The 288,358-nt window shown below is 38.7% G+C and overlaps 3 protein-coding genes and 1 pseudogene across 14 annotated transcripts; 2 read left to right on the forward strand and 2 right to left on the reverse strand.

Moving 5' to 3' along the window:
- Positions 1-66,861: 66,861 nt before the first annotated feature.
- LOC140504637 (uncharacterized) lies at positions 66,862-105,759 on the reverse strand. Its single transcript, XM_072609906.1, has 3 exons — positions 105,697-105,759; positions 104,813-105,432; positions 66,862-67,039 (listed from the first exon to the last, which is right to left on the reverse strand). Exons 1-3 carry the CDS (start codon positions 105,757-105,759, stop codon positions 67,033-67,035), a joined length of 690 nt encoding a protein of 229 aa, XP_072466007.1. The 3' UTR covers positions 66,862-67,032.
- On the forward strand, positions 89,123-89,993 carry LOC140504283 (ADP-ribosylation factor 1-like; annotated as a pseudogene).
- Positions 104,860-195,073, forward strand: ATF7IP2 (activating transcription factor 7 interacting protein 2). 11 transcript variants are annotated; one of them, XM_072608947.1, is made up of 11 exons: positions 104,860-104,982; positions 141,322-142,172; positions 143,934-144,055; positions 158,285-158,419; positions 161,590-161,688; positions 162,418-162,596; positions 166,353-166,423; positions 169,105-169,166; positions 178,494-178,563; positions 181,467-181,552; positions 194,211-195,073. In XM_072608947.1, the coding sequence occupies exons 2-11, from the start codon at positions 141,332-141,334 to the stop codon at positions 194,649-194,651; spliced, it is 2,106 nt and encodes a 701-aa protein (XP_072465048.1). In that variant the 5' UTR covers positions 104,860-104,982; positions 141,322-141,331; the 3' UTR covers positions 194,652-195,073. The 11 variants fall into 11 exon arrangements, with proteins under 11 accessions (XP_072465048.1, XP_072465083.1, XP_072465109.1 ...); XM_072608982.1 differs by having other exon boundaries at positions 162,421-162,596; XM_072609008.1 differs by lacking the exon at positions 194,211-195,073 and adding an exon at positions 185,652-185,797.
- Positions 195,074-213,763: 18,690 nt separating this feature from the next.
- On the reverse strand, positions 213,764-271,430 carry EMP2 (epithelial membrane protein 2). Of its 2 annotated transcripts, none has more exons than XM_072609061.1 (5): positions 271,284-271,430; positions 223,580-223,706; positions 220,405-220,495; positions 216,991-217,137; positions 213,764-213,971 (listed from the first exon to the last, which is right to left on the reverse strand). In XM_072609061.1, the coding sequence occupies exons 2-5, from the start codon at positions 223,655-223,657 to the stop codon at positions 213,784-213,786; spliced, it is 504 nt and encodes a 167-aa protein (XP_072465162.1). In that variant the 5' UTR covers positions 223,658-223,706; positions 271,284-271,430; the 3' UTR covers positions 213,764-213,783. The 2 variants fall into 2 exon arrangements, with proteins under 2 accessions (XP_072465162.1, XP_072465152.1); XM_072609051.1 differs by lacking the exon at positions 271,284-271,430 and adding an exon at positions 241,819-242,048.
- Between the last annotated feature and the right edge of the window lie 16,928 nt (positions 271,431-288,358).

Here is a 288,358-nt window from a genome sequence, read left to right on the forward strand (position 1 = left end):
AAGTCATTCCTTAATTGATAAATGGTCAAAGGATATAAATAGGCAGTCTTCTCATGAAGAAATCAAAGCTATCTATACACTTATGAAAAAGTGCTCTAAATTACTTTTGATTAGAGGAATGCAAATTAAAACAACTCTGAGGTACCACTTTATACCCATCAGATTGACTAATATGACAAAAAAGGAAAATTACAAATGTTGGTGTGGATGTGGGAAAAGTGGGATAGTAATGTACTGTTGGGGGAAGTGTGAACTGATCCAACCATTCTGGAGAGCAATTTGGAACTATGCCCAAAGGGCAACCAAGACTGTGCATGTCCTTTGATCTAACAATACCACTACTAGGTCTGTATCCCAAAGAGATTATAGAAAGGGAAAAAGACCTACAAGCAAAATACTTATAGTAGCCCTTTTCATGGTGGCAAAATACTGGAAACTGAGGGAATATCCATCAATTGAGGATGACTGAATAAGGTGTGGTACATGAATGTAATGGAATACTATTGGGCAATAAGAAATGATAAACAGGAAGATTTCAGAAAAAACTGGAAAGACTTGTACAAACTGATGCAAAGTGAAGTGAGCAGAACCAGGAAAACATTATATACAGTATCAGCAACATTGTGTGATGATCAACCATGAATGACTCAGCTCTTCTCAATAACACAATGATCCAAGAAAAGTACAAAGGACGCAAGAAGGAAAATTCTGTCCACATCCAGATAAAGAACTGATGGACTCTGAATACAGATCAAAGCACATATTCTTCACTTCCTTTGTTCTTCTTCGTGCTTTTTTTTTCCTTTTGATCTGTTTCTTCTATCACATTTCTGACTAAGATGGAAATGTTTTACATGATAGTACATGTGTAACCTATACAAAATTGCTTACCATTTTTGGGAGAGGGGATGGGAGGGGAGGGAGGAAGGGAGAAAAAATTTAAACTCAAAATCTTGCAAAAACTGAATGCTAAAAATTGTCTTGACATGTAATTGGGAAAAATGCTATTTTTAAAAATTAACAGATGACTAGTATTTGTTTTTATCTTATTTTTATTAGTATCAATGATTTTTATATCATGTTCATTTCAAAATGCATCCCTTCCTCCTCTCTTAGTCAAAAATATGTTTCTTGCAATCAAGATTGAAAAAGAAAAGGAGGAAAGCATGCTATTCAGCAAAACTAAGTCAATAAACATTTATTAAGCATTTACTATGTACTAGGTACTGTGTCAACACATCAGCTATATCTAATGGTATATACAATATACCACACCTAAAGTCTCACACCTCTGCCAAGACAGGAGAGAAGTAGATTTTCTCAAATTTTCTTCAAAACCAAGCTTGGTCATTAAAATTATAAGTATTTAGCTGCATTTTTTGTTGTTAGTATTTCCATTTACCTTATTGTCATTTTTTTATAGCTGCTTCCATCACTCTGCATTAATTTATGTCTATGTTTCTAAATTCTTCATATTTATGTTTCTTACAATTCAGTGATATTCCAATACTTTCTTGAACTCCAAATTGTATATCCATTCCTCAATCGTTGGGCATCTATTTTGTTTTCATATGGTGAATAGTGTTCAAGGAAGCCTACCACCTCTGGTTTAAGGGTTTGTCAACCTTTTCGACCCTGCTCATCAACCTGTGGTGTCCACCTCGCGATCAGTTCTCACTTGTGATTCCAAGAAGCAGTAGCATGCTTAGTGATCACACCCGATAAAGTGTCTCAGCATTCAGGTCAAACTCGGTTGAGGGTAGCTGATAGGCCTCAAACCTATTGCTGAGTTGGGGAGCAAGAGGGGGTGTCTTCCTCAAGCACATGAACACTTCTCCCAGTAGAATTGGTAGATAAGAATAATTAGTTCCTTGTGATGAAAGCAGCTGAAATGGGCGCTGTGAACACTTACAGCTTGGTCAGACATCAAAGATGCCATGATCATCCACTGTATCCTGGACCATCACCAGTCATCCTGACTTTTGTCTTGCCACTGGGTTTTGATGACTCTGAATGAAAGAGTGAGACTTCCCATAGCTCTACCTCACTTAAATCCATTTCACTCATGAGTGATTTGGATTTAAGTGAGGGTGTCAGTCTTTTATGAAAACAAAGGATAAACAACAACAAACTTTGTTTCCAGTTTTTTGGGTAGTTTGCCATTTTACCTAATTATTCATGAACTAAGATGATTTGTTTCCAGCTGCTTAAAGAATGTAAGTCCTATCAGTGGTATCTAAATTTCAGTGTCCTAGGAGAGAACCTCAGTTTGCCTAGCCTGATAAAGGTGCTTTAGTACTGCTAGGGCCTGGTTAGTACAAAGGACAAATGCCATGAAGCGGTCACATGTGTTAGACTTTACACTATTCAAAGTTACAGCTATGTGAAATATGGTCATTGCTTCTGACCCAGTGGATATTAACAGAGAGAATTTGAATAATGTGACCATTTTATAGGATTCATTATTCTAACATAAACAGGACTTAGCTGTACTTCTAAAAGTAATATGGTAAAATATCTAATGTAAAATTAATTGAGAAATTAGTTAATTTGGGTGGTTATAGCTCCAAAATGTGGTTTTCTCAATTAAAGTATATGTAATAAAAAAGGAGAGAGTTTTTTTTAAAAAATCACTTTATGCTCAGATCTCTTAAAGCAGAATGGATATAGGATGAAACTTTATCAATTTCTAATGTACTTACAGGCTTACTGACAAGATCAACACACTCTCTGAATCTCCTCTCTTTATAGGAAGCCCTTAGCCTGTACCCTGAAAACTGAAAAAAAAAAATTGATCAATATTGATTTCTTCAAGTATATACGAAGCAAATATAACTAACATTTCTTAAAATCTGCATTTAAATGTTGAGTCCCCCAAAGATTTATGCCTGCATGAGATCTTTCTTCCGGGTCTGAATGAATGAGGCGGGAGCAAGGATGGTATGCACTCCATTTATTCTCAGCTAGCTCAGAGTATATATAGGCATTCTACTTCCATGCATACAAGAAGCTCATGTACACTGTGTGCTGAGCTTACATGCTTGACTGTTGGGCTCTTGCTCAAGATAATTGTGAAGGTCAGTTATTGCTTAAGGGTGGTCCATCATGTAAGTCATGCAAGGACATGACACCCCAAGAGATTTCTCCTGAGGACACCATGACCCTGATAACCCAAGAGTTCCAAACCCCTTACATTTACAAAGGAACTGTGGAATAAAGTCTGCATGAATAAAATGCAACAAAAGGACAGAGGAGTTGATTTCTCAAGGGAGTCAGAAAATAATGTGTACTATCTACTCATTGATATCACAGATCAAAGAAAGTTCATAGTGAATGGAAAAAAGTTATTTCACTTGGTCTTGCACTGAAGAAAAAAATAAATATAGGAAGGAAATCTACTGTTACTGAGCTCTCAAATTCTTTGAGAAAGAAAATAAGCAACACCACAAGAGAAGTGAAATAATTTCTAATAGGAGAAAATAAACTCACCATGAGACATTGAAAGGAACTGTTTGACAGATCCAGAGAGAGATTTTCAATGTTAGTCAATATATCATACAATCACTACATGTTGTTTCTTCTCCAGAAGATGGAGCATGAGGCTAAAATATAACTGCAGGACAAGAGAAATGTAAAGCCAATGTTTGAAAGATAATATTCCTTTAACTAAATGCATAAAAAATATCCATATTGCATCTGAGGGGTGCAGGAAGGTAATAAGCAATTTAAATCTTCCAGGAAATTACTATTTGGTTTAATGTTATTTTAAATTCGAAACATCCATTACTTCACACGTTCCATCAAGGAAGAAGAAATATTATTTTAGGGGGAATCATAAAAGTGATAGCATATCATCTTGTTTCTACCTAGCACTTCTCTTCTAAGAATCACAAAGTCCCATATTTACAAATTCAGGCAATAGGCAATTTACTAGTTGTGCACTTTAGGGAGGTAAAACTTGAGCCTCTGATTCATGCATTTCCTTTCAGCCTTCCTTCTTGCCTCTGAACTCTTCTCACCCTACCATGTTCAGGTATCCAAGGGATATTCCTCGGCTGGTTTATGGAAAAACAAAGATGAGAATTACACAGGATAAGAAAATGTGAATGTAGTGTGATTTTTTTAATATTCATTTTTACAAGTGAAAAAAATATGTTTGCACTCAGTTTATCAGTTCTCTCTGTATGTGATTTTCATTCATAGCAAGGATTCTCATGCTGATTAAATTATAGCTCTTACTATTGTTTGATTGAATAGTTGAGAGACATGGTCATTCATTTTTGTCTTTCATTCTTTTTTTTATTGAGAGATAGCAGCATATAGCATATTTTAATTTTAATCAATTAAAATTTCATTTTTTTTTTTTAGAGTTCTTCAGTTCTCTCTCTCTGGAGGTAGACAACATTTTTCATTGTGAGTCCTTTGAAATTGTCATGGATCATTGTATTGATCAGAGTAGCTAAGTCTTTCACAGGTGATCATCATTTCAGTATTGCTATTACTGTATACAGTGTCTCTTGTGTTTGCTCACTTCACTATGCATCAGTTTATATAAGTCTTCCCAGGTTTTTCTGGAACCATCCTGCATGTCATTTCTTTTTTTTAATTAAATTATTGTATTTGTTTTCAGTGTTCTACAATCACTTCCATATATCTTAGATTTTTTTCCCCTCCCTCTGCTTCTCTCCCCACTTTTGTCCTTCATTCTTGAAGAGGAGCATGGCATCAGGAAGGTGAGAGCATAACTTGCAAGTGAATTGATTTAAGTGAGTGAGGGCTGTGCAGTCACTAGCCTTCCTTTGCCTTTGGAGTCATCTGTATCCAGTGGTGAGTTATAGATCAGGATGACTGAAGATACCCCTGTATGCAGTGGGAAACCTCTGCCTTTTTAAGCTAAGGTCTCTAACAGGTCTCAATTTGACTGCAGCAACCCCATTCAGTGATTAAGGCTAGTGAAGAAATAAGGCAGATAATGTTTTCTTTTACCTAGTCAAAAAAAAACAAAACAAAACAGTCTGGGAGGGGAAGATCCTCAGGATTTCTGGTCAAAACAGAAACAATTGCTATTTACATTCACTCTTCAGAGTTATCAGAGCCCAAACAATGACCAAGTGGGCCTTGGGTTGGGATCTATTGTTATCTGAGAAAGCATGGCAAACAACCTCGCGATTCTTAAATTTATCTCTTATCTATCTCACCTCTCTCCAGATAGTTCATATTTTTTCTTTTTAATAGTATTTTTATTTTTTTCAATTACATGTAAAGACAATTCTTCACATTTGTTTTCTACAAAATTTTTAGTTCCAAATTTTCTTTCTCTCTACCTTCCTCCCTCCCTTCCTAACATAGTAAGCAATTTGATAAAGGTTATATATGTACAATCATGTAAAATCTATTTCCATATTGCTATTTAACAGAAACAATTGCAGGAATCCTAAAAGTCTTATCCTCCCATATTGATTTTTTTCCCCTTTGGCTAGGTAAAGAGGACATTCTCTGCCTCATGTCTTACCTAGCCTTAATCACTGAATGGGTGTTGCCTCAGTCAAACTGAGACCTATTAAAGAGCTTAGATTAAAAAGACCAAGGCCTCCCATTGCATCCAGTTGTCCCAATCTATATCTTGCTACTGGACCCAGATGGTTCTGGAGGAGAAAGTGAGTTTGATGCATTTGCATAGCTCTCTCTCACTTAAATCCAATTCACTTGCATGTCATGGCATCACCTCCTTGATACTGTCCTCTTTGAAAACAAAGAACAAGGACCCTATGAGAATTGTGTGAACCAAACTGACTCCCTCTGGTAAAACTGACTCCATTTTGAGACTTAAGTTTTATTTTCTAACATCCCCACTCCCCCAACCCAACTGTGTGAATTGAGCAACATCCTTTTTCACACTTGAGAAAGTTCCCAAACTCATTCTCCTCCTCCCAAGTCAGAAAGTCCCTGATCTTTCCTCCAATAAGAAATCAGATTACACAATCTTACATACTGTTTATATCCTGTTTATTGTGTTTCCTTATAATGTATAAAATTTGTGCAAAATCTATATTCAGGGTCCAGTGCCTACTGGGAACAGCCTGGTCCCAATTTGTTGTGCAACTGCCCACTTTGAGAATTAATTGATTTGCTTGGAAACCTGGACCTTTTTTTCCTCAGTTATTACAGATTTTACCATACAACTGCTTCTCAGAATAATTTTAAATGAATAAAATAAAATATACAGGATTGCCAAAGAAACCAATTATACTGAAGTATAGTTATCAAAAAAAAATTTAAGGAATTCACAGACCTTAGATTAAAACCCACTTAGCCAGGGGGCTATCTAGGTAAAGTCAGAAGTGACCAGAAAATCTCTTTTTTTGCTTTATAATATAAATATAAACCTTTGGGCTGTCATTTTTTCATTTTTAAGTAAGCAAGCAACCAAATATGTAAATTTGTTACTAATAAGGATCTCTATTGCATTCTGGCTACAGATATTTAAATTATTATGTGTTTAGCCTCCTGTTAGAACTGTGTTTAACTGTGTTTAACTCTCCTGGAAGAGAGAGGATTTAGAGTTTAGAACTGGAGGGGGTGAGATGGGATTGTGCTACCTGGGAAATTGACATTGGAATGGGAATGAAAGGAGGGAATGAGAAATATGCAAAGAAATAGAAGTGGGTACACTTTTAAATATTGAATTTCAAATCCTAGAAGAACCTCTAAATAGCCTTCTATTCTCACATTTTTATGTTTATTCCGAGCATTGTGTTCCTAGTATCCAAGGAAAGGTAACATGTCAGTGGATAGAAGGCAGACTTTGAGTTAGAAAGATGTGAGTTCAAGGTTTATGTCTGATATGTTCTAGCTTTGTGACTGTGGGCAAATCATTTAACTTCTCAGTGTCCTAAATAACCCTTTAAACTCTAAGTTACAAGTGTTGCATCAGTGGAGGGAGTTCCCACACTGGGAGTTCCCTATACTGGTGAAATCAGCAACTACAACAACAGATGAACAACTATGACAAAATGGATCCAGAACTCCACAGAATAGAAGATCTAGAATGGAAGGGATATGAGAAGTCATCTAACCCAATCCTCCTGTTTCACAGATGAGCGAACTGAGGGCCAAAGAGATTAAATAACTTGCCCCAGATCTTATAGCATAGATAATAAATATCAGCACTGGAATTCAATCTGCAGTCCACAGACTCAAATTCAGTTCTCTTTCTTTTGAATCCTGCTACCTCCAGCTCTAAGAATATTATTGTATCATCCATTAAAAATGTCACCATCATCTATTAATAAGGACTATAGAAAATATAATTACAGTGATTGGGTTTATCAATGTTCATTTCTGAATCCATAATTGACCTAAAATAATTATTTTTATATTTTCACATTAAAATTAATATAACCTAATTTATATCCCAATCTTTTATTCATCTGCTTGCTTTAAAAAAAAATAGCATTTTTAAAGAAGTTAAATTAAAAGTAAATGTATAAATGAAAAAAAGGTTTATTAAAACCACCAACAAGGCAGCACGGGATATTGAAAAGAGTACTGAACTTGGAATCATAAAAGATCTGGGTTCTAAAACCAAATAATGATTCTTCCTAGCTATGTGACTCTGGACAAGCCATTTGGCCTCTCTGACTTCAATTTCTTCATCTATAAAACAAAGCTAATTATTTCTGCAGTATCTGCCTTATAATAAAGTAGTGTTTGCAGAGCAGGATACTGAATTGCCCTACTACATCCATTTGTGATGCTGGAATTCTGAGGAAAGAGGCACACAAAGCCAGGGGGATCAGTCCAAGCTTTATTAGTGGATTTACTTAGAGAAAATCACTGCAATTAACAGTTTGTGATGGCCAATAAGCATCAGGATATAAGCCTAGCTTTGTCCGTAAGCTATGTATGTGTTTTACAGAATCTACATAAAAAAGGAGGGGATTGAAACATTCAGGCTACAAGCAGAATGTGTAAAGGTTCAACCAAGAAGATGGAGTTGGCTTCTAGCCACACACCATTCTCAACCTAGCAAGAAGATTTATGAGTTTCTTGTTGCCAGCTACAACCATGATCCATTTAACCCACAATCCAGCTTTCCATATTTGGCCTATATAATCTTTGCTCACCTCTTCTGCGATACATCTAGGGCTCTATGATGGGAGGATATAAGAGGGTTTTAAGGGCTCTGGTTGCTATAACATTTGTATATTGTTAGAACAAAGCTCACCAATCTTATAAACTCATGTACAGCATAAAGGAAGAACATAATTGTGGACTTGAAAAATTAGAGCACATTAATAAATTAGGTTTTCATTAATAAAAATTTCTAAGTTTCAGTAGACATCAGCCTTCAATGGTTCAACTCTCCAGGGTACTCTTCCATGAGCATAAATGGACACAGTTCTGCAGATCTTGCAATTATAACATTGTTCCTCATGTACCACACAATCTACTCAGTCTATGTATTAGGTAATCAGATTACATAACAATCACAGTGCGATAGCCAGGTTGGTAAGAGTATAATTAGTAACAGTTTTCGGAATATCATGTCATTGGACAAAAAGTACCACTGAGATAACTTAAGCATGCCATTTCATCAGGGTAGGAGTTTGTGGAACCATTGAAGTGAGCTTTGTCAAACTATTATCAATCTACCCATTAACAGGTATAAGCTTTGCTTGTATTTTACTTTTTTGATGGGATTAAATACTGCCTTCTTAGAGATGGAGGAAATTGTTGTATTTGTCCTTCATTCTCAAAGAGGACCATGACATCAGGATGATGACATGACTTGCAGCTGACTTTGATTGAGTGGGGAAAGGCTGTGCAAGGTCACCAACCTCACTATCTTCTCCTGAGCCGTCTGGGTCCAGTGACATGATATTCATCAGGATGGCTGGAGATGGCACAGGATGCAATGTGAGGCCCTGGCTCTTTCAGGCTTAGGTCTTATCACAATCTTACTTTGAGTGAGATACACCCATTCAATAAATAGGCTTCTTTAAGTTACTCAAGGGATGGCCCCTTAAATCTGAAAAAAAAAAATCAAACTGGGAGGGAAAAACCTCAGAATTCCTGGGTAAAAGAAAAACAAATTACTATTTTGTTATTATGGATGAACTACCCTGTTGGTAAATGTTATAGAGTTCTCATTTTTCATTTAGCAGCTTCTGAATTTCCCCATCATTTTCATCAAACCAGTTTTGGTGTTTGTGAATGTTCTGAAACAGATGAGCAAATGCAGTGCAGGATTCCTCGCTCAGTTAGAAGGCAGATGAAATTCAGTTTTATGCTGATAATAACAATCCAAAGTGCTTTTATGTTTCCCTGAAAGCTATTTATGGACCAAAAACCTATGGTACATCACAACTACTTAATGCTGATGGAGCCACATTGATTAGACCACATTGATGGGATGAATACTTCTACAGTGTTCTCAACAGACCATCATCAATCAATGCTGAGGCCATTGGCCATTGACCTCAGGTTGTAGTCAATCCCTCCTTAGATGAACTTCCAAGTGAAGAAGTTTTGAGTGCCATTAGGCTCCTTTCATGTGGCAAAGCACCTAATGCTGATTATATTTTGGCTGAGATTTACAAGGTAGGAGAACCACTGCTCATACAAAAGTTGACTGAAATTTTCCACGTTATATGGCAAAAGGAGTTTATCCTCCAGCAGTTCAAGGATGCATTGTATATCTCTAGAAAGGTAAAGGGAATAGATTGCCCTGTGACAATCACAGGGAGGTCTTTTTCTTAGTCATTGCTGGCAAAATTCTTGCTAGAGTCCTCCTTAATAGACTGATCCTTCACCTGGAAGATAGTCATATATCTGAGAGCCAGTATGGCTTCAGAAAGGGCTGAGGAACAGTCAATATGGTGTTTGCTGTCTGACAACTCCAGGAGAAATACCAGGAGCAGAACAGAGGTCTATACACAATGTTTGTATATCTGACGAAGGCCTTTGACACTGTGAGTGGTCAGGGCTTATGGAAAAATTATGTCAACAGGTATAGATGTTCAAAGTGTCACTGGGGGGCATCTCTTGTTGGAAGGCTGAAAAGCAGTTACCAGCTGGTTTGCTGGCAGAGTAAACTACCTTTCAGATCCCTTAAACAGTTATTTTTCAGAAGCCAGTGATCTGCCATATGCAAGGTTGGGTGTAATGCCACAAAGTCCAACAAATCCTTCATTAAATGTAGCAAAATCTAATTTACATGGGAGCCTAGGGTCTGTGACACATAGTGTACTAACCTGTGCTACCAGTCTTAGCTTGTATGAAGGCATTTTGTTGTTCATTGCTCCACTCCCACTCAATCCCCTTCCTTATGATGGTATAAAGTAGATGCACTCATTGAGCAAGAATGGGCAGGGGGAGGGGAAAACTCCTCCAATATGCCAACAATTCCAAAGATGTTTGCAGTGTTTTTATAGTCATAAGAGTAGGGGGAGCTTGAATTTTGTTAATTACAGTCTCAGGCATAACTTAGTTCGAATTTTGTTAATTACAGTCTCAGGTATAACCTAGGTTTTACCTGACCACATCAAACCTTGGAATGTAACAGAATGTGCCTTGCTGGAGTTACCTGTCCCCTTTTGAAGACAGTATTATGTAGCTGGTCAAAATATTGCTGTAGTAAAGGCAAATCACCAGATATCATCATGATATCATCAATACAATGTTCATATGGATGCCCACAGAAGCTGGAATGGTAATTTCGATTGATCTAGACCATGGCATTTGGTGGGGCTATCTAAACATCCCTGGGGAAATCACAAATAATGCAACTCTCACCTTATCCAATGAATGACCAGATTGGTTTAGACCAGACATGTTTATTGCCTAACCAAAATTTTGTGGGAAAAACTTCATTATATTATTTGGAAAACTTTATTATTTATTATATTGTTCAAACCTAACCTCATATGGCTATATATGGTTTGACCCAAAGCAAAGGTTAAGCTGATCCAAAGATCTTCCAGTGGAACCAGAGATTGCTTCAAGGAATTCTGAGACCCCTCCAAGGTCTTGTTTTGGGTTCACCCAATAGCTTGTGTTTTGGCTTTACCCAATCTTTATTGTATGTTTATACTTATCTGATGATATATATCTCAAGCAACTAGCATATCTTGTCTGAAAATTTCCCTTTGGTCATTCAGTGGTTGTCTATGTAAAACTAACAGAGGCTCAAGTGGGAGCTAGTCACACCTTTTTTCTACCTCTCCCCTCTGCTAAACCTGACAAAATTCTTTCTAAAGCTCTTTTTTTGGTTTTGTTTGTTTTTGACTGATAACATGAAGGACCTAATAGATATTCTAATCCTAGAGTCCCCATCCCCCATGTGTTCCTGAGTCATGTGTTGGTCCCCTCATTCCACAGACTCAATGGACCCCTTCCTGCCTCCCTCTCTCCCACCTTTCCCCACATTCATGGTTAAATTCACGTTATATTGCTTTGTATGGAGATCTATGAACAATCCACTTATTCATCCACTTACTAAAGGAAGAACTGTGTTATTTATTATTATTACTATCATTATTCTCTTGATGGTCATTAAACAAGGAAATAACATTAAGATGTTGCTCTAGCAAACAGAAGGGCCAGGAGGTACCAGTATTTAAAGAGGAAGCCAGTGTTAACTATTTGTGGAATTGTGCATGGATTAAGATTCAGCAGCAATGACAAAAGAGGTGATGAGGTCAAACCTGGCGGCACCACCAAGTCTATGGGATTTACCAGGAGGTAACATCCAGGATTTAGGAATCAAAAGTTCAACAACATATAAACAACATGATATTGAACTAGAATGAATAAGTCCCTATTTGTCACAAGAGTCATAGATTTAGAACATAGATCTAAAGATTATAAATTTTATTATAAAGATCATAAAGATCGTAGATTTAGAGTAGAAGTCTGTATAGTTCTTCATTTTATAGATGAGAAAAGTTAAAGAAGGTAAATTATTTTGCCAAGGATATCCAGATAGAAAGTGTCAGAGATAGGATTTGAATTCAAGTCTTCTGACTCCAGAGACATTGTTCTTTCTGTTGCTCCACACTGCCTCCTATATTCAAGGGTGTGTGTGATATTTTTAAGCCCAGCCCTACTCACTAAGTGGCTCAAAATTACCTTTAGATGAGGAGTTCTCATTCCCTCCCTATGACCCTTATTATCTTTCATAGAAACTGTAGACTCTAGGAAGGGACAGACAGCCACATAATGCAAAAATTTATCAAATTTGCATAACCTTGTTCCCCCTGGTTCATCTAAAGAATAAAATTTTTCTGTTCTGGGAAAAGTCTGGAGGAGTACAGGAAATTCCCTGAAATGAAAACTCAATAAACTAGACTTGATGCTTCAGCAAACAACTTCTTACTGCTTAGCAGTCTTAGGATGGGGTTAGGGGACTCAGGGCTGGAGTCCAGGAGTGACCTGCAGCCTCAAGGAAGTTAATAACAAAGGCAGAAATAGCCAAGTCACTGGAAGAGGCATGCAGTCACACATGGTGCTGAGCCATCCCTCTCTCTGGCTATGGCCATGATCCCCAAGGGTATTATACCCATTCTGGAAAGTGAGCGAGCCACTGGCAAGAGATTTCTTTCCAGTAGAGCTAGGAATAGCTTGGACCCTCTCAGGGAGTTAGTACAAACATGCCAAGAATATTCCTTTATGAAAAATTAGTTAGATTTACAAGAACTGAAGAGGGAATATAGGAGGGTGCCAGGGGCCATGTAAACCACAAAAATCAAAAGGTTCAAGGTTTCTAATAACTTGATATCTCAATATGGGTACTGATCTTTCTGAGAATAGTTTGGTATGCAAAGATTGCTGTTTCAGAAAATACTGACACACAGGAACAGGCAGCTTAGGGTCAAGAGTCAGGGCCTTCTAATAATTTTATATCACATTTTTGCTTCTATTTTTGTCATAATTAAAAGCAACAGTCAGCTTGGGCTTTTCAGCCTAAGTGCAATTTATTAATGGTCTGAGTCTGAGAACCACGAGCAACACTGTACTTTGAGGAAGTATGTTTTCTACTTTCCCATTATCTGTTTGTTACTTAGCAGCAGCAGGTTTATAGATGATGAATGAGAAAGCAGGAAATGATACAAGGAAAATGGGTTTAAATCCCATTTTGCGATTTTTAAAAAAAAGACATAGGCTTTTTTCCAGATCAAATTAACATCATCGGTTCTCACGCTGACAAAATCAAAGGACCTGAATATATGGATGTACCCATGTTTAATGCAGTAGATACACAAATTTAACCTTATTGTCAAAATAATTATTTGTCTGATAATAGGCACCATATTCCTTCCAAGGACTCTTAACCTAAGATTCATGAACTTCTTTTTTCTTTCTTTCATCATTTTGATAGCAGTAATCTCATAGTAATCTTCTATATTTTATTCTGTGACTAAAAATTCTTTTTGTTTCCTGAAAAAGGGTCCCTAGGCTTAATCAGATTGTCAAAGGGTTCCATGATATAACTAAAATTAGTCCTGTCTCAGAAAGACAGAGCCAACTTCCAAGTCTATTCCAGTGTCCCAGTGCCTATAAAATAGAATATGTAATGATCTCTGAAAGCTACTATTTGCTTTATTTTTATTTATTTTTATTTTGCTTTTTTTCCCACAATTGCCTTCTACAAAATCCAATGCCAATGCCTACCTCATCATGACAACTTTGAGTTCTCAAAAACTATGCCAATTTACAATTGCCTCTTTGTCTTTTCTTCTTTCCATATTGAAGCATTCATGTTTGCTGGTGCTCATTAGGTTAATTCCTAAGCCATTCTTTTGATCAATTATTTTCTTTTAATTTTATTGATATACTTTATTTTAACCCTTTGGTCACTTGGCAGCAATTCTTTTCTCTTCCAAAGCAAATTCTCTATTAATCTTTCACAAAATCCTCCTCTAATAGATCAATGGAATGGAGGTTGCTGTGGGATCTCAAAGGCTATGCCAGTCAAACCTTAGTTCTGGTAGGCACTGTCAAGTTGGAAAGGATTTGAGATCAGAGAAATAGACTAACTTGGCTTCTTGAAAGTCATTCTCAAAGCTTAAGATGATGAGCTGCAATAGATTGGCATCTTGTTAATAAATTCTTTGGTCATGGCAACCCATGAAACAAATAATAACCTCAAAGCCCCTATAATATGGCCTTTGGGCATAGAAACACCTATAGTGACTGTGACACTAATAGGAGGTCACAAAGGATTCTAAGAATTATACTATATTTTATCATCTCTAAACTTTAATAGTTGATATTCTACATGTAAAATACATACCTAATGACTGCATAAACTATTGGAGTTGCTGAATCATATCAATCTTAACATTTTCACTATAAACAAAATGAGACCAATGAAGGATATTTCAGCTAAATGGAGAGATGACTCATTGGAAAGGCAAAGAAGGGAGTTGGTGGTTTGGGTTTTGCTGTACATCTATAGGGATATGTTGTATGTTTCAGAGGTTATGCCAACATGTCTATATGTTTTAACTTCATGAGACATTTGGCCATCTTGTTTAGTGGAAATATTTGTAAAAATAGCACCATGAAAACAGTTGCAGATTATGCACAAACATTGGTGGCAGAGGATGAAAAGAGAGAAAATTTGAACGAAGAACTCAATAAGGTCTCCTCCATATTAAATCAGCAAATATTTTAAAATTTAGTGAAAGTGCAAAGATCTGAAAAAGTGAGGATTTTAAAAACATGTATTAGAAAGTATGGCCCATAAAGAATGAATGAGAGGCCAAAAACTTGCAGACCACATAGAAACTCATGACTTTATATCATGAATATGTTTTTGAGAAAAGAATTGTTAGATGCTACACATTGTGAGAAATAAATAACATTATAAAAAATGAAATTGATTATATTTTAGCAGACCTGAAGACACTTCTTACTGATGTGGCATTTATTTCTAAATTGGCAACCTATGTACAGACACATCAGCAGTTTATCAGAGCAAAGTTCAGAATTTGCAAATGCTAACCATTATTAGTAAAAAGCTAGAAGTCTATTTAGAAAAATATACCATATTATCAAAATAACTCTAAGAATTTAAACAATAATTGATCCTAAAATGATAAATGGACAACAAAAAATTATTTCAAAGCAATACAATAATTTTATTCAGAAGTTCAATAAATATTAATCCATTGCTACAACAAAAACAAACACTTAACTAGTTAGCAAACGACTTACTTGCAAAGCAGACAGAGACCTAGAGGCCAAAGGCAGCACCATTCTGGACAACATTTTCCAAACAACGATGATGGAAAACTACAAGCAATATTATCTCATGAAATAGAAAGAAGAAAAAAGCAAGACAAAACCAATTCAAAGAAAACTTGGCAAGAGTCTCAACTAAGCAAGGTCACCCAGGGAAAATAAGTGGCAAAAATGGAAGGACAACAAACAAGAAAAATGGAAAAGATCAAAAAAATTTTTTATAACAAATTGCTTTACCATAAAGGACCATGGGGCCTACACTTGAAAGTAAACAAGACATCCCTATCCTCAAAAAAAGGAACAAGCAAGATAGTCCTTGTCCTCAAGGAGTTTACATTCTAACAAGAGAAGACAACCAATACAGGGAAACTAAAAAGGAGGGTGAGAAAGAGAACTTGCATAGTGTGAAAGTGAGTGGCAAGTATTATGGAGGCCTGGTTCTGGCAAGATATCAGAGCTCAGTGTGTACGGGAGAGAGTTTTGGTTTTAGTGGAAGGGAGATGAGGATGATAAAGATTCTTTTGGAAAATATAACAATAGAAATAACCCTGTGGGCAACCTACAATTCAATGGTTATAAACATAGGTCTGCTTGTGGGTAGATTTCAAGGGGTCCATTGATTTGGGTGGGAAAATATATCTTTATTTCCACTAACCTCTAAATTAAATTTAGCATTTCTTTTTATAAATATTTTTTTGGAAAAATTATTCTAAGAGGTTTATAGGTTTCACCAGACTGCCAATGGAGTCCATGACACACGAAAAGTTAGAAACCCTTAGTTTAGTCAAAAACATCAGGTGAAGTATAAATGAGAGAGATGTATACCAGCCAGTGTATTTACCACTGTGCTGTAGGAGATCCTCACAGAGTTCATATTGAAGAGCGATTCCTTATGGGTGGTCCTTTAAATGCTCCTGTTTGTAGATGACATACTGTCACCATCAAGACCTATACCACTGTAGAGTCTCCTGAAAGAGAAGGGTCACCCTTCAAAGGGAAAAGCCAAGAGGATGAAGAATGACATGCGGACACACATCCTATAGAGATTGGTACATGTGTCTGGTATAGAAAGTGGGAATAGACCATGGTTTGGGTCCAGGTTTGAACAGGAGGAGGAAAGCAGATTGAATTTTCTTTAGGCAGTTATAAAACCCCTTTAATCATCTCAAGTATCTCCTGGAAATAAAAATCAACCTTTCAAATAGAAGCATAGATATAAATGTCACTATATAGCAGCAAAATATGGAATATGACAGTCTCCAAAAATTAAAAATAAATATCATCCATAGGACAATGGGAAGTGTATGTAAGCAGTGTATGTCATATAACCAATGAGGAACTTCAAAGAAAAGAATAAAAGATCTCATCATCTACTAGGCATATCATCTACCTCCATCTTTCTCTCCCTCTCTCTCTCTTTCTCTCTCTCTCTTTCAATATACATACATATATATATATACAAATATACATATATTTGTATATATATACAAATATATACACACATACATATAAAAGTGTGTGTGTGTACATGCATGTGTGTGTCTATATACATGAAATTATGTACATTTTGCCTCCCCCATTAGAATATCCTTGAGAGCAGGGATGTTTATTTTTTAACTTTTGACATATCCCCAGCATTTAACTCAGGGCTGAACACATAGTAAAACCTTAATAAGTACTTGTTGACTGATCACTGTTGGTTAGGGAAATGCGCAATAGAAGATGGACTGGGTCCATGACACATGTTGGGTATGACAAGTGGAGCCAGAATGATCCATTGGTTTCTTTTAGAAGTTAGGAGAAAGCAAGGAAAGCCTCTGATATGTTGGATGGGCTCCCAGTGATAAATTTATAGGAAGACATGGTTGAGATCATATAAGATGGGCAAGCAAACTTGGAATGTGATCTGCATCATTGGAAGGAACATACAATTCAGTGCAGTCACAGAGCCATTAAACTATTCAAGTACTACTCCCTTCTTTCTTCAGTTATTGGAATGCTCAGTTATATGGACATTTTAAGAAGTTTCTGGAAGAAAGATACACTAAGAATGCATCGTTAGTAATAGAATGAGTTTATTGCAAGAATGTATGGATGTTCAGGCATTTAGAAGTTCCCCCTAGAGATGGAAGAGAAAGCCCTGGTCAGCCCCTCTTCAGGGGCAACTGGTGTTAGAGCAGGGTAGCAACTGTAGGAGACCAGTTCAAATGGTACTTACTTGCTAAATTAGTATTTGTACTGTTATCCCTTCCACATCATGACTTTCCCCATCAGGGTTTCAATATTCTATAGGTTGGCATAAAAAATTAAATGGCAATTTTTGCAAAAGCATAGATGACACGTGAAGGCCAGCAGATGATAGGAAAAGTTTAGAAACTCAGAAATACATAAAATACATGTATGGTATTGTATAGTACCAACCCCAGTTTTACAATGAGGTACTGTAAACACTCTATAAAAGAAAAAGAAAAAATTCAGACTTCTTCTCTGATATGGAGGGAGGGCCAAAAAATTTTACACGGATTTTCTAGATTGTGGGGGCACCATGCTCCTAATCCCCATGATGTGGAAGAGATAATTGTACAGTTAGTACCTATAGTCTCCCATTTAAAAAAATCAACAATTAAACAAAACTTCTTAATAGAGTGATTAAGGCTGATGGTTCATTTTTATATCAATTAACAAACATATTAAGTACCTACTATGTCCCAGGCACTGTCATAGGCATTGGAGATACAAAGACAAAAAGACAAACAGTCCTTGCCCTCAAGGAGTCTATATTCTATTACAAGAAATAAACATGGACCTAAATACATGGTGTGTCTCAAAAGTATTGGTGAAGCTTTAAGCTTTAATCACTGCACTAAAATTTTTGGGACAGCCTACACATGTACACATGTACACACACACACAAATCATGCAAGGTAAGTAGGGAGGGGACTGGGGGGAGGTAGGGAGACTTTCTAGCAAAGAGCTACTTCTCAGCTATCAAGTGTCATCATTACTGCTTGCTCAGTTACCTAATTATGCTCTATCAGGCGGCCCTAAAGTCTTGTTGTCTCTTTATAGAAGAGGAGGCATGTGAGAAATAAGAAGGGTGTTACATTAGCATATATATAAAGCAAGAAACCGTGGAACCCAGAAGAGAGGATTGAGAAGGTGGTTCAAACACCCTTACTGAGCAACAGTCAAATGAAAACAGTACACCATGACTGAGAGGAGAATTGAGACTGATAAAGTAGGTCCAACAACACTGGGAAGGGAGTACAATGTACATGCAGCCCTAGTAGAGGAAGGGCAGGAAAATCTACAGCAAACAATATGCCCTGATTAAAGAAGTTGGAAGCTTTGATAAGGATGGAGGAGGGCAAGTCATTCCAGACAGATATCCTGATAAGGTCAACAAGAGGAGAAATGGATTGGTATTCTTTTTAGGAGGAACTTCTAGGAGCCCAGATAAGCAGGACATTGCTTCTCAGGAGTTGAAAGCGTGTTATGAGAGTTTTAGGAAAACAAGACCCACAAGCATTCCCAGTCCCATTCTCTTGCTATTCAGGGGTGAAAGTAGAAGAAGTAGACATGGTCAATCCCATGGAGGGGAACTGGAAAGGGGATGATGGAAACATATAGGAGTATCAGCAAAGTTACTATATGTTGGTATGCTGGTTTGGGAGACTGCCCAGGAAGTTGTGACCTAGGAACGTTATAATAATTCATCTCCAAGCTATGGGAAGATGAGGACGTAGTCACTGTAAGTGGAGCTAAGAATTGGAACAATCGTTCCAAAAAACAACCCAGAATTATAAAAAGTGACAAAATTGTTGTGCTTTAGCACTCAGCAATCCCATTATTGGATATGGTGGAAACATGTAGATCTAAAGGCTCAGCTGTGCTATAAAAATATCGAGAAATTCTATTGTCATGAGTGGTGATGAGATTAACAGAGGTTCCTCTCCCTGTGCAAATGGGCTGGCCAACAAACATACAGCATATCCATAAAACCACAGAAGGTGAGTGGGCCTCAGTAAAAGCAAAGCAGCAACTTCCTGCTGCAGGCATAAGACAAGCCTGCAGGTCCTGCACATGGCCTGAACAGGCTGTTGACCAAAAACCATGGAAAGGACTTTCTCCACTACTTGCTTTTGCTCCTTGATCACCTTTCTGTGACCCTAGGCTCATTAACATCTCATTTACACTGCAGTTTGGCCCCCAGCTTGAGGGAGATTGGATTGCATGCTGGGAAATTGCCTGTGTAGAACTTTGGGCTGCCGTTCCTTTTCTGCATGCCCCTGATCTTTCTGCTAACATGGCAGTCTTCCTCCATATAGTTTCCCAGCTCCACCTTGCAAGGCTTCTGCCTCCCTTAAGGAGAAAAGCTCACTGGGTGCATTATCCCAAACACCTTTACTTGGTTTGGAGACAGTCTGAGTCTGAATTCTTGTGAGACGACACCTACATTTCCATTACTTCAATAACTGAAATCTGCAAATAAGAGAAACAAAGACAACAAAGTTCTGAGCTTGATCATTTTATGAGGAAAGCTAGCAACTGTCAATAAATGGAGCCCAAGTTTTCTCAGCCGTCAAGGACCCTTCTTGTAGTCAAGACACTTCTTTTAGAGTAAAATGATAAAATCCATTTTTAGCAGTGTGGGTGTTTCCAAGTTATAATTGACTACAGAAAGAACTAATATCACCCTACTCACCTTTAGGGCAGGTAAATGGCATAGTGGATGGAGCACCAGGCTGGAGTCAGGAGGACATGAGTTCAAATATGGCTTCACACACTTAGAAACTGTGTGACTCTGAGCAAGTCACTTAATCCTATTTACCTCAGCTTCTTCATCTGTAAAATGAGATGAAGAAGAAAATGGCAAATCATTTTAGTATCTTTGCCAAGAAAGCCCCAGATGAGGTCATAAAGTATAGGGCACAACTGAAAAGATTGAAGAACAACAAGAAAAATGAGAGAAGAGGATTTTTCACAGACTGGAGCATGTGGACTCTGCAAAACTTTTGGGTTTTTACACAGTATTGAAAAGTGACATCAGTACTTCATAAAACATATACGATCTTTTTCTTTCTTTTTTTTTAAATTAAGCAATTTATTTGTTTTCAGTTTTTTACAATCACTTCCATGTATCTTAGATTTTTTCCCCCTCCCTCCCTCCACCTATCTCCTTCCCTGCTTCCTCCCTCCCGATTTGGCTGGCAATCTTATACAGGTCTACACATACATTCTTACAAAATACATTTTCACCTTAGTCATGTTGCATAGAAGAATTGAAATGAATGGGAGAAACCAGGAAAACAGAACAAAACAGAACATAAACATAACATAACAGAAGAAAAAATGGTCTGCTTTATTCTGCAATCCAATTCCATAGTTCTTTCTCTGGATGTGGATGGCATTTTGCCTCAAGAGTCTATTGGGAATTTTTTTAGGTCCTTATGTTGCTGTGAAGGGCTAAGTCTACCAGAAACATTCCTCACACACTGTGTTTGTTGCTGTGGACAGAGTTCTTCCAGTCTTTCCCCAATTGATGGGCATCCCCTCGGCTTCCAGTTCTTAGCCACCACAAAGAGAGCTGCTAAAAATATTTTTGCACATGTGGGACTCTATCCCACGATCTCTTTGGGATACAGTCCTAGAAGTGATATTGCTGGGTCAAAGGATATGCACATTTTTGTAGTCCTTTGGACATAGTTCCAAATTGCTCTCCAGGATGGTTGGAACAGATCACAGCTCCACCAACAATAAATTAGTGTTCCAACCTTCCCACATCTTCTCCAACATTTATCATGTTCTTGTTTTCTCATGTTAGCTAATCTGATAGGTGTGATGTGGTACCTCAGAGTTGTTTTGATTTGCATCTCTCTAATCAATAGTGATTTATTAGAGCATTTTTTCATATGACTACAGATAGCTTTAATTTCTTCCTCTGACAATTCTCTGTTCATATCCTTTTACCATTTATCAGTTGGGGAATGACTTGTATTCTTGTACATTTGATTCAGTTCTCTATATATTTTAAAAATGAGGCCTTTATCACAGACACTAGTTGCAAAAATTCTTTCCCAGGTTTCTGCTTCCCTTCTAATCTTGGTTGCATCACGTTTGTTTGTGCAAAAACTTTTCAATTTAATGTAATCAAAATTATCCATTTTGCACTTTGCAATGTTCTCTATCTTTGGTTTAGTCAAAAATTTCTCCATTCCTCATAAATCTGACAAATGCACTATTCCTTGCTCCCCTAATTTCTTTATAGTATCAATATTTATGCCTAGATCATGTATCCATTTGGACTTTATTCTTGTGTACAGTGTCAGGCATTGGTCTATGCCCAGTTTCCACCACACTGTTATCCAGTTTTCCCAATAATTTTTGTCGAACAGTGAGTTCTTATCCCAGAAGTTGAGGTCCTTTGGTTTATCAAACTGTAGATTGCTATATTCATTGCCTAATGTGTTTTGAGTAGCTAATCTATTCAACTGGTCTACCCCTCTGTTTCTTAGCCAGTACCAAGTGGTTTTGATGATTGCTGCATTATAATGCAATTTGAGATCTTGTAGGGCTAGGTCCACCTTCCCTACTATTTCTTTTCATTAGTTTCCTTGATATTCTGAACCTTTCGTTCTTCCAGCTGAATTTTGATATTATTTTTCCAGCTCTAGAAAATAATTATCTGATAGTTTGATTGGTATGGCACTGAATAGGTAAATTAATTTAGGTAGCAATGTCATTTTTATCATGTTAATTTGGCCTACCCACAAACAACTGATGTTTTTCCGCTTACTTAGATCTGACTTTATTTGTGTAAAAAGTGTTTTGTAATTGTGTTCGTATAGTCCCTGGGTTTGTTTTGACAGGTAGACTCCCAGATATTTTATAGTGTCTACCATAGCTTTAAATGGGATTTCTCTTTCTATCTCTTACTGCTGGGCTTTGTTGGTAATATATAGAAATGCAGATGATTTATGTGGGTTTATTTTGTAACTTGCAACTTTGCCAACATTGTTTATTATTTCAAGTAGTTTTTTACTTGATTCTCTGGGATTCTCTAAGTAGATCATCATATTATCTGCAAAGAGTGATAACTTAGTTTCTTCTTTGCCTGTTCTAATTCCTTCAATTTCTTTTCCTTCTCTTATTGCTAAAGCTAACATTTTTAGTACCCTATTGAATAACAGTGGTGATAATGGACATCCTTGTTTCACCCCTCATCTTATTGGAAATGCATCCAGCTTATTGCCACTACATATCATGCTTGCTGATGGTTTTAAGTAGATACTGCTTATTATTTTAGGGAAGGCTCTATTTATTCCTATGCTCCCTAGTGTTTTCAATAGGAATGGGTTTTATATTTTGTCAAAAGTTTTTTCTGCATCTATTGAGATAATCATAAGGTTTCTATTAGTTTTGTTGTTGACATGATCAATAATGCTGATGGTTTTCCTAATATTGAACCAGCCCTGAATTCCTGGTATAAATCCTACCTGATTATAATGTATTAATCTCATGAAAAGTTGTTGTATTCTTTTTGCTAATACCTTATTTAAAATTTTTGCATCTATATTCATTCGAGGGATTGGTCCATAATTTTCTTTCTGTGTTTTGACTCTTCCTGGTTTAGGTAGCAAAACCATATTTGTGTCATAAAAAGAATTTGGTAAGACTCCTTCTTCACCACTTTTTCAAATAGTCTATATACATGTTGGAATTAACATGTTTTAAATGTTTGATGGAATTCACTTGCAAATCCATCTGGCCCTGGAGATTTTTTCCAAGGGAGTTCATTGATGATTTGATGATTTATTCAATTTCTTTTCCTCAACTGTGGTTATTTAAGAAATCAGCTTCCTCATCTGTTAATCTGGGCAATTTATCTGCTATCTGGGCAATATTTTTAAAATATTCATCCATCTCATTTAGATTGTCAAATTTATGGGCATAGAGTTGGGCAAAGTAATTTCTAATTATTGTTTTAATTTCCTCCTCATTGGAGGTGAGTTCACCCTTTTCATTTTTTTATATTTGCTTTTCTTCTTTCTTTTTTAAATAAAATTGACTAAAGGTTTATCAATTTTGTTGGTTTTTCCATACAACCAGTTCTTAGTTTTACTTATTATTTCAATAGTTTTATTAATTTCAATTTTATTAATCTTTCCTTTGGTTTTCAGTATTTCTAACTTCGTATTTACTTGGGGATTTTCAATTTGATCTTTTTCTAGCTTTTTCAGCTGCATCCCCAATTAATTGATCTCTTCTTTCTCTATTTTATTCATGTAGGTATTCAAAGATATAAAACTTCCCCTAAGAATTGCTTTTGCAGTATCCCATAAAATTTGGTAGGTCAACTCATTATTGTCATTCTCTTGAATGAAGTTGTTGATTGTTTCTATAATTTGTTGTTTAACCCATTTATTCTTTAGGATTAGATTGGTTAGTTTCCAGTTAGTTTTTTATTTATTTTTCCATGTCCTTTGATTAGATATAAGTTTTATTGAATTATGATCTGAAAAGGATGCATTGACTATCTCTGCCTTTCTGCACTGGATTGTGAGGGTTTTATGCCCTAGTACATGGTCAGTTTTTGTATATGTGCCATGTACCACTGAGAAAAAGGTATATTCTTTTCCATCTCCATTCAATTATCTCCAGAGAGCTATCATATCTACCTTATCCAGAGTTTAATTCACCACCTTAATTTCTTTCTTGTTTATTTTGAGATTATATCTATCAAGTTCAGAGGGGGGAAGGTTGAGGCTCCCCATTAGTACAGTTTTGCTGTCTATTTCTTCCTGTAACTCCCTTAGCTTCTCCTCTAAGAATTTGGATGCGATACCACTTGAAGCATATATGTTTAGTAATGATATTGTTTCATTGTCTATGGTGTCTTTTAATAGGATACAGTTTCCTTCTTTATCTCTTTTGATTAGATCTACTTCTGCTTTTGCTTTATCTGAGATTAGGATTGCTACCCTGCTTTATATATATATATATATATATATATATATATATATATATATATATATATATATATATATATATATATATATATATATATATATATATATATATATATATATATATATATATAAGCTGAAGCACAATATATTCTGCTCCAACCTTTTACCTTTCCCTGTGTGCATCCTCCCATTTCAAATGTGTTTCTTGTAAACAACATAATGTTGGATTATGGTTTTTAATCCATTCTGCTGTCTCTGTTTTACGAGAGAGTTCATCCCATTCACATTCACAGTTATGATTACTATCTGTGGCTTCCTCCATCCTCTTTGCAACCATTTATGCTTTTAGTTATCCCTTTTCCCTTCCCCTCCACAACAGAGTTTTAATTTTTGACCACTGCCTCCCTCAGTCTTCCCTCCCTTCTTTCAGCCCTCCTCCCATTTACTCCCCTTTTCCCTTATTATTTCTTTTCTTCCTTTTAGCCTCCCCTCCCTTTTCCTTCCCCTTTCCCCTCCTATTGCCTATAGAGCTAGTTAGATTTCTGTCTTTAACTGAGTTTATTGTTCCCTTCCTAAACCAAATCTCAAATGATGCTCATCTCTCTCCTCTCTTTCCCTCTACTATAATATGTTTTTGTGCCTCTTTCTGTGATGTAATTTACATTTCTCTGCCTCTTCCTTTTCACATCTCCCATTACAATCCCTTTGCACACTTAAATCATATTTTTATCATCACATTATTTAATTTATACCCACTCCCTCTATCTATGTATATCCCTTTAAATATCATAATAAATATACAATTCTCAAGATTAAAAAGTATCATCTTCCCTTATAGGGATGTAAACAGTTTGCCCATATTGAATAAAAAGCTTTTTTTTCCCCTCTGTTTACCTTTTTATGCCTTTCTTGAGACCTGTGTTTGAAGATCAAATTTTTTATTGAGCTCTGACCTTTTCATCAGGAAGGTCTGGAAATTCCTTATTTCACTGAATGTTCATCTCCTTGCCTGATATATTATACTAAATTTTGCTGGGTAATTTATCCTTTTGCAGTCCAAGCTCCTTTGCCTTATGGAATATCATATTCCAATCCCTCCAGTCTTTTAACATAGAAACTGCAAGCTCCTGTGAGATCCTGACTGCAGCTATTTGATATTTGAATTGTTTCTTTTTGGCTGCCCACAGTATTTTCTCCTTCACTTGATAGTTTTGTAATTTGGCAGCAATATTCCTTGGTGTTTTCAGTTTGGGATCCCTTTCAAGATATGAACAGTGGATTCTTTCAATGACTATTTTGCCCTCTGGTTCTAGGACTTCTGGGTAATTTTCCTTGATGTTTTCTTGGAAGATATTGCCCAGGCTCTTGTTTTCATTATGGCTTTCTGGTAGACCAAAAATTCTTAGATTTTTTCTCTCCTGGATCTATTTTTCAGGTCAGTTATTTTTCCAGTGAGATATTTTACATTTCCTTCTATTTTTTTTTCATTCTTTAGATTCTGTTTGACTGATTCTTGATGTCTCATAGAATCATTAGCTTCTACTTGCCCAATTCTAATTTTTAGTAAATTGTCTTCTTCAGTTAACTTTAGCATCTCCTTTTCTATTTGCCCAATTTTTCTTTTTAAGAAGTTATTTTCTTCAGTTAGGCTTTGTACTTCCTTTTCCATTTGTTTAATATTTCTTTTTAAGGAGCTGTTCTCTTCAATGAATTCTTTGTTCATATTTTTAAAATCATTGGTTCTGGTGTTGACAACTTCAGGCTCCACCCTCCTGGGGCTCAGGATCTCCTCTTGGTTTGCTGAGGTGGGGCTGTCTGGGACAGCTGCAGTCTTGCACTGGTCCCCTTCAGCCACAGCAAAAGGGACCTCCTTTGCAATTTTTCTAGCTTTACAGGCTAAGAGACTGTTTATCCCTTTAGCTGATCCCACTATTTCAGCCCTTTTTCTTATGTTTCTCCTACAAGAGAGTGATGGATGACTTACAAGAGTAAAATGGGGAACTAAAGTTGCAGACCTGGGGAGTTTTAACCTCACATAATGAGGGGAAAAGTTTCTTGATGAAACCTTAATAAAATAAAATAGTATATCAAATTTCAATGTCCTAGCCCAGAGTCCTTGGACTCACATGAATCAGACCTAATCAATCTTCACTGATGACCATCAGTTGTGGGGAAAGATCTTCATTTCCTATAACCTAGTTTATTAGAGAGAGTTTGTCTTGTTTATGGTAATCAGACTAAGAATGGGAATGTCATCATGTTTTATCTAAGTAAAGGAGGCATCTCTTTTTCTTCATTCTTGACTAGAATGCAGATGGAATTCTGTGGAGGGGGAAGGGCTTTTCCCCTCAATGCCCACCACAATGGAGTAAGTAGGTCAGTTAGTAAGCATTTATTAAGCACTTCCTGCTCCTGAAACTGTGCTAAACTCTATGAATGCAAATACTAACTGAAAGTCATTTCTTGACTTTAAGGACCTTACATTCAAATAAGTAAAGACAATAAACAGATGGAAGTTTAAAAAGTTGGAAGAGAGATCAAAGAGGGAGTACACAAAAGTAAACAACATAGTAGTATAGTACTTTAAAGCAGTCTCATGTGCCAGATGGGCAAGATGAAATTACCAATACTATAAAGGAATATGTTGAGGCAGGAGTGTTAGTTCCTAGAACCACTCGATGGAATAATCCTGTCTGGCCAATAGGAAAGTCAGATGGGACATGGAGGATGACAGTGGATTACAGGCGATTGAATAAGATCACTCCTCCCTTGTATGCTGCTGTTCAAGTTACCATTTCCTTAGTAGAAAGGATCCAAAAATATGATGGGACTTGGTAAGCAGTTATTGATTTAGCCAGTGCTTATCCCAATAGATTCTAAACAATGGGACCAATCTGAATTCATTTGGCAGGGCCAACGATACACTTTTACACACTTGCACAAGGATAGCTGCATAACCCCACTATTTGTCATAAGAATGTGGCTGAACATTTGGATATATTAGAGCTACCTGAAGTATAGCTTAGCCACTACATAGATGATATTATGATACAGGGAAAAACTGTAGAACAAGTGGAGAAGAGTTTGACACTTTTAATTGAGCATATAAAAAGCTAAGGGTGGGAGATTAACTGCCAAGATTCAAGGGCCAGCTCAAATGATAGTTTTGGGGTACATAATGGAATCAGGAACTGTGAGAGATTCTCCCAAAAGCCCAAAAGATTCAGGATTTTCCTATCTCCACCAATACGAAAGAGGTCCAAAAGTTTATAGGATTATTTGCAGAGTGGCAACATCACATACCACATCTAGGACAAATTTTGAAACCATTACATGAGATTACTAGGAAAAAATATGAATTTGATTGGGGACTCGAGCAGAGTAAAGCTTTTGAAAAAGCAAAGGCCTCTATACAATTGGCTTTAGATTTATGGCCTAGGCAAAGTGGTCTGCTGGAATTACAAGTGACTGTACAGGATGAATATGCAAACCGGAGTTTATGGCAAAAACAACAAAGCCAAAATGTACCCTTAGAATTTTGGTCTAGAAAACTCCCTTCATCTGGAACTCAATATACCCCTTTTGAAAAGCAGCTGTTAGCTGCATATTGGGCTTTGGTAGAGACTGAACAGTTGACTTTAGGCCAAGAGTTAATATTAAGGCCTGGAATCCCAATTATGACCTGGGTAATGAGTACCCCAGTTTTTCATAGAATTGGACATGCACAGGAAGCTAGCATAATTATATAGAAATGGTATATTCAAAATAGATCTGGCAAAAGTGGAGTTTCTGCTTTACATGAATCTATAGCAAGCAGATACTGAGGGAAATGATACACCCTCTGAACCAAAGCAACAGTTGTTACAGTCCCTGGAAAAATGGAATGAGGGATATGATGGATTAACTGACAAACAAAAGAGACATGCATGGTTTATTTGATAGGAGAGCAAAATATTTGGGCCACAAAAGACATTGGGAAGCGGTAGCCTATAACCCATGTACTAGGTAGACTTTGGAAAGTACTGGGATAGGTGGAAGTAGTCAATATGCTGAACTTATGGCAGTACACAAAGTTATCAAAACAGAACACGGAGGACAGTGTCATATAGTCACTGATTCATAGGCAGTAGCTAATGGATTAGCTACATGGATGCCCATGTGGAAAAATCAAAATTGGGAAATTCATAGCAAACAAGTCTGGGGCAAAGAATTAGGGGAAGATATATGGGATATGTCTTTGGTTACTAATTTGTCAGTTTTTCATATATACAATCATGTGGCCCTCACCACATCAGAATGAGTACAATGCACTTGCTGATCAACTAGCAAAGATTACTACTCGACATATTGTCCCTATTCTGACACTAACTGATGATCCAGTACTAGCAAAATGAGTCCATCAAATGGCCAGTCATTTAGGGTCCAGGCCACACACTAGTGGGCACAAGAACAAGGCAAAATTAGTATCTCTCATTCATTGTTAAAACAAGTAGCAGAGGAATGTCATATATGTCTGTTGGAAAAGGAACGAACCATTCCTCAGGTAGTAACTGGAGAGATAGCAAGGGGGAAAGTACCAACACAAAGTTGGCAAATAGATTATGTTGGACTTCTACCCCAAGATAAAGGATGCAAATTTATATGTATTTGTGTTGACACTTATTCAGGTATACTAGTGGCTTGTCCCTATATGAATATGACCCAGAAAAACACCTGAAAACTTTAGATATCATAAGCCTAAATTTTGTAACCCTAATGTAGATTCAAAGAGACAATGGGTCACTTTTCAAAGATAATGAAGAGATATTGTGTATTAAACAACATAGAATGGATAATCATATTCTAAATTATCCGGAAGCATCTGGGTTATTTGAAAGATTAAATGGATTATTGAAAGAACAGTTAAGGAAGTTAAGTTCTAATAAATCTTATCAACATTGGAAAAATAATTTGTTCCTTGCTTTACATAATTTGAATAATAGACCATTGGGAGGAATTACACCTCTAGCCAGAAAGATGAACCTAAATCTGTAAATTAGAGAACAAGAAACACATGAAATCCCAAATGTTGAGTATTGGATTGTGAGGCTAGATGTCTCAGAACTGTATCCAGGGACACCTAGTTCAGCAGGATATGGTTTACATTGTTTAGAGAATTTTTGGTTGGATAGGAAACAAATAAGAACAATCTCTACTGGAATATGTATGAGAATCCCTAAGAATCATTTTGGACAGATATTACCTAAATCAGGATTAGCACCTCAAGGAACACATACATTAACTAGAGTGATAGATTGTAATTATCAAGGAGAAATTATTGTGACATTCCAGAATTTAGGTAATGAACCCATACAGTTTTGTAAAAATGACAGAATAGTTCAAGTGCTTATTATTCCTTATGAAACAATACCACATGTAAAAACTGATCCTTCTTCTGAAATAACTAGCAGAAGAACTGAAGGATTGGGTTCTACTGATAGAATAAAATTGGGAGCTAAAGCATGGGTAAAACAGAAGCCAGACGACATTCCAAAGGTTGTGGAAATTATAGCACATGAGAAAGATAACACAGTAACTGTTGTTTATTCAGAAGTAGATGATCACCAACTTATACCTTTAACTCACATATTCTACTGTGAATGAGGCTATGATAGTGGATTTATGGACTCCAGAAGCATGGCTGATCCTACATCTACCCTGCTTCTGGTTATTGTTTCCTTGTTCCTTTTTAGCTTTTTGTCTGTTAAACTTGTTTGCTAGATCTGTTTCCTGTAGAGTTAGTACCCTCTACCTGCAGATGCCTGATAGCTTAACCTGGATGTCACTCACTTGTCCACGACTGTGATGTGTCATCCCTGGACCTCACATTTACCAAGCTCTGCATGCCAGTTAAAGAACTGACCTCTGAAATGGTACCTCTTGGGGCAGTGACAGCTCTTCGTGCAATATCAGCAGGAAATAGCTATTGAAGAAAAGACCTTCACCCCTTACTCCAAGATTTTAGGACTCATTCATTTGTGGGGGGAATGATGGGGTGGCTTGTGCTCAAGCCCTACCCTAACATATTGCTTTATATGCTCATTTTGTGTGATCCCTGTTCTATTGCTGTAAAACTCTGTTGACACCAGTTGCTTAAGATATTGTTTTATGTGCTTATTTTCTGTTATCCCTGTTATAATTCTGTTGACAACAGTTGCCCCACTGACCTGTGTAATGCATATGAAAAATTTTGGGGTCAAATGTAATGGCAACTTAAATGGGAAGATCTTCCTCATTCATTAATAGACCTGTGTGATCTGCTTAAATCACCTGGAAGCTTAAGTCGCATGTGGTGGGAGAAGCTTGCTGAATGAGTGGAACAAGAGGGGTGAAGAAGAACCGGGAAGAAGTTATTAAGAGGGGCTGGGGTAGAGGACAGAGGACATGGCAGCAGGCACAGCAAGTTCATGAGTGTTTGCTTGTAGGAAGGCCCCTGCAGGGGGTTGGGTGGGGAGAGTTGGAGGAAAGCTTAGGAATGCCTTTGTCCCAACAGAGTTAATGTGTATTGACTTCTTAGCTATTATGATGTATTTGGCTTTCTGGTGTCTAAATAAATGTTTTTCTTCTGCCTTCTATACAGAGTCTTTTAGACTTTGCAATTCAGAACTACACCAACATATTCATAGCCATCCACAGTGCTATGAATATTGCCTCGGCAATCCAGGTGAGTTTTCAGAATGCAGAGTTTTCTGAGAAATGATCTAGGAATTCTGGAGTATAGACTGGAGAGAAATAAAGTGTTAAAAAGGGAATGGAGTGATTAAAGAGGGAATAATTGATTTCAGAAAATATTTCTTCAAAAGCAGCACTCATTCTGAAATAAGCCTACAAATGCTCAAGCTCTTGACTGGAGTCACATTCACTCATGAATGGCTACTACTCTCATGACAAGATCAAAATGGCATTGTTACAGCTTCCAACTTTTCCTCTCAAATTTACCCTACCATCTTGGGATGGCTGGGACAGAATGAACCACCCAAAAGAGGAATCTGGATGGTTTGGTTAGATAGATAGACAGACAGACAGATACAGATATAGATAAGGATATAGATATAGATATACATATCACAGACCTCATTACATTATCTTTTCCACAAAACTCATATCTTTTTTCAACTTTCCTATTTCTGTCCAGAGCATTATCATCCTTTCAATTACCCAGTCTCACAACTTGAACATCCTACTAGATTCTTCATTCTCCCTCATCCTATACATCCAGTCAGTTGCCAAATCTGGTTACTTCTATCTCTACAACATCTTTCACATCCAATCTCTTTCCTACACTCATACAGCCAACATCCTTGCTCAGACCCCCATCATATTTCATTTATTCTCTTGTACAGATTCTTAGCTTGTTTCCCTGCCTGAAATGGCTCCTTTCTCTAATCCATTATCTACATAGCTGCCAAATCAATATTTCTAAAGCACAAAGTTGGACCATGTCACTCCTTCTACTCAATAAATTCCAATGGTTTCCTTTTGATTTTAGGGTCATATATTACTCCATCTTTATCTCATCCATTTTAATTCCTAATTTTGTGTAAGTTTTACAATGTATAAAATTATATGACATTATAATATGTAACCATATTATAATATTTATAAACACAATAGCACATTTTAAAATTTACAAATAAGTAAATATATCAATAATTCTGGTCTTTCTCCTTACAGGAAATTGGTTACATCTAGGGGTACCCCTGAGTGGCTAGGAAAATCTTTCTCTAATGTTATGAGCTTAAGCTCCCATTCTAATTTTTTCTACCACCAGGCCCTCAGTTCCATTTAAACAATTAATATCAATCACAAAGGGATATTCACTGTGAAGATATCACAAAGACAGAAGTACAACCATTTCTCTTCAACACTTAGCGACCCACTCTCCCCTATACTGCTTTGGTTCTTGGGGAGTAGGGGCTCAAACTTAACATAGTTTCTACATAGTATTCACCTCAAGAAGTTCATTTCCAAATGAGTCATGGCTGAAGGGTTGGAAGAGTCTACAACTCTGCAACTTTTGAGCTAGATCAAGCAAATCCTCAGGTCCTTGTTCTTCACCATCTGGCTTCTGGACAATCCCAGCATGGATTTTAGCCTGAGGACTCTGGTGGCTCACTCTCTGGACCTTTTCAAGTGCATAGGATGATATCCAGATCCCAATTCCTTCACCAGAAACAGGAATAAGCAAACATAAAAAGACTAAGAACAGAAGCCTGTATCCATGGGCCACATGTTGACCTCAAATAGGCAAGGCCCAAAGTTTCTCTCTTTACATCATTATCTCTCTAACCCAAGTATTGGTTAGTGAGGAAAAAATGAGAGCCACGCCCTAAGTGATGCCTGTTGAATGCATCAAAATTCCAGCTATAGAAACAAGCAAAAATCTCTTCTTCACCATGCAGATAGCAGCCCATAACCAGGCATAGAATGGCTATGCATGCTTAAGTCTATGTGGGATTGTGTCAGCACAGCAAACCACAAATGTTCATAAGAACTGGACTTATTAGCTGGCCCTGTGTCACATAAATACACATATATCATGAATAAATGCCTCAAAAATTTTTACTGATAGGAATGCATAATTGAAAAAGTTTCATCTTAGACTCTAAGATGAAAACTACAAACAGAGATGCAAAGGATCAGAGATGAGACAGAAAAACAGATTGAACACATGAAAGGTCTTGTTTCCTGAAAGGAAGCCTTCACATCCATGTGGTCTCTCTAGGGAACTATGTGCCTCAGAGAAGTACATGGCCCCAGAGATGGTAGCAGAAGTAACCTTGAAATCGGGAGATTTTCCTGTGCCAAGCAGAAAGCTACAGGAACAAGTAATAATGGAATCAGGAAAGAGTTCTTAGACAAAGAAAGATCTGGGAACCAAAGTTTCCTGGACACAGTAAAGGAGTCCCTGAACATTATCAAGTACCCAGCCCAAGCAGAGTTCTCAGCCCAAGCAGGAGGAGGAAGCAAGAAGTAGCAACATACCCTTTACTAGTGTGAAGAAGCAAACTTGGATCTTTCCTTTCACTAGGGCTATAGTAACAGAGTCTGTGCAGACCTTCAGGCAAGGAGTCATTTCTCTATAGACCTCAAGTTCTTTATTCCTTTCTAGCAGGTCCCAACCTGTCTAGACTAATATCATAAGTCTAGACGATGTTTATATGTCTAGACAAGATCTCTAGAAATTTGGAGCCACAAGAAGGGTAATTTGACTCTCTAGCAACCTTGGGTGCTAGAAAATCTTCCAAGGCAGCCTCAATCAAGGCAGTACTGTATGTCTGGAGGGAGAAACACACTAGAAAAGGACAGGAGTTAGGGAGAGGGGATAAGCATTTATTAGGCACTTACTATGGGTCAGGCACAGTACTAAGAGTTTTACAAATGTTATTTCATTTGAAGAGCTGTTTAGGGCTCAGATGTAAATCCTTTCCATTTTTTAGGGTGTAAAATAAAACTCATCCCATACTTTATGTCTTGCTAGCCTAAGTGATTACATGAGAACTGAGTGTCCTTTTATCACTTTGTGGACACCTAGACATGAGCCAAATTCTGATGCTCTAAAGGGAAACTCTGGGTGATGAACAGGGTCAAAGAATATTGTTATTCAGAGACTTCCATGGTTGAAACCAGCTCATATAAACACAGGGCTTGCAGTTCTGGTCCACAGGTTTGATCTGGTAAAAGAGATACAGTCCAATCAATGTCTGACTTTTTGAAGACTGTCCTCGGGCAATGCCCCACTGATTCTAAGCCCCCTAGTCTGATTCCAGAGAGTGATAGTCACTGTAGAAGAAAACTTTGATAAGAAAGAAATTGGGGTCTTTTCTCCAGGTTTAGGGGTCATTTATAATGGGGTTCAAAACTGAAGAAAATCATGGAAAATATCATCCCCCTGCCCCAGAGTAAATTGTACCACCCCTATCTTTGAACATAGATAATGAAGGCTCCTAATTAGACAAGAAAAAATTCCTAAAGCACAAAAAAGCTAGACTTGTTTTAATTACAGTCAAGTTCTTTTAAGCTCTATAAAATTCTACCTGGGAATGGGGTTGATCAACAGGGTCTTAATAATTAATCAATCAGCATCAATTAAGTATCTACTATGAATTAAGTAGTGTACCAAGGAAACAAAAGTAAAGCTTACTATCCCTATCCTCATGGAACTTATATCCTATTGGAATAATTAATATTTATTGATTTAAATTGCCAAGTCACACTGTAGGCAAAATCAAAGAAATTAACTGAAAGACCTAGCATTTCTAGCTTTACAACCAAGATACTGATCCTTATGAACTCTCTTTTTAACTCATTTGGTTATAAGAAATGTCAGTTTTCTAAAGCAAAATGTGATACTTCCTTAACAGTCACTCATAGACCTTGACATTGATAGATTCCAGAGAAAATGAGGCAAGAAATAAAACTTTAAATATATGCTTTTGAAGATAGAGCCAGATACTTTACTTAATTACAAGGGCAAAGAATTCAAAAGCTCTATAATTAGAATGGAATCCAGGTTCTCTACACTGTTCAGAAAAATGAGTTAGGACCCTGTGTATTTAAGATAAAAGCCTATGCCATTTTGAAAAATAGCTTTGTTATACAAAAATTTAATAAAAATGAGAAGGTTCTCCCTACGAATTCCTTTGGATAAGGTACTATGCTTTTTATTTGCTAGTGACAGTGGCAAGAAACCTCTCCACACACGAGAGAGAGAGAGAGAGAGAGAGAGAGAGAGAGAGAGAGAGAGAGAGAGAGAGAGAGAGAGAGAGAGAGAGAAATTTACAATACAAAATGAAATGGTAAACAGTTATCTGATGAAGTGGTAAATTCAATCCGTACAGCCTGCCATTCTGATTAAATTGTGGGAGAAAAAGTATCCCCATTAGATTTTTGTTTTCTGAAACAGAGATTGAGAAGTCAGAGATGATTGGAAAGAGACAGAATTGACATTCTTGGCTACAGTGAAAAATTGTGTGTGAGTATGTGTGTGTGTGTGTGGGGGGGTGATTCTGCATAAATAACTGGTCCACATGGAAATTCAATTCACAATTTTACTTTAATGAATATCATGCCATAACTGCACTCTTTTATTTTACAAAAGGAGAAAGTCATAGTGAAGGACAAGTGTATTCCCTTTATACAATCATTCTGATGAATAGTTATTTGCTATAAAGCTAATGTGGAGAGTGTGCACTCTGGGCTCACTCTCCCAGAGTAAGATTAGTTACTCAGTATCTGGATTACTATAATGAAATCTATAAATTTTTTTAGGTTAGTGAATAATTTTTATGCTATTGGCTGAGACTAACCACACGTAATGAACATCTTTCTAATTACTTACATTGTAGATCTGATTTTTATTGCAAGCATAGAATCTAAAGTTCCATTCAGTTTTGAAACTCCTACCCTGGGGCAGAGCTGTTTTTATCCATAAGAACAAAATCACCTGGTTCCCCCTCTTCAACCCGCACCATATTCTTAATCCCTTTCAGCTGCCCACCTAAAGGAACTCTCTTTCTGCTCTGATACTACCCCAGTTTCCTCCAGCTGGAACAGCTCCCTCTGAACTAATTCTGCAGATATAGCACCAGTCTCTGTAGCATTTAATACATTCAGTGTTCTATCTCTTGGGTTGAGCTGTCTTGATTGGTAATAGTACAAACTTACCTTACTTCTTAGAAGAAGGAAACCAGAATGGTGAAATACCTTGAGTTCATATAACATGAGGATGGGTTGAAGGGATTGGATATTTTTAGTCTAGAGAAAATAATGTTCAGTGGGAATAAAGAAAATTAGGCAAAAAAATCAAACTTTACATTTCTTTGAGGACAGGGCCAGACATTTAACAAGGGCAAAGAATTCAAAAGCTCTATAATTAGGATGGGACTCAGGCTTTCCACATTGCTCAGAGGAATGAAATGTTCTTGCAGCTATATAATACTCAGCATGACAGTTGTATTCAATATGTCATGTGAAGGATAGAGGACGGCTAGGTGGCACAATGGATAGAGTGCCAGCCCTGGATCAGGAAGACTCATCTTTCAGAGTTCAAATCTGGTCTCAGACACTTACAAGCTTTGTGACCCTGGGTAAGTCACTTAATTCTGCTTGCCTCAGTTTCCTCAACTGCAAAACGAACTGGAGAAGAAAATGACAAACCACTACTGTATCTTTGCCAAGAAAACCTCAAATGGAGTCACAAAGAATTTGACACAACTCAAAATAACTAAACAACAACATGAAAAAGGAGTTAGGCTTGTTTGGGTTGGCCCCTGAGAGCAGAACCAGAACTAATGGGTGATAGAGGCAAGTTTAAGTTTGATATTAGAAAAAACTTCTGAATAATTATTGCTGTCTGAAAGTTGAATGGGCTGCACCAAAAGGCGGTGAGCTCTCTTCTTTCTTCTTAGTAAATATCACTTTGTAAAAGCCAATTGATGATAATTTCTAATCTATAATGAGGATGTATCAGCTAATTAAGTTAATAGTGGGACAATCAATGGTAATGATATTTGGAAGAAGGCAATGGAAACTTGAGATGACAGCATTAGAAGATCATCACCAACTCTCAGGGAGACCCCTACAACTCGAAGGAAAAGATTTACCAAGTCCTTCTTTGGGGATTTAATCTGCATGTTAGAATGGGGTTAGTCCCAGAACTCTCCATCTTCACTACATGGGTATAATAACTGAATTCTCAATATAATGAGATAAATAAAAGTGCTCCACTAGCTTCAAAGTGCATACAAAATCTATTTATTCTTGCAGCTGATATAAGGAGGGACAAAAAGGAAGAAGTAATTAGGTCATGAAAGTCCAAGATAAGTCTGTCATTTGTTGCTTATTGGTTAAAGCCTTGTTCCTTGGGAGAAACAAGGCTGATCATTGTCAGTTAACCCTAGCTGTGTGACCTTGGGCAAGTCACTTAGCCCCAATTGCTTCATCCTGGGTTATTTCATCATCCTGATGAATATCTGGTCACTGGATCCAGATGGCTCTGAAGGAGAAGTGAGGCTGGTGACTTGCACAGCCCTCCCTCACTCAAAACAAAGTCAAGTGCAAGTCATGTCATCATTTCTCTGATGACATGGTCTTCTTCGGCAACAAAGAACAAACACGCACAACTCGACAAGAAGAAAATTCAGTCCAGACCCAGGACTGTGAGACCCACTTTAATAATTTTTGGGTAGTATTATTCCAAATCACTTCCATGAATGACTAGACCAATTCACAAATCCATCATTAGAACATCAATGTATTTGTTTTTCCACACAATATTTGTGCATCAATTGTCATATTGCTTTCTTATCAATTTTGTCAATCTGATGATGGTGAGGTGAGTTGCTTTAATTTACCTTCATCTAATTATTTGGGATTTGAAGAATTTTTTTAATGTGATTATTAATAGCTTAGTTTTCTTCCCTTAAGAACTGCCCATTTTTATCTTTTGACCATTTATCAATTGGGGAATGACTCATTATAAATCTGAATCAGTTCTTTATATAGCTTAGAAACTGAGCATCTGTCACAAAAGCTTGCTGCAGGAATTTTTTTCTCCCAGTTAAATATTTCCCTTCTAATCTTAGCTTTAATGATTTTTTTAAGACCTGTATTTAGTATCCTTACAGGTCCTTCTATTTAAAAAAACCCAGTGAACAATAAAATATAATATTGTATCAAGCAGTTGACCAAGTTCCTTCTGTGTCTGCAGGAAAGGAATCATTTTTCATGGTCATCATAACAGTTAAACTACTTAAGATAATAAATGATATATACTTTTCACCCATAGTCATTCCTGACTACATCAGTTCATAGGCATAATGAAGGCATCAAGTGTTAGCGAACACAGAATATCATCCCAAGAAACAAAGATGCCATGCAATCTTTCAAAAAAGATTTACTTGAACATCATTGGCTATAAATTTTTCCCTGACTTAAGTCTGTCCTTTGTGCTTTTCACTGTTGTTTTTGTTGTTTAGTCATTTTCAGTTGTATCCAATTCTTTATGATCCCATTTGGGGTTTTCTTGGCAACTATATTGGAGTGGTTTGCTGCTTCCTTCTCCCACTCATTTTACAAATGAGGAAACTGTGAAAAACAGGGTTAAGTGACTTGCCCAGGGTCATGCAGATGGTATGTGAGACCAGATTTGAACTCAGGAAGACGAGTCTTCCTGACTTCAGGCTCCATGCTCTACCCACTGCACCACCTAGCACTTTTGAGCTTTAAGTCATAGTATATAGACTACCAATAAATTAACAAAAATCTATTTTTCTTCCTCTTTCCACTGGGGAAAAAAAGGAAAAACAAAATCCTTGTAACAAATATGCATAGTCAAACAAAACAAATCCCCACATGGCCCATGGCCAAAAATGGTCTTCATCTGCACCCTGAGTCCATTATCTCTCTTGTCATGAGGTGGATGGTATGCTTCATCATCCATCCTCAGGGATCATGGTTGGTCATTGCTTTGATCAAAACTCTCAAGTCTTTCAGAATTGTTTGTCCTTACAATGTTGTTATTATGCATAATTTTCCCCCTCTTTCTGCTCAATTCATTCTTCAGCAGTTCATGCAAGTTTTCCCAGGCTTCTATGAAACCTATCCTTTCAGCATTTCTTACAACCTAATGGTATTCTATCATATTCATGTGCAAAAATTTGTTCAGGCCAGATTGATGTTCAGCCTTTAGGTTCCAATTCTTTGCCACCATGAAAAAAAACAATATTTTTGTACATTTGCATCCTACTCTATTTTCTTTTATCTCTTTTTGGTATAGACCTAGTAGTGGTATTGCCAGGTCAAAGCATATGCACAGTTTGGTAACTTTGTGGGGCATAGTTCTAAATTGCTTTCCAGAATGGCTTAAAACTTCAACAAGACTTTTAGTGTTCTGTGTGTGTGTGTATATGCGTATATATATATATATATATATATATATATATATATATATATATATATATATATATATATATATATATATACACACACACACACACATATACACATACACACACACAGGTGTGTGTGTGTGTCTCCTTTGCAAAAAAGTTAAAGCATGTAAATGTCTGATAGTATTAACTACTGGGTATCACATTAAAATTCTGTAATAAAGAGAAACTGAGGCACAAAGGTCCAAGTATGATCAGTTTATTAGTATGGCTAGTAACTTCTAGTAAATTGAATTCAAGACCCCTCAGTAGTCAAGGATCCATCTGATAGTCAGGGACTCTTTTACACAGTTGAAAAGGTAGAGTACCAAAAATAGTTCAATGATGCAAATGACATCTGAGGCTGTAACTGGTCCAGCCCAGGGATGGTGGGTGGGTTATGCTTGACTTGACTCAGAGCGGGGATTTCCATACCCAGGGCAACAGAAGAACCACATAATTTACTAACATCTTCTGAAAAGTCTTGTGGGGGGTAAACATCTCATCACCAGATATGCTCACCTCCCATGGAAAGCCCTGTTGTGAGCAAGCAACCTATGAGTAGACCCATCTCCACCTACAATCAGCAAAATCTCACAGATTTGAATCTTTGTGATTAGATGTTAGCCCACGGGAATAAGGAAGTTAAATTCTTATCAGTTTTACTAATAGAAGCCAGTTAGCCAGTTTGAAGTTATCCATCAAGGTATGTATACAATCAAGACTGAATTTGATTCATAAATATTGACACTTCTCAATCAATAATTAATGATGGAATATCAATTTTCAAATTTCATAATAGGCAACTGAAGTTACAGGCTTAAGGAGCTGAAACTCACATAAATGTGAGGGCCAACCAAGACACAGTGGATTGATCATTAATGCATAACAAGCTAACTAAGCCTCATTTTAAAACTACAAAATAAAGTGGGGTATCAGTTTTCAGCTTCACATGGGAATCCCACTTTCAGGTGGATTTTGAATATGTTGCACTGTTAGCCCACATTGAACTTTTCCAGATCTTTTTCTGATGATTGCCTGTCTATCCAAGTCTCTCCCAGTTTAGTCTTATAAAGCTGATTTTTTGAAACCAAATGAAATATATTTCCCTAGGAAATGTAATCGTCTTAGACCCACCATTATAGCCTGTCAAGATGTCTTTGGATCCTGTTTTTTAGTTTATTTCTGTGAAAATTGCTTTGAAATTGACTTTTGAAATTGAAATTGCCTGTATTTAGTCAAGAAGTAGTTGTATGTCCTTTTTTAGAAATAATGGCTATTTGTTTCTCTGTATGTTATTGATTAGCAGCATCTGGAACCTGAAGCATAAAGCTAACATCCTATTAATCAGCAGTATCCAAGAATCTGCCAACTGGTCCCCTGCTTGTGACTGGTATGGTTGGGCTAACAGTTGACCTAGGACACAATCTATCCTCCCAGCCAAGAACACCTTTGTCTAGATGAATCCACAGTGACTGTATAACTGATTCTTGTTTCTCACACAAACGGGTAGTGGTAGTGGAGATACATAATATAACTTGGACAAATAGAAAAATAATCAAATTTAACAGTTTTATTTATCTCTAATATTGCTCTTGAGGAAAAGTAGGTTAATTAATGGAAGGGGGGGGGCTGTACTGAGATTTTTGTTAACATAAGGAGACTTCTGGGTAATTCCAAAGGCTTTAGTAATTGATCTCGAATGATTTAAATGTTTGTGGTATATATTTATTCATTGCTGTGTATGGTAGAGTTTAAATTATATAATTTATATGTATAAATTATATATAATAACATATATTATATATGTATTAACCTCATGTTCTGAGTTTGAGTGGCTAATTTTTAAAGGATAGAAAGGATCTCCAATGAGTTTCTGCTATTTATTCCTTATCGCAGCAAATGTTCTCTAAATGGAAGATCATGTGGGAAGTCCATTGTCACATCAGAGGAATAGAAAGAAATCACATGGTCTATGTAGATATACGGCTGCCTATCCATAGGGCATCCCAAAAGTTTTAGTGTAGTTTTGAACTAAAATGTCTGAAATACATTTGTTGAAAAGGAAAACTCTTCATTTGAGATATCACCTTGATTAATAAGGCAAAACTTAGGACAAAGAGAATTAAAAGCATTTTATTTTAAGTATGTCAAGGATGACAGGCTGATTACTGGAGATCAGCAATGACTTCAAGCTGGGGATGGCTTTAACAGGTAACTTTTAGACAATCTAGGTCCACTTCCACATAAGAGTTTGGTCGTTGTATCTCAATTTTCCCCCAAGGTAAGAAGAATGTGGCAATTTGCAGATGGGGTATGTGACAAAAAGCAGGTGATACAAAAAGCCGCAGACAGTGTCTCCTTCCTCACTAGAGCCTCCTCGTGTTGACAAACAGGGTTGGGAACAATAGGTAACTGAATCAATATAATTTTCAACTCTACATTCACACATACACAATAAGGAGATTGTTTCACAGATAACACACAGGAGGCATTGGGGAGTTTTTGGACTCCAGACTCTAACAGGTTCACTCTTGATCTGGTCAGAGAGGAAAGACAGGAAGACAGCTTTGGCAGGGTTAATAATTTTATTTTCTTCTAGTCTGGTCTTCTCAAAAGGGTTGTTAATAATGGGAGCACTAACTCCTACAGCATTCCCTAGTCACCTTTTTCGCAGGGGCTGGCGAGAAGGGGGCCAACTACTCCTACATCTCGACGGAGTCAATCAAGATAGGTACAGCTTGTACGCTTCCCTAAATCCCCTCAAGCCTCAGTGGGGATCAGTTGAGGCACACACAGATTCCCCTATGTATTTCCCATGATTTTCCCCAAGCCTTGATAGGGGCCAGTTAAGACATACACAGATTCCCCAGTCACTGACCAGTGCCCACTCATAGGGCAACAGACAAAGAAGGCATCTTGCCAACATTAAGCCCACAGGTTAACTTTAGCAATATTGTCATTGGACACAAGCGTAGTAAATATCAATATATTTATATATATTCTAGGAGTTATTATCTCTAACACCTGGAAACTAACCATTGCTATGGCCATGGATCCTGAGAAACTAAACTCTAAAAGGATAAAAAAATCCTCCTGACATACAGAAATACGTAGCTATAGATATACATACATATATTTATATGGGTATACAGGGAAATATATACTTGCATATATGTATATACCTTTACATACATATATTTGTATTTGCATATACTTCATTATGCTTCACTAGGATACATAAATACAATATGGATCATATTTTGTTTAGGTAGCCTAGTGGGAATTTAATTTGCTTACCAGCCAGCCCCATGGCACACCTAATGGTTAAGGAGAGGGAAAGGGCAAGTTATTAATAAGCTATTGATAACCAAATCAGGAAATTCTGTTTCTTAGTTTATTGATAAACCAGGATTGATGATCATGCAGATAGCAAAGCACTCTGTAGATCACCTCCCAAAGTGATATAGTGATGTGGTTTCTTGGGGTTCAGAGAACCCCTCAAGGACTGGAGTACTAGACAGAGTCCTCTGGAATGAATTCACAGACTCAAGCATTCTTTAAGTCAGGGTGGCAAAGATTTATTTTTATGCTTGTCAGTGGGCAAAAGTTCTTAAGGAACCTGCGGCCTTAGAGTGGTATAGGTAAAGTTTATATGGGAAAATAGTAAAATATGTGCCAAAATATGGTAGGTAGGTAGGTGAGGTGGGGTGGGATTAGGGAGTGGCTAAGGTGTGGTCAGTTTGTAAAGGAATATACACTTTTTGTATATACTGCTTAAGCATTTTGTCCACAGTTCACCAGGAAAAGCCCAAAAGGGAGCCACAGGGAATTATGGTTTTAGACTTGCAACGTCCCTAAGTCCACTAGCGGTCAGGGCTGACTGAGGATTGCCACTCTGCCACCAACTGATGTTATTTGACAAGATAGATGTAGGGAGTATACATATGTTTAAAGTCTAAGGTATACATAATGAGGAGTCCAGAATGTATATACCGAGGTAGTGAAGTGGTATAGATAATCCAGTGGAATTCTTACTGGTGCAGTACTGTACCAGGGAGAGAGATAAGTATTTGGCTAGAGGCCACTCATGAGTAATTGCTAGGCATAGTGTCCTTGGTCTGGGGAGAAACTGCCAAGGATAGTGTTTTGAGACTAGGGAAAAATGTGATTTTGGAATGAGGGTCCAAGGGCAGGCACCCAAGCACCCCATCAATAGGACAATGTAAAACTTCCTATCCCTTATTACTATTTATCTGTTCTAGGTTAGGAAGTGGCTTAATGGAAAAAAAGATAATCTTGATTTCCACTGAGCCCTAGAAACAGGTTAGGGTACTTCGGTGGATGAACTATTATAGAGACCAAACAATAAAAGTCTAACTCAACATCCATTGATGACAATCATTGCCCTTGTGACCAAGTGTTAGATTTGGGTTTTCGAGTGTCAGTTACTTGAGGGTAGTCCAGTGTCACTCAGGAAAATAATTTCAGGGAGCAAGTTGGTTCTCAGTCAAGACCAGTTTTTATTATACTCAGCAAGGTGGGCTCAGTCCTTAAATGACCAACAACTTAAAGGCAAAGAGGACGTATTTTTATGTACCACTTTTAGGCAATTTGCCTGATGTCAAGCTAGCTGTTTACTTGAGCAAAAAACCACGAGGAACAGAGAAACAAATGTGTCAGCTAAGGTTCCAGGATGTGGCTGCCTTGAGCGGTGGCCTGCTCCTGAAGCAAGTCTTATAAACAAGGTCTTTGTTCCTGAATAGAACTTCCACTATTGCTGTGACCCCATCAAGAGGAAAGAGGTGACATTCCTCCTAGAAGACCTACCATACCTTGTAAAACAGGAAGGTACAACTACATCTTTTCTTTTAGGGTTTTTTGGTCCCTAAGGCTAAAGATGTGAAGAATATAGTCCAGCCTGGAAACCACAATGGTATGGAGGACAAATAAGAAATTATCCATATACTGGACCAAACCAGAATGACCAGGAATATATTGTCATCCAGACTTTAAGGATTCTGTAGAAAAGGGATAACTTTGCACACTCCTGCTTTAACCTTATCCAAGCATATTATTGGCCTTGATAGATGAAGTCAGATAGAAATCAACTCTCAAGATGTATAGGAATCGAAAAGGTAGAATTGGGGACCACAGTGGTAAAGAAATGGGCTTCTGGTGGTATACAAGCAGGAGCGAGCTAACAGATATTTAGTAACCAGCTTTCCAGAAAAAAAAGTACATACTGTTCAGGTCAGATTTGGGAGAGTGGCTCAAGGGTGAAAGAATTCACTTAGATGTTCTCTGTAGCCAATGGAAGCTTTGTTCCATTTAAAGCAACATGGACCTTATTAGCAAGAAGCTAATGAAAGGCCCTGATATTTGGAGGACCGGGTTTATATGGACAGAAAGTTATACAGCTTGAAGATATTCAGGAAAATGATGTTGTTTTAGGGTTTTATGGTGGTTGAAGATTAAGGATGAGGATAAGGGAGCATTTTATGACACAGGATGATGGAGATGGTTGACAGGATAAGAAGGATGGGAACACAGGATAAGAGAGACAAAGGTAGTTTTGTTGGTACAAGGAGAAGTTTTGTGGCATTTCAAGATAAGGGGAAAAGGACTTTAGATGGGGCTTCACAAAGTACTGAAAAAAAAATTCAGTATTCCTTTTAAACTTTAGGGCACCATTTGTATCCACATCACACACTTTTAAGTTTAATCTCATTACAGACATTTTTCTCCATCACTTTTTAAAATCTAAACAGTCATCAAAAGAGTAAATCAAGTCCTGATTGTATGCCCTGAGGTATAAATTTTTATGCTGAAAATTTATCAATCAGCTGCCCTGACAAAACAATGGGACCATGGAGGCCATATGCAATTTAATAACTATCCTCACTAGGCTTCTTAACAAGAGAAAAAGAACTGCTTCAAGAGCTTTGTTGGGAATATCTTATCTAAGTAATGCAGTAATGGTGCTGATGTCTTCTGTTTCTGTTCTAAAGGAACCTGGAGTAAGGACTGATGAGGTTTTAACTTGACCATATTGAGTTGGACAATCTATATTGACCCAATCCTCTTTGGCATGCTGGCAATTATGTACATCTTGTAGAATTGTCTCTTACAGCTTGAGAAAAAAAGTGAAGTGGTAAGAGAAGGGACCTCCACAAAGTCAAGGAATACTTAATAGTTCATTCTCACAGCATATATCTAGAATTATTCCATCAGGAACACAAGAGACAGCAGAGCCCAGTTTACAAAAGAAATGTCAGCCTAGAAGATCCACAGGTGGAGGTGGAGCCAAGATGGCAGACCAAAGGTAAGGACTTGCCTGAGCTCTGCCCCAAACCCCTCCAAATACCTATAAAAAGGACTAAACAAATTCTAGAGCAACAGAACCCACACAAAGACAGAGTGAAACACATTTCCAGCTCAAGACAATCTGGAAGGTTGACAGGAAAGGTCTGTTGCACCAGGCTGAGAGTGGAACACAGTCTAACACGGGCTGCACCAGCACAGACCCAGCCCCAAAAAGACTGGAACAGGCCTGGGGGATTTGAATCACTGGCAGCTATAGACCTCTCAACTCACAAATGCCAAAGACAACTTAGAAGGTCAGTAGGAAAGGGCTGTCAGACCTGGGTGAGAGAGGAGCACAGTCCACCCCTGGCCCAGTAAGGAGCTGATCTTGGGAGTGACTGACTCAGTAACAGCAGCAGTGGCAACAGCAGCACCTGCTTCTGGAGTTCTCAGCCCACAGATGGTAAGGGAATTGAACAACTGATCAAGAGGTGATTACAGCTGTCTCTTTGCTGGCACTGAGGCAGGACTCTGTTGCTTTGCCCATACTTGGATCTGGGTCGCAGTCCTAGGGCAAGGAAGAGCACTGGCATAGTAGAGCTTATGGCAGCAGTAGAGAGGGAACCATTCTCACAGTTTTGGGGCAGAAAAGAGTGCTTGTGATCACTCACAGACCAGAGCACAGGTCAGGAGAGGAGTAAACACCTCTTCTTAGATCACACCATCTTGGAAGAACTGAAAACTTACAGGTCCCTAGAAGTATCTCTGAAAACAGCTACAGAAAACCTCTTTCGCTTCCTGAAAGAGATCACAAAAGGAAAACTTTCAGGTATATTGTAGCCAAATTACAGAGTTCCCAGGTCAAGGAGAAGGTATTGCATGCAGCTAGAAAGAAACAATTCAAGTAATGTGGAATCACTATTAGTACAATACAAGATTTAGCAGCTGCTACACTGAGGGATCAGAGGGTTTGGAATATGATATTCCAGAGGTCAACAGAGCTAGGATTAAAACCAAGAATCACCTACCCAGTAAAAGTGAGTGTAATCAATGAAGGGAAAAATTGATATTCAATGAGGTAGAGGAATTTCATGCATTCTTGAGAAAAGACCAGAGCTAAATAGAAAATCTGACTTTCAAATACAAAACTCAAGGTAAACAGAAAAGAGATATCATAAGGGACATATTAAAATTGAACTGTTTACATTCCTACATGGAAAGATGATAACTGTAGCTCATGAGACCTTTCTCAGTATTAGAGTAGTTGGAGGGAATATATATATATATATATATATATATATATATATATATATATATATATATATATATATATATATATATATATATGTATGTATTTACACACATATAAACAGAGAGCACAGGGTGAGAAGAATATGAAGGAATGATGTCTACAAAATAAAATCAAGTAGTGAGAGAGGAATGTATTAGGAGAAGGAGAAAGGGAGAGGTAGAATGGGGTAAATTATATCACATAAAAAAGTAAAGAAAAAACTTTTACAGTGGAGGGGAAGAGGGAGGAGGTGAGAGGGAATGAGTGGACCTTACTGTCATCATAATTGGCTTAAGGAGGAAATAACATGCACACTCAATTGGATATGGAAATCTATCTTAACTAACAAGAAACTAGGGGAGAAGGGGATAAGAGAGGGGAGGGTGATAGAAGGGAGGGCACATTAAAAGAGGGGGTAATTAGAAGGTTCACAGCTGATGGGGGATCAAAAGAGAAATATGTTTATAAGAAATGGAATCTAAAATAAGTCACATGGGCTGGTGCAAAGTGAAATGTACTATGTACAAAGTAACAGCAATACTGTAATATTATCAGCTGTGAATGACTTAGCTTTCCCAGCAATACAACAGTCCAAGACAACTACAAAGGACTTGCCCCAGAGAAAGAACTGATGGTGTCAGAATACATTTTGAATCATACTTTTTTTAAACTTTATTTTTCTTGAATTTTTTTTCTTGGCTGTGTTTTCTTTCACAACATGACTGTTATGGATATGTTTTGCATGACTACAAATGTATAATCTACAGTGAATTGCTTGCCTTCTCAGTGAGGGGGTGTGGAGGAAGGGAGGGAGAGAATTTGGAACTCAAAGTTCTAAAAACAAATGTTAAAAATAGTTTCTACATGTAACTGGGGAAAAATAAAATATTAAATAAACAGATTGATATTTTTGTGATGGCTAAAAAGAAACAGTCAGCAATTTGGATACATATTTGTGACTTCAAGGGACATTAGTAAAGTTGGGGAACTTTCAGGGTGGAGAAGATGGTTTCAGTGTCAATAAGACTGTTTCCTATTCTTTCAGTTTGCTTGACACGAAAGGACCAGATTAGGGTAAAAAGAACGAATAAAGTTGAGATGATTGCTATTAAACCTTAAGCTATCCTAACACTAGGAAGGAAGTATACTCAACCTGAAATTCATAAACTTAGACAATTAGGCTATTCATTTTTTTTCCAATGGCCATCCTCACCACAGAAATTACACCATACTCCAAAGAAGCGTAGGAAAATTTAGTCACTAATAAAGAGTTCCCAGTCCACTAATTTGGAAGGTAACCAACTTCAGGCTGGAAATTTTGAATTTACAAAGCCATAAATTTAATTTTAGTCACTCCTCTCTTTTTGTCTTGGCAGGATGCAGTATTTTGCACTTGCTATCAGTACAGTAAGTGGACTAGCAAAGGGAATGAAGTTTTTCTCTGAATATTAAGAAGAAAATCCTTGCAAAGGTTGCAGCTACTATCTCAGTAGAATTTTTATAGGAATTGACTATGCCTGGAGGACTGTCAAAGAACAACCTGAAATTGATGACCACTGTCTACTCAAGTTTACTGGGGACAAATCTGAGGAACTGCTTCAGGTAGGAGATGACCATCATTGATTTTGAACAAGGACTGTATATTGTCAACAGAACCTTAGGTCTGTTCTTTTTTAAAAATTTTATTTTAAATTTATGGAATAAAATAAGCATTTCCATAACATAGTATAATAAAAAAGATGATTGCATACATAACCATACATCTACTATGCACGACTTGCCCTTCCTTTCAAATATTCAACAAAAGTATCATGAAATTCCTTTTTTTCTTCCTCCCCCTCCCCAGCAATAGCTACCATTAGATACAAATAGGAATATATCTATATATCTATACACATATGTATATATGTGTGTGTGTGTGTGTGTATATGGTGTATATATATATATATATATGTAAAACATTTCTATTTATCAGTTCTTTCTCTGTATGTAGGTAGTGTCTTTTTTCATGTCTTTATAGTTAATTTGGATATTTATAATAGTAAAAATAACATTCATTCAAAATCATTCTTAAAACAATATTGCCATTACTATATACAACGTTCTTTTGGTTCTGCTTATTTCTCTTTTCATTATTTCAAGCAATTTTTTCCATGTTTTTCTAAAATCATTGAGATCATTGTTTCTTAGAGCACAGTAATATTCCATCACAACCATATACCACAACTTGTTCAGTCATTCTCCAATTGATGGGCATCCCTGCAATTTCAGGTCTTTGCCACCAAAAGAGTACAGTTATATTAGCATTTTATTTTATTTTTTTAATTTACTTTTAACACAGTTTATAACAGATAAAGCAATTCAAACTTTTGGTTAGGTGATACATCCTTTTAAAGCATTTACAATATGGACCACAAGAGAATTTTTTTTTTAAACATTAACCAACTGAGACACAGATAATATTTATGTTGCTAACTTCACAAGCTCTTGACCTACTTGTCTCCACAGTATTACTAAGAATTAAAGGACCCTAACTTGATGTTGTTGGTCTAAAGTCCTATGCCTAATGGCTTAATTTTAGACACCCTCAGATGTTCCCCTACCCATAATCTATAATTGAATAGATCTGGTATTAAGCTTACAAACCTTTTGACTGTAGGAAATTGCCACCAATAGTAAGGACATTGCAGGGATACAATATCTCCCCAACTTCATGTCAACCCCGGGCAGGATTAGACTTTCCACTTGCATTCAGTCAGACTTAAAGTCTTCCAGGTGTCAGTGGGGAAACTGAGTCAGGAGAATCCCACCTCAGCCTATGCTGAACAGCCCTTCTCCCACTCTTCCCTTGAGATCACCTATGCAGTTCATACCAGCATCTCATCAGCTTACTGGCATCATGTATTGGAGGCTCAGATTGCCTTTCTTGCTTAGCATACCTGGAGTTAAACTCAGAAGAACAGTCACTTAATAGTCTCATATCATCTAAAAATGGCAAGTTCCAATAACCAGGTTTCAAATATGATTATAGTTTCACTTTGGCTAAGGAACATCTTTTGAGGCAAGTCTTATGTGGCTTACATGCCTTTCTATACATGTTCTAGTTCCTGATTAAATGGCAATCATAAAATTTAATTTACCATTAAAACCTTAACTTTTCCATCAATGCCAAATTTTGCCCGAGGTTCCCTTCCTCTTGGACATTTAGACTGAAATTCTTTTCTCCAAACTAAAGATGTCATTGATTTATTCTCAGTAATTAATTCAGTCTATTGTTTTAATACTAATTGCTTTTACCTCACTTTGTAACATGTCTAATTTTTCTCCCCATCACTCCCCTCCCCCTGCTTCCTAAAACCTTGCATTCTGATTACTCCTTCCCTCAATGTACCCCCCCCTCCATCACACCCCACCCCTCTCCTATCCCCATCTTCTCTCTTTTCTTGCAGGGCAAGATGAATTTCCATACCCCTATCCCTGTAGTTCTTATTTCCCAATTATATGCAATAAAAATTCTCAACATTCATTTCTAATACTTTGAATTCCAACATCTCTCCCTCCCCCCCTCCCTCCCCAGCCACACTGAGAAGGGAAGCAATTCAATACAGACTAAATATGTATTTTTTTGCAAAAGACTTCCATAGTAATCATGTTGTGTAATACTAATTATATTGTCCTCTGACCTACCCTATTTCCCTCTTATCTTTCCCCTTTACAATTGACCTTGTCCCTTCTCAAAAGTGTTTATTTCTAGTGACTCCCTTCTCCCATTTGCCCTCCCTTCTAACATTCCCTTTGCTCCACTTCTCGCCTCCTCTCCTACTTTCCTGTGGTGTGTATAAATTTTCATATCAAATTTAATGATCATGTTATTCCCTCCTTCAGCCACATGGAGAGAGGAGTTTTATTCCCTCTCCACTTCTCCCTTATCTCCTCCATTGAATAAGATTTTTCTTAACTCTTTTATAAGTTATAGCCTGCCCTATTCCATTACTCCCTTTCTCTTCCTGGAATTTTCCTCCTTCACCCTTTAATTTTTATTTTATTTTATTTGTGTGTGTGTGTGTGTGTGTGTGTGTGTGTATGTGTGTATGTGGATGTCACCTCTTCTGATATAACACACCCTGTACTCTCTATCTATGTGTATGTGTGTGTGTATGTACAATCTCTCCTACTACCCAAATACTGAGAAAAGATTCAAGAGTTAAAAATATTTTCTTTCCGTGTAGTAATATAAACAGTTCAGCTTTAAAGAGTCTTTTATGACTTTTCTTTTCTGTTTACCTTTTCAGGCTTCTCTTGATTCTTGTCTTGAGAAGTCAAATTTTTAAATACAGATCTGGTCTTTTCTTCAACATGAAATCTTGAAAGTCGTCTAAATCACTGAATGACCATTTTTTCCCTTGAAGTATTATATTCAGATTTGCTGGGTAGGTGATTCTTGGTTTCAATTCCAGTTCCTTTAACTTCTGAAATATCCCACTACAAGCCCTTTCATCACTTAATGTTGAAGCTGCCAGATCCTGTGTTATCCTGATTGTATTTCCACAGTACTTAAATTGTCTCTTTCAACCTGCTTGCAGCATTTTCTCCTTGATCTGGGGACTCTGAAATTTGGCCACAATATTCCTAGGAGTTTCTCTGTTCGGGTTTCTTTCAGGAGGTGACCAATGAATTCTTTCAATATCCATTTTGCCCTCTGATTCTATAACATCAGGGCAGTTTTCCTTGATAATTTCATGGGAGATAATGTCTAGGCTCTTTTTTTTCATCATGGCTTTCAGGTAGTCCAATAATTTTTAAATTATTTCTCCTGGATCTATTTTCCAGGTCAGTTGTTTTTCCAGTGAGTTGTTTCACCTTATCTTCTATTTTTTTTTTTTAATTTTTGGTTTTGTTTACTAACTGCTTGGTTTATCTCATAGTCATTCATTTCCCTGGACTCAGTTCCCTCTTTCAATGAATTATTTTGTTCAGTGAGCTTTTGAACCTTCTCCTCCATTTGGCTAATTCTGCTTTTTAAAACCTCCTTCTCGTTAGCTTTTTGGACCTCTTTTTCCAATTGAGTTAGTTTCTTTTGCAAGCTGTTATTTTCCTCAGCATTTTTTTTGATTTTCCTTTAGTAAGCTGCTAACTTGTTTTTTAAGGTCTTCTATTGCCTGAGCCCATTTTAAGTTCCCTTTGGAGGCAGAGGCCTTGACTTCCTCTGAATGCCTTGTTCTTCCTCATCTGAAAGGATGGGGGGAGACACCTGTTCCCCAAGAAAGTATCCTTCTATGGTCTTATTTTTTTTCCCTTTTCTGGGCATTTTCCCAGCCAGTTATTTGACCTCTGAGTTTCCTCTCCACTCCCACCTCACCTCCCATTCTGCCCAGCCAGCCCTTAGGGGCTGATTCAAATGCTGCTTCCCTGCCTCACGGTTTTCAGTGGGGGTGGGGCTGCTATTCTGTGTGAGATTAAATTTAGCTGCTCAGGTCGGGGCAGGGCCGTCATGCGGGGCTTATTTCCTTCAGGGGGTTTACAAGGAGGACTTCAATAATGGGGGCAGGCCTCTGCCTGCTTTGGGAACCCTTGTCTGCTGCTGCCTCCACTGCTGCCTCCTGAGAGGGCCTGAGTCATAGGGATACACTGCTCCCCTCTCAGCCAGCTGAAAAGACTCTCTCACTGACCTTTGGTGCCTGTGGGTTGAGGGACCTGTGCTGCTGTTGGAGATTCTGTCCCTGAAGCCTGCTCGGATCTGCTCCTGTTGGTGCCGTGTGACCAAGGCAGCAAGGCAGGGCTGGCTCTGCTCCAAGTACAGTGTGCGACAGACCTTTCCCGTTGGTTTTTCAGGTCTCTCTGGAACAGAAATCTCCTCCTCTCCATTGTTCTGTGGCTTCTGCTGTTCTAGAATTTGTTGAGAGCTCTTCTTTACAGGTATTTTATGGGCTGTGGGGTAGGAGCTAATAGTCTGTGTATCTTTCTACTCCGCCATCTTGGCTCCTCTCTCTGTTAGCATTTTAGAACATATAGGTGCTTTTTCTTTTTCTCTAATTGACTTCAAAAATAGACCAAGTAGTGGTATTGCTGGGTCAAAGGGTATATAGGTAGGCATAATTCCAGATTGCTCTTCAAATGGTTGGATCAGTCCACAATTTCACCAAATATGAATTAATGACCCAATTTTTCCACATCTCCTCCAACATTTGTCACTTTTCCCTTCTATCATTTTAGCTAATCTTGTCCCTGTAAAATAATATCTCAAGGTTTTTTCATTTGTATTTCTCTAATCAATAAAGATTTAGAGCATTTTTTCATATGACTGTAAAATGTTTTGATTTCTTCTTGTAAAAAATTGCCTGATCATAACCTTTGACCAATTATCAACTGGGGAATGACTGATATTCTTACAGATTTAACAAAGTTCTTTATATATTATAGATATGAGACTTTTATCTGATAAACTATACCCCCAATCCCCCAATTTTCTGCTTTCCTCTTGATTTTGGCTACATTGTTTTATTTGTACAAAATGTTTTTTCATTTAATGTAATCAAAATGATCATTTTTACACCTAACTTTACCCTCTATCTCTTGTTTATTCATAAATTGTTCACCTTTCCATTAGTCTGATAAATAATATATTCTGTATTCTAATTTTCTTGTAAAATTTCTCTTTATATCTAAATGATGTATCCATTTTGATCTTATTTTGGTAAATGGTGTAAGATATTGGTCTATGCCCAATTTCTGCCATACTGTTTTTCCATTTTCTCAACAATTTTTCTTTTACCAAATAATGAATTCTTAACCCAAAATTTTAAGTCTTTACTCTTGTCAAATACAAGATTAATATGTTTGTATCCTGCTGTAAATTGTATGTCTACTCTATTTCATTGATCTACCTTTCTATTTCTTAGCTAGCACCAGATGGTTTTGATAATTATTGTCTTATAGCTTAAGATCTGGTACTGCTCAAAAACTCCTTCCTTTACATTTTTTCCATTATTTCCTTCGATTATTTTTGATTTTTTTCATTTTTCCAAATAAATTTTGTTATTACTTTTTCTAATACAGTAAAAAAAAAAAGGTTTGGTAATTTAATTAGGATGACCTTGAATATTTATAAATTAGTTTGAATAAAATTGTCATTTTTTTTTATATTAGCCCCAAGTATTTCTCCAGTTATTTGAATTTGATTTTATTTGTATAAAAATTTTTTTTTTATATAGTGCCTGGGTTTGTTTTGGCAGGTGTACTCCCAGGTATTTTATACTACCTAGAGTTATTTTAAATGGGATATATTTTTATAATGTCTTCTTGCAGAATATGTTTGTGACATATAGGAATGCTAGTGATTTATGTGGATTTACTTTATATCCTGCTACTTTACTAAAATTATTTATCATTCCAACTAATATTAGTTGAGTCATTGAGATTTTCTAAGTATATGATTATATTGTCTTCAAAAAGAGGCAGTTTTATTACTTCATTACCAATTCTGCTTCCTTCTATTTCTTTTTCTTCTCTTAATATTACTGCTAGACCAATACAATACTGAATAATACTGATGACAGTGCATATCCTTATTTCATACCTGATCTTACTAACAAGGCATCTAGTTTATCTCCAATATAAATAATGCTTGCTGATGGTCTTAGATAAATGTTTTTTTTATAAATTTAAGGAAAAATCCATTTTTTATTAAAAATGAGTGTTGAATTTTATCAAAAGCTTTTTCTGCATCTATTGATATAATCATATGATTTTAAAATTTTTATCATTGATACAATCAGTTATATTGTTTTTCTTATGTTAAACAATTCCTACATTCCTGGTAAAATATCACTTGATCATAATGTATAATTTTTGTAATATATTGTTGTAATCTTTTAGCTAGCAATTTGTTTAGGATTTTTGCATCCATATTCATTAATGAAATTGGTTTATAGGTTTCTTTTTCTGTTTTTACTCTTCCTAGTTGAGGTAACAATATCAAATTTATTTCATAAAAGGAGTTTGGTAGGATTCCTTCTTGACCTCTAATTTCAAATAATTCATTTACTATTGGAATTAGTTGATCTTTAAATGTTTGACAGCATTCACTTGTAAATCCAACTGGTTCTGGTGCTTTTCTCTTAAGAAGTTCATTTATGGTCTGTTTGAGATCATGATTGCTAACATTGCCTTGCCTTTTTTACATCAGCTGAAGCATAATAAATTCTACTCTGACCCACTATTTTAACTCTTTGTGTATCTGTCATTTGTCAATGTGTTTCTTTTAAACAAGGTATTGTTGAATTCTGATTTTTAATCCATTCTGCTATGTATTTCCATTTTATGGGTGAATTCATATCATTCTCATTCAAAGTTATAATTACTGTTTATGAAATTTCCCTCTATCTCATTTTTACTCACTATTTTCCTTCTAAGCCTCTATTTTTACCCTATCCCTGTTACCTTATCTTTTCCTTTTACCCTCATTCTCTATTTTACCTACCCCTCTAAATTTCTTCTCTTATCTTCTCACCCCACCCTCTTAATCTTATTCCATACACTCTTTAAAAGGTCCTCCCCCACTTTCCAAGAGGTTTCTCACCTCTCTAGAAGTTCAGAAGATTTCTAAACCTCTTCACATGTACACTTTGTTTCCTATTCAGCCCAGATAAGAATAATGTTCCAGCCTTGCCAGCCCTCCATTCTCAGTTGTTTCCCATGTATTAGTTTTTCCTTTCATACCCTATTTTTATAAGATAATTGCTCCTTTTTACCTTTTCCTATCCAATTTTCTTTAGAATCACACCATCATACACAACTCAGCCACAACCTTTCTTTCAAACTACCTTAATGATGATGATACTTTTAAGAACAGTGATAAGATTTTCATATATCATAAGTAGTTTAACCTTTATCAGTGCCTTATAATTAATCCTTAACAATTTTCTTATATTTCTTTAAAAAATTTCTTTTAAATTTTAGACACCAGGACTCAAATACAGAATAGAGAAAAGAAAAAAAATCACAAACGTAAATACAAAGTAAGAAAAGAAAAAAAAGCATGTCATGTACATAGCAGAACATAAGAGAGGGTTCAAAATATGCAGCAATGAATTTTCATTTCAAGAAAGTCTGTATGATAAATACAACACATTGTATTGAGAGCTGTCCATCTTTTCATTGCTTCCTTCTAAGTTTTCTTTTGTTCTCTGCTGTACACTTTTTACCTTGTTCTTTTTCCCCCCACCAGAATGGTACAATTAAGTGCAAATAAAAAGAGAGATATAGATATGTACATATACATATATACACATACATATATATACATACATACATAGACATATACTTTTCCTAAGAAATTTTATTCTTTATCTTTGTTTTTATGTGCATATTCCTTGTTTCCTATCCCTCCTGACTCCTCTACTTTACTTCTACCCACTGCCTTGCCCTTCTATTACTTAGCCTACTTCCCCTCCAAGAATCCCTCCCCCCTTATATTTCTTCTGGATCTTTTGTATAGAATTTTCCTGGATAAAAGAGAACAATTACTATTTAGCAATTACATTCACTCTGTGCTAGATGGGTAGGGACTTGTTCAGTCTATGAGCTGCGGAGTGAATCAGGTTTAAGACTTGATTTTGAGCAAGAAATGTAGCCAGTAAACCCAGAGGAAAAAAGGTAGCTTTTAGGCATGGAATGTACCTTCGCCTGGGCAGAACACCAGAGGAGGAGGGAGAGGAGGAGGGGAGTTGTTACCTACTCACAGGTTGTGTTTGTCCTTCGTTCTCAAAGAGGACCATGACATCAAGATGATGGCATGACTTGCAGTTGACTGATTTGAGTGAGGGAGGGCTGTGCAAAGTCACCAACCTCACCTTCTTCTCCTGAGCCATCTGGGTCCAGTGGCATGATATTCATCAGGATGGCTGGAGATGGCCCAGGATGCAATGGGAGACCCTGCTCCTTTCAGGTGAAGGTCTTATCATATTCTCACTTTGAGTGAGCTACACCCATTCAATGAATAGATTTCATTAAGTAATTACTCAAAGGATGGCCCCTTGAATATTTCACTTTGAGTGAGATTCTCATTTTAATCTTTAATTTGCCTTCCTTTATTTTTAGCAGCTTAATATTATTATAATCAAGTTTTAATCCCAAATTGTGGGTAATATTGCCCTAGGCCTCAAGTCCTTCTTGTTGCTGTTTTCTGAATTCTGTCTGGGGTCTCAACCTCAAGCACTCACTCCTTTCTTCCTCCCTTGAGCCCCAGCCACACTGACCCAAAAATGTTCTTGCTCCCTAGTGGTACCACACTCATCTGGTTTGTGCTCACTTTTCCTTGTGCAGAGCCACAGCCTGGGATCACATCTGGTCAGCACCTCTAGGCCTGACTTCTGGAAACAGAGGGTCCCTCAATCTTGCCTCATTCAGTATCTGTTGTTCCTCAGATGAAAAGTTTTGAGGTAAAAGTTCCTGAGGCTATGAGGTGAAAGTTGAGGTGAAGTTTCCTGAAGCCTAGTCTGCTTCTTTTTTTTTTTTTTGGTGGAGAAATCAGCAGATACTGTTTGCACTATATATTTTTTAATGTTTATTTATTTATTTTTAGTTTTAAACATTCAATTTGAGTTCCAAATTTTCTCCTCATCTGTCCCCTCCCCCCACCCCAAAATGCCAAGCATTCTGGTTACCCCTTCCACCAATGTGCCTTCCTTTCTAACACCCCTCCCTTCCCTTATCCCCATTTTCTCTCTTGTCTTGTAGGGCAAGATAAATTTCTATACCCTATGACCTATATTTCTTATTTCCCAGTTGCATGCAAAAACAATTCTCAACATTTGCTCCTAAAACTTTGAGTTCCAACTTCTCTCCCTTCCTCCTTCTCCCCTCTTCCCCACTGAGAAGGCAAGCAATTCCATATGGGCTATATGTGTAATTTTGCAAATGACTTCCATAATAATCATGTCATATAAGACTAACTATATTTCCTTCCATCCTATCCTGTCCCCCATTTCCTCTATTCTCTTTTGACCTTGTCCTACCCCAAGAGTGTTTACTTGTAGTTGGTCCCTCCTCCCATTTGCCCTGCCTTCTATCATTCCCCACACAGCCCTGCTTATCCCCTTCTCCCCTACTTTCCTGTAGTGTAAGATAGGTTTTCATACCAAATTGCGTGTGCATGTTATTCCTTCCTTGAGCCAAATGTGATGAGAGTAAGCTTCACGTTTTCCCTCTCACTTCCCCCCTTCTCTCCTCCATTGAAAAAGCTTTTTCTTGCCTCTTTTATGAGATAATTTGCCCTGTTCCATTTCTCCCTTTCTCCTCCCAATATATTCCTCTCTCACTCCCTAATTTTATGTTTTTAGATACGATCCTTTCCTATTCAATTCACCTTGTACTCTCTGTCTATCTATGTATGTATGTGTGTGTGTATGTGTGTATATGTGTATGTGTATAATACCTCCAACTACCCAAATACTGAGAAAAGTTTCAGGAGTTACAAATATTATCTTTTCATGTAGGAATGTAAACAGTTCAACTTTAGAAAGGCCCTTCTGATTTCTCTTTCCTGTTTACCTTTTCATGTTTCTCTTGATTCTTGTGTTTGAAAGTCAAATTTTCTTTTCAGCTCTGCTTTTCATCAAGAGTGCTTGAAAGTCCTCTATTTCATTGAATGATAATTTTTTCCCCTGAAGTATTATACTCAGTTTTGCTGGGTAGGTGATCCTTGGTTTTAATCCTAGCTCCTTTGACTTCCGGAATATCATATTCCAAGCCCTTCTATCCCTTAATGTAGAAAATGACTAGATCTTGTGTTATCCTGATTGTATTTCCATAATGCTCAAGTTGTTTCTTTCTAGCTGCTTGTAATATTTTCTTCTTAACCTGGGAACTCTGGAATTTGGCTACAATATTCCTAGGAGTTTCTCTTTTTGGATCTCTTTCAGGAGGTGATTGGTAGATTCTTTCAATATTTATTTTGCCCCCTGGTTCTAGAATATCAAGGCAGTTTTCCTTGATAATTTCAAGAAATATGATGTCTAGGCTCTTGTTTTGATCATGGTTTTCAGGTAGTCCCATACTTCTTAAATTGTCTCTCCTAGATCTATTTTCCAGGTCATTTTTTTTCCAATGAGATATTTCACATGATCTTCTATTTTTTCATTCTTTTCATTTTGTTTTGTAATTTCTTGGTTTCCCATAAAGTCATCAGCTTCCATCTGTTCCATTCTAATTTTTAAAGAACTATTTTCTTCAGTGAGCTTTTGAACCTCCTTTTCCATTTTGGCTAATTCTGCTTTCTAAAGCATTCTTCTCCTCATTGGACCTCTTTTGCCAATTGAGTTAGCCTATTTTTACAGATGCTATTTTCTTCAGCATTTTTTGGGGTCTCCTTTAGCAAGGTGTTGACTAGCTTTTCATGATTTTCTTGTATCACTCTCATTTCTCTTCCCAATTTTTCCTCCACTTCTCTTACTTGATTTTCAAAATCCTTTTTGAGCTCTTCCATGGCCTGGGACCACTGCATATTCATTTTGGAGACCTCTGATGGTAAGCATTATTATTCCTCATCTGAAAGGATGGAAGGAAATACCTGTTCACTGAGAAAGTAACCTTCTATAGTCTTATTTTTTTTCCCCTTTTTCATCATTTTCACAGTCAGTTATTTGACTTTTGAATCCTTTGTCAAGAGGAGGGTATACTCTGGGGACCTGTAAGTTCTTAGTTCCTCCAAGGTGGCAAAATTAAGGGAGAGGAGTTTACTTCTCTCCTGGCCTGCACACTGGTCTGGGAGCAACCAAAAATTTTTCTGCTCAGAATCTGTGAGTAGCAGAATCCCCTCTCCACAACAGCCTTCAGCACAGCCATGCCAGCACTCCTCCTCACCCCTGAGCCAGAGATTTTGAATTGAGCTGCTCAATTCCCCCAGGGGCTTTAGGTGGAGGGCAGGGCTGCCACTCAGGACTGAGGTTCAGATCAGCTGCTCAATTCCTCCAGGGTCTTCAGGGCAAGGGCTCCACAAATGGAAGTTGCTGCTGCTACTTCCGCAGCTGGCCCCTGGGGCCAGGGCTAGGGCCAAACCCTGCTCTCTTCTCACCTAGTTGAAAAAGCCCTCTCACTGACCTTTGAAGTTGTCTTTGGTGTTTGTGGGTTGAAGGATCTGAGAACCTCTGCTGCTGCTGGGGATTCCACCCTTGAGGCCTGTTCTGGTCCTGTTCCTCCCTGTGCCACATGGCCAAGGCTGGGCTGCACTCCATTCCATGCCCCATGTGATAGACCTTTCCTGTCAGCCTTCCAGGCTACCTTGGACTGGAAATTTCTTTCACTCTGTCGTTCTATGGCTTCTGCTGTTCTAAAATTTTCATCATGGTTACCCCTGACCTACGAGTTGACTATCATTTAAATAAAATTAGTCAAGGAGAAAGAATATACACATACACAGCTGGTTATAAGAATATATTTCTCAATAGACAAACAGGAAAGAAAAGGGAGATGGGAGAAAGGGCAATAAGGAAAAGGGTGGTGTCATGATAAAAATTTTGAACACCTAGATTCCTAGCAAAATCAATTAATTAGTAATGCTAACATATACCAATAAAAAACCAAAGACAAATGGAGGTGTACAGAGAGTATTTTTCTAATCACAAGAGATGAACAAAAAGGTTACACAATCTTGAGTTACTTCTTTTGGTCATTTTTCATTTGGCTAGATGCTAGACCATGACAAAGACTTAGGTACGTACTAGTATTATTTTGTTGTTAGCTAGACCCTGTTTCCAATAGTTGTGTTGTAGGCTTGTCTAATCACTTTGGGGGTGTGACAATCATTAAATTGTTTATCTGATTGACCACAGTGACTTGATATCATGGATTATTGAACTAGTTGGAGGTGTGGTATTTGTGGTAAGCATGGTGGAGAGTTTTAATTTAAATTATTGCAAAGAGAAACTATGATGAATTGGTCATGCCAGCTCAGCTCTGCAGAAGCTTAGTTCAGCTCTGTAGGAGTTCATCTCTGCAGAAATGGAACCTAATCTACTATCATGTTTTTCTCTCAATTTAAAATCTGTCTGATTTAACATTAAAATAAATCAACAGGACAATCAATACTAACTAAATTAAGAATTTTTTCTTCAATTATCTCCTTTGATCTTGAGGAAAAGAATTTCCTCAAGGATCATTTGAGTCAGATCTGCACAACCTGGGACCACTTGTGGCACACCAAAGGATTTCCTCTATACACAAAGGATGTTTTCCTGTACATTTTTTGCAGACCACCAAAAGTCCTTTGGTAGGCCACAGATTGTGCAGGCCTGATTTAAGTAAACTAGTAAATTCCTTGAATTGGTCCAAAATCTTTATGATCAATTGTCCTAAAAGATCAGTTTGACTTTGTACATCTAGAGTCAGTTGTCCAAGCTCTACTAACAGGTTTTGAACACTTGTAACAAAGTAGAGAAGTTCCAAAGGCCTCAGCTTCTAAGGTTGGGGACTGTTTTTCACCTAATGTTTTAGTGGTACTGCCAATCTAATTCTCTTATATTCATACCATCCTAGAAACATTTTTAACACAACATGCTGAACAAGCTCTCCTATTAACTCTATCAACCATAAAATTATCATTTTTTGAACAGGAAAGTAGGTTCCTTTTCCAATGTGTTTTTCTAAAATAGACTTTACAAATAATATAGGTAATGGTTACATAATGAAAACCAAAACCAAAATCCCTACAAACCACATATTTCAGAGTTAATTGAGGTTTACATGGGTAACAGTTTAAAGATGGAGTCTCAGGTGACAGTTTAAAGTCTCAGGAATCTCAAGAGGTAGATTCTCTACTGGATAGGATGAAGAGACTCAGTTGGAGTTGGAGACTGAAGAACTTAGAAGTGGTTAGAAGTTTCTGTAAGTGTCTTTAAAGAGGACATATTTTCATTTGCCATCTGGGAAAGTGGGGAAACTCAAATCATTAACCCAAATTGCCTTATAATGCCTATTATAGAAATAATATAAATGAAACTTACAAGCCTAAACTTACAATTATTAACTTAAAATATTATTCATAAGGGTTTTGGCATAACATTTCTGGAGAAGTCACATCCATATACATATATATAGGTTTAGCATCATGAAGTAGCATAATTATCTTAGGAATCATCTTAGAAAGAAAGTATTACAAAGGCTACAACACCAATTCATGTTACTCCAGGTCTTCATTCATCTTTATCTATATTTATCTAAATCTGATTCCAATTCATGCCCCTTATAGAAGGATATTATAATCATATTAATGCAATGAATGCATGTTGTAATATCAATTTTCTATAAGTTAAATATCCTATCAATCATAAGTTCTCATAATCTCTATTATTTGTAATTCAAATGACAATTTTATACCTGATTTCTTGTTATAGTAGTAATATATTAGAATATATTATTCAGTCAAAAGTCATCAGTGGGGCTTATTTCCTATGTATATTACAATGAAAAAATCAGGCATCATTATACACTTGCCTTTATCAGTGGAATTTACTATGTGAGGAAAAGAAAGGAAGGACGTAGCAGTATCAATACTGATTCTTAGTTTTGTTTGGTTTCAAGTATGAGTCATGGTCAACAGCCAATCACACAGAAAAACCTATCATGAGCCAGGTTACCACCAGAGTATAGATATACCAGACTTAGATGTACCTAACTAGCAAAATGTCTTGTTTACCAAGATGTGGAAACTAAGTCAAGAGAATCTGACCTTTACCTTCACAAGCTCATTCCCTCTGCTTTCCCAGAGACAGATATCCCTTTGTAACAGTCTTCAGACTACAGGAATACATGGTATTTCCTTTGAATGATGGACTAGCGGCCTTACGAGTGACATCAGATACTTATATCTGAAATTAAAACTTAGAATAGCAGCAGATTAAACCCCCAGGAGATTTTTCCTCAAATGGTAAAATTTCACTAGTTATATCTTCCAGCTGGGTTGTTGTTATTTTTTCTCATGTCTTAATAGATATCAGGGCATTCTGTTGATCTTTCATGTAAGAATAATTATATTCTAGATTTTTATTCATATACAGTAAACACTAGTTCACACATAAAGTGAATGGTTGGTTCAAAATGTAGCTTCCCTACATATTAATTATAAATAGTTATAATTTCATGATTTTCTACATGATCTTAAAAGAGACTCATTTATTATTTTAAAAGTTAACTTGGAAATTTCTCTGCTTTGGCTGGAAAGTTCTTTGTTCCTCAAACTGCTGCACTACAGAGCTCCAGAGCATCAGTCAGCAGGTCTGAGGATCCTATCCCTCATAGACAAAGATCTCCTATGAGGATGTGACTCCTCTCTTCTCCCAGTGGGGTTATTATTATTTTCTAGTTTGACACAAACAATTAGTAGCTTTCAAACATATAATATTACGTAACAGATGCATTTATAATATAACAGCATTCAGATTAAAAGGTGAAGTAATTTGTCTTAACAGTTTTTCTCAGCTTTCATAATGCCAGAAAAAACATTGCATACCCAATATCATATTTGAAACATAAAACTTAATACTCGTCAAGTGACAATAATTCAACCAAATGCATTTTAAAATTACCTTACTGAGAAAACCACTCATCCTATCTCTTTTGGTATTTTACCATTTGTATCCAATGTTATCTAAAACCCAGTAAAGAACTATACAGTATAGAGTAATTAAAGTCAATTAAATAAGTAACAATAGTTCATTTACATAGCACTTACCACATACCAGGCTTTTTTCTAGTTGCTAAAGATTATTTTAATAAATTCCAGAGATCTCTTTTCTGTAGTACTTTAGAATGTTTAAACTTTGATTTCTCAATCACTACTTGAGCCACTTGCTAACTTACCTCACAGGGCAGATATAAATAGTAAGACTGAAGTATTTCCCATTAGGAAGCTAGTTCAGAGGAAACTATAACCCACTGAACATGTTATAGTTTTTAAAGCACCCCACTATCAATTTATATTAGATAAATGGCATCAATCTGATCAATTTCGAAGTAATTATTCACTGTATTATACTTTCTTCCTCATGATTGACAAGATATTATAATTTTACCCAAGCACAATTACTACAAAAATTAGATTACAACTCTATTTGGGGAGGTCCTGAAACCTCTTAGTAAATCATAAGAATTCTATATTTTAAGGCAAAAAGTACTTCGTTGTTATAATTTTTCAAAGACTATTATCATATTAATTTTAATAACTCAATAGGGAAATGACCTAACAATGTATCATAACAATTTAGAAAATTTTCATATAACAGTATGTAATTAAAATCTTATTCTCCTATTTAAAAAAGAATTCATATTTTGAATCACATCTGGTATTCTCTCAAATTCTACAATAAAGAAAAAGTGGAAGCCTAGAAAATATAATGGATTTTATTTTGTTTTGCTTTTTAAATGTAACACTAAGCTTTCAAGCTTCATTTATGTAGTTGTATAAAATCTTAACTTATATTTCTTAGAAAATCATTCATATTATTCCCTTTCACATGTTATTTGATCCAAAACCCAATAACAATTGTTAACACTTATACAGTGTTCACTATGCTAAGCATTTCAGAATCATTTTACTTCTCCAACAACTCTGGGAGGTGGGTGCTATTATTTATTATCTCGTTTTACATATAAAGAAGATGGATTAAATTATCTAATATGCCACAATTGCAGTTTAGTTTCCAAACAAAATTTTGACAAGATCAAATCCAGATTTGTAATCCCTAATGATAACATTTAAATCTCAATTTTTCCAAGAGCCCACTCTTTTCAGTTAACTTATGTTCAGCAATTCATGGTGGCATTCCCAGCTCCCCATAACGGTTTATTTCTTTAAATCACCCAAAGAGCCAAATCAATTCTTCTTTTCCCAACATAATCCTATCAGTATACTTTAAGAGGGCAGATAAACGACACATCTCTCCTTACCCAGAGGCTTTATGGCAGGAAAAACTACTTACTAATTTTTTACAAAGGCCTTTGGCATAACCATTTAAACCAGACCAAAGAAATATTCCTTTCTCTATCAATAAGGTAGTTGACGTGTATTTCTTAAACTTCAATTTAACCCTTCAAAGTCTTAAGAAATTTATTTTATGATGTTATATTGATTGGGGGAGACAAGCAGTACTTGTCTTTCTATGTTCTTTGCTAAAGTATGTACATAAGGAAAGATTGAAACTAAAAGTACCTGTTGCCTAAAGAGAACTTCCCTTATTCTCTTGCCCTACAAGGCCTGTATAGTTTCTTGGAATTTACTTTAGTTATAAGGATGTATGGCACAGGCTTAAATTCCCTTAATTTATGCATCTCTAGCTTTTAACAATCTGGTATAATTTTCTGAAATACTGGAATTCCAATAGGGGTCCTATAAAGGCCAATTTGGTAGACTTCCTGAACCTGCAGGAGCCACTCTTATTGGGGGTTGCCTATTGACCTCTTCTATAATAGTAGTCTTTTCCCCAGGGAAGAGAAGAGGGTCTATTAAATCAGTTAACGTCTTCCCAGGTAGAATACAGTCTCTAAAAGTAGCTTGTAATTGAGTGACAACAGCTGCAGGATCCTGATCAAATCTGGGAGTGTCTCTCCTCCACGCAGAGCTCAGAAGGACTAAAGAGTTGGTGAATAACTAAAGGTATCAGGCCTTCTGTCAGGTTGTCATACATCAGCTTTTTCTGAAGGGGAAACATATCAGTAGCAGTTCCTCCTTTTTAGAATTGGAATACGTAGGAGGAGATGGAATACAGTGTTCCTTTTTAGGTGGTAGTCATAGACCATCTGATAAATCAAGCCAAGATAACCAAAAGTCCATTTGGCCTGGGTAAGGTCCTTCAATAGTTGCTCTCAATTTTTTTTTTTTGTAATTTATAGTAATCAAAAGTGCCATATTGGAGTCAGAATTGTTTATTGACCAAATCTCTTGCAGTTCTAGATCAAATTTCACATAATTCAATGGCATGTTTCTTTGATATTCCTAGTTTAACTAAGAGTTTTCCATGGTCCTATGTTCTAAATAATTTTCCCAGAGAAGTCCCAATAGTGGTACTGTTAGTATTTCCCATAATTTTACAATTTACCTAATACCAAGCAAGTCTTACTTTTCAATAATTAGAGCTATCTTTGTGCCGCAAAGACTTTCCAACTTCTGAGGCAACGTCCATTGCTTCTAAAGAGTCATAAATCAAGGATAAGATCCTTTTGTTGAGTTCCTTGTCCAGGTGTCTTAGAGATTTTTTTTAATTGTAAGAGAAATTATTCTGCCTATTGAAAGGTCCTTTTTGCTTTTCAAAGGACTGTGCTCTCCTCCCATATCTGCAAGAGAAGTTGCTCTGCATGCAACAAAGATTCTTCTAGTTTTATGAGGACTTGCTCTATTTGTGACAGACACTCTGTGGTCCTTGACTTAGATTCTAACATGTTACTGTGGAAGAGATATGAATCTAAACACGACTGAAGAAACACACTAAACATGTAACTCCAATCAGAAAAACAGACCTCATACAGAACATTAAAACAAGCCAGAATAGATACAAAAAACCCCCCAAATTTCTCTGGAGTCTCTAGAGATTAAGTACTTCCACAAGGCTTAGTCCTTACAAGATGAGAGATTTAATTAAGGCTTTATATTTCTACACTCTTTGCTAAAGTATGTATATTGTTATTCTTGTGTTTGTCCTTTGAAGAGGACCATGACATCAAGATGATGATATGACTTGCATTTGACTTTGATTTGAGTGAAGAAGGGCTGTGCAAGGTCACCAGCCTCACCTTCTTCTCTTGAGCCATCTGGGTCCAGTGGCCTGATATTCATCAGGAAGACTGGAGATGGCCCAGGATTGAATTGGGAGACCCAGGCCCTTTCAGGCTAAGGTCTTATCACATTCTCAATTTGACTGAGATACACCAATTCAATATATAGGTTTTTTTAACTAAAAGTACCTATGACCTGAAAAGACCTTCCCTTATACTACTGCCTAAAGAGGTCTTTCCCCTACAAAAAAGGGGAAAGGGGAATTGAATCTTCCCCCAAAAAACTTGAATCTTCCCCCAAAAAACAAGTGCTTACCTTGGTTCAGAAAATTTTGAATTCACAGCCAAAGGGAGTCCAAATACTCAAGGCAGTCCTCATCAGAGAAGTCTTGCGGTGTAAAATCCTCACCAGAGGACTCTTAGAGAGATTCCTGAGAGAGCGCAAGCATGGAGGGCTTAAGTTTGTCCCTCAGTCCTGGAGAAGTCACTAACTTCTGTGAAAGAAATTTTGAGAGTCTAGATTCCAAGCAAAAATCAAATTTTAGTAATATTAGCAGTTTTCAATAAAAGGGTGAATGACCTCTCAAGAGCAAAAGACAAACTGAGGGTGTCCATATAATACTTTTAATAATCATAAAAGAGGAAGAAAAGAGTTATAGAATGTTGAGTAACTTGCTTTGATCGTTTTCTGATTAGCTAGAATATGACAAAGTCTTGGGGTTAAGCTAGATACATTCTGGAATATTTTGCAGTTAGCTAGATTCTGTTGTCAATCCTTGGGTTGTAATTTATCAGGGTCATGTTGGGGTATTTACAATAGTCACACTAGCTATCATGGAATTACTGAGCTAGGTAGAGGCAAAAGGTGTATATCACTGTGTCATCTTGAAAGAATTCAGACTCAGAGTGGCATTTATTTAGGGGTGTCGCACCCAATGGGTTCTTTTTCTCAGAGGAGGCAACAGCCCAGCTGAGTGAAGCTAGAGGTTTATAAAGAGGAGAAGTGCCACGTTGACAGGAAGATTAAGTAACCAGGGACATGCAAGCAAGAGAGGATAGCTCAGAGTTCCATGCATGTGATTTACTAATATGTAGTCCAATCTCACTGGGAGTGGGGGTGGGGGCCTAAGTGCAATGTAAATGAGATGCTAATAAGCTTAGCATCAATGAAGGGTGATTAGGAAGCAATAGTGAGCAGGCACCAAAGTGAGGAAACTCCCTTCCGCAGTTTCATGGCCAACATCCTGTTCAGACTATGTGCAGTATGTGCAGCCTTATCACTTATCTTGTGCCTGCAGCAGGAAATTACTGTCTTGCTTGAATAAGGTTAGCCCCAGTGATGGATCCCTGCCTGGCATATGGTCTTTTACTGAGGTCCAGACACATCAGAGAGGTACTTGCAGTAATCTTGGTTGAGTGTTCACTTAAACTTCCACAAAGAGAAGTTTAGACTACCACAAAATGAGGAACTGGCTCTTAATCCAAAAGCTATCTGAATTGGGCATTACAAACTAAAATAAATCAACAGAATAATCAATAGTAACTTAATTAAGAATTGTTCTATTCAGTAGGTTAAGGTAAAGCTGAGTCTTAAACAAAGTAAATTCTAATTTAATATTTTATTTTTTTCTCAATTACTTGTAAAAATCATTTTTAACATTCATTTTTTAAAATGTTGAGTTCCAAATTCTTTCCCTTACTGCTTTTCATGCCCCTTCATTGAGAAGGCAAGCAATTTGATATAGGTTATACATGTGCAGTCATGGAAAACATATTTCAATATTAATTATGTTATGAAAAAAACACAGACCAAAAAAACAAACCAGAAAAATAAAGCCATCAGTTCTTTCTCTGGAGGTTGATAGCATCTTTCATCATAAGTCCTTTGGAATTGTCTAGGATTTTCGTATTGCTGAGAATAACCAAGTCATTCACAGTGAGCCATTATATAATATTACTGTTACTGTGGGCAATATTCTCGTTGTGCTCACTTCACTTTGCTTCAGATCATGAAGGTCTTCCCATATTTTTCTGAGAGTCTCCTGCTCATAATTTCTTATGCACAATAATATTCCAGTGCAATCATATATCACAACTTCTTCAGTCATTCCCCAACTGATGGAAATCTCCCTAATTCCCAGTTCTTTGCCACCACAAAGAGAAGTGCTATAAATATTTGTGTACACATAGGTCCTTTTCTTTTTTGGTTTTTTATTTCTTTAGGATCCAGACCTAGCAGAGGTATTGCTGTGTCAAAGGATATGCATGGTTTTATAGGTCTTTGACTACAGTTCCAAATTGCTCTACAGAATGGTTGGATCAGTTCATAACACCACCAACAGTGCATGTGTCCCAGTTTTCCTACATCTCCTCCAGTATTTGTCATTTTCTTCTGTCATGTTAGCCAATCTAACAGGTATGGGGTAGTATCTCAAACTTGTTTGAATATGCATTTCTCCAATCAATAGTGATTTAGAGCATTTTTTCATGTAACTATAGATAACTTTGATTATTTCATCTGAAAACTGACCATTTATCAATTGGAGAATAATGACTTGTATTCTTATAAATTTGACTCTGTTTTTTTATATATTTGAGAAGTTAGGCCTTTACCAGAGAGACATTATAAAATTTCTTTCACAGTTATGATTCCAATTGCGCATTTCCCTCCATTCTATTTTATCCATCCATCCTACTCTCTTTCCTTTCATTCTGTCCATTCTCAAAAGTGTTTTGTTTCTACCACCTCCACGACCTTTCCTTCTACCAGCAAACTCCTCCCCACTTCTCTTATCCCCTTTCTTTTCTACTTTCCTGTAGGGTAAAATAAATTTCTATAGCCAACTGAGTCTGCATGTGATTCCCTCTCTGAACCAGCTACAATGGGAGAAAGGTTCAAGTGCTTCACCTTTACTCCCCTCATCTTCCCCTTCACTGTAAAAGCTATTTTATGCCTCTTTTATAGTGAGATAATTTCCCATTCTACCTCTCCTTTCCTCTTTCTTTTTTAAGTATTTTTTATTTTTTAATTTATTTGTTTTTAGTTTTCAACATTCATTTCCACAAGATTTTGAGTTTTAAATTTTCTCCCCATCTCTCCCCTCACCCCCACCCCAAAATACCATGCGTTCTGATTACCCCTTCCCCCAATCTACTCTCCCTTCTATCACATCCCTCCTTTCCCTTATCCCCATCTTCTCCCTTTTCTTGTAGGGCAAGATTCCTTTCCTCTTTCTTCCAGTACATTCCTCTTTCTCACCCATTAATTTTATTTTTTAAACATATCATCCCATTATATTCAACTCATATCCATTCCCTCTGACTATATATACTCCTTCTAATTGCCCTAATAATGATAAAATTCTTGGGTGTTAAAAGTATCATCTTCCCAGGTAGAAATGTAAATAGTTTAACCTTATTGAATCTCTTATGTTTTCTCCTTCCCTTTTACCTTTTTATGTTTCTCTTGAGTCTTCTGTCTGAAAGCCAATTTTTTTTTTAATTCAGCTCTGGTATCTTCATCAGAAATTCTTGAAAATTTTCTATTTAATTAAGTATGCTTCTCCCCCTCCCCCCAAAAGGATTATGCTCAGTTTTTCTGGCTAGGTGATTCTTGGTTGTAATCTTTGCTCCTTTGCCTTCAAGAACATCATGTTCCAAAACCAATCCTTTAATGTAGAAGCTGCCAAAACCTCTGTAATCCTGACTATGAGTCAAAGCTCCTCCATCCAAAACTTCCAAGAAGACTATGAATTGGTCTCAGGTCATGGAAGAGCTCAAAAAGGATTTTGACAATCAGGTAAGAAAAGTAGAGCAAAAACCGGGAAGAGAAATGAGAGTGATGCAAGAAAATCATGAAAAACAAGTCAACTGCTTGCTAAAGGAGACCCCAAAAAATGCTGAAGAAAAGAGCACTTTAAAAAATAGACTAACCCAAATGGTGAAAGGGATCCAAAAAGCCAATAAGGAGAAGAATTCCCTAAAAAGCAGAACTGATCAGATGGAAAAGGAGACCCAAAAGCTCACTGAAGAAAATAATTCCTTAAAGGTTAGAATGGAGCAGATGGAAGCTAATGACTTTATGAAAAATCAAGAAATTATAAAACAAAACCAAAGGAATGAAAAAATAGCAGACAATGTGAAATATCTCATTGGAAAAACAACTGACCTGGAAAATAGATCCAGGAGAGACAATTTAAAAATTATGGGACTATCTGAAAGTCATGATAAAAAAGAAAAAGATCCTAGATGTCATCTTTCATGAAATTTTCTAGGAAAACTTCCCTGATATTCTAGAACCAGAGGGTTAAAATAAATATTGAAAGAATCCACCAATAACCTCCTGAAAGAGATCCAAAAGGAGAAACTCCTAGGAACATTTGATACTATAATACAAGAAATAATTAAAGAAATTTGTCCTAAAGAATTAGAACAAGGCAGGGGGGAAAGTAGAAATAGAAAAAATCCATTGGTCACCACTTAAAAGAGATCCTATGGGGAAAACTCATAGGGATATCATAGTCAAATTCTAAAACCTCCAGTTCATGGATAAAATACTAAAAACCTCAAGATTAAAATAATTTAAATATGATGGTACCACAATTAGACTTACATAAGACCTAGCAGCAGAAATATTAAAGGACTGCAGGTCTTGGAATATATCACCTAGAGCTTCAGCTGAAAATATCATATCCTGCAAGGTTAAATATTATCCTAAATGAAAAAAAATGGACATTTGATAAACTCTCAGACTTTCAAGACATTGCTAAAAAAATACTGACCTTAATAGAAAATTTGATATACAAGAACCAAGAGAAATATAAGGTATAAGGACTAATTATAAGGGATTCATGAGGACAGATTATTTACTTTTTACTTTACATATACATACTATATATATATATATCTATAGATATATATATATAGATATAGATATAGATATAGATATAGATATATACATAAATGTAAAATGTACGTCTAAGACTTATTAGTAATTGGGTAGCTCATAAGCAAGCTTATTATGATGACTTTGGATAGAACAAAGCTACCAAACAGAACTAAAATGAAGAAATGTTAGAGGACACCCCTTTGTAGAGCTGGGAAGTCTACAAATATTATACGTTGTACATGTTTTGGGAGTTTTTCAATAAGTTGTTTTGGTTTTTTTCCTTTAAAAAATACCATTTTTCATATGGCATGGTTCTCTGAGAAGAAGGATGTGGTACCCTGAGAAGGGATACTTGGGATATTTATGGTGATGTAAGAAAAAAATTTATTTAAAGAATTTTTTAAAGAAAATATTCAAATAGTTGTTTGGATGACATCTACCTGACAAAGATTCTTCTCCTCATATTGCAGTTTGTCACAAAAAAATCTCAGTCTACATATTCATCTGGAAGTTTCATAGAAATCCCAAAGAACTACCTCATACTGTAACATTTTACATAAAATTATAAAATAGGAACAGTATGTTTTCTCCAACAGAAAGAGTAAATAGAGAGTTCATACACAAAATGTGCATATCCCAAGAAAAAAATTTATTGAGAAAATATTTTGGGATACAGCCTAGTCTTCAGACTAATAATGAAGAACAGGAGTCACAGCTAGTGAGAATATTATCCTCCATGCCTGGAGTGTCTCTGGTTTTGTGTGTGCTACTGATTGCATTGATACAAACACCAAAACTGGATGCAAAGCCATGGCATAAAGAGGAGACTCATAGTAAAAAAGTGAGGTTAATAAGTTCCTAGTACTTCCATATAAACAAAATATTTCTTCCCACATCTAGATCTAGACATCCAAAGTCATCATGCAACACTTCCATGACGATAACATGGAACTCATAGGCTGGAAACAATTCCTTCCTAGTAGCACATATGGGATCAGTTATAATCCGATACTACATTCCATCACACAGCTCCAACCTTCACCATTGCCTTAACAGCAACATTCCTTCCATGGAATAAAACTTGAGCTCCTGAGGATCAGACTTTAATTTTCCTAGTGTATTTATTATTTCTCATATTCCTGCATCATGCATCTTTTCTTGCCTCCAGACATCCAGACTCAGACATCTGCCGGGCAGAGAGAGGGGAAATTTATTTAGGTACAATGAAATTCACATACACTTGGTTGTATGTCTTCAGGTGAATGTCCCAAGCTCTTAATTACACTTGAAATGGATTTCTAACTAGTTCTCTAGGTATTACAGATAGCCTTCCTACCTTTGATGGGTATCCTCATTATTTCAGTGTCATAAGGTCTATGAGACAGCCTTCTGAATCCACATTAGTCTTTCCTGCCTGATGGTGTATACTGAAGTCAAAGATATTAGCCAGTGCTACTATCCATTTCTGGCAGGAAGCATCCAACTTGTCCCTGGTTAAAATATGTCAGTCGATCATCATCTGTTAACACTTGAAAATTGTCTTGCTATATACAGTCTCAGTGACGGGTCACATCAAAACCAAAACTTCAGTCTTTTTGTGGGTACAATAGTCCACATATATAGTTTCACATCGCTCTGTTAAAGGGATAAAAGCATTTCCTATCTCTTTCCCTGATTATTTTGTGCCATTTTTTTTCCAAGTCATATTCACTTACTTGGTACTATTGAGTACACAGAGGGGGGAATATATAACAGGAAACCCCCTAAATTTGAATGAAAACATGAACACTTACGTTAAAATGGCTTAATATATATATATCATTACAACTGGGGAATTTTTGTTCTCTTTGCAACTGTTACATTGTATACCTTCTCAAATTATTCCTAGGTGAAATCTAATAAAGATTGTTGTTAAAGTTTTCCTTACTACTTCAGTAGTTGAAGGCACTGAGAAATATATCTGCTTCTAAGTTCTCCTGGAAAAAAAAAAATACTTTGTGATTGATAAAATTACCTAAGGGGAAAAAAACAGAGCAGTGACAATTTTCAAAAGTTTCCAAGGTTAAAATGCAGGTGATAGTTTGTGGTCGTCATCTTCATTTTCATCATCATTGTTGTTTTAAGTAGCATTTGTTCCTATAAATCTGGTGGTATTAAATATAGTTGTATTTATAAACCTGCCTTTACATTTTATACCCAAACTTTCCATTGCACTTCAAAGCACCATTGAGTATATGTGAATTACTTAAGTTTTCCCACTCGCAAAGTGAGAATTAATGAGATGCTAACCAAAAAAGCAATTTCATTTGGCAATAACTTAGAAAAGGATTTCTTAACCTGACAGCTCATGAATAGATGTCAGGAGTTCTGTGAAGTCCTTTTCATGGGAAAAAATTATAACTTTTTTCCCCACTAATCTTTGACAATTGTTCACTCTTCATGCCTGACTAGCTATGCTCTTGGCACAGTCTTACCCTTGACATGGAATGCAATCATGAAAAATGATAGCTTTGAACCACTCTGAATGTGCTAAGAGGCTGCTTAAGATACAAATGCTGCCAGAATTTAAGAGATGTTAGAACTGACCCTTAAGCCAACTGTACAGTAAGTAAAATTTGTCTGGCATTCCTTCTACCTCATTTCATCATTCTGAGCTTTAACGGTCCTGACACTATTACTACAAAACTGTGCCCCACTTTTATATTTATCCTCAGTTGTCTGTCCTTGCTAGGTAGCTTAGCAAATAGAGTGCTAGACCTAGAATCAGGAACACCTAAGTTCAAATCCAACTTTAGGCACTTACTAGCTGTGTTATCCTGGGCAAGACATTTAAACCTGTTTGCCTTAGTTTCCTCAACTCTAAAATGGGAATAATAACAGCACCTTCCTCTAGGTGTATTGTTAAAATAAAAACGAAATAATATTTGTAAACTGTTTTGCAAAATGCAAGGCTCTATGCAAATGCTAGGTATTTTTATTATTAAATTTCCTTTTACAATCTATGAATCTACATTGGACTCTCGATAATTCTTCTTTCCTCATTGCAATTAAGATGGATTTCTGTAGAATTTTGTTCTTTCAAACTTCCATTCCTCCCGGATTGACTTCCACTGTGGAGCATATCCAATTATTATTATCTAGTCAAGAACAGCTGCCTCAGCAGGGACCTACCAATCATCATTGGTGTCTTCTCTTCTTCTTCGAGCCCTTGCTGGATGACTTTCACCTGATAGCACTTACAGATCCACCTCATTCCTTGGAGTACATGCAGCTGCTTCTTGTCAAGAGTCTAGCTCTGTCCTCTCTGGCAACTCATATATGTCCATGCAGTCCTATCCATTCTTTCTCTGAACCCTTCAAAATTTATTCTTCAAACATCTAGGTATATGTCAGACAAGTTTCTGAAATCCAAATCCTATTCTTTGACATCATTTTCTTAACTAGTTTACTTTTCCTCATTTAGTAAGTGTAAGATGGAATGATCACTTCTCACCAAAGTTTCCATCATTTACTTCCCATCAACTAGTGCATCCTTATTGGTGAAAATCCAATGCAGAATAGAAGACCCCTTTCATTGGTTCCTCCAGCTTTTGGAAGGATGAAATTATCATTAAGGCAAATCAAGAAATAGTTTGCTGCTCTGCTTTAGTCAAAATCTCTAACATAACCGAATAATTACGATTCCTCATCACAACAGTGTGATATCCCATATGTGAGTTGTTTCTCAATCTCATCTATTTCTGTGTTTTTGCCCAAGTAGTCTGTAATGTCTGCTCTAATGACAATCTTGTTTCTGCTTCTGCTTCTAGAAACACTTTACGCCAAAACTCTCTATAGTACTATAGTATTATGGCATCTGGATTTTCTCACTTGTGTTTATATCTTTATTATACATTATCCCTTGCCCACCCTTAATTTAACCCTCCTGTTCTTTTTAGATTAAATTATATATGTGTATATATATATGTGTGTGTGTGTGTATACATATGTATGTATACACACACACAGACACACAGACACACACACACACAGACACACACACACACACACACATATATATATATATAAGCAATTGAAATAAAATAAAATATAAATATAACCATACAGGACCACAATCCAATGACGGTATAGTCCTTTCCCTTCAAACCTGAGTGATATCACTGCTTTCTTGGGTTGCATTTGTATACAGACATTTGAAGTCATGAGACAAAAACAAACACAAAAAACTTCTTTCTTGAATTTTGCTTGCTGTAAATTTCTGGGCATCTCTGTTGTGATGGTTTTTACATTGTACTAGTTTTCTATGGTGTTGCTTTGGTGGATATATTCAGGCAGCTTTCTCTTCCCCCTTTCTTTTCATATTAAAGCTTTTTTGCTTAGATTTGCAAGACTCCAGGCAAATACAGTCCTACCAGCCTTTGTCAGATGTATTTCAACCTTAAACTTGAGTTTATCCTTTCTCTATTTAAAACTAAGGTCCAGAAATCGAAATCCCATTTCCAGACATCTTTTTAACCAAATGTTCATTTCCCAAATCTGATTTTCTTTTCTGAAGTCCTTGCTTTCTTTTAGCAACTTTGATGAAAATGACCCTAAGGTCTTATTTTCTTCATAATCCATGCTTTCTAGGTTTCTTTGGCCAGTATCATTTTTGCACACATTAATCAGCAAGAAAGAAGTAATAGTCATCAAGTTTGATAGGTTTGGAGAAAATCTCTATTATATCTCAGATGCTTGTACTGGACAGACAGAACATTCCATTATTGTATTATCTGGTCAGCAAATAGTTGCCTCTGTAGAGAGTTAGCTATCACCACTGTTTCTTCTCTTCTTCCTCTGACCCTTAGAATGATCTTTCACTTCACAGTACCTGCATTATTGATGTGAGAATTATCCCTGAATTGACTGTCTGTGTACAATTAGACAACTATCAGAACAAGATCAGAATTAGCAAACAAAACAAAACAAAACAGGAAGAATAATAAGAATAAAGAGAGCACTTACTGAAACCAATTTCATCTTGACCTATTTCAAAAGATAATGATGATCCAAAGTGGATAATGGACAGCAGATGTAATATTAATTTTTTTCTTAATGTTTTCTTTTGCTTCGATCACCATGGTATCCCATGTATCCCTCCCTCTCCCCAAGAACAATCTCATATGACAAATAGTATTTTTTTTATAGCGGAAGTTTTTTTTAAAAGTCAGAAAAATAGATCAATACATTGAGAAAATTTTTAAAAATCACATGCAATGTAAAACTCCTGCGGACCTCTCACCTCCACAAATGGGTAGGTTGGAGATGTCTTCCCATATCTCTACATTTGAGTTCCACTTTATCTTTATAATTTTGTTCCATTTACTTTTAATTTTGGTATGTTCTTTCCATTTAAATTGTTGTGATTACTATGGCTTTGCTTATTGGCTGCATCCATTCATATAGATCTTTCCATACTTCTTTGTATTCATCACACACATAATTTCTAATAGCACAGCAATATTCTATTAACAAATTACCACAATTTATTTAGCCATTCCCCAGCTGATGGAAATTTAATTCGCTTCTAATTCTTTGATAGCACAAAAAAGTGCTACTATAAATATTTTGGAGAAAAAGGGATTCTTTTCTTATCGATGGCATCTTTGGAGTATAAGCCAAGTAAGAGAATGTCTGGTTCAAAATATATGGACATTTTAGTTACTTTATTTATGTAATTCCAAATTTCTTTCTAACACGGTTGTGCCATTTCACAGCTCCACCAACAATTAGTGTACATGTCTTTCCACACTCTCTCCAACACTGACTGTTGCCATGTTTTTGGCCAAGTTGCATGATGTGAGGTGAAACCTCAGAGTTGTTGGCTTACATTTTTCTTACTGCAAGTGATTTGGAACATTTTTTCATATGGTTGTGAATACTTTGCAATTTTTTTGAGAACTATTTATTTTCTTCTTTAACTATCTATTGGAGAATGGCAATTAGTCTTATATATTTATTGTTTATATATTTTGCATACCAAACCCTTATCAGAGAATTTAAATGCAAAGGTTTTTTTTTTCCCATTCAACAATTTTTCTTATCCTAGATGGATTAATGTTCTCTGTACAGAAACTTTTCAGTTTCAAGTAATCAAAGTAATCAATTTTATTTTTTTGTAATTGCCTCTATTTCTTGTTGGGTTAAGAATATATCTCCCACCATGCTGTAACAGGTATCTCTTTCTCCTCTGATTTTTTTTATAGTATGATAATGTTGTTTTTTTGAGGATTTATTTTGTAACCCAAAACGTTGTTGAAGCTATTGTCCCAATTAGTATCTTTGCTGATTCTCTGCAGTTTTCTAAGTAAACCATAATGTTATCAATAAACAGTGGTTATTTTATCTCCTCCTTGCCTGCCCAAATTTATTGGAAAAGGTTAAAGTGTATTATCATTGCATATGAAGCTTGCTTTTGGTTTTAGATAGGTGTTTTTTTAATGATATTTTTATTTTATTTCCAATTTATTTATTTAACTTTTAACATTCATTTTCACAAAATTTTGGGTTCCAAATTTTCTCCCCATTTGTGCCCTCCCCCCACCCCAAAACACCGAGCACTCTAATTGCCCCTATCACCAATCTGCCCTCTCTTCTATCATCCCTCCCTTCCCTTGTCCCCATCTTCTCTTTTGTCCTGTAGGGCCAGATAACTTTCTATACCCCTTTACCTGTATTTTTTATTTCCTAGTAGCAAGAACAGTACTCAACAGTTGTTCCTAAAACTTTGAGTTCCAGCTTCTCTTTCCCTCCCCACCCATTCCCTTTGGGAAGGCAAGCAATTTAATATAGGCCATATCTGTGTAGTTTTGCAAATGACTTCCATGATAGTCGTGTTGTGTAAGACTAACTATATTTCCCTCCATCCTATCCTGCCCCCCATTGCTTCTATTCTCTCTTTTGATCCTCTTTTGATCCCTCCCCAAGAGTGTTGACTTCAGGTTGCTCCCTCCTCCCATTGCCCTCCCTTCCATCTTCCCTCCCACCCTGCTTATCCCATTCTCCCGCACTTTCCTGCATTGTAAGTTAGGTTTTCATACCAAAATGAGTGTGCATTTTATTCCTTCCTTTAGTCGAATATGATGAGAGTAAACTTCATGTTTTTCTCTCACCTTCCCTCTTTTTTCCTCCACTAAAATGTCTTTTGCTTGCCTCTTTTATGAGAGATAATTTGCCCCATTCCATTTCTCCCTTTCTCCTCCCAATATATTTCTCTCTCACTGCTTAATTACATTTTTTAAAGATATGATTCCATCCTATTCAATTCACTCTGTGCTCTCTGTCTCTGTGTGTGTGTGCGTGTGTGTAATCCCACCCAGTACCCAGATACTGAAAAGTTTCAAGAGTTACAAATATTGTCTTTCCATGTAGGAATGTAAACAGTTCAACTTTAGTAAGTCCCTTATGACTTCTCTTTGCTGTTTACCTTTTCATGCTTCTCTTCATTCTTGTGTTTGAAAGTCAAATTTTCTTTTCAGCTCTGGTCTTTTCATCAAAAATGCTTGAAAGTTTTGATTACATTAAACTGAGAAGTTTTTGCACACCCAAACCCAATACAACCAAAATCTGGAGGGATGTAGTAAATTGGGAAAGAATTTTTATGGCTAAGCTTGGGGATAAAGGCCTCATTTCTAGAATATATAGAGAACTGACTCAAATGTATAATCATACAAGTCATTCCCCAATTGATAAATGGTCAAAGAATATGAACAGGCAATTTGCAGAAGAAGAAATTAAAGATATCTATAATCATATGAAAAAATGCTCTAAATAACTTTTGATTAGAGAGATGCAAATCAAAACAACTCTGAGGTACCACATCACACCTATAAGATTGGCAAACATGACAGAACAAGAAAATGATAAATGCTGGAGAGGATGTGGGAGAGTTGGAACACTAATTAATTGTTGGTGGAGCTGTGAGCTCATCCAACCATTCTGGAGAGCAATTTGGAACTATGCCCAAAGGGCTACAAAAATGTGCATACCCTTTGACCCAGCAATATCGCTACTAGGACTATATCCCCAAGAGATCATAAAAATGGGAAAGTGTCCCACATGTACAAAAATATTTATAGCAGCACTCTTTGTAGTTGCCAAAAACTGGAAGTCAAGGGGATACCCATCAATTGGGGAATGGCTGAATAAATTATGGTATATGAATGTAATGGAGTACTATTGTGCCATAAGAAATGATGAACAAGAAGACTTCAGAGAGGCCTGGAAGGACTTATATGATCTGATGCTGAGTGAAAGGAGCAGAACCAGGAGAACTTTGTGCACAGCAACGACCACAGTGTGCGAGAGTTTTTTCTGGTAGACTTGGAATTTCGTAATAATGCAAGAACTTATTAAAAAAAAAAATCCCAATGGTGGTTTTGTAAGGCAAAATGCCTTCCACACTCAGAGAAACAAATATGGAAGTCATTCACAGAATGTAGCAGATCATGTTTGTGTGTGTGTATGTTTTTGTGTATCATGTTTTGATTTGTTATATGATTTCTTCCATTTATTTTAGTTCAACTACATAGCATGACTATAGTGAAAATGTACTTAATAGGACAGTATATGTAGAACCTATACAGAATTGTATGCAGTCGTGGGGAGGGAGGGGGGTAGTGGGGGGTAGGTGCAGGGGGGATAAAATCTCAATTGTATGGCAGTGATTGTTAAACATTAAAAAATAATAATAAAAAAATAAGAAGCAGATGAAGAGTGATTAAAGAAAAATAAAATAAAGCTTAAGACTGAAAAAAAAAATAACACTTGAAAGTCCTCTATTTCATTTAATGACCATTTTTTCCCCTAAAGTATTATATTCAGTTTTGCTGGGCAGGTGATTCTTGGTTTTAGTCCTAGTTCCTTTGACTTCTAGAATATCATATTCCACGCCCTTCAATCCCTTAATATAGAAGCTGCTAGATCTTGTGTTATCCTGATTGTATTTCCACAATACTTGAATTGTTTCTTTCTAGCTGCTTGCAATATTTTCTCCTTGACCAGGGAACTCTGGAATTTGGCCAAAATGTTCCTAGGAGTTTCTCTTTTTGGATCTCTTTCAGAAGGGGATTGGTGGATTCCTTGAATACTTATTTTGTCTTCTGGTTCTAGAATCTCAGGGCAGTTTTCCTTGATAATTTCATGAAAGATGATGTCTAGGCTCTTTTTTTTGATCATGGCTTTCAGGTAGTCCCATAATTTTTAAATTGTCTCTCCTGGACCTATTTTCCAGGTCAGTTGTTTTTCCAATGAGATATTTCACGTGATCTTCCATTTTTTCATTCTTTTGGTTTTGTTTTGTGATGTCTTGGTTTCTCATAAAGTCATTAGCCTCCATCTGTTCCATTCTAATTTTGAAAGAACTATTTTCTTCAGTGAGCTTTTGAACCTCCTTTTCCATTTGGCTAATTCTGCTTTTTAAAGCATTCTTCTCCTCATTGGCTTTTTGAACCTCTTTTGCCAATTGAGTGAGCTTATTTTTCAAGGTGTTATTTTCTTCAGCATTTTTTTGGCTCTCCTTTAGCAACGTGTTGACCTGCTTTTCATGCTTTTCTTGCATCTCTCTCATTTCTCTTTCCAGTTTTTCCTCCACCTCTCTGAATAAGAAATTAGATTTTCTTATTAAAATTGTAATATCATTCAGATTTAATAGGCCTGAGCTATTGAACGTTTAGTCTCAGGACTTGACCATTCTTTGAACCTTGTACGCTCTTGGCAATAAAAACCAGGAACTCGCCATTCCTGGAACTGTTTATGTTCAAGGGAAGGTGGCCCCTTCCTTGAACATGAACACTTGACAGTGATAAAATGTGATGAGCTTCAAGGTTTTTGAACATGTCAGCAATTAAAAAGCCAGAATTAGATCCAGTCACACAAGCTGCACATGCTATGGACGTGTGCTAAAACTCTGTATGTAACTGCCTTGGCTGAGAGCCTTCTTTGTTTGCGAACCCTATAAAAAGCTCGGACTACAAAGTCCTGTCGAGCTCACCCGTGGGAGGACGCTTCGCGCGGGACCATCTTTACACAATTCAAGTTGTTCCGGCTGCAACGGGGCTCCCAGCTGATTGAGTTATTGGAGGTTCCCTTGAATTGGTGATGTATTCTCTTCCACTGCCTATCATAGTTATAGCTCTTGTATTAATAATCATTATATTTGCCTTCTGCTTCTTCTGCTGTCCTAAACTGTCTGTGCCGTGCCTTGTGTAATTAAAGCTTTTTTTTACTTTCGTTTTGATTGAGTCCGAGAGCGTCATTTACAGGAGCGAATCCGAACTTTCTTAATACACTCTCTAACTTGACTTTCAAAATCTTTTTTGAGCTCTTCCATGGCCTGAGTCCATGGAATATTTATTTTGGATGTGTGGGATACAGAAGCCTTGACTTTTGTGTCTTTCCCTGATGGTAAGCATTGTTCTTCCTCATCCAAAAGGAAGGGAGGAGATATCTGTTCACCAAGAAAGTAACCTTCTATGGTCTTATTTTTTTTCCCCTTTTTCTGGGCATTTTCCCAGCCAGTTGCTTGACTTCTGAGTGTCCTCTCCACACCCACCTAGCCTCCAGATCTGCCCAGCCAGCACTTGGGGTCTGAGATTCAAATGCTGCTTCCCAGACTCAGGGCTTTGGGCAGGGGTGGGGCTTCTATTCAGTGTGAGATTAAGTTCAGGTGCTCATGTCAGGGCTAGGCTGCCACACTGGGCTCAGTTTCCTCAGGGGGTTTATATGGAGACCTTCAACAATAGATTTGGGCTCCTGCCTGCTTTGGGAGCCCTTGTCTGCTGCTGCCTCCGCTGCTGCCTCCTGAGGGGGCCTGAGTTATGGGGACACCCCACTCCCCTCTTGGCCAGCCAAAAAGACTCTCTCACTGACCTTTGGTGCCTGTGAGTGGAGGGACCTGTGCTGCTGCTGGAGATTCTGTCCCTGAAGGCTTCTTGGATCTGTTCCTCTTGGTGCTGCACAGCCAAGGCAGGGCTGGGCTCTGCTCTGGGTCCAGTGCGCGATGGACCTTTGGTGCCTGTTTTCAGGTCTCTCTGGAACAGAAATCCCATCCACTCCGTTGTTCTGTGGCTTCTGCTGCTCCAGAATTTGTTGGGAGTTCTCCTTTACAGATATTTTATGGGCTGTGGGTTTGGAGCTAGCATATGTGTATCTTTCTACTCTGCCATCTTGGCTCTTCCCCCTAGTGATATTTTTAAAAAGATCCTTCTCTGCCTACGTTGTAGAGTTTTTAGCATTAAATTATATTGTACTTTGTCAAAGGCTTTCTCAGTGCCTTTTGAGATGAAAATGAAGTTTTAGATGCTTTGGTTTTTAATGTAATTATCTTGATTAGTTTTATAATGTTGAGCTATCCTTGCATTCCTGGTAAAAATTCCACTTGATCAAAATAAGTGATTCCTTGGATAAATTACTTTAATTTGTTTGATAGGATTTTGTCTAAAATTTTTGAGTCAATGTTCATTAATGATGTGGCCTAGTATTTTCTTTTTGTGTTTATCTTTCACTGGTTTACATATGAGGGATTATATCATTTTTCAAAAAATATTATGGTAGGATTCTTTCTCAATTTGGGGGAATAATCCATGGAGTATGGGTAGTAAATATTCTTTAAAAGTTTTATAGAATTCTCCTATTCTCCTTATCAGGTACAGAAGTTTTTTCTTTGGTAGCTCCTTTACAGCTAGATCAATTTATTCTTCTGAGATTAGATTATCCAAAACCTCTATCTGATCTTCTGACAAGAAGACAACCACCTTGGTGGTAGTTGCTGTTGTTTTCAGGAGACAATCTGTGAATTCTTTCCATTGGAATTGAATGTTCTATGCTCAGAAATTCTTTCCTGTTCTGTTTCCTTAATTATGGTGTTAAGGACTTTTGTCCTGTTGTGTTCTTCTGGGACATCTATGATCCTTAGATTGTCTCTATATATCTTGTCTTAAAGACCAGTATGTTTTGCTTGCATAGTGAATATATTTCCTTTTAATGTTCTTGTCCATCAGTATGTACATATGGGAAATCAGAACAAACAGACAATGAATTGGGCTTAAATTAAACAGGGAGAGGAAATTGAGATGGATTACCTTTTTTTAAAAATTGCAAAATTCCTCTTATAAAATTCTTCCAGAAAAAAAAAAGATCCATCCTTTCAACACTATATTTGGCTTACGTTGCTTTGAGATTTGAAATACTCCAGTCTCCAAAAAATAGCAAATGATTATCACACGGAGGTATGAAAAGGGTACAGTATATAATTAATAAGGAATTTCAAATAAGAGTAGGAATTAAAGATGTTGTTGGACAAATATATGATAGGAAGAAAAGATTAGATTGGCTGGCCATATAATGAGAACATGGGCTGACAGTCCATGCATCCTGCTAAGAACCATGAAATGTTAAGAGAAAGAAAAAGAAGGCCTTCAGCACAAAGAGTGGACCATCGGTGGAAAACTAATGGAAGAATATAGACAGTAGTCTCACAAGATGGGTTGTGGGCTCTATCGCTAGGAGGAACTTCTAATTAAATGAGATCATGATTTACTTCAGTATTTGAGAATTTTAGACTTTTGTTTCTGTCTTTGATGTCTTTGGAGTTTATGTCCAGTAGTAAAATTTCTGGATAAAAGAGAACAATTAGTCTGGTAATTTTTCTTTCATAATGCCATATTGAATCCATCCTCTTTGTTTTACAAGTGAGGAAACTGAGGTTCAGAAACTATATACTGTACATTTTGTGTTTTCATGTCCCTCCCCCCACCCAGTATTTGATGCAGTAATATACAAATATTTAACAAATATTATCAAGGTTTTTATTAATATGAATAATACTTAATATTAATTATTTCTATTTGTATATGAGTTAATAATATTAATAAGGTTTAACAAGTATTTGTTGTATTGTTAAAATGAGATAAGTGTTTAAAAGGTCCATGTAAAGGACAGCAAATTGAATTATTATGAAGCAAAACCACACCTTCAATTTAAGTCTCAGGCCAGATCTATTGCCAATATTCACAGCACTGGTGGTGATTATCAATATGCCAGCATAGTTTTCAATTATAAAATACAACAGACTCTCTATATAAACAGCAGAAGAAAAACATTTATTCAGACACCAAAAAGTATTAAGTCCCTTTTCTTTCTTTTATAAATTAAATTATTGTATTCATTTTCAGTGTTCTACAATCACTTCCATATATCTTAGATTTTTCCCCTCCCCCCCTTCCCCACTCCCTCCCTGAGATGGCATACAATTTTATATAGGTTCTACACATAACATTCCCATTAAATACATTTTCACCTTACTCATGTTGCATAAAAGAATTAAAATGAATGGGAGAAATATAAAACAAAACAAAGCATAATTCAAAAGAAAATGGTCTGTTTCATTCTGTGATCAAATTCCATAGTTCTTTCTCAGGATATGGAAGGCATTTTGCCTCAAGAATCCATTGGGAATATTTTAAGTCCTTACATTGCAATGAAGTACTAAGTCTACCAGAAAGATTCCTTGCACACTATGGTTGTTGCTGCGTACAAAGTTCTCCTGATTCTGCTCCTTTCTCTCAGCATCAGATCATATATGTCTTTCCAGGCCTCTCTGAAGTCTTCCAGTTCATCATTTCTTATAGCACAATAGTATTCCATTACATTCATACACTACAATTTGTTCAGCCATTCCCCAATTGATGGGCATCCCCTTGATGTCCAGTTTTTGGCCACCACAAAGAGAGCTGCTATAAATATTTTTGTACATGTACCTTTTCCCATTTTTATGATCTCTTGGGGATACAACCCTAGAAGCGATATTGCTGGGTCAAAGGGTATGCACATTTTTGTAGCCCTTTGGCCATAGTTCCAAATTGCTCTCCAGAAAGGTTGGATCAGCTCACAGCTCCATCAACAATAAATTAGTGTTCCAACTTTCCCGCATCTTCTCCAACATTTATCATCTAACTATTCTGTCATGTTAGCCAATCTGATAGGTGTGATGTGGTACCTCGGAGTTGTTTTGATTTGCACCTCTCTAATCAATGGTGATTTGGAGCATTTTTTCATATGACTATAGATAGCTTTAATTTCTTCCTCTGAAAGCTGCCTGTTCATATCCTTTGACTTTTTATCAACTGGGGAATGAACAAGTCCCTTTTCTTGGTACATTCTATGTAGTTCATTAGTTGGAATACCATCTATGTTTCCAAAATCTACCCCTGCTCTCAACAGAGCAGTAAACAATTCTTTCCTTATCAATCTATTCTGACTTTGAATCTGCTAGCTAATTACTCTTCTCTCTCAAGGAAATTTATCTTTTCCTCAGTCTCCTAAGTCACCTAACTATGAAATCTTGTCCAGCACCTCCAAAGGTGCTCCCTATTTCCCCACTTATTAGAGTCAAAACTAGGTGCTTGTAAGCAGGAGAAACCATCTTCACTATTATATTCCTATGGAAAACTGATAAAGGGGAATCATAGTATGCATCTGCATTCCTAGTCATTATGGCAGTCCTCATTACCTCCTCCTTTAACTTTCTTTTATAGTTCCTAAATGAATACCAGTGTCTATCTCCAATAGGTCACATAGAATTAAGGATGCTGTACTACTGTAGCCAAAGCTAACAGATTAGTTATTAGCATATTATAATCTTTAAAGCTTGCTATACAAATGGATTATGACTGATACCTATAAATTTCAAGCAATCCACGCCCTCTGTAGATATTCCTCCAACTCCTTCATCACTGATTCTCACCATCCAACATATTAACGATTCTTCCATCCTTTGGATGAACCAATTCAAAATATCTTTGACCTCCTGCTGAGTAAAATCCTCAATTATCTCCCTAAACATTGTGTTCTCTGCTGGATTCTCTTGTTTTTACCTTAGTATGGGGTGAGCTTTGGCCTTAGAAGTCTCCCCCTGCAACATTGTTTCATTTTCCAACTCTGTCTTAGTTACATTTTCTGCCCATGCACTGGTCCTGGCAGTTGTCATCATGGAAATTAACCTGGTTCTGTACAAAGGTCAAATGCACACTTCTTTTACCAGCATTCCTCTTCTTCTCAGCTAAATGAATAGCCTTTTCTTCCACCTGAGACAACACCCCCCCAGACTGCTTTTTTTAAAGGAGATCCTAAACACTGAAAATTCTCATGAAAACTAGTTAACTCTTTTTCTATCTGAATTTTTTGCTTCAGCAACTTATCTCTACTTTCACATATAATACAGTAATTTGTTAATAAAATCAAGCATCTTCTACATACCCCTGCCAGTTCTTTCCCTGGTCTTATTGGTATTCCTTGCAAACACCTTTCCAAGACTCTAGGTTCCCCCTTCCCAGTTTTCACAAGGTTCAGTGCCTTTAGCCCATTCCCTTTCTAGGGAGGAATAAGGTAAATCCTCTCATCCTGGGATATCCATTTCTTACTCTAAATTCTTTCTGCCTCTAAATAGAGACTTTATACCCTGCAATCCTGTTCGTGAAACCAAATGTATCACCAAGGCAATATTCACAGCACCACTGGTGGTGACTATGAATATGCTGGCATAGTTCTCAATCACAAAGTATAGCAGGCTTTTTATATAGAAGGCAGAAGAAAAACATTTATTCAGACACCGGAAAGACACCAAATCCCCAAACCAGAAAGCTAAATTCATCATAGTAGCCAAGAAATCAGTACACATTAGCACTACAGGGGACAATGCCATTCCCAAGCCTCCCCCACCACCCCCTGCTGGGACCTTTCCAAAAACAAACACTCATGAGCCTAGCTTACCTATGTCCTCTCTCTCTCTACCCTAACTGCTCTCATTCACTTCCTCTCGGTTCTGCTCTATCCTTCCTATTCTACCCATTAAACAAGTCTTCCCATCACATGTGACTTAGACTTCCATGTGATTTAAGCAGGTCACATGGGCCTATTAATGAATAGGAAAGATCTTGTCATTTAAATTACCATTATACCAGAATACCTTTATTCAGCAATTCTTGAAGATTGGGAAGGAGAATTTTTCCTTCTACATACACACACACACACACACACACACACACACACACACACACACAGTATTGGGTTCCTTTACATAATGGAGCAAGCATTACCTTATTTTTTTTAAAATGGATGTTGCTACCTAGAACACATTGTGGTTAGCACAAAGGAAACAATCAAAACAGTTAGTGGTAATGTATACCAGCTACTCTTTATAAGAAGTTTCTACAAGCATGCTAAAAATGGGGGGAAATGTTTATTAATGCTTACACTGACAAGCATTGCACAAAGCAATGGGTATACAGATGTAAAAAAAAAAAAAGAGACAGTCCTTACCCTCTAGGAGTTTCTATTCTTACAGGGGGAAACAACACATATGAGGAAAAGGGAGTTTTCTTCTGGAGGCACGGGGATTAAGAGTGGAGCAATATATTAATTGAAATGCCTTTTCTAGAAGCAGTAGGAATATTTAGCATGCTCTGTTCAAGAGACAGAAAGTATGGAGAAGAGCAGAGAGCAAAAATAAACATATAGTGGTAGACCAAATGGAAAACACTAGAAACATACTCTAGTGGTCTGTGGCAGATTAGTGAATTTCCTGAATCACCAATCAGGATAGCTATAGGGCAGGACTTCCAAAGCTAAGTAAATAAATCCCCCAGACACTAGTGTCTGGAGGTCTGGTAGTCTGGTGGGTATGGTGGCAAAGTATAAAATGGAGTTACTCATGCTAAGAAAAAATGAGTATAAGGGTGAGGTGTGAATAATTCAATCATTCACGTCACCCCCACTTAAAATAACTAACAAGATTATACTTTTATCAAGTTAAAACATTTCTGTTGAAGCAAAGATGTCTATGGGGAACATACTAACGGGGGCTCACAGTTTGGGTTTTTTTTTTAGGTCTTTAAAATCAATTAGGAAGAAGCAAAAGCCATCTGATGAAATGAAGTGAGGTTATACAGGAAGTACATTGAGATTGGTTGAAGAGAGTCAGTCACGTTCTGCAAGTCTTGGATAAAATTGCAAGCAAATTTGGAACCCAGCATTTTAGTGGTCACCAACCTGAAGAAAATAGCTTTATATTAACTCCTAAGAGGAAATCTCTTAGGAGAAACAGGGGAGAAGGTGGAAAGAAGAAAGAGTCTTTCTCTTCTCTACCAGTCCTTGATCAGAGGAAGAATTTATGAACTTTGAAGGGTCTGAAGATTTTTGGATTTCCCATAATATCACAGCAACCTGGAACACAGCATTAAGGAGGTGATGGCAATATCTATAACAGGAACTAGGGACAAACTTAATATGTATAGTAAAGGCAGCTTTAGAACTTTACAAGAAGACTAGTAGAAAGTTATATCATTCCTAGGGGAAAACTATGTGAGGACCCCATTAATGACAGAAAAGGATTTGTGGAAAGTAGGAGCTGTCACCCTTTTATCATATTAAGCTTGAGCCCACTTTCCTCAGAACTCTGTATGGACATGTAGGTGAAACTTCCATTTTAAGAGAATGTTCACATGAATTGTTCATATAGTATCACTTTAGAAAATACCCATTTATATAAGCTAATTAAGTCTGAGTGATTAATATTCATTGAAATCAATGGGAGAGTTTCCCTGGCACTGACATGACTGCTGTCAGGAACCACCATCTAATGGAAACAAAACCATTGCCTGGAGAGCATAAAAATCAAGGCAGTTACTCAAGATTTTCTTTCACCAACATTTATTTCATCACACTTGAAACATGGGGTATATATTTGCCAACCTCTTGAAGGGGCTTTTCGGCAAAAAAAAAAAGTGCATTCCAATGGCTGACCTTCATACTGCAGGAAAAGCAACTATTTTGTACAAACTGGAACTGGGTAAAATCATAACCACTAAACCCACTATTTCAATGTGGCAATTATAAAATAAAAAAATCATTAGCCTCACAGTGTAGGATGTAGGTGGCTAGAACAAGATCCAAACCCTATAACACCATTACTTCCAGAATACACTAGGATTAATTTTTGTAGTTGATAGTAATAACAGAGAATGAGTGAATGAGTCCCAAGAAGAACTGATGAGACTGTTAGCAAAGTATCTTAGAACTTAAGAACTTGGATAATAATAAGGATCTTCCCAATGCCAAGAATTCATCTGAAATCACAGATAAACTTGGGATGAATTTTCTTCATTAGAAAAACTGGTACATCCTGGGCCAGAGGACCCCTGTCATGGGGCTGCACCTTGAGCTACTGCCACTGCCCCCCACCACTGCTGCCTCTGATGCTGCCACCTCTGGGCAGTCTGCTGGGAGCTGGAGGCCCACAGCTGCCAGACATGCACGTTTGCATAATTCAGATTTTCATAAAGTGAAGTCTGTATGTCCAAGCAATCTGTGCTGCTAGTGGAAAAAGGCTCTGTGAACAACTAGACTGTTTGTCCAATCAGCTCCAAACACAAAAATGAAACAACAAAAGCTCCTCCTCTCTCTCCTTTTTATTTCCTGTTTGCCCTTTGCTTTACTGTAATGTGGCAAACTGTGCTACTTTGTGGTATTGAGTGCTGAAGGATGTTTTTTTCCTCTCTTTTATCACAGTATGTATTGCACCATGTGGTAAATGTGGCAAACAGACCTGAAAACAGATTTCTTATTTAATGTAAATAGATTTTGTTTCTAATGGGACAGTTTCTGGCACTGTTATGTAAGAGTACTCTGTGTTTTTTGGGCTTTTTTTTATTAAAAAATCAACTCACCATATAGTACCAAGAAGGGATTTGAAGCACAGTTATACTTGGGTTGCTGAGGGTTAACATATAGCAGCAGAGACAAATGCTACTGCTACTGACTTATGATTATGTGTGTTGAGATCCTTTTTGGTGGATGGCTTTTAACTTGAACTCAATGCATTTTTTAAAAAGCTAAAATAAAATCTAAAAAGAAAAGTAAAACACTTAAACACACAGAAGCAAAAAATATGCTTAGTGTAGTTTTTGCAGTAACAACTTGAATACCAGATCATTTTAATTGTCTGCAGTTTGTCTTTCGAAACTTGAGAAACGATTAAAAAAAAGGCTCAATTTCACATAGTTAAAATAGATTCATATAATGCTATGTCTTTGGATCTATGCATTTCATAGTGTTTTGGTTTATATTTGTGCTCACATAAATATTTATTAGGGGAAAAAAGCTTTGAGGTTGTAGTTTAGAGCTGGTTACACAATGAGAGCCTTAGAACTTCAATTATAAATTGTTTATAAATCCTGCCTCCATCCTTACCCTCCAAAATTTAGGTCAGGCTGTGATTAGTTCTCCCATTACACTTGAACAACTCGTATGAAAGGCACAAGGATGACTTGATAGAAACATTGAGAAGAGCTTTTTGACATATTTGGCAAACAAAAGACCAGCCTTTTCATTTTTGATGAGGTGTGTGCTGCTTCTGTTTTTTTAGCCTATCCCTATTGCCTTTTCCTCTTCCCCTAGCCCCCTGTTCTTTATTCAGCTAATCCATTAAGAGTCCCTCCCTTATCATCTCCCAGAGAGGTTAATTCCCCATTGTAGCCGGACTATCACTACATCTCTGATAACACTGCTTATCACCGATCTACAGGCTCCCGGGCTTTTTTTCTTCATTTGCCAGGAAATCTCCTTGTGTCCATGCTCTCTCACTCCTCAAATGCTAGTTGCCCCCAGTGGTTCCAACTCCCCTCCTTTCCATATAGGAAAAGTAGTTTGTTCAAGTGCCCAATCCTCTAGCCCTCACTCCTTGATATGACCCTGAACAACATACTTATTGCTATTCCCCTGGTTCTCGCCTCCTCATCCAATTTACGTACCCAACCATGTTGTAATACAATCCTACAAAAACAAAAAAGCATTTCTTTACCTGTAGGCTGGGTGCTATTGTTTCCATAATACTCCCTACCTGTTAAATGTTACCTCTACCAGATTTCCACTTTCACCCTTTTCTCCTTGAGGACATTTATAAAGAAGTCTCTTAAAATTTTCTTTGCTTTCACTTTGTTACTGTTGTCCTTGCCTGCTGCATTTATTCATTCATGTATTTCTGTTGTTTGAGTGCTAGAGAAGCAAATAATCTCTTCAGTTCTGGTTTTCTTTCTAAAAGTATTTCAATTCTTCCTTAATATTGCATGCCCATCTTTTTTCCTGTTTGGTTAAACGTATATTTGTAGGGTAAGTCACCCAGTGCTGTATATGGAGCTCTATACTCTTTGGAACATTCTTCTATTCCCTCCTATATTTTCTAGTTGGTGCACAATAGTCTTGCTTTATGTCAAATGTCCTTTCTCTTAAATCTGAAAGTATTTCTCCTGATCATTTGCAACTGAGTTAAATAAATTTTAACATTACATGTCTTGGAGTTTCCATCATTATTTTGTTTTTGTTTCCTTTTTTCCTGGAGGTAATCTGTGAATTCTTTCTATTAGAATTTCATTTTCTATTATCAGAAGTTCTATTTTATCATTTCCTTCATTATGGTGTTTTGCCCTATATAGGTTATTCTTTGGAATAACCTCTGATTCTTAGGTTGTCTCTATGTCTTTACTATCATGTTTTACTTGGATGTGTATATATTCTTCTAATGTTCTCAGTTTTTTGCTTCTTTTCTTCTAGACTGTCCTTTATTTCTGTATATTCGCATTCCCAATCTAATGACCTTTCTTTTGTTTCTTTGGTGAGATTTGTTACTGAAGATGCAAATTTTTCTCTTTTACTTTTTTTTCTGTGCAGACATAAATTCCACATCCATAATTCTCATTTCTCTTTTAATACGCTCAAGAATCCCATTTCCACAGGGTCCTCTGTCTCGTCAAGTGTTGGATCATTTGCATTTTTCAGTAGTTATTTACAGATGCCTGAACTAATTTACCAAATCTCAGAATTTTTTCTTCTGTTGTTACTATTTTCCCATTGTGTTTGTCTATGTTCAAGATCTTTTTTCTTCCTGAAATCTTTGGTATTTTCAGTCTTTCCCCCACTATTTTCCTTTTCACTCACTTTCTGATTCCCTTATCACTGGCTTTGGGACTCACATGATTGTGGTTTTCTTTGAATTAGATCACAAAATATCTCAGTCTCTTTCAACGTTGGACAATTCATTGTTCAATAGCCTAGGTCTCTCTCTCAACTGACTTCTGGGTGGTCAGAATTGGTCCCAGTTAGATGCAGTGTTATTTTCCTCAGGCTTGGTGGAGTGGTACAGTGTCTCTCCTCACGTGATGTCCTGTCTTTGTGACCTGTCCCACTTTCAATGTTCTTCACTGGCAATTCAGAGCTTCACAGAACTATATTTTCTCATACTGAAGTTTAGAGGTTTGCTGTGTTGGTGTTTCCAGATTACAGCCCCTACCAGACTTTTGCTTCTAAAGGGCTGTGGTCAAGCTGGCTGTTGAGGCCTGAGTAAACTCCCACAATCTGAAGCTGAGGGTATTGGAAAGAGTATGGGAAGACTGGCATATTAATTTTATTCTAATCCTGAGTAGGGTCCTTGGGTCTGTAAGTGCAACCCTGCTGCCAGTGGTATGGGAAGTAGGGAAAGAGTGCTGAGTGAACTAGGGTCATTAGGTTTTTGTTTTTGTTTTTAATTTTTACCCTCTTTTTGAATCTGGGTATCCTAGATCATGGAGACAGCTGAAATTGGTTTATCTTTGGCACATAATTTCTGTTTTATAGAGGTCTGAAAAGTCATGGAGATCAGAAAAAAATGCCTCCTTCTTGTTGCATGCATAACATGGATTTTTCTTTAAAAGACTGTTAGAATTCTCCTATGAATCAAGCAGGACCAGTTTTCCTCTCTTTGGAAGTTCCTTTATAGGTAGATCTATTTCCTTTTCTAAGATTGGGTCATTTAAGATCTCCAGCTGGTCTTCTGAATTTGGATATTTAAATTTTTTTTAAGGTATTCCACTTTTTCTTCAGTGTTCTCAGTTTTGTTAACATATCATTGTGCAAAATATGTTGTGGTTATTCCCTTTATTTCTTCTGGTTTTACTGTGATTTCATCTTGCTCATTTGCTAATTTATTGATTTGATTTTTTGTTGTCTTTTTAATCAGATTAGCTATGCATTTATTAATATCTTTTTCAAGAATCAGATTTTATCATTTTTATGGAATTTTGGGTTTCAAATTTATCTATTTCCCTTCTAACCTTTAAAATCTTTCCTTGTGCTTATTTTTTCTTACTAATCTTTAGAAATTCATATTCAATTCATTAATCTGCTCTTTTTCAAATTTGTTAATATATGTTTATAAGGATATAATTTTCCCCCTATCAACTGCTTCAGCTACATCATAGGATCTTGGTATAGTTTTTCATCATCTGTTTTTGGGGAGGGCTGTTAATAATTAGTTTTCAGTTTTCAACAATTACTTGCACAAGTTTTAATCCCCCTTCTAACTCCCCTTTCTCACAATAGCATGCAATTTTATATGAGTTCTACACATACATTCCTACTAAATACAACTTCCCATCGGTCATACTGCACAGAAGAATTAAAATTAATGGGAGAATCCATGAGAAAAACCAAACCAAAACAAAATAGAAAATAGTCTGCTTCATTCTGAGTTCCCTTTGTAGTTTTGTAGTCCTTTCTATAAAGGATGTTCTCATAGGAAATTCTCCTTTCAAGCAATAATCCTTCCTCATCTCTCTCGAATGATTGGGTGTATGTCACTCAAAGTAAGATTGTGATGACCTAAGCCTGAAAGAGCCACAGTTTCCCACTGCATCCTGGGCCATCTCCAGTTGTCCTGATGAATATCATGCCACTGGACCCAGATGGCTTAGGAGAAGAAAGTGAGGTTGGTTGCACAGCCCTCCCTCACTCAAATCAAAGTCAACTGCAAATCATGTCATCATCTTGATATCTTAGTCCTCCTCAAGAATGAATGACAAACACAATGTCTCTCACACCAGCCACAACTCTTCTCAAAGGCAAAGTGCAGGTTAATTTATTTTATTTTCAGTTTATATTGTATACTAATCATTGCTATGGTATTTCAGGTGCATTAGGGACAAAAACTTAAAATTATAAATTATTTTTATATGAATATTTTTGGAGATGTGCTACTGATCATCTGATTTTACATCATTTCTTATGGGAAAATTTGCTTTGCAATAGGAACAGATCACATGAAGAACAGAATCTCAAAATGGATTAAGTTTGTAAACCAAGGTTCCACTAGATCTGCAAAGTGCAATAAAGTGGAGCACAATAGAACAATGTCTGTACTGTCAGTTAAAAGAAGACCTGGAACTGATTGTGGCTCAGGTCACAAGCTTCTTATTGAAAAATTCAGATCAAATTAAAGAAAGTAGGGGAAATCATCAGACCATATAGGTATGATCTAAATAACATCTGATTTGTGGTGCAGCTTAAAACAGTTACCAGGTAGACCAACATCCTATGACTAACATCCTCTGGAAAGTACTGTGATAGGCAAACATCCTGTCACAAGACTGACTCATATCCTTTGTAAAGTTTCCATAATTGGCCATTTCCAGAAAGACAGGAAGTTGATGGTTTACATGCTACTTCTTCAAACCATTGTGATTGGAAAGCACTGAGAAAAGGGGAACTAGAAACAAGGCACTTAGCGTTATTTTCTTGTTTCCCATATCACTGGGCAGTTTACAGGATGTGTGTGGCAAACTACAAGGGTGGAGTAGGCAATTGAAATTACTGGCACAAAGGAGCTAACTCATACAACAAAGAAGCCCAACCAATACATTTACCCATTTACTGATTAAGCCCTATGAAACAGAAGGGGGGAAATCTTATTAAGACTCAATCAGCTTACTATGCACTAATGACCAATCAATGATAATGATCAATTTTCAATCCCACATTCCTTCCCCCCGCCTTTTCAATCCTTCCCCTTCCTCCTCGTCCACTCCCCTGTAAGTTCTTTTCTTATTGAGACCACAAAGTTTTCCTCACTGCTAGTCCTCCATTTGACCAGGGAGCATACACAATGCTCTCTGCTCCATTTTTCATTACCCACTTCCATGTACCCTCTCCTATTGTAATGTATTCTCACCAAAAAAATTCCCACATTTTTTTTTCACCTCTAGGGAGGGTATTGCCAGGTTCTGTCCATAATTCCCTAGACCTGCTTCTTCATTGTGACATTCACCAGACTTCAGCCTTCGCCCCTATCTTTTTGGGTACATTTAGAAAAAAGTGTTATTGGTTTCTCTGTTGTGACTCTGCTGCTGTTGATGTCCTTGGCTATTGCATTGTTTGGAGTGTTGGGAAGACAAATCGCCTTCAGTTCTGGTTTTCTTTCTTAAAATGTTTCAGATACCTTTTCATTTTTGAAAGCCCATCTTTTTTCCTGTAGGTTAAGTTCAAATCTGTAGACTAGGTCACCCTGAACTAGCTGCACCCTAAACTCCACTACTCTATAATATTCCATTTTCCTCCAACGTTTCCCAGTGAGTGGATGAGAAGTCTTTTATTTTTTGTCTTATCACATTTGTCTTGGAGACTTACGTTACCTAAGTTGTGTCTGTGTATCTTGTCTTTAAGATTAGTATGTTTTGCTTGCATAATGAGCTTATTTTTTAAATGTTATTGTTTTTTAATTCTACTCTTCTAAGTTATCCTTCACTTTGGTGTATTTGTATTTCCAACTTATTATTTTCTCTTTTGTTTCTTTGGTGAGACTTATTGTTGGAGATTCTGATTTTTCTATTCTGCCTATTATTTTTTCTGTGTAGAACACAAATTTTGCTCTTACCATTCTCATTTCTCTTTTGAAGCACTCAGGAATAGTGTTATGGCTCTATGTTCTCACATTCCACAGGGTCCTCTGCTCGTTAAGGGTTGAATCATTTTCCTTTGTGTAGCAGTTTATTCACAGATGCCTCAACTCGTTTAATAAATCTGGATGCCATATTTCCTTCTGTTATTAATGTTTTCCCCAATCTGTTTATGTTCACATCTTTGAGTTTTCTTCTGGGATCTTTGGTAATTTCAGTCTCCCCCTCCCCCTTATTTTCTCCTATTGCTCACATTCTGACTCTCTCTCCCTTCTGCAAGTGATTTCCTTGGAGGCTGGATCTCAAAGTGTTTCAGCCTCCTTTCATACCTGGCAATCCATGGTTCAACAGCCTGTGTTTTTGCACCAAGTGATTTTGGGATGGATAAAACTGGCTAGAGCTGGATGCTAAGCTTTTCCCTTCAGATTTAGTGGAGTGCTTTATATATTTATTCTTCCACCCCATTCCCAAGACACATGGTATCCTGATCCATTCCTTCTCTTTCTTAGTTATCATTTGCAGTACTGGTACTATGGGCTTATTTGAGCATAATCTGTCTTGGCATATGGCAAGCTTCTACTTCTAATGGGCTGCTACACACTGACTAGCTGTCATGTCCTAAACAAACATACACAGCCTAGGATCAGGTTATCTATGGCACTATAAAGAGGGAAGGGGAGACTAGAATACAAGGTTGGGTTTTGGTGCAAACCTCTATGTTGGGTCTTTGAATTTTAGTGCAGCCTGTATTGTTAATGTATTTTTGCTTAATGGAAAGATCTTTCCCATCCATTAATAGGCCCATGTGACCTTCTTGAGTTACATGGAAGCCTGAGTTACATGAGTCTGTGGTGGGAGAAGCTTGCCAAACAGCTAGAGCAGGAAGGGTGAAGTAGAACTGAGAGGAAGTTGGTCACAGCAGTTAGAGCTGAGGGAGAGAGAGGAAGCAGGCAGCAAACTGAGAGTGTTCATTTGTGGGAAGGTCCTAGCAGGGGGAAATCTTAGAGATGGTGGTATCCCCTACATTGTTATTGTGTATAGATTTCTTTGTTGTTATGATGGATTTGGCTTTCTGGTTTGGGGATTTGGCTTTCTAGTGTTTGAATGTTTTGGTTCTCTCTTCCATGTAGGGAGTCTGTTATATTTTGTGATTCAGAATTACGCAGGCATACTCATAGCCACCATAGGTGCTGTGAATATTGTGCTGGTACTATACAACCTCACTGCCAGTAGTAGTTTTGGAGAGCTTAGGGTAGGCATCAGTTCATGGGTTTAAGGTTTTTATTTTTCACCTTCTTTGGATTCTCAGTATCATAGACCATAGAGACAGCTGAAGTTGCTTTGACTTTTTATCATAATTTTTGTATTGGAAAAGTTTGAGAGGTCATGGGCATCAGAGAAAATGTCATCTCTCCATCATGTTGTTCATGTGACCCAGAATTCTTCCAGGGTAAGTTATTCTCAATTGTAAACCTATACCTGTTACCTTTTGAAATATTGTATTTTAATATGTTCTTTAGTTTTTAGGAGAAATTGGTAGGTCTTTTATACTGGTTAATGTTTTCTTAGATTTAGTCCTCTCCCTATCTTTAGTTTCTGAATGAGGAGTTTGGGATGTTTAGGGAGGACTAGCATCTCTGGTATGTGGGCTTGTTGAGTCCTTTTCAAGGCTGTCCATCCACCTTTGGTATCTACCTGTCACTCAACTCTCACTTGTGGTTCCGTAAAAAGCTGTAGCATGTACAGTGGCCACAACCTGGTAAAACCATCTCAGCAGATGGGCTAAATCAGATTGAGGGTAACTAACAGGCCTCAAACCCACTGTTGAGTTAGGGCAATGTCTACCTTCCTCTGATGGAATGGGCAGATAAGAACAATTTGTTTCAATGGCTATGAAAGTGGCTGAGGCAGATTCTGTGGGGCTCTTAAAGCTTGGTCAGACATCAAAGGCATCAAGGTTTATCTACTGCATCCCGAGCCAATGGCAGTCATTTTGACTTTTGTCTTGCCACTGGATTATGACAACTCTAGAAAACACAGTGAGGCTGATAACTGAGCAATTAATGCACAAGTCAAAAGACATCACCTCTTTTACAGGCAAGTGACAAAGCTGCAGGTGAGGATACACTGGGAGCTATAGTTACAATCCTGCACACAGGCAGCCCAAGCCATAGAGTCATCTTCTCATTGTTCTGAAGCAGCACTAGGGTTCAGTGGTCCTCTGGATGTCTGAGCAGACTTTTTAAAGGACTGTACTACTCACCTCCTGGTATAAGAAAGGGGCTAGAAAGGGTGACCTAAAAATTGTGTTTCACCCAACTCTGGCTTGCTCACCAAAACAGGCAGGCATTTCATCTCATAGTGAAACAGAAAAGATATACAAAAACTTTTGTGAAGATGATTCCACTTACCATCAGTACATGGAACAGGTACACGCTTATGGACAACATGAAATCCAGTACTCAAAAGATGAACAGCTCTTATTGTGAGAGAACTCAGCAGGTATTATACCCAAATAATAGCCCCAAGTGAAACAAGGCTGGCAAATGAAGACCAGCTTAGAGAAAATGGAGTGGCCACAGTAATAGGGAGCGCCATGATGCTGGCATAGGTTTTGCAATCAAAACTAATCTATCAACAAGCTTGTATGCCTCTCATGACAGACTCATGACAGTGCAACTGCCATTTGCAGGAAAGTACCATGCCACCATCATCAGTGGGTATGCTGCCACCATGGCAAACCTTGATGAGGTCAAAGAAAAATTTTACAATGACCTGGAGATCCTCATCACCAATCTGCTAAGAGAGGACAAGCTCATAATTCTGGGTAATTTTGATGCCAGATAAAGCACAGACTATATGTGTTTTCATCCTTTGTTGCCAAAGAAGACCATGCCATCAGAGAAATAATGACATGACTCGCACTTGACTTTGTTTTGAGTGAGGGAGGGCTGGGCAAGTCACCAGCCTCACTTCTCCTTCAGAGCCATCTGAATCCAGTGACCAGATATTCATCAGGATGACTGGAGATGACCCAGGATGAGGCAATTGGGGTTAAGTGACTTGCCCAAGGTCACACAGCTAGTGAGTGTCAAGTGTCTGAGCTCCTCCTGACTCCTGCACTGGTGCTCTATCCACTGCACCACCTAGCTGCCCCTCAAAGCACAGGCTATAACATGGCAGAAAGTCCCTGGAAGGAATGGAGTTAGAAAGAGCAATGGCATTTAGTAGACTATGCATTGTAATGAGAAGATACAGACCAGATGTGAGAGTGACAAAGGCCATGTATGGCAAAGAATGCTGGACTGATCACAGACTTATCCTCTCCAAGCTAAATATTCACGTTCAACAAAAGCAGTCGTCCCAAGACAAGATAACTACCAGAAGACCTAATGTCAACAGATTAGAGCACTTCTCTGAGCATGAACAGTTTGTTGCTAACTTGGAGGGAAAGGTAAGCCAACACACAGTTGGCAACAGCAGAGTAGAAAAAGAGTGGACCATTTTCAGATATTTGGTGTCCAGCACCACATTTACTCATCTAGGCAAGAACAGTCAGAGACATCAAGATTGTTTTGACAAAAATGATGGGTCAATTCAGAAGCTGCTAAATGGAAAATGAACACTCCACAGGATTTACCACTAGGATAGTCCATCTGTCTCTAAGAAGGCATGTACTGCAAGCAAAACTTGGAATGCACGATTCTTGGCTTAGTACGAAGGCAGATGAAATTCAGTTTTATTCTGAGAGTAACAATCCAAAATGCTTTAATGATGCCCTGAAGGCTACTTATGGGCCAAAGACCTATGGTATATCTCAACTGCTCTGGGCAGATGGAGTCACATTGATTAGTGATAAAAACATGATCCTGGAGAGATGAGCTGAACATTTCTATAGTGTTCTCAACAGACTGTCATCAGTCAATGCTGAAGCCACTGATCATTTACCTCAAGTTGAAGTCAATCCCTCTCAAATCAAATTTTCAACTGAGCAAGGGGTTTTGAAGGCCATTTGGTTCCTCTAGTATAGCAAGATACCTGATGCTAATTCCGTCCCAGCTGAGATTTACAAGACAAGGTTATATGGCAAGCAGAAGTTACGCCCCAGGAATTCAAGGATGCCTCCATTGTCCATTTCTATAAAGGAAAAGGGAAAAGGCTGTCCTATGACAGTCACAGACCCTCCCTTTCTCTTAGTCATTGCTGGCAAGATTCTTGCCAGTCTTCCTTAATAGGCTGATCCTTCACCTGGAAGATGGTTCTTCTACCTGAGAGCCAATGTGGCTTCAGAAAGGGCTGAGGAAGAGCTGATAGGTTTGCTGCTCAACAAATTAAGGAGAGAAGAACAGACTTTCATAGACCTAATGAAAGCCTTTGACATTGTCAGTCATGAGAGCTTGTGGAAAATCATGTCAAAATTTGGCTGCCTGAAGAAGTTCATCAGTATTGTAATTCACTTTCTTGACAGCATGCTTGCCTGGGTTCTGGATAATAGACAATGCTCTCAAACTTCCTTACTCACTTAAGGAGTGATATAAGGCTGGGTACTTGCTCCTATGCTTTTTAGCCTGATTATTTTCTGGGATGTTTTCAAATACCTTCAGTGAGGATGAAAATGGCATTAAGGTCAGTTACTGCAGTGATAGTAAATTACTTAACTTGAAAAGGCTACAAAGCAAGACGAAAGTAGAGGGAGAGTTAGTGCATCAATTTTTGTTTGCAGATTGTGCTCTCAGTGGAGCCTCAGGGGCTGAGATGCACCAAAGTATGGATCAATTCTCTGCTGTTCACGCTAATTTTGGCCTAACCACAAGAAAACAGAGTCTTCACTAGGCAGCACCATATCATCCATACATGGAACCAGTTACAGCAAATGGAGAAATTTTGAATGTTGTGGATAATGACAGGGATGTACATATATCTGATGAAGTTAATGCATAAACTGCCAGACTGAGCTCAGTGTTTGGCTCTATAGAAAAGTGTGGGAGAGAATTAGACTATCAAATGGAAGATCTATAGAGCCACTATGCTGACTTCATTGTTGTATGCCTGTGAAACCTGAACAATATAACAATGCCATTGCAGGAAACTGAGTTACTTCCATTTGAACTGTCTTAGGAAGATTCCGAAGATTACCTGACAAGATGAGGTACCGGACACTGAGGTCCTTTCTTGAGCTGAACTGCCAAACATTCAAACTCTACAGCACAAATGTAATGTTAATAGGACAGGAAGATCTTCTCCATCCATTAATAGGCCTATGTGACCTGCTTTGAGCTTCAGCCCAGCTCACAGCTAAGATACAGTCTGACTCACATGGAACCCATTGTGGGAAGAGCTTGCTCAACAGAATTTAACTGAAATAGAATGTTGAGGAGAGACAAGCCAGTGTGAGCTGGTAAAGGGAGGAATTTTGTCTAGGAAAACTTGTAGGGAGGCCTAACAGAAAGAATGCTTAAGATGTTGATGCTCTCTGGATTGGTGATGAGTACCTTGCTAAAATCTTACCTCCTGGTATCCTAATAGTGATATTCTAAATAAATATTTCAGTCTTTACTTTGAGGAAGAGAGCTTATTATATTTTGCGAATCTACCCCGGAAATACGTATGTGCCATAGGCGGCCAGCCTCTGCGGAGTGCTTTGGCAAGTGTCTGAAAAGAAAGATACAGGGCAGGTGGGAATGCAAGCATGCAATCTGTTTATTACTCTAAGGGTCAAGGTATTTAAAGGCTGTGACCACAATCACGTGCACACAAAGCTTATTCCCTGACTCACCCACATCCTTGTACCCAAAGCTAGTTCCTGTTTTCCCTATTGCTCATCTTATCAGCAAGAACATCAGATTCTCAGGGTCATGGAGAGCTTTTGCCAGGGCTGTGTAAGCACAAGAACCATGGAAACAGGCTTCACCTCAGCTATGGCCTTGATCACGGGACTCACACTCTAACCCTTAGTCCTCTACACATACGCGTATTTCATAGCAGCTGCTATGGGTATCACCTTGGCATTACAAGAAAATGCCACTCAAATGGGCTGGCCATGCTGTTCGAATGCCAAATGTAGGCTTGCTTCAAAGACTATTTTATGGAGAACTCACACAAGGTTAAGTGCTCACATGTAGGTCAGAAGAAGTGATACAAGGACATTTTTAAGGTTTCTCTGAAGAACTTTGGAATCAATTGTGACGCATGGGAGACATTGGCACAGGGCTGCCCAGAATGACATGCCCATATCAAAGAAGGGGCTGTGTTCTATATACGAAGCAGAATTGCAGTAGCTCAAAAGGAACGTGAGATGTGCAATTTTAGGGACATCTCCACTCCAAATGTTCACACAGTCTATTTGTACCTGAACTGTGGTACAGCTTTCCGACCTACTCTTGGTCTGATTAGCCACAGGTGGACACACTGCACCTTGACCCCAACAGAATAATGCCATTTTGGTCTTCTTTGAGAAGGAAGGACAATAACCAAACAACAAGCAAAGCCTCCAAGGAAAACACAACTTGGTCACTAAATCAACTAGAATTCATTCTAAAAGAAGAAATATCCTCTCAGACCCCTAAAGTGCTATCACTGACATTTCATTCTTCATCTTCTGTATTCAGTCATCTCTTGTTGATCGTCCGTCCCTTGGCAATACTTCTCTCATCCACCCCCTTTTCTCCATACACATAGCCACCACCCAGTTCAGGCTCTCATCAGAATTATTGCTTTAGCTTACTAACTGACATTGTGGAACACAAGAAGAAATAAAATAGTTCCTGTCTGGCTCCACAAGTTACCCAATGTCAAACTGCAGGCCTAAGTTTCTCTCATAAAATTCTCCTGCTTCTCTTGAACTGATTTCTCAATTTCTCAAAGAAAGTAGCAGAAGGGCCTCTTCTTCTTCTTTGTCTATATTGTTGCTTTAAAGTTGGGGGTGTGTGCGGGGGGGGATCCTGCATATTATTTCCTAAGGCTGTAAAATCCTGTGTGTCTCTGTATCTTTTTGTTCAGCTGTGGCTGCTGTCTACTTAGAAAATCCCCCAGTGGTCTCCCTACTTCTATATCTCTCCTCTTCAGTTCATTCCCAACACACCTAGCAAAGTGTTATTCTTAATGCTCAGGTCTGATCGTTTTCCTTCCCAGCTCAGAAAGCTCCAGTGGCTCCCTATTGCCTCTAGGCTCTTTCGCTTAACATGTCAAGGTCTTCACAATCTGAATACCTTAGCAGGCTTTTCAAACCCCTTAGAATCAAAGCTCAGCTCAAGTACTATCTCCTCCATTTTCTACATCCCCTCCAAACGCTAATGCCTTCCTTCCCCTTATTTATTTCTATTTGCTTTGTAAAGGACTGTAAGGCATTTTTGATTTTTGCAGCCCCAGCAGCAGGCAGCACCTAGATGTTTAAAAGATACCTACAGATTTGTATTTTTTTCAACGCCTTCACATAAAAGCTTTGATAAAATAGCGGCAGAGAAGCAGCTACAATGATGAGTTTGTTTGCATTGTGACTCAAAGAGGAAAAGATTCTACCCAAAGGACAGGGGGAGAGCAAGGATATACGGGAATTCCCCACTCAATTTTGCACAATCAAGTTCCGTCCTCCCTGTTGGAGCTGTGCACTCGCACACCCCCTACGCAAAAAGGTTGTATTGTTCCAGTTGGAGCCAAGCTTACACACACGCACAATCTTTACACACATAAGTTTTGTCCCATTTAGAGCTACACATACACACTACACAAACTTCTATTTCCCAGTGGGAGCTCTGCCCGCTCTACACACAGACACAGACACACACACTCACTTCGATGGTGGGAGAAGCTCACAACCACACACACCACAGTTCTATTTCCCAGTGGGAGCTCTGCCCGCACACACATACCCACCTCTACACACACACACATACACTCATACCTATTGTCCCAGTGGGAGCAGCGCATACACACTGACACACACACACACACACACACACTGCCCCAGTGGGAGCAGCGTACAACCACACTCACGCACAAACACAGACAGAAAGACACACACACACACACACACACACACTCTGTCCCAGGGGGAGCTGCGCACAACCACACTCACGCACAAACACAGACACACAGACAGACACAGACACACAGACACACACACACTGCCCCAGGGGAAGCAGCGCACGACCACACACGCACACACACACACACACACACACACTACCCCAGTGGGAGCAGCGCACAACCACACTCAGAGACACACACACACACTGCCCCAGTGGGAGCAGCGCACAACCACACTCAAGCACAAACACAGACAGACAGACACAGACATACACAGACAGACACACACACACACTGCCCCAGGGGAAGCAGCGCACAACCACACTCACGCACAAACACAGACACAGACACAGACACACAGACACACAGACACAGACACACACACAGACACACACACACACACACACACACACACACACACACTGCCCCTGGGGAAGCAGCGCACGACCACACACGCACACACACCCTCAGCCCCCCGAGGCCTCTCTTATAGGCTGGACGCCCAGAAGCGTTTGGCCCAGCCTCCCAGCCATTGGCCCGGCGCCTCCCCGGACCCTCACCTCGGGGGTGGGCGGGCCGAGCGCGGGGCGGAGAAGTAGGTGAGCAGCCTGCGCGCTCCCTTTTCCCTGGAAGTTCCTCCGGGAAAGGAGCGCTCTCCGCGTGCGCCCTCCGGCCGCCTGCCCCGGGAGAAAGCGCGCAGGCTTCGGCGGAGAAGGAGGGCGATCGCTCGGTACGTGGGGGCTCGGCCGCAGGACGGCGAGGCGAGTTCGGAGCGTTGGTCGGCGGTTGGCCCCGGGGCGTTCGGAGGGGGCGGGCGAGCGAGCGTCCCGCCGCGGCCCCGCACTCCCAGCTCCTTCTCCCGCCCAGCGCACTCGGGGAGTCGTGGAGGGCTGCCCCGGCCCCGGCGGAAATAGGCTTTGGAAGGGAGAACGGCCGCCCCCACGGGGCCGGCTCCCCGAGGGCGTGGCCCCGTGCGCTCCCTCGGAGTGTCGGACCGGACCTTCCCGGCCGTCCTAGGTAGGGGGCAGCCCTGGCGGCGGGGCTTTGGGCTCCGGTGTGCGGGGTTGAACCCCCAGCCCCGGGCACGAGCGGCCCTCACCCCGCTTTTTAACGATCCGCCCAACCGTGAGTGCTTCCCGGGGCAGGACTTGTAGGAGTGGGGACGAGGACAGTGGCCAGCCTTTCAAGAACGTCTCTTTTCCTCAGGTCCAACGGACCCTGGGACGTTTTCCCGGAGTTTTAGGAGCTTGCTCCCTGAAGAAGGCAGGGTCCCGATTTCAGTGGCCATCTAGTACCACCGACTAGTGCCCGAGAAGGACCTCTCTGCGACGCCCCCCGACCCCCGTGGAGGGGAAATCACTGTTTCTCCCTTTCGAGCCCCAAATCACCTTCCTCCTCCTTCTGAGTTGCAGGCGCCAAGGAGAGCCCATCTTGTCCCTCTTACCGTCCTCCCCGGTCCCAGAATGTCCTCCTCCGCAGGCGAAATGTCCCATTTCCTTCCATCCATCCTTATGTCACTTTCTTTTCAACTGATACAGTTTCTTGGAGAGAAACTTACTTGTTTCTATTGTCCCTGAGCTGTGAGTCTTATGTTGCCGAACACCAGGCAGTGAGCAAACATGATACTTTGAAAATAGGTACTTTCTCAAATGTGTCTCTATTATCGAAGGTTTTTTTTTTTTTTTAACAGAGGAAAACAGTAAAGAAATAACAAGTCTGCATATTATATACAAGAAAAGTTGAAGTAACCTCTAGCAAGAATCAAAATCTTCACTTCTGGTGGACAAAAAAAACTAGGGACCGGGGTGTGCAAAAAGAAATAGACCCTTAAGCAACTTATAAGAAATCTAGATGAGGAAATGAAAGCCATTTCTTAAGTTTTGTTTTGAATAAATATTGCTGTCCATTTCCGTGACTGCTTTTTTTAGGTCGTCTCCGATGCTGCCAAGGAATATATACCGATTTATTTTATCAAGTCCCTTTTTCCTGAAATCAATTATTTTCTGCTACTGTAATTTTTCTCACAAAAATTTCTGCATTTCTCTCAATTGCCATGCCACAGTGCCATTATTCTGTGTGGCTCAAACATACTATAATGTGTAGTGTTTTGTTTTGTTTTTTAATTAAGTCTGTGGACAGAAAAATCCCAACATTGCTATTACATTATTTATAAGAGAATTTTTCCATAGCTGAATAAGTATTTGTAGAGTTAATAAAGCATTCTTACTCAGGTTGCTAGAGCTTAGAAATATTTTCATTATTCTTTTTCTGTTATGCTAGTATTAATGTGGTGTACATAGAAAGGGCACTGTCTCTGAAGTCAAGGAGCCTAGACTCAAATTCTTGCTCGGATTACAGTCTTAGTAGTCTTAGGCAAGTCAACTTTTCTTGCACTTCAGTTTCCTCATTTGTAAAATGAGGTGTCTGAAATAGATGGTTTTTTGAGGTCCCTTGCTGTTCCAATGTATGTTCAATGAAAAAGATCTAAAAAATTAAATTGATAAAATGAAAACTGGGTAATAGATGTTGAAGAAAACCTAAGAAGAAAGCTTAATCCAGAAAACTTTGAAATACCCTACCCAGGCAATGGAATGGAGGAGTAGTGGTTGATTTAAAATAAAAGAGATAGTTACTTTTCATGTACTAAAGTAGCCAATTCAAAAAACATTTCATTAAGTAATCTCCCTAGGGCTCCTCATAGTCCCCTCTTTCTCCCTACCAAAAAGGCATCAGGATCAGTCTTTGACTTAGACCTCACATGTTCTACTCCAATCAGGTGAAGCCACCTACTTATTAATCTAATGTGGCTCACCTACTTCCACTTGTATGTCTTTGGATTGACTCCTACCCCAGTAAGTCTTGAGGTCTTAACTTGTTAATGAGACCATCTATTCACTTGCTTGATTTCTCTGGCGGTACTTTTGACTACTTGTCCCCTGACTTCAACCTGCTGGCCTAAATACTGATCACCAGTTTCTGGACACCTCCAGTTGTGATGGCCGATGGCCAATATTCTGACTTTCACAGTTTTTTTTTCTGACCTCCCACCTAGCCCCAGTTTGGATTTATTACTCCCATTCATTACTGCCCTTTCTCCCAAATGTGAGGAAAATGAGTTGAAATGAGCGAGATGACGTACCATATTGGTCTAAATCTCAGGCTACGTATAATTTACAAGAAACACCGCAATTGAATATGAGTTAGTAACATGTGAGTTCACTTTTGGCCTACATATTGTAGTAAATGCTACTGAATAGTTTCAGGTTATTCAAATTGTATTTTTAAAAATTAATTTTTATACTTTGAGTTCTGAGTTGCCTGCCTTCATTCCTCACAACTCCATATTAGAGAATGCCAGCATTTAATATAGCTATATGTATGGAACCATACACTTTTATATGGAGGTGGATAGCATTTTCCTTCATAAGTTCTTTGGAGATAATTCGAATGATCCTGTTAATCAGAATTACTTACTTTTCAAACAATATTGCTATAACCGTGTAGAACATTCTCTTGGTTCTGCTTGTTTCACTCTGCATTATTTAGCACAGGTTTTCCACATTTTTATAAAACCAAACTTATTTCTTAGAGCACAGTAGTATTCTATCACAGTCAACTTAAATCCACCACAACTTAATGCAGCCATTCCCCAATTGACCTAATTCCCTTAATTTTCAATTCTTTGCCACCACAAAGAGCTGCTTTATGGAATATACAGTTCTTTTTCCTTTTCCCCTTATCACTCTGGGAAATAGACCTAATAGTGGTATTGTTGGGTCAAAGGGTATACGTAGTTTTATAACTCTTTGGGTGTAATTTCAAATTGCTCTTCAAAATGGTTGGATTAGTTCACAGTTCTACAAACTGTACTACTGTCTCAATTTTTCCCCATTCCCTACGTTTGTCATTTTCCCCTTCTGTCATTTTAGCCAATCTGATAGGTGTGAGACAGTATATCAGAGTTGCTTTAATTTGCATTTCTCTAATCAATAATGATTTAGAGTATTTTTTTCATATTAGTATATATAGCTTTGATTTCTTCTTCTAAAAACTGCCTGTTTAGATCATTTGACATGTATCAATTGGGAAATTGTTCTTTCTTATAAATTAGACTCATTTCTCTATATATTTGAGATATGAAGCCTTTATCCAAGAAACTGACTAAAGAAGTTTTTCCATATTTTCTGCTTTCCTTCTAATCTTGGCTGCATTGACTTTATTTGTACAAAAACTTAAAATTTATTATAAATCAAAATTATCCACTTCTACATCCCTTGACACTCTCCATCCCTTGTTTATTCATAAATTCTTCTCTTATTCATGAATCTGATAGGTAATATGTTCCATGTTCCTCTAATTTACTTATGGTATCTCTTTTTATGTCTGGGTCATATATCTGTTTTGACCTTATCTTGGTAAGTGGTGATAAGATTTTGCTCTATACCTAGTTTTTGCAAGACTGCTTTCCAATTTTCCTAGCAGTTTTTACCAAATAGTTAGATCGTATCCAAAAAGTTTAGATGTTTGCATTTACCGAAACAAGAAGTTACTATAATCATTTTCTACTCGGTGTTATTACACTAAAATATCGTTTTATTTCTTAACCAGTGCCAGATAGTTTTGCTAATCACCACCTTATACCACATTTTAAGATCTGGTACTGCTAGACCTCTTTACTTTTTTTTATTAATTCCTTTCATAGTGTTGAATTTTTGTTCTTCCAAATAAATTTTATTATTTTGTTCCTAGCTCAAGTAATTTTTGGTAGTTTAATTGGAATGGCACTGAATAAGTAGATTAGTTTAAGCAGAATTATGACTTTTTATTATATTGACTTGACTCATCCATGCACAATTAATATTTCTCTGATTATTTAAATCTGAATTTATTTGTATAAAATGTTTTATAATTATGTTCATTTAATTCTTGGGTTTGTCTTGGCAGGTATACTCCTAAGTATTTTATGTTGTCTACAGTTAATTTAAATGAAATACCTCTTACTCTCCTTGCAGGGTTCTGTTGGTTATATGTAGAAATTATGTACATATATTGTGGATTTATTTTATATCCTACAACTTGGCTAAAATTCTTCATTGTTTTGATTGAGCTGTTAGTTGGATCTCTAGGATTTTCCAAGTGTAGCATCATATTTGTTTGCAAAAATAGTTATTTTTATTTCCTTATTGCCCATTCTGATTCCTTCAATTTCTTTTTCTTTTTTTATTACTATTGTTAGCATTTTTAGTACATATTGAGTAATGGTGAGGATAATGGGCATCTTTGTTTGATTCTTGATTTTATTGGGATGACTGCTAGCATATCCCAATTATAGATAATGCTTGCTGATGATTTGGGGTAGATGCTTCTTATTTTGAGGAAAAATATTTAAGCCTATGCTTTCAGGTGTTTTTAAATAAATTGTGTTAATAATTTTCCTTACATTGAATCAGCCCTCTGTTCTAGGTTTCAATCCTACTTGGTCACAATGTATAATCTTTGTGACATATTGCTGCAGTATTTTATTCAGCTAGCTAGTATTACATTTAGAATTTTACATCAATATTCATTGCTGAATTTGATCTATAATTTTCTTTTTCTGTTTTTGCCTGGTTTAGGTATTGGCACCCATATTTGTTTTATAAGAGGAGTTTAGCAGGATTCCTTCTTTACTTCAAATAATTTATGTAATATTGGAATTAGTAGATCTTTAAATATTTGATAGAATTCCCTTGTAATCCATCTGGTCCCCGATGCTTTTTTCTGAAGAAGATCATTTCTGGCCTGTTCAATTTCTTTTTCTAAAATAGGTTGATTTAAATATTCTATTTTTCTTTTAATCTGTGCAGTTCATATTTTTGTAAGTATTCTTCCATTTCACTGAAATTGTTCAGTTTATTGGCATGTAGTTGGGCAAAATAACTTCACTGCTTTTATTCATTGGTGGTGAATTCATCCTTCTTCTTGATACTAGTGATTTGGTTTTCTTCTCTCTTTTCATCAAATTAATCAATGGTTTATCTAGTTTATTATTATTTTTTAAAAAAACTAATTTTATTTATTCAATGATTTTCTTACATTCAGTTTCATCAATTTCTCATTTAATTTTCAAGATTTTCATTTTGGTGTTTAATTTGTTCTTTTTCTAGTATTTATTGTATATCCAATTTATTGAGTTCCTCTTTCTCAAGTTTATTGATGTAGGGGCAGCTAGGTGGTGCAGTGGAGAGAGCACCAGTGCAGGAGTCAGGAGGACCTGAGTTCAAATTTCACCTCAGACATTTGACACTCACTAGCTGTGTGACCTTGGGCAAGTCACTTAATCCAATTGCCTCATCTTGGGTCATCTCCAGTCATCCTGATGAATATCTGGTCACTGGATTCAGATGGCTCCGGAGGAGAAGTGAGGCTGGTGACCTGAGCAATCCTCCCTCACTCAAAACAAAGTCAAGTGCAAGTCATGTCATCATTTCTCTGATGGCATGGTCTCCTTCGGGAATGAAGGATGAACACACACACAGTTTATTGATGGAACGTTAAAAGATATAAAATTTCCTTGTAGTAGTGCTTTAGCTCTATCCTATAAGTTTTGATATATTTTCTTACCATCATTCTCTTTAATAAAATTATGTATTTTTTCTGTGATTTGCTCTTTGACTCGCTCATTCTTTAGGACTAGGTTATTTGGTTTCTAATTAATTTTTAATCTGTTTCCTTGGTCCTTTATTAACTGTAATTTTTACTGCATTATGATCAGAAAAGGATGAATTTAATATTTATGCTTTTCTGCATTTGACTCTTAAGGTTTTTACGCCCTAACATATGATCAGTTTTTGTAAAGGTAACATGTACCACTGAGGAAAAGGTATATTCATTTCTGTTCCCATTCAGTTCTCTCTAGGTGCCTATTGCATCTAGTTTATCTAAAATTCCATTCATCTTCTTGATGTCTTTTGTATTTGTTTTTTCATTAGATTTATTTTTTTCTGATAGGAGGTTAAGTCTTCTACTATTATAGTTCTGCTTTTTCCACCTGTAATTAATTTACTTCTTCCTTTGTAAATTTGGATACTGTAATATTTGGGGGATGTAGGTTTAGTAGTGATATTCATTATCCATAGTAGTTTTTAATATAATAGTTTCCTTGCTTATTTCTGTTAATTAAATCTATTGTAGCTTTAACTTTTTTTTGAGATTATGATAGGAACCCCACCTTTTTTTTTCTTTTTACATCAGCTGAAATATAGCTTCTACTCCAGCATGTTATTTTTACTCTGTGTATATCTCTCATTTTTAAATGTGTTTCTTATAAACAGTATATTGTTGGATTTTGATCTATTTTTGCTGTCCTTTTCTGTTTTATAGGTGTGTTCAAATTTATAATTTACTAGTTTTAAAGTGCCATCCTATTTTTTCCTATTGTCTATCCTTCTCTCTCTCCTTTTGCCCTGTCTCTCCTTGGAAGTTTAATTTACTTCTGACCGCTGCATACCTAATCTGCACACCCTTCTAATAGCCCCTTTCTTATCCTATTCTTTTGCCCTCTTATTTCTCTGTAAGTTGAGAAGACTTTTATACCAAATTAGACGTATGTGTTATTCCTTCTTTATAACCCCTGATGAGAATAAGGTTTCCACACTGTCCATCCTTCTTCCCATCCTTTTCTCTACTACAAAAGTTCTTCCATTTATGCCTCTTTTATATGAGAGAATGTGCTCCATTTTACCTTTCCTGAAGCATAATAGATTCTGCTCAGCACCTTACTTTTACTCTGTGTGTGTCTCTCTGCCTCAAGTGTATTTCTTGTAAAGAACGTATTTTAGCATTGTGGTTTTTGATGGATTCTGCCATCTACTTTTGTTTTATAGGAGAGTTCATCGCATTCACATTCACAGTCATGATTATCATCTATGTATTTCCCTCCATCTTATTCTTCCTGTTTCTCCTTTCACTCCTTTGTTGTTTCAGACTATCACTTTCCCTGATCTGCCCTCCCTTTTGTCATTCTCCACCCTACCCCCTTTACTTACTCTCCTTTCCTCCTGCTTCCCTGTTAGGTGACGTAGATTTCTATTTTCAACTCATTGTGTGTGATTTCGTTTTTAAGCCAATACTGATGAAAGTAAGATTCAGGTGATGTTCCATACCTACCTTCTCATCTTTCCCCCTACTATAATAGGTCTTTTGTACCTCTTTATGTGAAATGATTTACCCTATTCTACCTTTTCCTTTTTTCTGCACGCAGTATACTCCTCTTTTTCATCCCTGTATTGTCAAGGCAATATTCACTGTGCTGCTGATGGCTGTGAATATGCTGGCATAATTCTCAATTGCAGAGTATAAAAGACTCTCCATATAGAAGGCAGAAGAAAAGCATTTATTTAGACACCAGAAAGCCAGATCTGTCATGGTGACCAAGAAGTTAATAAACATGATCACTGCAGTCATTCCCTTCTGCTGGGGTCTTCTCACAAGCAAACACTCATGAGCCTGAGTCTTTCCATAGCTGCCTCCCTGCGTCCTCTCCTCTGCCTGACTGTGCTCCTTCACTTCCAGTTCTACTTCACTCTTCCTGTTCCACCTGTTCAGCAAGCTCCTCCTACCACATATTTTAGGCTTCCAGGTGGTTTAAGCAGGTCACATGGACATATTAATGAATAAGAAAGATCTTTCCATTTAAATTACTATTACATTCAGCCCCAAGATTTTTTGTATTTTTGTATAGGTTGGTGGAGCAGTGGGTATCAACAGAATTGTAACAGGAATAACAGAAAATAAACAGTGTCGTAGGCAACTGGTGTCAATAAAAATTTACCACAGTATAACGGACCCCACAAAATGAGCACATAAAACAATATCTTAGGGTAGGGCTTGAGCACAAGCACCCCATCATTCCCCCCTTGAACTAATGGAGTCTAGAATCTTGGAGTAAGGGGTGAAGGTCTCTTCTTCCATAGCTACTTCCTGCTAAAATTGGATGTAGAGTTGTCCCTGTGCCAAGAAGTCCCATTTGAGAGATGAGTTCTTTAGCTGACATCTGGAGTTTGATGGACTGCAGGTCCAGAGGTGACACATCACAGTTGTGGACAAGTGGGAGACATTTGGGTTAAGCAATGAGGCATCCGCAGGTGGAGGGTACTAAGCCTATAGGAAGCAAATCTAGCAAACAAGTTTAATAGACAAAAAGCCAAAAAGAACAAGGAGATAGTCACCAGAAGCAGGGTGGATAAAATGTCAGCTGTGCTTCTGGAGTCCATGAACCCACTATCATAGCCTCATTCACAGTAGAATATATGAGTTGAGTACAATTTGGTAATCAACCTCTCCTGAATAAGCAGCAGTTATGGCATTAACTTTCCTGTGTGTTATAATTACCACAGACTTTGGAACATCATCTGGCTTCCATTTTACCCGTACTTTAGATCCCAGTTTTATCCTATCAGTAGAACCCAGTCCTTCAGTTCTTCTGCTAGTTATTTTAGGAGGGTCAGTTTTCAGAAGTGATATTGTTTTACAGGGAATAATAATCACTTGAATGATTCTATCATTTTTACAAAACTGTATGGGTTCATCACCTAAATTTTGGAATGTCAGAATAATTTCTCCTTGATAATTAGAATCTACCACTCCAGTCAATACATGTATTCCTTGAGCTGCTAATCCTGATTTAGGTAATATCCATCCAAAATGATTCTTAGGGATTCTCGTATATATTCCAGTAGAGATTGTTCTTATTTCTTTCCTATCCAACCAAAAGTCCTCTAAAAAATGTAAATCATATTCTGCTGATCCAGGTATCCCTGGATATGGTGCTGGGATATCTGGTCTCACAATCCAATACTCAACATTTGGGATCTTACGTGTTTGTTGTTTCTTAATTTGCAATCATAATTTGGGCTAGAGGTATACTTCTTCCCAATGGTTTATTATTCAAATTATGTAAAACACTGAAAAAATTATCTTTCCAATATTGATAAGAATTATTAGAACTTAACTTCCTTAACTGTTCTTTCAATAATCCATTCATTCTTTCAATTAACCCAGATGCTTCTGGATAATTTAGAATATGAGTATCCATTCTATGTTGTTTAATGCACAATGTCTCTTCATTTTATTAGCTTTGAAATGTGACCCGTTGTCACTTTCAATCTGCACTGGCGTTCCATAATATAGACTTACGATATCTAAAGTTTTCAGGTGTTTTTCTGGGTCACACTCTTATAGGGACAAGCCACTAGTCTATCTGAATAGATCTCAACCCAAGTACATACAAATTTGCATCCTTTATCTTGGGGTAGGGGTCCAATATGATCTTTTTGCCAACTTTGAGCTGCTACTTTTCCCTTTGCTATCTCTCCAGTTATTGCCTGAGGAACAGTTTGTTCCTTTTCCAATTGACATATATAATATTCCTCTGCTACTTGTTTTAATAATGAATGAGAGATACTAATACCTTGGTCTTGTGCCCACTAGTTTGTGGCCTGGACCCCTAAATGGCTGGTCATTTGACGGACCCATTTTGCTAGTGCTGGATCATCAGTGTCAGAGTAGGGACATTATGTTGAGTAGCAATCTTTGCTAGTCAATCTGCACATGCATTGTACTCACGTTCTGGCGTGGTATGGGCCACGTGAGCATCTACATGAAAAACTGACAAATTAGTAACCAAAGATATATCCCATATATCTTCCCCTAATTCTTTGCCTCCAACTTGTTTGCCCTGAATTTCCCAATTTTGATTTTTCTACGTGGGTGTCCGAGTAGCTAACCCATTAACTACTGCCCATGAATCAGTGACTATATGACACTGTTCTCCTTGTTCTGTTTTGATAGCTTGGTATATTGCTATAACTTAAGCATATTGACTACTTCCGCCTATCCCAGTACTTTCCAAAGAACTCTTAGTACATGGGTCATAGGCTGCCAATTTCCAATGTCTTTTGTGGCCCAAGTATTTTGCTGTCCCATCAGTAAAATATGCATGCCTCTTTTGTTCTTCAGATAATCCGTCATATCCCTCCTTCCATTTTCCCAAGGACTGTAACAACTGTAACCTTGGTTCAGAGGGTGGACCATTTCTCTCATTATCTGTGTCTGCTATATGTAAAGCAGAAACTCCACTTTTACCTGTTTTTGATCTATTTTGAATATACCATTTCTGTTTAATTATACTAGCTTCCTGCATGTGTCCAATTCTCTGAGAAGCTGGAGTACTCATTAACCACATCATAATTGGGATTCCAGGCCTTAATATTAACTCATGGCCTAAAGTCAACCCTTCAGTCTCTACCAAAGCCCAATATGCAGCTAACAGCTGCTTTTCAAAAGGTGTATATTGAGCTCCGGATGAAGTTTCCTAGTTTTCTAGACCAAAATCCTAAGGGTATTTTTCAGCTTTGTTGTTTTTGCCATAAACTCAAGTTTGCATATTCATCCTATACAGTCACTTGCAATTCCACCAGGTCACTTTGTATAGTCCATAAATCTAGGGCCTACTGTATAGCAGCCTTTGCTTCTTCAAAAGCTTTACTCTGCTCAAGTCCCATGAAATTCATATTTTTTCCAGGTAATTTTGTATAAGGGTTTCAAAATTTGTCCTAGATGTGGTATGTGATATTGTCAATATCCAAGTAATCCTGTGCACTTTGGGGCCTCATTCTTAATGGAGGAGAAAAGAAAACCCTGAATCTTTTGTTGGGTTTGTGGGAGAATCTCTTACAGTCCCTGATTCCATTGTTTACCCAAAATCTTTATGGTTTGAGCTGGCCCTTGAATCTTTCCAGGGTTAATCTCCCGTCAAACTGTTCTCCACTTCTATAGTTTTTCCCTGTGTCATAATATCACCTATATAGTAGGTAAGCTGTATACCAGGTAACTCTAATTAGTCCAAATGTTCAGCCACAATCCTATGATAAAGAGTGGGGCTATGCAGATGTCCTTGTGGTAAACATGTAAAAGAAAATTGTCAGCCCTGCCAAGTGAAAGCAAATTGGTCCCATTGTTTAGAATCTCTGTTGGGATAGTAAAGAAAGCATTGGCTAAATCAATAACTGCATACCAAGTCCCATCATATTGCTGGATCTGTTCTATTAAGATAATGGTATCTGGAACATACAAGGGAGGAGTGACCTTATTCAGTTGTTTATAATCCACTGTCCTTCTCCATGTCCCATCTGACTTTCCTACTTGGCCAGACAGGATTGTTTCATCGAGTGGTTGTAGGGACTAACACTCCTGCCTCAACATTTTCCTTTAGAGTATTGGTAATTCCATCTTGCCCACCTGGCACATGGTACTGCTTTAAAGTAATTATTTCAGAATCTTCAGGTAAAGTGATTGGGCCCATTTTTATTTTACCCACTAAAACTGTACTGATTCCTGTCTTCTTTACTGCAAACTGGTATCTCCCCTGAGGTGAATTTGAAATTGTACCTCTCCATATATCTGTTCTAGTAATGAATTCAGGAATGGGTACAGTTATCACGATTATGTTCTTTCTTAGATAATTATCCAGTTTTCATTGTTAGATTGACTTGTCTGGCTGATATTTCAGCCCCCCCAGTCCTGTGACGGTGATAGGAGTTCCATGTTTAAATTTATCAGGGTTTCCATATGTAAGGTACGCAGCCCAGTATCTATTAATACCCTAGTTACAGTATTTGATCCATTTTTTCCAATATGTGGTCACATTGTTATGGGATCTTTATTCCCATCTGTGTGTTTCTTTTATCTGAGCTGGGGCTTGGCCAACTTCCTATTCTCCCTGAAGGTGTGACAAACTTGGATACAAAGGTTCAAGAGGATCTGTAGGGGCAGTTATTACTTCTCTATTTTGTCTAGTATCAAGTCCCTTTTTTCAGTACATTCTGTATAGTTCATTAGTTGGAATATCATCTGCACTTCCAAAATCTACCCCTGCTCTCAATAGAACAGTAAATAATTCTTTCCTTGTCAGTTCTGATTTTGAATCTTCTGGCTATTTACTCTTCTCTCTCTAGGACTTTGTCTTTTCCCAAGTCCCTTAAGTCACTTAACTATGAAATCTTGTCCAGTAGTACCTTAAAAGAGAGTGCCCTGTTTCCCCAATTATTATTGTAAAATTAAGTGCTTGCAAGTAGGAGGAGCTGTCTTCACTATTATATTCCTGTGGTAAACCGCAAAGGGAGTATCATAGTATGCATCTGCATTTCCAATCATTATGGCAGTCTTCATTACCTACTCCTTTAAGTTTCTTATACAGTCCCTAAGTGAATACAAAGCTTGTCTCCAGCAGGCCACATAGAGTCAGTAGGATATTGCCTACCGCAGCCTTCTGCCACCAAAGTTAACAGATTAATTGTATTGTTACCTCCTTGCATATTGTATTCTCTAACAATCTCTAACAGTGCAAAAGGATTCTAATACCTGTGAATTTCAAGCAATCCACGCTATCTATAGGTACTCCTCCAGCCCCTTCATCACTGATTCTCACCCTCCAAGATATTAAAGATTTTCTCTTCCTTTGGGTGAACTGACTCAAATTATCTGTAACCTGCTGAATAAAATCCTCATTTATTTCCCTAAACACTGTGTTACCTCCTTGGTTGTTTCTGCCTCACTAATGGGTGTGCTTTTGCCTGAGAAACTTCTCCCTCTAACATTATTTCACTGCCTTGCGCTGACTTTATGTCACTATGGCGACTAGGCTGGGTCTGTACAAAGGTCATATGTTATTTCTTTTGTCAGCCTTCAGCTTTATCTGAGCCAAATAAACAACCTTTCCTTCCACCTGAGAACGCCCCCCCCCCCCAGTCTGCTCTTTTAAAGAAGAGTCTGAATGCTGAGAATTCCCATGCAGACTAGCTAACTTTTTCCATCTAAATTTTTTCCTTAAGCAGCTCATCTCTGCTTTTTCACATAATATGGTAACATGTTAATAAAATCCAGCCTCTCCTGCTTACTCCTGCCAGCTTCTTTCCTGGTATAGTTGTTATTCCTTGCAAGAACCCTTTCAAGTCTCTAGATTCCCCCTCCTGTAACCTTGCTTCCTAGTTTTCACAAGGTCCAGTGCTTTTGGCTCATTCTCTTGCTAGTGAGGAACACGTTAAATCATCCCAGTCTGGGATATCTGCTTCTTCCTCTAAATCCTTTCTGCCTCCAGATAGAGGTTTTATACCCTTGCCTCCTGTTTGTGATGCAAAATATATTGCCAAGGCAACATTCACAGTACTGGCGGTGATTATGAATATGCCAGCATAGTTCTCATTCACAAAGTATAAAGAACTCCATATAGAAGGCAGGAGAAAAACATTTATTTTAGAAAGTCAAATTCTAGAATCAGAAAGGTAAAAATCCGTCAGAGTGACCAAGAAGTTAAAACATGATCATTGCAGTGGGCAAAGCCATTCCTAAACCTACCCCCTTACCCCCCAGGGTCTTCTCACAAGCAAACACTTGAAAGCCTGAGCCTTGCCCTGCCTGCCTCCTCTTTCCTCTGCCCAGCCTGCATTCACTCACTTCCTCCTTGTTCTGCTCCACTCTTCCTGTTCCATCTGTTCAGCAAGCTTCTCCTGTCACATGTGTCTTAGTCTTCCAGGTGATTTAAGCAGGTCACAAGGGCCCGTTAATGAATGAGAAAGACCTTTCCATTTAAATTGCTGTTGCAGTCCCTCAGTTTTTTTTTTTCATTCCCTCAAATTCACCTTATACCTGTACCATCCATCTCTGTATATTCCTTCTAGCTGTAGTATTAGTGAAACAATGTTGAAGTATTACAAGTATCTTCTTCGCATGGAGGGATGTAAATAATTTAGCTTTATTGAATTCCTCATGTTATCTTTTCCTTTTTTTACTTGTTTATGCTTCTCTTGCATCTTGATATTAGAGATCAGATTTTTGGCTTAATTCTGATTTTCTCCTCATGAAAGCTTGAAATCCTTCTATTTCATGTTTTTTTACCTTTAAGAATTTTGCCAGATAAATGAATCTTGGTTGTAATTCTAGCTCCTTTGCCTTCTAGAATATCGTATTCCATGACCTCTGATTCTTTAATGTTGCAGCTGCCAAGTCCTGTGTAATCCTGATTGTAATTCCCTGATATATGAATTGTTTCTTTCTGGCTACTTATATTTTTTCCTTGCCTTAATAGATCTGAAATTTGGCTATAATGTGCTGTGGAGTTTTTATTTCAGGATCTCTTTCCTGAGGTCATGGGTAGATTGTTTCAGTGCCTATTTTGCTCTCTAGCTCTAGGACATCAGGGCAGTTTTCCTTGATAATTTCTTGAAAGATGCTGTGCAGGTCCTCCTTTTGATTACGGCTTTCAGGTAGTCCAGTGATTCTAATATTGTCTCTCCTGGATCTGTTTTCCACGTCAGTTCTTTTTCCCATAAGGCATATTTTACATTTTCTTCCATGTTTTCTTTCTTTTGAATTTGTTTGATTGATTCTTGATGTCTCAGAATCGTTATCTTTTGCTTGCCCTGTTCTAACTTTTAAGGTGTTGTTTTCCTCAATTAGCTTTTGTGCTTTCTTTTCCATTTAGCCAGTGGTACTCTTTAAGGAGTTGTTTTCTTGAGTCAGTTTTTGTATCTCCCTTTCCATTTGGTCAATTCTTTTTTTGGCAGTTTTCCAAGCTGATGAGCCTTTTTTCATAATTCTCTTGCATCACTCTCATTTCTTTTCCCAGTTTTTCTTCTGCTTCTCTTTTATGATTTTTAAGTTCCTTTTTGAGCTCTTCTGTGAGTTCTGTGAGTGGCTTGAAGACCACTTCCCATTTTTGTTTCGGGTTTTGCCCATACTTGTTTTGATGTGCTGTCCTCTTCTGAGTTTGTGTCTTGGTATCATTATAATAACTGTCTGTGGTCAGATCCTTTTTTGTTGCCTTTTGCTCATCTCTTTCTGGAGGACTTTTTTCCTTTCTTTTAAATTTGAGCTTTTCTTCCAGGGCATAAGGGGCATTGTCTCAGGCTTCTTGTACTAGTGGCTGCAGGCCCTGGCTTTTTACCTGGTGTTGCACTGATGTTGCCTGGAGGCCCTCAGGGGAACCCTTATGTCTGGTGCTGTGTTGAAGGGTGGGGGGTGGATGGTACCTGGAGCTGCAGAGGCTGTAGGGGTCTGGCAGCTTACGTGGTGCTGAGCTGGGGCCATAGTGGTGATGTCTGGCATATGTTCAAGCCCAGCGAGTTTTTTCTGCTTTTCCCTGGAACTGCGATGAAGCACTTGGAGGGCTAGCCGCCCAAGGCAATGCTGAAGCCACATGGTGGTTTTTGGAGTTGCAGTCTCTTGGTTCCCCTGGCTACGATAAGGCATATGAGGGTCCTGGTGTTGGTGTTTGCCTGCTCCACCATTTTGGGGCTCAAGATCCCCCACTGGTTTACTGAGGTGGGGTTAGCCACTTCCTTTTTTTCATTTCTTTCAGATTTCTTCATATTTGTCTGCTAGCTCCAAAGAGCCTATCATGTTACCCTTAAGCTGTCCAAAGTACCCTACTTAGACATCTTCTTCTTCCCTACTTGCTACAGACATTTCCATTCTTCCAAAATAAACTTAGTCTTTATCTCCCTTAATTCTTTAGTGTTAAAAAGGATGGTATAATACAAAGATCACAAAATTTGTTCTGCTGCTAACTAGCTAATAGATAATAAGCATGTCTGAACAGCTAAGTGCTATTATACTGGATGGAGTGAAAGACTTGAAGTCAGGCATATCTGAGTTTAAATATTGTTTCAAACGTATTAAATGCTTTATGACATTAGGCAAGTCTGTACCTCTGAGCCTCAGTTTCCTTGTCTGTAAAATGGGTATAAAAAATAACTTACAGAGTTGTTGTAAGAATCAGATAGGAACATTTGCATGAGTGAAGTATTTTTTAAACTTTAAAACGCTATGTTAACATTGGAATTTAAGAATACTTTGAGGGACCAAGCTGCGTAAATTGGTATGGTCCTTTTTTTTTTATTCATAAGGCAAAGAAAATATGATGATGCTCTATCCTCTCTGGGCCTCATTTTTCTCAGTTGTAGTTGAACTATGTGATTTTGAGGGTGCCTGCAGCCTTAAGATTTTATTCCTCCTCCTTCACCTTTCCCCATCTTCCTCCAATTCTCTCACATGGGCATATTTGATCTTTTAAACCATTGTCTAACTGATGAGGAATTCATTAATGTGGAAAAAGATATTGATGGAAAGCACTTTATAAATTCTACTGTTCAGCCTAATACGCTAACCTAGGGAAGAGGAAGAGTGAAAGAACCTTTGTGATATGTACTTTTCTTTCTGGTATGGTTTTGTCTTTTGGCCATTCTCTTGAGATTATAATAACATAGCTGTGATACCATGTACTCTAGGAATAATTTGTGTAAAAGGTGGTTTGGGGGTACCTTCTGTGGCATTTATTCCTAATTTTACTATCCTTAGATGAGTCTTTTATTATCATACCAGTGTAGCATATGGAATGTCCATCTGTTATCCTTCGTTCTTGCTATGTGACCAATATACTTCCTTTTTTTGGTCGTATGCCTCTAATACTTTTACGTTGTTTCATGCGTAATTCTTCATTAGTTATATACAGTAGGATATTTATACTTATCATGTGTGGTTTTCTGTTATCCTTTGGGTGACCCATAATTTTCTTCAAAGCTGATTTACACTAATTCACCAAAAGAATATTAGATTTTTTAAAATGAGCTTTTGTTTCAGGGAGAAGTTTAATATCATTAAAAGTAATGTGCAGTTTCCCAAATGTAGGCCCACATATTTCCTCCTGTATTACCATGGGCCCAGGTCATTGGGCATTTTCACTTTTCAAGATTTTTGTACTGATGTATTATAGCTCTGTGAGTTCTCTATCTAGCTAGCTACCTGTCTATCTGTTGTATCTTTCAATATATAGTGATAAGCATCCTTCATCCACTTTTTTTTTTCTTTTATGGGTAATGAAGCCAGATTCTTTTATGTGATCTTGGAGTTCATTTAGGAAATCTTACAGTGCTTGATAAAGTTTATATAATGTCATTTTCGTATAGCATCTTGTTTCCCTGCAGATCAGCAAACTGTTTGACTGAATAAATGTGATCTCTTCTAGAATAGCAATTGAAAAAACCTTCTTTTTCCCTTCTCATACCTTCAATAAAGATAGATTTTTCCCATAAATGTTTTTGTGTAGTGGGTATGGGTTAGTAATTATTGACATTTTCTTGATTACCTTTCAGTAACAAGATTTGGGATTTTATCTCTCTTGAGAATCAGCTCCTAGATCTTCTCTATATAGACTTGCTGTGGTATGGCTGCTCTTTTTTTTTTTTTTTTTTTAAGGATTATTTGTGCTTCTTGTATTGTGCCTTACATTTGGGGGTTCTAATGTTAGAGTTCTGTGTGTCATGAAATCAGTTCTAATCCAGTGTCATGATGAAGAAAACAGCTGTGAAAAGTCTTGGAAGATCTCTTCTACTTTCATATTTGTGGTCTTTCCAGTTTCACCTTTAAGTGCTCTTAGGAAGATCTTGTTTTATTTGTTGGGTCTCTTATCAGGCTTTCGGAAAGCTTGTTTTTCTGTCTGCAATGCTGTCTTTTAAAGTAATACTAGGCATAGTGTAATTTGACCCATTTTTCATCTTAGGAAGTTCACATTCTAAACTCAATGTTTTTTGTTTTTTTTTTTGCCCGCCATATCTCTCTTTACAGTTTTATCTTATAAATTGTTTTCCTGGTTCTGCTTACTTTGTATAGTATCAGTTTGTGCAAGTCTTCCCAAATTTCTTTGTAACTGTCTCTTTTATCATTTCTTTTGGCACAGTGGTAGTGCCAGATAGTTCCCATACATCTTTGGCCATCTCTAACCTGCTGTAACCCTATGTATAAAGTCTGCTGTGGACCCTCTTGCTCAACATTTTACACACATGAACCTTGAGGACTATAACCTCATGATCCCTGGGAAAGTGATTGATTGATATATTTTCTTCAAATTAGTTGTGAACTGCCTTTTACCACAATTATGTCATTGTGTGCGTAATTCTGGCCTTGCTTAATGAAATTGTTAAAAACAGGAAAAGATATAATTTAATCTACAGTGGTTGTCCTTAAGGTGAATATTATTATTTGTAAACATAGGAGACATCCCATGGTCTTTTTTAAAATAGCAAGTTTTTATTTTTTCTCTCTCCCACTCCTCCCCTCTAAAAAAGGCAAACATTAAATATGCATTGATATTATCAAAAAATAGGACTTATTTTGCATTTTGAATCCATCACGTCTTTGTTAGGACCTGGCTAGCATGCTTCGTCCTTGATTCCTTGGAATCATGGTTGATCATTGCGTTAATAGGAGCTTTAAGTTTTACAAAGTTGTTGTAACCATTATTCATGGATATGGTTTATGCATCAGTTCATACACGTTGTCCCAGGTTTCTGTGAAACTGTTCCTTTCATTAGTTCTTACAGTACAATACTGTTCCATTACATTCTCACAGCATAACTTGTTTTATATCATAACACTTGATGGGTAACTTCTCAGTTTCCTATTTTTAACCATTATAAAAAATGCTACTAAAAATAATTTTGAAAACAGTAGATCCTTTTCTTCTTTCTTTAATCTCTGGGGTATAAGGCCTGGCGTTAGTAGCACAGAGTCAAAAAATATATGCAGTTTATTAGCTTTTTAAGTATAGTTACCAATTACTTTCTACAGTGGCTGGACCAATTTGCCGTTCTACCAACGGTGCATTAATAGGCTTTGTTTTCCTTTAGCCTCTCCCACATTTTTCATTTTCCTTATTTTGTGTTAACTTTTCCAATATGGTGGCACCTCAGTGATTTTAATTTGTATTTCTCTAATAATTAGTTGTTTGGAGCATTTTTTTATTGATAACTTAGTTTCTTCCTTTGACTGGAAAAGGGGGCATTGAGTAGAATCTATCATAAATGGGAAGTCATCTCCTTTACTGGAAACTTTTAATGAGTGTAGTTGCCTGATCAAAGATCAGACATGACCTTCCTGATGAGGAGAATAGGTTTCCTTGACATGTAGAATTAGAGCTCACAAATTTGGCTATTGTAGTGCAGTATTCTTGTATGGTGGTCATTAGATCCAAGATGTCAGTTGTGACAGTTACATTGGAAAGGATTAGATGGTATTTCTTGATAGTCTCAAAGTGTGGAACCTTTAAAGTTTCAGAAGGTGTATTTCAGATAAGCATTTCTGCTCTGGAGAGAGTGTTTGGCTAACTGAGTTTTGTCTGAAATAGTCTTCATACGGACCAATATCTTGGTTGGTTCTATCAGTATTGCCACTGTTCTGTAGATCTGTAAAGCAGCGTAAGCTTTCTGGAGCAATTGACCCCTGAAGTACAGTTTTTGTGGCTATTATAGTAGCATCATTTTTCCAATGAGAATATTTCAGGTTATCCACTATAGAGGGAGATCATAACATAGTAGATATTCATATCTCTTGAATGGAGACAAGATTAATAAATTCTTTTTGGAGGTAGGAGAAGATATAAAGTGTAATTCTGTTAGAACAGTTTCCCAAGTAGAAGCGTCAGGCAGAGCAGATTTTTTTTTTCCCTTCAAGGGATGGCAAACCATGGGCATACCAACATTTTTTTTAATGTAGCTAAGTATTTCTTTGACATCATGGGTAAGCAAGTAAACAAGAAATGCCAGCATGGGTAAGAAAGAATGAGGAGTCATTGGGAGGCCATGAGGGAGTTTCTGGAGCAAATTAGAGTAAAAGATAGCATCCAGTTTGGACTAAATTTCATTCTTCGTTTCAATGTGTCGTCCTGGAATAAATCTAGGAAAGAGAGAATTAGAAAGAGGGACAATGGAGAATTTGGGAGCCAGAGGGAGGGTAAAGCACCAGAGGTAATGGGAACTTTTGCCGCAGAATCAGTACATAAATTTTCGGTGGTGATACCAGTGCTAGTCATATAGGCCCTATATCAAGGGACTAAAATCTCAGAAAACAAGAGAATGGCAGAAGTAATTCACTTATGAGAAGGGCCAGAGGAGATAAAAGTCTTTGCAGCTATATGGAAGCATAGTGTTTCTATATTAAACCTGGTATCTCTGTATTAAACTAAAGGCATGATAGATACCAAAGGCATGACAACTGCCAGGGTGGATTGCAGGTGTATTAGTGCAGAAAGTTCTGCAGCTTGCATATTAGGCGTAACAGCGCAGTATAAGATTCAGTAAACAGTGGATGCAGGACTCTGTTGCATTGCTCGTACTTAGATCTCTGTTGCAATCCTGGGTCTCAGTCCTGAGGCAAGGAGGAGCGCTAGCACACCAGAGTTTGTGACCTCAGCTGGGTTCCTGGTTATATAGTTCCAAGGCAGAAAAGAGTGCTTGTGGTCTCTCACAGACCAGAACACAGACCAAGGAGAGCAGTAAACACACCTCTTCCTAGATTATACCACCTTGGAAGATCTGAAAACTTACAGGTCCCCAAAATTGTCTCTGAAAACAGCTGCACAAAAAGCCTGAAGCTTGGGAAAAGTGCTCCCTCCACCATGGAGCCAGAGTCCAACTTTTAACATAAAGTTAGAAGTCAAGAAATAGGCTGGGAAAATGAGCAAACAGCAGAAAAAGATCTTGACTACAGAAAATTACTATAGTGAATAGGGAAGATCAAAACACAAACTCAGAAGACAGCTTAGCCAAAACTGCTACATCTGAAGCCTCACAGAAAAATATGAATTGTTCTCAGGCCATGGAAGAGCTCAAAAAGGATTTTAAAAATTGAGGGGTAAAAGAAAGATTAGGAAAAGAAATGAAAGTGATGCAAGAAAAGTAATGCAAAAGGGTCGACAGTTTGCTAAAGAAGCCCCCAAAATACTGAAGAAAATAACACCTTAAAAAAAAAAACCAGAATAGGCCAAGTGGTAAAAGAGGTACAGAAATCCCATGAAGAGAAGAATGCTTTGAAAAGCAGAATTGACCTGAGAGGAGAAGATATACAAAAATTCCCTGAAGAAAAGGACTTCTTAAAAAGCAGAATTGGCTAAATGGAAAAGGAGGTGCAAAAGCTAATTGAAGAAAGTAATTCCTTAAACTTTCGAATTGGGCAAGTGGAAGCTAATGACTTCATGAGACAACAAGAAACGATAAAACAAAATTAAAAGAATAAAAAAATAGAAGAAAATGTGAAATATCTCATTGGAAAAACAACTGACCTGGAAAATAGATCCAGGAGAGGTAATTGAAGAATTATTGAACTACCTGAAAGCCATGATCAAAAAAAGAGCCTGGACATCATCCCGCAAGACATTATTAACTTGAATTTGGCATAATTGAAGTTAGATTTTGGAGACTTTATGTCCCAAAAGGGCCAGATGTCACGAGAAAAATAGTTGCCGATACCTTTCAATAGTATGTAAGCAATGAGAATTTCACAACAGACAGATATTTCTGTGATAATGTCTTGAGAATCTTGGTTCAGCATCTGACTTTACAAAGACTCTAATAAAACCACATGTGGGTGTGGAGTCCAAATTATCTGGGGCAAGTATCATAAGTGGATTTATAGTGATTGAGGAGATGAAGTCCTAAATGCAATTTATTAGCAAAACATGCTTAACAAATTGAGTGCAATGCCTCTCAGCAAGCACAAGGACCCTGAATATAGATGTGTGCAAATTTTAATGCATTAAAGGAAAACAAACAGAATATGAACAGGACATAAGACTTGATAGAAGAAAAATTTGGGATTTTCTGAGAAGGGAGAGGGAGACCAAACAAATGGAATTCCCTGAAATCAGGTGATTACTGGAAAACAAAACTGAAGTCTCAAAATGGAAGTTATTCATAAAATGGAGTCAGTTTGACCCTTCCAGTAAAACTAACCTGAAAGGAAAACATAGTGAGTTTTGGAACAGGAATAAAAAAGAAAGTATTAGCTCAGGGCAGATGAAATACTTTGTAGTGGAAGGTATGGGCAGAGAGAACTATGGCTAGGAGTAGAACTGCCATATAATCGTGAATAACAGTTATTAATGACACTCAATTCTCATACACATCTGTAAAGGAGAATTATCAGGGTGAATCTTAATATGTTTCACTATAGACAAATAGGAATTCTATGTGGTAAGCACTGTCAGAAGAAGTATACCTTGGGTCCTCTTCCTGGATCAATGGTTTTCTTAGCCTTTTGTGAAAGAAGACATTGAATAGTGGAGGGAGAGAGGATCCCAGACTTTACCTTAAGAGAAACTAGGCTAGTGTCTTTCATAAAGTTTGAATCTTTTAGACAAAAATCCTAGACCTAATTCAGATATGACTCTTGGAATAAAGAGAGAGCTTTGTTCAGGGTTAGTTCTTCAGAGGTAGAGATGTTAGAATTAAGTCACTTAACCACAAAAAGGAGTGTTTAGGTAAAGCTAGTAAGGTACCTTAAGAACCAGATGGTATTGTAGCATTTTATTTGCACAAGAGATCCCTTCCCAGTTGTTTCAGACCAAGGTTGGGGTATCGTCAAATAGATATTCCGATGTGTCTGACATGGCAGCAACCTAGGGTGCAGCTCAGAGGAAAACACTGAATGACTTCATTATCAATTAGGAAATTTCTCAGAATCTGTTAGACATAAATAACTCCGTTCTATTTTTTAGCCTCCATTTTAGGCCCTTAAGTTTCATTTTGTGAGTTAGGGTTCAATTGACTATAGTACATAAGCCCCATTAGAAAGTCTCTACCTCTCAACCAATCACAAGTTGATAGATATAACCTTGTATCTTGTTTGCTTCACTTCTAAGAATGTATCAGTATCTTTATGAAACCTGCACTCTGGGTCCTTGCGCTGACGGAGAGCCTTGATCCTGATTTGTTCCTCAGGGGTGTGCCTTGCTGAATAAATCGTTGTCTGGATGCAACTCAGCCCTTCTTGTTTTCCTGTAACAGGTCTCAGATACAACAGCAGAAATTACAGGGCATTGGAAGACTTAGCCAAGTGAAACCAAAAGATCACTACTTGGAATAGCATCTCTTCTCTACACTAAGTTTGTGTGGATTGAGATAATACTCACTTTTTTAATGTCCAGGCTTGTGGCAGCAATAACAATAACTACCATTTCTGAAGTGCTTTAAGGTTTTACAGAGTGCTTTATATATATATATATATATATATATATATATATCATTGGACTCTCACAACTCTGCAATACATTCTGTTGTTATATATATTTCAGAGAAGAGGAAACTGAGTTTAGGAGAGGTTCAGTGACTTGCTCAGATTTAAATAACTAAGAAATGTCTTAGGCAGAATTCAAACTCAGGTATTCCTTTAAAATTTTTTTTCTTTTTTGCAATTAACAAAAATCTGTTTTCTCTCCCTTACACCTTCCCCCCTCCACATCGGAAAAGAAAAATAAAATTGAAATGCTTGTTAAAAAAATGTGCATAGTCAAGCAAAACAAATTTCTACATTGGCTATGTCTAGAAATATTCTTAAGTCTGTCACTTTCTCTAAGGAAGTGAGTAGCATGTTTCATCAGTGGTCCTGTGGAGTTACTGTTGGTCATTACATTTTTCACAGGCCTTTAGTCTTTCAAGGTTGTTTTTCTTTACACTGTCATTTTTATCATATAAATCATTCTGTTGTCAAACTCAGATCTTCATGCTCCATGTCCGGTAGTCTTATGTAGTACACCACTTACAGAAGTTAAAATTATAGGAGGCTAGAGATGAGTTTTGAGAATCATGACAAGATTGGAGGGGATCTCTTATGAAAGTCTTGTCATTTTGAATTTGTGGAACCATTAGTTTTGCCTGGGCAAAACGTGTTTTCTTCCACCTATTTATTGTAAAAATGCCTTGACCTTGAGACTGGACTTCGATTCCCACTCAGTAACTGTACTCTGATCCCCTTGAGAAAGTGGACTAATAACAAAGGTTTGTATTGGTTGTAATGACTTCTGAGTCTGGACCGGCTACCTGAGTGCTTTCTGTAGACAGCACAGAGTTTCCTGTGATAGTCATTTGGATGTTCATTGGACTTTTACTTGAAGCCAGGGATGTAATAGAGCCAGGTGGCCTTGATTATTGTTGTGAGCATTCACACCTTGGAAATTAGCAAATACTGTAAGTCATAGCTTGATTTATTATTTTGTTAATTGCCTAGACCTAAGAAAGTGATGGAGCTAGTGTTCATGCAGGTTAAACTTAAAAGTGTGTCATGCATATGTTTTTCATAGAGGCCCCATCAATTCAGAGGGAAGATCCTTGCATTCAGGAGCCACTATCATGCGTGTTGGAGGCTCTGATCAGTTTGGCAATATTTGGTCATTGAGTAACAAGACTGGAAATAGTTGGTTTACATCTGCCCAAATGGATTGGTATACGGCAAAAATTTGTTTAATTAATTTTTTAAAATTCACCTTGGTTGGGACGGAGCCAAGATGGCGGAGCAGAAAGACACAAATACACATAGCTCCGAACCCACAACCCATAGAATATTTGTATAAAGTAACTCACGGCGAATTCTGGAGCAGTGAGGCCACAGAATAGTGGAGCGAAGGAGATTTCTGTTCCAGAGGGACCTGCAAACCTCTTGCAAAAGGTCCGTCGCGCTGTAGACGCTGAGCCCAGCCCAGACCTGCCGCGGCCGCGGCACCAAGAGGAACGGATCCAAGCAGGCTTCAGGGACGGGATCTCCAGCGGCCACACAAGTCCCTCCACCCACAGGTGACAGGGGTTGGTGAGAGAGTCTCTTTGGCGGGTCGAGGGGGGAGTACGGTGCCCCCATGGCTTGGGCCCTCTCGGGAGACAGAAGCTGAGGGGCGGCGGCAGACCGGGACTCCCCAAGCAGGCAGGAGCCTGGATCCATTGTTGAAGGTCTGTGCGTAAACTCCCTGAGGGAACTGAGCCTGAGAGGCTGCCCTGCCCCCACCTGAGCATCTGAACTAAATCTCACACTGAATAGCAGCCATGCCCCCGCCAAAAGCCCTGAGGCTGGAAGCAGCATTTGAATCTCAATCCCCAAACGCTGGCTGGGAGGATCAGGAGGCGAGGTGGGTGTGAGGAAAATATTCAGAGGTCAAGTCACTGGCTGGGAAAATGCCCAGAAAAGGGAAAAGAAATAAGACTATAGAAGGTTACTTTCTTGGTGAACAGGCATTTCCTCCCTTCCTTTCTGATGAGGAAGAACAATGCTTACCATCAGGCAAAGACACAGAAATCAAGGCTTCTGTGTCCCAGCCTACCCAATGGGCTCAGGCCATGGAAGAGCTCAAAAAGAATTTTGAAAATCAAGTTAGAGAGGTGGAGGAAAAGCTGGGAAGAGAAATGAGAGACATGAAGTCAAAGCATGAACAGCAGATCAGCTCCCTGCTAAAGGAGACCCAAAAAAATGTTGAAGAAAATAACACCTTGAAAATTAGCCTAACTCAATTGGCAAAAGAGGTTCAGAAAGCCAATGAGGAGAAGAATGCTTTCAAAAGCAGAATTAGCCAAATGGAAAAGGAGATTCAAAAGCTCACTGAAGAAAATAGTTCTTTCAAAATTAGAATGGCACAGATGGAGGCTAATGACTTTATGAGAAAGCAAGAAATCACAGAACAAAGCCAGAAGAATGGAAAAATGGAAGATAATGTGAAATATCTCATTGGAAAAACAACTGACCTGGACAATAGATCCAGGAGAGACAATTTAAAAATTATGGGACTACCTGAAAGCCAGGATCAAAAAAAGAGCCTAGACATCATCTTTCATGAAATTATCAAGGAAAACTGCCCTGAGATTCTAGAACCAGAGGGCAAAATAAGTATCCAAGGAATCCACAGATCACTGCCTGAAAGAGATCCAAAAAGAGAAACTCCTAGGAACATTGTGGCCAAATTCCAGAGTTCCCAGGTGAAGGAGAAAATACTGCAAGCAGCTAGAAAGAAACAATTCAAGTATTGTGGAAATACAATCAGGATAACACAAGATCTAGCAGCCTCTACATTAAGGGATCGAAGGGCATGGAATAGGATATTCCAGAAGTCAAAGGAACTAGGACTAAAACCAAGAATCACCTACCCAGCAAAACTGAGTATAATACTTCAGGGGAAAAATTGGTCTTTCAATGAAATAGAGGATTTTCAAGCATTCTTGATGAAAAGACCAGAGCTGAAAAGAAAATTTGACTTTCAAACACAAGAATGAAGAGAACCATGAAAAGGTGAACAGCAAAGAGAAGTCATAAGGGACTTACTAAAGTTGAACTGTTTACATTCCTACATGGAAAGACAATATTTGTAACTCTTGAAACTATTCAGTATCTGGGTACCGGGTGGGAGTACACACACACACATGCACACACGCACACACACATAGAGACAGAGTGCACAGAGTGAATTGAAGAGGATGGGAATCATATCTTAAAAAAAATGAAATCAAGCAGTGAGAGAGAAATATATTGGGAGGAGAAAGGGAGAAATGGAATGGGGCAAATTATCTCTCAAAAAAGAGGCAAGAAAAAGACTCATTAGTGGAGGGATAAAGAGGGGAGGTGAGAGAAAAACATGAAGTCTACTCTCATCACATTCCACTAAAGGAAAGAATAAAATGCACACTCATTTTGGTATGAAAACCTATCTTACAATACAGGAAAGTGGGGGATAAGGGGATAAGCAGGGTGGGGGGGATGATAGAAGGGAGGGCATGGGGAGGAGGGTGCAATTTGAGGTCGACACTCATGGGGAGGGATAGGATCAAAAGAGAATAGAAGTAATGGGGGACAGGATAGGATGGAGGGAAATATAGTTAGTCTTATACAACACAACTATTATGGAAGTCATTTGCAAAACTACACAGATTTGGCCTATATTGAATTGCTTGCCTTCCAAAGGGAAGGGGTGGAGAGGGAGGGAGGTAAGAAGTTGGAACTCAAAGTATTAGGATCAACTGTCGAGTAATGTTCTTGCCACTAGGAAATAAGAAATACAGGTAAAGGGGTATAGAAAGCTATCTGGCCCTACAGGACAAAAGAGAAGATGGAGACAAGGGCAGAGAGGGATGATAGAAGAGAGAGCAGATTGGTCATAGGGGCAGTTAGAATGCTTGGGGTTTGGGGGGGGGAGAGGAAAAAAGGGGAAAAAATTTGTAACCCAAAATTTTGTGAAAATGAATGTTAAAAGTTAAATAAATAAATTTAATTTAAAATAAGAAACTAAAAAAAATAAAAATAAAAATTCACCTTGGTTTTCAGTTTTAGGAATGGAACTGAGACTAGGTGATGGTATCTGAAAGCAACTAGGTCTCATGGACTAAAGTGATTTCTCCTCTTGACATTTCTCTCCTCCCTTCTCTTCTCTTCCCCTCCCCTCCAAGATGTGAGTATTGACAGAAAAATATATACTTACGGGATTTCATTGGAATTGAGAATGCCAGACACTCTTGTTTGCTTATGGGTTGGCTTGTTTTCTTAGGACCAGAAAGTGGGGTACCTTGGGGAGTCTTGGTCACAATCGACTACTTAGCATTTTGGGGACTCCCCTGAAGTCACTTACATCTGTTGGGCTGCTGATGCAGTGCATTATAAGGAAGAAGGCTGACTCCTGCTGGGAGGATCCAGAGGTCCAAAAGATCCTCATTTCATGAAGTAGAAGCCGCGGAGTTTTGGGGGTGCTATACGTACATGGAACTGAATCTACTGAAGTAGATTGGAATTTTTGGATCTTAGCTTCTGATTGTTTCCTGTTATCTTGAAAGTTAGAATTGATTCTTTGCTACTGCTTTTTTTCCATTTCCACCTTCCCCAGAAACCACATTCCCATCTATTCAGAGTGATATATTTCCAGTTTCTCACAGGAGTGTTTAATGACTTCAAAACTAAATGATTCATTAGATCAGTAGTTCTCAAAATTTTTGATCCCAGGACTCCTTTACACTCTTAAATATTATTGAGGATTCCCCCAAAGAGCTTTCATTTATGTGGATTAAATCCTTTGATATTTACTATATTAGAAATTAAGACGTGTTAGTGGTATTATGAAATGTTTTGACCCAGCAGACCAGTCTTTAACACAGATTACACTCGGAGAGTAGCTGCATTAGAGGGAAACTGAAAGTACGGGTTATCTCAAGAATAAAGATTCTGTTTGGTCAGTAATCTAGTGGAATGAGGCCTGTAATGATTACACATAAAATTTTCTAATCTTCTTTGGGAAATACAGATATGAAGACCTATAGGGACTTATTCCCTTATTTTCTCAATCAGAGTTCAGCAGAAAGGGGCTTAACCATGTAGTGCTACTAGATTGTTCCTTATAAGTTCAATAAATTGGATTCTTGACAGGCCACAACTATGAGAAAGTACCAAGATAGGAGAAATTTACAAAAGCCGTACTCACCAGTGTTCTGCCTCCAGGGATCCCTGCCCATGTGTCCAGAATTCTATTTCTGACAGTAGAACGTTAGAGAAAATTGTTCCAGCACCAGGAATCAAACAGCATACACAGTGAATCATTGTATACATACATTTTATGAGAGAACAGAGCAATAGTCTTGGATTTCTCCTCATTCATGGGGTGTATAGTCTCTTATGGGCAGTTACATAACTATACATAGGGAAATGGATGGTTTGGTAAAAATATGTTTGCTCAGCAGATCCTTGTGAAAATGCAGTAGTTTCCTAGAACTTTTATAATTTGTTCTGGGTATTTATTTGGATTGCTTAAGGGTAGTACAATTTACAGCTTCATAAGAGAAATTTTAAAAGAAAGTATTTCAGCAAAACTAACATGTATCAATTCTGACATTGCAGTGGCAATGTCTAAAATGGCAAAGTTCAGCACTGTCTAGTTCTCTGGTCCTAAGAATCTGACTCCCAAATCATTGGTGAATTTCTTTATGGACACCAGTGGCTAGGCAGACCACTTAAAAGATAGAGATATGTCAGCTGCAGAAAAGATTTAATAGTGCACATAAGCCTCATAAAGAGCAGCTCTTCTTATAGGCTACTTGGCAGTTTGTGTTGTTTTTTTAGCACTAGAAATACATAATTTGTTTTCCTTGTCTTTACATTCTGGTCATGAAAGACCTTATAGAAAAAGTGCGCATTTGTAATAGGGAAGGACCATCCATCTTGCTTTAAGATTTATTGATGTGCCAACTATAGCGAACATCACCCATCTGGACATACCATCTACCAACCTTGCATTCTATGAGAGTTAATATTTTTTATAGTGCTTTAAAGTTTGCAAGTACTTTATACACATTATCTCCTGAGTGATGCTATACTTGCTTTTGAATGAGTGAAAAATATTTGTAGTAAATATTCCCTAGGAACATTGTTCTTTTCGTAAAGATGACCTCGAGCATTGTTGCTTCAGAGTCATAGCAATATGTTATTGATGATATGTAAATTTCAATTGATATGGAAAAGGGTATGTTAGTAGCCTGGTTCATGTACCAGACGGAATTAGAACAGCCTGTTGATCTTGGAGATGAACAGTGCAGCCCAAACTCTTTAAGTAACTACCAACTTGCAAGAAACAGATGCGACCTCAAGCAGTTTTGGGAGAGAGAATAACACCAGAGCAAACAGTTTAAAGAGGTGATGCTTGTTCCTGAAGCTGTAGATGGCAACCAGTAGGAGAACTGGTACTGAAACTGGACATATATACTAGAGATCTTTTCATTTTTGACTCCTTCACCCCCTCCCCCACCAAAAAGAAGTGGACATTGGTCCTTGAGTCTCTTCCTATTTTTCTAACTGTCCCTACAACACCAGCTCTACCTCCACCCCCAACACTGGAAGAATCAGTATCTTGGTAACAGAAGTATGTAGTTTAGCAAAAGATGATGGGAAATGCCATGAAAGGAATGAAAATGCCAATCGCCATGAACCAAAGGCCACATTTGATATTGTCTTTGGACGTTTCTCCTTGTTCCCACTTATAACAAGCTGACAATGGAAGGTACATGGTTCTAGTAGAATGTTAGCTTCTTTAGGTCATTTTTGTACTTTCATTCTTGGCACCTAACATTGTGCCTGGCATATGCTAGGTATTTAATGTATACTTGTTGATTAGTTTTAAATCATGTAAATGTTTGCTGCGTTGTGAAGAATTCGGAAGCTTGGCAGAGTGCTCTAAGAAAATATCAACAGTTATGTTGGTGGTAGCCAGCTACTCTACTGTGCCTTGAAATGTGTAACACTATCTTTTTTGTTTCTTTTTTTTACCTCTTTCACTTGCCCCAGATATTTTCAGATGCCCTTGAGAAGAAGTAATTTTGTCTGAAGGCTTGCAGCAAACAGCATCAAGTGCAAGATTGAGTTGAAGGAGTTTGATGCAATGGAAAGAGCACTGGATTTAGAATTAGAGCCTCGGTTCAAATTCCAGCTTTACCTCTTACTAATCACTTAATTTCAAAGGCCCTTGGCTTTCTTGTCTATAAAATGTTGAACAGAATATCTGTGTATCCAAGAAGTCTGCACTATAAAGAATCTATAGCACTTTGCAGCTTGATTCAGTGCCCATGAACTGAATTCTGTTTTGGTACCCACAATTAAGCTCTGCAAACTTGTTTAGCAAATGCCGATTACCACTGCCCTCTCAGTCACCCAGGCTTGCTCTTCTCTCTTACCCCCTCATATCTAATTCCTGTCATATCTACCTTGATAATGTATCTTGTATATGCTAACTTCTCTCCTCTGACACTACCACCCTCCTGGTGTAGGCCCTCATCTCCACATGCTTAAACTATTTCCATAACTTTCAGATTGGTCTCCCTCTTTCAAGTCCTCACCTCTCCGTTCTATGAGGGCTGTCATCAGTCATCCCAACCTGTATCTTGTCACTGGACTCTGATGACTCTGGAGGAGAGCAGGAGGCTGATAACTTTGCACAGCTCTGTCTCACTTAAATCCAACTCCCTTGAAAGTCCACACATCACTCTCTTGATGTCACAGGTCCTCTTTGAAAGAAAGGATAAACAATAAGCATCCATTCTATCCTCCATTCAGCTCTCATGCTGATCTTTCTAAAGTGCAATATGTATCATTCCTCCCATTCATTAAATTCTAATTATCTCAAGACTCAACTATAAAAATCTCTGTTGGACTTTTAAAGCCCTTCCTACTTTTCAGGTCTTGTGCCTTGCTCCCCTCTCTGTGTCAGTGATGCAGTGACTCTGGCTTCCTTGCTGTTCCTTGCGTAAGATACTTCATTTCCTGACTCTCTGTCTCCACATTGGCTGTCCCCCATGTTTGGAATACTTTCTCCTTACGTTTGCCTTGTGGCTTTCTACGAGTCTCAGCTAAAGTCTCACTTTGTGTGAGAGCCCTTTCCCAGTCGTCCTTAATCTTAGTGCCTTCTCTCTGATATTACTCCCAGTTTCTCCTGTATTTACCATTTGTACATAGGTTTTTGTATGTTTTCTCCCCCATTATACTGTGAACTTGAGCTAGAAGCAAGGTCTGTTTTTGCTTTTCCCTGTGTTCCTAGCACTTAACATTAGTGCTTGCCATGTAATAAGTGCTTTTAAAATATTGGTAGAAAGACACTCTTAGTAAGACATATTGCAAGATTTAAGGATACAAAAGGAAAGAAAAATGATCCTTACCTTATGGGAATTTATATTTTACTGGGAAGGGGATATAACATAGTGCAATGATTGTATTAATATAACTAATACAAGGTCAGTTGAAGATAAGGAGAGTGCTGAAATCTGGAATGATCAAAGACATACTTTAGTCTAACCCAGGCCTGCACAACCTGCAGCCTGCAGGCTGCACACCAAAGGATTTTGGGCAGCCTGGGAAAAATGTAGAGGATGTGTTCCTTATTGGGCGGGCTGTAAGTGGCCCAACCAAAGGGCATCAAGACAAATGCTTATATCATGTTAGAATTTTGAGAGGTGATAGTTTGGAAGTGAAATCCAAGCATAGGGGACAGCTTATACAGATGCAAAATAGAGATGGGAGGTAGGGTGTTACATTTAGAAAAATAGTAGTAATACATTTTGGTTGGAACATAGAGATTGTGAATGGGAGTATATGAAATAAGCTTGAAGTGTAGGTAGAATCCTTGTTATAGAAGATTTTAAACACTAAGCTGAGAGGTTTTATCCTAGAGGCATAGGGAGCTATTGAAAGATTTCATTGGAGGGAAAGGAGTGATATGATCATACTTGTGTCTTAGGAAGATTATTTGGGCAGATGTATAGAAGATAGATTGAAGAGAAGAGGGACTGTAGAAGAAAGGAGATCAATTAGGAAAGCTTTATATTCTAGGCAAGAGGTGATGAAGACCTGACCTAAGGTAATGACTGAGTGGAGATGTAGAGATAGAATTGACAAGTAGGGCTCACCTGAGTCAGGGCTAACTTGAGTATCTAAGAAGATAATACTGTCATAGATTTGGGATTAGAAGGAACCTTAAAAATCATCTATTAAAAGACTTTATTTTATATTTAAGATAACTGAGCTTTGAGATAGTGACTTGTTAAGAGAATAACTTATTCAAGATCATTTGTAATTAATGTAGATAGGGAAATTTGAAAGGGTACCGGAGAAGGCGTGAGCATGAGCATGGTTGGATAGAACATGAGTATCATTTGGTTGAGGGGGAATAGAAATGAAAGGCCGTGAGAGAGAGAGAAACAGGGCACAGTTTGGTTCTAATTAGCCATTGATTAATTATAATAGTGATAGAGGTAGATATGAGAGAAGCCATAAGGATAGTAATGAGTACCAGATGTGGAGAGAAGCCAGTCTCCAGGGGATGTTGAAGAGAGAGCTGGGTAGATTCTAAGTCTATTCTTTGACTCAGGAGATTGATGGTGGCAGGGTGAGGTGCAGTAGGTCTATGGGACGCCAGACAGTGCTGGTTGGGGTCAGGCCTGCCGAATGTAGAGAAGATAAAAGGGCCCAAGAGAGTGCTAAGGTCTCACCCATTATAAAAGAATCAGAGATGGATAATCCAGCAAAGACTAAGAGGAACATTATATCATAAAATTTAAAGGATGAGAGGGCAACTAATGAAAGTTATTATTGAGAATAAGGATTGAAAAAAAACCCATCAGATTTAGATATCTTGAGTATTGGTAATTTGGCAAAGAGCAGTTTTGGTGACATTCTGTCAGAAGCCAAATTTCAAGGGATTACAAAGGGTGTGGGTGTTAAGGTTGTGGAGGCAGCCACTGTAGATGATTCTTTTTAGGGCTTTGGTGGTATAAAAAAAGAAAGAGCAATGGTTTTCTCTATCTCAGTTCCAACTTCAGTAGAAATTCCTTATGTATCATCTCTGACAAATAGGATTCAGACTTTGCTTGAAGATACCTTGGGGAAGAGTAAAACTCCCTAGCTCCCAAAATAGCCTGTTTCGCTCGTGGGTAGCTTTAATCCACCAATTGTTGATAGTTCTGCACTCCATTTGGCAGCCTTCCAGATATTTGAAGGTATCTCTTCTATCTCCCCTAAGCCCTTTCTTTTCCAGCCTACATCCTTAGGTGTTAAAGGATCCATATGTTTCAGCTGATTCTCATATTTCGTGATATCAAGACCTTTCACTATTCAAAGCCCTCTTGTATTTTCGTGTCCAGAACGTTCTACTCAAAATTCTAGGTGTGATCAGAGGAATAGAACCAGAACTTACTAGCTCCCTCACTGTGAGCACGATATTTTAGTTAATATAATCTTAATATGATGCGTGTATTTTACCGTGTTACCTGTTAACTTTTCTAGATTCCATGTCACATTGTTTATTCATACTGAATTCATAACGAATTATTGGCTGAATGAGTCTGTTAAGTGCTTACAATGTGTCAGACATGTGCTCAGTGTTAGAGATAGAAATAAGAAAGAGAATTCCTGCCCTCAAAGAGTTTTACATTGTAGTCGAGGGAGGAAGGAGATACGGAAAGCCACATGTAGGGAAGTAGAGGCCAAGGGAAGAATGTTTTTGGTTTGGGAATTACTGGAGGGGGGTGTAGAGCCATAGAAGACTCCAGCTGACCTTTCCACACCCACTGGTAGTATTTATTTGATTTTCTTTTCCAGAGCAAGAGGTATAGAAAGTAGGGTAGGAGTGGAGGGAGGGCGTATGAAATGGAAGGATGTAGCTGGGGTAGATGGTTAGATGGATAGAGAAACATGAATCTGAGATCCGAGGCTAGCTAAATACTGTAGGTCCTGGTAGCACAATCCCAGGATGTTGGTTCCAAAGTTGAGTTGATGAAGTAATTTGGAGCACTGTCACCAGATGCCCAGTTGTCTGGACAGAGCATCAACAGGGAAGAAATAACAAAGTGGGTTTTTTGTTCTTTTAAAAGATAGGATAGACCTTAGAATGTTTGTAAGCAAGGGAGAAACCAATTGATATGGTCAGCTTGAGGATGAAAAGAATGATTGGTGAGACATATCTAGAGGAGGTGGGGAAGTGACAGGATCAAGTGCACAGGCAGCAGGGTTGGTAAAGATTAGGGCAACTTCTTCCTGAAAGACTGGAATAAAGAAAAAGTAGGTGATTACATAAATCACTTTTGAGATATGGAATGGGGTGATGAGGAAGCTTAAAATAGATTCACTCTTTTCTTAATAAAGTGAAAGGCCAAAAGAGGTAGGGGTGTGGAGGACATCATTGATGGTTTAGGGAACTATGCGACAGCCTCTTAAAGAGAAGGGTAATGATTCAAGGAGGAGTAAAAGATTATTCATTGTGACAGGCCAGTTAAAAGTAAAAATAATGTGACTTCATAGCAGACTTCTAGTAGTTTCACAGCCCTTTAGCATGATCACAGAGACAAAAATGGTGAAGGTATGCCGAAATGAAAGGCAGATCATGAATAGTACAAAGGTACCCACCTCTAAAGTTTGTTAGCTTTAGGACTATAGGCTAGTCACATATCCTGTCATCCTCACTTTCCCCCTTCTACAAAGTTGGGATAATACCTAAAGAATCTGCCTCATACTACGAAGCTTAAATGGGATAACATATGTGGTGTTTTGTTAACCTTAAGGTTCTTTGTAGAGGTCAGTCACCGTTAATATTATTACTGTTATTATACCAGTAAGGAAAAATGCATGAGGAACATCATCATGGAGTGAAAAGAGTGTTGGACTTGGAATCAGTAAAACCTGGGTTAAAATTTTGCCTTTGATATTTATTACGACAATTGTTATTATAAATAAGTTCTAATTTCCATTGGTGAAGGGAATTCTTGAAGGGATTTCCCACAACTAGAATTCCTGTACCAACAGAATCACAATTCTTAACATATTGATGTGTGGAAATGTGTGGTTATTATTTAACAGAAGGGAAAGTCTTTTGGTAGGTGTGACTAGGGGAGATATGTCGATTGTGTTCCTTAGATTACCAGTAACATTTCCAAAATATAAGTCATAAAAATGTAGGTGTGAATAAGTCAGGTCAAACTAATTTTTTGAAACTATGGATTAGTTACATTAATAGCTATTTACTCTGGAAAGAAAACTGTTTATGATTGTTTGGGCTTGCAAAATAGATGAATTAAAGTGAGTGGTTTGTATGAGGTCTTTTACCCCATCAAAATGGTCCATTAGTGAAAAAAAAATTGAAAATAATTATAGTGCATAGGGTCCTCTGGTCTTTGGGTTAATTTTCACCCCCTAAAGAATAATCCAAGTTACAGATTATGTAATTATTTTGTGAGTCCATAAATTCACTGAAAATTTAGTGGACCTTTTCACTACTTCATTTCTTCTTGGCTTATTTGTTCCCATATAAGAGGCAGTTAGTGTTATAGAGAGATTGAGTTGCCTGCTAAGAGATTTCCTGAACCATGACATAACTGGACAGATTCAACATACAGATATTTACCAAAATTCTTTGACACTTGATGGGCATAATTATATTCCTGCTTGAGTGCAGGAACCCTGTTTCCTATTTCTTCTCTATCATCATGTATTATATACCCAGTATAGTTTACCTTTTCTCTGCTGTCTCTAAAATGGATGGAGATGGCACGGTCACCAGTCAAATGAATGTCAAATGCTCCTCATCTTTGTGAAGACAGGAGCAGTGGTAGAAAGAACAGTGGGTGACCTGGAGCTGAATGGATTGGGTGGGTACTATGGAGAAGCGAGAAATCTTTAGAAATCAAATATTTAAAAACAGTGTTTTAAATTTCAGGAGATGAAAAATGGCAAGTCCAGACACAACTGTACAGAAGAAACTAAAAGCTAAAAAGACCATACCTACAAGTTGCCGGAAGCAAATACATACGTTGCATAAAGTAGGGCATACTGAGCCACTGAAGGCTGTAGATAAGAATGTACATAGTGGAAATCAGCCGCTAAGCACTGATGTCATGTATAGGAAAAGTGACAATTCTGACATGAAGTGTTTCTTATTGGACTCAAGGAGAAAAACCATGGTCCCTCAGGAAAATGAAACATTTCCTCAAAATTTAGTAGTGTCACTAAAAACAATAGAGAACAACTCAAAGATGAACTTTGTCAATGAACAAGTTATTGATCCAAACAGCAGGCCAGCTGAGAAAGAAGTTTCCTGCAAGAAACTTTTTATACAAGACTCAAGTGACCCACAGTGTGGTTCGGAACACAAAACAAATGAAAAAAGATTTTCATTTGAGCAATCGAAGGTTGATTTGAATCTAAAACTACACAGCAGCCCATCTGACTCATTGAATGATTTAATTGACAAGTCAGCTTATGTATTAGGCAATCATGTAGCAAAGGTTTTTAACAGTATTGGGAATGGTAAAGAAAATAACAAGGTAGGTCCCAGGCTAGAAGTGACTTCGCAATCAGAATCACATGTGTCACAGCAGAGTGAAGCCATTTCAGTTAAAAGTTCAAATCCTCATCTTGACAAGATATCTGATTTGACAAGATCGATTCAGGCCAGGAAGCATACAAGTGATTTTTTGAAGACACAAGAATGCAATCAAACTGAACATTCAACTACTTCAGTCTGTGGAAATACTGTCTCAACATGGCATTCATCGTCGGACACTAATAGTAAGTGTTTATATCCACAGTATACAGAGAAGTCCCTTGCATTTAGACTGATAATTTAACTGATACAGACCACTATAAAAAACATGTCAATAAAATAAAAGCACATTATTCTATACAGAGAGTCAGTGGGTTATAGTGAATATAAGCAAATTGTAGCGTCAAAAAGACCTGCGTTCAGTTTCTACCTTTGACAGGTCTGTGACCGTGTGCAACTCAGTTGACTTTTCACTGTCCTAAGCAGTTCTCCAAGACTATAAAAAGAGATAAGATAGTATATTGGAAAGCCCAGTGGATTGGGGGGTCAGAGTGCCTAGGTTCAGATCATTGTCCTAAGCAGTTCTCCAAGACTATAAAAAGAGATAAGGTAGTATATTGGAAAGCCCAGTGGATTGGGGGGTCGGAGTGCCTAGGTTCAGATCATGGCTCTGCCAGTCACCATGTGACATTTAACGTCTGAATCATAGTCTGTAAAATGAGAGGGTTGGAAAAAGTTTGCACATAAGGAATTTGCCACACTGATGAGATCATAGGTGCAGACCTTGCAGAAAATTCTACCTAGAAGTAGATATCTGTATTCAAGGATAAGTCTATTCTGAGGTATGGAGCAAATAGATGTGCAGGTGGTACTAGAGAGTGAGAATATTTACATTATACCAAATCAAGTGACACCGCAGGATACAGAATAGGAGAATCTTTGGAGTAGCAGTATATTACATTAAACTGGATATGCAGCGTCAAAGACAAATAATGACTCAAGGTTTTTTTGTTTCAAAAATCAGAAAAATGGTGGTGCTGTCTGCTGTGTATCTAAGAATGATTTTTATTTATCTTCATATTAAAATAATTTTATTAATTGATTCATTTTGTTTTTCTATGCTCGTTTTTTTATCCATCTCACACCCCCACCCCCGTCATTCAGTGAGACACTATTTTAGAAAGAAATCGCTTTCCTTAAGGCTCAAGAAAGTAACAGGTACATTTGCAAAATTGTTCAGTTCATCAAACATTTATTGAGAATCATCTCTATCCTAGCCAGTTGGAGAGCTACACTATCAAATATGATACAGTTTGCCTTCAGATAGTTTATTATTCATCATCTCACCCATATTTTTATAACCTTTAAAAATCACTTGTAGGAGACTTTTTATTTGTAAGGGTAGTTAGCAGAGAATATAGTATTTATTTAATTATGCCCCGATTACATCTTTTCCCAGAAAATTCATTTCTCATTCAACAGAAAGGTAGATGTGGATACACATTTAGGAGAACATTATACTGTATGCTGCAACAACCAGGCCAAATATGTATTCAGTTAATTTTGTGTGAACTTCAGATTCCTAAGCAAGATGGCAAAGAGTAAATTTTATTTATCTATGTCTAATCAAGAATTTGCAGTGATTTCTTAGTAAGGCAAATTAAAAATAGCTTTAAAATTAAGTTCATAAGTACTTAAATGTCCTCAGTTTATGTGATTGGTTTAATTTATTTCTGTTGTTGTTGACCTGTTAGTAGCAGTCAAAATCATGGAGGAAGTTTATTATCAGTAATACCTACACTTTAAATATTAATTTATGAATCAGCATTTTTCCCTAAGTAATTGTTTTGGATTAAAAATTTTTTAAAAGATATTTACGTATTGTTAGGTTTTTTCTGTTGGTTTCTGTTACTGAATATCTAGTATGTAGACTATTTCAGTTGGTCCTTTCATAAAGAGGAACATTAATCTTTGTTTCCTGTATTTTTTTTCTCCTTTTCTCAAAGGCAGTACCTCAAAGAAAAGGGCACTTTCAGGAAACGAAGACAATACTAAGCGCATGAAAACTTCAGATGAAATTAATGAGAACATGTGTATTGTGGAAAAAGAAAGCTCATTGTTTGAACAGGTAAAACTGTTATTTGCAATATTTACCTTTTACTTTTAAGTCATAGAAAATACCCACTGACATCCCTAAAGAGTTAATTTTTTTTTTATTTTTAATTAATTATTTAACTTCTAGCATTCATTTTCACAAAATTTTGGGTTTCAAATTTTCTCCCCATTTGTTCCCTCCCCCCACCGCAAAACGCCAAGCATTCTAATTGCCCCTGTCACCAATCTGCCCTCTCTTCTAGCATCCCTCCCTTCCCTTGTCCCCATCTTCTCTTTTGTCCTGTAGGGCCAGATAACTCTCTATACCCCTTTACCTATATTTCTTATTTCCTAGTGGCAAGAACAGTACTTGACAGTTGTTCCCAAAACTTTGAATTCCAACTTCTCTTCATCCCTCCCTCCTCACCCATTCATTCCCTTTGGAAGGCAAGCTATTCAATATAGGCCATATCTGTGTAATTTTGCAAATGGCTTCCATAATAGTCATGTTGCGTAAGACTAACTGTATTTCCCTCCATCCTATCCTGCCCCCCATTGCTTCTGTTCTCTCTTTTGATCCTGTCCCTCCCCAAGAGTGCTGACTTCAAATTGCTCCCTCCTCCCATTGCCCTCCCTTCCATCCTCCCCCCCACCCTGCTAATCCCCTTCTCCCCCACTTTCCTGTATTGTAAGATAGGTTTTCATACCAAAATGAGTGTGCATTTTATTCCTTCCTTTAGTGGAATGTGATGAGAGTAAACTTCATGTTTTTCTCTCACCTCACTTCTTTTTCCCTCCACTAAAATGTCTTTTGCTTGCCTCTTTTATGAGAGATAATTTGCCCCATTCCATTTCTCCCTTTCTCCTCCCAATATATTTCTCTCTCACCACTTAATTTCATTTTTTAAGAAATGATCCCATCCTATTCAATTCACTCTGTGCTCTGTGTGTGTGAGTGTGCATGTGTGTGTGTGTAATCCCACCCACTACCCAGATACTGAAAAGTTTCAAGAGTTACAAATATTGTCTTTCCATGTAGGAATGTAAACAGTTCAACTTTAGTAAGTTCCTTATGACTTCTCTTTGCTATTTACCTTTTCATGCTTCTCTTCATTCTTGTGTTTGAAAGTCAAATTTTCTTTTCAGCTCTGGTCTTTTCATCAAGAATGCTTGAAAGTCCTCTATTTCATTGAAATACCATTTTTTCCTCTGAAGTATTATACTCAGTTTTGCGGGGTAGGTGATTCTTGATTTTAGTCCTAGTTCCTTTGACTTCTAGAATATCATATTCCACACCCTTCGATCTCTTAATGTAGAAGCTGCTAGATCTTGTGTTATCCTGATTGTATTTCCACAATACTTGAATTGTTTCTTTCTAGCTGCTTGCAGTATTTTCTCCTTACCAGGGAACTCTGGAATTTGGCCACAGTGTTCCTAGGAGTTTCTCTTTTTGGATCTCTTTCAGGTGGTGATTGGTGGATTCCTTGAATACTTATTTTGCCCTCTGGTTCTAGAATCTCAGGGCAGTTTTCCTTGATAATTTCATGAAAGATGATGTCTAGGCTCTTTTTTTGATCCTGGCTTTCAGGTAGTCCCATAATTTTTAAATTGTCTCTCCTGGATCTATTTTCCAGGTCAGTTGTTTTTCCAATGAGATATTTCACGTGATCTTCCATTTTTTTATTCTTTTGGTTTTGTTTTGTGATTTCTTGGTTTCTCATAAAATCATTAGCCTCCATCTGTTCCATTCTAATTTTGAAAGAACTATTTTCTTCAGTGAGCTTTTGAACCTCCTTTTCCACTTAGCTAATTCTGCTTTTGAAAGCATTCTTCTCCTCATTGGCTTTTTGAACCTCTTTTGCCAATTGAGTGGGCCTATTTTTTAAGGTGTTATTTTCTTCAGCATTTTTTTGGGTCTCCTTTAGCAAGGTGTTGACCTGCTTTTCATGCTTTTCTTTCATCTCTCTCATTTCTCTTCCCAGTTTTTCCTCCACCTCTTACTTGATTTTCAAAATCCTTTTTGAGCTCTTTCATGGCCTGAGCCCATGGTATATTTATTTTGGATGTGTGGGATACAAAAGCCTTGACTTCTATGTCTTTCTCTGATGGTAAGCATTGTTCTTCCTCATCTGAAAGGAAGGGAGGAATTATCTGTTCGCCAAGAAAGTAACCTTCTATGGTCTTATTTTTTTTTTTCCCTTTTCTGGGCATTTTCCCAGCCAGTGACTTGATTTCTGAGTTTTCTTTCCACACCCACCACACCTCCAGATTTGCCCAGCCAGCGCTTGGGGTCTGAGATTCAAATGCTGCTTCCCAGCCTCAGGGCTTTGGGTGGGGGTGGGGCTGCTATTCAGTGTGACATTAATTTCAGGTGCTCAGGTAGGGGCAGGGCCTCCACAGGGGGCTCAGTTCCCTCAGGGGGTTTATGCAGAGACCTTCAACAATGGTCCTTCCTGCTTGGGGAGCCCCTGTCCAGTGCTGCCCCTGCTGCTGCCTCCTGAGGGGGCCTGAGTTATGGGGACACCCCACTCCCCTCTCGACCAGCCAAAGAGACCCTCTCACTGACCCTTGTCACCTGTGGGTTGAGGGACCTGTGGGGCCGCTGGAGATTCTGTCCCTGAAGCCTGCTCGGGTCTGCTTCTCTTGGTGCCATGGGGCCAAGGCAGGGCTGGGCTCTGCTCCAGGTCCGGTGCCCAATGGACCTTTTGTGTCAGGTTTTCAGGTCTCTCTGGAACACAAATCTTGTCCGCTCCGTTGTTCTGTGGCTTCTGCTGCTCCAGAATTTGTTGGGAGTTCTTCTTTAGAGATATTTTATGGGCTGCGGGTTTGGAGCTAGCATATGTGTGTCTTTCTACTCCACCATCTTGGCTCCTCCCCCTAAAGAGTTAAATCTTAAGATTGCCATTTTATCTCACTTTTTGCCAGCTTGATTTAGAAAAATATAAAATTTAAGTTACTGAACATAATTAAATCGGGGAGGGGAAAGAAGGATTCAGCATTGTTTTTCTTTTAAATAGCAAGTTCCCCTACTGCATTTAAACTGATTCTGTAAACAGTAATCCCTTATTGATCCAGTGTTGAAGAATGAGGTGTTCCACCTAAATTAACTCGATTCTCACTCCAAGTCTATAACTGTCTGACCTCTCTGTGGAAGGGAAGATGCTGTTTCCTCGTCTTGTAGTCATGGTAACTATTCAGCTTCATTTTATTGATCTTTTTGTTTACATTTTTGTAATCATTGCATATATTCTTTTGGTTCTGCTTCTTTGACTATAAAAATATATATATTTATCAGTTCATTAATCTTCCAGTATTTTTCTCAATTCCACATATTCACTGTTTCTTAAGGCATAATAATATTTCGGGGTTTGTTTTTTTTTACTTAGCAAAATTCATTCTTCCTTCAGTTAACTGACATGCAGTTTGTTTCCAGTTTTGAGAGGATTGGGTTGCTACTATAGAAAAGAACTACTGAAGAATATTATTTTGTTAGAATATATACCCAGTGATGAATCTCAGGAACAAATACCAAATTGTTTTCTAAAATGGTTGAACCATTTGACAGCTCCATTAACAGTGTATTTATTGGAGGGTGGAGCCAAGATGGTGGAGTAAGACAAGAACTCACCTGAACTCTCTCAGATTCACCTCCAAACAACTATAAAGTAACACCTCAAGATAAATTCTGGAGCAACAGTGTTAACAAAAGAATGAGATCAAACAATTTTTCAGTCAAAGACAACTTAGGTCAGCAGGAAAGGTCTGTCTTACATGGGTAAAAGGGAAGTACAATCCAGTCTGCTTCCTAGCCAGCTAGTGATAAGGCACTACACTCCAAGCGCAGAAAGCCAGCTAGAGACCCTGCAGCCCTTGGCATGTTGTGGCAAGACCACATGGACCTGTCAGAGTGGGCTAGTATGAGGGCCCCATGCACCTGGTACAAGAAGCTGGGGACAGTATCCCTGCTACCCTGGGAGAAGAGCCCAACTTTAACACAATTTAAGTTACAAAATAGTTGGAAAGATGAGCAAAGAAAAAAGATTCTGAACATAGAAAATTACTATGATGACAAAGAAGATCAAAACAAACTCAAAAGAGGACAGGAATGTCAAAAACAGCTACATGTGAAGGCTCAAATAAAAATGTGAATTGATCTCAAGATCAAAAAGAACTGGAAGTGTTCAAAAAAGGATTTTAAAAAAGGATTTTAATTTAAGAGAGTTAGAGGAAAAATTGGAAAAATAAAGGAAATGCAGAAGGAGATACAAAAATAACTCCTTTTAGGAGAATTGGTCAAATGGTAAGGTGGTACAAAGAGTTGGGCAAGTAGAACCTAATGACTCCATAAGACATCAAGAAACAATAAGACAAAATCAGAAGAATGGAAAAATAGAAGAAAATGTAAAGTATCTCATCAGAACAACTGACCTGGAAAATAGTTCCAGAGATAATTTAAGTATTATTGGACTACTTTAAAGCCATGATTAAAACAAAAACAAAAACCCAGACTCCTTATTTCAAGAAATTATGAAGGAAGAATACCCCAACGTCCTAGAATTAGGAGGTAAAATAGTGACTGAAATTGTCCATCAGTCATCCCCTAAAAGAGATCCCAAAATTAAAACTCCCAAGAATATTATAGCCAAATCCAGAGCTCCCAGGTCAAGGAGAAAATAATGCAAGTAGCCAGAAAGAAACTGTTCAAATATCATATAGTCATAATCAGGGTTCCACGGGATTTAGCAGTTTCCACATTAAAGACTGGAGGGCTTGGAATAGGATATTCCAGAAGACAAAGGAGCTAGGATTATAACCAAAAATTACCTACCCAGCAAAACTGAGTATAATCTTTCCAGGGGGAAAATGGATATTCAGTGAAATAGAGGACTTTCAAGCATTCTTGATGAAAAAACTCATTTCAGTTATAAACCTCAGGAGAAGCATAAAAAGGTAAACAGACAAGAGAAATCATAAGGGTTTCTATAAGTTAAACTGTTTGCATTCCTACATAGGAAGATGATACTTGTAACGCTTAAGACCTTTATCATAATTGGGGCAGTTAGAAGGAGTATACATGACCTTGATGAGATGAAATTCAAAGAAAATAAAATTATGGGATGAGAAAGAGGATTGCACTGGGAGAAGGAAAAGGTAGAATGGGACAAACTATTTCGCATGAAGAGGCACAAAAGAGCTAGTACTGTAAAGGGAAATATTGGGGGGGGGGGCATTGCTTGAACCTTACTTATTAGAATTAGCTCAACGAGGGAAAAATACACTTGTGTATAGAAATTTATCATACCATATGGGGAAGTAGGAGGGGAGTGGGAATGGGAAATTGATAGAAGGGAGGGCTGATTTGGGGAGGCAGTGGTCAGAAGCAAAACATTGTTGAGGATGGACAGGGTGAAAGGAGAAAGAATGAAAGAGAAAGGGGCAAGGGGAGAGAGAGGAAGACAAAAGGGAAAAATAAAATGAAGGGAAATGCACAGTAATAATTGTGAAAGTGAATGGAATGAATTCACCCATAAAATGGAAATGGATAGTAGAATAAATTAAAAACTAGAATCCTGGTAAAAGTAGGGACTTGCTTGAGCTCTCCCCCAACCCCTCCAAATACCTGTAAAAAATGACTCTAAATAAATTCTAGAATAGGAGAACCCACAAAATGACAGAGTAAAACAAATTTCTAACCCAAGACAACCTGGAAGGTCTACAAGAAAGATGACTTGCACCAGACTGGGAGAGGAGCATAATCTAGTGCAAAATGCACCAGCACAGATTGGGCCCCAGGGAACCTGGAGCAGGGGGACTGACTCACTGACAGCTGTGGTGCTTTCCAAACTTCTCAACCCACAAATGCCAAAGACGTTTATCTTTTTGTCAGTAGGAAAGATCTGTCACACCTGGGTGAGAGAGGAATGCAGTCCAGCCCCAGCACTGTGGTGGAGGTAGTGGCAGCTGTTTCCAGAGCTCTTGTCCCACAGAGGGTGGGGGGGATTAAGTGGCTGATCAGAGAAGGATTCCCAGGGATCTCTGCTGACACTGAGGCAGGATTCTCTTCTTTTACCCATGCTTGATTCTGGGTTGAAGTCCTGGATGGCGGTTCTGGAGCAAAGAGGAGCCCTGAGGTGACAGAGCTTGTGATGGCAGTGGAAAGGGAATCCTCACAGTTCCAAAGCAGAAAAGAATGCTTGTGGTCACTCAGACCAGAACACAAGCTAGGAGAGGCCACCTGTCCTTTGATCATACTACCTTGGAAGAACTGAAAATTTACAAGTCTCTAGAAGTATCTCTGAAAACAGCTGCAGAAAACCCCTGAAGCTTGGGACAGTACACTCTCCACACTGGAAACAGAGCCTTACCTTAACAGAGAGTTAAAAAGTCAAGTAATTAGCTGGGGAAATGAGCAAGCGGGGAAAAAAAACTCATACTATAAAATCATACTTTGGTGACAAAGAAGATCAAAACATACAGCCAGAAGAAGACAGCAAAGTCAAAGCTCCTGCATCCAGAGCCTCCAAGAAAAATATGAATTGGTTTCAGGCCATGGAAGAGGTCAAAAAGGGTTTTGAAAATGAAGTAAGAGAAGTAGAGGAAAAACTGGGAAGAGAAATGAGAGCAATGCAAGGAAATCATGAAAAACGAGTCAACAGGTTGCTAAAGGAGACCCAAAAAAATAGTGAAGAAAATAACACTTTAAAAAATAGAGTCACCCAAATGGCGGAAGAGGTCCAAAAAGCCAATGAGGAGAAGGATGCCTTAAAAAGCAGAATTGGCCAAAATGGAAAAAGAGGTCCAAAAGCTCCCTGAAGAAAATAATTCCTTAAAAATTAGATTGGAGCAAATAGAAGCTGAGGATTCTATGAGAAATCAAGAAATTTTAAAACAAAACCAAAAGAATGAAAAAAATGAGGGACAGTTTGAAATTTCTCATTGGAGCAACAACTGATCTGGAAAATGGATTCAGGAAAATGTAACTAATTTAGAAATTGTTGGACTACCTGAAAGCCATGATCAGGGGAGGAGCCTAGACATCATCTTTCAAGAAATTATCAAGGAAAACTGCCCTGATGTTCTAGAATAAGAGAGTAAGAAATTGAAAGAATCTTCCACCTCCTGAAGAAGATCCCAAAAGGAGGACTCCTGGGAATATTATAGCCAAATTCCAGAATTCTCAGGTGAAGGAGAAAATATTTCAAGCAGCCAGAAAGAAACAATTCAAGTATTGTGGAAACACTATCAGGCTAAGAGAAGATTTAGCAGCTTCTACCTTAAGGGATTAGAGGGCTTGGAATATGATATTCCAGAGGTCAGAGGAGCTTGGATTAAAAGCAAGATCACCTACCCAGCAAAACTGAGTATAATCCTTCAGGGAAAAAAAAAAATGAAAATTTGATGAAATAGAGCATTCTTGATGAAAAGACCAGAGCTGAATAGAAAATTTGACTTTAAAATCCAAGCTTCCAGAGAAGCATGAAAAGGTAAACAGGAAGAGAAATCATAAAGAACTTGTTAAAGTTAAACTGTTTACATTTCTACTTAGAAAGATATTTGTAACTCATGAGACAAATCTCATTATTACAGTAGTTATAGACAGAAGGCACAGGAGGAATTGAATATGAAGGGATGATATCTAAAAACTAAAATTAAGGGATAAGAGAGGAATGTACCAAGAAAAGGAGAAAGGGAGAGGTAGAATAGGATAAATTATCTCACATAAAAGCGGGAAGAAATAGTTTTTACAGTGGAGGGAAGGGGGGAAGTGACAGGGAATGAGTGAAGTTTACTCCCATCAGATTTGACTTAAGAAAGGAATAACATACACCCTCAAATGGGTATGGAAATCTATCTTACCCTACAGGAAAATAGGGGGAAGGGGATAAGAGAAATAATAGAAAGGAGGGCACATTTGGGAAGGCGGTAATCAGAAGCAAACAATTTTGAGGAGGGACAGGGTGAAAGAGAATAGAATAAATGGGAGGGGGAGCAGAATTGGATCAAGGGAAATATGGTCAGTCTTTCATAACATGACTGTTATGGAAGCGTTCTGTATGACTACACAAGTATAACCTGTATCAGATTGTTTGCCTTCTCAATGAGGGTGGGTGTGGATGAAGTAAGGGAGAGAATTTGGAACTTGGAAGTTTTGAAAATTAATATTAACAGTTGTTTTTACATGCAACTGAGAAATAAGATATACAGGCAATGGGATATAGAAATCTATCTTTCCCTACAGAAAAATAGAAGGGGAAGGGGAAAAGAGAAGGGAGAGGAGATTGATAGAAGGGAGGGCAGATTAGGGGAAGGGAAGATTGGCAATTGGAATGCAGGCCATCTTGGGGTGGGGGAGGGAAGAGATGGGGAGAATATTTGGAACTCAAAATCTTAAGAAAATGAATGTTGAAAACTAAAAATTAATTTAAAAAATAAAAAAACAACCCTCCAATATATTGTTTACAAGAAACGCTTTTGAAGCTGAGAGACACACAAAATGAAGGTAAGGGGCTGGAGCAAAATCTGTTATGCTTCAGCTGAAGTAAAAACAAATGCTAAGATAGCAATCATGATCTTAAAAGATAAAGAAGGAAACTACATCTTGCTGAAAGGTATTATAGACAGTGAGGTAATATCAATACTAAATATACATGCACCAAATAGTATAGCATCCAAATGTTTAAAGTTAAGTGAATTACAGGAGGAAATAAACAGTAAAACTGTACTAAAGGGGACTTCACTGTTCATATCTCTGACCTTAGATAAATCTAACCACAAAATAAACAAGAATTAAGAAGATGAATAAAATTTTTGAAAAGTTAGATATGATAAACCTCTGGAGAAAACTAAATGGGGATGGAAAAGAATAAACCTTTTTCTCAATCGCACATTGCACCTGCACAAAAATTGACCATGTAGTAGGGCATAGAAACCTCACAATCAAATGCAGAAAGGGAGAAGTATTAAATGCATCTTTTTCAGATCATAATATAATAAAAAATACATTCAATAAACGACCATGGACAGATAGAGTAAAAGTTAATTGGAAACTAAGCAATCCCTAAGGAATTAATGGTCAGAATAAATCATAGAAACAATCAATAATTTCATTAAATGAGAATGATAGGACAACATACCAAAGTTAATGAGATACAACCAAAGAGCATTTAAGGGAGAATTTAAATTTCTAAGTGCTTATATCAGTAAAATAGATAAAGAGTAAATTGATGCATTGGGCATGCACCTAAAAAAAAAAAAAACTAGAAAAAGAACAATTTAAAAATCCAGTTAAACAACAAATTGGAAATCCTGAATAGCAGAGAAGAAATTAATAAAGTTGAAAGAAAACCATTGAATTAATGTATTTTGAAAAAGTCAATAAAAAAACCGTTGGCTAATTTGATTTTTTTTAAAAGAAGAAAACCAAATTATTAATATCAAATATGAAAGTGTGAATCCACCACCAATGAAGAGGAAATTAAAGCAATTTATTAGGTATTTTACCCAGTTATATGCTAATAAATCTTGATAATCTAAGTAAAATGGATGATTATTTATAAAAATATAAATTGCACTGATTAACAGAAGAGCACATAGAATACTTAATAGCCAAAGCTTAGAAAAAGAAATCAAAGAAGCCATCAGTGAACTTCCTAGGAAAAAATCTGCAGGACTAGATGAATTCACAAGTGAATTCTACTAAACCTTTGAAGAATAATTTTAATACTATATAAACTATTGGGAAAAATAAGCAGAGTCCTACCAAACTCCGTTGATGACCCACCTGTGGTGGGTGATACTTAAACCAGCAAGATCTAAAACAAAGAACACTATAAACCTACTTCTCTAATGAATATTGATGCAAAAAAATTTTAAATGGAATGCTAGGAAAAGAGGTTCCAGCAACATACAACAAAGATCATACACTTTGACCAGATGGGATTTACATCAGGAATGGAAGGCTGGTTCAATATTAGGAAAACTACAAGCATAATTATATACATATATGTGTATCTATTATAGATGTATGTTTGATACCAGATCCCATTAAATATTCATTGCAAAGATTTTTTCCTAGGTGATAGTTTCCTTTATTTTAGCTGCATGGATTTTGTTTGTTCAATTTTTTGTCATTGAAAAAGTGGAGGGTTTTTTTTTTTTGCAATTGCATTTATCTGTTGTTTGATTCAGCAATCTTTACTTACCTCTAGTCCTGAAAGGCAGTTTTTTCCATTCTCTAATTTTTTGTGAAGTTGTTATTCAGTTATCTTAGTCATGTCCCATTCTTGTGACTTCATTTGGGGCTTTACTGGCAAAGACGCTCAAGTGGTTTGCCATTTCCTTCTCCAGGTCATTTTACAGATGAGGAGCTGAGACAAACAAGGTTAAGTGACAAGCCCAGGGTCACACATCTAGTAAGTGTCTGAGGTCAGATTTGAACTTCAAGATGAGCCTTCTTGACTCCAGGCCCAGCACTAGCTACTGCACCACCTAAGTGCCCCTTTGTGAAGTAACCTTTTCTACTTACTTTGGGTATCCATTTGGAACTCACTGTGGCAAGTGGTATAAGATGCTGCTCCAGATCTTCCCCCCTGCGCCAGTTCTTGATTAGTGAATTTTTCCCTTTCCTTCCTCTTCCCGTCCTACCAGTTTTTTTTTCTTGGATTCATCAAACATGGGACAACTGAGTCCAGCTGTTTATTTGATACTTGATCGTCTAGGCCAGTAGTGTCAAACTCAAAAAAAACAAGGACAAATAAATATGCATAAGAATCCCTGTGAGCACATGTTGACTTTAAAAATCACATATTAACATTTTGTTTAATTATATTTTTATTAATTTAGTTAAGTATTTCTCAAGTACATTTTTAATCTGCTTCTTCTGCATTGAGGAGCGTTGCAGGCCACAGGCTGCATGTTTGACGTCTCTGATCTAGACTGCTCTTTATTTTTAAAAAAGTACCAAGTACTTTTCATGTATATTGATTTTTAATGTTGTTTAAGCTCTGGAAGTTGTATGCTCTCCTTTATTCCTTCTACTTTATGAAGATGTTTTCCTTGAGATTTATTGTCCTTGAATCTCTTGTTCCTCCAATTGCATTGTATTGTTTTTTCCCCCCAATTTTCAAAGCAATCTTTTTGCAGTTTGTTGTAGCATTACATCTGTAAATGATTTTGGGTGATATCCCCATTCTAATAATTAGGAAATTACTACAGTAGGTAGCCTCCAAGCACCCTTCTAGCTCTAGACTCAGTAAAACTTCAGTAAAACAATGCTTTGACCACATTAAATAGTATACAATATTTGACCCATTGCTCACATTAGCTATATCCATCTTTTTGTCATCTTTGCCAACTGGCTTAGTGTGAAATTAAATCTGTATATTAGCTTGTATTTTTCTTATTAATAACTTGGAATGTGTTATATGGTGGTTAATAGTTTAACATTCTCGTTTTCAGAGCTCTTTGTTCCAAATCTAATGACCTTTTCTCGTTCTGCATCCTTCTTGATCTTCCTGTGATGTTTGACACTATTATTCACCTCCTGGATAGTCTTTCCTCACTAGGTTTTTCTGATACTGGTCACTACAACTTCTCTCCATGCAATCTTTCTTTCTCAATCACTTTTGCTGGTTCTTCACTGATGTCAAGTCCACTAACCTTGCATGTCTCCCAAGACTCCATCCCGGACCTTCTTCTCCCTCTATTGTCTTACTCGGTGGTCTCATCAACTCCCATGGATTCAGTTATCATTCTTGTGCAAATGATTCCCAAACCTACATATCCAGTCCTAGCCTACCTTTTAGACATGTCTGTTATAAGCATTCAGGCATCTCAAATTCTGCCTGGCCAAAACAGTACTTATTATCGCTCCTCCCTTGAGCCTTCCTTTCTTGCCACCTTTCCTGTAACTGTCCAGAGCACCACCATCCTTTTGGTGTATCATCCTTAACTCCTCACTTACCTTACATAACCAGTCTTTGCCCAAATCTTGTCATTTATACCTTTACAACTTCTCTCATATATCTCCTTTGCACTCAAAACCACAGCCCTAGTTTCAAAGCCTCATCACCTTTCACCTGGACAACTGCAATAGCCTTTTAACTGGTTTATCTCCTTCAAGTCTCTCTCCACTCTAATCTGTCCTCTACTTTGCCAAGATTTTTTTTTCTAATATATAAGCATGTCACCCTTCTGCTGCTCAGTAAGCTCCAGTGGCTCTGTTATCTCCGTGATCAAATATAACGCCCTCTCTTTGGCATTAAAGCTTTTCGTAATCTGGTTCCTTCCCCCTTTTCCCATCTTCTTACATTTTACTCCCCTCCATAAACTATCATTCAGCTGCACTGTGCTACTTGCAACTCCTTGAACATTATACACTATCTCCTGTCTCTCAGACATTGTAACTGGTTATTCTCCATACTTGGAATGTTCTGCCCCTTCGCTTCCACCTATTAGTTTCTCTTGCTTCCTGCAAGTCTCAAGTCCCATCTTTTTTTTTTTTAATTAATTTATATTTGGTTTACAACATTCAGTTCCGCAAGCTGTTGAGTTCCAAATTTTCTCCCCGCTCTCTCCCCAAGATGGCATGCAGTCTGATATAGGCTTTACATATGCATTCACATTAAACACATTTTCACATTAGTCATGTTGCAAAGAAGAATTAGAATTAATAGGATTAACTATGAGAAAGATGAAACAAAACAAAAAGGAGAGCAAATAGTCTGCTTCCATCTGCATTCAGACTGTAATTCTTTTTCTGGATATGGAGCATTTTCCATCATGAATCTTTTGGAGTTGTCTTAGAACCGTACATTGATGAGAAGAGTCAAGTCTATCAGTTAGTCATAGGACGATGTGATTGTAACTGTGTACAATGTTCTCCTGGTTCTGCTCCCCTCACTCAGCATCAGTTCATATCTTTGTTCCCAGGTTTTTCTGAAGTCTGCCTGCTCATCATTTCTTATAGCACAATAGTATTCCATTACATTCATACACCACAACTTGTTCAGCCATGATGGCTGAATTGATGGCTATCCCCAAAATTTCCAGTTCTTTGCCACCCTGAAAAGAGCTGCTATAAATATTTCTGTACACATAGGTTCAAGTCCCATCTTGTGCAGGTCTTTCCCAGTGTTTGAAGCTGTTGAATTGTTTTCCCTCTAAGATTTTGCTTCCATCTACCCTCTCTCTCTTTTTTGTGTACTTATTTACACGTCTCCTCTGTTTGAATGGATGTTCCTTGAGGACAGGGACTGTTTTTACCTTTCTTTGTATCTTTTGTGCTTAAGCACAGTACCTGGCACATAGTCTTGTTAGACCCCTAAATATTTTATGTATTTTTGTAGCAATTTTGAATGTAGTTTTTCATCCTGTGTTGGGGTATTGTTATGTAGAAATACTAGTGGGTTTGTGGGTTAATTTTGTATCCTAATTTTAATGCTTTACTGGAATTGTGAATTGACCTAATTTCTTTACTATTTTCCTTGGGACTTTTTAAGTAAATGATAACATGTCATTTATAAATAACAATAAATTTTTTCTTCTCACTGCCAGTGTTTATGCTTTAAATTTCTTTCTGTTGTGAATTTCTTTTTCTATTGTTAACATTTATAAAATGATATCAAATATTGGGGAAAACTTGAGGGGTTTGCCTTATTCCTGTAATTGAGGGTTTCATTTTTTATAGCTGCATTGCAGATGCTAGCTATTGATAGCTAGCTAGCGATAGCTAGCTTTTGATTTTAGCTATATATGCTATCATTTTATTTTTAAAAGAATACTTAAAAATGTTGGTAAGGGGTCAAGATTTACTTAGGAATATTACTTCATTCCCTAATGTTTTTGAATAAATGTAGCATTACATTAATTTTAATTTTTAAATTATAGTGAGTCAGTTCTATTAATAATATGTTTTAGGAAAGATTTACATATAAATATAGGTTAACTATAAATTTGGGTTAACTTAATGAGATTGCATTGAATTTTTATCAAGTATTAAATAAATAGTACATCTTGAAATGTAGGAAGTCCAAACTAAAATTTGGCTAAGAAACGAGGTGAAAATTGGATACCCTAATGAATCCATGTGATTTAGAAGGAAAAAAATGTTGCGGTAATTTTTTATTTCTATGACTCTGCAGAAGAGAGTAAACTTGAAGAATTAGGGGAAGCTTGCATGTTTTTGTTTCAAGAAGTAGAAAATAAGCCCCAAGGCATATGAACTTTTAACTTGAAATGTAGGGTTTTTATTTTTCATTTCTAGGTTAAGTCCTTGATTCAACAGGAAGTCTGCATTGTAAATTACAAAGTATTTGACCATAAGCTGAAAGAACTAAGTGAGCGAGTTGACAAGACCCAGTGCAGAAAAAGGCACGAAGCAATAGCAATCGAACTTCTTGTAAGTTTACTTCTGTGAAAAATGACATTGTGACCTCATGTTAATATCTTAGTGAATCTCATCTAGTCTATTTCAGTAGCACGTCTTGAGGTTGAATTGTTAGTACATCAGCATGGATTTATTTATCGAGGCACTTGTACAAAGCCCAGGGAGTAGAAAGGAAAAGAAAAAAAATCTGTGCCTTGAAGGAGTTTACATTTCTAATGAGAGAGACAACATATCATTAAATACGTGTATGCAAGATGCATGCAAAGTAGATTAAAGAAAACCTTAGAGGTAGGCAAGACTGAGAGGGACCTCCTTCAGTAGGTAGCATTTGAATTAATCTTAAAGGAAAATTCCAGGCATGAAGGGTAGTCATTGCAAAGGCACCAAGATAGGAAGTAGAGCCTTGTGTTGGAGAAATGGCAAGAGAGCAGTAGAGATCCTAGTGTGTGTGAAGAGAAGTAACGCTGAAGGCTGGAAGGATGGGAAAAAGCTAAGTTGTGAAGAGTTTCAGTGCCAAGTAGAAGAGTTTGTATTTAAACATCCAAAGCCGTTGGAGAGTGACATGGTCAAAATGCCTCACCTTGGCATTTGAGGGCTGCCTCGATTGGAGTGGGGAGAAACGCGAAGTGTAGAGACCAGTTTGGAGGCTTGTGCAGTAGTCCAGGAGAGAGGTGATTGGGGCCTGCCCTAGAGTCATACCTGTGGGAGTACAAGGAAAAGAAAATGAAAAAAAAGAGAAAAGAGATATGTGGGGATAGAAGTAGGATTTGGCAGCTGATTAGATATATGGGGGAGTGAGAATAAGGAGTTGAGGACGAAACAAGGCTGCTAACCTAGATCAGGGCTTCTTAAACTTTTTCCAGTTCAGACCCCTTTTCATATTTCGACAGCATTTGTTGGTGTTAACCCGTGCTGAATGTTCAGAACCAAGGCTGTAGTGAAGTTGAACAATGCAGCCTGAGCAAGTGCTGCCAGAAACACCTTGTATTCATTCCGCATTTGATTTTTAATTAATTTTTGGTTGTTGCTTGTTCAAAAATCTTTTACTGTTGCCACATTTTTCACAGTCCCATTTAGGATGGTGACCCACAGTTTAAGAAGACCTAGATGACAGGGGATTGTGGTGCTCTTGACAGTGCTTGAGAAGTTCAGAACAGAAGAGGGTTTGGGGAACAATGTATACCAAATTCTGTTTTGGGTTTATATCTACTTCTGTATGTCCACTAGGCAATTAATAGTGGGAGACTGGAGCTCAGGAGCTATAAATGTGGGAATCATCAGCATAGTAGTGATAACCTAATCCATAGGACTTGATGATATCAACAAGTGAGAGAATGTAGAGAGAAAAGAGGGGACCAGATAGAGCCTTGGAGTATTGGTGGTTAGTGGTCATGACATGAATGAAAGCAGAAGAGTCTGAGGAGAGGTCGGACAAGGAGGGAACCCAGGAAAAAGCAGTGTCATGAAAGTTCAGAGAAGAGGTTGGTAGTGATTAACAATGCCAGGTTTCACAGAGAGGTCAGGGGAATGAGGACTAAATAGGGGCTATTAGATTTAATGATTAAGAGAACGGTATCAGTTGAATGAAGAGGTCAGAAACCAGATTTCAGGGGGTTTATAAGAGAATGAGAAAAAAAGATACGGAAGCACCTGAGCGTAGATAACTATTTCAAAGAGTTTAACAGAGAAGGGGACAAAGAAGATTGTATGACAACAGCTGTAGTGAAAATATTTTTAAGTTTGGAGGTGGGGCATGGATGCATTTGTAGGGATGAGAGTGAGGAAGATCTACTAGAGTGGTAAGGGACTAGGATCAGTGGTATACGTAGAAGGGTTGGTTTTGACAAAGAAGAAATGTCTCTTCATCTGAGACTAGAGAGAAGGAGAAAATGGTAGGGGATAATATCAAGAAGGACCTCTTGGCTAATGGATCCAGTTCTTTTGGGTGAAGAATAAGCAGGGTTCTCAGCTGTGCTGTTAGGGGAAGCTTGAAGAGAGGAGGTTTGGAACAACAACTTTAGTGAGCTGGGTAAAGAATTTTTAAGGGAGATTTTAAAATTTCTCTGTTATAGTGAGGGGGCCAGTTGAGATAAGATCTAATACCGTTAGAATGAACTCAGTCATCACTTTTTCTAACTCTTTAACAATAGATGAATTAGGAGTATGGAATATAGGTGATGGGATTAACCCATGCATGGAATTTGGCACGGTGTGATCAGGCAAAAGACTAGGGGGCAAGGGGTTTGAGAAGACAGATGAGAGCAGAGTTAAAGTGGTTCATGCAGGGGTTCACATTAAGAAAGGAAAAGAATGAAATCAGAGCAGTTAGAAATGACCTGAGAAAGTACTGAAAGGTGGAGATGTTAAGAGGTGATTGTGAGGACTGGGTTACAGGGTTGCAAGGCATGGGGAGGGAAGGGTATGTGAAAGATTTTTATCAGATAAAGGAATTTTGGAGTTCTTTCACATGGAATTAGAATACTTGTGAATGATAGTAAGATAAAGAGGGGGTGAATCATCCTAGTATATAAAAATGGAGGGAGTAGGTTACTAGAGATCAATTGATTGAGGAATTCAAGAGTATATGAGGTGATAAGGTTCAGAGTTGGGTTGTCCAGAAGGAATTCAAGAAGCAAATCTTCTCTTAGTCAGGAGAGCTTTATTGAGGCAAAAGTAGTGGGCTAGTCCTTAGGGTGAGGAGAGTGCCCATTTGGATTTAAAGTATAACATTTTGGCCCTTGATAGAGTTTTGCCGCATTCACAAGGAAAGAATAAAGTGGAATTGTTTTGCTTTTATTTTCTAGCTCATCTGCCTGGTTTTGAGGGTTTAAGAAAACCATTGTAGGGATCTCTTCTGCTTTCATTAGCATAATTAACATTAATTGGTGATTTAATCCTATTATTTCTCTAGGACCTGATTTGTCAAACCTGCTTTGATGATTTTGTCTTAAATTCCTGAATGCCTCATCTGATTGACCTTACGTGTAAAATGTCTCCACCAGCTCACATCAAAATTCTCTGATGTAATTTCATTTATTTAGGTATACGCTCTAGTTTTCAGAAAAAAATTCCAACAAGTAGCTCATCTTTCCTCTGGCAAAAAAAAAAAATTAAGTAGAAGATACTTACACTTTATTCAGTATTTCATTTTGGCACTTTTTTCTTTTTTTTTTCCTTGTTAGAGAAAAATAACAAAACTTGATAGATGTATTAAAGCTGCATTAAAATCTCAGAGGACTGGATTGGAATCAAAAATACCAGCCCAAAATCTGGCCTGTAAGGTACTGTATGATCTTCCGACTATAATCAGTCAGTTACTGGTAAATGATTTGTAACATGCATATGATGTCAGCCTTTTAAAAGAAATGAGATCAGCTCTAAAGACACTCAGGAAGCCTAAAAGACCTTCAGCATGTTCAGGCTTTGTTTTCTGCCCTCCTCTTGTCAGATTTTCCTGTGACTCTGAGTGTCCCTGGCTTGTAGGCATTACTTTTATCATCTTAGTACAGTGTCATGGCTAACATCAGAAGAGGAAAGGGTACCAATCAATGTAGGTTAGTAATGAACATAAATTGGAATATTGCTCAGAAGTTTGAGTTCAAAAACATTTTAAGCTTTTAAGCCTGTTTTTTAAAATTTCATACAAGTTACTTTGGTCATTCCTGAGCTAAATAAAAGAACAAGAATCTCAATAGTGCTTAAGTCATGTTTTTTTTAAAAAAAATTTGTATTCTTACCTTTTGCCCAAATGTGTGTTCATATTATCTTCTTATCTAAACCCTCTTTTTTCTAAATTTCCATGTTTAACTTGAGGATCTAAGAGTTACAAGATCCTACAAGTTACCACTTACCAGTAAGTCTCCTTAAAATTTAGAGACTCTAGAATCCAAGAATCTTCTTAGTACTTAGCTGTTTGCTAAACTTGCCCCCCCCAAAATTACTTGAAAAGTAGCATCTGAATTAGGTCCTTAAGAAAACGATGTTTCCCTTCCCTTCCACCTCCTATTTAGCAGGCCAAAAATTCAAAGACTGTCATATTGAATAAGAGTCAAGGGGCTGAGAAGGAGAGCCCAAGTGTGGAATTGACTTCTTCGAACAGTAAATCATCCAAACCTTCAGAAATCTCTGTTAAGGAAGCCAGGCCAAAGAATAATTTGACTTCAGATTGTGATGAAGTTGTGGCTGAAAGGTAAGTTAACCTACTTATTGAAAAAGTGTAGCTGTATAAATTGATGTCAAATTGTAAATGCATCGTTTTCCCTATTTAAATGGGAAAATAAGAGGTCATAGTTCTTTATAGAAATTAGAATGTATTTTTCAATGAGAAAATTGATTTGGAATTTTCAGAAGACTTTTTTGTGGTTGCCATTTTGACGATGCTGTTTTCTGAAGTTAAGTGATACACTTTATCGTTCTGCTGCTTCCATTTTTAGTGTAGAGCTGGGGTTTTACATTTTAAGAAAAGATCTAAAATTTTTGTGTGCAAAATTGTACTCATAAACTGATATGAGACTTTTAAAAAAAGTCTGAAATGAACATTTCTAGGTGTATTAAATGATATCCTAATCTCTCCAACTTAGAATCATGGATTTTTGAGCTAGAAGAGACCTGAGAGGCTGAGTCCAACCCACTCATTTTACCAAGGAGGAAATTGAGGTACAGAGAGGTTAAGTTGCTAGAGCAGTATTTGAGGCAGGATTAAAACACAGGTGCTCCTGACTCTTAAGTCTGGTGCTCCTTCCATCGCCTTCAGAGTGGATAGATGGATTTCACATCCAGTAGCTGTGTATAAATAGCTGCCACCACTGATCACATCTTGGGCATCTAAAATTGTTGGCGTTAGCAAGGGAGTTGCATTTTAACGAAGGAGTCCAATCAGTTAGCATGGACTAGAAGGTTTGGGAAATTCTTTTGAATGAATGAGCTCTAGCGGCTCCAGTGATTCTCAATGGTTTTGAGTTTTCGTATCCCATTGGTTCATTGATTTTAATGACCAAATCCTTCTAAAAATGCTATGTGACACCTACATGCATATTTCTAAGAACTCAGAAACTTTATTACACTTCTGTTTTCAGAGAGGTTGCATCATACACTTGCCAGATTAAAATTCTTCTAGAAATATGGGGGTGGGGGACATCGTTTTCAGTTTGAGTACCTAAAATCAGTTTATACATGTCCTACTTGGTCATTAAATATTGATCTCAGATTAAGAGCGTTATCCTAATTTAGTAAGGCTTGATCCTTCTACACTCTTTTCTAGGGCCTTCAAGGGGAATGAATGAAAATCTCAGCAGAGGGGAAGGGGGAGACAGGGAGGGTGGGAGGCAGTTTTTGGATGGGCTTTGTAAGCTGGGAGGGCCCTTCTATTTTGATTGATATTTATATGGTCAGTGAACATGGGATGGGAAGAGAGGGAAGGAGTCGTGGCAGGGAGAGAAAAGGAATTCCAGTACCTTTCTCAATGTCCCATTAATTTGGAGACAAGAAGAGTTCTTCACAGCCTTACATTCCAAACTTTTCAATTAGTCAGTAAGCCTTTACCAAGATTTTACCACTGTGCTAATCTCTGGAGATACAAAGAATTACGAAAACAGTCCCTCCCTCAAGGAGCTCACATTATGGTGGAGATAACATACAAACCACTATGTACGTAAAAACATATACAGGATAAATTTGAGGGAGATCATGAAAGGCTTCTTGCAAAAGCTGAGTTTTTGTCAGAGAGTGAAGGAAACCAGTAGGAAGAGATCAGAGTGGAGAGCATTCCAGTCATGAGCACAACCAGTGAAAGTGTATGGAATCAGGAAGTGGCGTTGCCTGCATGAGGATCAACACAGGAGCCAGTGTTACTTATTTGTAGTTCATGTTATGGAGGAAAGCATGACAAAATTAGAAAGTTAGGATGGGTGGTGGTTATGAAGGACTCTGTTTAATCCTAGAGGTTATAAGGAGCCACTGGAGTTTTTGAGTGGGGCAGCGGATTGGGGAATAACAGGTCTTCAGAAGACCTTTATTTTAGGAAGATCACTTTGTTAGTTTATTGGAGGATCAGCTGCAGCAAAGAGAAGCTTGTGGCAGACAGACAGACCAGCATGCTGTTACACTAGTGAGGTGGCAAGAGCCCGCACCTGGGCAGTGGCAGTGTTGAAAGAGAAAAGGGAATATATTCAAGAGATGCTGAGAAGGTAGAAGTGATAGAACTTGGCAACACATTGGATATAAGGAGTGAGTGCAGGAGAGGATTTGAAGATGATACTTAGTCCGTGAGCCTGAGGAACTGGGAAGATGGTGGTTCACTTAATAGTAAGAGGGGAGAATTTGGGAGGGGGCTGAGGAAATGATGAGTTTTGGGGCGTGTTGACTTTAGGATGTTTGTGGGACATAACTTATTTTAGAAATATTAGTGATATCCTTTAACATATTCCACATACCAGTTACTCTTAAAATTTGCATAGCTCAAAAAAATCATCCTGAAATGAATACACATCAATTCAAAAAAGATTTGTTAAATGCTTTATACGTACAAGGTGCTATGCTAGTAGAAAGAGTTACAAAAAACAGTATGGTGCACACTCTGTACTCTTGAAGACCTTCCAGTGTTAGGGGATAGAGGAGACATGTAAAAGATGGTATGGTACAAACAGAAGTAGAAGTGCCTGGAGAAGAACTTAGCAAAGTATTATGAGGACTTTGAGGAGAGAGTGATCTTGTTCATTTTAGGATAGGATGGAGGATAGTAGTACCTGAATTGGGCCTTGAAGGAAGAAAGGGATTTCAGTAGCTGGAGATTGGTGGGGAGAGAATATCCATTCCATGTACATAGGCAACATGAGCAAAGGGACAGAGATTTGAGAGGTTATAAGGAATGTGGAGTAGTTCAATTTGACAGGACCATGAAATACTTTGAGGGACTGTGGCAGGACTTGAATACCACTACTAGAAATTTACACTTTATTTGGTAGGAATCTGGAGTGACTGAAAGATTTTAAGTAGAGAGGAATGACATGATTAGAACACATTGCTAACTTGGAAAGAGACTTGGCTAAGGCCAAGAAGACTAACTTGGGGGAGAGCGGTTTATATTAGTTGTGGTGAGAAAAGATAAGGGTAGTTGCAGTGGGAATGGAAAGTTAAGGAAAGATGTGATACCTATTGGTGAAATAGACATGACATATCGAGAAATGACTAGATATGTGGCATGAGGGAAAGGGTAATCCTTCTATCTTATATGACTTGATAGTTGTGCACTGAAGCTAAGCAGAGAAATTAGGGAAAAGGGTGGGTGTTAGAGAAAGAAAGAGTTAAATTTTGAACTTGTTGAGTTTGAGTTCCAGTGGCACATTTAAGTAGGGGTATCCAGCCTGCTGTTGGAGATATGGGGCTGGAGCTCTGGGGAAAATTTGGAATGCAGATTATAGATTTGGAAATTATCGATAATTAAAATACATTTCTTCCCTAGAACTGAACAGCTACAGAAAAAGAAAGAAGAAAATTTAAAAATAAAACAGAAGAGGAAAAAAAAAGAAAATAGCAAAGACTAAACACCCTCTCTCATCTAGTGAGAAAACCTTGGGGGGGTGGAGGGAATGGAAGAAGTAAGGAGGAAAGGACTGAGTAGAAGGGATAATTTATGTATATGCCACATTTTCATATTTTAAACTCAAGCAAATTTTAGATGATTTTTATTTTAAGAATTTTAGGACACACCTTTGAAATAACTGAAGTTATTGTTGCAAAACCAGGATTGAAAATCACGGACTTTTCTTTCCAAGTCATTTTTTCTCATGTTTGGAAATCATGGTAATTTTGTGGGGGGTTTCCCCCTTATATTTTTTCAGTTGTCAAATGAAGCTCGCTGAGAAAAGTTAAGTTAGAAAAATGCTAATCATTTCATGGTGATGCCTAAAATTGCATGTTCAGCGTGTTTTCTTTTTTACCATTTTAGTAACAGTCCTGATGTTCTGCTGATTTCTGAGGAAAATGGTAATTTGAAAGCTCCAGTGACAAGGACAGCAGGTATCCTGAGCTAACTAGAAAGTTCCTTAATGGTAGACTTCTATGGCTAGAAAAAATGAAAACCTTCACATTAACTTATTAAATGGCACTATTATTAATGTTCATGCTCAGTTCAATAGGTGATGCACTGTCTTCACATAAGGTACCGTATTAACAGTTGCAGTTAATAACAGTCACTGTGCAACTTGATCTACATTTATCCAAATAATTACTCATCAAACGTATGTGTGTGCACACACACACATATATATACACACGTATACACACACACACACACATATATAGTATAGTACAGTATAGTAATATCTTTAACATTTTTTGTTCAATCAGTTTAAAGCCTCTTGGCTTTTCACCATGTTTTGTGTTATACGTTTTTTCTTTTTGCTACTTTAACCTACTTCGAATCATTTGTCTTTAAGGAGGAGTAAAGAAACTTGTTTTTAAATTTTGCCTAGGGTATGAAAAGGTATAGAGCCGTTGGAAACAAAACAAAACATTTCACAACAGTCAGTGCTGTTCACAGCAGCCTCTGGCACCTTGGAGCTAAACTCTAAGTGAACTCCTCTACCCAGCCTTTGAGCTTGGGAACCTGAACTCTAAGTGAACTCCTCCATCCAACCTTGGAGCTTGGAGCTAAGTTTACTCCTCCATGTGTATAAATAAACATATATCTTTGAGCTCGAGGTATGTTTTGTCTAATTTGTTACCAAACCCTACTCGCATCGGTAAACAGCAGATTTCCAAAATACTGCTTTTACATTTCACACTCACTTGTTCTTTGTTCAGAAACTGTATATGAGCCTTAGAAATTTCAGAGAACGTTGTAGACTAAGCCTGCTTATGTGCACGTTCTCTGGGTGGTTGCGATTGAAGAACTCTTTAATAAAACTTTCATCTTTTCTCCACAGACATTCGTGATATCAGATTTATGACCCATCAAATATCTAAACTCTTTTTTAAAAAATTAACTATTTATAATTTCCTGGAAGAGTAAGAAAATTTTGCTTTGAACATATTGTATCTTCTTAGTATGTGAATTCTTTTCTTGATTTTTTTATATTTTTTTTTTGCCAACTTCCTTTCTGTTATCATATAACTCATTTTACTTTTTAAAAATCACTATCTCTTCCCACGAAATCCCTTTCCCCTTTCCTTCCCCAGTGTTAAAGAAACCTTTTACAAAACAACTTATATAAATTGCAGGTTGTCAGTTTCAACTTTTTAACTACTAACAGTCATCTTAAGGCTGGTACAGCAATTCTCAAACAAAATCTTCCTTATTTCTAACTATTTTTTTTTTTATCATTTGAAAGCCTTAGTTGAATGAATTTAAGAACATTTGTCTCAAAAATCTTTATATTACATACATAGCTGCTGTAGTCTCACATGCCTATAACTATAGAAATTGTAAGTTTCTACTTTCCACAAAGTTAGGAAAGACTTTATAGTTTATTCCTTCCATGTGATCTTAGACAAGATGAGACTGAAACCATTTCCCACAATCTGCCCCCATCAGTAATAGGATGCCGTTTTTCTGAGTGCCTTAAAATTTTTCATATATGTTTAAAAAGAAAAGACCAAGGTTAAAAACTGTACACTAGGTATTTTGAGTTTTGATGGAATATATTTTATGGGATAATTGTGTATGTGAAGCTTAATCCTTCCTACATGTGAATATATTTGATTGAAGAAGTAAAGTTACTTTTTTTTTCATCTTCTGTGAGGGGTGAAGCATAGTTCAGTATAAGCAGTCTTATTTCGGAGGAGTTCACATGAATCCTATTCAGTTGCAGGGAACTAGCTTTCACTCCTAGATATCAGAAATTCATAGTTCAGGTTATATCTTCTCTCCTCTGGATTTCAGAAAACAATCTGACTCAAATTCTTTGTGAGAGATTAATAAGATACTCCATTTATAGACATCCTTCTAATAGACTCATTAAAATGAAAGGAAATTGCCTAAAGAATTTTATAAATTTAAGTATTTAAAATTAGCATTCATCCAAAAATAATAGCATTTTACGAATATATATTACCTGACAAATGTATTGGCTTACAAAAGGAATTATGGCTTGTTCACGTCACTAAATTCCTCTATGAATTGCATCAGCATTACATAAAATGTGAGAGAGAGAGATGGCCACAGGAATAACTTTTTCTCAGAATTATGTAGACCTCTTAAGGATTACATGTACCACGAAGTAAACCTTCTGGTTAATGGCCATCTTGATTTGTCACATATGTATAGACTGTGTATCATAGTTTATGCCACTGACTTTTTTTAAATCTACCAGATTATCCAGACTTGCTCCATTTTGTGTCTCTAGACAGAAAATACATGGAAGATTCAGGAATTGTCCGTCTCAGAAAAGCTGATCAAAAATAGAAACTGTTTAGAATTGGGGGCAGTTGGAAAAGATGGCTAGCCTCCAAGTTCGATCTTCCTCAAATTCTAGGCCTGTTTTTGGGTGGACATTTTTGGAAGTATGCTAAGAGAATTTGTTGAGTGGGTGAAAACGATCTTGAGCAAGTTAACCTGTGTTAAATTTTATTGTTATGAATTGGGAGCAGGGTACGGTGTTTATAGCTTTTTATTTAGAAAGTCCATGACTTTGTTTTATCATCCCAGTGTTTCTATTTCCAAATGTTGACATTTTAACAATCTGTTGCTTTCCTTTCAGATGGTGAAAAAATGGTATCAGCAAATACCAGTGATTCACTTGGTTCTAAAACTAAATCTAAGGTAAGTAATAATAAATTTGACATATTACCTGTGTCTATACTTAGGTATAGATAGACATATACATGTATGTGTAATCAGCTGAAACAAGTTATATTAGAGGTTTGATAGTGATATATAGTTGGCTGATTTTATAGGGTTTTATCCATTCAGTCTTTGGAAAATGCTGATGACAACAAACTTAATAACTCTCCAGTCTGCAGTACAGTCCACAATTAGGAAGGCTTTATGTATTCTAAAACCTAACTTCTCTAGTTAGTTTAATAATTTGTGCTTTCAAATGTCAAGATAAAGGTATCTTATTGTACTTGTTTTTTCCACATCTGCCACTTACATTGGCCACAAAAACCTTTGGGAATGTTAAATTGTAGTAGTTTCTAAATCCTCTAAAACAAACTATTTAAAATTATCTTGTTACAGGGACTATCGATAAAGCGTTAAGTCAGGCAGGAAATACCATGTCTTGTATGGAGATTTGTGATAGGCTCCATTGGTTGACAAGACTGGCAAACCAGCACAGTTTTAGCAGTTGTGGTCAAGGTTGGAGAAGACAGCTGGGTCTTCTAGTCTTTGGGGGTGGGGTGCAGGGAGAGATCTGAATGGAGGTATTTCTAATGCTAGACTACAGGGAAGTGGGGGCGGGGGGAGGCAGGTGAGTGAAAGCTAAGCTAAGTGTATTGATCAGCAAAGCTGGGTCAAATCCAAATCTTTTATGACACAGAAATGCAAAACAGAAATAGTACAAATTGCTAAAAAGCTGATCAGCTCTTCTCTGAATCAGAAAGATTAAAATTAGAGTTATCCCCATTGCCCATGGGAGTTTAGAGTTTACTTCACCATGTACCTCTGGATGGTTTGGGGGCATTCCTAGAAATGGGAGAGATGAAAGACCATTTACAGGTGGGATTTATCAGCAATGATAAATAATTAGGAATGACGAAGAAAGGGTGGTAGGGAAACTAACTGAATGGCTCTAGTAGTCAGTCTAGTACAGGAAGAGCCTGATGAAACAGGACTCCAACCTCCAAGAGGTCTGACTGAATCAAAATTTCCTCTTGGGAGATGTTGGGGAATTTCTCCACCAGAAGGGAGTTGACTTTCTGGGAGTATTTCATCTACCAGCAGATCCAAAAGAGACTGGAGGTCAAATAAAGTGAGCACCCAAAATGAAAGGGAAAAAAATAGATTAGTGCTCTAATAAACCACCTGCCTCCCGTTCTCAGTATACAGATTTGTATACCTTTTAGACCTACTTAGAGTACACAGCCAGTCAGCATCATCCTGTGGTATGTAAATGAAGCTTAACTAACCACTAAGATGTCAGGTCCCCGTATTTGTAAGAGCCATTAATGGAAATGATAACCCCTCCCATATCTGGAATATTATAAAAGAGCAGAAAAGCCTAAGGTGCAGACCTGGATTATTTGAGGTGGGTGAGAGACCTTGTCCACACATGATAATCAGAATGAAGATTCTTAGTCACATACAGCATTTCTAGAATGGCCTTGTTCTTTCTCCGCAGTAAACAATCATAAATTGCTAATTTGACAGCTAGCTGCTCAGTTAAGTAGTTTGAATCTGGGAACTACTGTATACATAAAGGAGGCAAGTACGACATTCACCTTGCTCATGCCTGCCAGTCACCTTCAGGTGGAGAAATTCAAATTAATTCTACTTGTAATTGACCCTCTGCTACGCTGATTTCATATGGTACTTGATTCTGTATCTACCTAAGTTACTTTTCTATGTCCTCTAGCTCAACTTTCCCTTCTGAGCCAGTTTAAAATTCATCCTGCTTATAAATCACTGTAATTAAAAGGAAAAGACTTATTATCTCCTATAATTTTAGTTCCTGGGAAAATTCCAGGACATCTTTTTGTTATATTTTAAGACCTACAAGCTGACCTGATGTAGTTTCACAAGATCTGATGTCTGTCTTTGCCTGTGCTTGTCAATTAAGAAGGGTCTTATCTCCCTAACAAACCCTCCTAGGAGCCATGCTATCTCTGGTTCACTAACTGTGGCCTCAGGATGCAGATGGGTCTCATAAACCAATCAAACATTCCTTAACGACTGAGAGGGGTAGATGCTAGCCCCCCATGTGCCAGCCCCACCCATATGCTAGCCCCACCCATATGCTAGTCCCCCTCGTATGCTAGGCCCCCACCCCATATGCTAGTCCCCCCAATATGCTAGCCCCCCATATGCTAGCCATCTTTCTTTGACATAGCTACTCTTTTATCCCTACCCTCTGTAATCAAAAGGGATTACAGACTGCATAGTACTTTCCCTTTAGGTTTCTATTTTAAGATACATTGACAGTCACACAAGCTTAATAAGTAATTAAGTTTATTCAACAATACTACAGATATTGAGAGTTAGCAGATAGATAGATTAGGTAGACAGACAGATGGATAGACAGACAGACAGATGGACAGATAGATAAGACAGAGTAGAGAAAGAGAAGAAGCACATCACCAGCACCTGACACAGAACCTGGGGAGGCTTCAAGGAGCAGTCAGAGAGTTGGTTGGGAGAGTCAACAGAGTGGGCATCCCCACTAATGAAGCAGAAGACCTCCAAAGATCCCTTTCCACACTGTCCTTTTATACACGTAGCTTTAGGGAAAAGCGGCCATAGAACAAAGGTGGAACTCCCAAATTTCCAAATGTTTATTTTTATGTATGTGCTCAAGCATAAGCCAGATCCTTGAGCACGTACATATTTTCCATTAAGGAGTTTTCCTTTAAGAAGTGCAAGATGACCCTTAAGATAAAGTTCGTTCCACCCTGACTACATGGTTCGTTTGTTCTTTTAATATTTATGTGATGGTTCCTTTGTACTCCCTGTCATGCACATCCACTTTAAGTTACATTCCCTATGTCAGGTCATGTGATGCTCATGCAAGGGGCTGGGGAGAATCTTTCTGGTTTACGTAACACCCCCATATTTCTGTGATTCCCTGTAACCAATCACATTGTTTTTCCCCCTACCCAGTTCTGTCCTTTGTTCTGTGTTTATAAAAGAAGCTGTACCTTCTCTTCTGGGTCTTTTCCAAAATGAGGTATCCCTTTGACCCACTTTGTTAACAGGTTCACACCTTGCTAATACACTCGTAAAGCTTGGAACTCTGTACCTTTATTAAATTTTGTTGAGACAAGATTTAAGGTATAATGACGTGTACTTTCATTTCCAGTGTTAGCAGGTATGTTGGTAGAAAATAAAACATGATTTCATGAACTGTGTGGCCCCAAAATTCCAATCTGCAACAGGACGACACTGAGGCTAGAGAACTCTGAGTAGTTTCAGTTTATTAGGGAAACCAGTGGGCCCTAAGAAACTGGATCCAGGAGTCTCTTCTGCAGTCAAGGAACCCTCTGCTTAGTTTTGAGGGAATAGTTACACAATTTAAGAGCGTACTAAAATTATTTTAGAATGAGATGGTAAGACTCTTTGACTGATCAGTTCCAAAAAGGGGAAAAGTTACATGATTGGTCAACGGTAGGAAGTGGAACTCTGTGTTTGGCCATAGGAAGTGGCCAAAGGCAGGAACTCCCATGTTTGGTCAAGGGAAATGTCCCTCAGTCACCTGTTTGTTTACTCAGTGACCAGGCAGTGAGATTCCGAGACTTCACACCATTTAATCATGGCTAGGCAACAAAATTCTGAGACTGCCCTGTCTATTATAACCATCTGACACTTAGAAAAATAGGAAACTCCAGTGTTCTGGAACCCAGTAACCAATCAACAAGAACATCGAGGTGGGAGAGGCGGATTTGGAGAGGTGAGCAGGTCTCTATCTCTAGTCCTAACATAGATCAATATAGGCCTATATAACAAACTATCAATCATTTAAACAAAGTATGATTGATACATAGATGTTGTCAATACATGACAGTCTTATCCCAAAAATATTAACTATCAGAACTAACTTAAACTTCGTCATATTCTGTTTATCTCACTAAGATAGTCACTGATACCCATTAAATCACAATGAACTGATTAAATTGAGTAGGGGGTATCATTTTCATAGCATTTTTTTCAGTGGCAAAGAATTGGAAATGGGGTAGGGAGAGGCAGTACCCATCAAACAGGAAATGGCTGAACAAATTCTGGTATAAGCATGTGATAGAAAATTATTGCACTATAAGAAATCATAAAAGGATGGTTTCAGAGAAACCTGGAAAGACTTGTGTGAATTAGTACAGAATGAAGTGAACGGACCCAGGAGAACAATTGATAATTATAACAATATTGTAAAGACTGATAACTTTGAAAAAATGTAGAAACTGATTAACGTAATTACCCACTATGATTCCTGAGGGTTAATGCTGCCCATACCTTACAGAGAGGCCATGGATTCAGAGTACAGAATTAGCATATTTTTTGGACATATCCAATGGGCATTTTTTTTTTTGTTTATAACATATACATGTTTGTAATGGGGCTTTTATTTTGCTTTTCTTTTTTCAGTGGGAGTGGGAGAGAAGGCGTATTTTTTTTTTCCGACTGAAAAAGATGTATTTTTTTTAAATGGAGTCAGTCTTGCTCATTCTACTTGCCATGAAGTAGTAGAGTACAAATTGAGGATGTCCCTTTAAACAACCCCATAGCACTGTTTCTTTGATCTTACCAAGCTGCTTTGTCTGGGAAAACTCATAGTACCTGGGTTCATCTTCTTCCTCTAAAATATATCTAATGGTATTAGTTTTCCCTTGTTAGAGTTCTGCGGATTCTTTGTATTCATATTTTCTGAACATTTACTTCTGGGAAATTTTCCTTGATAATTTCCAGAAATATGATGCCCACATTTTTTATTTTTGTGAATTCTCAATTCTCAATTCTTTTATTTTTGTGTTTTTAATCCTGAGATTGCCTGTGTTGTGATCACTCTTTTGGGTCTGTGGCTTGGCTCTTTGTTTTGTAGTAGTATGGATAATTCAGTGACTTACTTGTGAGCCCTATGTCAAGCTGTTTTCTACTCTAGTTTAAGTGATAATTGTTTCTAGGAATTTTTTTTGAAGTTTATTATTTTTTTCTCCAGGTAAACAATTTTATTCCATTTTACTCTTGTTCATTTTATGTATCCTTTAATTTTTTTCATTTCTAGTTTAATTTCTTCATTTAAATCTCTTTTTTTTGCTTCAAACTCTTATGGTTTTTCTTAGCATTACAATTCTTAATTTCTTTAAATACTATTTTTATCCTTTTCAGAATATCGCTTGGAATATACGGTATTGTTTATTTTTCCTTTTCCAATTGCTATGAGTACTTTAACTGATTCAGCAAAAATTTTTACAGAACTACTGTGTGTGCCAAACATGGTGTTAGGCCAGGCTAGAGATGCATATACAAAAGTGACACATTCCCTTTCCTCAAGGAGCCAACATTCTGCCGTGGAAAGACACAAATGTTCTCATCTAAGTGTGGGATATAAAAAATCAACACACTATTAACTGGGAGCGTGAGAAGAAGCCTTTTATAGGAGAGATGGCACTTGAGCTGAGCTTTGAAAAGGACAAGGGGTTCCAAGAAAGGGAAGAGAATGCTTTTTAATTGTATAGGTACTACTGTTTACTCTTTTTATAACAAAAAATCTTGGGTGGTTTTTTAAATTCTGTCTCTTCACTTTGGTGTTTTGTTTTGTTGGGTGTGAAAAATCTAGCCACTAGTGCATAAAGCAGACTTGGTCCCACCCTGAAGAGGGATACCTGTAATGTCTGTGGTCACACAGCTTAGTGAATTGAGGACCATATTTGGAGTCAAAAAGACGTAGGTTCAGATTCTGTTTCTGCCACGTTTTGTTAGCTATTGAGCCTTGGACAAGTCACCCTCTCAAGAACCCCCTGGCAACTCTGTGAGCCTCACAGTTTTATGATCTGCATCAGTGGTAGTAGTTTCTACACTAAGGGTTCCCCACACCAATGAAATCACAGGCCTAGGTTAAAAATCATCTCTTGTAAAGGTACCTCAAACTGGTTAAAGACTAGTGGCAGGATCAAGGCTGGTTTATGGATTGATGGTAATTTGGAAGCACTTGTCAGTGTAAATATCCACGTATACCCCTAAGTGGAATAAGTATTAGAAAGCATAATTTGTGAAATACTGAAAGGTAGAGGAGTCCATCAGATCATCTACAACTATTTTATTCATCATATTGCTCTTGGAAGACCATTTTCCACGTTCTCCCAAATTCAAATAAAGTTAGATGCTCAACAGAGGTGAGATTTGTTAAACACCATAACCGTAGCAGTGGACAAATCACACCTTTGCTAATTTGCACATAAAAATAGAGTGTGTTCTTTCTCAATTAAGTTGGTCAAATGATATGTTCTCCCAGGAACAGCTGCAAGAATCTCTATAAAGTTCTTTTCAGTTCAATAGCCTGTGTTTCTGTGATCCTAGATTTCAAGGTAAGAGATCTTACTGCTGCCTCCTCTTCCTCCTCCTTCTCCTTCTTTTTCCTTCCTCCTTCTCTCTCCTCTTCTTCCTCTTTTTCTTCTTAACAGTTGAAATAAAGAAGGCAAAGAAAGTTTCCATGACTTTTATAACCACATAGCTATTAAACGTTTGAGGCAGGGTTTGAACAGCAGGTTAAATCTTCCTAACTTCTAAGTCTAGTCAACTTTTTTTGTCGTCGTTCAGTTGTTTTGATTGACTCTTCATGACCCCATTTGGAATTTTCTTGGAAGAGGTACTATAGTAGTGTGCCGTTTCCTTCTCCAGCTCATTTTACAGATGAAGAAGCTAAGTCCTCTGCCTTCAGTTCTGGCGCTCTATCCATTGCACCACTTTGCTCTGCCTAGTAAAATACTATAATGTATAAATGTGTGTATTTATGCATATATTTTCTAGTAAGCAATATGCAGTCAGGTAGTGTGGCATAGTGGTTAGAGAGCTAACTTTGAAGCAGGATTCAAGTCCTGCCTCTCACACATACTTTGATATGTTACTCAAGTCATTTAACCTCTTAGTGTTCTAGGAAAGTCTCTAAGATTCTAAGTTGAAAAAGTTTCGATCTTGATTGGTAGAATTTTCTCACTTAAGAGTTCCCTGCATTAATGAGAACACTAATCCATATGCCATGTGTATCCCTGATTTTAAGTCATTATATTCACAAAGGAAGGATGACTCTTTTAAGAATTACAAAAATGCTAAGTAACAAATAAACCCTTATTATTTAAGGTTATATTTATATTTAGTGTGTAATATAAGGTTATATTTATAATATAAGTAATATAAGTTTATATTTATGTGAAGCATCATAGTCACAAACATTATGGAACAAATTATCATCACAATTTAATTGGTACTGTCACTGAGAAATTAACGTAGATGACCTTCGAGGTCATCTTTAAAACCCTTAGATCTGTGTACAGTACAGTGCACAGTAGTTCCACTCTTAAAGTGGTCTGAAATAGAGCTGTCAAATATGCAGCCCTGAGCCCCCAAGTGCAACCCAAATCAGATTAAAATATAATTGGGAAATATTTAACAAAATAAAAACATAATAAGGTAATAAATAATTGTTACTGTGTGATTTTTCAAGTCAGTGTCTGCCCACAGGGATCCTTAGATACCGTTTAGTGGCCGCTATTTCTATATGAGTTGGACACCACTAGTCTAACTGGTCAAGATTAAAAATGAAACATACAAGTCCGATACTGATTATCTTGAGTAGTAGTCATATTGGATAATTACAATTTTACCATATTCAGTTTCTTTTTAAAAATAAATTGTATTGGTACCTTCAGTCTTAATTACACCAAAATTTCTCTCAGTAGCCCTTTTCCCACCCCATCTCATAGTCATTTCATATAACAAAGAATTTTTTTAAGAAAAAGGGAAGACAAAAAAATTGATCAATAACATTGAAAAAGTATGAAAGTACATGCAATGTAACATATGTACAAGCTTTCCAGATCTGCTGTGGAGTGGCTAATGTTTTACCAAATCTTTTCTTTAGCGTCATGCTTGTTCTTAGTAATTTTGCAACATCCACTTTTGGTTTGTGGCGGTCCTTTGCATTTACGTTGCTGTAATCATTGTGTATATTATTTTGTTGGCTCTGCCTTCTTCACCAAGCATCAATTCATTGAAATCTTTCTATGACTTTCAGTGATCTATATTCATCATTTCTTAATAACACAGTAGTATTCCATTATATTCACATGCAGCAGTTTAGCCATTCCCTGGGTGATAGGCATGTACTTAATTTTCAATTAATCATTCCCCAATAGATCAGTATCTACTTTTTTTCCAATTCTTTGCCACCACAAAAAGTGCCGTTATAAATGTTTTCATGTCTATGAGGATCTCAGTGGAGTACATGCCTCTTTGTTGAATCTCTGAGTAAAAAGGTATGGATTTTTCTATTCACTTAATTTGCATAATTCTATCTAGTTTTTTAAAAATGATTTTTTTTTTTACTGATCCATGTGGCTCCAGCAAAAATACACTGATAAACCTATTTTTCCCTCAGCCTCTCTAGCATTGATTGTTTCTATGTTTTGTCATCTTTGTCAATTTGATGGTTGTGAGACAAAACCTTAGGGTTGTCTTAATTTTCATTTATGTGATCAGTTTTTTGGAACATTCCTTCATATGGTTGTTGCATTATTTTTGCAATTCTTTGAAGAACTGTTTATTCGTATCCTTTGAGCACTTATTTATTGGGAAATGTCTTTTGGGCTGTATTTGCTTTATTTATACATATATAAAATATATGTGTGTATAAACATGCAGATAGATATGTACACACATGTATATACACATATATAATCATGTATACACACAAACACATAAATACATCTGTTAGTTTATATATCTTAGATCCCAAGTCCTTGTCTGAAAAATTTGATGCAATGATTTTTTTTCCCCACTCAACTACTTCCCTTCTTATCTTTATATGGGGAGGGCAGAGGGACTTTATTTTAACATCCTCACCGTTCGTAGCAAAAGACTAGAAAAGTCAGAAATGTGGAAAGACTTCGTTCCATATGGAGATGATTCCGAGAATACCTTTTTGTCAACATGTAGGACCAGTCAGCTTCACTTTCTTGTCTTCCCTATGACATGAATTCAGACTCTGCATAGTGTGTAATCCCGAAAGGCTCGAGGGAGTTGGTCTCCTGTTTCAAATCTCTACTCTGCTGGATGACTTATTCTTGAAACTATCTTAGCCTATAATGCATTTTCGACCAACAAGAGCAGTGGTGAGGGACAAAGACTCAATGCTGTGATACAGATTTTGTTAGGCAGTTGCTTATTTCCTGATGCAAGTTGGTTTCCTGAGTGACAAAGCTGTATTGTTTAATGAATCCTTCTTAGGCTTCAAAGGAAAAAATGAAACTGGAGGTGATTGATCTGACAGAAGAAACCAGCTTAAATGGTAAAACAGGTAAGGAACTAATTTTTTTTTAGGCAAACACATACATTTTATACATACATACATACGTATGTATATGCATATGTATACACACACACTATATATATATGAATAAGGAGAGGGTTGGTTCTTTAAGATGCCTTTAACATAATAATTCAGCTGTTGTGTTTATAAGAAGTTAATACATATTGACTTACTTAGCTACTTCCCCTATTGTAGGAACTGGGATTGTCAAATTTCCTATATAGAAAATAAAACTTAGAATTCTATTTTTAAAGCCATTTATTTTGCATCTTTTTTTTTGGACAACGCACTGTTTTAGATGCTAGGGATACAAAGCTGATTCATGATAGTCCATGATAGTCAGTGATGCTTAAGTCAAGTAGAGGGAATAAGATATGTACATGAATAACAGTGATGTACCTAACTAAGGTACAACCAAGGGCTCTTCCAAATTCAAGGGTGGGAATTCCCCTATGTGTGGCTATTAAGCTCTGGTAGTATTTAATTTTTCTTCATCTCTTGTTTGACAGATATTGAGAGGCTAGGCCCATGATCCCACTACTTGTGGTTTAAGCAAAAGAAGTAGTCTTTTTTTTAAAAGTGAAGTGATGGAAGACTGAGGAATGTTTATATTAATGTTTGAACTACAACTTTTACCTGTTGCTCCTTATTCCTTAGACTAAGTTGACATTCTTCTACATGATAGTGCTTCATACATCTGAAGGCATAGCTGCCATGCTCAGGTTAAGTTTTCTTTTCTTCAGGAAAAGCACCCCCAGTTCCTTCAGCTCACTTTTATAGCCAGATGTGTGGTTTCAGCTTGTCAGTGTCCTTCCTAAAGAGAGGACAGTACTTCAGTTTTGCTTTGACCAGGACAGAGTACACTGGGAAATTTGACCTTCCTGATTCTGGACACTATGCTTCTCTAAAGTCAAATTTTGCATTTGCATTTCTGGCAGCTATGCTTGTGGGCTGGATCTGTCACCTCCCCATCTCCTCTAGCAGCTTGTTCCCTAATCATTCCAGAAGATGAGATATTTGCTTCTTTAATTGTCACTTAGGTGAGGTTTTAGAAATTCACCTCACCTCTTTCCAGGAGAAGTTGTTGGAGCTTCAATTCTGAGTCGAACTTGGGCCAGAAAGTTATAGAGTTCTTAAGCTTATCCAGAAAACTTATCAGGAAAACAAAGATAGGATATGTTCCTGGAACACTCGTTCTTCTGAAACATGGCCACGCTGTCCGGTGGTTTCATGGTTTTTCTTATCATTTGTACCAGTTGTGTTGCCCTTGCAGCTGAACACATCCTTTATGTGTGGTGAATCGGGAACAAGTCAGTCTGAGATTAGACAGCTGGGGAGTATGCATTCAGATAGGTGACACGCAAAGTGGTATCAGGAACTAACTAAGTGCTGTTGGGAGCATCTGTGCTCCATAAAATCAGTAAGCCATGAGACTTTTTACCCTGTGTAAGGACTCTAGAACAAAAAATTGAAAGGATTGTCTGCCTGTGGAATTTAAAAAAACGCATTAGTGGGAACACTGCCAGCACTTAGTAACAATATTTAAAAATTGAACAGTTAGAGAGCAGATCATTCAAGAAAAACCTACTCAGAAAGAACATTTAAATAATAGTAGCTCCTTTTACACAGTGCTTTAAGCATGATACAAATATCTCATTTTATAAAGTACTTTGCAAATATTATCTCAACAACCTCCCGACAACCTTGTGAGCTAAGTGCTTTTATTATCCTCATGTTACAGATGAGGAAACTGAGATGAAGTGTTTTGCCCAACTCCCACAGATAGTATCTAAGGACGGATCTGAACCCAGGTCTTCTGGCTCCAAATCCTGCTCTCTATTCAGTGTTCCACCTAATTACTTCAGAAATACAGAATCAATGAGCATTCATCGTCAAGCAGCTTCCACCTCCCATGGTGCAACTTGTAGAGAATTCAGAACTTTAGTGCTAGTACTCTTTAAGTTTAATTATACAAATTTTATCTTATGTATTTTGAATACTTTTGTTGCTATTTTATCATGCTGGTATTTTTTCTCTAAACACATTCATTTCAATGTACGTGCTTTATTTTTCAGTGCAGAATATTCTTGGATTTTTTTTCCAATCATGTTTTCAGGCTCTCTTTTCTTCCTTCAACTCATTCCATGAGAATATAGATCAGAAGTACTCAGCACTTCACCTCTTGTTATTTCCTGTCTGGTCTTCTGGTCTTTACCTTGTTAAGACATTGTTACCAGATTAATTTTATTACATATGCCCCTTCATCATTTAAAATCTCTGTATAAGAAATTAGGCTGATAGTTGCTTGTTGCAGTGTATTCAAACTCCTTGCCTTCATGGATTTTGATCAGCTGGCTCCAGGTTATCCATTCAGCCTTTTCTACTCCCCAACATGAGCACATTTGGTAAATCCAGTCTTCTTACCAAAGAAGGTACTTGTACACCTCACAACTCTGCCGTACACATATTCTACAAAGCTTTACTTTGTCTGAGAAAAACAGAGGTGTAAAAATAGGTTTATTCCATTTTTCATCTTTGGCATTCAGTTCTTGTTTTCCCGTTATTATTAGAAGTTTCTTGAGGTCACAAATTTTGATGTCATCATCCTATAATGATTCTAGCACACTGCTGGGTACTTAACAAAAACTCACTGAAAATCCTAGGACTACTCTGTTGGGGAAAATTTAATCATTCTGAAGGAAAATTCTTCCAGAGGAAACATATCTTGAACAATTTTTAATTTTTTTCTGTTTTATTTGTTCTTCAATTTTTGCATACAACTTAGCTTCTATGAAACATTTAATACAATAGAAGCTTTGCTTTCCTAGAGATTATTATATTAGTAATTACTGCAAATGGGATTATACCACTGAAACTATTATTATTTTCAGAAACTTTAGTAGAAGTCCTGGCCTTACCTGTAGCAACCAGTGAAAACTTGAAGGAGAAGAACTCAGTGGTACAAGATTCAACACAGGTACTTGTTAAAGATTATGTGATCATTATAGAAATTTGATATATATTTTAAAGATTTAGTAATTAGTTATGTATAGAATTAATGCTGCATGACTTCATGAAGGAATGAGAATATTAAAGATATAAAATCTTATTCAGAAGATGCAAGGTCTTGATATATGAACTAAGTAGGAATGGTTGCCACAAAGGAAAGTAAAAAAAAAAATAACTAAGTACTGGGAATATCTCTTAAAGTTTAAGAACTGTCGCAACAACCACAGTAACCATTTTTTGGTTTATTCATCATTTATTAGTGTGCTAAACACTGTGCTAGTCGCTGGGCAGGATGCAGAGTTTAGGTAAGACACAGACCCTGCCCTAATGGAGTTTAAAAAATCTAATAGGGAATAAAACACAAATAATTACCATATCATTTTATAATACCAGTGATTTACAAAACATTGAGAGGAGGAAGAGCTTGTTATATTTGGGAATCAGGAAAGGCTTTTGGAGAAAGTGACATTTGAGTCGGGTTTTAAAGGGTGATACAAAGTCAATAGGATTGAAGGGGATGAGGATATTCTAGGCAAGAAGCTTGGAAGTGAGCAGAAGTACAGAGGGTCGAAAGCGAGGCAGAAATTTGAAGCAGGGATATGGTTGGAATATGGAGTGTGTTGTGTGGAAGAGAGTAAAATAAAATAGGAAGGTATAATGGTACCACATGTGGAAGGTTTGGGATACTGGTCATTATCTCTGTAAGGAGATCTTCCATCTTTAATCTTCGGGTAAGAGAAATGTTCCTAGCTCAAAAGTAAGGAAGATTCTTCTGGCATGGAATATAGTGGGCAGAGAATAGACTGTTGCTGAGAAGGCCACTGCAGTAAGTCTCGACCTTTGCTTAGGGCCTTTATTGGAGTGCTGTCCGTATGAATGAAGAACATAAAATGGACATGAGAAAAACTGCAACTCACTTGGCAGCTGATTGGATAAGAGGGCTGAAAAGAAAGTATGAAGTCAAAGGGACTCCCAGTGTTTCTAATTGAGTAAAGAACATGGCCTAAGGCCAAAAATTTCTTTTGTTTCAAGGAAGAAGGTTTGGGGGAAATCAGTTAACAAGCCTTTATTGCCTTACTTTCATCCTGTTGTGTCAGAGATACTGTGCTAGGCACTGGGAAAGAGAAAAGTGCAGTTTTGGACATGTAGAATTTGGGACAGCAGTGCAACGTCCAGCTGGAAATGCAATTCTTAAAGCTCAGGAGAGATAGAAATTTGGAAGTCATCAACGTTAGATGGGTGGTCATTAGAGCCAGAGGAATCAGTGAGCTTACCAAGGAGATAAACACACAGAAGACAGCCAATGATAAATCCTTAAAAAATACCCCCATTAAGAGGCTGGGAAGAGGTTCTAGTGAAGGAGAAGTAAAAGAACTATGTGTCTGAAGGAAGGGAGAAGATAATATCTGGTAGGGAAGGGCTGATTAACATCTGAGAATCTGCAGAGAAGTCAGAGAGGACCGGAACTGAAAAATGTGGTTGGTTCTAATGGTTAAGAAGTCATTGGTGAGACTGAAAAACTTGTAAAAACAAAATCATTACAAGTATCATGGTATGTGAAAGGGTAAGGAGACTGGAAAGGTAGGAAGGGGGCCTGCTTATAAAGGGCTTTAAAAGCCTTTGATCCTGGAGACAACAGGGATCTCCTGGAGTTTAGTGGATAGGGGAATGACATGGTCTCACCTGCACTTAACGGCACAATAAAAAAAAAATTAAATCACTGTTTTCAAAAGAAAGTATTGAACAGGAGAAACAGATAAATGATAATGAAATCTGCCCTGCCAATATACACTTGTTTATTCCACAAGCCTTTTTTAATTTTCTTATTTTAGCTGTTTAACTTTTTAAGATATAAAGAGTCGGGATAAAATTTACATAATTGTGCTGCCACTTTCAATATCAAAATGGAAAAAGAATCAAGACACTGAATACAGGCTGTGTTTTGCTGCTTTTTCATCTGTCTGGCTAGTTTTGGTTCTGGGCTCAGGAACAGTAACTTTAGTTAACAGAGTAAAATGAAAAGCCGTGCTAAGATCCTGGAAAGCATGTTAATGTTAAAATGCAGTTAATCAGCATGCAACTTTTTTGTTGTTAAAATGATTTTAATTATTGGAATGGGAATGCACAATATTTAAAATAAAAATTTTTAAACCTGAAAAAACCCCAAACATATGTAAGTATTCCAAATTACAAAAAATAAGAGAAATGCAAATCAAAACACCTTATACCCAGGAAATTGGCAAAGATGACAAAACAGGAATGGTGATTGTTGAACCTGTGAAAAGATAGGCACATAAATGCACTGTTGGTGCAACTGTAAATTGATCCAACCAATCTGGAAAGAAATTTGGAATTATGCCTTGAAAATGACAAAAAATATTTTAAGCCTTTGAGTAAGGTCCCATTGTTAGACATGTACTGTACCAGTATATTCATAGTGGCACTTAACTTTTTTTAATTACATGCAAAAAATTTTAGCATTCATTTTTTAAAAAAATTTTGAGTTCCAAATTCTCTCCCTCTTTCCCTTTCTTTCCCCTTCCCTAAGATAGGTTATACGTTTGTAGTCATGCAAAGCTTATTTTCATATTAGTCATGTTGGGAAAGAAAAGACAGACAAAAAAATAAACTTTAAAAAATATGCTTTGATCTGCATTCAGACTCCATAAATTCTTGCTCTGGAGGTAGCTAGCATTTTCCTTCATGAGTCCTTCAGAATTGTCTTAGATCACTGTATTGCCGAGAATAGCTAAGTTGTTCACAGTTAACCATTGTATGTTATTGCTGTTACTGTTCCCCTGGTTCTACTCACTTCACATCAGTTTATGTAAGCTCATCATTATTACAGCACAATATTATTCCATTACGATCATATAGCAGAACTTGTTTAGCCATTCCCCAATGGATGGCTATCCCCTCAGTTTCCAATTCTTTGCCATCACAAAAAAGAACTGCTATAAATATTTCTGTAAATATAGTCCTTTGCCTTTTTTTTATGTTTTTGGGATATTGACCTAGTAGTATATGCTCATTTTTCTAGCCATTTGGGCCTAGTTCCAAATTGCTGTCCAGATTGGTTAGGTCACAACTGGTTGGAATTCACAACTCCACCAACAATACATCACTGTCCCAATTTTCTCACATCCCCTCCAACATTAGTCATTTTCCTTTTGTCATATCAGCCAGTCTGTTAGGTGTGAGGTAGTACCTCTACGTTGTTTTAATTTGCATTTCTCTAATCAGTGATTTAGAGCATTTTTTTATATGACTGTAGATAGCTTTGATTTCTTCATCTGTAAGCTGCCTGTTTACATCCCTTAACCATGTATCAATTGGGGAATGACTTGTATTCTTATAAATTTGAGTCCATTCTCTATATATTTGAGACCTGAAGCCTTTATCAGAGAAATTTGTAACAAAAAAAAAAAATTCCCAGTTTTCTGCTTTCCTTTTCATTTTGGCTGCATTGCTTTTATTTATGTAAAAACTTTTTAGTTTAATGTAATCAAAATTATCCATTTTACATCTTCTAATGTTCTATCTTTTGCTTGGTCAAAAGTTCTTCACTTAATCTATAGATCTGACAGGTAAACTATTCCATACTCCCCTAACTTACTTGTAGTATCATCCTTTATGTATGTCTACATCCCATACTCATTTTGACCTTACCTTATTATACAATTGGTCTATAGCAGCACTTTTTTTTGTTGTTTGAAGCAAAAAACAGCTGGATGTTCATCTCTTGGGAAATAGCTAAACAAATTGTGGTACACAAATATAATGGAATGGTACTATGTAAAACAAACTTGAATCAAGAATACAAAGAAACATGGGAGGACATATAGACCAAGGCCAAGTGAATTAAGAAGAACTTGACAAGGTTTTGAATCTTAATTCCTTAGCCAGTTTTTGAAAAACTAAAATACATACTGTTTATCTTTGTGCACTGGCACAATGTCTAGAACAGAGTAAACACTTACTGTTTATTGAATGAAAGAAACTGCATGACTATGAGACTCTAGAGTACAACTGCTTTAAATAGATGTTCAATTTTGTACCTTTTCCAGCCAGTGCACAGGCCTGCTCGTCTCTGACCAAAGTTAAGACCAAAAGGAACCTTTCATTGAGGATACAGTTCTCTGCCTCTTCTCATCATTTTTTTCCCACTGCAATGATGAAAGAATAAATGAATGGAGCATGTATTAAGTTCTTACTATGTGTCAGGCATTGTGCTAAATAACAGGGATACAAACAAATTTTTAAAAGAGAGAGTTCCTAGGGGCAAAGCCAAAAAGGCCGGAACTTTCCTGAGCTCTCTCAGATTTCCCTCTCCACAACTTTGAAGCACTTCAAAACAAATTCTGCAATGGCAAAACCCATGAAAGGATGGTGTGAAACAATTGTTCAGCCCAAGACAGCTTAGAAGGTTGGCAGGAAAAGTTCTGTCACACTAAGGTGAGAAGAGAGCACAGGCTATAGCAGCACAGGAGGTGCCCAAGCAAACCAGGAGCAGGCCCTAGGAACAACTGAATCAGGTGTTTTGGAGCTGTGTCAGCCCACAGATGGTAAGGGGGTCACAAAATGGTCAGAAGGAGATTACAGGGCTCCCTTTGCTGGCACTGGGCACAGGACTCTGTTACATTACCCATACTCAGATCTGGATTGCAGTCCCAGGGTAAGGAGGAGCCAGAGCACACCAGAACTTGCAGCCTCTAGGGAGTTGGAACCCTGGTCCTAGTGACCAGGGCAGAAAGAGTACATATGGTCTCACACAGACCACAGCACAGGCCAAGAGAGTAGTAAACAGTCCTTAGATCATACCACATGGGAAGAACCAAAAACTTGCAAGTCCCCATAATTATTTCTGAAAACATCCACACAAAAAACCTAAAGTTGGGATACTAACCCCTTCACCCCAGGAGCAAAGCCCTACTTCAGCATAGAGTTAAAAACCAAGAAATAGGTTGGGAGAATGAGCAAAAACCAAAAAAGGATCTTGACTGTAGAAAGTTACTGTGATGACTGGGAACACCAAAACACAAATTCAGAAGATGACAACAAAGTCAAAATTGCTACATTCAAATCCTCAAGAAAGAATGCAGATTGGTCTCAGGTCATGGAAGAGCTCCAGATGGACTTTAAAAATCAAATAAATGAGGTAGAGGAAAAATTGGGAAAATAAATGAATGATGCAAGAAAATTCTGGAAAAACTTGGTAAAAGAGGAACAAAAAAATACTAAAGAAGATAGCACTTTAAAAACAGAATAGGCCAAATGGTCAAGAGCCACAAAAATCCCATGAAGAGAAGAATGCCTTAAAAAAGCAGAACTAGATAAATGACAAAAGATATGCAGAAGTTCACTGAAGAAAATAATTCCTTAAAAATTAGAATTGGACAGGTGGAAGCTAATGACTGTATGAGACATCAAGAAACAATTTTTAAAAAGTCAAAAGAATGAAAAAAATAGAAGAAAGTGTGAAATACCTCATTGGAAAGACTGACCTGGAAATAGATCCAGGAAAGATAATTTAAGAATTATTGGGCATCCTAAAAGCCATGCAAAGAGTCTAGATATGATTTTTCAAGAAATCAAGGAAAACTGTTCTGATATTCTGAAACCAGAGGGTAAAATGAAATTAAATGAATCCCCCAATCACATCCTGAAAGAGATCCTAAAATGAAAAGTCCCAGGAATTTTATAGCTAAATTCCAGTGTTCCTAGGTAAAGGAGAAAATAACACAAAATAGCCAGAAAGAAACAATTCAATTATTGTGGAGCTAAGGTCAGGAGAACACAAGATTTAGCAGCTTCTACATTAAAGTATTAGAGGTCTTAGAATACAATATTCTGGAGGGCAAAGGAGCTAGGGATTACAACCAAAAATTACCAGCAACACTGATGCTTCAAGGGGGGAAATGGATATTCCACAAAATAGAACACTTTCATTGAATTTCATTCCTGATGAAAAGACCAGAGCTGAATAGAAAATTTGAATTTCAGATACAAGACTCAAGCATATAAAGGTAAACAGGAAAGAGAAAATGGATTCAGTAAGGTGAAACAGTTTATATTTCTCCATGGGAAGATAGTACTTGTAAATGAAGAATTTTCTCATTATTAGGGCATTTAGAAGGAGTATATGTAAATGCAAGACATAGGTGAGAGTTGCGTATGATGGAATGATATCTAAAAAATAAAAGGGGCAAAAAAGAGGAATGCACTAGGAAAAGAGAGAGATAGAATGGGATAAATTATCTCACATAAAAGAGAAACAAAAGACCTATTACAGTAAAGGAAAAATAGGGGCAGGGGGGATTGAGCATTGCTTGAACCTTATTCTCATTAGATTTGACTCAAGGAAGGTATAACATACACACTCAGTTGAATATAGAAATCTATCTTACCCTACAGGACATTAGGAATAGTAGGAGAGGAAGGGGATGAAAAGGGAAGATGGGCTGATAGGGTGAATTTTGGGAAAGGCACTAGTCAGAAGCATAACATTTTTGAGGATGGACAGGGTGAAAGAAGAGAAAGAGTAAATGGGAGAAAAGGATGTGGAGGGGAATACAACGCGTAATAACTGGGGAAAGAATTTATAGCAAATTTCTCTTGATAAATGGCTCATGTCTTAAATATATAGAGAACTGAGTCGAATACGTAAAAATAAGAGCCATTCCCAATTGATAAACGGTCTGGTATGAACAGTTTTCAGATGAAGTAATCAAAGATATCTTTTTTCATATGAAAAAATGTTCTAAACCACTGTTGATTAAGGAAGTGCAAATTAAAACAATTCCAAGGTACCACTTCATACCCATCGGATTGGCTAATATGACAGAAAAGGAAAAAGGCAAATGCTGGAGGGGGATATGAGAAAATTGGGACTGTAATGCACTGTTGGTGGAGGTGTGAACTGATCCAACCATTCTAGAGTGATCTGAAACTAGCCCTGTCCCCAAAGGGCTAGACAACTGTGAATACCCTTTGACCCAGCAATGCCACTATACTACTAGGTCTGTATCTGAAAGAGATAAAAAGGAAAAAGTTAATATGTACAAAAATATTTATAGCAGCTCAGTGTGTGATGGCAAAGAATTGGAAATCAAGGGAATGTCCATCAATTGGGGAATGACTGCACAAGTTCTGCTATATATTTGTGATGGAATACTGTTGTTCTGTAAGAAATGATAAGCAGGATACTTTGAGAAAAGCCTGGAAAAGAGTTATATAACTGATGCAAAATGAAATGAGCAGAACCAGGAAAATATTGTTCATAGTAACAGCTATAATATATGGTGATCAACTGTAAATGACTTAGGTATTCTCAGCAATACAAGAATCCAAGGCAGTTCTGAAGAACTTAGGATGAAAAATGCTATCCATTCCCTGGAGAAAGAACTGATGGAGTCTGAATGCAGATCAAAACATTTTTTTACATTCTTTATTTTCCCTCAGAAAAAAAATACTTATTTTTACTTTTCGACATTGGCTTTTACAAGATTTTGGGGTGCAAATTTTTTTCCAACTTTCTACTCCCCCATCTCCAAGACAGCATGCAGTCTGATATAAGCTGTACATGTACAATCATATTAAACATATTTCCATGTTAGTCATGTTCTGAAAGAAGAATCAGAACAAAAGGGAAAAAACACAAGAAAAAGGAGAAAATAGTATGCTTCGATCTGCATTCAGACTTCATAGTTCTTTCTCTGGATGTAGATAGCATTTCCCCTCATAAGTCTTTTGGAATTGTGTTGAATGTGTTGCTGAGAGGAGCTAAGTCAATCATAGTTAATCATTGCCCAGTGTCATTGTTACGATGTACAATGTTCTCCTGGATCTGCTCACTTCACCCAGCATCAATATTCATGTAAGTCTCTCTAGGTTTTTCTGAAATTTGCCTGCTCATCATTTCTTAGAGAAAAATAGTATCCCATTACATACCACAACTTGTTCAGCCATTCCCCAGTTGATGGACATCCCTTCAATTTCCATTCTTTGCCACCACAGACAGAGCTGTGATAAATATTTTTTACATGTGGGTCCTTTTCTCTTTCTTATGATCTCTTTGGGATTCAAACCTAATAGAGGTATTGCTGGATCAAGGGGTATGCACAGTTTTATAACCTTCTGGACATACTTCCAAATTGATCTCCAAAATGGTTGGATTAGTTCAGAACTCCACCAGCAATGAATGTAGTAGTGTTCCACTTTTCCCACATCTTCTCCGATATTTATCATTTTCCTTTTTTGTCATATTAGCCAGTTTGATAGGTGTGAAGTAATACCTCAGAGTTGTTTTTAATTTGCATTTCTCTAATCAGTAGTGATTCATTTTTCTTATGACTATAAATAGCTTTAATTTCTTCTAAAAACTGCCTATTCATATCCTTTGACCATTTATCAATTTGGGAATGACTTGTAATTCTTATAAACTTGACTCAGTTTTCTATGTATTTTAGAAATGAGGCCTCTATTAGAAACCTTGGCTGTAAAAATGGTTTTCCAAATTTCTGCTTATATTTCTTGAGGTTTTTTCCTTTGTTTTCTTTCACAATGTGACTAATATGGAAGTATGTTTTGCATGACTGCACATGTATATATATCCCATCTAAAATTTCTTTCCTTCTTCAGTGAGGGAGACTGGAGGAAGGGGAGAATTTGGAACTCAAAATTTAAGAAATAATGCTAAAAATTATTTTTACATGTAGTTGGGGAAAAGCAAAATACTAAATATTTTTTTTTTAAAAAGAGATAATTCCTGCCTCAAAGAGTTCACATGGTGGAAGCCAAGATGGTAGAGTAGAAAGATGCACATACTGCTAGCTCTTACCCCAGAGCCTATAAAATACCTGTAAAGAAAGAGTCTCAAGCAATTCTAGAGCAGCAGAAGCCACAGAACAACAGAGTAAAGGAGATTTCTAGCCCAGGGTGACCTGAAAGGCCGACGGGAAATGTCTGTCACACCCACCCCAGCCTTGGCTGTGCGGTGCGGCTCTGGGAGGAAGACAGGACTCAAGCAGACCTGGGGATGGAATCCCCAGTCGCGGAATCCCCAGTCACAGTAGCAGCAATTCACAGATCCCTCAACCCACAGGCACCAAAGGTCAGTGAGAGGGTTTTGTCAGCTGGCCAAAAAGGGAAAAGGGCCTTCCCATAGCTACAGCCAGAGGCCGCATCAGGCAAGTGGCAGCAGCTTCTACAGCAGCCCCTACAGCAGCCCGCATCCATTGTTGGATCGTAAAAACCATGGGGGCTCTGAGCAGCTGATTCTTACTTCAGCTCTGTGTAGCGGCCCTGCCTCCACCTGATGCTCCTAAGGAATTTGAGCACCTGATCTTTATCTCACACTGAATGGCCGCCCTGCACCCACAGCTTATTTGAATCTCAGCCCCCCAGTACTGGCTTGAACTGGAGGCAAGGTGGTTGTGAAGACAAAACTCTTATCACTCGGATTCTGGGCACAGAAGTTTCTTCTTGCTCCCAGACTAGTGTACACACTTGATTGTACCACTTTGGAGGAACTGAGATCTTACAGACCTTCAGAATATACCCTATGCTTGACAAAGGACCCAAAAGTCCAGTAGCTAGTTGGGAAAATGCCCAAAAAAGGGGGGAAAAAAGTAAGACTTATAGAAGGTTACTTTCTTGGTGAGCAGATATCTTCTCCCATCCTTTCCAGTGAGAAAGGACAATCCTTATCATCAGGGAAAGACATAAAAATCAAGGCTTCTGTATCCCAAACATCCAAAATAAATATTCAATGGTCTTAGGCCGTGGAAGAGCTCAAAAAGGATTTTGAAAATCAAGAGAGGTGGAAGAAAAATTGGGAAGAGAAATGAGAGAGATCCAAAAAATCATGAAAAGCAGGTCAGCAACTTGCTGAAGGAGACCCCAAAAAAATGCTGAAGAAAATAACGCCTTTAAAAATAGGCTAACTTAATTGGCAAAAGAGGTTCAAAAAGCCAACGAGGAGAAGAATGCTTTAAAAAGCAGAATTAGCCAAATGGAAGAGGAGGTTCAAAAGCTCACTGAAGAAAATAGTTCTTTAAAAATTAGAATGGAACAGATGGAGGCTAATGATTTTATGAGGAACCAGGAAATCACAAAACAAAACCAAAAGAATGAAAAAATGGAAGATAATGTGAAGTATCTCATTGGAAAAACAGCTGACATGGAAAATAGATCCAGGAAAGACAATATAAAAATTATGGGACTACCTGAAAGCTATGATCAAAAAAAGAGCCTAGACATCATCTTTCATGAAATTATCAAGGAAAACTGCCCTGACATTCTAGAACCAGGGGTAAAATAAATATTGAAAGAATCCACCCTTCACCTCCTGAAAGAGACCCAAAAAAAGAAACTCCTAGGAACATTGTAGCCAAATTCCAGAGTTCCCAGGTCAAGGAGAAAATATTGCAAGCAGCTAGAAAGAAACAATTTGAGTATTGTGGAAATACAATCAGGATAACACAAGATCTAGCAGCTTCTACGTTAAGGGATCAAAGGGTCTGGAATATGATATTCCAGAAGTCAAAGGAACTAGGCCTAAAACCAAGAATCGCCTACCCAGCAAAACTGAGTATAATACTTCAAGGGAAAAAATGGTCTTTCAGTGAAACAGAGGACTTTCAAGCATTCTTGATGAAAAGACCAGAGCTGAAAAGAAAATTTGACTTTCAAACACAAGAATGAAGAGAAGCATGAAAAGGTGAACAGCAAAGAGAAGTCATAAGGGACTTACTAAAGTTGAACTGTTTACATTCCTACATGGAAAGACAATATTTGTAACTCTTGAAACTTTTGTCAGTATCTGGGTAGTTGGTGGGATTATGCATACACAGAGAGAGAGAGAGAGCCAGAGGCAGAGAGTACAGGGTGAGTTGAATAGGAGGGGATCATATCTAAAAAATGAAATTAAGGGGTGAGAAAGGAATATATTGGGAGGAGAAAGAGAGAAATGGAATAGGGCAAATTATCTCTCATAAAAGAGGCAAGTAAAAGACTTTTCAGTGGAGGGAAAAAGGGGAGGTGAGAGAAAATACATGAAGCTTACTCTCATGACACTCAACTCAAGGAAGAAATAAAATGTACACTCATTTTGGCATGAAAACCTATCTTATAGTACAAGAAAGTGGGGGAGAAGGGGATAAGCAGGGTAGGGATGATGATGGAAGGGAGGACAATGAGAGGAGGGAGCAATTAGAAGTCAACGCTCTTGGAGAAGGACAAGGTCAAAAGAGAGAATAGAAGTAATAGGGGGCAGAATAGGATGGAGGGAAATATAGTTAGTCTTACACAACATGACTTTTATGGAAGTCATTTGCAAAACTACACATATATGGCCTATATTGAATTGCTTGCCTTCCCAGTGGGGATGGGTGGGGAGGGTGGGAGAAAGAGAAGTTGGAATTCAAAGTTTTAGGAACAACTGTTGAGTATTGTTCTTGCATACAACTAGGAAATAAGAAATACAGGTAATGGGGTATAGAAATTTATCTTGCCCTATAGGACAAAAGAGAAGATGGGAATAAGGGAAGGGAAGGATGTTAGAAGGGAGGGCAGATTGGTGATAAGGGTAATTAGAATGCTCGGCATTTTGGGATGGGGGGAGGGGAGAAAAGTTGAAACTCAAAATTTTGTGGAAATAAATGTTGAAAACTTAAATAAGTTAAAAAAAAAAACCATCCTTATCAAGAAAGACAACAATAAAGGAGAGTGGTGGCCAAGGAGGAATGTGTGTGTGTTCTAGGGAGCTGGAGAGTGGAAGGGGGTTAAAGTATGTGGTCATAGGCAGCTAGATGGTAAGATGCCCTGGGTAGATAGCTGGGTGGGAACATGGTCCTGTCTAGTACCAGTCAGTAAATGTAGTAAACTGAGATGGGCTAGTTTGTACTCAGTTACCAGTCATCTAAGTTAGGCACTATGTCAGGAGCTCCAATGTTGAATGGATTAATTTCCCCAGGGACTAAAACCCAGATTCTGAAAGAGCCACTTATGAAGAACCAGGTCTTAGGATCAGTGTATATAGATTGTGGATCTGGAATAGGGAGGAGGAAGTCCACAGCACAGACAGACAGTGAACTTGAGTAGATGGCGAAGTGAGATGTGAAACTGAGGCTTTGGTGTATTATATTGAAAAGTATAGTAAACGGGGAAACAAAAACTGTTCATTGTATAACTCTAGAGCAATCTTATGCATAATTGCAAACATTTTATACCATTCAGCCCTTTATCACTATTTATGCATTGGTAACAAAATAAACAAAAATTCTGCTTGCCCAGTGGTGGTGGGGGGGGGGGGGGGGGGGATATTGCTTGCCTCTGATAAAGAAATAATTCTTTCTATAGCTGCCCATTAAGGAGTTTTGTGTAAAAGACGGATGTTTCTATTTGAGTTTATAGTCTGTCCTATAAGCTTTACAGTCAGTTCAGCAGATAATTTCCATTTTCCCCTTTACACCCTTCCCATGGAATATGTTTATATTTACTTTTTTTTTTGATGAATTTCAGTAAGAAAATGGAATTTTAAAAATTTCATGTACTTATTCACAAGTTTCTTATTTATATTACTTTTCCTCCGCCAAATACAACTTAACCTTTTTCTTTATTTTTAGGTCCTGGAATCATTTGAGCACCTTCCTTCCCTACCAGAGCCACCCCAGCAACCTGTTCTCACAAAATTCAGTGACTCTGTTCCTCCCCAGAAGTTTGAGCTAAGACTGAAACGGGTACAAAAGCCAAAAGGCATAGCATTGACATGGAACACTTCTCATATTAATCCCAGGTGTGCTCCTGTGGAAAGCTATCACCTCTACGTATGCCATGATAATAGCGCCACTAGCAAAAGCAAAAGCAGTTGGAGGAAAATAGGAGAAATTAAAGCTCTACCTCTCCCGATGGCATGTTCTTTATCTCAGTTCTTGTCTTCTGGCACATATTATTTTACTATACAAGCCAAAGACGTTTATGGAAGGTATGGACCTTTTTGTGATATCAAATACATTCATGGACTCTCTGAAGATAATGTCAAAGATTCACAAGTCCTTCCTACTTAACAAATATTTCATAAGAAACTAGGCCAATTTGAATTTAAGTTGTTTGCTTTTACACGTCAATATTCTAATGACAGACATGGTATTTAACCGACCAGTTCTTAATTGTGAAACCTCTGTATTAGGAATTCCCTTCTCTAGTGCTTTGTAGAGGGCTCAGTCTGTGATCGGCATACAACAGAGCATCTTCTAAGAGGGGAAAATGACTTGTGAGGAATGAGGACAAGATGATAAGGCTTTTCTCTTTGTCAATAGTGGTGCTGAGATGTATGTGTGTGTGTACACACATGTATGTGTATGTACATATATATGTATGTGTGTATATATATGTGTTGAAGTTGACCAGTTCAGAAAAATGTTTAGTTATATAATTAAAACGGAGCTTCCTATAATGCATTTCCATTAAAGTTTTTTTTTTAAATGCATTTATATTCCATGGAGTTCCACTTTTGTTTTATATTCTGAATATCTGTTACTTTTTTTTTTGGCTGTGCTGTAATCATATCAGAGGAGGGTTGGTTTGGTAAATTCAGGCAGCTTGATAGAGGGGTGGCCAAACACCGAACTACATGAACCAAAATCCAGTGTCGCAAAACCCCTTAATTTCAGGCACTAAGTTTCTCCTTACCCCTGAACACAAACTAAGAGCAGCACAGAATTCCATACTTCATTTATGCTGTAAGAGGCAGAATCTGATTTTGCTTTCTCACTGCTGCTTGTGTCCTGCTGGTCCACGCTGCATGGGGCACCAAGACACTTACCCAGATCCCCTCCCTTCACTTGTCTCATAACCAGTCCAAATACACAACCTGGGCTCCAAGCTCCACCTTTGCCTTGGCCCTCACCCACTCAGTCACAAATGCTGCAGGAAATCACTCCGAAAACCAGACTCACTCCCAAAATGCACTCAGCAATTCTTTCCAGATATGGTGCTCCACACCCAGAATCATGTCCTTAAACCAAAGACCAGCATCCGTCCTGAGTCCACTTCCTGAATTCCCCTGTAGAATTACAGGCACTAGCTTGTTGTAGCCTCTCATGCAGAATTATTTTTTCCTCTAGCTCCACACCATCCCAAGCTCCTAATAAATAGTAGTACTCGTTTATTCATTTGTTCATTTGTTCATCAAAATATTTTTGAGAGCCTACTGTTTGTAAAAGTTTGTGCTACTTATCCTGACGAAGGAAGGCCTTATTGTTATAGTTCAGATATTGTCCAGCAGTAAATGATTGAGACGTTGTTTCACGTTGTCAGGATTTAATACGTTGGGCTGAAATGCTATAGCTATCACTGTCAGCATTCCACTGGGATTAGAACAGGTGAAGAAGATGAAGAGTCATTTGTTTAGAACAAGATTAAATGCAGGGCTTACAGAATAAGAACTAGAATTAAAAGAAGAATAAAATGAGAATCAGAATTAAGAATAAACAAATTCTAGAGCAGCAGAAGCCACAAAACAGCAGAGTGAAAGAGATTTCCAGTCCAAAGCAGCCTGGAAGGCCTGCAGGAAAGGCCTATCTTGCCGTGTGCAGAGCGGAGTGCAGCACAGTGTGGGCCATGCCACAGCAAGGACAGGACTGGAGCAGTCTTCACTGCCACTGGCAACAGCTATAGGTCACAGATTTCTCAACTCACAAACATCAAAGACAGCTTCAAAGGTCAGTGAGAAAGCTTTTTCACTTGGATGAGAAGGGAGCACAACAGTCTAGCCCCAGCCCCAGGCAGCACCAGTTTCCGTTATTGGAGCCCTGGCCTAAAGCCCCTGGGGGAATTGAGCAGCTGATGTTGATCTCAGCCCTGAGTGGCAACCCTGGGGCGAGGAGGAGTGCTGGCTGGCATGGTGGAGGTGGTGGATGCTCTGGAGAGGGAATCCTGCTCACAGACCAGAGTGCAGGCCAGGAGAGGAGTAAACTCTTCTCCCTTGATTGTGCCACCTTAGAGGAACTGGGAACCTACAGGTCCCCATAGTATATCCTCCCCTTGACAAAGAACTCAGAAGTCAAGTAACTGGCTGGGAAAATGCCCAAAAAAGGGAAAAAGAATAAGACACTAGAAGATTACTTTTTTGGTGAGCAGATATTTTCTTCCATCCTTTTGGATGAGGAGGAACAATGCATACCACCAGAGGAAGTCAAGGCTTCTGCGTCCAAAATCTCCAAAAAAATATGCAGTTGTCTCAGGCCATGGAAAAGCTCAAAAAGAATTTTGAAAATCAAGTAAGAGAAGTAGAGCAAAAATTGGGAAAAGAAATGAGAGGGAAGCAAGAAAATCATGAAAAATCAGTCAACTGCTTTCTAAAGGAGACCCAAAAAATGCTGAAGAAATTAACACCTTTAAAAATAGACTAACTCCAATGGCAAAAGAGGCCCTAAAAGCCAATGAGGAGAAGAATGCTTTAAAGAGCAGAATTAACCAAATGAAAAAGGAGGTTCAAAAGCTCACTGAAGAAAATAGGTCTTTAAAAATTAGAAGGAACAGATAGGAGCTAATGACTTTATGAGAAATCAAGAAATTGCAAAATGAAACCAAAAGAATGGAAAAAAATAGAAGATAATGTGAAATATCTCATTGGAAAAACAACTGACCTGGAAAATAGACCCAGGAGAGACAATTTAAAAATTGTGGGACTACCTGAAAGCCATGATCAAAAAAAGCCTAGGCATCATCTTTCATGAAATTATCAAGGAAAACTGCCCTGATATTCCGGAACCAGAGGGTAAAATAAATATGGAAAGAATTCACCGATCACCTCCTGAAAGAGATCTGAAAAGAAAAACTCCTAGGAACATTGTAGCCAAATTCCAGAGTTCTCAGGTCAAGGAGAAAATATTGCAAGCAGCCAAAAAGAAACAATTTGAGTATTGTGGAAATACAATCAGGATAACACAAAATGTAACAGCTTCTACATTAAGGGATCAAAGGTCTTGGAATATGATATTCCAGAAGTCAAAGGAACTAGGACTAAAACCAAGAATCACCTATCCAGCAAAACTGAGTATAATACTTCAAGAGGAAAAATGGTCATGCAATGAAATAGAGGACTTTCAAGCATTCTTGATGAAAACACCAGAGCTGAATAGCAAATTTGACTTTCAAACACAAGAATCAAGAGAGTCATGAAAAGGTAAACAGGAAAGAGAAATAATAAGGGACTTACTAAAGCTGAACTTTTACTTTCCTACATGGAAAGATAATATTTGTAAGTCTTGAAACTTTTCTTAGTATTTCGGTAGTTGGAGAGATTACACACACACACACGCACACACACACACACACATACATATGCGTGTGCACATACATGCACACACGGTGAGTTGAATAGGAAGGGATTATATCTAAATGAATAAAATTAAGGGGTGAGAGGAATATATTGGGAGGAGAAAGGGAGAAATGGAATGGGACAAATTATCTCTCATAAAAAAGGCAAGAAAAAGCTTTTTCAGTGGAGGGGAAAAGAGGGAGGTGAGAAGGGACAAGTGAAGCTTACTCATCACATTTGGCTTAAGAAGGGAATAACATGCACACTCAATTTAGTATGAAAATCTAATGCTACAGGAAAGTAGGGGAGAAGGGGATAAATGGGATATGGGGAGATGATAGAAGGGTGGGCAAATGAGGGGGGGTAATTAGAAGTAAACACTGTTGGGGAGGGATAAGGTCAAAAGAGAGAATAGAATAAATGGAGCAGCATAGGATAGAGGGAAATAGTCTTTCACAACATGACTATTGTGGAAGTCTATTGCAAACCACATATATAGCATACGTTGAATTGCTTGCCTTCTCAGTGGGGATGGGTGGGGAGGGAGGAAGGGAGAGAAGTTAGAACTCAGAGTTTTAGGAACAAATGTTGAGAATTGTTTTTGCATGTAGCTGGGAAATAAGAAATACAGGCAATGGGGTATCTAAATCTATCTTGCCCTACAAGAAAAGAGAAGATGGGGATAAGGGAAGGGAGGGATATGATGGAAGGGAGGACAATTTGGGGGAAGGGGTAATCAGATTGCACAGTGTTTTGGGATGGGGGGAGGGGAGAGATGGGGAGAAAATTTGGAACTCAAAATCTTATGGAAATGACTGTTGAAAACTAAAAATAAATAAATTGGAAAAAAAAGAATTAGAGGACTACCTGGTTGTCGTCTTTCATTCTCAAAGAGGACCAAAATGACATCACTGTTGGGCTGAAGGTACAGTGTGTCTGCCTATGAGTGATCAGGTCAATATGAACTCAGAAGACTCTATCACAACTTGGGCACAGATAGTCTGTATGAACATTGGGAGTGGAGATGTCTCTACATTTACACTTATCACGTTTCTTTTGAGCTTGTTTGATGTGGGCACACTGTGCTGGTGAGTCCTGTGCCAGTCCCCCTCAGAGTTAGGTGAAGCAGTGGTTAGAGTACATGCCTTAGAATCAGGAAGGCTTATCTTCCTGAGTTCAAACCTGGCCTCAAACATTTAATAGTTGTGTCACCTTGGACAAGTCAGTTGTTTGCCTCAGTTTCCTCATCTGTAAAATGATCTAGAGAAGGAAATAGCAAACCACTCCATAATCTATCTGTGCATATATTTATGTCTGCATGTAGCCCAGGGCCTTCCCCATATTCCCATACACACATCCTAAAAAGATGCCTCAGGTTCAAGATGCGTTTTCTGTCAGCCTCCGCTTAAAATCAGTTAGTAGAGTCAAATTGATTTATATTCGTTTTACCAGTGCAACCAGGAGTTACATTAGTTCAAATCAAAAGGTAATGAATTAACCAATGTAGCAAAATAAATGACAAGGAAAATAAGAACAGAGGTATGCTGTCCCCTAACTTCTTACATTGCTGGTAAGAAAGGTAGCATGTAAGGAACACACAGCTAGGGAACCCAGTGGGAGAGTACAAAACATAGTGTATACATATAGCTACACCAGCTCATGTTCCTAAGGCCGGGTCCCCATACCTCCATCACCCCGAAGATCAAATATAAAACCCTCTGGTATTTAAAACTTTGTAAGCTGGCCCTTCCTACATTTCCAACCTTCTTGCGCCTCCACCTGCCACCCCTCCTCCACAAACTCTCCAGCCCTGCTATGCTGGCCTACTTGTAGTTCCTCAAATATGACACTTTTAACTCCCATGTCTGTGGTTTGCACAGACTGTCCCCATGCCTGGAATGTTCTTCCTTCTCACCTGAGGCCTCTTAGTTTCTCTGGCATCCGTCAAGAATCATCTTAAATCCCATCTTCTGGAGGAATCCTTTCCTTATGTTCTCAAGTGCCAGTGCCTTCCCTTTCAGATTGCATTCCATCTACTCTGTGCATATCTTGAATATATCTTATTATTTACTTGTCTCCCCCATTAGAATGGATGCTTCTGGAGGGAAAGATCTAATTTTTGCCCTTTTATTTTTTGTATCTCCAGTGCTTGGTACGTAGGAAGCCTAAAAAATGCACATTGCACAAGATGGGACAGACTCGGTCACTTCTGCTACTTCTCAGGAGGTGGTGAGGATAACTGCTTATCTCATGATGTCATCCAACTACATTACCAGGTTCTCTGCTGCCATTCACTGGTCTTTTGAGGAATTGTAGCTACTGTATGACTTTTTCTATCCCAGAAGACTGTCTCAACCCTTTTAGCAGGCAGCCTGAGGGATTAGCTCCTAATTTGTGGTTTTAAATTACTACAAATGAACATCCCACCAACAGAAATCCTCAGGTTTAAATCTGTTTTAAGTTAAATCCTTTGATTTTCCCTGAGCTGCTCCCCAAAGTCAATGAGTTACTCAGTTTAGTGTTTGAAATCCCATTCAACTCTTTACTGCTCTCTAGCAACTGCCAGTCACTCCCATTTGATGTAAATCATCTCTGGAACAAGACTGAAAGTTACTTGAGATAAGTCTTGACTATTGTCACACTTTCTAGCCGTAACAAATTGCTGTCTTCCCTCCAAATGCTTGCATATCCTTCCCCAAATCCTGCTCTCATGCTTTATCCTGGCATGGAGTTGACCTAAATTCTCTAAACTGAGACCAGCAGAGTACAGTAAAGTCTGGCCACCTCTATCCTACTGGAAGGGCATCACAGACTGCCCCACATAGAACTCGTGTCTGCTTTCTGAGGATGATAGATCATAGATATAGAGTTGGAAGTGACCACATAAGCTACCTAGACCAGTCCCCTCATTTAATGATGAAACAGAGGCCCAGGGAGCTTAACCAAAGGCAGGATTTGATCCCCGGTCTTTCTGACTTACACTGTGTCGTCATAGCTAAGGGAAAAAAACAAGCTCATAGAATGGCCACTTGGTGAATTCTTTGGCTTTATCAACCTACAAAATAGCATATATATTGTATAAATGTATATATGTGTACATAAACATAAATGTGTATTATACACGTACATATTGAGAAAGTTAGAATTCTGCTGTATCATTTAATAATTGATTCTATTAAGTAATCAACCCTATTCCCCATTTTATCAAAGTCCCATTTCTCAGTTAAGCTAAAAAAATTGGGTCTCTCCAATCCAAATTGGATTAAAGGCATGTTTGAGAGACAATGATGTGATCCCCATACCTCACACAGGACATTTGCTCGCTAACCAGTTTAACCTGGGACCTTTGTTGTGTTTCCTATTAGCAGAAACCAGTTGAAACCAAGACCCCCTCCCCAAGAGACAGTTCTTCTGTACTTGTCTTGCCTTGTAAAGTTAAGGGTGGTTTGATTTCCCCAAAGGAAAGACTAATCATGGGGTCCTGATTGGAGTGGTTCTGATTTTCTAGCCAAAATTCCTAGAGGTAACTGAGGCCCGTAAAGCAATGAATGATCCTTAACTGTCAAAGGGATGCAATCATCCACACTTGAAGGCCAACTCACCTTTCCCAGCCATAGCCAATTGTGACATTCCAAAATTAAACAGAATTCCTCCTTTCCTGCACTTCAATAAAGAGAGTTTTTTCCTTCTCTTAGGGGAGAGGGAGTTGTTGACCTGAGATGGTCAGCGTGACCCACTGTGTTAACAGTTATACAAGTCACTGTTAATAAACTGTTGTCTTGCTCAAAGAAATGTGTCTCAGTTTCCCTATATTGGCATTGTGTGCCACAACATACATTGATGTGTGTATATATATATGTATATACATATATACATATATATATACACACACATATATACTGAAGGTATGTGTATATATACATATATATGTATGTATGTATCGGGATTTTTATATGCATATATATACACACATATACATATATATATACACACATACCTACATATATATACACACACACACACACACACACACACACACACACAGTTATTAACCCTTTCACGTTGTGACTTTCCATATATTGTGGTATAAGAAATTATATGAGAATTTTGGGGGGAGTCTTGTGGAAGCCATAGACAACACATGAAGGTCAGCAGACAACACAGAAAAAGTATGGTGTTATATCAACACATTTTATCTTTTACTATCATAATAATTCAGACTTCTCTGGTACAAAGAAAGGACCAAAACTTGTATGTGGAATTTTTGGATCGCAGGAATGCCATGCCCCTAAACCCTGAGATGTGGAGGGGATAACTATCTATGCAATTGATGTTAGAAAGGTTTTGTTCTTTGCTCAGAATATGCATTTTCATTATCTTTCACACAAATAAAAAGACCAACTTATAGCCAGGAATTCTGGTATTTGAACCCCGTCTCACATACTTACTAGTTACGTGTGACCTTGGAAAAGTTATTTAACATATGTGGTTTTAGTTTCCTAGCTGACCAGTCACTTCATACACCAGAGGCTGCTGTTTAGAACTGAAAACCAGATTTCTCTAGTGTGTGAAGCTACCAGCAAGTTCGAAAATTAAACCCACGGCATTCAGCACCAAATTCCAGCTGCCAGTGCTCAGCAAGACAGTCAATTGGTCCTGAGAACAGAGGCATTTGGCAGGGAGGAAAAATATGATTTATGCCCGAGGAAAAGGGCTGGCTTAGTAAGGTACCACATCCTTAGGACCATCCATTCTTTCTGGTGAAAAAAAGACAAAGGTAGTAGCCTGCACAGACAATGGCCCAGAATATTCCCAGAGATTCAGCTGCAAATTTAATCCATTTGGGCCTACACCAGAACAGTTAAGGACACAGAAATTGGAAGAAACTGCTTTTCCTTCTTTGAATAATGACTGGCGATAACATAATTATTGCTGAACTACTCTTTGCTTATTTCTAAAAAAAGTGTCTGAACATAATTCTTACCTTAATGCTAAGCTCATAAAGTACATAGTAAATAGTCTTGTAATCTCACTAATTTTTTTAAGCCCCATTGTTTAGTAATATTTTTAAGCAGCAGTGGAAATTTTTGTCAAGTAACAGGTTGGTCCTTCCTTTTCAAAGAAGAGGACCCTTCACTTAAAAAATTCCCAATGGACTCTTGAGGCAAAATGTCTTCCACATCCAAGGAAAGAACTATGAAATTTGATTACAGAATGAAGCAGATCATTTTCTTTTGTATTATGTGTTTTTTGTTTTGTTTCATGATTTCTCCCACTCATTTTAATTCTATGAAACATGACTAAGGTGAAAATGTATTTAATAGGAATGTATGTGTAGAACCTATATAAAATTGTATGACGTCTCAGCAAAGGAGTGGGGAAGGAGGGGAAGGGAGGGGGAAAAAATCTAAGATATATGGAAATGATTGTAGAACACTGAAAACAAAATAATTTAATTTAAAAAATAAAAAAGAGGACCCTTCATTACTAATGGAGTGTGGGTGCTGCTTTCTGAGTAAACAGTTCTTGTCACATAGAAATTTCTTTTAAAATGTTTGTTGACAGACTAGGAGAATGCAGTGGGGGCCAAAAAGTCCCATGGAAGAACTACAGTCCTTTCTGTCCCAGTACAAGTTTAGACATTACCACCTGCCCACTGGCAGTAAGGGTGATTTAATGCCCAGGGTACCAATCTGGCTTAAGAGTATTAATTGATTTCCCACAGCATCAGGACATAATACACAGTCCTTCATAGCTTAATTACATATGTGAAGATAAAAACAAGGGAGCTAAAAGTTCATTTAGTTCCCCTTCCCCCTCATTTTACAGATGAAGACACTGAGACCCCAGTAGGAGATTGGGTGGTGTAGTGGAAAGAGTGTTCTGTTTGGATCCAGAACACCCGGGTTTAGTCTTGGCTCTGTCGTTTATTACCTTTGTGATTTTGGGGCAAGTTACTGAACCCCTCTGGCCAAGAGAGAGAGACAGACAGAGATTAGAGACTGATCTCTCTGGCCCCTTACATCTGTAAATCTAGGATGTTATAATATTACAATGTGACTTGATTAAGAATGCCACATGGAAATGGAGCTAGGATTCCTGAGCTCAGCCAGTAAGTCAGTCAATGAGCACGTAAGTGCCTATGTTCTGGGCACTGTTAAGTACTGAGAATGCAAAGAAAAGCAAAAGATGATACCTGCCTTCAATGAGCAGGCTATCTAATGGGAGAAGATGGTAGCAGGGATATGATGAACTCCAGAGGAGTTCAGCCAGATGGGAAAGGATGAGCTGGCTGCCCTAGGTACCTTCCTTAAAAGGAGGGTTTGGGAGAAACTCCCCTGCTATACATCTTCCGTCCTCTCCAATGTGAGTAAGGGAAGGGCTCCAGGGAAAAGGGAGTGTGGAGTTTTAGAGTGGAAATGATCTTGTAGGATAAGATTCCAGAGGCCATGATGAAATCTGAGAATACAGTTGGTGACATCCAGATAAAATGGATCCATTCTGGGAAGGATTATTATTGTCTTGGAAAGAAGATGCTTAACATCATATCCAGGCTTGGAAAACAAGGAATGAAGTTCATTGCCAGTTTTCCTAACAAAATACCTGGCCCTTTTATCCACAAGATCTGTCTCTTTAACAACTGTGTTCTTACTATTGTGTACTTAAGTAGGGTTCATGCAGAGATATAAAGAGATGGAACAGAAGGGCTGGGAAATTGAGAATATGCAATTTGTCTTTAGGGATCCTGTGGATTCTAGTGGGCTGCAGGGGCAGGGTTAGAGTGGAAAAGGAGAGAAATGTGGAAAGGCAGGCTAGGGCCAGATTGTGCTAAAGTGTGCTGCACGTATATCATCAACCAGCCTGAAATGGCTACTTCCATTCATCACATCCAGGATGTATCTGGTAAGTGTCAGGGTTAGCCTGATTGGCTGTTACCCAACTCAGTAAATGAGTGATAGCCTAAACCTGATAACCTAATATACTTGCTTTTGGTGAAAGTCACACCACCAATGATCAAATTCTGCGAACAGCCCAATATCCTTTCAAATGAAAGCTGGATTTTTGTCTAATCCTAACAATAACAAAAGTTAAAAAAAAAATTCCCTGCAATTTAATGACCCAGGACGAATAATTGGCAAAGTTGGACTTTCTAATACAAGAATAAACACTTTATCCTGTAGAATATTCCAAAACACCTAACATTGTGATTTTATAAAAATGTTACTTCCTTTAAAAAATTTTAAAAGAAATGTATTAATAGGCTGTGATATATGATTGTAATGGAATATTATTGTGCTAAAAGAAATGACAAGCAGGATGATTTCAGAAAAATCTGGACTTACAACGAATTGATGTATGGTGAAATAAATAGAATCAGGAGAACACTGTGCACAGTAAGAGCAAAAATGTTCAATGAAAAATTGTGAATGACTTAGCAATGATCTGAAACAATCCCAAAGTACTAACAATGAAGCGTACTATCTGCCTCCAGAGAAAGAACTGCTTCGATCGAATACAGACCGAAAGTATGCTATTTTTCACTTTTTTCCTTTAATTTTTTTCTTTATTCAAATCTTCTTATACAAAGTGACTAATATGGAAATGTTTTACATAATTGCACATGTATAACCTATATCTAATTGCTTACTGTCTCGGGGAGAGGGGAGCCGAGGGAGGGATAGAATTTGGAACTCAAAATTTTAAATAAAGATGTTAAAAAATTGAAGGAAAAAAAGAATGGGGAAAACCAGTAGATAAGAAGAACTTGAATACTGAGGCTAGGGACCGAGTATGCCATGTGCTAAGGTAGAGAGGAAGGGATGGGATCAAACACATGGGTAGAGAGGGAATGGCCTTTGAAAGGAAGACTGTATGTTAGAGACTCAAGAAAAGAGAAAAGAATAGGAAATGCTGAGACAAGAATGGAAGTGAGAGCTCTATGCTCAGGTGCTCTTCAAGGCACATAAATAAAGGCAAAAGACTAATCTCAAAAAAATAAAGGAGATGTAGAGCCCCATTACTCCCGTGAAGTGATTGGTACCAGTTGTTCATCCTAGAATGTGATGTCTTGACTTGCAAGTGAGTTGGATTTAAGTAAGGCAGGGCCATGCAAAGTCATCAGCCTCACCCTCTCCTCCACAGTCATCAGTCCAGTGGCAAGATGAATGTCGATGGTCCCCTTAGAATGGAGAGGGGAAGACTTGAAAGAGGGAGACCAACCAAGAGGTCATGATAATTGATGAGGCATGTGGTGATGAGAGCCCACACCAGGAGGGTGGTAATGTCAGAGAGAAGTTAGCATATACAAGATATGTTATGAAGATAGATATGACAGGAATTGGATATGAGTATCATAGTAGAAAGAACAGGAGTTTGAGAGTCAGGTGGCCTGTGTTCTAATCTTGTCTCAAATCATTACTGTGTGAACTTAGGTAAGTCATTTGATCTCTCTGAGACTCAGTTTCCTTTTCTGTAAAATGAGGGGTTTGGACTAGGTGTCCTCTAATTCTTCCAGTTCTCCATCTACGATCCTATGAACAGACACCAGTCAAGGTCAGATGTATTGTGTCCTACCACTAGGTGGCAGGAAGTCATGGGTTAATGGGCTATTTATTGTAGGAACAGCAAGTGCCCTGTCAGCATTAATAGACAGCATATCCAGGACCTGCTGTAGAAGAATAACTCGCACGTCTGTGGTGAGAAAAAGTTCAAAAAAGTTCGCACAAGGTAATGTGTCATTTTATAGATGAAGAAAATGAGACCCAGAGAGGTTAAGGGAAAGCAGATTTTCAGAAATAAAAGACTTAACTCCTAATCAAAAACTGAAAAACATCACTGCTAAAGTGGTACCCTGGGATGGATCATTGGGAAGAGTAAGGTTATCATGTTTAGCGGAGCAACTGAAAATGCACCTGAGTTGGGTCAGCTGGCGGTGGGGGTGGGATTGGGGATGGGGGTGGAGTGGTGTATCCAACTCTAGCAAGCTGGAAATAAAATCAAGAAGCCCCAAGTTCCAAATCCTTCCTCAGATACTTCTAGTTATATAACCCTAGGCAGGTCACTTCTTTCTTTTTTTCTGCAATTTTTTTTAGTTTTTTTAATTTAATATTTTATTTTTCCACATCACATGTAAAAACAATTTTTAACATTCACTTTTAAAATTTTTTTGAGTTTCAAATTCTCTCCCACCCTCCCTCCATTGAGAAGGCAAGCAATTTGATCTAGGTTGCAGTAAGGCAAGCATATTTCCCTGACAACCTTTTTCTGCCTTAGTTTCCTAATAAGTAAAATGAAGGGGTGGGATTCAATGACTTCCAAGTCTTTTATAGCCCCAAAACTACCTTCCTAGAAGATGAAGAAACAGAAATCAAATGTGGAAGCCCATCACAGAGTTTTGGTGGACTCAAGGAAGGAATATAAGTATATGCTGCCATGTGCCTTTCCATTAGAAAAGCAAAATGATACAGCAGATAGGAGACTAAATTTAAAGCCAGGAACTCCAAGGCTTGCATCCCTTCTATATTTAATAGTTGTGTGTGACCTTGGGCAAGTCACTTTAACCTGAAGGAGTGGAAGTTTCTTCTATAAAATGGAAAACAAAATACCTCCCTCTAGCAATGGGTTCCTGAGATAATATATGTGTACTGCTCCTCACACAGCAGCTACCATTTTCTGGTGGACTGATGGAGAGGAAGTAGCATGACACAATAGTGAAGGATGGTAATCAAGGTTAGAGGAGAAAACATGTAGAGACATATGATGGTGGTAAGCTCCTGGCTCCTGGTTCAAGTGGGATGCCAGTTCCATGCATCCTTCCTTGTGAGGGCTTAGGTGAGGTCAGGAGTTGCTATCAGAGCCAAGATGGGGAAGCACCAAGCTTCTCAAGTCTTCACGTATAATGGATCCTGAGTTTCAGGCTCCCAAGTAATAGACGAACTTGACCCTAGCGTTTCTGCATCTCTCTGGGAAGTGTGAGTAAAACATCTCATGAGAACCATGTTGTTACACTCTTGTCTTCTCACAACAAACTCGACTTGTATGTATCCTAAACTCTTAGGTTTAGACCAAGGGTTCTTAACTATTTTTATGTCATTCATGCCTTTGGCAATTTGGTACCCTTCTCAGAATACTGTTTTTAAATCCATGAAATAAAATACATAGGATTACAAAGGTAATCAATTATATAAAATAAGGATGTCCCTCTCCCTTCATCCACATTCACATCCATGTTCCATAGATTTCCCAGGTGTCTGTGGGCCTCGTACTAAGGACTCCTGGTCTAAATCTGTTAATAGTATGTCTGGGAGACTTCCAGGATCTAAGAGAGAGGTGGATAGTAGATGTTAATTTTTTTTTTATTATGCATTGTCATTATTATTAAGTACTGCTTATTTAGTTAATAATTCTAGAAGAAAAGCAAAAATGCTGCATGCGGGATCTCAGTTCATATGTCTGATATGCCAGTGGAGTCACATGACTGCTCCAAATGACAAATTATGAAAGAGCAAAATAAACAACTCTGATTCCAATGTAGACCCATCAGGCTGGCAAAGATGATACATGTTGGAGGGATATTGGAACATTAATACACTGTTGGTAGAGCTGTGAATCGGTCCAACCATTATAGAAAGTAACTTGAAATTATTCTAAGGAATTGACAAAAGAATTTATGCTTTTTCATCCATAAATCCCACAGCTAGGCCTATACCCTCAAAGCTTCTTGAAATCAGGCTCCGTGTTGTCACATCTATGTATCTTTAAGAGTCTGCCAGAGCCTTGCACAGAGTAAGAGCTTAATAAATTTTGTTTGTTGTACTCAATTGAATCACCTGTGGTGGGACAGTACAAATCTTAATGGCCTATTTCTGGAGAATTCAGGACAGCACTCGAAATTGCTAATCACCTCTGGAAGAATAAGGAAGAGTGGGCAGCCAGTCTGGCAATGTCCTGGGAAGGCTTACCTGCTGCCTGCTTCTCAGCCCTCATGCTGGCTCTCTTCTCATTCTAATCAAGAATGTCCAGAACTCAGATCATATCTAGCAATGTCTCCCTGAAGCCTCGTTTAGACAACCCATGTGGAGGTACATATCGTAAGTATCTTCTATGGACACACACGTTCCTTACATATATAACAGGATGAAAATGCCAAACCATAGTGGAATGTTGTTAGAGATGTGTATCTTTTATGGGATTAGGATCAAAAGTCAGCATTAAAAAAAAAGAAACAAGCAAAAAAGGTAGTCCAGATTATCCTTGAAAATGTCTTAAATTACCCATATAGTGCAATGCAGTACCTTAAAATGGTCTCTTTAAAAGAAGGAAGTCCATCTCAGAAAGCAGCTGGATCCAAGATGGTTGCTATGGAAACAATAAATGCAAATTTTATGTTTTTTCTGGGTTTTTTTTTTTTTCAGGAGGGAGGCAAGAACCTTTGTTACAGAAGAAAACTAAAACAGGTAAATACTTCACTAGCAGAAAAAATCTATGACTGGGGGAAAATACTTTGAAAAGGGCTTCACACAAAAGTGTGATTATAGATTTTTGTCTCTCATCTCTAGCTCTTTAAACGGAATATAGAGCAACTTAATTGTTAGTTTTAATTTTTGCTGAACTTGTACAGTTGAATTTGACAATTTAAGTGAAAGTGTATGATTCCATTGTACCAGTTGTTAGAGATTTCTGATTAATCTAATACCATATAAACTCAGTTTTACTTTATGTAAATGTACATATGTACATTGTATGTACATATGTACATTGTATGTACATGTACATCATGTCACCCTCCATTTTTTTTTACTGTGCTTCTTTTTCTAACTGGTAATGGTGTGCACTGGATTATATATACGAATTTTATTGTAATGGGGCCCTAGTAATAGCCATGGCTTACTAGGGCAACTAGGTGACACAGTGGATAGAGTGCTGGACCTGGAGTCAAGAAAACTCATTTTCCTAAGTTCAAATATGGTTTTAGACACTAGCTATGTATTTAACCTTGTTTGCCTCAGTTTCTTCATCTGTAAAATGAGCTGGAGAAGACAATGGCAAACCACTCCAGTATCTTCGCTAAGAAAACCGCTAGTGGGATCCCAAAGAGTTGGATATGACTGAACTATACTAATGGTCCACAGCGTTTTTAATAGCTCCTCCTCCCCCAGGACATTCTCATCATTAGTAAATATCAGTCTTTTGCTCTTGACCACTTTGTTTAAACTTTATTTTCATGTACAGCTTCAGATTATATAAAACATAGAAAATGGAATATTTTAAAGGCACATTAAGTAGAAAGAACCTAGCTAATCCTAAAGTCACATTTGTTCCGACACTAATATCTAATTCAGTCTCTATGCTTTCCCCCTCCCCGGCATTTCCCCCATCACCATCACCCCCAATATACAAAATTTTACAACTTGTTCTTTTTAAGTAACTGTTACTGTGGATTAGTTTAGTGATCCCCATCCAGGCAGTTTTAATTATTATACAGTCTAAATCTAGACAACTGTGTTTTTAGCGTAAGCACATAAGCAAACAGGAACTTGGGTGTCAAAAATCTCTTCATTCAGCGAATACTGGGAGTTATTATCCCACATCATGGGAGTTCCCTCTGTCCACCAGGGCGTATGTACCTATGGGTAGCAGCAGTCCTGTAGCATGGGGGTAAGTTGGTGTTCACAAGACATCTTTCCATTGTTGAATACATGTGTACACCTATCTGTTCTGGCCAATAATTTCGGAATTTATTAAGCTAATTTAAAAGGAGGCGCGAGGAAAACCCACATTAGCTTAAAGCAAATTAACAAAATTAGCTGTTTGTCTCCTTGCAGTACTTTCTTTAAAAAAAATATTATACAATGCACAAACTGGATTTTTATCATAATAGAAAGTGTGTGTGTGTGTTTGATTTGGTCCTAATATAGACAGCCTGGCATCATGATTAGAATGCTGGGGCTTGAGTCAGATCCTGCCTGTGGCAATGTATATCCCTGGGGAAGCCTCTTAACCACCGTGTGTTTCCACCAACTCTTTAATTTTCTAAGTCATAGGCAGATTGTGACCTGCTTTGATGGAGGGAGTTCTCACACTGGGACAGCTGACAGAGGTGGCACTAGTTTTCACTCCGAGTTGATAGAATAATTTGGCAATTAGTATCAAGTAACCACAGTCAATCCTGCCCAGCGGAACATTTTCTTTTCCTTTATCGTTACATCACAGATAAGTTAAATTCCTCGCCTTTGATCCTGTTGCTTTTCTCAACCCTCACAAATGTCAATCATTGCATTTTGGGAAGAAAGTTTGTTTCTTCTCTCAAGAAACTTGGCTTCCTAGAAGGATGTGGATACTGCAACACTGTCAAATGCACCCAATAATTTTCAGATTGTATTTAAGATACTTAATACTCCACTAAAAAGACTATTCCAGCTCCCTATTATAGAGATGCCATCTTTAACCCTAAGATAGAAATAGAAAGCTTAGTGAGTCCTTTAGCCTAATTTCCCTGCATGAATCCCTTCATAAGTCAAGATCCATCCACAAACAACATTCTTCAAACTCCAAAAACTGTGATTCTCCTGCTATCGGACAGTTGATAAATCCACTATAATTTTACACCCTGATAGTTTCCCTGTGATTCCCATGTGGTCTTCACTTGAGTCACTTAGGTGAGACAGGGTCCCATTGCTACCCAAATCGGAGGTGGATGGACAGCCAAGCTCTTCTCTTCTCACCTCCTTCTGTGTTGATCTGACTATGTATATAGATCACCATTACATTAAGCAAAATGGAAAATACAAAAAGCTACATTTAAATAACATCCATGGTGTATCAAGACAGACCAATGACAGAATGTGGTGAGGTTAGAGAAACACCGCCCCTCAAGTCCTGAGTGAGAGAGAAATGCATTCACACACACACACACACACAGGCACACACACATCCATACACACATGTGTACAAGTGGACACACATATATACCTTCTTTTAAAAAAAGAAGGGAAAAGGAAGTTGCCACACAGGTGAAGGCCTAGGCTCATCTGGTGATTTCCTGTGTCTTTAAGTCACACCTCAAACCTAACGCTATTTATATATAAATATTAAAAATCCCCAAACGAAACAACCCCCCCTCCCCACCCCTGCCACTAACCTACTCATCTGTTGTCAAGAACATTAAATCTTCAATGGAAGATTATGCAAAGTATTATATGTGTGTAACAGATACAGTACAAGGCTTACTAAATGCCATTGGAGTGAGTCAAAGACAGCTATATTTAGGCTCATCTAAATACAGGCGGTAGCATTGAAAGATACGCATACTCTCTAGATTTATTCACTGAGGAGACTGAAGGGCAGCTGGTTGTATGTTATTTAGGGAATGACGTCCAGCTACTGGATTTGGGCAACCTGCTGCTTTCTTTCCTCTTATCTTCCACTGATAATTTTTTAGCTGTTAAAGAGGTTTGCCATAGGGCAGGCCCGGCAGGGATCCAAAGGGATGTACCAATCTTCTCATTTTAGTTACTTACTTAATCAGTCGCCCAGGGGTAGGAGGGGAAGGGGCGAGATGGGAAAGGGAGGGAAGCTTGAAACCCTTGGCTCTAGGAAGGTTTGGGCTCACACAGCACAGCTGGCCATTATGTATGGCTTTGACCTTCCTTTCCAGGGATTCAGGAAGGGAGGCACTTGCTCTTCTCCTAGATTACCAGCGGAGGGAGCAATATCTCATGTACTCCATCTCCATATCTTTTAAGAGATTCATTCAACCACAACAACTCTGGACTGTTTCCTTTAGGTGATCCGGATGGGGGAGATAAATGAATCCTGAAAACTTCCAGAAAAACCACTTCAAGCCCAAAACTGAGCAAGTTAAGAGAAAGCAAACTCCTGCTAAGAATACTGAGATGACATTTGGAGTTAGATCTGCCAAGAGTTGGGGGGAGGCGGGGTGACCAAACTTTGACCAACAGGACTTGCCAGGAGTAGTCCACTGGTTCTCACCTGAGGGCTATTCCACTTCCCCACCCTCACTTGCTAAGGTGATGACATTGTTGGTAACTTCTCAAAGCTGCTCTGCACAACTAGCATGAAAATGAAAAGAATTGTCTCTAGGGTCTGCAGAAATCAAGGCTGATTTTTTTCAAAGCAAGTGGTTTTCCCAGCAAGAGCCATTGCATTTTACTTTACAAATTCACAAGCCACCACAGGATCGACTTGAACCTTATGGTTAGCGGACACATGCACACACACACACATGCACACACACACACATACACACACACGTGCACACACGCATGCACACACACACACACACACACACAGAAAATAGACAAACCAACCAACACTGGCCTTTGCAAATTTCTACTATGACTATGAGGGCTAAAGGTGCCATCTGGCCTTCATTCTTTGGTTTTGCGGTTACCATTGCTTCCCCCTACCCATCTGATTCCATTTTCTGCCTCTATGGCCCATATCAAGTCATACAAGGATAAGAACCTTGGCAGAGGAGAGGACAGCACTGACTTGTCATGTATACTGTGACAATGAGCCCTGCTGGATGAGGAAAGGAAAGGGGTTTGTTAGTATCTGGTTGCATCCAATCACAGGCACGGTCAGGTTAAGAAACATCATGCTGAGGAAATCAGATTGTTAGCTTGTCTTGCTCAACCTCTTGGTTGGCCAAGTGTTCCAGAATACTGTCTGTTCTTTTTCATAGTCTTTCTATCAGATACCAAGGATGAAGAACCTTTCTTTTTCTTATTTTTTTTCGCTTTTCAAAGAAACAATACTTTTGCTACAAAACAAAAAAAAAAAAGATTATATACAAATTGGTTATTGGAATTTGGGTTCTCTACTATAGTGATGGAAAGTTAGCTCTGGTGGTTTTATTTACGCTTTCTCAGTATTAGGTACATTATGCCACTGATCAGAGTAAAGGCAAATGCAACCCAGGCCAAGATGAAGGAATAGCCATAGTTCCCTTCAGGAATTCCTTGATAATACTCGTCATTATCACGATGGATTTGTTCACGTTGGTTTGTATAAATGGATGCAGCAATCATGACACACAGGCCTGCCAGGGGGAAAAACAAAGAAGGAAATAAGTTGCTAGGAAAAAAATTTATGTTCTACAACCAAATGGAGAACCCATCCCATTCCCTAGCCCTACTTGTGAATAACTTTATTATGGTGACCTATGACATCAGGAACAATTTTGTGGGTTCTTGCTTCTCTGGTTTATCAAGAGAAATTGAAGTGTTATTAAACAGAGATAAATATATCTTCAATAGCTCCCTATTGCTTCTAGGACAAAATACAAGGCTCTTCACAATCTGGGTCCTGCCTCCCTTCCTTCCTTCTTCTCTCTCTCCTTCCCTTCCCTTTTCCTTCCTTTCCTTCTTTTCTTTCTTCCTTCCAGAGCTTGAGCCAAGGCCTTTTTTACTCTAAGGGCAACCCTCTACCCACTATACTATGTTGCCTTTCTCTTTGCACATACTGTAGTGTGTGTGTGTGTGTGTGTGTGTGTGTGTGTGTGTGTGTGTCCTTCATTGCCAAAGAAGACCATGCCATCAGAGAAATAATGACATGACTTGAACTTGACTTTATTTTGAGTGAGGGAGGGCTGTGCAGGTCACCAGCCTCACTTCTCCTCCAGAGTCATCTGATTCCAGTGACCAGATATTCCTCAGGATGACTGGAGATGACCCAGGATGAGGCAGTTGGAGTTAAGTGACTTGCCCAAGGTCACATAGCTAGTGAGGGTCAAGTGTCTGAGGTGAGATTTGAACTCAGATCCTCCTGACTCCTGCACTGGTGCTCCATCCACTGCACCACCTAGCTACCACATGTTGTAGTAGGCACTTAGTAAATGCTAGTTGGATTTTGCTGAATCTCAAGAACTAATCAAGAGTCCATCCCTATAGGGGTCCAAATAAGACTCCCTACTTCTCTCTGATGCTAGTTTTTCCCCTTTTTCCTTTTCTTTTTTACTGGAGAAAAAGTCCAGTAACCTCATTCTCAGAAGAGTGTGATAGATTCATTTTGGCTATACAGAGAGTATGATACATGTGGACTTGACCACAGATTAGGTCCCCGTGAAGGTAAGAAAGTATCTTTGGGGATACAAGGAAGTTTTTTTTTTCATATACATTTATTTATTTTCAGTTTTCAACATTCACTTCCATAAACTTTCGAATTTCAGATTTTCTCCTCCCTACCCCCACCCCAGGACAGCATGTATTCTGATTGCCCTTTCTTCCAATCTGCCCTCCCTTCTGTTACTCCCTCCTCCCACTTTATCCCCTTCCCTTCTATTTTCCTGTAGGGTAAGACAGATTTCTATGCCCGATTGTTTATATATGTTATTTCCTAGTTGCACGTAAAAACAACTGCTAATATTCATTTTTAAGCTTTGAGTTCCACATTCTCTCCCTTCTATCCTACCCACCCACCCTCATTGAGAAGGCAAGCAATTCCATATGGGTTATACATGTGTAGTCATCCAAAACACTTCCATAACAGGCAGATTATGAAAGACTAACTATATTTCCCTCTATCCTGTCCTGCCCTCTATTTATTCTTTTCTCTTCTTTGACCTGTGCCTCTACCAAAGTGTTTGCTTCTGATTACCCCTTCCCTCAATCTGCCATCCCTTCTATTATCCCCTCTCTCTTATCCCCTTCTCCCCTGCTTTCCTGTAAGGTAAGATAAACTTTCATATCCAACTGAGTATGCATGTTATTCCCTTACAAGAAAATATTTTTTAAGTGATGACTAGGGCTACTAAGGACATTAGTCTTATCCAAGATGTTAGAATGGGTAGGCATGACCAGGAGACCAGTTAATTCAGAATTTAAAAGCACATTTGAGGGATCAAGTAACCTTGGAATGCTGAACTTTGGACAGGGAGAGAGGTCTCAAAAGGAGACAGAAACATATGTGAGCTTTTCACATGGGGAAGGTTTAATAAATATCCATAAAGAATGACAAGCAAACATCACCAGGAGGGAACACAAAACCTCTTCATTCTATTTCATTTTGAAAAGATTCCTGAATCAGAAAATTGACTTGTACTGAACACAACCTGCTGATTTCAGACAGAAATGTGATCATTTTCTGCCTTGGAGTTAAAAGTTGCTGCATGGTATAAGGGTAGGATTATTAACTCTTTTTGTATCATGGACTGATTTGTCAGTCTTGGAAGCCTTCTCCTCAGAATATTGTTGATTTAGAAATTAATAAACAAAGGAAATGCTAAATTTCAGCTAGAGGTTAGTGAAAACAAAGACGTGATTTTTTTTTTCTTAACCAAGTTCATCTTTCCTCTGAAATCTATCCATGGACCCCTTCAAGATCCATGAACCCCAGGGTAGAAGGTCTACCTCAGTATAGGATCTAACCAGTTGTACCAATGAAATCTAGTTCCAGAAATGGGGCAGACCAGGCCAAAAGTACATGCTTTTCATGCCCCTAATGAAATCTTTCTCTTCATTCAAGATTCAAGCCTTCTCCATGAAGAACTTTCCTTGGTCTTTCAGCTAAACATTATCCCTCAGTTGTAGAGTCCTCCTTTACTCTTATCACATTCATCCTTGTATCATAAATATGTTTGTATCTTTGTACCTATCTTATTTCCTTTTTGTGACTATAAATCTACTTGAGATCATAGAATGTGTTATTTTTCATCTGTGTGTCCCTAATATCTAGCAAAATGTCCTTTACATAACAGTTAACTATTTATAATATATTATTATAAGTATATATTATATTATAATTATATACAATAATAAAATAATAATAAATTAACTAATTAATAAAGTTAACAAAATAGTAAAAATTTATTGCATTGAAGAAAAAGTTCAGTGAAAGCAAGGCAGTTTTTGGAATAGGTCAAGGTCTAGAAGGTTTAGGCTTTTCTATGAGGCCCCCAATAACCGTCGTTCATTGAAACCCATGGTTTCCTGTGGGAGATTGATTTCACAGTCATGCATAAATCTCAGCTTCCCATCCTTTCTGTCATCTTTATGACTTATAAAAAGTATGTAGCTGGAAATATTGACTATCTTTCCCTCATGACCCATGGTTTCACTTACATGACAGTAGCTGGATAATTGAAGTTAGAACAAATCTCTCTCCTTGCTTCAGGCGGAAGAGTTGGAGCACAAAAATAAAGAGGGCTATGCAGCAGAGGATGGTGGAGAGGATCATGGTGGCTTGAACGGCTTGGATAGTGGCATAACCTGGGAAGAAGACAAAGGCTAACTCACAACTTGCTTTCCTTTGGCTGGTTGCAGTCCTACCCTTATAAATCTTAGGGTCAAAATGAGATCCTCCTTCAGGTTAAATTGTAAATGTTCTTGGAGAGGGTCAAGCCTTTATCAGTTAGTTACCTATGAAGATGTTCACTCTGGATTTCTCACCACCTTGTTCGTTTTTACTACACCTCCATTCTCCCTGCCTTTGTCATATAGAATCACAAAATATTAGAATTGGAAGTTTAACAACCAGCTCTCTGGGGAGAAAAATGTACCCAAAGACATACTTTTAAGTTTAATCTGCACTACAGACATTTTCTCCATCACTTTCTTAAAGTCTACCAGGGGTGGGACACCTGCGGCCTCAAGATCACATGTGGCCTTCGAGGTCCTTGGGTATGACCTTTTGACCAAGTCCAAGTTTTACAGAACAGATCTTGTTATTCAGGGGATTTGTTCTGTAAAGTTTGGATTCAGTGAAAGGGCCACACTTGAGGACTATCAATTGACTGTCAAACAACGAAATAATGATTTGTGGTGTTGGCCATTTTCAAGGTGTAAATGCTCACTCTGAAAATTTAACAATCAGCTCACAAGGTATTTCTAGCAGGTTCTAGCATCCTAATGCATGGACCCTTTTGTAATCTGGAGTAGCATATAGCCCCTTCTCAGAATCTTTTTAAATGTGTAAAATGAAATTCATCAGATTACAAAGGAAACCAGTTATAGTGAAATATAGTTGAACAAAATATATTTTTTAAAAGTTCGTGGACCCCAGGTGAAGAGCCCCAATATAGTAATTTTATAAAGCACTTTACATGTATTATTCCTTCCATTGGATCCTTAATAACCCTGTGAAGTAGGGGCTATTATTATCCCCATTTTCAGATGTGAAAACTGAGGGTGAAAAGGTGGTGACTCACTCAGGGTCACATAGAGCAAAGTGTCTTGTGAAAAGGAGGGAATTTTAACAGGCAAAGACAGAGTAGACGCAACGGGGGCTACTGAGAGAGGATAGGATATTCCAGAAATAGAGGTAAAGCATGATAACTGTTTGAAAAGAACACTGGCCTTTGAGTGAGATGACCTGAGTTCAAGTGTGAATTCTACCTCGGTGACAAAGATTTATTAAATTCCTATTGTTCTCAAACCTTGGGCAAGTTACTTCATTTTTCTGGGCATCAGTTTCTCTATCTGTAAAATGAGGGAATTAGTTTAGGTCAGACTAATTAGACACGGACAGCTAGGTGGCATGGTAGGTGGAACTCTGGACGTGTTCTTCTAACATGGTTCTGTCATCAGACATTGCTTTGAAATTGATGGTTCAAGAAAGACTAAGGTTCCTCATTTGGATTAGGCCAAGGACTTCAGACTAATGCACTAATCTAATATTGTTTTGGAACATGTAAAGATTAAAAGTGGAAGAATTTGAAATTTTGAAACAATGGAATTTGACATAGGGTGGGATATGAACCCAGACAAAGCTGCATAAAGTCTTGGTGTAATGTTGATATCCTATCCCAAGTGGTTCCCATTCAGCCTTTCTGAGGAAGTTTGGAGCAAGGAGAATTCTGACTAATTAGGGCTGACCTTACACGAAAGTCCAAGGAGACCAAAACCTTAAAACCATAAGGTCATTCTTTCTGCCACCTGAAGCGCTTCCCCAGCTTCCTTCTCCCTCAGACCTTTGCACAGATGTTTTCTCTTCACAGATAGAAATCAGATTTAAAATGTAAATACCCTTGGAAGAGGGTACTAAGGGGCAAATGACTGATATGTACCTCCTTTCTCACAGTGGATTTTAGTAATGTGTACAGAGAAAGAAGGTCTGAAGTCACAGACCTCTTTAAGGGATGGGTTAGGGGAGGAGATATGATAGAGGGTAAAAAAGGCTCGAAAATGGAGGGAGTGTGGTATAGTTTAAAGAAAAGTCACTCTCAGGTCAGAGGACTCAGGCTTATTTCATGCCTCTGATGCCTGCTGTTTGTGTGGTCTTAGACAAGACACCTAACCTCTCGGCCTCAGTTTACTCACATGTAAAATGGGAGGGTGAGATGAGATGACTTCTAAGGTCTCTTCTGGTTCTAGCTCTCTGAATTTTGCTGAAGTACCTTCAGGCCCCTTGCAGACCTTCTCCCTTATTGTGCCATCTTTGGTCTCACCTTAGCCTATTATGTCCTGCTCCAGTGTGAGTTTCCCAAGGTAGGCTAGCCTAATGACCATTATGCCAGAGATGAAGGGGAAGATCAAGCAGTTGAAAATAAAACACAACAGTTTTTTTCAATGTAGACCACCCCACACACATGTTTTTTAATTAGGTACTTATAGAGGGGACAGCCAGGTGGCAATACCAGAGTATCAGGTCTGAAGTCAGGAAGATTCATCTTGGTGAGTTTAAAAACTGGCCTCAGATATATATGACTCTGGTTGAGTCACTTAACTCTTTGTCTCAGTTTCCTCATCTGTAAAATGAGCCAGAGAAGGAAATGGCAAACCACTCCAGTATCTTTGCCAAGAAAACCCCCAATGGGGTCACAGCTGAAAAATGACTGAACAACTGAAACTTAGAGGCAGCGTGTGTTGGGCTTGGAATCAGGAAGACCTGGGTTCAAGTTCTGCTTCTGAAACTAGCTGTGCCAGTCATCAGGAAAGTCACTCAATATTCCTAAGCCCCAGTTTCTGCATCTGTAAAACTGGATAAATTATCTGTAGTACTGTCCACCGCTGATCTGTCGTACTAGCTATGTGACCACGGGTAGATCAATTAGCAAGCATGTAAATGTGTCATATGCCAGGCACTGTGCTGGCAATACAAATACGATGTATGAAGCAATCCCTACCCACAAAGAGCCTGCCTTCTAATAGAGGAGACAATGGGGACACAAATCCATGCAGAGAATAAGTATAAAAGAATAAATACAAAGTGGCTAAATACAAGGTGCTTGGGGGGTGATATTCAGGAAAAGTTGTATATAGATATATGATGGTGCTTGAACTGTGTTTTAAATGAAGAAAGGGATTCTCTGAGGTAGAGGAAGTGAGAAGAAAGTACACTCCAGGCTTAAAGGCTGGCCAGTGTCAAGGCACAGAGATGGGAGTTGAATTAACCTCAATGAACCTCAGTTTCTTCTGATAGCTGCAGAACCCACCTCAGAGTAAGGCTCCCATGAGATAATGTATGTGAAGGGCTTTCCAAACTCTCAAACACTATTCAATGTCAGTTATAATTACAAGAAACAGCATACTACTCACCCTTTAAGTCATCACCAATTTCTGTACAATTAGTGTTGTTGCGACATACTCTCCAGATGTCTGTGAAAAATTCGTCTCCTACCCACCAGGCCTGTAACACACAACAGAAATATAGAAAAGGTTCGTGCAGTAAAAGTCATCCTGTGTGATGACGTCAGGGAGCTGCCCACACGTCGCCAGCCTAATTCAAGTCAAAGGCTTTTGTTCTTTGCTGGTGCTGTTTTCCACCTCCTCCCTGAATGTTAATCAGTGGTGGTGTTCGTGGGTTTCACTTTTTCTGAACAACTGCTACCCCAGCTCCCAAAGATGGGACTTGGGAGCCCCAGTGGATTGTTCTAAGATCAGAAAGGGATAGTCCAAATAAGAACTCAGTAACATTAAGTCTTTCATAGCTCTTGGGGCCTTGGGTACCATCCCTAGCAGTCTGGATAGTTAATTCTGTCAGGACAAAATCCTTGCCTACAGATACATGCTTAGAAGAGCTCTTCCCAGTACTTCTGGGAGTCAAGAGAAAGAGGCTTGAGACATAGAAATTCCTGATATTATAAAGACACAGAAAGGTTAAATAACTTGTCCAAGTTCACAAAGCCAGTAAGTGACAGAAGCAAGCCCTGAACTTGTCATAATTTTTATTTCAAGTGATAGTCTTTCTTCCCCCAGCACCCTTGTGGAGAAGACAGTTGCCTATCTAGGACAGTTGTGTGTTCATCCTTCGTTGCCAAAGAAGAACATGCCATCAGAGAAATGATGACATGACTTGGAGTTGACTTTGTTTTGAGTGAGGGAGGGCTGTGCAGGTCACCAGCCTCACTTCTCCTCCAGAGCCATCTGAATCCGGTGACCAGATATTCATCAGGATGACTGAAGATGACCCAGGATGAGGCAATTGGGGTTAAGTGACTTGCCCAAGGTCACACAGCTAATGAGTGTCAAGTGTCTGAGGTGAGATTTGAACTCAGGTCCTTCTGACTCATTCCCTGATGCTCTATCCACTGCACCACCTGGCTGCCCCTATCTAGTACAGTATGAAGATTTTGAAAGATCTATCTACCTCTCAGAGCCTCAGTTTCCTCATCTGCCTAATGGGGGTAATGATATTAATTGCTGTACTCTACCTAATAAGCAGTTGGGTAGCACAGTGGATAGCATCAGGCCTGGAGTCAGGAAAACTCATTTTCCTAAGTTCACATATGGTTTCAGACACTTACTAGTTGTGTGACCCCGGACATGTCATTTAACCCTACTTGCCTCAGTTTCTTTAAATGTAAAATGAGCTGGAGAAGGAAATGGCAAACCACTCCAATTTCCAAGAAAATCTCAAATGGGGTCATGAAGAAACGGACACAACTGCATAACAAAACCATAATCCCACCTAACAAGTTTGTTTTGGGGAATGTGCTATACAGTCATATAGAAATATGGGGTGTGGTTGCCCCCAAGATGTGGAATTTCTAGGGGCCTAAAATTCTTCAACACTATAGCATACATGTAAATGTAAATTCATTTCACAGAGTAGTTAGGGTCCTATCCTAAGGGTTGGGAAATAGGATAGGGATGCAGACTGACTGGATGAGGGCCTCTTTTGCCCAGGGAAAGGGAAACACGAAGAGTGAGACAGAATGATCTGTTGTTGTAACTTGTTCTTTGTTTTCAAAACAGGACCAATGATATCACAGGGGATGTCTTGACTTGTGGGTGAACTGGATTTAAGTGAGGCAGAGTCGCACAAATTTGTCAGCCTTACTCTCCCAGAGTAATTGAAGTCCAATGGCAAGGCAAAAGTCAGGATGATGACCTCTGATGCAGTGGATGGCCTTGGCAACTTTGATATCTGACCAAGCTCTGAGTGCTCCACAGAACCTACTTCAGTTACCTTCGTGGCTGTTGGGACAAATTGTTCTTATCCACCCATTCCACCAGGGGAAGTCTCCCCGTGCTTGAGGTAGACACCCCCTTAACTCAATGATGGGATTGTGGCCTGTCAGTTACCCTCAACCCAATTTAGCCCATCTGTCAAGACGGTTTCTGGAGTGTGACAGCTTCTTGGAGCCACAGGTAAGGGTTGGGTGCCTAGTGAATACCAAAGGTGGCTGAGCAGCCCTGACACCAGAGGTGTTAGTCCTCCTTGAACACTATCCATGAGGGCGGTTCCTGACTCCAGAGAAATTCTACCAACCCTTATGTTTAGTCTTATCTGCTTACCCAAAGGTTGGTACGCTCATAAAAGCCTCTAACTTCCTTCATCTATCTCAATACGCTATCCCACAGTCTCCCAATATCTGTGGGACATCCAGAACCAGTCAGCTGCTTGGATGAGCCAATTTCTGGGATTCATTTAGACTTTTATGTCCCTGGTTTTCTTTGCACCAGGCCAAAGTGGGAGTGCCAGGAAAATGAAAAGCATACACGTTTTACACCCATCTTGCATGTGTGTTCATTAGCGCACTGCACAATTGTGTCAGGCAGCTAGGTAGAGTACTGGGCTTGGAATCAGGACTTTTCCAGAGTTTCAATCTAGCCTCAGACACTTACTGGCTGTGTGACCATAAGCAAGTCCCTTAACCCTCTTTTCCTCAGTTTTCTCATCTGTTAAATGAGGTAGAGAGGGGAAGCAGCAAAGCACTCCAGTATCTTTGCCAAGAAAACCCCAAATGGAGTCATGAAGAGTCAGACATAACTGGAAACAACTCAACAATAATCCAGTGTAAGCCAATGATAATCAACTTAAGACCGCTCTGCTTGCATCTCTATTTCTTGAATTCCCAAATGTGACTAGCTAAGTTGGGCAGGTTTTCATTTTGACCAAGAGACAGGAAAAGTGCATGAATGAGGCATTGCTGGGAAAGACAAGCTGAGGCAGAATGCCCCAGGGAAAATCCTTGGCTGAGAGGAGGCAATGTGAGACATTGGGGTGCGCCTGGAGCAAGGAGGTGGATTGCTAAAACAAATTATTGTCACTTTGTCCTCCTACCCATGACTGTCCTCAAGACTTGCCATACTTTATCCTGTAACTAGGAGAGACCTGGGATAAGCAAATAAATACCTACACAAGAAGGGATTTCTTACTCAGTGGGAAGTTGCTAAGACCCTTTCTAAGTCTAAATTCTATGAGTCTGTGATTCTGGGCTTTGATGACTGTAGTTGGGAGGTCAGAGCATAGGAGAAAGGAACTTACGTTGTCGATGGTGGCGATGAACAGCAGTGCTGCCGAAGTGATGTGAAACACGATGATGAAAGCCAGAAGCACCAACATTCTCACAGTGGGGGTGGGGAAGGAGATCCCCTTCCAAATCAAGGCAAAGCTGTATAAACAAAGCAAACAAATCCAAGTCCATGAGCACACTTTTAAAAATAAGATTCTTTCACACACCTCTTGCCTTTCCACAGAGAAGTAGGAATTAGAATCCCATATAAGCTGTTAGATGCCATCTTTTTTTAAATCAGTTTTGCGTAACTGCTTTTCTTTATTACAAGGGACAATTCAGTATGATACAGGATGTGTTCATCAGGAGAAAATTCTAGTATAAAAACAAGGGCATTAAAGAAAACTTAAAAACTTAGAAAATGAAAACTCTTTCAATGGGATTGTAGGCAACCAATCATTTTGTATCTTATACTTCTTAATATTTTATATTTGTATTTATAATTTGTATTTAAGTATTTTGTATTTCTTAAACTAGAAATTCCACAGGTCAAGTCAGGTCCCCCACAAGAAAGACGCTCATATTTAATTTACAATTAAGCCCATCTCCCAATTGTTCCTCATGGATGACAAAGAGGAAGGACGATTTAAATATTTAGACTTAGAATTATCTCTCTTCCTTTGTTCTTGAAAAAAACCAATGACATCAGGAGAGTGATGTCTTGACTTACAAGTGAATTGGATTTAAATGAGGCAGAGCTGTGCAAAGTCATCAGCCCCACTAACTTCTCCAGAATCATTGGCGTCCAGTACCAGGGCACAGGTCAGGAAAACTGGCAATGACTCCAAAGCTAAAGGTTTTGCCTACATCTCAATTTGTCTGAGGCAATGTCCATTCAGCAATTAAAGGCTAGGTAAGAATTCTTAGACTTAGAAATGTGTTATACCTCACTTCAGATTTACAAGCACCACAAAAACAATAGGCCACCAACCAAAGAGAGATAAATGCTGCTGATATACCTCCTTAATGTCCATTTGGTGGGCATATGCCTTGGTTTACTTTTCTAAGCCTGAGGATATAGTCTATAAGCATCCACTCACATCCTCTCGCTCAATTCCCCTTGTGACCAGTGACACATCTCTATATGATAGAAGCCCAGAGCTAAGGATCCTGTCCTTGGTCAGGAAATAGAACAAGTCCTCCCCTCCTCCCCCACAGGTGCTCTGCATACTAACCATCAGTTGACTAACTACCAGTAGTCAGTGTAGGAAAATCCTCCATTGGATATGACCTGACCCACTGTACGTTCTTCCTTTGGAGGATACAACAGTTTGGCTAATAGACACTCTCATCTTTCAAAATTAAAGAGTCCTTTCTTGAGAAAAAGTTTTAGAACAATCTACTATGCAAAACATTCAAGGAGATGTAGGGCTAGTCCCAATGAAAGAGACTCTAGGGTCAGTTGCCGTCATGGTGAATGCCAGATTCCTCAATAAAGAATTTGGTGAGGCCAACCGCCAACTTAAGAGGCCAGGGTAACTCGAGCACCCCACACAAAGGAAAATCATAGTCTATGTGATGATGAAAATGATTTTTCAAGGAAAGAGCTCTCTTCTCCTCCTTTCAAGTTGTTAAATAGGGAAATGAAAAAGTCAACATCCTTCCAAGAGACTGAATGCATGTGTGCATCAAACCTAAACAGTTAGAGATAACAGTGGATAAAACCCTATCAATAACGTACCTGACAGAGTGCCAAGTGTCAGAAGATATGATTTAATTTTCATTTATCTGTCATTGTGTTACATTTCTGGCAGCCTGCCTGGCAAGGCTTGAATACCAATGGAGAGGGGAAACTGAAAGCAAGAAAATCAGTCAAGTGACTAACTCTAGCCACATACTGCTGGCAAGGTTCAGGAGTATGGGCACCATCTTCATCCTATTAATCCTTGATCAGAAATCTTCGGTGGCTACAGGAAATTGATGTGAAATTTCTTAGCTTGGCGTTTGAAGTCCCTGACCATCTCACCTCACCAGGCCTTATCCTTGTCTTAGAGGCACCCTTAGAGGCACAGTAGATAAGCCTGAAAGCAGGAAGACCTGAGAACTTACTAGCCATATGACCTTATGGAAGTCACTTTGCAACTGTCTGCCTCAATTTCCTCAACTGTAAAATAATTGTATATATACATATAAACACAAATTGTAAAAAAAAAAAAAAATACCTCTCAGGGTTGTGTGCATCTAATGAGATCCAGTGCTTAGCACAGTGACTGGCACACAGTAGGTGCTTAATAAGCATTTATTTCCTTCCCTTCCCTCCCCCTATACAAACTTTCCATTCCAGTTTCTACTCATTGTACTGTTGGGGCAGCTAGGTGGTGCAGTGGATAGAGCACCAGTGCAGGAGTCAGGAAGACCTGAGTTCAAAATCTCACCTGACACTTGACACTCACTAGCTATGTGACCTTGGGCAAGTCACTTAACCCCAATTGCCTCATCCTGGGTCATCTCCAGTCATCCTGATGAATATCAGGTCACTGGATTCAGATGGCTCTGGAGGAGAAGTGAGGCTGGTGACCTGCACAGCCCTCCCTCACTCAAAACAAAGTCAAGTGCAAGTCATGTCATCATTTCTCTGATGGCATGGTCTTCTTTGGCAACGAAGGATGAACACACACATTGTACTGTACTCTAAAATTTACTATCACTTTAAGGTCAGGGTTCTCAACCATTTCTCATCAACTTTTTTCTGAACTTTCAGCAGACTTTCCATGATCTCTACTCACCATGAAAGGAAATAAATTCTAGGGTTTGCCATGTATATGCACATAAGAAATAAAATAAAAAATTAATTTTCCATAAAGAAAACTTCATTTGGTACATAATATTTTTAGCATCATGAATGAATGAATAAAATTGTTAAATGTTTAATATGTGCCAAACACCATGCTAAATCCAGGGGATACACATAGAGAAAAATAGACAACCCCTGCTCTATCATAAAGTTGTTCTCTCCCCAATCTTCAATTTTTTTTTTCCCACTGATACTACTACTTTTATACTAATGTAGTAGGATAAGACAGTTATTTACCCAAAACTCCCTATGACCCCTTGACAAGTGTCTCATAACCTTGGGAGCACATGCCCCAGGTTGGGACCCCAGGCTATAAAGTTTGGGTTTGAGTTTGTAAACCCTAGTGAGGCTCTTTTCTAGTAGGAACTATCCTGCATTTGGATTGGCTATCACCAGGTGGTGTCGAGACGTATTACCCTAGAGCAACCACTTAAACTTGCTCCAAGTGTATGGGTAATGAAGGACAAGAATAGTGAGATATCTAATAAATGACTTTGTTTCTAAGAAGTAAAAATATAACTCTGTCAAAACTATAATTTAAGATAGATTATGAAACAATTTTCAAATAAATTCAAAAATTTTGAAGCAAACTGGAACATTTGCAAGGCTCCTTGTGAATGATCCCAAACTTCTCTCTGAAACAAAGCCCAACTTTTTAATACCTGTGTTTAACCAGTGTTATTGAATGTCTCCAAATAATTAAAAATGAGTATCACTCAGAGTATCAGCGACAAAGAGGTGCATGACTGGAGGCAAGTGCAACAGACAATGAATTATGGAAGAGAAAAAGCATAAAAGATGCTGTTCAGGAAACGTGTGATGAAAAGAGAAGAAGCAGCAGCAAGGGATTGGTTACCAATGCACATGTCATTGAGTTCCACAGCACAAAGGTGGCAGAAATACAGTGAAAGCTTCTTAAGAGTAGGAATTCTTCCTTCCTTCCTTCCTTCCTCCCTCCCTCCCTTCCTTCCTTCCTCCCTTCCTTCCTTCCTTCCTTCCTTCCTTCCTTCCTTCCTTCCTTCCTCCCTTCCTTCCCTCCTTTCCTCTCTTCCTTCCTTCCTTCCCTCCTTTCCTCCCTTCCTTTCCTCCTTTCCTCTCTTCCTTCCTTCCTTCCTTCCTTCCTTCCTTCCTTCCTTCCTTCCTTCCTTCCTTCCTTCCTTCCTTCCTTCCTTTTTATTGTATTTGTGACCTCAGTATCTAATACAAAGTAGGTATTTCATAAATACTTCTCAGCTGACTATTATTTGAAAGCCCCCACCATACTGGGTGAACCCTTTGTGGCAAACTTGAGAGCAGCAAATGGGAGAATAGCTAAAAAGAATCCAAAAGTATGAGCAGCTGTAGAAGGGTTGTGATCGGCATTCAAAAGAATGAGCCCACAGGGCCATTTGTATATTTGTAATTCTGAGTACAAATACCTAAGTTACCTTGTAAGTTAGCCACATTCTCCTGCTATACTCCAGATATTTCCAGTTCTTATTGAATGCTGATTCCTTTAAAACCAACTACAACTCATCCTGAATCTTTCCTTAAAACCAAGAACCTTCCAAGGTATCTACATTGCTTACAGTACTTCCTATACTACCTTAGATTTTGGTCTGGGTTGGCATGAAATCTTTTAATTATTTTCTTTAATTACCTTAACTAGAACCTTATCTGTGCCTGTATCCCCCTCCCACAGGGACCTGAACTCCCTGCACCTTCTTTTTTAATGGGGGAGAATTTAGAAGAGGAAGATCTCCCTTCTGACTTGATGGAGATTCTTAGAATTAGAGAATTTTTTTGTTGTTCCTTCATTTTCAGAGGACCAGTGACATCACAGGGTGATGTCTTGACTTGTTTGTGAATAGATTTAAGTGAGGCAGAGTTGAGCAAAGTCATCAGCCTCACTCTTTACAATGTGAGCACTGGAAAGACTCCTAAAGCTAAAGCCAACCCCTTCATTTTATAAATTAAGAAATCAGGGCCCAGAGAGATGAATTAACTTGCTCACGGGGACACAGTTCATGAGTGGCAAAACCAGAATTAGAACCCAGGTCTTTTGAATCCTAGCCCAGTCATCTTTCCACTGGGTTATGCCTTGGTTTCCTTCTGTGTCAAGACCCTGAATGCTCTCTGTTCCTTGTGGCCAACAGAAAAGAGTAGAAAAAAATCATGGGATTAAGTATTGCATTTTTATATACCGCATTACTGTCTTTTTTCCAGTCAGGAGGGAATTTTCTTGATAGCCAAATTTTCTAGTTATTCACTCCCCTTCTTGTGAAACTCATCCTTTGTAGGCCAGTTATTTTGCACAGAGTGGCTAAAAACTAGTCTTTGATCAGTTTAGTATTAGCTTCCAAGCTTCTTCTGAGCTTATGCTAATTCCCTTGCAAATAAAACCACATGGGAGGAAGGGGGAAAAGCTTCCCAATTGAGTTATACAGTGGTTTCCTCAACACCCTCAAGTATCCCACATACAATTTCCAACTTTCCTATCATTCTTCCCACTATTCCGCCTGCCTGGAGCACCCATCTGCTTCTCTTTTATGGTCCAAACCCTACCCATTCTTCAAAGCCAAGAGCAAGCCACACTCTCTCCATGAAGGATTCCAGGTCCACTACAACTCATTCCAGGTCTACTACAACTCACAGTGCTTTCTCCTACCTCTAAATTCCTAGGCTGCTAATTTTTGGTACCACTCATTTGGAACTTGACCCAATATAGCAATGCCTCAGTGGTTGATTCTGCCATGAAGGTGACCTTGGATTCTTAAAGCCTATGCTGACAAATCCCAAACTCTCCCAAAGTCCTAGCAAGCTGAAGAGGCCCAGTGACTTGTATGCCAGCTACCTAAGGGTCAGTTCTGAGAGGTTCATCACCAAAAGGAGCGAAGGTGTCAAAGTCTGGACTGACTCCCTGTTATCTCTAGGATCCAATGACAACTCCTCTAGTTGACATTTAAAGTCCTTCAGAATCTGACTTTAGCTCACAGCCTTATTATATACAATATAATAAGACCAAGCATTAAGCCCAATTCACTCTGGAGCTGATAGATTGGACAATAGGTTCCCCTCCACCTAGCACAGAATGAATGTAAATACTAAATAGTAACTGTTTCTCTTTTACCCAGGAACCCTAAGGGTCTTCCCCTCCCAGTTTGGTTAGTTTTTTTATTAAAGGGGCCATCCTTTGAGTAACTAAGAAGCCTATTCATTGAGTGGGTGTATCTCACTCAAAGTGAGAATGCTATAAGACCTTAACCTGAAAGGGCCAGGGTCCCCTATTGCATCCTACGTCACCTCCAGTTGTCCTGATGAATATGAGGCCACTGGACCCTGATGGCTCAGGAGAAGAAAGTGAGGTTGGTGATCTTGCTCAGCCCTCCCTCCCTCAAATCAAAGTCAACTGCAAGTCATGTCATCATCTTGAGGTACTGGTCCTCTTCAAGAACGTAGGACAAACACAGCAACAATGTTATATATACTGAGCCCCTTCACACACTCATCAGTCTAACAAACTGATCTTCTTCCTCCTCACACAAAATCTGCTTCTTATCCCCATGCCTGAAATGCCATCCTTCTTCGTGTCCACCTCTTAGAACCCCCAGTTTCCTTCAAAATTCTGCTCAAGAGTTATATTTGCCCCCTTTCCCAGTGGGTGGTGCTCTCTCTCTCTAAATAATCATTCATATAATTTGTATGTATTTATTTTGTATTTACTTATTGCATATACATTGTTTTCCCCACATACAACATACTAGTAAAGCATATTATGATATGATACGTTATTGTTGTTGTTCAGTCATTTCGGTTGACCCCATTTGGGGTTTTCTTGGCAGAGATACTGGAGTGGTTTGCCATTTCCTTCTCAAGTTCATTTTGCAGATGATAAAACTTCCAGAGAAGGGAAAAGTTTTGCCCAAGATCATAAAGCTACTTATTAGAAAGCCCAGTACTCTTTCTACCATCCCACACCCTCTCCAAAGACCATAGGATCATAAGACCTTAGACCTAAAGCTAAAAGGGACCTCAGAGATAACCTAATCCAGACTCCTCATTTTGCAGATAAAGAAACTTGAGGCTCACAGAAGTCAGGTGATTTGCCCAACACGAGAAAGGTAATAAGCATCAATGGTTTTCAGATTCCAAAGAACAGACAAGGTGCTGAAGTAGACAGCTCACTGTAATTAAGAAGACCAGAGTTCAAATTCATCCTCAGACACTTACTAGCTATGTGATCCTGGACAAGTCACTTAACCTCTCTTTGCCTCAATTGTAAAATGAGCATAACAGCTCCTATCTCTTAAGGTTGTTGTGAGAACTAAATAGATAATACTTATAAAGTGCTTATGGCATACTCTAGATGTTATATAAATGCTTATTCTTTTCTCCCCTCCCAGAGTCAGTGTACTTCCTACTTAGTGCCAATATTAGGTATAGCTGACATAATATTAGGGATGTATTTTATGAATAATACATGATTTGATCCCAATATTAATGTATCTGTTTAAATCATAATGATTTTCTTCTCCAAATTTGTTTCAAGGTCCCCCAAAAAAGTTCTAAATCATGATATGCATGGATTGGTCCCATTTGCTTCAGATATTTGCCATTCTAAATGCAGGGTGCTGGATGAGATGACTCTTCTAGGTTTGTCTCTAGAAGTTCTGATTGATCCTGTGAGTTGCAATTCTGTGTCTCACAACTGCTTTTGGTGCAGATCTAATATTTCCTCAGCAAAGCGACATCGCTGCAGCACAACGCTTTGTACTGTACCTAAACACACAGTTACTGCCACCTTCCACGTGTGGTCTCAGCAAGAGAACAAGTCAGGCACAGGGTAGGGGCAGGGAGAAATGTAGAACGGTGTTCGGGACATCTTCTAGCAAAGAGGACCAAGATTTAATTAGCTTTGATTAATGAATGAGTCAATTTCTCTAGGGGTTCTCCAGTAGGGTTCTGTGGAGTTGTCTTTAGTTCTATTTAGGGGCACCCAGGTGGTGCAGTAGGTAGAGCACCAGTGCAGGAGGCAGGAGGACCTGGTTTGAAATCTCACTCACTAGCTGTGTGACCTTGGGCAAGTCACTTAACCCAATTGCCTCATCCTGGGTCATCTCCAGTCATCCTGATGAATATCTGGTCACTGGATTCAGATGGCTCTGGAGGAAAAGTGAGACAGGCAACCTGAGCAGTCCTCCCTCACTCAAAACAAAGTCAAGTGCAAGTCATGTCATCATTCCTCCATTGGCATGGTATTCTTCGTCAACAAAAGATGAACAAACACAAGTGCTATCCTATTTAACAAGTATTTATCAGTGACGTGGATGATGACAGGGAGGGTATGCTTGTCAGATTTTTGGAAGGCATGAAACTGGCAGGAAGAGTTAATACAATGGATGACAGATGAGGATCCAAAAATAGTGTATCCAATCTGGAGGAGAGGGACTGGATCTGTAACTTCATCAATACAGGGGATTCCCTATACCAAGGCAGCTTGCCACCTTCTTTTCAACATATAGTCTGAAAGAGTTGTCTAGAACATTGGGAAGTTAAGGGATTTGCCCAGAGTAACACATGTGTATGTGTCAGAGGCAAGAGTTAAACCTGCTCATTGTTTCCATGACACTATCTCATCTTCTGCCGTGCACTTTTCCTTTCAATCTTTCCCAACATCAGGGTCTTTTCCAATTAGTCCCATCTTCTCATTATGTGGCCAAAGAAAGGATTTAAGCTTCAGCTTAAGTATTTGAATTTCCAGTGAATGGTCTGAATTAATTTCTTTAAGTATTCGACTGCTTTGATCTCCTTGCTGTCCAAGAGACTCTCAAAAATCTTCTCCAGCATCACAATCCCAAAATGCTGATTTTGTGACACAGCTTTCTTTTTAGTTAGGAAAGAGAGAGCTAGGAAGACCAGATACTTACCTGGTAACCCTATTTTCCTCAGTTCTTCAGCTGTAAAATGAGCTGGAGAAGGAAATGACAAACCACTCCAGTTTCCTTGCCAAAAAAACCCCAAATGGGGTTATGAAGAGCTGGGCATGATGAAAACAACTGAACAGCAGGAACATAACTAATCAACCATAGCTGACAGTACAAGAAATATTCTTTATCCTTAGTTCTCCACCTTGCAACAGGGAGTGCATTTATTCAACCCTTCTCCGGGACCAGCCTTCATCATTTTAATTACACAGCATTCAGTTTCATTTTTTTAAAATTGTCTTTCTATTGACAATGGAATAATCATGATGTATATCATTTTCCTGATTTTGCTCCCATCACTTTGCATCTTTCCAGTCTTCTTACGCATTAGTCTCATTCATATACTCTACGGTCCAGTTATACAATTATTGTGGTTCAGTCATGTTCAACTCTTTGTAACCCTGTGGACCATATCACACTAACACTGTCCATGGGGTTTTCTTGGCAAAGATATTGAAAAGGTTTGCCATTTCCTTCTCTTTTTCTGAAGGCAAACAGAAGTTAAATGATTTACCCAGGAACACACAGCTAGTAAGTTTTTGAGGCCAGATTTTAACTCAGGCTTCCTGACTCCAGACCAGCACTCTATGCACTGAGCCACCTAGCTGCCTCCAAAGAAAACAGAGGTTAAGTGACTTCCCCATGGTCATAAAGCTACTAAGTATCTGAGGTCAGATTTCAGCTCAGGTCTTCCCAACTACAGAACTACTTTCCATCTATTCTATTTTTATCTTATATCCACTGATTATGCTCATATGATCTCCCTCAGCTCCACAATGGCAGGGAATGTTTGGGATTTTTTTCTTTGTATCCTCAGTATTAAACATAGTGCCAGACATATAGTAGGTGCTTAATTAACGTTGGTTGACTGATTGATTGCATCAGTTCATTTACATCTTCCTCTGCTTTTCTAAATTCATCAATTCTTCTAACATTGTAATGGACCACAATTTGTTTGACAATTCCTCCTTTGATGGGCATCTACTTCGTTTAATTGCTACTGGGAAAAGGAATGCTATAAATATTTTGATGTTTTAGACCCTTTTTTCTGGGAGTAGATGGAATTTCATTTGAAAATGTTTTAAGGAATTTAGAAAAAAATCTTTAAAAAGAATACAGAATTTGGAGTCAAAAGATCTGAGTTTGAATTCTGCTCTTTCTTACTACATGTGTGACCTTGGGCAAATCATTTCATCTCAGTTTTCTCATCTGGAAAAGGAAGAGATTAGACTAGATGTTTTCTTAGATTTTATTCAGTTTTAAGTCTTATAAAATTGAGAATTGCAAGTGCTGTGATGAAAAAACTCCACTTGTAGTCAGCGATCCTGAGTTCAAAATCTGATCCTGACATTTCCTGCCTATGGGATTATCTGGGTCTCAATTTCTTTATCTGAAAATGGGGGAATTGTGCTAAATAACCTCAAAGGTCCTTTCCAGTTCTAAATTTATGATTTTGTCTTGTACTTGTCAATGACAAGTGTATTATGGCAACCCCATCCCACCCCACCCCCACCCAATACCAATACAATCTTGGGCTACTTTACTAGAAGTATAGAAACTAGGCTGCTCTTCTGGCCAAATCTGAAGCAAGAAGGCTCCTGACAATGTGGAGCATTGTTCAGTTTGAGACTCTCATATGAGGGATAGTTGCAAGGAATGGAGAAACCTGGAGAAGAGAAAACTCAATCTTCAGGCCAACTAAGGAGTACTGGAAAAGTTTTTTCATCTCTCTAGGCCTCACTTTACTTAGTGATAGTGCAGAGGTCAGACGAGGTCAGTGTTTCCCAACCACATACTGGGGAAAATTTGTGTTGACCTTAAAAACTTTTACTACTAATGGTCTTTTCTTCTTAAACCCTGCGCTTAGAAAAGTTATTCCTCCTTATATCTTTCAGCTTCCCTGCATCCTGCTCTCCCAATCCTATATCTGTCTGCTTGACTTCTGAGCCTCCTCTGTTCTGAGACCAAGACTATGGAATGATGATGATGATGGCAATGATGATAAGAAAAACAGTTAATATTCATGTCATGCTTCAATGCATACAGAGCACTTTATATATATTATCTCATTTTGGTCATAGGTAAAAGTCAGTATGGCAAAGAGATCTGGCTTTGGAGTCAGAAAACTTGGGTTTCAAGTTATACTTTGGACACACATTGGCTGTGTGACCCTAGGCAACTCACTTGAATTCTCAGTATTCTAGAAAATTCTCCAAGAATAGAGAAAATGTCATCCTGTACTGGTAGAGGAAGTTTCCAAGACTCCCCTGTGTCAATGAAATCCTCTATCCTTAATTGTTTGTAGAGAATTTAGGTGCTTCACCAGACCAAAGTATAGTTAGGGTTAGGAAGTATTGGACTTGTCTTCCAAGGTCCTTTCCAATTCTAACAATAATGATTCTGTTAAATATTTGTGGCTGTGGAATGTGAATCAACCATGACTTCACAAAGCTAATGGTGAAGCATCTCTTTCACCTCTTGGGAAAGAGGTGGTAGCTTACAGGTTACAGACCAACACATAGGTTGTTAGACAAGGCCAATATGCTGAATTTTTTGCTTAGTTGTACTTCTTGGTTATAAGGCATGCATTGGAAAGTGATAGCAAAAGTCTGATTAAAATAATCAAGATATATTTAACAAAATCAATTAAAATACAATACAACCTTGATAATGTTAATATGTGATTTTCTAAGTCAACATGCTGCCTATAGGATACATTTCAATTTGAGTTTGACACCATAGCTTTAAGACAGCTAGTGTATTTCCCCTACATTTTTCTCTTCTCCAGACTAAACATCCCTTTAACGAGTATGCCCTGATTTTGTGCCCTTTCACCTTCCTAGATGCCTTCTTCTGATTGATGGCATTCTTACTTAATGTCCTTCCTACAAAGTGGCAGCCTGATCTGAAGTTAATATGAAGACGTAGTTGGACCGGGAAAAGGTACAGCAGGATTCTGACCTTGCTCCTTTCTCAACAGTGTATTTCTGTTATTGCTGTGTAAGATGCTAATACCATTTTTTTGGCTTCCATGTCTTTCTGTTGACTCATCATGAGTTTGCAGTCTACTACCACACTCAAGCTGTTTTTTTCTTCACATGAAGTGTTGTCTAGCCACACCTCCTCAGTTCTATTCTTGGGCAGTTTATTTTTTTTTTAACCTATGTTTAGGACTTCATGTATATCCCTATTAAATTACATCTTTTTAAATTCAGCCTATCCTTTTAGCCAGTCAAGGTCATCACAGATATTGATTCAGTCATCTACCATATTAGCTCTTCCTCCTAGTTTCATGCCATCTACAAATTCAGCATGTAAGCCATTTATAGAGTCATGAATAAGAGGACCACAAAATCCAAATTGAAAGTGATCGTAGAGGGCAGGTCATCAAGGTCAGCTTCCTTAGTTAGGCCCAGAGAGGCTGAGTGACTTACCCAGAATCACACAGTTTACAAACATCTAAGGGGAGATTCAAACCTCAGTTTTCCTGACTGAAAATTCAACCCTCAACCCACTACACTACGCTGCTTCCCACATGTACTCATCCAAGTCAATGATGAAAATGTGGAACAGCAGGATGCCCAGGATCAGCCCTGTAGCATTCCGTGGGAGACTTTCTTCCACTTTGACAGCGATCCACCAGTCAGCCATCTTTGGGTCTAGGTTTTTTGTCCAGTTCTGAATTCACCTAACTTTTCTATCATCTAATTTTCATTCATTCATTGAAGAAACATCAAGTGCCTACTATGTGGAAAGAACCTTGAGTTACGAGTTGAAAAGGATACAAAAATTAAATTTAAGTCCCTTCCCTCATGAAGCTTCTAGTTCAGTCAGCAACATAACCATAAATGTTGGATGTTGTTGTGGTGGTGTTTGTCCATTCTCGAAGAAGACAATGACATCAAGGTGATGACATGACTTGGAGTTGACTTTGTTTTGAGTGAGGGAAGGCTGTGCAGGTCACCAGCCTCACTTCTCCTTCAGAGCCATCTGAATCCAGTGACCAGATATTCATCAGGATGACTGAAGATGGTTGAGGATGCAATGTGAGAACCTGACCCTTTCAGGCTAAGGTCTTATTACACAATGGGGGCATTGGAGACTTGTGAAACAAAGTGCTACGTGAGATCTAGGGAAGATAATCATTCTAAATAGAAGGATCAAGGAAGGCACCAAGGAGAGAGCATTTGAATTGACTTTAGTTTGTGAACATGAATTCAGGATGGAAGATATTTATTAAGCACCTACTATGTACTGGACACTGTACTAACTCCTGGGGATAGAAAAAAAGGCAAAGGACAGTTCCTTTTCTCAAACTGCTTAGTCTAATGGGGAGACAGAAAGGGAAGAAACAATACACAAACAATTATAAACTAATTACACATAGGATAAATTGAAGATAATCTCAGGTGGAAGGCACTAAAATTAAAGAGGACCAGAAATGGCTTTTTGTAGAAGGTGAGACTTTAACTAAGATGTGAAGTAAGCTGGAGGCAGAGATGAGGAGGAGGAGACTTCTAGATATAGGGATAACCAATGAAAATACTCAAGAGTCCAGAGATAATGTTGTGTGGGAAGGACAGCCAGGAGACCAGTGTCACTGGATTGCAGAGTATGTAGAGGGAAGTAAGGTATAAGAAGCCAGGGGACAGTGTGATCAGCAGTATAGAGGTGGGAAAGTATCAGGCCAACTTGGAAAAAGTAAGCTCTCCTGTATAGTTGGAGGGTATGATGCATGGATTGTAGTAATAAAAAAAGGCTGAAAAGGCAATGTCATCTAAATTTTATTCAGTAGGCAAAGATTTTTAGGCAAAGGAGGAACATAAGCATAAAATAGTTTACTAGCTGGAGAAGCAAGAAAAAAATCTCAGAGAGGCCATTATAATAGTTAGGGATGAATCAATGAGGACCTCAATTAGAAAGGTGGCAGTAGCAATAGAAAGGAGGGGACAGATGTAAGAGTTGATAATGAGGTAAAATTAACAGGGTTGACTGGACACAAGTGATAATGGAAAGAGACAAAAATAATACCTTCTTCTACATCTTGTCCATTCTTTTTGCTTTGTTTTTATTTTTAGTTTATTTTTTGTCCACTCTTTCTTTTATTCCAATTAATAAACTGTTGTGTGTGGTTCTTTTTGGTGAGGCAATGAGGGTTAAGTGCTTACTCAGTGTTATACAGCTAGTAATAAACTGTTTTATTCCCATGTCCCTCCATTGCTCAAATACTCTGCCAAAATCCATATAAAGTGTGTCTAAATCATGCAGTAGCTTCCTTTGGTCTATTTACCTGCTGATAAAGGAAATTAAGCTGGCATGATTTCTTCATGATGAACCCATGCTGGCTCACAGACATCACCATAGTAATGAAGCTGGGGTATGACTTGATAAAAATAGAACCTGATGAAGATCTAAATTTTTCCTTGTTGATGATATAAACAATTGAGATGTCCTGCAAGGCCACATGGAATAACTAACTAGAAGTCAGAAGATCTAGGTCCCAGTTATTCCTGACCTCACCACTTACTAACTGTATTACCTTTTGGAAGTCATCCTTATATGCAGAATAAGTTTAACACCTTTTTGCTTCACTTCACAAAAAAAGGATTTGGGGATATCCAGTGAGGTAATGTATACAGTATAAACTATAAAGTGTTATACAAATATTCACTATTGCTTCCAATTTTGTTTGTTATCTGTTGGCGGAGTTCTAATGTCCTTCATTTTATTGCCTGGCTTGTGAAAGTGGTTTGGAAACAGTGTCCTTCATCATTGAGGGAAAGGAAGGTAGTGGGCCAAGAGCAGAAAATTGTGTATTATGGGAACATAAGTCAGGACACTTAGGTACAAGTCTCAGTTCCAATACTTATTATGCATTAGTTGTGCAATCTTGGACTAGTTGCTTTAATACAACAGACATCTCAAGCGCATACTGTATTATAGCCAAAGCACTGTCCTAGGGGACCTGAGATACAGACAAAACTGGAACATTTCCTGCCCTCAAGGAGCTTATGTTTTATTGAGTGTTTACAATATGAACCCAAATACAGCACAAAGAAAATGATAGAGAGAGAGAGAGCAATAACACGGGAGGGGTGGTGTAGAGATCAGAGAAGGCTTCATGAAAGAGGTAGCAGCTGAGCTGAGCCTTGAGAAGAGAGTGGAAATGAGGAGAAAAGGCATTCCAGGCATAGCAGACAACTGGAGTTAACGCACAGACATAGGAAATTGAGTGTCTTGGAAAATAGTTAATCATTCAATCTGGCTAAGTTGGGGAATCTATGAAAGAATGTAGCAGTAATTTTTCAATAAGGCTAAAATAGACAGAAGTCAGATTGTGGTGGGCATTAAATACCAGGTTAAGAAGTTTCTATTTTATGCTACAGGTCATTGGTCTCCAAAGTGAGGACTGGGACCTCCTCTAGACGTTCTTTGATTTCACTCCAAAAGATGTATGATCAACCAGTCAGAGGGTGGGAAGCATCTCGTCATCTTCTATGATAGCCAATCATGTTGCTTGTCTCCAAGACAATCACAATTACTCTCCACCCATTAAAGCCCTACAACCCCCACTATACCCTACCCCCAAGTTCTTTCTGAGATAGGCTTTGCCCCCTTATGGCAGCTATCACCTTGATCTTGGCATTCACTACAGCAGCTGCTAAAGTAGCATTGGCAACTAGGTTGCACAATGGATAGAGCATTGGGTCTGGAGCCAGGAAGACCTGAGTTCAAATTTGATCTTAGATGGTTAATAGCCATGGGACCCTGGGCAAATCACTTAATCTCTGTTTGCCTCAGTTTCCTGAACTGAATAGTAATAATAATAGCACCTCCCTCCCAGGGTTGTGGTGAGGATTAAATGAAATAATGTTTATAAAGTACTTAGCACAATGCCTGGCACATGGTAGGCACTACGGAAGTGCTGTTATTGTTGATTATTTCAGTCGGGTCCAACTCTTCATGACCCCATTGGGATTTCCTTGGTAAAGATTCAGGAGTAGTTTGCCATTTCCTTCTCCAGATCATTTTACAGATAAAGGACTGAGGCAAAAATATAAATACTACACTACTATTATGATTGGGAGACTCCTCCTACCCCTTCCCACTTACAATATTATAATGTTCCCATTGGGTATACTGGACTATATATACTGGAATATAAACATATATATAATATGTATATATATATATAGAGAGAGAGATATGCATGTGTATATATGTATACATGCATATATTTGTGCATATACTATATGTATATACACATAAATATATATGAATATGTATTTATACATATATATTACATCATATATACATATAAATTTCTTAATAACAGGTTAAAAGAAAGTCTGACGATCATTGCTATAGGCAATGGGGAGTCATTGAAATATTCTTATTTTTTTAAACTATAAAATGATGATAACATTGTCACTACATCTGGGTAAAATATAGGAACAGGAACTAGACGGGTGAGTTTACTGATGAAGGAAACTCCTCACTGAAGAAACTCCTCTTTACCAATTTAGCCCAGTGCCTTCTCTACAACCTATCAATAGCCTCAGAGAGCTGCCTATAGTACAGAGAAGTTCAGTATCCAGGGTGCCACAGAAAATTTATGTGAAATAAGCAGATGAATTTCTGTCAAACCTGGAAAGACTTCCATGAACTGATCCTAAGTGAAGTGAACATTGTACGCAGTAACAGCAACACTGCACAATGACCAACTCTGATAGACTTAGCTCTTCTCAGCAATACAATGATCTAACACAGTTTCAAAAGACTCATGATGGAAAATGCTATCCACATCCAAAGAAAGAACTATGGAGTCTGAATGTAGATCGAAACATACTATTTTCTCTTTTTTTGTTTTTCTTTCTCATGATTTTCCCTTTTTGCTCTGATTCTTTTTTCACAAGATGACTAATGTGGAAATACATTTAATATGATTGTACATGTAAAGCCTAGATCCAATGGCTTGCTGTCTTGGGGAGGGGGGAAGGAAGCAAGGGAAAGAGAAAAAATTTGGAACTCAAAATCTTATAAAAGTGAATGTTGAAAACTATCTTCCCATGTAATTGGAACAAATAAAATCCTAAGTAAGTAGAAAAAAGAAAAGGAAAGGAAAGAAGAGAAAAGAAAAGAAAAGAAAAACTATATGTGAGTGGTGAGGCTTGAACTCAGGTCTCATTGGCTCCAAGACCATCTGCTATGACACAGTGCCTCTGGAAACCACAAATATGAATTATTTCCATTTTATCACACTTCAAAATGACATCCAGAAAATACAAGAGGAGATACTCTTTGTTTTGTTATTTAGAAAAACGGAATAAGGCTTCCTTGGATTGCAATTCCATTTTGATTCCCCTAGCTTCCAGTCCTAAATTTCACACAACATTTATAGAATCACAGAGAAAGCTGGAGCTAAGAATTCATCCAATACAACCCATTCATTTTACAGATGAGGAAACTGAAGTCCCCAGGGAGAGGCTGACCAGGGCTAAGGAGAGGAAGTGAATGGATTTGCTGCAGGCAATTGCTGGCATTCTCTTAGCATCAGAATTCTAAGGAGGTGACAATGACAAGGGAGGACTGGGGGTGGGGGGAGTGGCTGCTGGGAAGTGTAGGCAGGCCTGTGGAAAGCCTGAGAACTGAACGGAATGTCTGTGGCTGAGTGACGTTTGGAACTCTATCAATTCACCAGCCTGAGGAATGGCCTGCCTGGAAGAGTCTGGCCAGACGGGGCTTCTGGTAATGTGAGTAAACAGGGAGAACTTATATAGCCCAGATACTCCTTTAAATTCCCTGATGGGGCTTTGTCTAATTATGTGCTCCGAACAACTCTTTTATTTGGTTTGTTTGCTTTGGCTTTCAGTATTCTATATCCATATATTATTACATCCATAGATCTACATCTATATATATATCGAGATAGATTTTTTTTTTCCTTTCTGTAATCCATTTCTAGCTGGAAGAGTGTGGAAATTCACAAACAATTCAGGGTCTGACTCACTGACCCACCCTGGGAAACCAGTGGAAGATGAGGGGCAGGGAATCTGTGAAAGGGGGGCCCACCTATTTCTAGTTTGTTCTGGGTGCCTGGTACCTAGGTCAGGGTGCTGCTCCCTTGTGAATGAATAAGATGCCTAGAGACGTCTTTGCATGATTCTTCTCCATTGGCCTTATGCCTGTTTTACTATCACTTTCCAGGTTCTCAGATCTCTCCTGATATTCTCTGAAGGAAGCCAGACAATTATGTTCTTCCCCCAATACTAAAACAAGAACTCCAGAGCCATAACAGCTTCCAGCCTGAGAAGCACACGCTGCTAGTTTGGTCATTCTGTCCAGCCAACTTCCATCCCCACCCTCTGGAGCCCTTCCTACAATTTAAGCTTGGAGTTAATATCAGAGCTGATTACAGACGAGAACAATGGCCCCTGAACCTTTTGATACAGACCTTGAGTGTTTAGTTGTCTAGAAGCCAGGCACAGTCAATCCACAACACCAGATTTGTTCCAACAAGTGAGAAGGCTCTGGATCCCAAACCAAGAGGGAGGCCAAGCCAATAGAAATTCATCCAGAGGAGGAGATGCAGAAAAAGAGAAATAGCAAAGCTGGTATCGGCTGTTGGTAATTCAACTTCTGTGCAGGCTGAGTCTCCTGGAATCTGCTCCTCCCCACCACCCCTGCTCCAGGCCACTCCCACAGTCTCAAGCACTCCAAGGCCCACAGTGGCTTCTATATTTTTATTCAGGAAGGGGGAAGGTCAGCTTAGCCTCCTGGTCTGGAATCTGGACTTCTGCCCAGATCTTCAGGCGTCAGCAGTGCCCCCGGAGTTTCCTGTTGAAGAGGGAAAGCTCCCCTACTCCAGGAAGCCCTATTTTCTGCCAGTTTGGGGTATAGGGTCCCTTAAAAGTCAAGAATACAAAAGCCAACACTTTCTGCTCCTCGCTCACCCCTTGCAATCTGGAGCCAACAAAAGGACATTGTGACTGGGGGGTGGGGGTACCAGGACCAGAAAGAATGGATGGCAGCAATTCTGACTGTTTAATTTAATTCAACTGCCTAGGAAGTGCTGGGCACTGTGCTACATGCTGATGGTACAAAGAAACAAATAACAAAAAAAAAACAAAACAATGACAGATAGAGCAAATAAAAACAACCCCTGACCTCAAGAAGCTTCCATTCAGTATATGATCAAAAGCCTTGTGCTTCATCTTCTGCTAGTTGTAACCAAGCACTAACCAACCTCACCTCAAGAGATTGGGTGATTGGGTGTTGTCCTTTTTGTTGTCCATTGAAAAAATGAGGCTCAGGGAGAGAGCCTGACTTACCCAAGGTGCAGTGGGTAGACTATAGTAGAATTGGGATTCAAATTTAGACCCTCACACTTCAAACTTCATCACATAGACCTAGAGCCCCATGCTTGGATGTACTTTAGGAAAGATAATGGTGGGGCATGTAAGTAGCTAAGTGGATAGAACAGTGGCTCTGGAGTCAGGAGGACCTGAATTCAAATGTGGCCTCAGACACTTAGTAGCTGTGTGACTGTGGGCAAGTCACTTAAGCCCAATTGCAAGAAGGAAAGGAAGGAAGGAAGGAAGGAAAGAAGGAAGGAAGGAAGGAAGGAAGGAAGGAAGGAAGGAAGGAAGGAAGGAAGGAAGGAAGGAAGGAAGGAAGGAAGGAAGGAAGGGCATAAAGACAGGCTAACTAATCCGAGGGACTTATAATTTAAAAGAGATTGTATTGTTGCTTCTCCATGAGGTTTGTGAATTGAGCACTAGATCTGGAGCTGGGAAGACCTAGTTTTAACCTCTACATCTGCTCCTTACTAGCCCTGTGACTCTTGGCAAGTCACTTCACTATGCTGAACCTCAGTTTCCCCATCTGTAAAATGGAGTTAGATTAGATGGCCGATAGGGTCTCTTTCAGCTCTAATTTGATCACCACAACACATCTCCAGCATTCTTTGGGCCTATTTAATGTTTGAGAACTTTAAAGGTCTATTTTTCTTGTCCTTCCCACTGTAGCAGGGGTCCTCAACCTTTTTTTGTGTGATGGACACCTTTGGCAGTCTGTGGAAGCCAATGGACCCCTTTTCAGAATATTTGTCATCCTAATGCATAGGATTACAAAGGAAACAGTTATATTGAAATATAGTTATCAAAATATTATAAAATAATTTCATGAACCCCAGGTTAAGGACCTCAGTTCCAAAAGAAGGTCAATTTCAGTATTCCTGTTGCCTCCTTATAGTTGATAAGAGGCATAGCTGAAGCCTCTTCCTTAGCTCGTGTTGGCAGCATCCCTTCTTGGCCTCTCTCCCTCACTCCAATGGGGCTTGAGATGGGAATCCCCATTCTTGCCTTTTCTATATCCACACCAGATGAGCACATGAAGCAAGGAGAAAAAAGGCAGAAGGCAATGTGGAAGGGAGGTTACATGAGTCTGTGCAGGGCAATCCTGAGTCATTTTCACTTTGGAAGTGGAATAGAAGGATTCTCCCCCCACAAAAAAAAAAAGAACCCAAACCTCATTCCCTTTCTTTCTTTTACTAGTTGTGGGAGTGAGGAAATGCACAAAAATTTCTGGGTCTGACTCACTGACCTGCCCTCAGAAACCAGTGGAAAATGTGAAGGGTGGGAGCTCTGAAAGGGGGATCTACCTATTTCGAGTATGTTCTTGGTCCCTTGTGAATGAATAAGGCACATGGCAAGAAAATCAATCCTTTCCCAGAATAGGAGAAATTGATGAAATAGTTTACAGTGACAATGAGGAAATAGCTGCCTTATTGGGTCCACATCATCCTCTGTCTTCCTTCAACCCTGTCCTTCAAGGAGAGATTATAAGGGCAAAACAAAATAAAAAAGCAAAAAAGATTATCTTGGTCCATGTTCCTAGTCCAAAATGCCTCTGTCCGCTTCCTGGTTTTCAAGTGCGAAAACAATGAGCCTGAAAACTTTTGAGGGTCCTCTCTCTTCTCAGTCACCGTCACCAGTCATCCTTCAGATCTGGCTCCTCTGAGCAGGTTCACAGCTTTCTCCAGCACCAACCTCCCTCCTTTCCTCTTCACAGCCTCAGACAACACAAACAAGGGCTTTGTTAGGACATCTGGCAGGAGCCCTGGCTCAGGCTGCCTCACTACAGCCTAGCCACAGCAAAGCAAGGAGACAAGAGCTCCAGGGACAGACGAGAGGATAACAACCCTATGTTTGGCTAAACCTCTCGACTCTAATTACCTCCTGTCTGGGCCCACCCAGAACCCTCCAAAACCAACATCCCCACAATGTTCACAGGATTTCAGTTTATCTAACAGAGAAGACAGAGAAAAACAAAAAAAGCCGATGAGATGATTTTTTTTTTTAATGTAAGCATTGAATGTGATTTAGTTTTTCAAGTGATCTAAATTCCAAAACTGAATTTCCAATGATAAATTCAAGGCAGGAATTTGCAGGTACCTATAGGGAACCTGTGCTATACTTTATTATTCAAAGCAGCAACTGGCCCACTATCCTGGACATCCCCTTGAGCTGTTTTCAGTAATGGAGCATCCACACTCCCTCACTTTGCCATCCTTGTGACCAGTAGTTGAATAAAGGATGCAGCTCGTGTCTGCTGAGCCAACTTCTCTTTCTCTGAAATCATCTGTAGGAATTAAATCAATGATTATACTCTCATTAGCACTATGCTTCTGATTAACAAAACTAAGCTGTCCCAAGGGTACTCAGCAAAGTTCCAGACTCAACTGAAAACCATTATCTCTCCCACCAACTTTTACCAAACTGATCTGGACAAGCTGCCTGAGTAGTATCTGTTTCCAGGCTTGGTCAGAACCAGAAAGTCACCCCACCCCCCAATACTTCCCTCCCAAACCCACAAGTTTTGTTTTGTTTTTAAACCTTGTTCCACACTCTAATTGATGCAATTAAGCAAATCTTTAGAATCTACTATATGCCTGCCACATATGGGGCAACTAGGTAGCACAGTGGAAAGAGGCCTGGGTCTGGAGTCAGGATATGAGTTCAAATTTGACCTCACTTGCTAGCTGTGTGACCCTGCGCAAGTCATTTCATCCTGTTTGCCTCAGTTGTTCATCTGTAAAATGGTCTGGAGGAGGAAATTGCAAAGCACTCCAGGGTCTTTGCCAAGAAAACCCCAAATGGGGTCACAGAAAGTGAGACATGACCTAACTCAACAACAAAATGCCTCAATGGGGACATACAAAGACAAGAATGCTAAAGACTACCTTTAAGAAGCTTCCATTCTACTAAAAAGGCAAGTAGGAAGGACACAGCATGGCATAATGGAGAGAAAATCAGCCTCAAAATCAGAAACATCTGAATTCAAAGTCCACTTGGGACACACTAGGTTGTGTGACCCTGGGCAAGTCACTTAGCTTCTCAATATCCCAGGTGCATATCTAAGGCTAAAAATTGCAAAGCAATTACTGATTCTGCATTAGTAGGGGTAGCCTCAGGGGTGTGCTGATAAATATTTAACAACTGACTGTCTGCATTATTAATACTTTCTAAAGTCTCAATAATCAATTTGTGATTTGTAAGGCTGGCCAGTTAGAGGTGGCTCCTGGACACCCCTGGGTCTTTTTCTGGGGAGTTCTCTCTTCCCATGGAATAATAGGATTTTTGTCCCCTCACCACTCTTGTTCCAGCACAAAACAATATCATCAAGGAGACAGCATAAATAAACAGGGGGGTCGGGAAAGGTCTCTTAGAGGAGGTGGCATCTGAATTAACTTACTTTCCTCCCAAACTTCCCTCCCTGTATCGTGAAGGAAGCCAGGGATTGGAAAAGGTCCAAGGAAAGGAGATACATTACAGAATGGGAAGGGGGACAGGGTAGTGGAAACCTATAAAGGTACAAAGACTCAGACCTATCGCTAGAGTGCTAAAAAAGGAGTCAGGATACTGTGAGTTCAAATCTGGTCTCAGATTCTTCCCAGCTTCATGACCTTCGACAAGTCACTTAACCTCTGTCTAACCTTCATCTGTAAAATGAGGATAGTCATAGCACCTACTGGGTAGGGTTGTTTTGAGGATCAAATGAGATAATATACGTAGGCTGTTGTTGTTCAGTCTTATTCAACTCTTCATATTTGGGGTTTTCTTGGCAAAGGCACTGGAGTTGATGGGGTGCAGATTCTGGGAACCTCTACTTAATCTGGCCTTTTATACTCATATGTGTTGCCCTTAACCTAGCCTGGCCCTACATAGTCTGTTACCTCTGGATGGCCCCACAAGATTCCCACTCAAGCCCTCCATTGTCTGATACCTCCCAATTGTCTCCAGCTGTTTCCCACCCTGGATTACATCATCAGTTACCCCAGTCCCATCAAGATCCTCCTTAGACCCTCCTTCCAGACTACTAGACCACGTCTAGATCTTTCCCATGGTTTTTCTATCTCACCTCCATGAAGGCACTCAGGTTTAAATCAGCTCTGACTCTGTCTAACTGAGATTCTATCTGGCGGGTTCGTCAATACCAGAGTCACAAATTGTTAGGTTCCTTCAGAGCCAACCCAATATGGTGAATCTTCAATAAACTTTGTTTTGGCTGAGAGAAGTCTTGGGTTGAATTCATTCAAGCAGGACCTGGCATGTCAGTAGTTTGGGGTCTCTTGCACCCCCAACCTCAACAGAAGGTTTTGCCATTTTCTTCTGCAATTCATTATACAGATGAGGAAACTGAGGTAAGTGAAGTTAAGGGACTTGCCCAGAGTCACAAAGCTAGAAAATGTCTGAGGGAAGATTTGATCTCTGGAAGATGTCTTCCTGACTCCAGGTCTGGCACTATATTCACTGCCCTATTATTTGTAAAGTGTTTTGGAAAGCCTAAAATACTATATAAAGGCTAGCTATTGTTATTTTTGTTATTATTTAGAATCAAAAGACAAGTTCAAATTTTGGTTCTGCTCCTTACCACCTACATACCCACTCCCCCTCTCTGAAGGGGAAATGAGATACATTTGATCCTCACAACAACCCTGAGAAGTAGGTGTGGTTACTAACACCATTTACAAATGAGGAAACTGAAACAGAGAATTAATAAACTCTCTTAAGGTCACATAACTAGTAAGTGTCTGGGGCAAAATTCCAACTCAGGTCTTCCTGACTCCAAGTTCAGTGGTCTAGCTACTTTGCCACCTAGACCCCTGCAGTCCCTTCTACTTAGTTCTATAATCTGTGGGTTAAATTCTCTTGTGAACAAAGTAGCATCCCATTCTTCCAGTTTGATTGTCCATTCTCTGCACTGGAAACCTTCTTCCCAATGTATTGAAGTCTCCATTGCAGTGAAGATTGGCTTGGATGGCTTATAGGTAGTCAAATGGAGTTCACAGCCGGCTAAGATTTGTTTTCCTGCATTTTGATACCTGTACATTTAGGCAGGAAAGACAACATCTAGATTCCCCTTATGCCTTTCAGCTCCAGGGGATTGGAAAGAAGTTGCCAAAGGGATAACTTCCAAATTCAGTCTAGCCCTTCCGGCTGACATCTGGCAGACCTGGGAAGCCACGGTCGACCAGCTAATGACTGCCAGCTGATTTCAAGACTGAAAAGTGGTAATTAAGGGTACTCTCTACTATCGTTGTAGTAGCTGTCATATGAGGATCTCCCAGTAATTAAATCTCCTGGCCTATCCACACCCCAACCCATCACTTGAGTCCCAGAAGAAACTACCCTCTTTGTCGGGGGCAGAGGTGAGGAGTTTAGAGGGATTCTCCGCCAAGGATCAGGCAAGAGTCAAATGTGGGGTGTTCCCCATTCATATGTCTCTGAATAACTATCATTCTGGGAACACCACTTAGCAGCTTTCAGATAATCCCTTAGACACCAGACACACCCAGGTTAACAAACCTCAAAAGTGACAATGGTACAATATCTAGAAAATCTGCTAATGGACTTGGCCCCAAATTACCCCTGAAGACCACAAGACCTTCACTTCTTTCCTCACCTCCTTCACAGTCACTGGCACCAGAAAAGCTTGAGAACAGGTGGTGACTTGCCAACAAGGGCCTAACTACTCACAGAACCTCATTAAGAGAATCATGGGGCCAAGATTGGCACCAGCTCCAAGCTGTGAGGAAGCACCAGCTTTAGTGGAGTTAAGTAGAGGGCATCAAATATAACAATCATCACACAGGAGGAGAGGAAACTAGGATGAGGTCAGTGAGGAAATGTTTTATCAGGCTGAGTTTAGGATTCAGTGAATCAACGGGCATTTATTTTAGGTACCTACTCTGTGGTGGCAACTGTACTATGCATTGGGGATGCAAAAGTGAAACAGTTCTTGCCCTCAAAGGCCTTCCATTCTATCAGAGGAGACAACACATACACATAGAACTGTATACTCAACATACACAAAATACAAACAATATACTTTTGAGGTATAGTGAGGACACTACTAGATGAAGGGGATCAGCCCCAAATCCTCAAGTAGGAGGTGATGACAGGAATTAAGGCTTCTAAGAGGTGGATGAGGAGGGTGGGCACTTCAAGAGGTGGAGAATGTAAAGCCAGAGATAAGAGATTGGGGTCATTATGAGTGAGGAATAGGACCTGTTTAGGTGTAGAGTATGTGACATAAAATGATATATTTCCTATTCTCTCTCTCTCTCTCTCTCTCTCTCTCTCTCTCTCTCTCTCTCTCTCTCTCTCTCTCTCTCTCTCTCTCTCTGTCACACACACACACACCACACACAGGCAGTAAGTAGCAAAGCCAGAATTCAAACAGTATTTTGCCATAGAATTACTTCCTGTCTCTGGACCTCAGTTTCCCCCTCAATAAAATAAGAGGTTAAACTAGATGGCCCCTACTATGTCCAACCTTCTTTAATTCTATACTTCCAGATACCATTATTCTGGGGTCATGTTCTCCTTTGTGAGGGAAGGAGGGAGTGAAAAAGCCCCAAAGAGACTTGGCTCTCCTGTTGCTGGAAGCTTGAGCTACACTGGAAACTTGGAAGCCGAGACTTTCCTTCTGAACTAGGTAACAGATCAGCGTCCTAGATTGTAGAGATTGTACAGAGATGTAAGACAGACCCTGCCCTCAAGTTGCTTATGATTGAATAGTCCTTTCTTGGTTCAGAAGGTCAAGGGCTGAACCAGATGACTTCTTGGGGACTGGCCCTTTCCAGTTCTGGGATGTTACGTTCCCTCTCTGGAACCTCACCAAAAAATCCTTGTGCCTGCCACATCTGGAGCAATGAAGAATATTTGCAGCTATGAGAAGCCTGGGAAAATCCTGTAGCCTGGGGAATAGCAATTCTTTGCCAAGCCCATAGAAGTGTATATTGGGAAAAAGAGAAAAGCTCTCTCTCTCTCTCTCTCTCTCTCTCTCTCTCTCTCTCTCTCTCTCTCTCTCTCTCTCTCTCTCTCTCTCTCTCTCTCTCTCTCTCTCTCACACACACACATACACACACACACACACACACACACACACACACACACACACTCATTTCCCTCTCTCATCTCTCTCTACCCTTCTCCCACCCCTCTTGGGAGTATTTAAAATTCCAAGAATCTGAGTTGCTTCCAAGCAGTGAAGGACTGGTATCACAGAGTACAGAAAAAGTTGCTTGAACAATAATTACAGTCAGTATCATCTGCTTGGAAAATTGTAGTGGGAATCTTGATGGCTTACCATGGTGTAGCCACTCAAAGCATGAATCTAGAGTAGGGTTTCTTAACCTGTGGTATATGAATTCACTTTTTTTCTTTCATATTTTAATCTGATGAGCCTTAATTTCCTTAGTAATTCTATGTATTTTATTTTATTCATGTAAACATTATTCTGAAGAGTCCATAGGCTTTACCAGACTGTCAAAGGGAGCCATGACCCCTTTTAACCCAAAGTTAAGAATCTCTGCTTGATAGAATACATTGGAAAGATCCGTGATTCCAAAATCAGAGGAACTAGGTTCAATTCCCAACTATGATGTTTATTTTCTGTGTAAACTTGGGTGAGTAGCTCAAAATCTTGGGTCCTCAGCTTGCTCATCTGTAAAATGGCTGAGTTGTATTAGAGGGCCTCTGAGGTTCCCTTTACTTCTAGATACTTGATGTTTTTGCTCTGACATTGTAATATACTAGAAAAAGCTTGGTAGTCAGATGATTTTTTAACATCTTATCTTATGATCTAGTTGGAGAGAGAAGTTTTATACATAGGAAAAATGATCTCCACAGTCCAAAGTGATACACTAGTTGGTACACAGCAGATGTTTATTAAATATATCTTTAATTGATTGATCTCTCCCTCCTGAAATTTTCTTAGAACACTTTGGATCTTTCCCTGCCATATTATACATAACTATTTTCATGCCCTTTTTACCTTTCCCCCAATCTCTAATTAACTGTTTAAGAATAGAGCTAGTATGTGTATATGTTGTATATATGTGTGCATATATGTATATATGCAGGTTGCTGTGTACATGCTTATACATGCACATGTAGATATACATGTGTATATGTATATATACATGCACACACATATGTACACACAGAGACACTAGCATAGTACCTTGCACAGAACAGACACTTAAAAAATATCTTTGGAAACACGAAAAATGAAGCCAAATGTTGCATAATTGTGATGAACAATCTTCGCCTAGAGAAGAGATGGAAATTCCTCCATCCTTGTAATAGAAAGATTGCAGGTGAATAGTGCAAAAAAATACAGATACAATCCATCACCCAACAGTTAGTTTTGCTTAACTGTTTTCCTGCTTTGCAAAGGAAGGACACATAGATTAAGATTCAGAGCGAGCAGGAAGCTTAGAGGTCATTTAGTCCAAACCCCTCTTTTTTACTGATGAGGAAACTGAGGGCCAAAGAGGTTAAGTCATTTGCATAAGGTCATATAAGCAGTTAGTGCAGAGCTGGGATTTGAACTCAGGTCTTCTGCCGCCAAATATAATTCTCTTTCTATTATAGAATATTATATTTAATGGTTGTTGTTGGTGGTGATGGGGGTGGCAGTGTTGTGTGTGTTTAGGGCAGGAAGGATGAAGTTAGTGTAACTGAAAAATAATGATGTAAAAAAAAAAAGACATCCACAATAGATGTAAATTATTTTATTAAAATCTGTTGAATGAAAGTAACAAAGGTAGTATATTATTGTGTGGCAGACAGAATGCCATACAAGTACATAGGAGATGAATGAGGGCTAGAACAGTTAGAGATGAGTCATTTGGGTTGTGTTTCTCTGTGAGAATCAGGTCCAGTAGAGTCACTCAAATCAACAGCCACCTGACAGGAATCCCTGAGCATCAGAGACCCCAAGACGTGCAGCTCCAAGTAACCTAATCTTACGATCAAATAACTGGGTGTCTAGGAAGACAGGTACATAAGGTGGGAAAGGGGCAGGAGTGGACCTGGGAATCCAAGTTTTTGTTCAATATTTTTCAGTCACTTCCAACTTTTCCTGAGTCCACTTGTGGTTTTCTTGGCAGAGATACCAGAATGGTTTGCTGCTTTCTTTTCCAGTTCATTTTACAGATGAGGAAACTGAAGCAAACAAGGTTAAGTGACTTCTCCAGGATCACACAGCTAATAAGAATCTGAGACCATATTTGAACTCAGGAAGATGAGTCTTCCTGACTCCAGGGCCAGGGCTATCCACTATGCTATCTTGCTGCCAGACATATGTCCACTAGGAAGCTGCCTGAATGACTCTTCCTTGGAGAACTAGAAAGTTCCCAGGGGCAAGTTGCATATGATAGCTATGTCATAGGATCATAGATTTAGAGCAAGAAGGGACCTCAGATACCCTCTAAAGCAAAGGTGGGAAACATTCGGCCCTCAGGCTAAATGAGACCCTGAACACTATTGAATGTGGCTGAGGAAGATTAAAATATAATTGGGAAATATTTAGCAAAATAAATAAAAGCATACTAAAATAGAGATGATGTTCCATTTTAAATTTAAGAATTAAAGTTTATGATGCTTATATGCAGATTAGTGACCCCTATTTCTAGTTGAGTTTGACATAACTAATCTTAAGAACCATCTCTGACATCTTAACGAGTCCATGGATAGATTTTAAAGGATCTATAACCTTGGATGGGAAAGAATTACATCTTTATTTTCACTAACCTCTAACTGAAATTTAGCATTTCCTTCTGTTACTTAGAAGTATTACTCTGAGGAGTCCAAAGGCTTTGCCTGACTGCTAAGGAGTCCATGAAACAAAATAGGTTAAGAATTCCTGAGCTGGTCTAATCCACTGATTTAGAGATGAGGGAATAGAGGTTATGTGATTTATCCAAAGTTAAAAAGATACTAAATGGCAGAGCCCTGATTCAAACCCAGGTTCTCTCCCTCTACCGTACATAACACTATTCCAGCTCAGAAAATTCTCTGCTTCCCTAATTTGAAATCCAGTATTGGAGCCACGTGTGGTAGCCCCAGCCTGTAGTTCCTTCTACTGAGGAGTCTGAAGCTGGTGGATTACTTAAGTGTGGAAGTTCTTAGCTACAGCTGTTGTTGTTTTTAGAGGACCAGTGATATTAAGGGTGATGTCTTGACTCTTGGATGAATGGGATTTAAGTGAGGTAGAGTTGTACAAAGTTTGAAGTATAGTGGCAAGATGACTGGCATTGACCAGGGACGCAGTAGAGGCCCTTGATGTCTTCAACGTTTGACCAAACTCTAAGCTCTCCATGGCACCTGCTTCCTCTGCCTCCATGGTTATTAGAACAAATTTTTCTCACTGTCTGTTATCCTCAGCCTGGTTTAGCTTGTCAGCAAAGACAGTTTAGCTGCAGTAGGGCTAAAGCTGCTTGACTGTATTAAGTCCAGGACCAATATGGTGAACCTTTAGGAGTCCTCCAACCATTAGGCTGCCTAAGAAGGAATAGGTCAACTCAAATAAGAAAAATGGAGCAGGTTAAAGTTTTCAAACTGATCAGTATTGGGATTGGTCTATGAATGGTCACTGTAATTTCATTGTGGGTGAGAAGACTAGATAGTAAAAGAAAACAAATGCAAAAAGAAATTCAGCCTTTGGGAGAACCATAAAATGTTATACCTCACAGAGACCTTGGAGGTCACACAATTCAATCTATTATTTTGCAAATGAGTAAACTGTCCAAGATCACATAGTTAGTGAAGGACTAGTAGGACTAGAATCCAGATCCCTTGACTCCCAGTCTGTCATTCTCTAACCCAAGAGTGAAGTCCGTGCTGGTAAATTCAGGTCATTGCAGGCCAGTGTGAGGAATGTTTTGCAGAAGGGATGCTTTCCAGTAGCTGTCAAATCATACTCTGTTAGTAACGTGAAATTGGCTCCCGACAGGCTTCTACCAGGCTATTTGGTACTGTTGGAACAGAGCTACATTCTTCTTTCTTGCTGAGTTTAAAGGAAAGTTAAGGAAGGGAAGGCATTATACCCCTTTCTTACGCAGTGTCCCAAGCAACAATGTGATAATGCCACTGACAACAAGAAACTTAAAGCTGAGGACAAGTACAAGTCCTGGTGTATACCACATTCTTCCTCCTTGTTCCAGAAGAAAATTTTCCTGGCCCTCGGGGAATGAGGCCCCAGCCAAAACTGACACTGCCCATTCTTCTAGAGTTCTGACTTCTCTTTGGGACTGATCCAGCTGTTTGAGAGATGGGTGGCAGCTGCTCCAGCACAAGACTCCCTCTGATCTCTTCCAGTTCAATCCCCACCCTTCTCTCCGCTGCCTCTGGCCCTCTCCTTTATACACACTGATTCTACTGACTTGGTAACTATTCCCCAGAGACTCCACTGAAAAAAGCAGAGTCTTAGCTGCTGGAATGTTACCCAATACCAATCTCTGGCTCTCATTCATTCATTTAACAAGCATTTATTAGGCACCAGCTTTGTGTAATCTTGGGAATACAAATTAAAAAAACATGAGGAATTTTAATCAACTGTCAACTGTTAAGGCGGGGGGGGGGGGGGTGAGGAGAAACAGAAGAAATTTCAATACAAAACACAAAAGAATATGGGGGGGAGGGCAGTAATAACTAGGGTATGTGGAAAGACCTCATCTAGGAAGCTGAATGTGTGCTAAGCTTCAAAGGAAGGGAGGTGTTCCAATAGACCGATGAGAGGAGGGACCATATTTCAGGCATGGGGGATAGGCTGTACAAAGAGAGAGACAAAAGGAAGAGGGTCCAGTACAGAATGTGACCAGTTTGGTCAGAATTTGGAGAATAAGAAGGAGTTACAGAACACAGAATCAGTGTGGGCAGGTAGACTAGAGCCCGATGATGAATCACTTTAAGTGTCAAAGAAAAGAATTTGTATTTTATTTTAGTGGCCACAGGAAGGCAATGAAGTCTCTTGCTAATATAAAATGTGCTGCTATGAGCATTTTGCTTCATATGAGGAACTGCTATCCTTGACGGCCAGGGGACAGATGCCTAGCAGTGGAATCTCTGGGTCAAATGGCATGAACTTTTCTGTCACTCTTTTAGCATAATTCCAAATTGCTTTCCAGAATGGCTGGACCACTTTGCAGCTCCACCAACAGTATAGTAGTGTGCCCATCTTTCCAACATGGATTGTTTCCTTTTTTTGGTCATCTTTGCCAATGAATTGATTGTCAGGTAAAACCATTTGGATTTCTCTTATCCAGTTACATACTGAGGGCAGGGCAGTGAGAACAATCCACAATTGTGTAGGCAATAAGGGGTTACATTAGGGAAGGCAGCCTTCAAGGAAAATCAAGAGTCCAGACAAGGAACCACCTTCCAAGCAGGTGTCTGGTGAAAACAGCAAGAATGAACTGCCAAACCTGGGGCAGATGTGGCAGGAAAAATATCCCTCTCTTACAGCATCAAGGGGAAGCCAGAGGCCTCTCCCCACAAAACTGGGAGGAGAGAGAGGGCAGCAACTTCTTAGATGGACCTGATGGGGTGCCTGGGTGCCTGTGCTTGGACTCCAGTTCTAAAAACCCCTTTCCTTCTAAAAATCACATTTCTTTCCAAAAATCACATTTCTTGCTAGCCTCAAAACACTACTCCAGGCAGTTTCTTCCCAGCCCAAGGACAGCCTGCCTCAGCAAAAACCCTTATCTCTTTACTGCTACAGTAACCAGCTACACCTATAGAATTTATCAGTTTGAACCAGCTGCATACTGGCTGAACTGACTGTGTACTGGGTCATAAGGATATTTACTCCTCACTGACCAATCATATATATCCTGGACTTAGACGTACACATACTCCGTTACATTTACCTTGTCTAACAAGACATTGAGGGGAGTAGCCTGGATATTTCTCAGTCAGCCCTGACCGTTAGTTGTCTTTAAATGATGTTTCAGGCCTAAAACCACACCTCCATGTAGCCCCCACCTTGGGCTAATTCTCGGTGAACTCTGGGTAAAATACCTGCATGGTAGATACTAAAAGGGCATGCTTCTTTAAAAAGTAACCACTCCCTAATCCCACTCTGAATCACTTAGCATATTTGGCATATGTTATACTATATATCGTGCACACACACATATATAGTATATATAACATGACATATATAACATACAATGTATACTATATATACTACACAGAGTGTATATATACTATGCATATCACATATACTATACGTTGTATATATGTACTATATACACACTATATGTGTGTGTGTGTGTGTGTGTGTGTATACACTCTATATACTGTATAAACTTTACTTGTACCCCTTTCAAATCACGGATTCCCTAAGAACTCTTGCCCTCTGAAAAGTGTAACAAAAACGTAACAATACATCTTTACCACCTTGACTTCAGGAATGCTTGAGTCTGCAAATTCATTCCAGGCGACCTACCCCTATATTCTGCTCTTTGAGGGGGGGGGGTCCCAGAATTTACTCCCCCAGATTAACTACTTCTGAGTTCCAGTTGCAAGAATTTCTGAGACCTATAAATGGCCACTTCCCCGTAATTTGAGAAGCTTCTTTGGGGTTGGGGGGAGGGGAGAGACAAAGGAACTACCCTGAAGCATTATATTAATGTAATTTGAAAGTATTATTCCATTACTTTTTCTCTTTTCTTGTTTTTTACTGGTATGATTATATATGCAAAATTCAACAAAAAGAAAAGTTTTACTGCATGCACTTCTTTTCTAGTCATTATTATTATTTCATTTTATAATTATTACAGAAAATAATTTTGTCATATAGAGGAGGAAGAGGTTAAAAATGATCTGCTCTAGGTGTCAAGTAGGCTAGGTTTCACTCTGCTTTTTCAGAAAATATTTTCATATGGCTGTTTTCAATTTCAAAACAGTTTTCAGTTCATCTTTTGAGAATTCTTTGCTCCTGTTCTCTGACCACATATTCATTGAACCCAAATCCTTCTAGCCCAGTATTCAAGAACTATGGTGAAGGAAAATACGAGGGTCAGTCTATTTAATCTAGGCAGCAACCCAAGATGGAAGAATCCCACTCCAAAGTTCTACCTCTAGGGAGGGGTAATAAATTGAGTGTCAATTTCCCTACCACTCTCACCTTCTAGTGGATAAAGCCACTAGACTTGGAGACAAGACCTGAGTTCAAATTTGACCTATAAATTAGCTGTATGACCCTAGGTAATTCATCTAACCTCTCTTCTGCCTCCGTTTCCTTATTTGTAAATTGAGGACAATAATACCTCACAGGGTTATTGTAAGGGTCAGCTGAAATCACTTCCATAAAGTGCTTTGCAAACCTTAAAACTGGATATAAATTACATTATTATAATTGTCCTCACTACTGTTATTCATCACCATCATTCTACAATGATTAGTAGTTGCCTAAAAGTCCCAGCACATGTCTGTGATATATCAGCGGTCTGCTTAATTTCAGACCATTTGGAAATGATGAAAGAAGAAACCAAGGATAGAGATTGGGCCAAATCTTAAAGTTTTGATCCTTGGACTTCAAATTTGACCAAAATTTTGGCCATTAGTCCAGTGCATCACAGATGGTGTCAAGAGCCCCCCCATCTCCCTGCTATTTGCCTCTGGCACAAGAGGTTTTACAGAAGCAGTGTCACTCCAGTTCAGAGATGAAGCTGCCCAGGACAGCTGTACATTCGCTGACACAGAGTGATCAGGAGTTGAGGACTGGCAAAGTTCAAGGGCTCACTGAGCATCAATCAATCATCCCTCCAGTTGGCAGTACTCTCACTGTGCTCCGTGCTTTAATGCACTTACATTTTAATTTACCTTGTATTTCTCTGCATATATGTTCTATCCCAACTAGCTCTTTGACAAATTAGGCCCCTTGGAAAGATAAATGAAATTTGCATCAGCCCTGAGTTCAAAGCCCAGCTGTGTGACCTTGCAGCTGACTAACCCTCTTCTGTTTCAGTTTCTTCATTTGTAAAAGAGAAGGGGTTGCACCCAATGTTTTCTAAGGTCGCTTCGAGTTCTAGTTTTCTTCCTACATCTTATTAACTTCAGAACTCTCTCAGCATCCATTACCGTATAATATATAGGACGTAATGTGCTATAATATAAAGTACCCTAGAAATGGAGTAAGAAGGAAGAAAAGTGCCCACTACGTGTCAGGCAATGTCCTAAGTGCTTTACAAATGTCTCAGATCCTCACAACACTGAGGTAGGTGCAATTATCATCCTCATTACACAGTTGGGGAAACTGAGACAGGCAGAGATTAAATGAATTGCACAAGGTCACACAGCTAGTAAGTATTTGAGGCCAAATTTGAATTCAGGTCTCTCTGACTCCTGGCCCAGTGTTCTATTCAATAAGACCTGGGGTCAGGTCTTAGCTCCACTATTAACCAAGTATGTGACCATGAGCAAACCGTCTAACATCCTTAAGACTCCTTTCCTTCCCTGGTAAAATAATGATAACAATACCCCCACTATTTAATTTACAGGATTGTTTTCAGAAAATCTCTTTATAAACTACCAAGAGATATATCAGAGGGAATCAGTATGGGATAGTGCAGCTCCTTGAATTAGGAATGGGAGGGCCTGGAGTTCAGATCTCATCTCTGTCACCTTCCTGACCTTGGACAAGTCCTAGGATCTGGCTTGTTTTCTCATCTCTGAAATAAAGGGGTTGAACTAAACGGCCTTTAATGTTTGCAAAGTGCTTTCTATAGGTTATCTCAGTGGATCTACACAATTGTCCTTTGAGGTAGATGTTTTTATTCCTCCATCATTGAAAAATGAAGCTGAAAGAGGTTAAGTGACTTTGGCAGGGTCACAGAGCAAAGTAAGTGCCTGAGGAAGCCTTCCATTCTACTCCACTGCACCACCTCCTTTCTTTAAAGTCTATGGTCCTCTGATCATAAAAGGTAATTAATAGTAGTAGTAGAAGAAGGAATACTGGATTTGGAGTAAGAAGATCTGAATTCAAATCCTAGATCTGGTACTTATTACATGATCTTGGGAAATTTACTAAACCTCAGTTTCCTCAACTTTAAAATAGGAATACATAATATTTGCCATACCTACCATAGGGTGTGGTAAGGAAAACACTTTGTAAATGTTAAAGCTTTCTAGAAATGTGAGCTACTACTATTCTTATTTGTTGAATGAATGGATGATTAAGTAAGATACACACAACATACGCATAGAACACTCAGACATACACACAGACTTAGAATATGAAGGCACTACAGCTCACTGTTTGGATAGGAGAAGTGATTTCAAGGGTAATTTCAGGTGTAATATTTAAAGAGTTTGCATGTGGAAGAATGACTCTACCTTATAACTACAGTTATAAACTTGGGCAAATCACTTAGACTCTCCATGCCTCAGTTTCCTCCTCTGTAAAATGAGGGCATTGGATTAAATGACCTCTTAGGTCCTTTTCTATGATTCGGTCCTCTCTGCTTCTATGGTTAGACTTTCCAGTGGTTCCAAAAAGTAGAACTGAATCCAAGAGATAGAAGGTACAGGAGGGCAGTTTTTAGCTCAATATGAGAGAAGTCTTCTTACACATAATAATAATATTGAGCATTTATATACCACTTACTGTGTGCCAGGCACTGTGTTTGGTACTTAACAAGCTCACAAAATCTCTGGAAAGTACATGCTATTATCTCCATTTTGTTTTTGTTAAGTTGTTTTTCAGCGATATCAGACTCCTCATGGCCCCAACTAGGGTTTTCTTGGCAACGATACTAGAGTGGTTTGCCATTTCCTTCTCCAGTTCATTTTATAGATGAGGAAACTGAGGCAAACAGAGTTATGTGACTTGCCCAGGGTCACAGAGCCAGTAAGTGTCCAAGGCCAGATTTGAACTCTTCCTGAATCCAGACCTGGCACTCTATCCACTGCACCACCTAGCTGCCCCTATATATGAATAGGACAGCACAAATGGAAAGAACCACCTCTATAACAAAAATCAAAACTGAACTCTAAAGAATGAAAATAGCCAAGCTTGGTCCTGAAATAGAGATATGAGGATACATCCCTCTTCCTTCTTTGCGGATGGAAATGTATGGAGATGTAACACAGCAGATGCTATCAGACTTGCTTAATAGGCTGATTAATTTGTGCTTCACTGCTTTCCCCTCCCCCACCCCTTTCTCTTTTCTTCTCTGTTATACAGAATGATTCTCTGGCTGGGGAAGTAGGGCTCTGTTGGTGAAAGAAGGTGATAGAATGAAAGATATAATATTTTGAATATGCTATACATTATAATTATATAATGCATATAAGTGCATAATATAGAATGCATATTATGTATTACATAGATTATATATAAATATATAATGTAAATTATAAGTATATAATATATGATGCATATTATGTAATACGTGTTCTATAAATATATAATGTATAAGTGGATAATATACATATCTATATATTATGTATATTATATATGCTATACACATGTAGAATGTATATTACAACTATATGATAGGCAAAATATCATATAAATATATTGTGTAATATATTTATGTATTATACATAATATGAATATATTATATATACATATTATAAATATATTCTATGTTATACCATTAAACATAATTTAAAAATTAAGAGTTCCCAGTCACTGGAAGTATTCAATCAGAAACTGGATGAATACTGCTTGCTTGGAATTTTTGAATAAAGCTTATTGGATTGGATTGAAATGGGACACTGTCAAAGGTATCTATGGAATTCTTGGGAAGTTTTATTAAATGACTTCTAAGATCTCTTAATTCTAAGATTCTAGCGTACAAACACAAGTACATACCCTAGGTTGAACTGAGTCATACACTTTTTTCATAGCCTTGTCATTGGATCACAGATTAAGAACTAGAAGAGACCTTGGAGATCATCTAGTTCATTTCACAGATAGGGAAACTGAGACCAACAAGGGTTAAGTGTGTTTCTCAAAATTAAAGTGATGTTAAAAAGCAGAAGTGAGAGTCTAACCTAGGTTTGCCAACTACAAACTCAATGCTCTTTGCATTACCCTATCTTCTACACACACACACACACACACACACACATACACACACACACACGCACACACACGCGCACACACACACACACACACACACACACACACACACACACACACACACACACACACCCTAAACTTATTTCCTACCCAGCCCAGTCCACACTGCCCAATAGCCATTGTGGTTCTTCTTCCTGCTCATCCAGCTGTTTTTCCAGTGCCACTTGTGGTCCCAAGGCCTTTGAGGATAAAAGGAGTCTAAGTGTTCTATATTTCTTTCTTGGCCCTACCAAGTCAAGGGCCCTAATCCAGACAATGAGATAAGGGTTTTTACTTCTTTTATGTAATGAAGGCATTAGGTAGTCTGGTGAAAAAGATAGATGACTTCTCACTATAATGTTTTTTAAATGTGTAGGATTACAGTGGAGACTACTTTTATTGAAATACACTTATCCCTTCTACATTGTTGGGGTTAGACCATGTAAAAAATTTTGACCCTTCAATCATACTAGAGAAGTCTGAATTTTTTCTTTTTCTTTTATGAGGTATTTATAGTACCTTACTGTAAAATTTGGATTAGTATCATATAATATACATGTGTTTTTATGCATTTCTGAGTTTCTGAACTTTTTCAGTATCATCTGCTAGCCTTTGCGTATCATCCATGGCTTCCACAAAATCCTCCCAAAATTCCCATGTAATTTCTTATCCTGACCTACCATATGTTGAAATCACAATGGGGAAAGTCACAATGCAAAAGGGATAACTGCTCATTCACCAAACTGTATGAAAAATAAATTCATGGACTCCAGGCTGAGAACCCCAGCATTTAGTGAATTCCTGGGACCTTCTTCTCCTCCCTGCCATGGGGCCATATGCAAACTGGGGAGAAGGCAGTAGGTGCATTTGAAGAGTGTCTATCCAAGATGCTTCTTGAGTAATAGATCCTGCTAGTCAAACCAAGCCCAGACTTTATCAGCACAATGAGGGACTGCCTGGGAAAATCCTTTACCTAGTCCCTAGTTTCAGTCATAGACAGAGCTACTTCCTCCAAACCTCAGTCATTGGAAGTGAATGCTTGCAAGGGGCATGAAAATGAAGATTTAGTTTCCTAAAGTCCTACCATTTTGAGAGAGAAGGGCCTTTCAAGAAGTCATCTCCTACATGTTGTTGGTCATTATTCAGCTGTGTCTGAGTCTTCATGACCCCATTTAGATATTTCTTAGATACTGGAATGGTTTGCCATTTCTTTCTTCATCTTATTTTACAGATGAGGAAACTGAGGCAAACAGGATTAAGTGACTTGCCCAGGGTCACACAGCTAGTCAGTGTCAGAGGCCAAATTGGAACTTAGGAAGATAAGTCTTACTGACTCCAAGTCCAACACTGTATCTACTGTGTTACCCCCATCTCCTACAGGTTGTGTTCATCCTTCATTTTTGAAGAATACCATGACATCAGAGAAATGATGACATGACTTGCACTGGACTTTGTTTTGAGTGAGGGATGGCTGTGCAGGTCACCAGTCTCACTTTCTCCTCCTGAGTCATTTGGATCCAGTGACCAGATATTCATCAGGATGACTGGAGATGGCTCAGGATAGCATCTCCTACATCCCCTTGTCTTAAGGTAGAAATACATGTATTCATGCCACCAGCAAAATTATTTACTTGTCCAAATATCTCTCATGTATTTCTAAGTCCCCATCCTACCTTCCAGCAAGCATTCCATAGCATGCCTTGGCTATCTTCTTAATGCTAAGAATTGTCCCTACCAGAAAGTTCTTTGTGTCTAACATAAGTCCCTCAGGTCACAGCTTTAGGGTATCTCTTCTTGTCTAATTCATTTCTCTACAAGTAGTGAAACTAATTCATGAACAAATTTCACTTTCAACCAGATCAAAAGCTATTCCCAACCCTTCAACTAGCATTTATTTCCAGGGCTTCAGATCTTACATCAGTCTTCAAGAGGCAACTTTACTAGATCAGACTCTCCCCACTGTGGTGTGTGCTCAAAAAGGGGCTACCAACCTATTTCTACTTTTTCTTGGGAGGGGTGAAGAGGTGATCTACTTATCTATCTGTTCTTTCATATGCCATTCAGCTTTGTTTGCCAGATGTAGCTAAGATTACCTGTACCTCAACCACTGTGGTTTTAACCACTTACAGGGTTCAAGACAAACATTTATGAGTTAGATTCCTTTTTACATGCTTCATATCCCCACCCCTCTACTGGACGCTAGGTGGTGCAGTGGCCAAGCCAAGAGTTAGGAAGACCTGAGTTCAAATCCAGCCTCAGACACTTACTGGCCATATGACCTTGGGCAAGTCACTTAACCCTGTTTGTCTCAGTTTCCTCATCTGTAAAATAAGTTGGAGAAGGAAATGGCAAACCATTCCAGTATCTCTGCCAAGGAAACCCCAAATGGGGTCATGAAGAGTAGAAAGCAACTGAAAGCACTGAAAACAATAGCATTGACCCTTTTCACCTTGTATTAGGGGCACAGAAAATTGTTGCTCTTTTCAAACATATTTTCAAGAAAACCATGCAAAAAATTTGGCTAACACATACATTAACACACACACATATTCAAGACCATGAAATATGTCTCTCCGCCCCCCCCCCCCCCCAAGCGCTCACCATAATAAGATTTTGGTGTTTTGTTGCAAGTGTTCTACCTTCACCTTTGTTTTCTAAAAAAATTGTTCACCAAGCAGTTTGCAATCACTGGATTAATATGGGTCTTAAAAGTTTCTTTCTTAGGGAAATCTACTCAAACTTAGTTTGCAAAGTTCTTGAGAAAAGGACCTCTGTCCCTCACAGCATCTAACACAATGTTTGGGCTCTTGGTCAGTGTTTGTTGAATGAATGAATGATTATTAAAGTCAAATGGATAGGCACATAAGATTTGATCGTTTCACCTTATCAATTGTCATCGAAACTTGACAGATATCACATTTGCCTTTTTTTAAGAAATGAGGTTAAAGGACTTGTGATATGGACACCTGCCTTTTTGCCCAGGGAACAAAGCAGATCTACCTTCTCTAACATTCACCCTCACAGTGATAGATCAGATGATCAGAGAATCATAGATTTAGAGTTGGAAGGGACCTTAAAGATCATCTCCTTCATCCCCCTCAATTCACAGCTGAGGAAACAGAATCGTTGAGTTATCTCAAGTTGATTTGCCCAAGGTCACACAGGTAAGTGTCAGATCCAGAATTCAAACCCAGGGTCTCTGAATTTATATCCAAGACTCTTTCCACAGCACCATCTCAAAAATTCAAAACTCCCATCCTTTGGTGACTCAGTTTGATACCTAAGACCATTCTATGTCTGTAGAAGGTAAGGAAGACAAAGGCCACTCCTCACCCTTCTGGTCTTTCCAACTCAGGAGCTATCCAGGTTTCTAAAGGGTTGACATCATCTGAACTTTTCTGCCATTAGCTGCCTCCCCCACATTTCCCTGAAAGATCAACCAACCAGAGCTTCCTCAGATAGTTGCAGGAACCCTGGCCAGGAAAGACTTGGCATGGGAAAGGGGCAAAGGACATCCCAGCCAAAACTGCCTCCGCTTGACAGTTAAGGAAGGAGAAAGGCGTGGGGTACAGTACAAAGAGCACAGGCTCTTTCAAAGGACCTGGGTTCAATTCTAGCCTCTGATCCTCCCAGTATGACCTTAAGCAAGTCATTCAACTGCCTTTGGACCTCAATTTTTTCATCACTAAAATGGAGATTATAATACTTCTTCTGGCAAGCTCCTTGGCGTTGCTGTGGTCAAAAGTTTTGAAAATCTTAAGAGTGCTATAGAAATATAAATTATTTATGATCACCACCCATAAGTGGCCAGGCTGAGAGAGTATACAAGGACTAAGTGTGCTGTGGGTCTTGTTATTCCCCCATCTCCACCCCCCAAAGAGGGCAAACAAGGGCAACATTCCATTCCTCCCAGGTTATCTCTGGCATAAGTCCCTATTGCCTAATTGGGGAGTTCCCTCTCCCCCCACCTGCTGCCCCTAAATCTCTGACTTGCCCAACTTTGAGTTGCTTCAGAGTTATGAGAATAGCTGTTATTTGATTCCATTCTCTTTTCCCTCCCCCAGTTTCTCCAAACTTAAGTGGGCAGGGGAGAGGAGAAGGGGAGAGTGTACCCCAAAACATCTGAGACAACAAGAGTTCCCTGGGCTCCCCAAGCAAATAATCAGTGGATCAAATGACCATTTACTTAGCATCTAAGATGTTTTAAGCTTTATGCAAAGTACTGGGAATAAAAGGACAAAAATGAAACAGTTCCTACTCTCAAGAGGCTTACAGTTAATAGAGAAATAGAATCTGTACTCATGTAGGTATAAACAAAATATACCAAAAACATGATCTGAGATTTTGAGCTGAAAAGGACCTTAGATGCCATTCAGTCCAGTCTCCTCACTCTACAGATGAGAATACTGAGGCTCAAAGACTTTAAGTGATTTGCCAGGTAACATAGCCAATGCCAAAAGCAAGATTTGTAGACACATTTTCCTGGTTCCAAGTCCAGAATTCTGCTACACCAAGGGTTCTTAACTTTGTTTATGTCTAGAAAAAAACCTTTAGACTCAGAATTGTTATTTGTTGTTCAGTTATTTCAGTCATGTCCAACTCTTTGTGACCATGGTAGGGAAGGGGCGTAGTTCTTGGCAAAGATCCTGGAGTGGTTTGCCATTTCCTTCTCCAGCTCATTTTATAGATGAGCAAACTGAGGGAAATATAGGTTAAGTGACTTGCCCAGTTAGTAAGTGTCTGAGGCCAGATTTGAATTCACGATGATGAATCTTCCTGACTCCATTTTGCTACCTAGCACATAAAATAAAATATACAAGCTTGCAAAGAAAATCAATTATATTGAAATAGAACTATATATGTATATGTATATATATATATATATATATGTATGTATGTATGTATTTTTGCAAAGTACCCAGATCCCAGCTTAAGAGCCCTTACTGACTGCATCTAAATGGGGATGGGGTGGGAGTGGAGAAAGGACTGGAGTGATCAGGAAAAGTTTCAGAAAGAAGGCAGAACTGTATCCCAACCACGGGAAAGAATCCACATAGACAAAAATATTTATAGCAGCTCTTTTTGTGGTGGCCAAGTACTAGAAATTGAGGGGATGCCCATCAATGGAGAGTGGCTGATGAATGTAATGGAATACTATTGTGCAGTTGGACTTGACGAGCAGTTGGACTTCAGTAAAACCTGGAAAGATATATATGAACTGATGCTGAGTGAGGGGAGCAGAACCAGGAGAACACTGTACACAGTTACAGCCACATCGTCCTATGACTAACTTTGATAGACTTGACTCCTCAGCAATGCAAGGTTGTAAGACAGCTCCAAAAGGCTCATGATGGAAAATGCTCCGTATCCAGAGAAAGAATTACAAAATCTGAATGCAGATGGAAGCACACCATTTGATCTCTCTCTTTTTGTTTTGTTTTATTTTGTTTCTTCTTTCTTGTGGCTCATTCCATTGATTCTAATTCTTCCTTGCAACATGACTACTGTGAAAACGTTTAATGTGAATGTATATGTAGAGCCTATATCAGATTGCACGCCATCTTGGGGAGGGAGGAGGGGAGAATATTTAAAACTCATAAAGTTTGTGGAACTGGATGTTGTAAACTAAAAATAAATAAATATTTTTTTTAAAAAAAAAGAAGGTAGAACTGGACCAGAATCTTGAAAGGAACAAGGTGTTCTAAGAACCTATCAGAGACCCACTCCCCAATTACTTAGTTCCCTGGTGTTGAAGGTAGAGTTAGAGGTCTAGGAGAAGGAACAGATGTGGTTACCCCAAAGGCTTGGAGCAGCAGAGAAAAGGGGAAAGGCAGCCAGCTGCCAGAGGAATCAGGAAGGCCCCCGAAATGGAACAACAACAATGCCTTGGTTACCCACACTCATGCCCTCCACCCCACAGGTATCAGATTACCAACCGTAATACTCCCTGGGTGGTAGCTCAGCCTGGCGTATTTTTAGACTCCCCCCGCCACCTCCCCACCTCACTTGCTCCTAACGAGAGCCAGATGCCTCCTCCTCCTCTCAGTGCATTTAACATTTCCCTCCACAGGCCAGCCTAATTGCACAGCCCCGGCTCCAGAGTGGTGTTTAGATAAGTCCTGAGGGGAGCCAGCTGCCCCACACACACCCAGCCCCCCTGCCCCAGGGCTTCACTCCCTTGTTCCCCTCTTGCTTTGCAGGAGCTGGAACCACATCCTTAAATGGGCCTCCAGCTCCATTAATGCTGCTGGATGCATGTTTCTCCATTCCAGGGGCTATTGCCAATGTCTATGTCCCTAGTTATCCTTTAAACTAAAGGTGTTCTTCACCAGGGAGGTGGCGGGGAGAGAATGCATCCCCAAATATTCTGTGGTTAGATTTCAGGAATCCATGAACATGGTTGGGGGGAAAAATTACAGTTTGACCTCAACATAATTGGTTTCCTTTGTAACCTTGTGTATTTTATTTTACGTATTTAACAACATTAAATTACACATTAACAATAAATGATGCGTTAACAACATTTCCCAGAAATGTTTCTAAGAAGGGGTCTATAGGCTTCTAAGAAATTTCTAAGAAAAGGTCTATAGGTTTCACCAAGTCCATGACACAAAAAAGTTTAACCCTACCTGTACACTCTGCACTACCCCCTCAACAGACATGCCCTCAACCCCAGTTGCACCCCCTCAGATCCCTGCATTCTGATTCCCAGATCCTTGACTCCCCATCACTAGATGAGTATTTCTAGGCCAATACTGCTGCCTTGTCATTCTCTACAATCAATAATGTGTCCACCTGAAATCCTACCCTGAGACTGAACCTAAAACTACTGCTAGATTCTTTATACCCTGTTGGAGGGGAGGGGGAACACTGGGCACACCCGCAAGCTGTATGCTGGCAAACACAGAAACAGACAGTCCATGTACATAACTGATTATCTGGGTGCTGAGGTTGGGAAAAATTACGTAAAGAACTGCCCTATTGACTCTCAAAACAAAATTCACAAAGGACCCAGAAATCCAAGTCATTTCTAGCTGGCTTTAATGTAGTTTGTCCTGGCCAGCTTCCCTCCTTAGTCATGTCTAGCTTGACTTAATGTGTAAATGAGAGGTCTTCTCTATGCTTACACCAACAGGGTGTATCAAGAGGTGAATCAACCAGGATAGCTCTGATGATGTAGCGGGGAGCCTCATCAGGATGAAAAACTGGTCCTGAGGGACCTTCAAATTAGATAATCCGCCAGGAGGTAATTGAGAATTCATACTCAGAGGCATATACATCTATGTGTATGTATGGATCTATATGAATAAATAGATCTAAGTGTATAGACATGTGGGATTTGTTGGTTTGCTTTTGTCCAGACCTATGATTTCATTGGGCTAGGCCAGGAATTTTCAGACTTTTTGGTCTTAGAACCTCTTGAAATTCTTAAATTTTATTGAAGATGTCCCAAAGATCTTTGTTCACATGGGTTATATCTGTAAATATTTACCACATTTGAAATTTAAATGCCTTAATATTATTACAAAAATATTTTTCACCTTGTAGGACTCGAAAGGGTCCTAGGGACTCCCAGGGATCCCTAGACCACACTTTGAGAATTCCTAGTGTAGCAAACTCTCTGTAAAACAACTCCTTCTACCAATGCAGGCCAACAACTGGCCTGCCAATTACTTAGAGAATTGCCTAGACCAGTGAAAGGTTAAATAACTTTTCCAGGGATACACAGAAAGTACTCATTAGAGGCAGACCTTTCTGACTAGACTATACCTCCTATATACCTCTTATGTACATCTGTTTGTGTGTATATATGTATACTAGAATACAGCTCCTATATATCTCCTACGTACGTCCATATCATTTATATGTATGTATACATGCACACATGTGTATATGTATATGTATGTACACACATACATACTCAGGTATATTGAAGTCAGCTCAGACTTACTTGGTATAGCCAATTGTTAATGCTTCAGTGTGAGCATTTATATTTCAGAATTCTGCAAAGGCAACAAATTATAGTTTAATAAGTAATTATTTTGTTGAGTAGGCTTAAGGAAGTGATAGGAAAATAGTTAATAATGCAACTTTTAGAAGTATAGACCCCATAGACCCAATCGTTAAACATTTACCAACCTACTCCTCTTTCTTCTCCTTCTAGTACATGAGGGAGGAGTAAGTAAAACATTTCCTTCTAATATAAATGTTAGTTGGTATTTACTGTTATTATTACACATCAGAAGGAGGCAACCTGAATTTGTACAATGTGTTGCAGAAGCTTTCTGTAGCCAGCAATTATCCACTGTGTGGATGTGGGGCAGCCCTCCAGGCAAGGATTAACTAGTGGAATGTTTAAGAAATAGAGCAAATTACCTGAAAGAGATGGGCAGGTTAAGTGCCCCTTCCTCCCTGGACTGGACCAGCATTTGCCCTGTCCTCTTCACATTTCAATTTCCATTTCTTGGCCTTAACCCTTTTCCTCTAGCTCCTCCCTTACTCCAGCCCAGAAAATATTTCTAATGACTACGACACAAAAGCCATTACCAGTGTTTTCAAATAAACCCCAGGCTTCTCTCCTTCGTGACCTGGAGTATCTTCTTGACCAGGTCTCCTCCCACTCCCCTCCTTCTCTGTGGGGTGGGGTTGTCAGGAGGCAGAGAAAGAATAGGTTAGACTTCATAAAGTCTTCCTACTCACTGGCCTTCCCGAGTCTTATGCCAGCCACAGCTCTAACAAAAAGGTGTCTGGCCCCACAGTCCCTAGGGAGCACCAGTACTGCCCCACAACTCTCAGAAGAGCCTTTCCAGCTGCCCGCTGCCGACCTTGCCTTGACTCTTGTCAACAACTTCAGCTCTCTCAAGCCCGCCAAAAAACAGGGCTCTGTGCCTTCCTAAGTTCCATTTTGTCTTCTCAACTAGAGGCCAAATCCCCAAGAGAAAAGGACCCGCCTAAACCCTCTCTTTCGCCCAACCACTCAGGATTCCATATTCAGCACTTGCCTCCTGCCCTTTCAACCATGCCTGAGCTTCTAAGAGACTCTCCAAAGCTCAATATCCAGACCAAGCTGGGTGGGAAGAGGAGAGAAACAAGGAGGGCCCTTGCTCTCTGCCAGTCCATCTAACAGGTCAGGGCAGAAGGAGGGTAGTATTATTCTTCTTGTGGAGCTAAAAGCCACGGCAGGGACAGTGCTTTCTGCCTCATCCCCAGCAGGGAAGGTGCTAAGTAGTCTCCCTTTCCTACAGACCTCCACAATCCACACAACAGAGGGAGTGATGGATTAGCCAGAGAATTTATGGGTTTCACTGCTTTTCTCCTGGGAGAAAGGAATTACCGATGGGCCTGTGCTCAGTTCGGTTACTGTCAAAGCAGGGCCCTCTCTGAATGTCTTTCTGTACATAAAGAGATCGCTGGATCACAAAGCCCAACCTCTCAACATCGGAAGCTTAGCCACATTCTTGTCTCCTCTCTTTTTTTGCATCCACTTTATAGCTTTGTGCTCAAGCTCTCAGAACATAAATGTACCCCTGCCCTAGGGCGGAAGAAGCAATGAGTAGAGCCCTAGGTTCTGGTGTCCCTTCTCAGAGGCTCATGGTGGGAGTATGGGCTCTCTCCACAGAATGGAACATAATAGTCTGTTGAGTAGCACCTTGGTGCAACCTACTTACAAGTAAGTGTAAGTCAGACCCTACCAAGATGGATGAGGTAAGAAGTCGATTTCAGGGGGTGTCCCTTCCCCAAATCCAAACCCTAATTCATCCTCTTTTCCCTTTTATTTTCCTCCCTAGCCCCCTTCCTTCTAGACTCGAAGCCAGGGGAGGCAAGGCTGCACCCAGCCAACCTGCCTCCACCCCTACCCCCTCCACCTCGACCCAGCCGTAAAGTTTCACCCCGCTGGGGGGCGCTGCTGGGCCACGATTCTGACCCGGGTGGGCACGGGCAGCACAGTCAGACCTAAAGGCCCACCTCGTTGCGCCCTCGCTGCGGGCATCCATCTAGGGGTACGGGGCATAGCAGGAAAGCCTGCACACCCGCGACGTGTGGGTGACCAGCGGAGGAAGGCGGCTGGCAGAGCCGCAGGAGCTGTCCCGGCTCTTTCCTTCCCAAACTTTTCCCGCCCGCATCGGCGCTGGAGAATGAGGCGCCCCGGGGAGGAGGGGGTTAGGGGGTGAATGGAAGACTTCAGAAAGACGTGTCAGAGGTCCCAATCGTGACAGGACCGGGGGTGGGGGGCCCTGGCTCCAGGAGGGCAGCGAGCAGAGAAGTGGGTCAGCAGCAAGAGCCGGGTCCTATCCTGTTAACCTCCCACTCCCAGCTCAATGCTAGAAGCCTCTCTCCCCAGGCTTAGGTGGCTCTTCTCACTTCTGGGGTGGGGGCTTCATACATCCCCTCTCTCCTCCTTCACTTCTCTCCCTCTGCGCACCCCCGGCCCCCGGAATCCCCATCCTCAATGCGCAGCCCCCCTCGCCACCCTTGTTCTGGGGCACTACTCACTGAGGGGCCGGCGGGGCTGGCAGCGGGATGGGCCAGGACGGGCTGGAACTGGAGGCGAGGCCGCCGGGCTGTTTTGAAGCTCTGGGGTTGGGACTCTCTCTCCTCTCCCTCCCTTCTCCTCCTCCTCCACCTCCTCCTCCTCCTCGGGTGGTGAGGAGCCTCCTCCCCCATCCCACCCAACCCCACCCCCTCTTCTCCCCTCCCCTCCCCTCCTCCTGTCCCCAATCCCGCCTCCCGGGGCGGTGATGTCAAGAGCGGGGAGACTGGGCGTGTGGGAGAGAGCAGGGAAGGAAACACCCTAAGAAGCAGAGGAGGAAGGGACTGGCAGCACCCCACTCCCCGACGACCCTCCTCTTTTCGGCCCACCTGGAGCTCCCAGAAACTCTGTCAAAGTTGGGAACTACACCGGCAGTGGGGGTGGCTAGGCCCGGGGTGCTTTGGGGATGGCCAGCTAGCTTCCCTGAGCTTGTACACCGTCCTTCTCCAACAGCTCCCTAGGAAGTTTTCTTATCCCGTCACCTCCCCAGCTTCTCCGCAGAACTTGGGGTCTAGCATCGCGCAGTGGTGGAGCGGGGGGCCGGGGGTGGGGGAGGATAGTACTGGCGAGAGTCTAAGACGGGTAGGGAAAGAAAAGGAAAACTTTGCAAAAAGAGAGGGCGTAGTTTTTAACTTCGGGTCAGATTCCTGGCCGAATCTACACCTTCTCCCAACTCCCAAGCGCTGTCCCCTCCCTCAGTCTTCCTTTTGCTTGTGGATAGGGGTGATTGGGAGACGGGGAGTAATTCGCACACCTTCCCCAGGTTCTGTCACTGACTTCCTGTGTGAGTTTTCCCAATGACTATTTCTTTGGGTTTTAGTTTGCAACATTAGAGGGTTATGGGAGTAAGGATCCCTCAGATTTCCCTTCCAACTTTGTCAATCTTTGTTTCTACTAATTATTTTTTAAAGCGGGGCTGAAGGGGAGTCTACTAGTAGTGCCTTTGGGCACAGACTAAGCTCCGGAAACCAGGAAAGTGGGGAGTGTGGAAATATGTGAGAACGAAGAACGCGAAAGCAACCCAGCTGCAAGCAAAGGCCAGATGTGCCGCACATCAGGCGCCAGCGCAGCTGTCTGCCGTGTGCCTGCATTCAACCCCTAGTCTGTATGAAGAGAAAAAAGCCTGGGGGAATAGAAAAGCCTACGGAATGGAATTGGGAACTAAAACACGTTGTACAGACCCAGAAAAGGAATCGTCTAGTTAGTACAACCTCCCCATTTGACCTGTGAGGAAACTCAGGCCCAGAGATATTTAAGTGACTTGTCCAAACTAGTTAGTGACAGAGTGGAGAATCAAACTCAGGTCCAGTGCTTTTCCAGAGATGAGAATAAGGATCCCATCCCCTCCATGGTGATGTCTCCCTTCTCTTCTGAATTCCAGCAAGCCCTTATTGTCCATAATCTTGGCTCATAATATCTTAACAGTCTTAGAACTTTGGACCTTAGGGTATATACCACCTTTTATTGTTAACTATTTGGGAGTAGGGAGAGATATATATTTTTTTCTCAACTTTTCTCAATTTTCTTTTCTTTACAATTCCATTGTAAAGTGGGATGATGTCATACCTTTTTGTATCTCAGATGTTCAAAGATTTTTTAATGTAGATAATTATGATATAATTGAAACCTTAAGGAGGCATATGGGGAGGGGTAGGAGAATGAAGGAAGAAATGAAGGAAAGGCTGCTTCTGATGTCAAAAAGTTGCCAAGGAAAAGTCTCTCAGGTCAAGAACAGAGGGAGAGAAGGATGGAGTGGGCAGTAGGAAATACCAGTCTCTGTGACTCCAGCGTCCTCTTGACAGCTACAGAGAAAGTCCATATCAAATGGTGTGCCTAGTCAGGGAAACTTGGGTTCGAATCCTGCTTCTCATATTTACTCATCATATACTTACCTTGTCTCAGTCTCAGTTTCCTCATCTGTAAAATGAGGACAATGATACACCTACCTCACAGGGATGTTTCAAGGATGAAATGAGATCATATTTGTTAAGCACTCTTGCAGGCTAGATCACCCTGAAAGTATCAGAGGCAGGATTTGAATTCATTTCTTCTTGTTCCCAAGTCCCATTGTGTCCCCTAGCTGCCTAGAAAAAGGAAGCAGGGAATGTTCAAAAGACAAAATAATAGCATATTACAGCTGGAAGGAACCTCAGAAATTATCTCATCTAACCCCATCATTTATAAAGTCTGAGATCTAGAGGTGTTAAGTGATTTACTCAAGATTATATGTCTAATAAATAGCAAACCTAGTATTTCAAACTAGGTCTTCTGACTCTAAGTATGTATGTATGTACCTATACATATGTGTGTACCTATATATACATATGAATGTGTATATGCATGTATGTATATGTTGGTATTATGGATTGCAACCATGTCTACCATGTCAACCATTCTAACAAACTATCTCTGTTTACGTCATTAGGCTATACAAGCCATAGGGCGGAACTAATGTAGCAGTTCTTAGATTCTCACTAAATATTCACAGTGGAGTTGCCATCTCATTTCTCCCATATCTATCATAGGCTCTATTGCCCCAGATCTCTTCCCAACCCAGCTATTGAGGCTGCAAGGGGTTGACATGCTGGTCTGTGCATAATCAACCCCACCAGGGATTCCTAAAAGGCAAGTATCTCTCCAAATCATTCAGAAACTGTCTATGACAAAGGATCCAGATGCTGAAAAGAGGCAATATGGCACTAGAAGAGGAGTAAAAAATCCTGTATTCTATTCCCAACACAGTCATTAGTTCCCTATTTCCATTTCTTCATTTGTAAAATCCCTTCAAGCTTCCCAAAGTATGTGCTTCTAACAATAAGGGAGTTGTCTCTCCTCTTTCTTTTTTGTCCTGGAGGAAAGCTAGATCATTCTTTTTTGAAAATTTAATTTTAAAAAATCCATTTTCTCTTCCCCCTCTGAAAAATAAAGAAAAACAAAACTCTTGTAACAAATATGAATAATCCAGCAAAAACAAATCCCCATGCTGGCCAAGTCCAAAAAAAATACGTCTCAATCTATGCCCTGAGTCCATTGCTTCTCTGAGAGGTTGTACATGTTTCACGATGGCTCCTCTGGAATCATGGAATCCGTGTGTTGTTCAGAATTCTTTAAGTCTTTCAATGTTACAATTACAATGTGGGTGTTTAAATTGCTCTGGTTCTGCTCACTTCACTCTGTATGAGTTCATATAAGTCTTCTCAGGTTTCACTGACATTATTCCTTTTAGATGATCATTTTAAAAAGATGAGCAAGGCAGAGAAACAAAATGCTTTGAACAGTGGCTCCCCAGCACTCCAAATGTATTAAAAAGAGGCAAAGTGGGCTAGTGAATAAAGAACTGGATTTCAATCCTTCCTCAAACACCTACCAGTTCTATGACTCTGGGAAGTTCAATTGATCTCCCTGAGTCTGTTTTCTCATCTTTACAACTATGCATTTGAACCCGATAACTTCTAAGATGCTTTCCAGCTCTCAATCTGTGATCCCATGAAACTGCCCCTCCCCTTTTACTTTGTGGGTCACTCTGACTGGCAGAGTTTAGGGACTTAATGAACCCCTCCTGCAAACAACCTATTGCCAAGCCCACGTATTAAGAAAACAGGTCCTTTTTGAAAGTTGTCTGGGCTTCTTAAGCAGGTGAGGGAAACACAGAAAGATTTGTGTTTAAATAAAGATGCAGGATATATTATTAGATTTAGTTAATGTATTAGTTTCGCTGAACTGCTTCCCCCCCCCCCTTTTGTTTTTATTCTTTCTTTCAAAGAATGAATCATGGTAGGGAGGGTTGAGGGAGGAAAAGATATATTCAAAAATGAAGATGATGTAAAAAAGCAAGTCATCCATAATTTGTTTTTATATTCAAGGAATAGGGTGTCTTTTTGAAATTCTCCCTTCCTCCCACCCCTTCTAGCTACTGCTCAGCATGCCACCACAGCTGTAAAGTGTAAACTTGGAAAAACCCCAGCCAGTCCTGTCTGGAGGGGCCAAGAAAAATCTGCAAACCCAGATCCCAGTGGCCTCTTTGAGATGTTTTCCACATTGTTCTCTCCCCATTCTGCCCACCTCCACAGATTCAAGAAGTGAGAATTATTTCCAAGGGAGGAAACTCAAATTTTATGTTAGACTGCATGGTGCCTAAAATCTGGACCTCTCCAATTTCCCCTTAGGGATCATTTTCATGGATTATAGGATCAGAGATTTAGAATGGGAAGAGATATGAGAAGTTATCTGATACAACCCCTTCATTTTTATAGATTAGGAAACTGAGGTCCAGAAAGGTTAAGTAATTAGGCAAACATATAGGTAGTAAGTGGAAAACCTGGGTTTGAAATGCAGGCCCTCTGAGTCCAAATTCGCACTGTACCAAATATGGACTCTTTCCATTATATGGTATGCAGACTCCAGGGCTTAACTTTTCCTGACTCTTTCTTGGTTCTGATTGTATGACACAGTCATATCAGGCCTGCTATCAAAAGTAACAATAATCATTATTAATATCAAAAATAATATTATTAATAGTAATGAGCATCTTACTACAAGGAGTTTTAAATCATCATAACTATATTCTGCAAGCCTTTATCAATGTTTAACAACAACCCATTAAAGAATATCCTTCACCCCTCCTGGGCTCACAGGCCTCCTTTGAAGACATTGTCTGCATGTAAACCCCCCAAATTTAGGCCAAGTAAATAACTGGTTATTTGGGAACACCTCTGATAATAATGGTGACAGTAATAAGGATCCCATGTGTAGTGGGAAAACTCTGGATTTGGGGTCTGAAGGACTGGGTTTGAATTCTAATCATTCCATTTACTTGGATGACTTTGGGCAAATGACTCTATGAACCTGTTTCCTCAACTATAATATGAGCTAAGGGGACCATCTCCAGTCATCCTGATCTACATCTTGCCACTGGACCCAGATGGTTCCAGAGGAAAAAGTGAGGCTGGTGACCTTACATAGCCCTGCCTCCCTTAAATCCAATTCATTTGCAAGCCATGGCATCATCTTCCTGACGTCATTGTCCTCTTCAAAAATGGACAAACAGTAAAAACAACAATAACATAAGTTAAGATGAATGCAAAGGCTCCTGCCTGAGACAAAATGGTCCAAATTCTGTGAATTACTCTTAGGAGTAATAAAAACAATATCTTAAATATTTAATGCGCTTTAAGTTTTTCAAAGCACATTCATGCCAGTTGAAATCATGGAGATGAAGGTGTCTGGAAAAGTAATAAGAACAAAGGAGGACTTCTGGTGTGTGTGTCCTTCGTAGCCAAAGAAGACCATGCCATCAGAGAAATGACGACATGACTTGCACTTGACTTTGTTTTGAGTGAGGGAGGGCTGTGCGGGTCACCAGCCTCACTTCTCCTCCAGAGCCATCTGAATCCAGTGACCAGATATTCATCAGGATGACTGGAGATGACCCAGGATGAGGCAATTAGGGTTAAGGGACTTGCCCAAGGTTCCATAGCTAGTGAGTGTCACGTGTCTGAAGTGAGATTTGAACTCAGGTCCTCCTGACTCCTTCCCTGGTGCTCTATCCACTGCACCACCTAGCTGCCCCAGGACTTCTGGTGGGGAAGCGGGGAAGATAAGTTGGTGGGTACTGATAAAGACGTAAAAAAAAAAAAAGCAGTAAACATTTTAAAATATGCGAAAAAAACAAACAAAAAAAGAAATCCTGAAGAGACACAAATAAGGCAGTGTTACTATGTTACTACCTTGTTGAAGTCAACATACAGTAATCCCTCTACATCATGACTCCCCACTGAAGTTTTCATGTACTGTGGGTTGGCATAAGAAGTTAAATGGGAATTTGGGGGGAGTTTTGCAGAAGCCTCAGATAACACTCCAAGGCCAGCAGATGACACAGAGCCTCTGACCAAATGCTTAACACAAATAATACAATAAAGTGTTGTAAACACCCCCATAACAGAAAAAAAAATTCAGATTTCTTTTCTGGTACAGAAGAAGGACCAAAAAATTTTACTCATGCCACTAACCTCTTCAATGCAGAAGGGATAACTGTACACTATTTTAAAGCAAACTGTACATAACAGAAGTTTAGTTTCATGTACAATCATTTTTTGTCCTTGGTATATTAAAATGTTTACGTTTGTTGATGGCTAAGTTTATAATAAAAAAAAATTTAAGTAGCAAAACCCTTGTTACTAAGGGATCCTCAGTATCCAGTGGTCTGTTCTAAAGACTGCGGCATCATGGAATGATAGAAAGAACATTGGACTTGAGGTCAGGGTGCAAGTCCTGACCACCACTCACAACAGGACACGTTCTTGGGCAAGTCACTTAATTGCTCAAAGGCTCAGTTTGCCTGTCTGTCAAGTAAGGAAATAATCATCTCTATCCTGCATTCTACAGTCTGTTGTGAGGCTCAGATAAGATATGGATATGAAAGGCTTTTGTGCACCATAAATCACCATATGACTATGAAGGATTGTTATTATTTTTATCCAAAGCATCTGGATATTTGAATTTTCTACTTTTCATCAGGAGATTTGGCATTGTGTAAACAATCTCAAAGCTGTCCCAGATGTGCATTTTCCCTTAAAGATTAGTAGAAAGGAGTGAAGAGTATGTCCTATTTCACCATCAATATAGTTTCCCAGAAGTCTTAATATTAAGCCCAGATTTGCTCATGGTGACGTATGAGATGTGTAAGGAAAGAAGTTTCCAGATGTAGTCCCACTCTGTCTTCAAAACTCTGTTTAAGACAAAAGAAAAGACTTGAAATCTTTTCCTCTAGGAGCCTTCCATGATCAACACTCTTCAATCTCATTCATAAAACAAGCCTGTAGTACTTAAAATCCTTCATCTAAGCATATTTTCGTATTTCTTATTAAGGAAAGTGGGTGTCATGTGACTATCCTTTCCAATCTGTACCATTTAACAATCATCTCCCCAAGGGTAAGGCCTGGGTCACCTGAGGAGTGCACACACACACACACATGCACACACGTACACACGCACACATGCGCACACACACACACACACACACACACACACACCTTCAGTATACTCTTTTCTTGAGCATGAATCAGTGAGGAAATGGGAAAGGGAGGAGACACTTCAGTGAATTCCATCCTGCCCATAATATAACCTACTGTCAAGTTTCAGGAAAAGACCCACAAATACCACATGAGCTGTAGTCAGGTTTTTCCCCTTTCTGGTGGGAAACACATCCAATCATTGTTACAGAGACAGGAGAGCCTACACGTAGAAAATAGCAGCTAGAAGGGCCTTAGAAAGGATAATTTTCTCCATCTCCTCGCTTCTGCAGAGACCACATCTGGAAGATGAAACTCTTCTGGTCCCACAGACCTCCTCCCTCAGGTGGACATCCCCCTGCTTAAACATGCTGACACTGTCAGTTCTTCTCTTACGTCTGATCTAAATCATCACTGTTGTAGACCATGCCTGCATGTTCTTATTAAGTAACCTGGTGGCAGATGAAGGCCATTGAATCATCCTCCCCTATAAGAAACACGCTTTGATGGCTAAGCAAGTTGTGGCATATGAATGGAATGGAATACTATTGTGCAGGTCGAATTCAGGAAAACTTGGAAAGACTTATATGAACTGATGCTGAGTGAAATGAGCAGAACCAGGGGAACATTGTACCCAGTTACAGCCACGTTATGCAATGACTAACTTCGATAGACTTAGCTCTTCTCAGCAATACAAGGTTTGAAGACAACTCCAAAAAGCTCATAATGAAAAATGTTACCCACATCCAGAGAAAGAATTATGGAGGCTCTCTCTCTCTATTCTTTGTTTCTTCTTTCTCATGGCTCATTCCATTGGTTATAATTCTTCTTTACAACATGACTAATGTGAAAATATATTTAATATGAATGTATATGCAGAACCTACATTGGAATGCACAAAATTTTGGCAAAGTGGGAGGGGAGAGAAGGGGAAAAAAATGTAAAACTCAAAAGCATGTGGAACTGAATGCTATAAACTAAAAAAAAAATTAATTAAAAAATGACTAATTATAAGAAGTGGAATCATAAAAAAGAAACATGCTTTGAGAGAATGGGAAATTTTTTTTTGATAGGAGAACATTCTAGATTCAAAGAATTCTATTCACAGAGCACAGAGTCTTCCCTGTACAGAACCTGGGATCCATGTACTTAAGAAAATTATTTTTTGAATAACTGGATTTCAATAGAATTTTCTTCCTTTGCAATCCTATGTATTTTGTTTTATGCATTTAATACATTATTCCGAGAAGCATCCATAGGCTTTACCAGGAGTTCATGATACAAAAAAGGGTTAAGAACCCTCTATATGGAAAGTGTTCAAAAACATGAGATGATGAAGGAGTTTCCAATGGACCAAGATACACTAGAAAAGAGTCTCCTCCTAATTGCCTTTCTACGGTGGGGAATATGCACAGGGGAAAGATTACTGATTGTGGAGTCAGAAATCCTGGGTTCAAACCTGCCTCTGATACTACCTATGTGATTGGGGCAAGTTACTAATCCTCTTATCTATAAAATAAGGAGAGCCATACTAAATGCCTTCTAAAATCTTCTCTAGATCTGTGATTTATGATTTAGTTCAAACTCGTGAAATAGGATAGGCCAAGAGTGCCTATCCAGATGTTATAAACATGTATCTAGTTCTCTCTTCCCTCTCAAATAGTGCATAGATGAGGTGAAAATGAATTCTTGCAGATGAACAAGACAGAAAAACACAGCTGGGCAAATAGCAAGTCGCTAACCAGTCAGGCATTGATTAAGCACCTACCATATGCCAGCTAAGTGTCACAGTGGATAGAGTGCCAAGTCTAGAGATAGTAAGATCAAAATTGAAATCTGCCTCAGACATTTACCCTGTACCCATACCCTGGGTAAGTCTCTTAACCCTGTTTGCCACAGTTGTCTCATGTGTAAAATAAACTGGAGAACAATAGGGAAAGCCACTCCAGTATCTTTACCAAGAAAACCCCAAATGGGTTACAGTCAGACATGACTGAAAAACGACTGAACAGAATGTGCCAGGTCCTTCTCAAGAAACTGAGGATACAATTATAAAAGTAGCAGCTCCAAGTTCTCATTGAAGGGGAGGGACAAAGAAGTCAAAAGCAGTGTAGACATCCAACGTACAGTGATGCAGGGGCCCATAAAAATGAGCATGATTCACAGTACAGTTGCTCAAAGGAACAGCTGATCTAGTAAAAGGCAAGTGTAAGGGGAAAGAGCTATCCATAAAATTCAGACTTCCACCTCAGTGATATCCTTACCCCTGTGGTTTGGACTCTGTGCAAGAGAGGCCTCATTCATTGGAAGGCCACAGCAGAACTTGTCTGGGATAAGGCTTCTGTATTCTGGAAAGAGTCTGGGTGGAAAAATCCTAAATGAGTCTTCCAGATGGGGAGCCAAGGTGTGGCAGGCTTGGGAGTCAAGTCTGGAAGTTTCTTTCCTTCTGCAGAGATGCCTTTCTGTGTTAGCCCTGCTAAGGTTCAGTTGAGGGTCACTGGCGGGGTCTCTGACCTCAGACACCCTGTGGTCTGAGGCAGCAGGGCAGAGAATGCCTCCAGAAGGAATGGTAAAAAAGGAGCCACATCTGTGAGAGGTTGTCTGTCTAGATAGTATCTGTGCTCTGAGGTGAGCTATTCTGGTCTCTGTTTTTTTGTGGCTGTGGGAAGGGAAGAAAATCAGTAACTATAGCTAGGAAAGGGGGTAGATCTGATGAAAAGTTACATGCTAGATAAATCGATCAATTGATCAGCTGATAGACAGATAAAGCATTTATTAAGCTTTACTATGTACTAGGTTCTATGCTAAATTTTGAGGATAAGAATACAAACAAAATAGTCCCTGCCCTCAAGGAGTTTATATACTTATCTCTAATACACTGTGGGGGTTAGGGGCACAGAACCCCAAGGATCTGGAAAATCCATATAAAATGTTTTGTCCCTCTCTTTGTAACAGAGAAGTCTGAATTATTGTGGTATTAAAAGATAAAGTATGTTGGTATTATATAATACCATAGATATATTTTATGCATGTCTGAGTTTCTAAACATTTTGGGGGGTCATCTGCTGCCCTTTGCACATCATCTTCAGCTTCTGGAAGACTCCTCCAAAATTTCTGTTTGATTTCTTATGCCCACCTTTGACATATCAAAGCCACAATGGGGAAGGTGGTGTGGAAGGGATAACTGTATTCCAACAGGTGAAGGGCAATGGATAGAGTTGTTACCAATGTCCCTTCCAAACCTAAAATTTTCTAATTCTCATTTTTCTTTTCCTTTCTTATTTCTTCTTTTCCTTTTGTGTTTCTTTCTTCCTTGTTCTTTTCTCTTTCCTTTCTTATACATTTTTCTCTTTCCCTTTTTATTTTCTCCTCTTTCTTTCCTTCTACTGTGCCAGCAGTCAAAAGAGAAGAGCAGTGATTTTCAAGTGCAGGAATTGGATTGAGGACACATAAAACTTTCCTCAGTCTCCTTTTCCAGATTTCTTGGGCTCTTCCTATCCACACCAGAACGTACTATAGGAAACTCCAGAACAGCTTATGGCTTCCATGGCAGTCCCTTTGGTGAAAGATGAGTTTTCTTACTTCTCTGTCTGGGGCCTCATTTCCTCACACCCCAGGATAACAGCCCAAGTTCCCTTTATGACACCCTTGACTCAAGTCTCCTTTTGATTAGGTATCTTTGCTACTACTCAACCATAGCCAATCAACACCACTCTCCTCCACCAAGAGCCCATCCCTTCTCTGTTTCATCCCCATCTCCCATGACACATTTACTGTTCTTATCTCATCTTTCCTTCAGTTTATATGCTACATAGATAGGGGCAGCTAGGTGGTGCAGTGGCTAGAGCACCAAAGCAGGAGTCAGGAGGACCTGAGTTCAAATCTCACCTCAGACCCTTGACACTCACTAGCAAGTCACTTAACCCCAAATGCATCATCTTGGGTCATCTCCAGTCATCCTGATGAATATCTGGTCACTAGATTCAGATGGCTCTAGAGGAGAAGTGAGGCTGGTGACCTGCACAGCCCTCCCTCACTTAAAACAAAGTCAAGTGCAAGTCATGTCATTATTTCTCTGATGGCATGGTCTTCTTTGGCAATGAAGGATGAATACACATGCTACATAGATAGCTCATTGCTTCAGAGACAAATTCCTTGGAACTTCCAAGATGAAAATTAACTTTTCATTTGTGATACAGTAGACTTGGAGTCAGAAAGAACTGAGTTCAAGCCTCACCTCAGGTACTTCCTAGCTGTCTGACCCAGAATAGATCACAAGACTTAGTTGGAAAATGGGGATAATAGTAACACCTACCTTAAAGAGCTGTTGTGAGGATCAAATGAGATAAATTGTAAGAGGCACTTAGAACAATGGGTACTATATAAATAATTATTACTTTTCCTCCCCCTCTTTGCATAAAATAATTGGATCAATATTCTGCTCACGGGAAAATCTCATGAGTCTTTTTTTTTTATCTGTCAATCAACCAGCATTTATTAAACACTTATCATAATAGGACACTGAATTGTCATATGAGTATACATGAAGAGTTGGAATAACCAATAAATGCTTGCTTCATAAGCCATTATTCAGAACTGTATATGCATTGAATGATATATGTATGTATATAAACACATATAATGTTAAATTATACTAAAATGTAATTATACTGTTTTATTTTTTTTAGACCACCTATTATGTGCTAAGCATGGTGCTAGTGCTATCTCTGCCTTCCAACAAACACATTATAACAATGGTGGGGGCCAGCCAGGTGTAGACTTGTGATTTGTTCTGGTTGACCTTTTGATGAAGAGATTCCCTCTACTGATATAGATCAGCAACTGTTTTGACATTTATGGTCTTAGAGAATTGCCCTCAGGACATGGACTTGCCTGGGATCACAGAGCCAGGATGTGTCAAGGACTGGCCTTGAACTCTGATCCTCCTGACTCTAAAGCCAAGTGGATTCTTTAGCAACTGTGGTGAACTGATTTCCAATTATATTACTTACTAATAACTCACATTTGTATAATACCTTAAATTTTACAAAATATGTTTTGACAATAATCATGGCAAGTAGGTAATATAAATATTATTAACTCTTCTTTACAGATGCAGAGATTCACATTCATAAGCAATTTTGAAGACAGTACCACAGATGCTTTTATCTACCTACTCTGAAGAATTGGATCAAATAGGTAAAGGGGAAATTAAAGGGAGATATTTGGAATCATCCTCCAAATAACACAATCTAGTTTAGGTCTGGTCCTATTATTCCTGAGAAGGAAACTGAATTTGTGTGTCTTCAATTAAATTAAATTAAATTCACTTTGAAGGAGAAATAACTCATTATTTAAAAAAAAATACAAGGAATATTTCTAGACTTGAAATAGAAAAACTTGGTATTTAAAAAAGAACTATGGCCAGAGGCATCTAGGTGGTACAGTGGATAGAGTACCAATCCTAGAGTCAGGAGGACCTGGTTCAAATCCAACCTCAAACACTTACTAAGTATGTGACTCAGGGCAAGTCACAACCTCAGTTGTCTCTGAAAGAAAGAAAGGAAAAGAAGTGTGGCCTGGGAGTCAGAAGATCTGCATTAGAATTCTGACTGTGGCAGTAACCACTATGGTGACTTGGAGAAGGTCATTTCACTTTTATGAATTCACTTTCCTTATCTATAAAACAAATCTAAGTGGTTCACTTAGACTGACCCTAAGATCCTTCTTTCCTTACTGCCCGCTTTTTCTTCCATCATACATCAGTCCATCAAATTGAAATGCATGTGTTAAGTTCATTTTGTGTTCTAGTTACTGTGGTAAGCTCTGATGAATTAAAACAGTGCCTGTTCTCAAGAAGCTTACCTTCTAAAGGTGGAGGGGAGGAAACATGTATATATGTAGGTATCTACAAGACTTATGTGAAGCAGACACAATCAATCAGACAAAAGAGAAAGGGCATGACATTGCGGAGCAGGAAGCTTCAAAGGAAGCATCTTCTGCTTTGATGACTTGAGGTATAGTCCAGGCCTGAAGACAGTGAAAAGACTATAGTCTCTAGACCACCTAAGAAGAGGGCTGCCTGAGATCATGCTGGTCTTCTTGGACTGTGACTTTTCTTAGAAAAGACAGACTCTTCAGCCTTTGGGAACAGCTACAATTCTCCCCCCTAGTGAACTGTTCACAAAACCAATTTTTCCATTTATTCTCTATGTCCATGTCAGACCCTGATTGTGGGAAAGGAGTTGGCTACTTATGTATAGAATGATTTTACATATATATTATATATATATATTTATACCCGCATGTTTGTGTCTAATGATAGCAATCTTGAAGGCTGAGCAGGGGAGAGGGAAGAAAAAAGAAATTTACATAACTTCATTATATATTTAAATGGAATAGTAAGTTGTACATAATAGACTCACAGTTTCAGGTGAAATCATTTTTTTTAATTATACTATGTTATGGAAATATTTGTTTTATCCCATTAGTTAAAAATGAAATAAATTTTTAAAAGAAGGAAAGAAAGTGAATTTCATTAAAAAGGGGAATCAGCATGTGTACATAGGTACATACAAGATATATACCAAGTAGAGGTAAGCACTTATAGGGGAAAGCACTAGTAATTCATTTTACAGATGGGGAAACTGAGGCTTAGAGAAGTAAAGTGATTTGTTCAAGGTCACACATATGCAAATAGTAGTTGGGATTTGAACCTGGTCTTCTAACTCCAAATACAGTACATTTTCCACTACACCATGCTACCTGGTTCTCCCCTTGGTACCTTACCTGTGATTTCATTGATATCAGAGAACTCCCCTTGAGGGGACTCCTTTTACCAACGCAGAATGGAAACTACTCTGGAGATTATGATCTTAGAAAGTTTCCTGGTGCATTGAGCAGTTAAGAGACGAACCCAGTGCCACACAAACAGTTATGTTAGAGATGGGGCTTGGACAGATTCTTTCCTGATGAGACCAGCTTGACAGGAACTTCAACACCCTGTCTTACTGACTCAAATCTGCTTCCACTCCCAATTCATATTGAATTGTCATCACCTAGGTCCCAGAGAAGTATTGGCCCTTTCTTAATTAATATTTACTTTATTTTGCATCATTTCACATAATTTTTTTCCCCCAAGCATCCTTAGAATTCAAAACCTTTTCTCTAGGGTCTTTTGTGTCTTTTGATCTGTTCTCAGGGACTAAGAACCATTCCAGAGAGTCAGAGAGTCTCTGATTTAGGTACTAGTAATTATGGCTTAGCAACTGAGTTGTAGTCTTTTAATACAGATAAAGTGACCTGTGCAGCTCCAAAGATCACAGATTCAAGCACCACTGTGAGGAAACTGTACAATTTATCATGGACCTAAAAACTCCATGGACATCAGGAATCATCACTTACTTCGCTTTCCCTCAGATACCTCCCTGTAAGATCAGAGAGAGAGCTTGATTTAGAGCCAGAAGATACAAGTACAAATCCAGCTTTTGAGGATCATGGAGCCTGGATTGGAATCTTCGCTCTGTTTATTTTCTGTGTAATAGTGAAACTTTCTGAGCTTCAGTTTCTTATCATGAAATGAAGGGGCACACACATAGGCACATATATATACATATATATACACGTATGTATGTATGTATGTATGTATGTATGTATGTATGTATATCCCTAAGGTCAAAGGAAGAAAGAAAGGTCTCATACAACATAATTTTCTCATAGTGAAAAAACTGGAAACAAAAGAGATGCCCATTTATTGAAGAATGGCTAAGCAAAATGTTCTTTATGTTGTTATAGACATGGTGTATATAATTTTCCTAGTTCTACTTCTTTCGTTTTGCATCAGTTCATATGTTTTCCCCAAGCTTCTCTGTATTCTTCATGCTCATCATTTTTATTGTGCGATATTTCATTAATTCATATTCCACAATTTGCTTAGCCATTCTTCAATAGATGAGCATTTCCTTTGTTTCCAGTTTTTTTTTTACTATGGGAAAAAAATATAATTATGAAACTGAGGCATAGTGAGCCAAATGATCAATGTATGATCAGCCAGAAGGGTCCAAGGAATAAACATGACTAGTCCTTCAAAGATCTTAGAGTCGAAGCACTTCATTTGTCTCTAAAGGAAACTGAGTCCTAGAGAGTTAAATAGACAAGTATAAGATCACTCCCAAGCTCCTAGGGTGAAAAATATTAAGGCATTCCATGGCTTTAGAGCCAGACCCCCTGCTATAACTGTAGGGGAGTGAAGAAATGAGGACAAGGGAGTTTGAGGGACTTGAATGTGATCACCTACAGGTTCCTAGGCCTAGAGCAAAGAGGACCTTAAGGGCATTTACACTAGAAACCCCCTCCATGGACTCTGCCTGAAACTGAGGCTTAGAGAGCTGAATGACCATTGTAGGGGCATCCTCAAGTGTCCAAGGACAAAAAGTGACAAGTCTTTCAGAGTCCTCAGAATCCAAACCCTTTATATGACTCTAAAGGAAAATGAGTCCTTGAAAGCTGGATAGCCCAGTGTAAGATCACTAACAATATCCTAGGATTAAAAATGTCAAAGCTTTCAAAAGCTTTTGAGCCAGACCTTTGCTGTGACCATAGGAGAAACAGAGGCCTAGGGACCTTCAGGGACCTGTATATAATCACCTTCAAGTTCTAAGGCCTAGAGCTAATAAGACTCCAGGACCTTCACTGGACTCTGCCTGAACCTGGGGCCTAGGGAACTGTGGGGACTGTTTTTGGATCACACACGAAGGTCCAAGGGAACAATGGAAGACATTCTGATGTCAGCAAGTCAACCAGCTTTATTAAACACCTTCTATGTGTGAGGTTACTGTGAGAAGCACTGGAGAATACCAGGAAAGGCAAAATGATCCCTGCTATCAAGAAACTTACAGTCTAATGGGGAAGACACCATGTAAAGAATAGTGTACAAACAAGATATATATACAGGATAAGTTGAAGCATTATGAAGGAAGAAATAGCATTTTTATGACAGCCAAAACATAAGGAAAGAAGAAGGGAATTTCAAACATATATATGCTGGTATAAGAAAGAAAGAGTACAGTTATCTCTTCCATATCACAACTTTCCCCATCATGGTTTTGATGTATCTTGGGTTGGCATAAGAAATTAAATGGCAATTTTGGGGGAGTTTGGTAGAAACTTCTGGTGACATGAAAGGTTGATACAGCAGACAGCACAGAAAAAGGTTAGAAACCCAGAAATGCATAAAATATATGTTGTTGTGTTTGTCCTTCGTTCTCAAAGAGGAACATGACATCAAGATGATGATATGACTTGCACTTGACTTTGATTTGAGTGAGGGAGAGCTGTGCAAGGTCACCAGTCTCACTTTCTCCTCCAGAGCCATCTGATTCTAGTGGCCTGTCACTCATTCGGATGACTGGAGATGGCCCAGCATGCAATGTGGGACCTTGGCCATTTTAGGCTAAGGTCTTATCAGATTCTCACTTTTGAGTGGCATACACCCATTCAATGAATAGGCCTCTTTAAGTAGTTCTTTGAGGGATGGCCCTTTTTAATAAAAGAAAAAAAACCAAAAAAAATCAACTGGGTAAAAGAGAAACAGTTACCATTCAGTAATTACATGTATATATACAATGTTATATAATATAATATCCATATATTTTATCTTTTAATACTATAAGCATCCCATAAAGGAAAAGGAAAAATTCAAACTTCTTTTCTGGTACAAAGGAAAGGCCAAAATTATTTTTTGGATTTTCCAGATTGCAGGGGATGCCCCCAACCCCCTTGACGTGAAAGATTGGGAGTACAAGATGATGTACAAGACTGGGAACTAGAGCAGCTGACTTCAAATAAAGGCTCTGCTGCTTACTAGCTGAGTGATCTTGCATACTTCATTCAGCCCTTCTAAGGCTCAGTTTCCTTATCTTCAAAATGGGAATAATAATTTTAGTGCTTCCCTTGAAGAATTATTTCAATGATCAAATAAGATAATGTGTGTAAAGCACTTTGTAAACCTCAAGGGACTGTATATATAA

The sequence above is a fragment of the Notamacropus eugenii genome, chromosome 1 (genome assembly GCF_028372415.1).
Source record: "Notamacropus eugenii isolate mMacEug1 chromosome 1, mMacEug1.pri_v2, whole genome shotgun sequence".
Taxonomy (NCBI): domain Eukaryota; kingdom Metazoa; phylum Chordata; class Mammalia; order Diprotodontia; family Macropodidae; genus Notamacropus; species Notamacropus eugenii.

What these genes read in the sequence shown, in the direction of transcription:
- LOC140504637 (XM_072609906.1), bottom strand. Translation starts at nt 105,759, where the DNA reads ATGGATGGAAGGAAATGGGACATTTCGCCTGCGGAGGAGGACATTCTG. An exon ending in TTCTGGGACCGGGGAGGACG is followed by an intron (nt 105,433 to 105,696) that starts GTAAGAGGGACA and finishes CGTTCTTGAAAG; the next exon opens with GCTGGCCACTGTCCTCGTCC.
- ATF7IP2 (XM_072608947.1), top strand. Translation starts at nt 141,332, where the DNA reads ATGGCAAGTCCAGACACAACTGTACAGAAGAAACTAAAAGCTAAAAAG. An exon ending in TTCATCGTCGGACACTAATA is followed by an intron (nt 142,173 to 143,933) that starts GTAAGTGTTTAT and finishes CTTTTCTCAAAG; the next exon opens with GCAGTACCTCAAAGAAAAGG. An exon ending in TGGTACAAGATTCAACACAG is followed by an intron (nt 181,553 to 194,210) that starts GTACTTGTTAAA and finishes CTTTATTTTTAG; the next exon opens with GTCCTGGAATCATTTGAGCA.
- EMP2 (XM_072609061.1), bottom strand. Translation starts at nt 223,657, where the DNA reads ATGTTGGTGCTTCTGGCTTTCATCATCGTGTTTCACATCACTTCGGCA. An exon ending in TCATCGCCACCATCGACAAC is followed by an intron (nt 220,496 to 223,579) that starts GTAAGTTCCTTT and finishes TGTGTGTTACAG; the next exon opens with GCCTGGTGGGTAGGAGACGA. An exon ending in AATTGGTGATGACTTAAAGG is followed by an intron (nt 217,138 to 220,404) that starts GTGAGTAGTATG and finishes TCTTCTTCCCAG; the next exon opens with GTTATGCCACTATCCAAGCC.